At 39.8% G+C, this 245,322-nt stretch overlaps 1 protein-coding gene and 1 long non-coding RNA gene across 2 annotated transcripts; one reads left to right on the forward strand and one right to left on the reverse strand.

The window, feature by feature from the left end:
- The first annotated feature begins 1,670 nt into the window (after positions 1–1,670).
- On the forward strand, positions 1,671–227,896 carry FBN2 (fibrillin 2). Its single transcript, XM_072992394.2, has 65 exons — positions 1,671–2,425; positions 5,477–5,559; positions 8,199–8,297; positions 10,081–10,176; positions 21,624–21,719; positions 51,701–51,898; positions 82,279–82,404; positions 93,482–93,607; positions 95,785–95,937; positions 97,927–98,160; positions 102,520–102,657; positions 107,516–107,635; positions 108,950–109,075; positions 109,796–109,918; positions 111,962–112,084; positions 113,138–113,290; positions 117,571–117,624; positions 118,308–118,433; positions 119,241–119,366; positions 124,097–124,216; positions 138,767–138,904; positions 139,456–139,506; positions 143,443–143,568; positions 147,063–147,290; positions 149,048–149,173; positions 152,762–152,890; positions 156,233–156,358; positions 158,526–158,651; positions 159,036–159,158; positions 160,099–160,224; positions 165,084–165,209; positions 167,738–167,860; positions 169,534–169,656; positions 169,948–170,073; positions 170,787–170,909; positions 172,353–172,475; positions 173,490–173,651; positions 175,802–175,870; positions 176,914–177,039; positions 179,362–179,487; positions 180,159–180,311; positions 182,422–182,490; positions 183,427–183,552; positions 184,676–184,801; positions 185,087–185,212; positions 185,478–185,594; positions 187,122–187,250; positions 189,100–189,219; positions 194,326–194,451; positions 197,457–197,609; positions 198,137–198,202; positions 200,347–200,472; positions 200,592–200,711; positions 201,670–201,792; positions 202,441–202,572; positions 204,316–204,441; positions 207,021–207,227; positions 209,147–209,272; positions 211,342–211,464; positions 212,958–213,074; positions 214,166–214,294; positions 217,039–217,158; positions 218,255–218,486; positions 223,273–223,438; positions 225,942–227,896. Exons 1-65 carry the CDS (start codon positions 2,118–2,120, stop codon positions 226,305–226,307), a joined length of 8,778 nt encoding a protein of 2,925 aa, XP_072848495.2. The 5' UTR covers positions 1,671–2,117; the 3' UTR covers positions 226,308–227,896.
- On the reverse strand, positions 196,613–232,126 carry LOC140704901 (uncharacterized). The gene is made up of 4 exons (XR_012084386.2): positions 232,010–232,126; positions 211,338–211,456; positions 197,486–197,594; positions 196,613–196,751 (listed from the first exon to the last, which is right to left on the reverse strand). It is a non-coding gene; the product is annotated as an uncharacterized LOC140704901 (long non-coding RNA).
- Between the last annotated feature and the right edge of the window lie 13,196 nt (positions 232,127–245,322).

Consider the following 245,322-nt stretch of genomic DNA (forward strand, 5'->3'; position numbering starts at 1 on the left):
CTTTCTTGGGAAGGTAGGTTAACATGAATTGGTCACTTGATCAGACTATCTTCTGGGAATTTGCAGCTTGCAATTATTGCTTGGAAATAGACAATGGCATTCTTGCTGTAAAAGAAACACAAGGCTAGCCTGTCCTAGGATGCTCTTCGAGGTAGCAGGTTTCCATGTGCTGGCTTCGTTTATCCTGGTAACTCCAGTCTGATAAAAGAGTAGAAGATTCAGTGTCTTCTTCCTTCCATTGGAGAAGCAACTCGGCGCTGCTTCTCTGGAAACGGAACCTTGGCGACCGATGGCGAGTGGCCAGAGAGTTGCATCCCTTATCTTACGAAAAGGCTGCCTGTAGCCCAAGGAACTGCAGGACACCTGGGGCCAGCAAGGACGGAGCGAGGGGGAAGGAAATGTCCGCTGGAATTCCAGATATGGACCTTCCTGGAGTATTGCACGGAATTCCCGCTTGCTTCTTTCCCACTGCAACCTTCGCTGACCAGCACGGACCGCCTGAGGCGCTCTCGTGGACATGAGTGGCTACGGACTGGATTCCTTTTAGTCCAGGCGTCGTCCTGCGCCCGTCAGGTTTCTGGAGATTAAGCGATCTCGTGCGTGCCACGGACGTGTGCGCCCTCCTCTCCCCCCCTCCCCGCTTCCCCCTGACCAGCGACCTCAGGAATATCTCTGTCAGACCAAATACCTCAGGCCCTCTGACCTAGCAAAGGGAGGGGGCGGGTGAAAATAGCCCTTTCCGAAAGATAACCTTTTCTGGCTCTCGCCGTCACAAGTTTTCATTACAAGTGCCGCTGTCCGAGGAAGCCGAGGGAAGAACCCACGAAGGGGCGGGGAGGGGGGTTTGCGATAAGGGGAGCCTTCTCCTCGGTTTTCTCACACCGCCCCAATTTGGAGAGGAAAGCTTGCCTTCTGGGGCAAACTGTGGAGAGACGACGACGACGACAAAGCTGGGGTGGGGCTTGGGGGGCGCCGGTGAACGGGCGGCAATGCGCCGTGGTGACTGACTTATTGATTCGATTGACGCCCAACTTTTCCTCCTCCTCTGGCGGACTTTCCCAGCAGCGCCCCCTCCAAATTCCCGGCCTCGCCGGCTCCTCCTCCCTCCCTCCGTCCCTCTCCCCGCCACCCTATTTCTAATAATACTCCTCCCCTGCCAAGTCTCTTCCAGCCGGCCGTCCCTCGCACAAGTGCCGCGCTCCCTCCCCGCTTTCTTCCACGCAGCTTTCGGCCGCTCCTCCCTTCCTCCCTCCCAGCCTTCACCTCCGACGCTGCCTCTCGCCTTTTCCCCTCTTTCTCTGGCTGTTCTTCTTCCCGTGGGCTGCGTTCCCACGTGTTTGGCGCGGCGCGGCTGCTCCTCACTGACAAGCAGGCGGCTGCCCTCCCTCCATCTCTCTTTCTCTCTCCCCCCCCCCACTCCGCCCTCCCGCCTTCCTTCCTGCCTCCCCTCATTCTTCGGGCCGCGCACCGGCGAGCTGCCTTTCCGTACCGCTGGAGCGGTGTAGCGGCGGCGTAGAAAGCGAGCCGTGACTTTTCCTGCCCCCCCCCAACCTTTTCCCCGCTTGGGGAGCCTCGTTGAACTTGCCTGGAGTTCGTTCGCCTTAGTCGTGCCAGCACCTCGTTCGTTTTCTTAACTCCTGAGGCGGGCAACGCCGCCCCGCGCCACTTGAGGGGAGCATTCCGGATTCTTCGCCGCCCGCCTCAAAGAGTCCTTTTCGCGTGCGAGCTCCGCGCACACCCGCCCGTTTTTTGTCTTTTTTTTTCCTTCTTCCCTGGAAGCGCTGGAGCGCGCCTCCGTCCTTTTTCCTCGACAGTTTCCCTTGAAATCGGCGCGCCTTCCACTTGCTCGGGAAGGGGGGGGGGAGGAAGAGGATGCAGCACGGAGCGAAGGCAGCGACTCCCTTGGCCCCCACGACCAGCACAACCTCTTGCTGAGGTGGGGACGAGGCCAGCCAACTCCTCAGCCCGCCAACAGCGGCAGCGGCAGCAACAGAAGGCGCGGCGCCGGGCTCGCCTTGGGAGGGAAACCGGACCAGGCGAAGAAGCCAAGGCGACGGGGCTCCCGCAGGAGCAAGTCGGAGCTCGCGGCGACACCTCGGGCTTTTCCTGCCGGCACCATGGGGAGACCGCGGGGGCTCTGCCTGCAGCCTTACTTCCTTTGGCTAGGCTGTGTGGCGCTCTGGGCGCAAGGAGCAGCTGGGCAGGCGAAGCAGCAGCAGCAGCCGCAGCTCCGAGCCGCTGAGGGAGCAGAAGGCGGCGGCGGCGGCGGCACCAGCACCAGCAGCGGCGGCGGCGGGGGCGGCACCGGCAGCAGCAGCGGCGGATACCCCCTCTTGGGGAGCATGGAAGGAGGCTCCCCGCCTGCCGCCGCCGCCGGCACCACCAACCGAGTCCGCCGGAGAGGCCAGCAGGACGTACTCAGGGGGTAGGAAAGCAGCGCTTACACACCCATACCCACTTGCGCTTGCCTGGGACGCTAAAGATCGATCCCACTGCCTTGGCAGTGCCGGGCTGGTTGGGCCACGGGACTGGCTCAGCTTCTTTTGTCCTTGTGTTCCAACCCACCTAACACCTACTTCTCACAAACAGCAATAGAGGTGGTGTAAATCTGTGTCTGGATCCTACCACTACACATGCCAGGTGAGGCTTGGCAGGGGTAGAATCAAATTCGGAACATAGAGAGCTAGATGCCAGGAGAAGCCTAACTTGCTCTTTGCCTCTCTCTCTCTCTCTTTTAATGTACTGTACACAGGATTTCTTCTTCCCCCATTGTGGGCATTCTGCCATCCAAGCCTCCACCTGCAGTCTGAAGGGCTACGGGCCAGACACTGGTTTACTTTCTTGGCTGCTGCCTTTGTAGAACTAGGCTACACATACTGGGCAGGACCTTATGTACAGTTTGCATGCCAGTGAGATGACCCTCCTTTTCTGGTGGCTTTTCTTCACACTCAGATAAGTCCATGCAGTCCCTTCAGCAACCTCTGGGAGAATTACTATAGAATCAACTCAAAATTCTAGAGTCTTTATTCTTTTTCAAAACTTACAGCTACCTCTTCCTTACAATTATCCCCATTTGCCCTCTGCTACTCGAATTGTGAAGCATTCCATATTGGGCTGGCTGGATATCTCAGTGGTTTAGGTATCTGGCTGTGGAGCTAAGGGTTGGGAATTCTATTCCCCAATGTGCCTCCTATGAGTAGAGCCAGCGTTTGTGGCTATGGGCAAGCTGCACAGTCCCAGGGCATCTGAGAAGAAGGGAATGGTAAACTGCCCCTGAATATTCTGTATCTGGAAAACCCTGAAAAGAGTTGGCGTAAATCAGAATAGACTTGAGGGCACTTCATCATCATCTTCATCTTCATCATCATCATCACCCAACTTTGAGCGACTCAATTTTTTGCATCCCTTATAAATACATTCTCATTCTTAAAGAGGAAAACCTAACCAGTACTTCTACAATGGCCTCCTGACACTCTGTGCCCCAAATTTTATTCCATTCATGTGCATTCATCTCTTCCTCCTCACCTCCTGCTTCCGCAATAATCTACTCCAATCACTTTTCTGGCTGGCCAGAAAATACCACAGTCCCCTTTCTGCTACCCACTTTTCTTCAAGTAGTACCATACAACTCCCATGTAAATGTTCTTAATCTCAGAACAATCTGAGCATTCTCCATTTCTAATACAGGTTATTCACAACTTGTTGATCTCTGACCAACTATCAACTATAGATTGGCTACAATACCTTTATATGTCCTATCCTCATAAAACTTAATACCTGCCTTTTGATTGGTGTTTCTCCAAGGTTTAACTGCCAAGATCAGATCCACGTGACCCACTAACTCACTTTCACCTCAGGCAGCCTTTTATGATTTGGTGATTTGATGGTTCACCCTACTAGTACTAATCTTGCACACTATTGCAAGCATATGTCTGCAGCCCACCAGAAGATCCTTTGTGACTGTTGGCAAGGTCAAATCTAGGGCCCAACCACATTCTTGACTCTTTTTAGTCTTTTCCTGTCAAATTACCAAACCAGGAAATACCCCCTCCTCAATTATGCTATGGAGAGGTATTTAAATTTTCTGCCTTATGAAATACTTCTCTGTGGTTGGCTGCCTTTCATAGAGCAAAGGTGGGCATCTATGATGGAATGCTACAACTTTGAAACTGAAGTGGGTTTCCTTTGTCTTTTTATAATACTGCTCCATAGGCTTCCACAGAATAAGCACCATTACTTCACTCTCTCTGTCTCTCTTTGTTATGCAGGAACACCAAACATTGACTGTAAGTTGCAACTAGTGTAGGCACACTGAATCAATGGAGATATGACAATATGATTCAAATAGGCCTTGTCTAGTCACAACTAGAGTAGGCTTGTTTGAATCAATGGAACACACAAAGGAGTTAACTCATCAGATCCCCAGTGCTTCAGCTGGTCTATTCTAGTGCATCTAACCACGCTAAGCAACAGGATTTCAGCCACTATGCGATGGTCTGCAACCACTGATACACCACAGGTCTACTGATCATCCTCCCTTCAATAACCTGTTGTGTTAAGCAGTTATATGCCACCAGCTAATCTTTATACAAATTGTTCTCCCTATCCATGTTGTGATATTCATTACACCTCCTTGCATTCATCTTCAAATGTTCCACCCAAATATTTGTAAATGTCTTCACTCAGTGTTCTTTCTCCCTCTTTTAATGTTTACTGATTGTTGAGATTTAAATGTTAGTTGTAACACTAGAGGCATTTTGAAAAGGATACTCTGTTTCTTAAGATTGGTGTACGAATTAAAACATCTGGGTTTTGCAAAAAAAAAAAAGAAGAAGAAGAAAAGAAGAAGAAGAAAGAAGGAAAAAGGCATGTGTAAATAAATATGACCCTAGCTGGAATACAGCATGTGGCTGTTATTACTTCAGGTTCATGATGATGTTTTAAGGGTCTTTGGTACAGCACTGTTAAGAGGTTCTTTCAATTAAAGTCTGTTGAAGAAACATGCATGTTCAGATTGGGTGAAGGAGGTTTTAAAAGGCTAGGTTATAAAATGCATGAGTGAACCTTTCCACTTTTAAATCCTTCTAGTGTGTTACTTGTAAATCAATCGGTTTTTCATATGAGGTGTAATTCTTGGCTCAGGATGGAAATGTGATTTCTTGTTTTTGGTGTGAATTTTCATTATTTGTAAAGATGATACAAAAAGCATGGGTTTGTTTGATTGTTCTTTGCTCTGCATGCAGAATGGTTTAAAAATGGAAATGAATTTATTATTTAATCCCACCTCATTTTTTAGATTTTAGATGGTGGGATTTTGTGAAAATATCTGTTTAGTTAAGAGATGCATGGACTTTGTGAAATATACCTTGTTTGTTGTCTTTCTACACTGTAAATGTTTTTTTCTAAAGAGCTGAAATTTGAATGTCTGTTTTCAATGACCTGTATTTTTGTGTACACACTTGTTTACATATGACAGGCCAAATGTGTGTGGCTCCAGATTCCATTCCTACTGTTGCCCTGGATGGAAAACACTCCCTGGGGGAAACCAGTGTATTGTTCGTAAGTGTTTGACTTTACATTTTACAACCTCGGGTTAATTATCCATGTGGAAAGTCTTTCAGGAGTTTAACAGGTCACTACTTTTTAAAAAAGAAAGTTAAGGGTTAAGAATTTATCTAGTGTGGTTGATAACTTCATGCTTCCATTTTGCATTTAAGAAACAGATATTAGCTCACAGTATCTGTAACAGCAACATGACAATATGGTAATAAAAATTAATATGCTATTTTAGAAACTCACATAATGAGTGTTACACTTTAAAAAATAACACCCAAATTCTAGGCAAAATACATTTCAAATTTCTAAATAAAGAACATGTAACCAAGTGACATCGGAGTCACTTTACACCTAGGAATATTCATTGTTTTTGTTGGTGTATGGGGTCATAGCACATTGAGATTGAATTTTTGAAAATGTAGTTTAATAGCACAATTGTTTATTCAGCCACATTTGTTGTTGTGGTTAAAGGTCTGACTGTTGATAGACATTGATAAAAACATAGGAGTTAGTTGAACCGTAGCTTACTCTCTCCAGGGCAGAGCCCTACATTCCCTTTGGAACATATATTAAAAAGGTTACGTGGCATCTGAGCATGTAAAACTAAAGTGTTCTTCATTCCCCACAGATTAACATTATCTAGCATCCATTATATCTCTGGTAAGAAAGGAAAGATTTCAGATTCCTATTTTTTCAGCACATGTGTATTTCATGATTTTAGTATATGAGTTTATCAGAGATTAGGTACTATTGAACTCAGTAGGGATTTATTTCAATGTATTCTTGAAGGCTTTCACAGCTGGGATCCGATGGTTGTTGTAGGTTTTTCAGGCTGTCTGGCCGTGTTCTTGAGGTTTTTCTTCCTAATGTTTCACCAGTCTGTGGCTGGCATCTTCAGAGGACAGGAGTAAGAACTCTGTCTGTGCTCTGGTGCAGTTTGTCGGATAGTTTGAGTTTATCTTGAGTTGACATGCCTTGGATACATGTCTTGTACCTAGTGTGCACAGTACGGCATAAACTGAGTTGCAGCACTTGGGCATTGAGAGTTCATAAAATCAAATGCTCTGCTTCCAGTGTTGGTGCAAGACCATAATTCAAATGCAAACACCTCTTGTTGCCCTTGGGCCAAGCTGAAAGATGGGTGCCCTTTTTTCCTTGTCCCATGAGCCAACCACAACACTGATCATAGGGTCTCATTTTCAGCTTCTGCATTAGTAGTGCAGTAGTACTGTTAAATACCTGTTCCAGTCTTTGAGTAGGACAAAGGCATGATTAAAAAGTTTTTTCCTAGTACATTCAACGGGTTGTTGAAGAGTCCCTAGATTCCTTTTGGTGTTTATTCAGGATAAAACTGTAGTCATAGATGAAGAGGGCCTTGTTTTGTTGTTCAATGTTGAATATTATCAGTGGTTCTTAACCTTTGTTACTTGGATGCTTTTGAACTACAACTCCCAGAAACCCCAGCCAGCACAGTTGGTGGTGAAGGCTTCTGGGAGTTGCAGTCCAAAATTCCTGAGTAACCCAAGGTTAAGAACCAGTGTCATAGATGATGGTCTTAAGTTTTCCTCACGATTTCACAGGCAAGTGATACTGGCATTTTGCTTTCTAATGGTTGTAAGATCACTGGACTCTGTTTGTAATGCCTGTTCATATGTTGAAAGGATGCCCTTTATGTTCTATTGCAGGTTTCTGGCAGAAACATTTGTTAATGAAACATGTAAAATTTAAGTTGACTGCAATATATATTCGCTTTCTCTTTTGTGAATGGTAATTTTTATTAATCTTCATTGGCCTGAATCCTGTTGCTTAGTGTAGTAAATTGTACTAGAATAGTGCCATTTACAGTAATTAATGAGGATTTAGTGAGTCAACTCCTCCATAAGATTCATGAGTCTAATGGGTGTACCCTAACTGTGACGTAATGTACTAAAGTAAGTCACAGTTAAGATAGGACCATTTGAATCAATGGAACTTATAGAGGAGTTGACTCATCAAATCACCATTGATTCTAGTGTAATTTACTGCACTAAGCAACAGAATTTTGACACAAAGAGACTCAGAAGTATGTTAAATTGTAGCATGAGGAAATTTGCCCTGCAATTTGCTATCCTTGTATAGTTTAAATACCTCTCTTCCTTTCGAAATAGGATTTTGTGGTTTTTTGTGATACATTCTAAATTCTGAAGTCTATCACTTTCTTTGCACTTCAGTTTTTAGGAGCAGTGAATTACACATAACAAAATTGCAATGAATCTTTTCCAGACATCTCCAGTCTGATGCCTGTAGATGTGTGGAACTGCATCTCCAATCATCCACAGCCAGGATGAAAATTCTATTGCCAGTTTATTCTTACACAAGGGATATTGCATAATTTGGGAGGGGACAAATTACCATTCATTATTGTGCAATCAAGGGCATAGCCAGGAATTTAACCACCTCCTATTTAATGAGTGGCAATTTACAGTCAAGACTTTTATGATTTCCTGTATGCAAGTGTAAATTGTCAATAGGATTCTAGCCAATGTGTTTGTGGTTGCTTACATGTTTGTATATTTTGCCCATTGAAGCAAATCATCTGTTTTGTTTGCCAGTATTTCTTTAACAGTTTTACAAAGGTTTAAATGGATTCTTTTCTTCCACAGCAATTTGTAGAAATAGTTGTGGTGACGGATTTTGTTCTCGTCCTAACATGTGCACTTGCTCTAGTGGACAGATATTACCTACCTGTGGATCAAAATCTAGTAAGTCTTGAAAAAATATTTTTATTTTAAATATTTTTACTTTAGATGCTTTTACCTCAGTATATCTTAATACATTTCTGTTTTTAATTTTTTTTGGGGGGGAGGTGGAATTGCATTTTCCAGTAGGTACCTTTCCCAGACAAGCAGAGACCAATGTCTGAGGATCTGTTCTCTGATCCTTTGCTACTTAAGTGTCAGTGAGACAAAGTATGTCTCTGGTAGAAATGCATATATTTGTTTTTCTGGACAACTACTTCACAAATTCCCCAGCCAATAAAGCTGCATGGGGAATTCTGAGAGCTATAGCTCACATGGCGAACTGGGTTACTTGGAAATCACTTAGGTAGCTATGAACTGGAGCTGGCAAAGCCTAGGTGAAGCTAAGAAAATAAATTTTTTACACCCACAATCCTTTTAAGTACAAAGAAGAACAGGCAACTTCACATTTATCTTAGTGTATCCTATGATCCTCAACATGTGCTATGGAAACTTTAATGTTAGCTGCGCCAAATGCTCTTGATGTTGTCCATTATTGGGTGAAAATACCATAGGTCCGCTGACATAAATAAAGAAAGAAGGAAGGAAGATGGTTCAAAAAACATAAATCTGCACACCTCTAGTCTGTAGAATGCCCACCCAGTGTAATCTGCTCTGGGGATAGGCTAGTTTGTTACTTTTCACAATGACCACATGACATAAATGTCAACATGAACTTGCCCATTTCCACAGCATTCCTAACCATGTCTCTTTGGCTCCCTGTCAGGGTTTACTGTTTTTAGGTACAGGTAGGTTCGCTCCATTTTTGGTTCTGTTCTATCATGTGCAGTGGCTGGGATCGAACCAAAGGGCAGCTTGCTGCGTTCAGTTTCCCACCCACTTTCATTTTCCCAACATCGTTAAGTGGCTTAAGCAGACAGCTTAGATGCTTAAGTATATTAGGAAATTAAAAACTTCCTCTGGTGGAGGAGAAGCACAAGGAAGCAATTAAAACATTAAATAAAATGTCTTAAGGCAGCCGTGATGTATCATAGAAAACTTCCTTTTTCTTCCCTTTATGGATTGGGATAAGTAGGGTTGCTTAAGGTCACTTGATATGTGTATGCCATGTGGATGCGAGGATTGTACCAAATGGCATATTGCATCTCTTTGCGACCTTAAGTGACCTCCTTTAGCATGATGCAGCTTGCTCCAATTTAACTATTACTTTGTGAATCTGGAACAGCAGGAAAAAGGACTGAAGTGGGAGAAGGAGTGAAGGAGTGAGTGAATGAATTAAATGAAATAAGGATAATATTAGAATATGAAGGAATAAATTTTTCACCATACTTACAGTATGGGGGAAAGTTAAGAAAGGGATAAAATAAATAATGATAAGGAAACTCCACAGGCACAGCAGAAAACCGAGTGCTTTATGTACATTATCTAGTTGTTAGAAAAGCCTTATCCCAAACAACATATGCAGCAGAACACATAAACCATGGACCAGATGTTGGGGTGATTTGAAAAGAGAATGCATGTGGGAGGGGGAGAGGAAAAGATATTTTATAGATTGGGTAAGAAGAGTTAGGTATGTGCTAGAATTTAGCAGCCAGTTCATGAGCTGAAAGTCTCTAGCTAGAAGTATTGAGATTAGAGCAAAGTTCTTCCAGTTGCAAAAGTATTAACATATGATAATACATTTGATGATATTTACTTTTTAATGTCATGTGTACAATCTTAATTTTTATAAAAATCTGTTATCATGAATGCTTTGCAATTCAAAATTGTTTGCTTTTCACTATAGTTCAACAGTGCAATATCAGGTGCATGAATGGTGGCACCTGTCTTGATGACCAGTGCCAGTGTCAGAAGGGCTATATTGGTACCTACTGTGGACAACGTAAGTATCTTTTTTTGATAATCAGGTCTGTTCCAGTCATTCTTGTTTCACAGTGGCTATTGTTGCATGGGGAACTAGAGGACCTGCATTCAAAGTGCTTTTCAGTTATGAAACTCAGTAGAGACCTTAAACTAAAAATTGTGTATCACCCAGCTGGGAGCTGTTGTTGAGAGAAAACACTAAGCTTAGTGGTAGAGATGGGTGATAAATTTGTTCCATCCAGATTTTGATGCAAGCTTAGCAGATTTGCTCCTGATGAATGGATGAGTAGACTAGAACAGAGTTATATACTGAAATTATTTGTTTATTTATTATTTGTCTCATTTATAGACCACCTTTCTCCTGATGGAGGTACTCAAGGTGACTCACAGTGTTAAAAAAAAATTAAAAGAGTAGCCACAGTGAAGGCCCTCTCTTGTGTCCCCATCAAACATGCCTGCAATAGCAACGGGACTGAGAGGAGGGCTTCTTCTGATACTTTTAAGAGCTAGGAAGGCTCGTATGGAGAGATACGGTTCTTCAGATAGCCCGGAATCAAATCGTATAGGGCTGTATAAGTAATGATCAGCACTTTGAATTTGGGCCCCAAAACAGTAGCAGTTGTTCTAGCAGGGCATTTGTTGTAGCAGGGGCATTTTATGCTCCCTATAACTGGCCCTGGTCAGCAGTTTGGCTGCTGCATTTTGAACCAGCTGAAGTTGGATACTTGAAGGACCGCCTCCTTCCATATGAGCCTACCCGGCTGTTAAGATCTAGCCAGGGGGCCCTTTTGAAAGAGCCATCCCTCAAGGAGGTAAGAGGGATGGCTTGTAGACAAAGGGCCTTCTCGGCAGCTGCCCCCAGACTATGGAACGCCCTCCCAACTGAAATTCGCCTGGCGCTGACACTGATGATATTTCGGTGCCAGGTCAAAACCTTCCTGTTCCAGAAGGCTTTTAATTGAAATAACATTAACTGTGGGTCTTAATGATGGCAATTTTAATTGTATTTTAATTGTATCTTAATTGTATTTTAATCATTTTATTTTATTGCATTGAATTTTAATTGTTGTAAGCTGCCCAGAGACCTTTGGGCAGAGTGGGCGGCATATAAATTAAATAAATAAATAAATAAATAAATAAGTTTCTGAACTGCCTTCAAAGGCAGCTCCATGTACAGTGTGTTACAGTAATCCAAGCGGAATGTAACCAAGGTGCATGCCTCTGTAGCCAGATCAGACATCTCAAGTAATCAGCACAGTTGGCACACTAATTTAAACTATGCAAATACAGTCCTGGGCATCCTGAAACCTGGGCATCCAATAATGCATCCAAGCTGCGGACCTAGGTTTCCAGGGGAGGGAAATCCCATCTAGCACAGGTCGCATCCCTGTTTCTTTATTTGCTTTTTGATTGACTAGGAACACCTCTGTCTTATCTGGACTAACTTTCCACTTATTTGCTGCCATCCAGTTTAATACTGATATCAGACTGATCTAGAACTGACAGCTTTCTCAGAATTTGATGGAAGGGAGAGATAGAGTTGGGTGCCGTCAACATACTGGTGATATCCAAACTGCAAACTTTGGAAGTCTCTCCCAGTGGTTTCATTTAGATGTTAAATATCATGGGGGACAAAGCAGAATCTTGAGGAATGCCTCAGGCCAGTGTCCAGGATGTTGAACAGGAGTCCTCCGCTGCCACCTTCTGAGTTCTGCCTTCCAGGAAGCATCAAAGCCAATGTAGAACACAGAAGGATACCATGGTCGATGGTATCAAAACCTGCTGAGAGATCCAGCAGAACAAACAGGGATACACAAACCCACATAGGTGACCAAAGCTGTCTCCATCCCAGAGCTGGGCCTGAAGCCAGATTGAAATGGATCTAGATAATCCATTTTATCCAGGGCTCCTTGGAATTGAGAAGCCACCACATACTCCAGTACCTTTCCCAGAAACAATATTTGAGACTGGGTAATAGTTGGGGGGATGTGGTGGCGCTGCGGGCTAAACCGCAGAAGCCTGTGCTGCATAGTCAGAAGACCAAGCAGTCGTAAGATCGAATCCACGTGACAGAGTAAGCTCCCGTTGCTTTGTCCCAGCTCCCGCCAACCTAGCGGTTCGAAAGCATGTAAATGCAAGTAGATAAATAGGGACCACTTCGGTGGGAAGGTAACAGCGTTCCGTGTCTAAGTCGCACTGGCCATGTGACCACGGAAAGATTGTCTTCGGACAAAAACACTGGCTCTATAGCTTGGAAACGGGGATGAGCATCACCCCCTAGAGTCGAACACGACTGGACCAAAATTGTCAAGGGGAACTTTTACCTTTACCTTTACCTAATAGTTGTCTAGTAATGTGGGATTTAAGGAGGACTTTTTCAAGATATCTCAGACCCCTGTATGAGCTTGCCAAGTTGTTAAGGTCATCAGGGGAGGCCTTTCTCTCTGTCCCGGCATCCTCACAGGTGCTCTTTTGAGACTCTGGAACTCCCACAGGAGGTCAGGCTGGCCCCATTGCTACTGTCCTTCCACAAGCAAATGAAGACCTTTCGCTTCAGGCAGGCTTTTCCTTATTGACTGGCTGTCTAGGAAAGGTTTTAAAACAAGATTGTTTGCATTTTGTTTCTTCTACATCTGTTTCACTCATGCTTTATCTAACATTCTTAATATAATGGTATCAATTAGTTTAATATTTAAATAATTCACAGTTTTTAGCTTTAATATTTTGCTTTAGTGATATAAACCACCTCCAGTCCTTTCTTAGGAGAATGTTGGGGTAAAAATATATTAAATATATAAATAAATTAAATTAAACTGAAACAAATGCAGGGTTGGAGAAATGAGAAACTGATTGCAACAAAAATCTACATGTTTATCCACCCTTGCTTAGATGAAGGCTGGGATATAAATGTAGCTTAAAATGCTATTTTTCTGTTTGGGTAGCATTAATAGACTCAATGAGTTGTCTGCTCTGAGAATGCTGGGGTTTTAAAATGTGTTGAGAAAATTCAGTGTAAAGGCTTCAGTGAAGTAATTGTTATATGTGAAGGAGCACTTGTCTACAGCATGGTTTTGGAGATTTTGTGATGTCTAAAATTATAGACAGTAAAGGAGAGGTTGATTTATATTTTAGGTTGGTATACAAAAAAGATCAGTTACATAGAAATTCTTACCCATATCATTACAGGTCTGTCAAGACTGTAATAGGATTTTCAGAGATGAGGAATCAAATCTTTTTTTTTTTTTTAAATGTGGAAATTTTGCTTTTTAATTCCTCTATAGAGTTAGGATGTGGATTAGATGGTAGGAAAGTTATATGTCTGATTGCACCAGAAAGAGTCGCTTTGCAGGAGCAGTGTGTTTTAAGGTGACCCTTCTCTCTGTTGAGGAATTGCTCCAGCCCAGCCCCCAAAAGTAGTAGCCCTGCAGATGAACCAAAAATATTCAGTTTTGGTACAAATCAGCGTTGGGCTGTGGTACAACTCCCTTTATGTCATATAATCTCTAGGGAATAGATCGCATCAGGCTGCTCCACAAGCAATCCAAATGATTTCTGTTTCCCTTTATGATCACATCCTTAGTTTCTTGGGTTTTGAAACAACACTAGCATGGCGTTTAAATTAGGCTGAAAAGAGATTTATCCACCTGGAGACCTCGAGTTATTACACCATACTTGCCAGGAAGCCCAATTTCTTGGAAGCAACAAAAATAATAGGACAATAGCCTATCTCACAAACTAGCCTTCTCACAGCCATAAATACTCCACCCACTCTCAAGGCTACCCAGAGCACAGTTTGCTGTCCTCTGAAGATGCCGGCCACAGAGACTGGCGAAACGTTAGGAAGAACCACTTTCAGAACACAGCCAAGAAGCCCGAAAAACCCACAACAACCAACAAAAATAAGGTTTTCGGGAATAGCAAAAGCCTGTTTGTTTTACTGGGATGATAGGCTGAGGGTAGGGGGAATTGATTGGAGTAGAACAGGGGTAAAACTAAAATTCAAATATATATATCCATTCAAAAATAATATAATCTGCCAAAAAGTGGTAGAGGATGATTTGTGAACTAACAGGCAGCAGAGTGCTCATTGATTTGCTGGATGTATAACCCATTTTCCCCTCTGCACAGGCTCTGCAGACAACAAATGCATTAGTGAAAAAGTAATTAACAGCATTATTTTCCAATGCAGGCTTTGATCTCCATAGATAGAATTCAGAAATTCCAAAGGCCAGTGTGAGAGCTCCTAATCCCTTTGTCTACCGAGGACTGGCAACAATACTTGAATAGATAATATGGTGCCTCACACAACTCCCAAGTTGTGCTATATTTATCTTCAGCTGTTACTTACCTAATTTTGTGGAGGAAAAGAAGCAGAACAGGTGCAGCTGCTTTTCTCTCCTCTCTTGTGAAAACAGAAATTTAGGCAATCATAGATACCTAGGTTACATTCAGACATAATGACAAACCATGTTTTGGTTTTGCATTCAGAACCCTAACATAGTCTCATACTACAAGCTCGCTGTGTGTCTCAATTTCAAAATTTCTATCTGAGTTCTTGGAAAACCACAGTTTGCTCTTCAACTACGATTAAAAATCAGAGTTGATCTTTGCTTAATGTAAAATCAGTGATAGGTTTGTTCATGCATGTAATACCAAACAATAGTTTGGTCTTAATTCTGAATGTATACCTAATCTTTAATGGCCATTGGGACAGTGATATGGATGGAAATCAATGAGAAAGACTGTAGCCTATTTTCTTTTGTTTCTTACCTCAGAGATCTTCCTTACACTGTTTGTGTTTGTTGTTGATGTCTTCCATCTTTGCTGCATTTCTTCCTCTATGATGTTACATTGATCTCCTTGATCCTTTCAACTGAATGCTTTCAGAACCTAACTGTTAATTCATTTATTCCAAGCCAGCACCTACATTTCCATAGTTCTCTGCTGCCGCCCCTCATTATATATCAGTGAGGTATATATCAACAAAGATCTAATCTTGTCATTAGCTGTGAAGTTATTTTAGTGAAACTTAGTTGGAATATAATCCCTTCTGTTTCCAGTTTGAAAACCTCACCTACAAGGGAGATGTCAGAAGTCATGGGAAAATCCCAAAGTTTGCAGAAAAATTCTAAGGGAAGGAAGATCCCTAAAAGCAGCCCAATGGGGACAGATTGTGTTCCATATTAGTCACAGAACGCTGGCCACTTGTAGGGTAACAGATCAGCAAAGGATAGCAGGGCAAGAAGATGGTATAGAAAGGAGTAAACTGGAGGTTCAACACATATTATTTTAGATGGTCAAAATGTTACTAATGTTTAAATAGGCTGTACTTGAAATCTTTAATTAACATTGTTCCACAATTATCCACTTCGCATATGTCACAATGAGAGGCATGCTGTGTGTAGGTGAGCGAAAGTAATGAGCTTGAGATTACAGTGCATTTTATGTGTTTTCTCTTGTTATATGAGGAGACAGTATTAGCATGCTTCAAAATTTATCTCCTTTTTCTTTCTTTTCACCTCGGTTCCTATGATTTATTCACTCCTTACTTCTGTGTTGTTTTGGCACAGGAAAACTGAATGCTTTCAGAACCTAGCTGTAAGCTATGATTGGAAAACTGCCCCAAAACTTTGAGAGCAAATCACTTCTAGCTTGTGCTTGAGGAAGTTGTAAAGACACTGGAGCCTTCTTACTGTATAGTTTCAGTCTAAACTGTAACAGTGAAGCAGGTCTCCTAATGTCATTGATACTTTTCACACTTTATGGATTATACTGTTTTTGTTATTGTTGTTTAGTCATTAAGTCGTGTCCAACTCTTCGTGACCCCATGGACCAGAGCACGCCAGGCCCTCCTGTCTTCCACTGCCTCCTGGAGTTGGGTCAAATTCATGTTGGTAGCTTCGATGACACTGTCAAACCATCTCGTGCTCTGTTGTCCCCTTCTCCTCTTGCCTTCACACTTTCCCAACATCAGGGTCTTTTCCAGGGAGTCTTCTTTTCTCATGAGATGGCCAAAGTATTGGAACCTCAGCTTCAGGATCTGTCCTTCCAGTGAGCACTCAGGGTTGATTTCCTTCAGAATGGATACGTTTGATCTCCATGCAGTCCAGGGGACTCTCAAGAGTCTCCTCCGGCACCACAATTCAGAAGCATCAATTCTTTGGCGGTTAGCATTCTTTATGGTCCAGCTCTCACTTCCATACAACACTACTGGAAAAACCATCTCGGCAAGGTGATGTCTCTGCTTTTTAAGATGCTGTCTAGGTTTGTCATCGTTTTCCTCCCAAGAAGCAGGCATCTTTTAATTTCATGGCTGATGTCACCATCTGCAGTGATCAGGAGCCCAGGAAGGTAAACTCTGTCACTGCCTCCATAACGTCCCCTTCTATTTGCCAGGAGGTGATGGGACCATGATGTTAGTTTTTTTGTTGAGCTTCAGACCATTTTTTTTCGCTCTCCTCTTTCACCTTCATTAAGAGGTTCTTTAATTCCTCCTCACTTTCTGCCATCAGAGTGTTATCTTCTGCATATCTGAGGTTGTTAATATTTCTTCCAGCAATCTTAATTCTGGTTTGGGATTCCTCTACTCCGGCCTTTTGACTATTTTAAATAGTTTGACTGGAATGCTATCACCTCCACTGGCCTTGTTGTTCTCCATGCTTTCTAAGGCCCACTTGACTTCACTGTCTAGGATATCTGGCTCAAGGTCAGCAGTCACACTATCTGGGTTGTCTGGGACATCCAGATCTTTCTGGTATAGTTCCTCTGTGTATTCTTGCCACCTCTTCTTGATGTCTTCTGCTTCTGCTGGGTCCCTACCATTTTTGTCCTTTATCATGTCAATCTTTGCACAAAATTATCCTTTAATATCTCCAAGTTTCTTGAACAGGTATCTGGTTTTTCCTTTTCTATTATTTTCCTCTATTTCTTTGCACTGTTCCTTTAAGAAGGCCCTCTTGTTGCTCCTTGCTATTCTTTAGAATTCTGCACTCCATTTTCTGTAACTTTCCCTATCTCCCTTGCATTTTGTTTCCCTTCTCTTCTCTGCTATTTGTGAAGCCTTATTGGACATCCACTTTGCTTTTTTGCCTTTTCTTTTCTTTGGAATGGTTTTTGTTGCTGCCTCTTGTACAATGTTACGAGCCTCCATCCATAGTTCTTCAGTCACTCTGTCCACCAAATCTAGTTCCTTAAATCTGTTCTTCATTTCCACTGTGTATTCATAAGGGATTTGGTTTAGATTATAGCTGACTAGCCCAGTATTTTTCCTACTTTTTTCAGTTTAAGCTTGAGTTTTGCTATAAGAAGCTGATGATCAGAGCCACAATCAGCTTCAGGTCTTGTTTTTGCTGACTGTATAGAGCTTCTCCATCTTTGGCTGCAGAGAACATAATCAGTCTGATTTTGGTATTGCCCATCTGGTGATTTCCATGTATAGAGTCACCTCTTGTGTTGTTGGAAAAGAGTATTTGTTATGACCACCTTATTCTCTTGACAAAACTCTATTAGCCTTTACCCTGCTTTGTTTTGAATTCCAAGGCTAAACTTTCCTTTTATCTCCCTACTTTAGCATTCCAATCCCCTATAACGAGAAGAACATCTTTCTTTGCTGTCAGTCCTAGAAGCTCTTTTAAATTTTCATAGAACTGGTCAATTTCAGCCTCTTTAGCATCAGTGGTTGGTGCATAAATTTGGATTACTGTGATGTTGAAAGGTCTGCCTTGGATTCATATTGAAATCATTCTATCATTTTTGAGATTGTATCCTAGTGCAGCTTTTCCCACTCTTTTGTTGACTATGAGGGCTACTCCATTTCTTCGATGGGATTCTTGCCCACAATAGTAGATTTGAATTCGCCCATTCCCATCCATTCACTGACGCCCAGGATGTCAATGTTTGTTCTTGCCATCTCCTGTTTGACCACACACAGCTTACCAAGGTTCTTAGATCTTACATTCCAGGTTCCTATGCAGTATTTTTCTTTACAGCATCGGACTTTCCTTTCACTTCCAGGCATGTCCAATAAAAGAATTCCACATTATTTCATCTTATTGTATCTCTAAATCAAAAGGAAAGCTTGTGGAATAGTAGCTCCTACAAAAATCATTTACAAGGATTTCAAAATAAGCAGACAGATCAGCTCAAAAGTCGTAGTGACTGAAATCCTGTTGCTTAATGTAATAAGCCCCAATTATAGTTCTGCTTTTAGGTCTTAATCCCCAGATTACACTTACCTGTGCAAAATTTCTCACAGCTGCATGTAAAATAAGAAAGATTTAATGGATAATGATTTTAAGCTATGAATTTCCTTTAACTCTTTTTTCCTCTGTTTTAGCATTATGACTGTCATTTAAATGTAACCTGTATTCTGTTTAATGTCTTTTGCTAATGAGCTAAACTAAATAAACAAACAACTACAGTAAGGCCACTGAAACAATGGAACTTGTAGATTTTTAGGCCTTCTCTAGTTGTGACCCATTGCATTTGGCAACGGGATTTCAGCAAGTGTGTTTCAAACTGATGAATCACTTAGACAGTTGTGTACATGAAAAATCTTCAAATAGATAGGGCTTACTCCCCCCCCCCCCCAAATAATGTCAGTTCTCAGATAATGTGTTTTAAGAAATGGGAACTTCAGATAAGCAAGGGTGTAAAAAAGAAATGTAGTCCTCAGTAGAGGGGAATCTACTGCATATGTTTGCTGTAAGATTAAAAACTTACAGGCTAAACATACCCAGCTCTTTTGACCACTCTTCACTGGACTAGGTTTCCAGATCCCTGAGTATATTGGCTACTTTCATCTGGAAATGCTGTAGTTCGTCAGTGTTCTTAATGTCTTGTAGTACGAAGATGGTATGACTCCAAATGTGGTCTGCTGTAGGATAGAGAAAACCCCTGTTTCCTGTAACCTTGAAGGTAAGGTTGACTCATGTTCAGCTTGTGATTCACTATGGCTGAATTCACGTTGGCTGTTTCTTGTATATCAAGGCTGTCAAGCAGTGTCTTCCCCATCCTACAGCCAAGCAATTAAGACAAGACTTTACAGTTGTCTCTGTTGAATTTGGTCTCATTTTGAATTTTATCTTGGTTGAATTGTTAGTTTTGGCCCAGTCTTCAAGCCTGGATTATGATCTCTTCTTTTGTGGTGTTGGCTGTTCCTCCTGGCTTTGTGTCATCTTCACATTAGATAAACAGTCATTCTATAGCCTGATCCAGCTCTTCTAAATGTCACAAAAATGTTGGCCTAAGATAGGCCCCAGCAGCACTCCATCTGAGATTTCTCTTCAGTAGGATGCTTAACAACTAGTTCACCATCTTTAGTGTGATTATTCAACCAACTGTGGATTTACTTAACAATATTAGTGTACAACATTTTTCTCTCTTCTTGAAAATGATGTGGGAAACCTGATCAAACGCTCTGCTGAAACGAAGGTATACTATATCCATATTATTTCTGTTATCGTCTGTTCCTAGCCTTGGGTAATACAAGTGTACTTGAACTGTAGCTCGCAGAAATCCTGGCAACACAGCTGATGGTGAAGGCTTCTGGGAATTGCAGTCCAAGAACGCCTGGCTTACCCAAGGTTGGAAACCACAGTTCTTGCTTAATGAGTTGATCAGGTATGGCTGGAGTGATTCATTTCTGACAGCTCATATTCACTTTAATATACAGTACAGTGCATTATCTTCTTAATGCCCTTCTGTCCATTTGCTTACTAATATTTTCTTTTGCTGTAGTTACAAATGTTAGAGCAAAATTAGTGCATAATCTTGTGACAAGAATCACAAGATTTCCCTTTCTTGGCACATGTCAAGAACTTTTAAAATGTTGTTAGCACAATATTGTGGCCCCCAAACAATTAGTGAGCCTTGATTTACCCAGAACCTGTTTCAAGAAGTTAGCCAGTGTCCTTCAGTGTAAGTATCCCACTGTAGCAGAGATGACATCACCAGCAGTGGCATATTAAAGAGGCCCTCTTTCAGTTTCAGGTAGTGTGTAACCCAGGCACAAAGAAATGAAGTTGCGCATAATCTGAAATTGAAGCAAAGACTCTTTTAAGTGGTGATAATGTGTTGCTGCTTATGACAGCATTCCTACTGTGCTCTGTAGCTATGTGACAAGGTTTTGGCTATAGCCATTAATTTACCAAATGTAGTGGATTAATTTTGTAGATTAATTACATTGTTTATCCCTTTCTCATAGACTAAAGCCAAGCTATGCTTAACTTAGATCTTGTCAATGCAGACTTTTTGTTAGTTCCTTTACTTTGGATGTCCTTCTGCTATCTGCATGTATGCTTTCTGTCCCCTCCATTCCCAGACACTTTGGCACTGCAGAAAAATGTTGTGTCCCCTGAGGTGTCTAGATAGGAGGGGAGAGAAGAAGGTTCTGCTGTATGTAAACGCTTGTTTTCTTAGAGGCCTAGTCAGAAATTTTAGGGGCTGTAAAAGAAATGTCTCTTTGAAGAAACGGGTGCTGTTTTTACATAATGGACTAGTGAGTTCATGTGTCTTATCATTGTGTGGTAGAAATACTTTAGAAAGATCTTCAAACTGAATTCCCATGTAGTTATTTGAGGGAAACATCACATATGTTTTCCTTTTTCTTGAAATAAATTATAGGTTACAGATTCCTCCTGCAGTTCATGTATTTTGAACTATTCTTCTGTATAGAAAATGATCTGTTTTGGACCTTAGTGCTCCTGGAGCTTATGAACTTCTAAACACTGGAATGTAATCCATGTTACATTCTCCCAGTTATGTTTGTATGATCTTCTTACAAGTCCTCTTCTCCTTTCTTCTGCTACTCAGTCTGTGAATAGCTAGTACAAAATACTTTCACATATTTAGCCACATTTGTGGTCAGTGCACTATATCTTCTCATATGGTAACTTTGAGGTCAAGACCAAATATATTAACAAATGTGACATATTTACTAGTGTCAGCAGCATATGAGTAATCATGCCTAATATCAACAGAATCATTGATTTCAGTAGAGACTATTTCTGTTTTTAGGATGTAACCCTTTATCTTTTAATCTCGCCTTGAAAAATAGTTTTTTTCAGTACCTTCACTGGACTTGTTTATTACAATATGTGCATGCTGTTCAATTTAATCACTTCACGATAAAGTAGGTTCTTGAGAATTAGAGTCCCTGCTCAGATAGAGCAGTATGTATTCAAGGTGATTAATTTCTTTTAGAATTTGTTCATTCCACACTTCTCTGTTTTCCCTTCCAATTGCTGCACCAGTTACCTTGTTCCTTCAAAGCAAGCTCAAAATGTCTCAGTGGTGGAAACAGATAATTTGTACAGGTCTCTTTCACACTTCATTTGGCTACTATGTTCAGTATTAGAATAATAATAAAAACATGTTATTAATTTTCTGTGCAAGTGTTCAATATGTTATTTTCAGTTTTAAGTAACAATGTGTATGCTTGTTTGTTTGTTTTTATGTAAAACACAGCTGTCTGTGAAAGTGGGTGCCAGAATGGTGGTCGTTGCATTGGACCCAACCGTTGTGCATGCGTGTATGGATTCACGGGTCCACAATGTGAAAGAGGTAGGAATTAAAGATTAGAGGAAAATGAAAATATTTAAATTGTAGAAATCATACCATCATTTTATATGTTATAAACCACCTAAAACATTTACTGTACATGAAATTGGGATCAGATGGTTACTTCCCACACTCAACAATGTGTATTCTTTTTATGTGATAAATATGTTCTTTCAGATCAAAATTCCAGAAATACTTTAAAAGAAAGCAAAAAAGTTTCATTTTTTAAAATCTCTAAAATTCTTCTGCATAACATTTAGCAGGACTTTGTTAATGCATAACAATTGAAGGATTTGTTGGATTGTGGGTCAACAAAGATACCTATACTTGGAAAATCTATTACTTTCTGTTTTTGAATGAATTTCTTAAAGCAGAAGCAGTAGTTATTTGTTTTGTAGTGTACAACTGCTCAGTGTACAAGGTTTTAGGCAAAATGTAAGTATTTTATACAGTAGGCAGCCCCCTCCCCCCATATACTTCTTGGTTCATGGGGTGGGGAGCAGTAACTAAGTTTTGATGAGTCCAGAAGACCTTCAAGATATTTTTAAAAATTGATCTAATTCAGATTAGCATTTTTCCTTTCTGCACTAGGCAAGGTGCTCTATACCATGTATAGAGAAGATAGCATCCTGCATCAATATGGAGGGAACTGTGTCTCCTACTTTTCTGGCTCCTATATCATTTTGAAATGTTAGATATTGTATATCGCCTACATTTAGATCTTCTTCATTGCCTTGACTTTTTCTTCCACTGCTGTGTTGCTTTAAAACAAGACTTATTTTACCAGAGTCTTCCCCATGTGGTTGCAGGCTTTGATCCATGGAGTCTAGGTCCTTGGATCCTTCTGCTCATCTGCTAACGGTATCTCCTTCATCCATAAATTTCTTTCAGGGTTTCGTTGTTGTTGTTTGTTTTACTATGGGTGAAATTCATCGGTTCTTTCTACCAAAGGAGTACTGTTGTTTTTGTTGATTGACAGCAGCTACATATTCAGAATTCATCCACCTGTTTTGCAAATTTAGATTGCCCCTTTATACTGGAGCCATTGTATTACCAGCATTTAACTCTCAGTTATTTCAGAGAGCTATTATTTCTCTGAAAGAAGATGTGACCAGTCATGTATGAATAGGGTTATATGGCTGCTTCTATAATTATAATTAACAAATATTTTGGGCTTACAGAATGCAAACACATATAGTCACAACTGTTTTATTTATAGCCACTGTGCTTATAATTTGTGCTGCTTTGGGCACCTTTTTATATGAAAGATATATTGAGTTCAGAATATTGTGTTGTGTCTAAATGATTTTTTTTAAATTCTTTCCTTTGTGTAAGCAACAGCTATAATGCCCCTAATGTACTGCATCTCTCTATAGATATTTTTGAATGCCTTACACTGTGTGCCTTTGTGTAGGAGATCTTTACAGTATAGTCAATTCTGTTGTACAATCATATGCATATTTAATCAAGAGTATGACCTATTGTGCTTGTGGCGCAATGTATATATGGTAAATTTCTTCAGTGGTATTGTTTAACTGGTAATAAGTGTAGAACAAAGTTTATCGGATGTATTTGCGAAGGCTTTCATGGCCAGGATCTAATGGTTGTTGTGGGTTTTTCAGGCTCTTTGGCTATGTTCTGAAGGTTGTTCTTCCTAACAACACCCATCAATCACAGTGACAGATAATCTCTTCTCCTTATCACAACAATGCACCCGCAACAAAAACACAGTGATCACCATAATCACCCATCTCCTGAAAAGGACAAAAGCTAATCCCGCAGCTTTAAATACTCAACTCCCAAACAAACTGCACCAGAGCACAGAGTGCTACTCCTGTCCTCTGAAGATGCCGGCCACAGAAACTGGCGAAACATTAGGAAGAACAATCTTCAGAACACAGCCAAAGAGCCCGAAAAAGTCACAACAACCAAAGTTTATTTGGTTTGTATTTTTTTAAAAAGAGGTTGCTTATGGATAAATAACAAAACAATGGCATTAATTTCCTGCTTTACAACCTAACATGTTAGTAAGAGTTCTTAATTAGATGACTTGAACTTTCACAGCTTTCTTGAATAAACTATGTTACTGTTTTTGCGGTGTAATCCTACCCATGTTTACAAAGAAATAAGCTTCTGTATAGAGCGGGATTTACTTCCTAGTAAGTGAATTTAGTATTGCAGATTTAAAGAATTTATCATGCTAACATTTATATTTTTATACTTTAAAATGCAGAGATTTTACAGTTCTGTAAACCAAGGTAATTTAAATTCAGCATTTCCCCCCTGTAATATAGAACACATGTAACTTTCCTTCAGATTGGTCTTCCAAACCCAGTGCTATGATAAAGCGTGACTGCTTGTTCAGCTATCTGGGTTTCATGCAGACTAATTTCCGGGCTGGAGACAGGAGACTGAGCAATAACTAATCACTGGCATGATTGTAGTATATTTAGCTTGAAGCTTTGCTGCTGGGTTACAAGAAGGCAAAATCTTTTTTGGACTCTCTTATTCATATATGTTTCTCTCACTGTTTGTATCCATAACTGGAAAATGTTACTGTGGTCATCCTTGCTTCTTGATTTTGAAGATAAAAGCTCTGCTCCTTTGTTTTGAATAGACAAGTGTTGCTTGTGAGACGTAGAATATAATTTGAGTTTCATGCAAATTAATGTATTTATATATTTCTATTATTTATATGCCACCTTTCTCCCCTTAAGAGGACCCAAGGTGGCTCACAGCAAATTAAAATCATACAATAATAACAAGAAAAAAATGCAACTATTTATTAAAATCAATTAAACCTTGATCAAGATTAAAACATTTTAAAACTTTTTTAAAAAGCTTTAATATCATGGTCAATGGTATCAAAAGCTGCTGAGAGCAGAACCAACTGGGACACACTCTCCCTATCTAGTTACTGGCATAGGTTATCCACCAAGACGATCAAACCAGACCTGAACCCAGACTGAAATGGATTTTGATAATCCATGTTATTCAAGAACCTGAGGAACTTGGCTGCTGCCACACTCTCCGAAACCTTGCCCCAAAATAGAAAATTGTAATAATGGCATATCCATTATAACAGGACAAGCAGGGGCCACCTGCATCAACTATAGCTTCTAGATCAGAGTAGATCTGAGTGCCTTTATCCGCAAAGTGCTGTGCAAACTCATCACAGCAGGCTGTTGAGTAGTCATCATCCTTCTCTTGTGGCCATCTGTGCAACAGGCCCTTGGGCACCCAAAAGAGCTGTGCTGGATGGCTCTGTCCAGATACAGTGGTGGTTTAGAATAATTGCATCTTTACAGCCACCGCTGCCATGGAGCAGCTTCCGATGAGCACTAGCCTGTGTTCAATTGGATCTGCTCTGAATTTTCAGCTGTTGTTGCTCTAGTCTCTATCCCATGTATTTCATCATCCTCATCTAGTAAACCAAAGAGCTGGACTGACTTCACTCCATGGAAGGGGACACTTAGGAGCGATTGTCAATAGCTCTGGCCATCTCTGCATTCCAGAGATCCACCAAGTCCTCAACAGGATTGCCTGCCAAGACAGCGGGAAACTCCCCAAATGCTGTCAGGAAACCACTTGGATCCATCAGTCTTCTAGAGTGGACCATTTTACTTGGCCTCCCAATTAAATTCACGCACCTCTGAGCTCCAGTAAGCCTAAGCCCTACCTGCTAGTTATTTGACCATGACAACAAAACTACTGAGAATTCCTCCACATCCAAATCATCACCTTCCTGTCTTATGCAGAAAACCGTCAAAAGGGTGCCTACAACATGAATGGAGCCAGATACCACTTAGTACAGACCCATGATGGACACTGAAGTCCCCCTGTTGCAGAAAGCCAAGGCAACTGCAACACCACGCCCAAGACCAGCTGAGCCAGCTCAGGCAGGGAGACTGTTGTGCAGTGAGATGGGCAGTACACCAACAGAATACCTATTCTGCCCTGGATGAATGCACTCAAGTCCAGCAGTGTTTGGGACATACCATCTGGTAAAGATAATTGAATCTCTGTGGACTATTGTAATCCCTCCTCCCCACCCACCAAGTCTGGCTTGCTGCTGCTCAGAGAACCCAGGTGGACAAAGCTGAGAAACTCCCTTGCTTCATCCAACCAGGTCTCTGTAATGCAAACAAGCCCAGCATGTTCATCCAGTATTAAATCCTGGGCGTTAGTATGCTTCCCTTTCACTGATTATTTTTCTCTGGAGGAATGGAAAATAATTCATTTAAATAATTTTCAATAGCCATTGGTTTGAACCCTAAGTTAGCATGTGATATTGCCCCCCCACAGCCCCGGAATAAATACGCGAGACAACAGCTTTGGGGACGTTGGGGCAAAAGCCAGCCACGCCGTTCCAGGGCGCAAAACGCCCGTCCGGCGGCTGAGGAATTTGTTTATTCAAAGCATCTGTGTACTGCCCTTCATCCCATAGATTCAAAGGAGGCAAATAACAAAAATATAATAAATTGTTTGTATCATAAACTGAAAAATATAGCACAAAATCATGACATTAACAATAAAATGAAGTAGCAACTAAAACATTTCTTGGAATAAATGGTAAGGGATTTCTTCAATTAAAAAAATGCATGGAATTGTAAGGATATCTCAGGCTGACAGACATGGAAGCCGGATGATCATCTTTAGGTAGCGCATTCCAAAGCATAAGCCACACCATAGAATATCTCTCCTTTGTCGTTACATTTATTTGTTATATTTCTTTCCCAGCTTTCTTCCAAAAAACTGAAGGTGGCCTATTTGACTCTCAGCTTTGACCTCATAATGGCCCAGTGAGGCAGGTTCAGGCTGAGAGGGAGTGACTGGCTCAATATTGTACACTGAGTTTTTTCATGACTTAGCATGTAACAGAATCTGGATTTCCCAGATCAGCATTCCAATGATTCTGCCATGCTAGCTTTGCTGGCTGGGGACTTCCAACAGTTATAGTCCAAAAAAGTAACTTTTCTGTGCTCTGGTCTAGGCACACTGGAGGGCTTAACTCTCTGCTGCTTCATTTTTCTGAGGGCATTCGGTCATAGAAGTAATAGTAATAGAAATCCACACCATAGTGGAAGGTGTTAATGTTCTAGTAGTAGTAGCAGCAGCACTAGTCATAGTAGTAGTAGGTATGTGGGTGTGTGTATGAGTACCTATTCCAGATGTGTTGCTTCCTTTCCTTAAAAGTGGATAAATACATGTCCATTCCTTTCTCTGTTCTTTCTAGCCATGGTTAAGGGACTAGGATTTTGTATAATTATGTTTTGCCAAGATGATTCTAATTTATGGTAACCCTTCCTAGTTTTCTTTCTTTCTTTCTTTCTTTCTTTCTTTCTTTCTTTCTTTCTTTCTTTCTTTCTTTCTTTCTTTCTTTCTTTCTTTCTTTCTTTCTTTCTTTCTTTCTTTCTTTCTTTCTCTCTCCCTCCCTCCCTCCCTCCCTCCTTCCTTCCTTCCTTCCTTCCTTCCTTCCTTCCTTCCTTCCTTCCTTCCTTCCTTCCTTCCTTCCTTCCTTCCTTCCTTTCATTCATTCATTCATTCATTCATTCATTCATATATTAGCTGATTTAGTGATTGGTGCTACTCAGGGTGGTTTACAGAAAAAGATGGGGGGAAAACCGGAATTCAAACATATAACATTTAATCAGATAGCAAATCAATAAGAAATAATAAATTCCAAAAAGCCAAAACTGTAACTCAAACCATGGTGGGACTGGCACCTCAGATACAGTGTGACTGAATGTGACTTTGCCTTTGTTATTCCGTCCAAGCTTTGTATTTCATATAAAAATGGAAGCAGAGAATGAGTGGCTAAGCCACTACATGAGTTCATGGTAGAAGCAAGACTTGAACTAGGGATTTTTCACTTTATCACTATGTTATATCTACAGATTTTATTGTGATACTTGTAGTATGGAGCAGAATTCTGAGCAATACTTGAACAGTGAACCCAAAAGATCCTACATGAGAGTCCTGTGAACAACAGATAATAATGATCAGAACTATAATAATCCAGATACTTTTCTACATAAAATGGAATTCATATGTTTTGTTAACTGTAGTAACTTGAAAACAAATGCATGATCTCCATAATGGAAACCTTGGTTATTCCAGAGTCAACTGAAATATCACTATTTGATGCAGCTGTTTTCTGTCAGAGGAAGAACTGATGTTAGCAATACTTCTTGTTGCAGTTTCCTGAAGCACATAATGATCTATAAGTCGTTTAGTTGTTAAGTCGTGTCCGACTCTTTGTGACCCTATGGACCAGGGCACGCCAGGCCCTCCTGTCTTCCACTGCCTCCCGGAGTGGTGTCAAATTCATGTTGGTTGCTTCGATGACACTGTCCAACCATCTCATCTATATTAGTAAGGAGACATTAATGAAATGTGGAATACTGAATATTGAATACATGGAAGTATTTGAAAGTTAATAGCTTTATCTGATACCATATGGACACTCTGTAATATTATGTGAATGATGTGAAACCATTGCACAATAGAGTCTAGAAGTGGCTTGTTTATGGACATGGAGTCTGCCACATCTTGTCCTCATATATGTTGAGAAAGATTCATAGTCTGCTGTCTGTTCATAGTTTGCTTTGGCATCAAGTCCTCTCTTCCATTCCCCTTATTTTGGGGGCCATTACCTTTCTCCCATTTGTGAAGTGGTTTGGCCGCCACTGCCGGTTTTATGCTACATTTGCTGTGCCACCTGCGACAGTCTTGCTTGTCTGCGTGTACTAGAAATGATCAGCTAGTTAAAAGGAAGCAGTACTTGGAAACTTGGGAAAGGCTTCCCATGAAACCAAGCATGCATCTGAAAATAATCAGAGAATGTTTCCACTCTAAAAAATTTAACATGCAGAGGATGGGTATGTCCTGGTATATTATGGGAAAGAACTCTATTGGAACTGATTGAAAGTATAAGCAATATTGTGGCTTATCCTGCATGACCCGACTATTCCACTTAAATATCCTGTTATTGTTTATATATTGTTTTATGAAAACAGTACCTATGTTTAACTTTAACAAAAACATTTAAATACTACAGTATGGTATTGCCTAGATAAACTCTCTCTCTCTCTCTCTCTCTCTCTCTCTCTCTCTCTCTCTCTCTCTCTCTGTGTGTGTGTGTGTGTGTGTGTGCATGTGCGCATGTACATCTATTCATGTGCATCTCTCTCTCTTTTGGATGTATGCCTCGATTACTAAGTCCAATTGACTACAAACAGGTTTGTGTTGCTAAGATCAACTGGCTGCAAACTTTGGATTGCAGGAAGACTGTATTTCTCCTGCAGCAGAAAGAAAAGATAAGCCTCATTGTATGCCTGATGAAACTCTTGAAATTCTAAATAAGGGACCTAAATAAGGGATTTTGAAAGATGAACAGGTAATAGCAAGATGGAAAAAATATACAGACGAACTATACAGAAGAGATGTAAGAATTACAGATTCCTTCAAAGAAGAATCCTTTGATGAAGAACTTCTGATTTTAGAAAGTAAAGTGAAAGGTCCTTTCAAAGCTCTTGTAAGTAATAAATCACCAGTAATAAAGCTGTTTCAAACTGAAGAGACTGAATCTCTCAAAATCCAAGCAAGAATATTCCAACAATTATGGAAAACTAACCAGTGGCCCACAGACTAGAAATGTTCAATATATCTTCCAATCCCAAAGGAATAAGATGCCAACCATCTCTGGTTGGCATCTCGGCTCAACCATCTCTGGCACCCTCTCTCTAGATGTCGAGCTGGATAAACGCATTGGCAAAGCAGCCACCATGTTCTCTAGACTCACAAAGAGAGTATGGCTCAATAAGAAGCTGACGACACATACGAAGATCCAGGTTTATAGAGCCTGTGTTCTAAGCACACTCCTGTACTGCAGTGAGTCATGGACCTTTGTGCATGGCAGGAGAGGAAGCTGAACACCTTCCATATGCGTTGCCTCCGATGGATTTTTGGCATCACCTGGCAGGACAAAGTTCCAAACAGAGCAGTCCTAGAACGAGCTGGAATTTTCAGCATGAATACATTACTGAAACAGCGACGTCTACGTTGGCTTGGGCACATCGTGAGAATGGCTGATGGTCAGATTCCAAAGGATCTCCTCTATGGAGAATTAGTGCAGGGAAAGCGCCCCAGAGGGAGACCACAACTGCGATACAAGGACATCTGCAAGCGAGATCTGAAGGCCTTAGGAATAGACCTCAACAGATGGGAAACCCTGACATCTGACCGTTCAGCCTGGAGGCAGGCAGTGCATCACAGCCTCTCCCAATTTGAAGAGACCCTTGCCCAGCAGGCCGAGGCAAAGAGGAAGTCACAAAAGCAGCAAAACCAGGGAGCCGGACAGGGGACAGACTGGGTTTGTCTTCAGTGTGGAAGGGACTGTCACTCTCGAATTGGCCTTCTCAGCCACACTAGGTGCTGTTCCAAGCCCTCTATACAGAGCACGCTACCATAGTCTTTCGAGACTGAAGGATGCCTAACCTAAGATGCCAAAGTGCATTGCATTAGTTTCTTATGTAAGCAGAGTGATGCTCAAGATTTTATGACAAGACTTTTTGTTGCTAAATATGGAGTGAAAAATGCTATATGTTCAAGATGGATTCTGAAGGCACTAGAGATCATACTGCCAATATACATTAGCTTTTTAAATCTGTGAAAAAAATTTCAGATCAGAATGTGAATAAAATAGAATGGTTTCCAATAGGCAAAGGTATCAAACAGAGATTAATTTTCTCTCCTTGTCTGTTCCTCTTATATGAATAACATGCCATACAGAAATCTGGATAATGAATAGGTGAGAATTGGTAGAAGAAATATAAGTAATTAAGATAAGCAGATAATATATGACTTACAGCAAATAACAATGACTTGAACTGATTAGTGATTAAGATTAAAGTAGCAAGTGCAAAAACAGGATCACTATTGAACATTAAGAAGTCAAAAATAATGACTACAGTAGGACCCCTTTATCCACAGGATCACTCTCTGCTGATTCATTTATCCATTATCTGAAAATATTGAAAACATTAAAAGAAAACCCCAGATAAACTTCTTCTTCTTCTTCTTCTTCTTCGTCTTCTTCTTCGTCTTCTTCTTCGTCTTCTTCTTCGTCTTCTTCGTCTTCGTCTTCTTCGTCTTCTTCGTCTTCGTCTTCGTCTTCGTCTTCGTCTTCGTCTTATTATTATTATTATTATTATTATTATTATTATTATTATTATTATTATTATTATTATTATTATTATTATTATTATTATTATTATTATTATTATTATTATTATTATTATTATTATTATTATATTAAAGATACAGCATAAAAATAAAAAATATAAACCAAAATACAAATCAGCTGTGTTCCTCACCACCCTAATTGGGACCTCTTGCAGTAATCTTCTTCTTCCATTGTGTTTATTCTTCTTCTTCCTTTATTGTCCTCTTCTCCAGAACTGCATTGATTCCTGATTTGGAACTTTCCCTTTTCCTGTTGTTAGCACATATTCCCAAAATCTGCCCCATATATCATAAAAATTATTATTTTTCATCTTTCCTTTCTTAACCTTTAAATTACAGGTCAACTTATCATTTATAGCAATTCTTCCATTTGAAATTACAATTTTGATTTCCAGTTCCTAGCTATTATTAATCTGGCTGCTGTTAATAAATTGGTAATCAACTCTCTAGTCATCATTTCATATTCCACAGTCTCAAATATTGATAACAAAGCTATTTTAGGATTAAATTCTGTATCTTTTTCACATATATAATTTAATTCTTTAAAGATCAGTTTCCAATATCTTTGTACTTTTTCACATTCCCAGCACTTACGCAAATATGTACCAATTTCTGTCTCACATTTCCAACAGACATTCAGATAACTATCGTTAATTTTTGTTCAATTTTATTGGTGTCAAATATCATCTTAAATCCAATTTGAAAAAAAATTCTTTTATTCTCACAGACATAAATCGTAAAACCCTCATTTTCCACATCTTCATCCGTTCTTCACTATATATTCTTTTTCCTAAGTCTTGTTCCCACACTAGCGTCAATCCTTCATTCTTGGTCTTCTTTTAGATCTAGCAGGAATCTATAAATTTTACTCACTACAGTGTAGTGACTACACCCTTCACTGAGTCAGTCATCTGAATGTCCTCATATGATAATAGAAATTGTTCATACTTTGTATATTCTCTACCTTTGTTGTACTTTTTAAACCATTTGTTAGTCATCTTTCTAATTGCATATAATTCAACCGTGATATATTCTTATTCTGAAGGATTTGTTTCATTTGATCTTTCAATCTCATTTTATCCAACCAATCTTTTAATCTAATCACTTTTTTTCTTTAAATGATTCTAAGTATACTTCCATATTGGCAGGAAAATTCTCTATTTCAGTCACTAATCCTGATGGAGAGTTAGATGGACATAGATTCTTTTTATACTTGTATAACATATATTTAACATAGTTTTTAAAAAGGGGTTAATAATTTCCCTTATTTTATGTTTTTTAATTATACCAAATAGTTGTTTTTCAGTATCAGCCTGTAGTTCTGAGGATTCCACTTTCCACCAAATTAACCTTTCTGGGTTATATATAATTTCCCCTATAAACCTCAGCTGATTAGCTATATAATATTTATATTTAGCATACCTATACCTCCTTTTTGTTGTTTTATATCAATACCTTTTATTTATTTTGGCTTTCTTCTCTTCATTACAATATCTATCAATCAATCCTTGAAAAAATTTAAAATCATCTGCTAACGGTACAGGTAACATCCTAAAAAATTTTTTTTTGGTAAAATCTTCCAAACCAAAAAAGTTTCAAGTTAGATTATTCCTATAATTTCTTTTTAATATCTCTTTTTAATTTATTACAATTATGTTCCTTTATTTTCTGAGTATCTTTTACTAAATCTATACCTAAATATTTAACAGATTTACATATCCTAAAATCATATTTATCAACAAACTTGTTCTAGTTTATTATGATTAAACATTATTTCCAATTTTTGCCAATTTTCACATAATCCAGTTATTTTTCCATTTTTTTTCTAAATAAATTTTAATTCTATCCCTGCTTTCTAATGGATTTTTCACTGTCAAAAGGGAATTATCAGGAAATAAGTTAATCTTTATTTTATTATTTTCACCCATACCATCAATTAAATCCTTATTTCTTATTGCATTTGCTAACATTTCAATAATGAAACAAAACAGAACTGGAGAAAGAGGGTAACCTTGTCTAGTGCCTCGGCCTAGAGCTATCTGTTTGGTCATCTCATCATTAACTATTACTGCAGAAGTGTTCTCCAAATATAGTTGATCTATTATCCCCATAAATTTATTTCCGAAACCACAACCCTTTAAAAGAATCTTTAATGTTGGCCATTCTACAGAAGCAAATGCCTTAAAAATATCTAATGATAAAATACCTGCCTTTATCTTGTCTTTTTCTGTATTATATATAATATCCAAAACCCTCCTAGTTAAATTTGCCTTTTGTCATCCCTTTAAAAAACCATTTTGATCTTCTTTAGTATATTTTGTAATAAACATATTCATCCTGTTTGCTAAAATTGTTGTAAATATCTTTGCATCTTTATTTAATATTGAAATAAGTCTATACGAACTTGGATCTGTCAGATCTTTATTGGGTTTTGGAATAAAAGTTGTTAGTGAATATTTCCAAGAATCTGGTATTTTCTCTCCTTCCTATTCCATTATAAAATATTTTCCACTTGGGGATCAGTATTGATTTAATGGCTTTCTGGCCCCATTCCATCAAAGCCTGGAGTCTTACCATTTTTTAATTTATTAATAACCTCTGTAATCTCTTCATTCTTTATCTCTTTTTCTAATTCTCTTTTGTCATTCCCTAATAGTTTACTCTTTAGGTAAAGGTTCCCCTTGACATTTAGTCCAGTCGTGTCCGACTCTAGGGCATGGTGCTCATCCCCGTTTCCAAGCCATAGAGCCAGCCTTTGTCCGTAGATAGTTTCTGTGGTCACGTGGACAGTGTGACTAGACACAGAATGCTGTTACCTTCCCACTGAGGTGGTACCTATTTATCTACTTGCATTTGTACATGTTTTCAAACTGTTAGTTTGAAAGGAGCTGGGACAAGTGACGGGAGCTCACTCCGTCACATGGATTCGATCTTACGACTGCTGGTCTTCTGACCTTGCAGCACAGAGGCTTCTGTGGTTTAACCCACAGCGCCACCACATCCCCAGTTTACTCTTTACATTTTCTTTAATATAATTTTCTACCCCAGATATATTTCTATCAGTGAAGTTACCAGCATTGGCCACTAGAGGGAGTGGGAGACCATACAATGTATAGCATTTGCTAGCAAAATATATTTTCTCAACATCATTTACCAGGACTAGAAGGAGCCAAAGACTATATGTATAATGTTCACCGTAATCTGCATTTTTCAGCATCCATCGAGGCCTTGGAACCACTTGCCCGCAGATACGAGGTTCTACTATACAGAAGGATTGCATAACTTTTGTTTTAGCAGTTTTTCTGGGCTGTTTGGCCATGTTCTGGAAATTTTTCTTCCTAACGTTTTGCCAGTCTCTGTGGCTGGCATCTTCAGAGGACAGGAGCTAGAACTCTGTCTGTGTTTAGTCAAATCATCAATCAAGCTGGAAATAGGAGTCAAGAAATCGAAAGACTAAGACTCAGAAAGAAAGCAGTGAGGGAGCTGGGGGGGGGAAGTGTTCCTGGAGAGCAAGACCAAAATAATACGTCTCCAGGAACCCCACAGTACAGGATGGACAATGAAGAAAGCGGACTGGAAAAAGAAGACTCTTTTGGTACATTGTTTTTGAGGTGATCTTTAGAGCTTTATAAGTACCATAGACCACCAGAAAGACATTGGTTCTAGAAGAAATCAAACCTGAATTACTGGAGGATAAAACGTCTAAATTGAACCTGTTGCACCTTTGATATATTATGAGAAGGTAAGACTCAGTGGAAAAAAAACACAATAATATTTGAAATAATAGGAAAAGAGGAAGACCAAACGTGATGGTTTGACCCAATTAAGGCAGATATCGCTTTTTGTTAGCTAGAGGGTTTTTTTCCCAAGACAGGCCCTTTTGGTGGCCAATAATCATTAGGGTTACCATAAGTCTGAAGTTATTTGGCAGCACTCAGTAACAATATGCATGCATGTGCACTCTCATATACAAACATAAAGCCCCTTCATATTTTTTTTATTTGCAATTGATTTTGAAACCAAAAGCTTGTCACCCACCTCACAATTATCTCAGCCCCATAAGTTTTCTCCTAACTTGTTTCATTGCCCCGCAATTTGAGAGGGATTTCATTTATTTCATGACTTATTATATAATTATACTGTTTTTTTTATCTGTACCTGTTTTTTTATGTTGCTTTGCAATTCTAGAGGGAGAGGATGATATGAACCTGGGAGCAATCATCACTAAGTACATCTGGTTTTACTTTTGAGAAAACATGCCTGAAATTCATTGTATTGTTCCTTGGATTGGGCAGAGAAGGAATTTCTATCAGTACCCAGGGATGTTCAGCTTATCTAATTCAAGATATTGTAGCCTTAGCAGAACATAAGGAAGAGGTGTGAAAAAGCCCCCCCCCCCGAACCCTCAACCATGTCTTGTTTCTTGCCGAGACAGTCTGCCTCAGCACATCAGGCCAGCCAGTTCAGAATTCCTTAACTCCTGTAAGGATTCTCACCTCCAGATTGAGATTGTGTATTGTACTTTGTGCAGTTTTGTGCAAAATGTCTTTAGCAGTTTGTACCATTCTGAGGTGACGTGTACACACAGAGATCACAAAAGGAAAAAAAGGCTCACAAAAACACAAATTACCTATCCATAGTTCCTTGGGGCATTTATAGAAATGCACAAAGATTGTTCTTGTAGATGGGCAGATTTTTTTCTAAGACACAGAGAGAGAGAGAGAGAGAGAGAGAGAGAATGAAAAGACCTTCAAAGAGGAAAATCGTAAACTGATTTTTGTTTAGTATATGAGATTGTGACTGGAAATGATTTGCACCCATAACTGGAGAGGGATCCTGAATTTACTCTCATGGGCAGAAGTGGGATCTTTTTAGAATTCTGTTCACAGATGCTTCTGCCAGCGGACATGCAGAGGTAGAATTCACTAATTCTCTGTTATCCCTTTGGCCTCTTATGTCCTTGAAAATCTGCTTTAGAGCGTTAGCTAGAGGATCCCGTGAAGCAGTTGGAAGATTACAGGGACAGGGAGAATCTTTGTCTCATCTGTGAAAGCAAGGGTTCCTCCTTCTCTTCAGAGATGTCTAATGAGCAGCAAGCTAATTATGTGTGGATCTGTTTCTTTGCCATAACTGATATTTTCTGTCCCTTCAGCTTTAATTTGTAAGTCTTACTTTAGTTTAAAAATTATTTATAAAATAAAAGCACATTTCTTGCAACTATACTCCTTTTGTTTTAGTGGATCTCTTCCCAGATTATTCAGTTTAGGATCGTAGTTTAGGTCACTGGTTCTTAACCTTGGGTTACTCAGGAGTTTTGGACTGCAACTCCCAGAAGCCTTCACCACCAGCTGTGCTGGCTGAGGTTTCTGGGAGTGGCTGTTCAAAAGCATCTGAGTAACAAAGGTTAAGAACCACTGGTTTAGGTCTTCTCATACTTTTTGCAGGTGATCGGAATTTCCTTTTTTGTACTCAAAAATGGAATATGCATTCTTTAGTACAGTGCAAGGTCTGTCATTAATTTTCATGTTAAAGCACATCATATGTGAAAGAAAGATGAAACAGATGCATATCATTGATATACATAATAAGAATTTTAAAAATAGTATAGTAGAATACTATTGATGTTGCCAAAAATAATTGATCTGAAGTATTGTGTCTATTAATTTTGCTTTGGCAGTTATTCCAGAAGGATTGTTAGTCCTTTTTGGTTGTGAATTTTGCCCATTAGTCTGAGATTTTGCCCATTAGTTTCAGCACAAGATCATGCATACAGGAGTTCATTCAACAAAAATAATATATTTAACACCATGTATGTTTTATGGCCTATTCTTGATGTTCTTTTTAATGCATATAGATTCTACACATTATGTGAAGGCATCACCAAAATCTATGCATTTTGTGACAGCATCACAAAAATTGCACCTGAGAATTTTGTTGCTTATACAGTGGCGCCTCGCTTAGCGATGTTAATTCGTTCTGAAAAATTGCTGCTAAGCTATTTCATTGCTAAGCGAAACGCAGTTTCCCATTGAAATGCATTGAAAACCGGATAATCCGTTCCAATAGGAACAAATTGCCGTCCTTAAGCGAAAATCGCCATAGGAAACATCGCTAAGCAAAATGCGGTTCCCCAATTGAAATGCATTGAAACCTATTCAGTGCATCTTAATGGGGGGGAAATACAACAGCACATTAAAAAAGAGTCATAACAATGTCAGATTTGGTTAACAAAGGGTTTATTAAGTGCACTTTATGATTTTAAACATTTTAAACAGTAAACTTTAACTTTATAAATAACAGAAAAACATTTAAAAAACAGCAAACATGAGGCTGTTTAAACCATCATTAAGCGAAACAGGGGACCCAAAATTTAATTGCTATGCGAAGCATGGTCCCAACCATCGCTAAGCGAAAATCGCCCATAGGGACCATCGCTAAACAAAGTGCAAAAACGCTCTGAAAAAGTCATCGCTAAATGATTTCATCGCTAAACGGAGCACCCGTTAAGCAAGGCACCACTGTATATGTAGAACAGAATACACTGTGACATCTGACTTGCAGATGTTACATCCTCTTGCCTAGTAGTATAGAGTGTGAATGGATTATAGTGAAAGTGCATTGGACTGTAGAATAAAAAACCTTTCTTGAGGAAAAAAAATTTGGGCTAAATCCAAAACTGTGCTGACGGTTGCAGTGGAACTTTCTTCCCCTCCCAGGTGCAGCACATTGGGGATTTTTATTTGTTTAATTTTTTACCAAACAGTTCTATACACTTCCCATCTTTCTATGGTTTCATTCTGTATTTATGTGTACTTTTTTTAGCTTTAGTATTTTGACTTCCCACCTTGTAATAAAATCCTTAGATATGAATCCTGATATGAAGGAAACAGAACTGTGTTAACATGATGTTTCAATGGGTAGGAATGTGGAAGATGAGTTTTAGCTTCTTCCTTCCACTGTTCTTGTTGCCGTTGAAAATATTGGAAGATCCTGTAGAAGAGCTTGGGAGGTGACCCTAGGAGCTGAAGGAAAGAGAGGAGAAATAGTAAGTATCACCTCCCTTCTCTTCCCTTCACAGAACGGAAGGGTGCTTTCTGCTTAGAGAAGGTCAGGTTTGGATCCAGGCCTTCAGTTTTCACTAAGCTGAATTTTTCATTTGTTGAAATAAGAAAAAAAAACTTTCAGACAAAGTTCATTTGTATGTTGTACGTACTTAACTGCATTAATGTCGAAATAAACATTTAAAAGGGGGAATTAGGAGAAGTATTTTTCATTTAGAAGAAAATATTCTAGATAACTCTGCTACACAAAGATTAGCTGGTTTTCCAAGAAAAACAGCCATGTTCCTTCCTTCCTTTCTCTTGAATAGAATAGCTGTCATTTCCAGCCAGTATTCTTTTGTATCCAAAAGAGTTGGCTGTCTCCTTAAAAAACCTTTTTAATTTTATCTGGCCTCAGTCAGTAAGTGGTGTATAATGTCTAGTAAGCTTGCAAGACTTCTATTTTGGGTTCAGTATGTGATTTAGAACAGAATCATTTCCCATCAACAGCAATTAAAATATTAGAAGGAAATGCTTAAGATTTATCATAAATATTTGTATTTGCTAGTTCTCTAAATTTTGACCTTTTTTGATTCCTCTGTTTTGTATTTGAAAGATGTTATAATTATCTGGCATATAGTGAATTTATTTAATTTATTTATTTTAAAACATTTTTATCCTGCCTTTTTCCTTAAAATGACCCAAGGAGGCTTACATCATTAAAGGACAATATTAAATTTAACAACAGTGAATATACAAATATTCAAGAGAAATAATAAGAAAAACTTATGTGCATATACAGTGGTGCCTCGCTTAGCGAGCCCTCCGTTTAGTGACAAAATCGCTTTGCGACAAACTTTTTGCGATGGGGTATTTTCGCTTTGCGATGACCGATCATCACAAAGCGACCATTTTCGCACAGCTAATCGGTGGTTTCAAAATGTCCACCGGGAAAACAACATGGCCACCCGCTGTTTTCTGGGACAGATTCCTCACTTAACAGGCAGCAAAAATGGCTGCGCTATGGAGGATCTTTGCTGAACTGTGAGTTTGAAGCCCCTAGGAACACATTAATCGCGTTTTAATGCATTTCTATGAGCTTTTTTATTTCACATTGCAACGTTTTTGTTCAACAGCGATTTCGCTGGAATGAATTAATGTCGCAATGCGAGGCACCATTGTAAATTGAAGAAGTAAAGTAATATGTATACAGTATCATTTATTTATTTATTTATTTATTTGATTAGTCATTTTGACCATATCAAAAGCGTACAAATCACACAGATCCAAAGTAAACAGCTAAAACGAGATAAAATACATTTCAATAGTAAAATATAAAACAATGTGTAGATGTTTTAATTGAGTGAGTCACCCCTACAGGGAACCCCTATTTGATCAATGTAGTGAGATCAATGTAGCATTGCCTTAGATATGAATTTTGCTATTGTGGCAATCACCTTGCTTTGGCTCATGTAATTGGTTATTTGCATGTACCAATTGGAGCTGTTGGGAGGCAGAGCCAGAGAAACTAGAAGGGAGGAGTCAGTCAGATTCTAGAGAGTCCAGTCAGTTAGAGTCAGAGAGAAGAGTCAGAAGTAAGAGTTTGTCTGCGGGAGTTAGAGAGTGTGGCAGAATTTGGAGTTAAGAGTGTGGAACTTATAGAGAGCTAAGAGAGTTAAGAGTGAAACAAGGTACAGCATTACTAATCTAATGAATACATTAAAGTATCTGAAGAACCAGTTTAAACGAGCTATACTCAGTAAACTTGTGTTGTTTAACTTTATACTCAGCTTGGACATCAATCTTTCTAATTAAAGCATGTTGACAGAGGTCAGCTGGTGGCAGAGGAAAGGAGAGAACGTGTTGTGGGCTTCAGGCTAGTGAAACAACCTCGGTACACGTGAGCAGCACATCACAGCTATATTGTGGACAACTTGTTTTGGCACTCTGAAGAAAATACGAAAGACTAAAATTCACATTCCAATGGGCTGTTTTCGCTAACAGGGCAGATAAATACTTTTGCCTAGCAGTGGAATATAGCTCATAATCAAATAAAATATGTGTAATATTTTCAGTAATGGGGGCAAAGCAGATACAAATTCTTTCGTGGTAAGGCAATTGAAGAAAGCAACCAAGTTTTGTCATGGAGTGCAGCAGTTTGAATCTGAGTCTGGTAAAAGCCTAAGAGATTGAGACACGTTTATTTCTAAATATTTCCCGGACTGAAAAACAATTTTGTTCTTGGATAACCAACCTAAGGACTTGGTGTTAGAAAGCAGTTATATATCCATTTGAGCACTAATATCCCGGACTCTGTTTGCAGATTTCTTTTGTCTGAGAGCCTTTTGAAAAATATTGAGTGGAGAATCCATATTGATCAATTAGTTTAGTATGTTGGCCAGCCCAAGAATTGGGCGAAGCCAAACTGGTCTGTTCTACTAAGCAGAGCTTGGGAAGTCTATACGAATCCATTCTCTGAACTTTCATCCAGTAGGTGATAACCTTAGTCACTGAATAACTATAGAGAGAGTGAAAACCTGTTTCTGCCCTAACTGCACACGCGGCACTATTTTTATTAGTCCCCAAGATACTTTTCGAAAAATGAGTCTGAACTTTTTCCAAAGGGGTAGCTTTATTTAGACCCCATAATTCTGCCCTGTAGGTCAGCACTGGAATAATTTTGGCCCTGAATACTTTTATTATTGGGAGTAAAATACCAGGATAATTGTAATTCAAATTTGTATAGCTATTTTGTACCTAGTTCAGCTTTTAGGGCACTGCTACTAAGTAATTAAACGTATTTACCTGTTCAATAGGGTCACCATTTATTTGCCAATTATATGTCCTATTTCGCTTGCTTAAAGCCAACACTTGGGATTTGGCTTTATTGATGTTTAGAAAATTGTTAGTGCAATAGTTAAGTTTTTGTAGAAATCTTCTTAGACCTATCTGTGAGTGTGCTATCAACACCATGTCATCAGCATACAGCAAGATATTCAGAAATTGATCATGTATTTAACCATTTGAGTATTGGTGTCAAACAGATATCCTGGCATATCATTAACACAGAGATTGAAAAGCATAGGGGCCAGAATACAACCCTGTCTAACCTATGGGTGGGTATTTTCTTGGTAAGTAAACCGTCTGCACCTACACGAACGTTCAGATGCATATTTGAGTAGATAATCTTGATCAGAGCTAAGAGCCTGAGTTCCATACCTGGGGTGACCAGTTTTCTCCATAGTATCTCTCTATTTATGGAGTCAAAGGCCACACTAAGGTCAATAAAAGCAGTATACAGTTTTTTGCCATTAGGTAATTGCTTAGTTATAAGATGATATAAGACAAAACAATTATCTATTGTGGATCTCTCAGGTCCGAAGCCAGCTTGTTCTTCCATTAGAAGATTTTCTCTCCAAAATCCAATCTTCTATTTTACTCAGCAGATGTTTAGCATACATTTTAGCCACAATTCCAATAAAACTTATAGGCCTATAGTTATTTGGATCGTCTTTGTCTCCCTTCTTATGTAAAGGGACAATAATAGTAACTTCCCATCTGGCTGGAATACAGCCTGGATTGTTTATGTAAGTAAAAGCCCTGCTAAAAGGGTGCCCACCAGCCAATATGAGATTTAAAGAGTTCAGTGGGTAGGAAATCTTCTCCAGGTGCTTTATTTGGCTTCAGGGATTGAATAATTGGTTTGAGCTCCTCCCCTTTTTCTCCCTCTCTTTCTACCAGACAGACCTCTGTCTTTCCTTTCTCCTCCTCTGGTGTCTCTGTGGGTGAGGACGGCTCACTTTCCTCCTTCTTTCCTTCACAATGGTAAAGATGGCTTCTGAATACCCACCAGTCCCTCTTTTCTGGTAGATAAGTCAGGATGAAGCGAGATCTTGTGTAAAGGGCAGCTTACTTCCGTTTATTGGGAGGTAATGACTTTGCTACAGGATGTATGTTTGGCAGATGCTGATATAAATGTTTACTCCCAGTATCTTCAGAATCTAAGGAGATAAATTTTACTTTATCACAGTTCATCTGCTGCTCAATAATGTCCTTTTCCACAGGAACATGAGTGAGTAAATCGGCTTTAATTTGAGTAGAAGTGTTTTGCTTCTTGAGAAGGCCACTTAATGGCTCAGCTTTACTGAGGAAGGAAGCTAGATCTGATTTAGTCTCCTCCCATTTATTACTAATTTCACCCAAAGAAGCAGCAGTTTCCTTAGTATGTAAGTGAAAACCCCTGCCCTTAGATGATAACTGTATCTCTAAGTTCTTCACTTGAGTCACTGATGTCTTATTCCTTGAGGCTTGGCAATTCAGGTTAGGGTTTGTATGCTCAACTCTTCTAAAATTCTGCGACATCAACCTTCTCTGGGGTGTAGGAGGGTGACTAGTTGTTTAAAAAAATGTTAATGGAGTAACAGTCTTTGTGAGATTTTCCAAGGCACTTTCTATTGAGTTCATTTTATTTCATACCATTTGTAGATATTCAAAGATTGCAACAACGGTGTGAGCCATTAAAATACATTGGTCAGCCAAAAAGCTAGATAAAAATGTTCTGTGAATCTAAATCTTTGGGGATACGGGAGTAGATAGAGCCGACAGGTCCCCGCTTTCTTGGCTTGGGGGAAGCATATTGTTTTCAAGTGCAGCAAATCTGTTGTTCAAAGATATTGAAGATGAAATGGGCAAATTACTCACCAGGAACTTAGCTGTTAAAATCTCATCAGTTTTCAGTTGTTTCACAGCTCTGGCAAGACCCGGGCTGGATCTGTGTCATTTGTTCCCCATTCTGGTTGTAAAAAATCTGATTATAAGTACAGTTCAGCTGCAACTCTCCAGCTCCTGATTGTAAATTCACATGAATTGTAAATCTTTCCTCTTTCCACTCCAGGCAGAGCAAGGAAAAGCCAAGAAACACTGTAAGGCATAGTAAAAAGAGAGGGAATACTCAACCAAGTTACAGCTTCTCTCCTCTCATCATATCTTTTCAGTGCCAGTCAATCCTGATAGTACTTGCACTTCCCTTCCTTGAACTCTTACGTTGTTTGAATTCTAAAGTTCTAGGCAAACAGAATATTTGCAAACTTAAGGAAAGTAATCAACATAGGAGCTGCTGCACTAAACAGAGACACCTGATACAGTACATTATAAGTCTAGCAGGAATTTTCCAGGCAATTGCCTGCATTTAACCCACCCAGATTCCATCAGTGCTTATCAGCTCTGGATGGCACATGCAGACCATCTCATATCAGTGGCCATTACTATTTTGATTTCATTCCATTTCTTTGTTTAATAGATTTGTATGCCACTTTCCTGTACAAGGTTTTGGGCGATTCAAGGCAGCTCACATAAAACATTTTAATGTTGTTGTTTAAATGTTTAAGAAGAAACATATTTCAAGAATACTTAAGTAAAGAAACAGAATATTCAAAGCTACCTCTGCAGAAGCTAAATCTTGAACTCATCAGAACTGTTTGCTGCTTTGTGAGCAGTTTGACATTTCAGAAATCAACATGTGCAGAAACTTAACAGAATACCATCATTGATTGCCAAGCTGGATTTTAGATTTACAGGGTGAACTAGTTTAATTTAAACCAGGCCTGTAAAACCAGCATGTATCAAACTATAAGTGGTATTCTAGCCATGTATTGTGGTCTGTACATTAACTAGTGTTTATGGCCTTTAAGCGTACATTGCACCTATCGCCTCAATATATTTTTGCTTTCGTCGTTGTTGTTTAGTCGTTTAGTCGTGTCCGACTCCTCATGACCCCATGGACCAGAGCACGCCAGGCCCTCCTATCTTCCACTGGTTCCCGTAGTTGTGTCAGTTTCATGTTGGTTGCTTCACAGACACTGTCCAGGCATCTCATCCTCTGTCGTCCCCTTCTCCTCTTGCCGTCACACTTTCCTAACATCAAGGTCTTTTCCAAGGAGTCTTCTCTTCTCATGAGATGGCCAAAGTACTGGAGCCTCAGCTTCAGGATCTGTCCTTCCAGTGAGCACTCAGGGTTGATTCCCTTTAGAATGGATAGGTTTGTTCTCCTTGCACTCCAAGGGACTCTCAAGAGCCCCCTCCAGCACCACAATTCAAAGGCATCAATTCTTCGGCGGTCTGCTTTCTTTATGGTCCAGCTCTCATTACCATACATCACGACAGGAAAAACCATAGCTTTGACTATTTAGACTTTTGTTGGCAAGGTGATGTCTCTGCTTTTTAAGATGCTGTCGAGGTTTGTCATTGCTTTCCTCCCAAGAAGCAGGCGTCTTTTAATTTCATGGCTGCTGTCTCCATCTGCACTGATCATGGAGCCCAAGAAAGTAAAATCTGTCACTGCCTCCACATCTTCCCCTTCAATTTCCCAGGAGGTGATGGGACCAGTGGCCATGATCTTAGTTTTTTTTATGTTGAGTTTCAGACCGTTTTTTTAAATAAGAGGTTCTTTAATTTCTCCTCACTTTCTGCCACCAGAGTGGTATCATCTGCATATCGGAGTTTCTTGATATTTCTTCCGGCCATCTTAATTCCGGCTTGGGATTCCTCCAGTCCAGCCTTCCGCATGATGTATTCTGCATATAAATTAAATAAGCCGGGGGACAATATACAGCCTTGTCGTACTCCTTTCCAAATTTTGAACCAATCAGTTGTTCCATATCCAGTCCTAACTGTTGCTTCCTGTCCCATGTATAGGTTTCTCAGGAAATAGAAAAGGTGGTCAGGCACTCCCATTTCTTTAAGGACTTGCCATAGTTTGCTTTGGTCCACACAGTCAAAGGCTTTTGCATAGTCAATGAAGCAGAAGTAGATGTTTTTCTGGAACTCTCTGGCTTTCTCCATAATCCAGCGCATGTTAGCAAATTGGTCTCTAGTTCCTCTGCCCCTTCGGAATCCAGCTTGTACTTCTGGGAGTTCTCGGTCCACATACTGCTGAAGCCTACCTTGTAGGATTTTGAGCATAACCTTGCTAGCATGTGAAATGAGTGCAATTCTACGGTAGTTGGAGCATTCTTTGGCACTGCCCTTCTTTGGGATTGGGATGTAGACTGATCTTTTCCAATCCTCTGGCCACTGTTGGGTTTTCCAAACTTGCTGGCATATTGAATGTAGCACCTTAACAGCATCATCTTTTAAGATTTTAAATAGTTCAACTGAAATGCCATCACCTCCACTGGCCTTGTTGTTAGCCAGGCTTTCTAAGGCCCACTTAACTTCACTCTCCAGGATGTCTGGCTCAAGGTCAGCAACTACATTGTCTGGGTTGTCCGGGATATCCAAATCTTTCTGATATAATTCCTCTGTGTATTCTTGCTACCTCTTCTTGATGTCTTCTGCTTCTGTTAGGTCCCTACCATTTTTGTCCTTTATTATGTCAATCTTTGCACAAAATGTTCCTTTAATATCTCCAATTTTCCTGAACAGAACTCTGGTTTTTCCTTTTCTATTATTTTCCTCTATTTCTTTGCATTGTTCATTTAAGAAGGCCCTCTTGTCTCTCCTTGCTATTCTTTGGAAGTCTGCACTCCATTTTCTGTAACTTTCCCTATCTCCCTTGCATTTTGTTTCCCTTCTCTTCTCTGCTATTTGTAAGGCCTCATTGGACAGCCACTTTGCTTTCTTGCCTTTCCTTTTCTTTGGGATGGTTTTTGTTGTTGCCTCCTGTACAATGTTATGAGCCTCTATCCATAGTTCTTCAGGCACTCTGTCCATCAAATCTAGTTCCTTAAATCTGTTCTTTATTTCCACTGTGTATTCATAAGGGATTTGGTTTACATTATACCTGAGTGGCCCGGTGGTTTTTCCTACTCTTTTCAGTTTAAGCTTGAGTTTTTGCTATGAGAAGCTGATGATCAGAGCCGCAGTCAGCTCCAGGTCTTGTTTTTGCTGCCTGTATAGAGCTTCTCCATCTTTGGCTGAAGAGACTATAATCAATCTGATTTCGATATTGCCCATCTGGTGATTTCCATGTGTAGAGTCACCTCTTGTGTTGTTGGAAAAGAGTGTTTGTGGTGACCAGCTTGTTCTCTTGACAAAACTCTATTAGCCTTTGCCCTGCTTCGTTCTGAATTCCAAGGCCAAACTTCCCTGTTGTTCCTTTTATCTCTTGACTCCCTACTTTAGCATTCCAGTCCCCTAGAATGAGAAGAACATCTTTCTTTGGTGTCAGTTCTAGAAGGTGTTGTAAATCTTCATAAAATTGTTCAGTTTCAGTCTCCTCAGCAATGGTGGTTGGTGTATAAACTTGGATTATTGTGATGTTGAAAGGTCTGCCTTGGATTCGTATTGACATTATGCTATCATTTTTGAGATGGTATCCCATTACAGCTTTTCCCACTCTTTTGTTGTCTATGAGGGCTACTCCATTTCTTCTACGGGCTTCTTGCCCACAATAGTAGATATGACATTCATCAGAATTGAATTCATCCATTCTTGTCCATTTTAGTTCACTGATGGCCAGGATGTTGATGTTTATTCTTGCCACCTCCTGTTTGACCACACCCAGCTTCCCAAGGTTCATAGATGTTACATTCCAGGTTCCTATGCAATATTTTTCTTTGCGGCATTGGACTTTCCTTTCACTTCCCGGCACGTCCACAGCTGAGCGTCCTTTCGGCTTTGGCCCAACCACTTCATTAGCTCTGGAGTTACCTGTACTTGTCCTGCGCTCTTCCTCAGTAGCGTGTTGGACGCCTTCTGACCTGAGGGACCCATCTTCCATGGTCATATCTTTTAGCCTTTTGTTTCTGATCATGGGGCGTTCTTGGCAAGGATACTGGAGTGGCATTGCCAATTCCTACTCCAGGTGGAATTTGTTTAGTCGGAACTCTTCACTATATCCTGTCCATCTTGGGTGGCCCTGCACGGCATAGCCCATAGCTTCACTGAATTACTCAAGCCCCTTTGCCATGACAATGCAGCAATCCATGAAGGGATGCCTACCTTCATCCTCCTCTATTTGTTGTTTTCCTGTTGGACGTTTACCAGGTTCTCCAGCCAATAAGGTTTTCTTTTTTCTGCACTTCTTTTTCCATTTATTTTAACATGAACAGGCATACAAATGTATAATTTGGTCTCTTATTACATGACTCAAGTAGTATAACTTTCTACATTTTATGATTTCTTTTTATTTATATATTCATATTAGTATTTTATCAATACTCATCCTATCAGTCCAAGCAATTTTGTGAAAAATCCACATTTCAAATATTTTTTTTATTTTTAAATAGTTATCTGTAAATCCACAGTTACATGCCATTCAGTGGAACCAAAATACATTCTGCATTTTGAAAGCTAATGATAACATTTCTTGCATGTTACCAACTTCATTTTAATGAAGCTTCTCTGGGCCGTAAAACAGAGGAAAGAAGTCTATTCTGACTTTTCTTTCATAACTATGATACTGCTGTTATTTCAACTAAATTTCAAGGTACAGTACTTATTTTTGCAAACATGCTCCTCACTATAATTTTTAATTGTTAGCTGCATTTTTTTGAGTTGCTTGCTTTTTAATGATTACCATGAACTCGGTTTTTGTAACATTCCTATTAGACCATGTTCATTGGTTACTTCTTTGACTTTATAAGGGATTTATTTTCAGTTGGATAAACGGTGCCTGAACTGAGTATGAATGAAGTTTATAACAGCTGAACATACGTATTTTGTTACTGTAATTGCAGTTACATAATAATGTACATCATTACTGCTGAATAAAGCATACTATGAGCAGTATCCCTCTACTTAGGTGGCTCCTAGCCAATCAATTTTATTTTACTCCAAGGATCTGGATGTTCATCCTTTTCATTTATTTTAGTGTATTGTGGATTTTTCCTGCCACCATACAGACGTTGTATGTTACAGGTTCCTAATCAACCATTCAACCCAGAGATTTTTTTAACATCATCTGGCCAACTATAGCCTACCAGGTACTGAGGGCCTTCTTCTGTCTAGTACAATAGAAGATGAAATGAGATGGTTTTCCATTGCCTTCCACATATCAGTATTATAGCCAACTGCAATAGCTACTGTCATGGTTGCAGCTTTTCATACAAAAACCTGGATAACATCTTTCATCCTTGGGCTGTGGTTGGTACTGACATTGCTGCTGCTGGAGACTAAGTGGGATTTAGATATTCAGGGCTCTAAAGGATTCATGGTCATGATCCTCCACCAAAGCTTTCGGTTTTTCCATGAGATGGGTTCATTAACTGCCCACCCATACTTACTTTGGTAGAACTACCCAACAAAGTCAGTTCATCAAAGAGTGTGAGTGGCCCATCTGCAATTCATGGAACATATATAGTCAAATCAGCACTCATAGAATTTAGGTGCAAGAATAAGAAATAACTGTTTTTAAAATTGCCATAATTTCATTATTGTAGACATTTTGTCGTTCTCCATGTCATAGTTCATTATTGAATCTGAATAGTTTTCAGAGACAAAGAAAATGATTTATAGCAGCCATATGTTAGAAGTAGGTTACCTACTCCCATTTTGGCATACAGTTTGCTAAGGAAGTTATAATTTATAACATGTGTTCCATCAGTACCTCTGATAGAATGGTTTCTGTAGCAACAAGAGAGCAAAAACAAATTGTGAAATGCTTTATGTGACACTTGTCTATGGAAAAGGAAAATATGATGAAATTAATTCTTGCTTATGTTAATTTTATGTTTGATTTAATTGGGTGTAAGAAAAAAGTGTTGTCAGCCTAAGTGTGGATGCTTTTTAGCTTTAATGATGTAATATGTTGCTCTCCTGTGCACCATGGCAATAAATGATTTTATCAGCATTTGATATGTTGTTTTAAAATGCCATAGGCAGTGTGTAGCTGAGGAAAATTGCAAATCCATACATGTGAAAGTGTAAGCCTGATATACTGATGGTACGTTCAGGCTGCAGTCATGAGCATGTCAGCGTTCCTTAGGGATTTTGACATAATTCAGCCCTTTACTTTAAATGCAAAGGGCTGAAATCTACAGTAACACAAGTTTAAAGTCAGAGGTACTCGGTCTGGAAACTTGCATGTTTCCCTCGTCTGCTCCATGTTTGGCCTCCAATGGTGGCGAGACCCATGGACCCTCATGCCTACGTAATGAACTGGACTTCATAGAACAGTGCTCCTCCCTAACTTCTGAAATAACTGTTTCCCCACTTTAAACAAACAATGTCTCCTAAGTGCCCCCTAGATCTCAGCAAGTAGAGAGGGCAGTTAAATCCCACCCCTAGCCCTGTACACTCAAATATGTGTTTCTCCATAGACTTGGTGTGCATGTGCAGGTGTTTGTGTGTGCATGGGTGCATGTGCGTGGCTCTTGATCCCCCGGCCAGTGTCAAATTGGATCCTCAGGGCCAAAAAAAGTTCTGCTTTACTGCTTTAAATGGAGGAAGTTCATATCATGCTCTGAGAGTACACAGCACAATCACTTTTATTAAAGACAAGAATGTCTTAACCTAATAAATACCCTGATGGGATACAGATGTGGAACTTACAGCTTCCTAAAGAAACAGCAGGATATGAATGTCACAGGTCCTAAGGATATTGCCTGGCATAATCCTTATCTCAAGTACAAAAAGTTGAGTAAATGACCAAGTGAACAAAGTGTTTGGGGTGGGAGATGAGCAGGCTGCAGTGAATATAAAATGAATGAAACTGGTATGATTTCACAGATTTCTGTGGAAAGGCAAGAACTGGGGGACATGTGCAGGTGTGTTTTCAACCCATTTCTATGTGCCCATTTTGTTCTTCTCTGTGAACGGCCTAAATTAAAATCCAATAAGAAACTCTGCTAGGCTTTCAACATTTAATAGTGGCTTTTTTTCTAGACATAGGCTATATTGGTGACCTGGCAAACTGATCCAAACACTGCAGTGAGGCAAACGTAATGAATGTACGAAACAGTTCTAAATCCTTGTAATAACACCCCACCTTCTCTCATAGTAGTAGTACTAGGTGCCAAGCTGCACAAACATGTTAGCGATCCCTTTTGCAGCAGGCATAAATCTGTATGGAAGCCAGAGTTATCTCACTAGCAGGTTTCTAGGAAGTCTAACATCTTGCCTTCAGGCAATAATAAAAGAGAATATTCACATGTGCTAAAATCTCAGTGGAAAGTTGTGAGAATCCTGGGCAGCTCTTCATAAGCATTTCAGCCAAGTCTGTGTCACGTCAGTGTCTTTATCTGTCATGTCGTCAGTTCTTGTTACTGAAGCCTACCTTGCAGTTTGTTTGAATTTTTAGTAGTTGAATACAGAAATAAAATAAAAAATAAAATAAAATAAAAAATATAATTTCATCAATCTTAGCAAGAAATTAAGGAGTAGGGGGCAGAACTTTGTTATATTGTTGATCTTTGTTACACAGTCTTGATGGTCCATTCTTTGTTCTCGAAGAGGGTGGCAACTCTTGGTATAGACTGGACATGTCAGTTACATTCTCCCTGATATCTCTTCCATGGCGTTTACTCTTATGGGAAGGGGAGTAATGCATGTATATACATAGGTCAGTAAGACTAGTGTAAGAACAGTGTGTGTGTGTGTGTGTGTGTGTGTGTGTGTGTGTGTGTGAGAGAGAGAGAGAGAGAGAGAGAGAGAGAGAGAGAGAGAGAGAGAATCCAGAAAGCAGTTAGAATTGGAATTCAGCACTTCTCACCTGTTGTGCATTGGCTGAATGTAACGTCTCATCCTTAGGAGGGAGCTTTGTGGAGGGAGAAAAGGGTGTTACAGTTTCACATGGTTACAGTAAAATGGGCTGTTGAAATACTATTTGTTCCACATGTTATTTTAGGCACTGGAATAGAGAATGAAACAGCTAGAGAATATGGAATAGAATAGATCAAAGAGACTCGAATCGTATTGGTGTTCATATAAATTTTGCATGGCTAATTGATGAGGTGCCAGGACACATCTCAATTGCTAAATTGGGTGCATGATTGGGTATGCAATTTAGACTCACCTTAGTACCTTGTTAATTAAGCTTCTTTAATTGCATAATTTCAAGTTATGCATAACTTACAGAAGCACCAGTAGGATTCTAGCCACAGAGAATGAAAAAACTACAGAATGCTTCTTCAGGTGAGAACCTGTGATCTGAATGCAAACAACAACTCTGAAATTTTGCTCAGACTGCAAGACATTAGTATAGACACAGACACTGTATGACAGAGATATTTATTAATTTCTTCATTTAATTGAAAACACAGGCACATAGTGTTCACTGGGAGTTGAAGTAAATTTAAATATATGCCAGAGTGTGAAGAATTGGTTCATTTTTTTCATATAAAGACGTATAAGATGTCATGGCATCTCAAAGAATAACTGGCTTATTGTGACAGGAGCTTTCATAGGAAACAGGTTATTGTCTCAGATAAGTGTAGTCATTCTGGTTGTTGTGGGTTTTTCAGGCTCTTTGGTCATGTTCTGAAGGTTGTTCTTCCTAACATTTCACCAGTCTCTGTGGCCGGCATCTTCAGAGGACAGCACTCTGTGCTCTGTGCTATCCTCTGAAGATGCCGGCCACAGAGACTGGCGAAACATTAGGAAGAACAACCTTCAGAACACGGCCAAAGAGCCCGAAAAACCCACAACAACCATTAGATCCTGGCTGTGAAAGCCTTCGCAAATACATTGTAGTCATTCTGATTGTATTCATGGAGGTGGAGGCATTCCTTAGGCATTAAAATGTTTCCTCTTAATTTCCAGATTATAGAACAGGCCCTTGTTTCACTCAGGTCAACAACCAGATGTGTCAAGGCCAGTTGACTGGCATTGTTTGCACAAAGACACTTTGTTGTGCAACCATTGGACGTGCATGGGGCCATCCTTGTGAGATGTGTCCTGCTCAGCCTCAGCCTTGTCGCCGTGGTTTCATCCCCAACATCCGCACTGGTGCATGTCAAGGTAAGCAATTTGGGTTACTGTTTACTGAAATTGGAGGTTTGTCAACTGTATGATAGTTCTGGCTAATTGATTGAAACCAGACTACTGCTTTTTTCTCTGCATATTGTATGGTGTATGCTCAAAACATCAACAGGTTCAGTCAGTGTCAAGTTCTGTATTAGACTGCTTTGACATAATAATGAAACCAATGTATTATTTGAAAGAAATTAATATAGATCAATGTAGTATAACTAAAACAAGGGAGAAAAGTGAGCTGTCTTGTGTTTGATAATTAAACAGAGTTACATTTATGTAGTGATTATTTCTCTTTGTTGGGGAACTGACATTTTGAACAACAAGGAAGGTGGGCAAATGATTTTCACTAGATTTCTTAGAGAAGACTGATCATTATCTGGTGAACAGAATTTCACCTGGCATTTCCTATTATAGAATTTGATAGGTCTAAGAAGCAGAGAGTACATGTAACAGCATGTCCCTCTGAACCATGATGGATGCAATGCAATGGCAATGCCCATTCTCCTCTTCCCCACTGATCTTTCTCTCCATATTGGTACTTATTCTGTCTGTACCAGCTTTGTTTAAAAAGCAAAGTATGTTGCTTATATGCTGCCCCATAGTGCTTAAAGCACTCTCTGGGTGGTTTACAATTTAATTATGCAGGCTACACATTGCCCCCACCCCCCAGCAATTTACCAACCTCGGAAGGACCCTGTTGTATCCCTCACCCAGTACTGTTTCTCTCCTGCCTCACCAATTTCTTTCTCTCAGGTCATTCCCTCCATCTGCCTCTGTGCATGTTCAGCTGTCTTTTCTTTTAAGTCTTCTTCCCATCCTTTCCAGGCACTACAAGTTGTTCCTTTCCTCTTATTAGGATTGTCATATTCTAGTTTTGCAAACCCAGGTGGCTGTATCTGCATGTTATGCAAATAATTTGCTCATCCTGCCAGACACATAGTGGGCATAAAAAATATTGACCTGTGCTCTCTCTGTGTCGCTCTCTCCATCTGTGTCAAATATGCAAGTGTGCATGTGCACACATACACACACACATGCACATACATACACATAGATAATTTTCTACTCAGAAAAAGTGCTTTTGATGTTGTTTCATTAGCTCAGAGGAAAAAGAAGGCTGGGTTTTCTAGGAATTTATCCATATAAACTCCATCCTGGCTGATCCGTTTCCAGGCACAATTCAGAGTGCTGGTTTTATCCTATAAAGCTCTAAATGGCTTGGATCCAAGCTAGCTCAAGAAACTCATCTCCCTTTATGAGACTGCCAGGATGTTAGTATCATCAGAGGAGGCCTTTCTCTCAGGCCCACCACCTTGACAAGTGCATTTGGTGAGCACACGGGAGAGGACCTTCTGTGTTGCTGTTCCCAGATTCTGGAACTCCCTCCCATAGGAAGCTGGGTTGGCTCCATCTTTGCTTTCCTTCCACAAACAGAAGAAAACCTTTCTCTTCAGGTGGGATTTTCCTTAGTGATTGCCTGTCTGAGAGAGGTTTTTAACTGTTGTGGCTTGTTGTTTTGAATATGTTTTAGCGTTGATTTGTTTACTATTTTAGTGTGGTATTTGTTTAATTCTTTTTAAAAATATTTTTATACATACTGTTTCAGGTTAAATATTATATTTTACTGATGTTAGTCACCATAGGTCCTTTTTAAGGAGAAAGGTGGGGTAAAATATTTTAAATAAAGAGATAGACAAATAAATATAAAGCAGGCTTGTGCAATCTGGAGCCCCAGGTGTTTTTGGCACCCTCATGTCTCCTTTAACACATTTCAAACACTTTTCATAGACTTCCTATTCCATTAATAGCTGAAGGGGATGCAGATATTCAGCAAGTGTAGCTGAGCCAGGGACTTAGATTCCATCAGGTTTGGGATCCCATACATGCCTACTCAGGAGTGAGTACAATTGCATTCAATGCCTCTTACTCATGGGTAAGTGGATATAAATTGGACTATGGGCTGAAAAACAACATGACTTCTTCCCTCCCCACATTTTAACCTCTCCCTCCTCTCTATTCCCAGTACAGATGAAATTCAGAGGCAAAACAAAATATACTTTCCTGTTCTAGCATTTACAGTTGAGGGCTGTAACTTTCACTGTCCATTAAGTGCCATTTTGTGTGACCATACACTATGTCTGCATGTGCAGTGCGCAGATGAGTGGGTCACCCTGCAGTTTTAAATCTTTGAGGTTGAAAGCAATAGTGATTTGGCCTATATTAATTAGTAACCAGCTTTTCTTTGTAACTTTGAATATAGACAAAGTTATTAATTCTAGTGACAGAATCAAAAATTGCTTCAGCAAATACAATACTCTTCCCTAGCCCTGTATTTTCATATTTCAAAGAGAGCCTAAGCCTGTCAGTTAGTTATTCTGAATGTATTTAATTTGTTGTTTGTTTAGTCGTTAAGTCATGTCTGACTCTTCGTGACCCCATGGACCAGGCCCTCATGTCTTCCACTGCCTCCCGGAGTTGGGTCAAATTCATGTTGGTAGCTTCGGTGACACTGTCCAACCATTTCATCCTCTGTCATCCCCTTTTCCTCTTGCCTTCACACTTTCCCAACATCAGGGTCTTTTCCAGGGAGTCTTCTCATGAGATGGCCAAAGTATTGGAGCCTCAGCTTCAGGATCTGTCTTTCCAGTGAGCACTCAGGTTTGATTTCCTTCAAAATGGGTAGGTTTGTTCTCTTTGCAGTCCAGGGGACTCTCAAGAGTCTCCTCCAGCACCACAATTCAAAAGCATCAATTCTTCGGTGGTCGGCCTTCTTTATGGTCCAGCTCTCACTTCCCTCCCCACTGTATTTAATTTACACTCTCACAATTCATTTTCTGTTTCAATAAGGTACTTGTCACTTTGAAATTTCATCTCCTTTGTCTGTACCCATCTTCCCTGGGTCCCATCCTCCACAATGTACACTTGTATATTAACCTGTTACTGAATATTTCACTTCTTCATTTCTCTGAGGAGGTAAATCATCATCTGTCATCCTCTCCTGGAGGAATCCTCAGATGAAAATCCTCAGTCTTTGAAGCCAAATGGCACAAAGGAACAGATAGCTGCTGCTGACTCTTAAATCTAAAAGAAACTTACAGAAGTCATGTTTGCAAAAGCAAGGAGCCCTGGGTTGGAGACCTAGGAAGAGTCAGGTCTTCTTCCCAGTTCAAGGCAGTTGTTACTGAATAAAGGCATGAACCAGACAGGAGATAGCCCAGTGTTGTGCCCAGGGCAAAGGAGCCCTCCTGAAGAGACCTGATGCTGAGAAATTTGCATATCTTGAATGGATCAACTAAGCTACAATAGGCTCAGATGAAGGCTGAAGAGATTCCTGGGAGCATGGTCTACTTTACCTGGAACATTGATATTCCCACATATTAAACCTTCTGTCTGATTTGACTCCTTGTGAGCATCCCAGTCTGTACCAGTGTTTTCTTTTGTGCTTTGGCCTTGTCAGTTCCTTGCTTGTTTGATCTCCTAACAACTTGATCTTGATGCTCTTTCTGAAAGAGTTCCAGCTACTCTCAGTTTTCATTGATGCTCTAGTAGAACTGTGATTTATGGCATAACCCTGGTTTATACGTTGATTCTCCTTTTGCCTGCACCACTGAATTCCTTGCTTCTGTCTTGATCACTTTTGACGAACTTCATGCTATGTAGGTTGGTCCACACATGCCTGGGCACTGACAAGCAGAGAACAAGACAAAATTTATGAAAGTCTATACTGAAATAAATCTGTTGGTCTCTTTAAGGTGCTGTTATTTTTTTATTTTTATTTGTTTGTTTTGTTTTTATGAACAAGATGAATATGCTTTTAAAAAACTAGACAAAATCCATTTCTGGATGGCACGAATAAATTTCATTTTGTGGTTGTTGTGGGTTTTTCAGGCTCTTTGGCCGTGTTCTGAAGGTTGTTCTTCCTAATGTTTCGCCAGTCTCTGTGGCCAGCATCTTCAGAGGACAGCACTCCATGCTCTGGATATCATTTTGTTTACATCTGAAAGTTTTGGGCTTTGTGTATTCCAGCTATGTGTTTTCAAAGCTTCAGGTCTGCTTGAGGGTAGGTGCTTGTAGGCACTTTCTCCTTCTCGAGTCCCAGGTGAAGAAGTATACTTTGTGGAGAAAGAGGAAGTTCTAGCTGTTGGTACTTCTGGAATTCCTTGATAGGGCATCTTTTTATACACGGGGCTGGAACACCCAGTTCCAGAATCCTGGGAGTGGGTGAGAGTTCAATGCGTAGCATCCATATCTAGGGGGAAAAAAAGGCTAAGTAGCATTCTCAGTTGGAAATACTGTATGTAGGTTCTGAGACAGTATAATTCCAAGAAGAAAAAGATGATCTGTTGAGCCTTATAGAGCCTGCTGGTTGCTGTTTTGTTTGTGCCAAGGTAATAAGCCTCCACTTGGAAAAGAAAAAAGAGGTGGCCATTTATTGACAGGCTCCAAGTATGTCTATTTGTACCTTATTCTTGCTTTAAGGCAGTTTCATCTATATGAACACCTTTCCTTTAATACCCATGTCGTGTCTAGTTTCTAAAGAAACCTCATTAGATTCACTTGGCTTTGTAGTATCAGTGCCCTTGAGAATCTTTTCCAGTGTTTCAGAATGTCAGTTGCCAGTTAGCTGAGCATGACAAATAATCTTAAACTGTGCATTGAGCAGTTGACATTGTTGCAAAATTACACTGTGGAAATTGAAAACAATGCAAGTATTCAGACTGTGAATAATGAATGCTTAAAACAAATATTATTTTTTGTTCTTAATTTATATAATTTCACAATTGTTCTTTGTGATGGTCTGAATGGGGTTCACTCAACTTCAATTAGGATCTCAGCTTCTGAGCAGCTTGTACTGTCAGATCATTTATGAGAGCACCACCACATCAAAAGCAGAAAGATAACACCAGACTTTTGACAAAGGACAAATTCTGAAATGTGCTGAGTATCAGTAATTCTCATTAAGCCAAACACAAAGGCCAGTTATAAACCAGGATTGTATGCGCTTTCCTGAATTACAGATGGTACAACAGAACCAGCTATTTTTAGTTAACTAATAGATAAACTTTACCAGTAGCCAGTGTGTGGCCTTTATTTAGATGCAGGACTGGAAGAGAACGTAGAGCAACTCTGTTTTCCAGATATAATTTGAGATTCTGGTACAATTGCTGTTTCTTGCAACCCAGTGGAATTGGAACTGCAGACGCTTCCTATCCTTTCCTAACACTCCTTTTTGCACATCCTGAAAAACTCAAATTTGGAATAGGTATTTACTGTTTTTCTTTCTCTCTAAAATATATAGGGGCATTTCAGGTCTTGTGAGATGTTATGATTGGGTATTATATACTGCAATTTTTGAATCAAATGTTCTCTCATCCCTTTCACCTTCTCAGCAGGTGATTCTCACCATCTTTTGTTTATCTGAGAAGAAAACATGGTTTACTGCTTTATTGAAAAAGTCAAAACCTGGGGGATTTGCTTGCCCGGGAAATTACCCAGATACATTAACACAATGAGAAGTTATGGCTCAGTCTTAAGTCCAAATCACCTAATGCTGTAAACTGTATATTGTCTTGGGAGTGTCCATAATCATATTTGAATGCAAATTTGAATCTAAATATAAGTTTATCCAAAGTATTTAATTATTCCACAGTTTAGTTACCAGTTGAATAGCTGAAAGGTATATGTTGGTTATGCTCTTGAGTATCTGCAGTTCCATTCTGTGTTCAGATGCCCTTTCTCTTGCTTTGGGACATATGACTGCAGTTGCTTATTTGCTAGGTCAAGGAATGAAGGGGCAAGGATTGCTTTTCATTGATAGGACAGTGGTAAAGCACTTAAATCCAAGTTGATATATTGGCCAAAATCCTGCTGCTTAGTGTAGTAAATCACTATACTAAGAGAGTGGGTCCATTGAATCAGTGGAGATTTGGTAAGTCAACTGCTTTTAGTTCCATTGATTCAATATATACTAAAGTAAGTCACAGTTAGAGTATTCCAGATTGTATCACTGGAAATTAGTGAAGCAGCTGACTTGCCAAATTCCTATTGATTCAATGAGCTTACTGTAGTACAATTTGCTACACTAAGGAACAGGATTTTGGCCTCTGATTCGGTTAGCAGGGATGGCCTTTATAAAATACTTCCCAAGATTGGATGTCCACCTCAACTCATTAACATCATCAGGTCCTTTCATGAGGGTATGAAGGGCACTGTAGTTTCTGATGGCTCAACATCAGACCCCTTTGACATCCGAAGCGGAGTGAAACAAGGCTGTGTCCTTGCACCAACCCTTTTTGAGATATTTTTTGCTGTCATGCTGAAGCGTGCCTTTGGAACTGCAACAGAAGGTGTCTATCTCTGGACTAGATCAGATGGAAAGCTCTTTAATCTCTCTAGACTGAGAGCGAAGACCAAAGTCCAGCAATGCATGCTGGACTTCCTCTTCGCCAATGATGCCTGAATAATGCCTGAATAAGGCTTTAATTAGACAGCCCATCCTTTGAGACTGTGCTGAGTTCTAAGAGGGAGCCATATACTGTTTGAACACTAGCTGTTTCTTTTGTTCATTAGAATAATACATGTGCCTATGCGTACAGAAAATCCTGTTTGATCTCAGCTGAGATTTTCCATGCTGGTTTTGGCCTTCCTCGGTGTGTATGGAATGTTCTTTTGGTTCTGTTGTTTGTTCTTGGTGCTGGCTTTGTTTTAGCATTCATGCTACATATTAGAAGAGTGTGTTCTGCCTTGTAATAAGTCTTTCTAACCAAAATGCAGAATGAAAATATTTTATCAGCCTGGCTAATCTCTGAGGTCATTCAAAGAGGCCTTTCTGTGTATCCTGTCTTTTAACTGAGATACATCTGGTGGTAAGAGAAGAAAATGTCTTTTTCATTGCCGCACTCAGGTTCTGGAATGCCCTGTTTTGGGAGATCCATCTGGTTCTCACTATGTTAAGTTTTCACAGCCTGTTGGAGGCTTGTTTATTTAGGTAGACAGTTAATCATCATGAATTGTTTACTTCTTTGTTTTACTGTCAGCCATTCCCTCCAACCAAGGCCCACAGCACTCTGGCCCAATTGGAGGAGATTTGACATCATAACCCTCTCTGGACTTTGGTTTCAATGATGGCTTTCACAGAAACCAAAGCAAGGGCAGGGAGAGATGTGTAGCAAGTATAGCAGCGGGCAGAGAGAAGGAGAGACTATGTATCCAGCTTTGTTTGGAATAGAGGCTCTGATATTGAAGCATCTTATCTTAGATAGGACGCTTCGATATCAGAGGGTCTCCAAACTTTTCACCGGGAGGGCCACATCATATATTTTTCATATTTTCAAGGGCCGAAGGAACACACTCATCTACACTTGCCTACTGCCCACCCACACACCTGCCTGCCTGTGTGCACGCCGGGCCGGATAAAAAGGCAAGGTGGGCCAGATGTGGCCCGCGGGATGTAGTTTGGAGACCCCTGCCCTAGGAGAAACTTCTAATTGTTTTATTATATTATAATGGGGATTGACTGGTCATTTTAAATAAGCCATGACTGCTGTACTGTTGAGAGAACTGAAAGAGGAGCAGATTAAATTAAAGTCTGTAGAATAGTATTTTCAAAACTTCAGATGCAGGCCTTGTCCACTGAAGTTCATGTTACTTGACAGTGGAAATTGCTACTAACAGAACACTCAAAGTTGTAGCACCTAGAGCTTTTGGTGTGGTATGGGAAAGCTAATAATCAAAAGGAAAAAAAAGTAATGAGTACAGGTATTGTACACAGCTTAAAAAACCTCTTGTAATATAATTGTATCTGCTATCTAAAAAACTTGCCAGATTAAACATAAAATATACAGCCTAATCATTTGCAACATAATCAGGTTTATTTACAGACTGCTTTTACAAATGATGGTCAAACAATTCACAGGGGCAGAAAATCAACAATCTACACAGTTAGAACAAGAACTTTTAAAAAAGAAGAATAAGAACGAGAACTAAACAAGCCTTCGAGAATATATTAAACTAAAAAACAGGGCAGATGTATTTATTTAGTGTCATTTGTACGCTGTCTTTCCCCCAATTTGATAACATAATAAGTGATGTTAGTAAGTTAGTGAAAATGTGATAACTAACATTTCCCTACTTTGTGATGACTCCCATTATTCTCCTTTATTGAACAATGCAGCAAGTTTCGGGGCTAGACTATTATTTTATCACAAATTTTTGGTAATAATTAGAGATATGCATTGTCTTAGAGAACAGGTATATAAATAAAGACCAAATAAAGAGTATCTGTGCCTTTGTGGAGCAAACATTGGGCAGAGCAAAGAGCCCACAGGGACTTGTGGGATGGAGCAACACCTCCCACTGAGTCTGCCTGGTAAATCCAGAATGTAAGGGTTAGAATTTTTAAAAAAATATATGATTGCAGGTAGGGAAGGGGAAAGATAAATTAAGGAAAATGCCTAGTGGAGAAGAAAAATAGGCTTTTTAACCTTAGAAATTGAGCTTATTTGCCTTTCCTACTACTCAGTCACTGATTAAGTCATCAAAGGCTCTGTTATTTACAGGTATATTTCTTTCGTCCTCCAGCATCTTGTGCCTTTGCAAGCACAGTGCTGTAGCAGGAGGGTGCTGCAGCACCATTTATTTTTTTATTTTTTTTTCTATTTTTTTTCACAAGAAATAACCCCCCCCCCCTCTTTCTGAACAAACCTACTTCCTATGCTGATGGCCAGCAGGACTGAGAAAGGGAGAGGATGAAATAAAATTCCAGGTGGTGTGAAGGAACAAAAAGGTATTGTCCTTTTATGAAGGTACCAAGGAGCACCACATGCATTGCCCTTCACTCTTTCTCTTCCTTATAGCTTCTTAGGAAGTCACCCTGTTCGCTCATGAGAGTGAGACTTTCTCCTTGCAGCTGAAAAAAGAGGGGAGGAAAATAAAACACTGTGCCGAACTCTGCAGGCTGCTGCTGCTACAGTCATGGCCAAAAATATTGTCACTCTTGCAATTCTGTCTGAAAATTAAACCCTTCTCTCAGAAAATTGTTGCAGTTGCAATTGTTTTGGTACTCACATGTTCATTTATTTGGTTTGCATTGGAACAACATTAAAAAAACAGAGAAGAAAAGTCAAAACTGATACAATCCCACACAGAAACCCAAAAATGCACTGGTCAAAATTATTGGCACCCTTAACTTAATATTTGATAGCATCCCCTTTGGAAAAAAATAACTGAAATCAATCACTTCCTGTAGCCATGCATGAGTTTCTTACACCTCTCTACTGGAATTTTGAACCATTCTTCTTTTGCAAACTGCTCCAGGGCCTTCAGATTTGTAGGATGCCTTCTCCCAACTGCTGTTTTGAGATGTCTCCACTGGTGTTCTATGGGATTCAGATCTGGACTCAGTGCGGGCCATTTCAGAACTCTCCAGTGCTTTGTTTGTAACCGAAGTGTGTTTCGGGTCATTGTCCTGCTGGAAGACCCATGACCTCTGGCAGAGAGCAGATTTCTGACATTGGCCACTACATTGCACCCCCAAATTCTTTGGTAATCATCAGATTTCATGACCATTCACACAGTCAAGGCATCCAGTGCCAGAAGCAGCAAAGCAACCCCAGAACATCTTTGAACTTCCACCATGTTTCACTGTAGGGACTGTGTTCTTTTATTTGAATGCCTCATTTCTTTTTCTGTAAACACTGCCATGATGTCCTTCCTTGACCAAAAATCTCTACTTTTGTCTCATCTGTCCACCATATGTTCTCCCAGAAGGATTGTGGTTTTGTCACATAAATTTTGGCATACTCCAGTCTTGCTTTTTTATGCCTTTGTGTCAGCAATGGTGTCTTCCTGGGTCTCCTTCCATAGCGTTCCTTTTCATTCAGATGGCGACGGATAGTGCGAGCTGACACTGTCGTACCCTGTATCTGCAGATCAGCTTGAATTTGTTTGGAAGTTAATCTGGCTTTTGTATCCACCATTCGAACAATCCTTCGTTGTAATTTTTCAGTAATTTTGCTCTTCCGTCCATGTTCAGGGAGGTTAGCTACAGTGCCCTGGGCTGTAAACCTCTTGATGATATTGCGCACAATGGACACAGGAACATTAAGATCTCTGGAGATGGACTTGTAGCCTTGAGATTGTCAATGTTTTTCCACAATGTTTTCTCTCAAATCCACAGACAACTCTTTACATTTCATTCTTTTCTCCATGTTCAGTGTCACACACAACACAAAGTTTGAGTCAAGTTTTCTCCATCTCAACTGGTTGCAAGTGTGTTTACTATATTGCCCACACCTCTTACATGCAACAGGTGTATCTAAATACAGTGGGGTCTTGACTTGAGAACTTAATCCGTATTGGAAGGCGGTTCTCAAGTCAAAAAGTCTGTAAGTCAAGTCTCCATTGACCTACAGTGCATTGAAAACCGATTAATCCCGTAACAGGCCGTTTTTGTTCCATTTTGGTTTTTTTCTGGTCTGTAAGTCAAATCTCAGTCTGCAAGTCAAACCTAAATTTTGCGGCCAGAGAAGTCTGTAACTCAAAAAGTCTGTAAGTCAAGCTGTCTGTAAGTCAAGGGTCCACTGTACATATTAAAGGAGCATCACATGCTTGAAAAGCAATTATTCTTAAAACTTAGACAGGGTGCCAATAATTTTGGCCAGTGCATTTCTTGGGTTTCTGTGTGGGATTGTATCAATTTTGACTTTTCTTCTGGTTTTTTTTGTGTTGTTCCAATGCAAACTGAAGAAATGAACATGTACCAAAATAATTTGCTACTGCAACTATTTTCTGAGAGAAGGGTTGCATTTTCTGACAGAATTGCAAGGGTGCCAATATTTTTGGCCATGACTGTATGGTCAGAAGCCCTTTACGTCCATCCCCCCAACTGAACTCTAGGAATTGATGCAGTTCTATCATTTTCTATGAATTGGTCTCAGCATTTGTATTTTCCCATTCACAGAAATGATTTTTTTATGGGGATTCAGAACTGCAAAATACTGACATAGCTTTGGGCAAGGACTGGCTTGCAGTGTCTCCAAAAGGGCTACTTTTTGTGGCTCAGTGGACCAGTGCACATTGCTAGTAATGTATTCAAGACCTGACATAGAGATATATCCCATTTGTAAATACTTGCACTGGTAGAATACTGTGTAAGTTAAAAAGTAGTTACAAGTTTGCTACTCTACAAGTTACTACAAGGTTTTTTGTTGGCTTTTGCTACAACAGACGAACAAGCTTCGACTTGTGACCGGAGCTTCGAGTTACGATGGGAAAAAGGTAGGGAAACAGGCAGGGAATTCAAACTGCTAACTGTTGGTGGTGAAGGGGCTGATCTTTGTAGCTCTTTCGCCCCAGCAGTTAGAGAGTGCGCAATTGGAGGAGGCTTCGGATTGCCTGGTAAGGTGCTGCTTTCTGCTTTTTAAAAACTGCCTGTTCTGGGTGGGTTTTGCAGTGTGGTTTTGGGCTGGGGGGTTATGTTTCTGTGCTGTGATGGATCTTGCAGGGTTTTTTTGCTTTTCGGTGTCTCCCCCCCATTTCCAATGGGTCTTGCAGGGTTTGTTTGCTATTTGGGTTTTTCTGTTTTTGGTTTTTTTGCATTTCCGATAGGTCTTGCGGGGTTTGTTTGCTTTTAGGGTTTTTTTGTTTGGGTTTTTTTTTTGCATTTCCGATGGGTCTTGCAGGGTTTGTTTGCTTTTTGTTGTTGTTGTTGTTTTTGTTTGTACATTTGTTTTTTTGTTTTGCATTTCTAATGGGTTTTGCAGGGTTTGTTTGCTTTTTGGATTTTTTCCCCCTTCGAATGGAATGGATTAATCATATGCTATTGTTTTGTTTTGATGTGTGTGGTTTTTTTGGTGATTTCTTCCCCTGTCCGGAATGGATTAATCGCGTTTCAATGCATTCCTATGGGAAATGGTGCTTTGACTTACAACCATGTTGAGTTACAACCATCTTCTGGAACAGATTACGTTTGTAAGTCGAGACACCACTGTATATAGGTATGATTCATGCAAGTCTTCATAGTACTAACTTGAGAACCAGCTTTTCAGAAGATTTTCTTTGGCCTAATTTCAGTCTTCTTCACAACTGCACAATTTCCATTTAATTCAATGAGATATGAAGTTACTTCTGCAAGGAACCCATGGATAAGCTTGTGAATCCTGCTAGAATTCCTGAATACTCACACTGACTAGGGAATTTGTCCCCAAACAGAACATTCTCAAGGTTTTTTCTTAAGTGGTAACTCAGGCTAGACCATCAAGACCATCAAGAGATTGGACTCCCAAACTCAGAAAAACAACAAAGACACAAGAAAAGTTGTTTAAACCACCGTAGCTTTATTAAAGAACAATGGTGAAGTGATAATAATATATCTTAGAGCTGCAAGGGTCCAGCCCCTGTCAAGGAGGCATGCTGGGGAATCAAACTGACTCTGCACCCAGAGACTGAAACCACACAGCTTATGTAGTAGTATAGCCGTCAAAGCCATGAAGATTTGTACTTAATCTCTTCCAAGTTGTAGCCTCTAGAAAACCCAGTTTAGCCCCTCTTGAGTTCCAAGCCAAGGTGCAGCAACTTAAGAGGAAGGCAGTGCAGAGAAGGCAAAAACCTGTTTCCCTCCAAGGCCAATTTGGGTTCAACAGGGGAAAATTCCTTCTCGGATCCAACACGGGCAACCAGCTGTGCCTGCACTGCCAGGGCAAAAGGTGAGAGAGGCAGTCTTTCAGTCTCCAGATTGTACCACTTCCTTCCTGGGGGGATTTGGTGGTTCTTTGTGGCCTCTGTGAATGCACACAAATGGGTTACAACTGCACCTGCACAGGACTCCTCAGAATATTCTACAAGAGGTTAAAATATGTGATTAATAGTATGTTGCCCCGTGGCGCGCATGCTCCACCCGTCCGTAATACCTCAGTTCCTTTTTGCCACCACTGCTATCAGACGTCTCTGTGATAGAGCTGGGTTTTCTTCCTTACATCATTGTAGTGAATGGCCCTGCTCTCACCTGTCCGTCACCGTGTGTGAAACTTAAAAGTGTGTGAAACTTAAAAGTGAACTAAGAGTGAGTTAGAGATCTGAAAGAACGATGAATAGAACAGAGAGTTAAAAGAGGTTTAAAGTTATATCAGATGTGATTCAAATATAAGTGACTGACAGCCTGTGATTTATCTATTGAATAGTAATCATATATTAACTTCCCTAATCTAATAAATGACTTGAGTTTTAAAAGCACACATGTCTCCATGATTAAATAGTATTAAAGCAGTAATACCTGGTGGCAGTGAAGAAGGAAGAGCGAGAACCTCGTGAAGGCCTGGGGGGACAGGGGCTTCAGAGGAGATCGCCACACTTGTATTGATTCTGGTCTGGCTTACTGATTATTCCTGTTTCTCTGGTAAATTTTTGATCTTGGACTGTATGGTTATGATTTTTGGATTCTGATTTGTACATTATTCCCTCGGTTTTTTACCTCAGACTGATACCGGTTAACATTTTTGGATTACGGACTTGATTGTGGTTGTTATTATTTGGATTCTCTCCTTTCAACTTGGATACCAAACAATTGTCAACGTTTTCCCATGGGTCTGCCTTCCCTTTCCCCTACTTACCTCTCCTGCAGTTTTGAGAATTTTATGGCCTCCTCAGGCCCATTCAAGAGGTGTACATTGTGCACCTACAAAATCCCTTTTGACAGATGGCCACGACCACTGCTTATTTTGCTTGGGGAAGAGGCACCAGGCTCACTCTTGTCAAGAGTACAAGAAATTGACCAAACCAGCACTTAAACTTTGCTTACAGAGGCTAAGATCGTACCTTTGGGAAAAATCGCTTTCTCCGTCAAACCGGACAACCATGGAGCCTGCCCCGATTCCACTTCCTACTCCCCATCTTGAGCCCGAGGCGCCTTCGGTTCCAGCTACCCCATCCCCAAGGTCATCCTCCAAATCTTCTAAGCGGAAGTCTTTGGCATCGACATTGAAGGTTTTGGCATCGACATTGACGTCGATGTTGAAATTACCATCTGGAGAGGGCCATAAGAAAAAGAAGATAGTAAACAGAAGTAGGATAAGCATTCCTCAAAATCTGTCCCACTGTGAGAGGTTCCTCTGGTGCCAACTTCACTATCGTTGCCAATACTTGAGGAATCATCTCAAGACCTACCAGATCCGAACTACCTTTCAGAGGGGATCGGCTCCATGCCACCTGCACAGACTTCGGTTTCAATACCGAGTCAGTCTCCGAGCCATGGCCATGTTGAGCCTGATGTTTTCTCCAGCCTCGGCTCATTCAAGCCCTATGTCTGTTGGACAGGCAACATAATTCATCTGTCGAATTCAGAGGTATCGCCACAACAGTCTCCTCCGAGGAAGCGAATGACCAAACATCGGCAAACCTCTCCAGCTCAACAATACTCTCAGCATCGAGAGGTTGTGGTTCTTCCTTGCCCTTCCCATTGTCGAGTTTATTCTGAGTACAAGGAGCCTTTTTATGTGGAGGTCGATCGTAGGGGGGAGTGGAGTCAGTACAGGACGATGATTTCAACATCGATCCTTATTATGACACCGGAAATTGTGTGAGGACCAAGAGACTGCAGTATGTCTTTGCCTCTTCTTCGTCCCTGTCGCCCTCTCCCCCTTCATGTCAGCATCGAACTTGTTATCAGCTTGAGCCTCAGTCTTTGAAGCTGGCTACTAAGCGTCACTCCTCGCACAAGGACATTCTTCTGCAAGTAGTCCATTGAAGAGTCCCATGCTACTTCAGTACCAACCTCCTCTGTCTCTCAATGTGGCAGTTCCCACAGTCCACCTGCTCATCAGCCGACTCTCTCACAGGCCCATCATCAGCCTAAACCGGGTGCTTTGGTGTCATCTCTTCGAGCCCCCACCCAGGCATCAATAAGTCACTGTTTATCACCTTCTCCTTCTCTTTCTGTTGTGAGGGGCTCTTCTCTGTCATCGGTTTCGGAGCATGACTTACCCTCAGAGGCTTCAGAGGAATCTCTGTCAAACCTACCTACACCTGATTCAGATGTAGCTGACCTCCATACTCCTTCTTCATCGAAGGATTTTACCTCCTATTCTCAGATGATTCTTATATGGCCAGATCTCTTGAGTTGGATATACAGTGGGGTCTTGACTTGAGAACTTAATCCGTATTGGAAGGCGGTTCTCAAGTCAAAAAGTTCTCAGGTCAAATCTGCATTTCCCATAGGAATGCATTGAAAACCATTTGATCCGTATCTGCTCTTTTCCGTCCATAGAAACTAATGGGAAGCTGCTATTCTGCCTTCTACCACTAGAGGGGGATATTTTGTTTCTTTTTTTCTTAGGTCAAGAAAGGTTCAGGGAAGGCAGGGAAAATACAGTCCAGGCAGTACCAGGCAGTCTGAAGACTCCCAATCCACTCTCTAAACGCTGGGAGGAGTGAGGAAGCAGACAGGCACCCTTTTCACTGGCCAACAGTTAACTGAAAGTTCAAATTTTGCACTTTCCCTGCCTCCCATGTGGTTTTTTTCAGTTCTTAACTCAAATCTAAGTATGTAAGTCAAGTCAATATTTTCTTATGAGAGTGGTTCTTAAGTCAAAATGTTCTTAACTCGAGCCGTTCTTAAGTCAAGACCCCACTGTAGAGCAACCACCTCCTCCTAAGCAAGATCTCGTCTTCAACGACATCACTCAAGATAGATCTCCCCCATTAAGCCTAGCATTCTTTCCAGCAATGCTGGATCTCATTAAGGAATTGTGGAATCAGCCATCTACGTCTTTACAGATTCTTAGACACATAGAAAACCACTACAGAACACAAGGAAATGACACTGCTTTCCTCACCAAGCATCCTGCACCCAGTTCCATAATTGTTCAATCCAACCAATCTCAGGCTGGAAACTGTTTCAAGGTTTCTCCTACTAATAGGGAAGGATGGAAACGCAATGTTTTAGGTTGTAGGCTTTGTTCTCTAGCCTCTTTCATTATGTGGGTATCAAATTATCAGGCAGCGATGGGGGCGAATCAGAGGCAGTTGTGGAGCAAGGTTCTGCCTATTCTCCAGGCTGCCCCTGAAGAAACTAGAGATACAGTCCTCAACACCCACCAAGAGGCAACGACATTGGCGAAACAGCAGCGACTGGCATCCCGCCACACAACGGATGCTGCTTCTAAAGCTATGACTTCAGCCATTGCGCTTAGAAGACATGCGCGGCTGTGCTCAACAGGGATCACGGATGATGCAAGATCCCACATTGAGGACCTTTTTTTGATGGAGTTGGCTTGTTTAATGAAAAGACTGATGAAGTAATGGAGAACTTACATAAAATCAGAAAGATGGCTTGTTCCTATTTGGTCCAGCAACCACGGTACCAAAGGTATCAATGGTGCAAACCTTTCAATATATAACAATCATATCAGCAACCTTCCCATCAGGCTTACTGTCCTTACAGACATCCCGCTCAGGAAAGATCCAACCTTCCTCCGGCTTCTTCTGGCAAATACTGCTTTCAGGTCACAAGCTCCTGCCCAGCATTGGCAAACCTTCCGCCATCTTGCGAAGAAGGGCAAACAGTACCTTTGACTGTCTTATTCCGAACTATCCAACAGTCCTTTTTCATCACCCTCAGCTAGCCCTCTTCTTCAACAAGTGGTCTCTCGTCACCAAAGATACGTGGGTGCTTGCCATTATACGTTCTGGTTACCTCTTGGAGTTCACGGACCTCCCTCCTATTTGTCACCTCAAACTCACAACTTACACACCTGCTCTGGAGGACGAGATAGCTATTCTTCTCCAGAAGCAGGCTATCCAACATGTTCCCCATCAAGAGGTTCCCGACGGCTTCTATTTCCACTATTTCATGGTTCCCAAGAAAAATGGCAGTATCTGACCAATTCTAGATCTCAGACTACTGAATACTTACCTTCATCCAAGGTGTTTTTGTATGGTCACCCTAGATTCCATCATCCCTTTTCTTTGTCAAAACGATTAGTTCATTATTATGGACCTGCAAGATACTTATTTTCATATTTCTATCCATCAGTCTCATTTCTTTTTCATGAATATGGCTTATCAGTTCTGCGCCCTCCCCTTCGGGATCTCCACCACCCCAAGAACTTTCATGAAATGCATGGCTCCAGTGGTAGCCTACCTTCATCTACACAACATCACACTCTTTCCGTATATAGACGACTGGTTGATCGTGGCTGCTTCCTTCCGCAAGGTGTTACAAGATACCAATTTTGTTCTCCAGACGCTGGTGGACCTTGGCCTACAGGTCACCTTTGCAAAATCTCATCTCTAGCTGTCTCAGGTCATGGATTACATCAGTGTGTGCCTAGACTAAGTCAAGGCGAGAGTCTTCTTACCACCCGAACAAATTCAGAAATTGCATCAAGTGATTTTTCCTTTCCACCCCTACACCAAAGTCTCAGCCCACCATACACAGCATTTGCTAGGCGTCATGGCTTCGACAAGAGCCACTCTTCCGCATGTGCGACTGCAAATGCGCTCCCTTGAGGCCTGGTACCTGTCTCAATTGGACCCCTTAATGGACAGACCTCCCCAAGTGCCTGTGTGTATCACCAAAGCTCATGAAGCAGCTAACATTGTGGACATTCGTGCCTCACCTGATTATGGGTCGCCCCTTCCGGCCTATTCAACTGACGGTCCAAGTCACAACTGATGCTAGTAGGATGGGTTGGGGGACACATTGCGGTTCTCACAAGATTCGTGCTCTATGGTTCAAGTCAGAGAAACTGCTTCACAAAAACCATCTAGAGATGCTGGCAGTCATCAAGGCATTTTCCACATTCCATCCATAATAGCAGGTCGAGGAGTACAGGTGGCCACGGACTACACTAAGACCATGTACTATGTCAACAAGCAAGGGCTGCCCCCCTGCTGGTTGCCATGCTGCAATAATAACTGAAATAATAACTGAAATAATATCAGCTGTAGGTCTGATGGCAATTTTTAGAATATATATTTTAATTGCATTTTAATTATTTTGCCCTTTTATTTTGCCTTTTTATTGTATTTTAAATGCTGTAAGCCACCCAGAGACCTTTGGGTAGTGTGGGTGGCATATAAGTTAATTAATTAATTAATTAATTAATTAATTAATTAATTAATTAATTAATTAATTAATTAATAAATAAATAAATAAATAAATAAATAAATAAATAAATAAATAAATAAATAAATAAATAAATAAATAAATAAATAGCCTTATTGAAATCTGTTCCTCCTGCCCTGTCTCCTGCTGTGACCAGTGAGGTTTTTACAAACACCTGCGTGCTATGGAAAATGGCAGCAGTAGCGCCATCTTCACCATGAACTTTCCTGCTACTGCTCCTTTCCTTCCTAAATGTTGAAATTTGCCTCAGTTTTAAAAACAGCCTCAATTTTAAAAACTGTCCTCACGGTCGTTCCAATTACATCTGGATAGATAATGATGTCCAGACATAACACAACGAAAAAGGACTGTGAGTGGGGGGAAGAAATTTTGTGTTTAATTTCTATTTGTTTGTTTATTTATTTTTCCTTATATGTGTGTGTGTGTGTGTGTGTGTGTGTGTATTTTATAATTTGGGATTTTAGTTGATAGCACTGTATTTCATTTATGTATTTATTGTGTTATTTAATTTGTTGTATTAATTTAGGGTATTTGTTTTCTTTTTTTCCTTTTTTCTTTCTTCTGTTCTGATATGGATTGGAAGGCCTGCCCTCCCAGCAAGGGGCCTGATTACAGGTAGAAGGAGATATGGCGTTGACACAGTTCCTACTCATGTTAGAAGAATGATGAACAGATGCTTGAAGGCTGTTCATTGTTCTAGGACTGTGATCAACCGTCAGCATCGAGGTAGCCAGACCAGCCAGCCCTCCACTCTAAAACTGGTGCTGTTGAATGCCAGGTCTGTATCCATTAAGTCCCAGGTGGTTTACGATCTTATCCTGGAAGAGGATGCAGACCTGGCATGCATAACTGAAACGTGGATTGGCTCACTACCTTGGTACATGCTCACTACCTTGGTACATGCACTCACAATCTCAAGATTAGACCATTGTAATGCTCTCTACGTGGGGCTACCTTTGAGGTTGATGCGGAGGTTGAGTGGGCCATAGAAACATATGAAGGTTGAGTGGTGCAAAATGCGGCGGCCAGACTCCTTAGTGGAGCGAGAAAATGCCATCATATTTCTCCTGTTCTGGCCACATTGCACTGGCTGTCCATTCGGTTGCGCATTGACTTCAAAGTCTTAATGCTTACGTATAAAGCCCTATATGGTTTAGGGACTCGATACCTGGCGGAACGCCTACTCCCACCAAGATCTACCCGTACCGCTCGAGCGAGTCAGGAGGTGAGACTGAGGAGCCTGATGCTGAGGGAGGCCCGGAGGGAAAAAACAAGAAACCGGGCCTTCTCAGCAGTGGTTTCTCACCTCTGGAACAATCTGCCTCTGGAGATTTGTGCGGCCCCTTCGCTGGGTATTTTTAAAAACCAATTAAAAACATGGATGTTCAGGCAGACCTTCCCGCCAGTTAATATTTGATTCTTTCCTCTTCTCTTTTTTTTCTCCATCTTGAAGTACTGCTATTTGATGTAATTTCTTTTTGTTATATTTTTATTTGTTGTTTCATGTGTTTGTAAGCCGCCTAGAGTGGTCGCAAGACCAGATAGGTGGGATATAAATAGAATAAATAAATAAAATAAAGGAGACACCCATTTGCTGTCACTTCTGTAGTTGGCAATCCATCTTTGGGAATGGTGTTACAGCCATATCATTTTTCCAATCACCATTCATGTGTCAACAGAGGACAACAACATTGCTGACCGTTTGAGCCACATAAACGCTCAGACTCACGAATGGGAGCTTGACGATTCCATGTTCTCAATGATCAGCGATCAGTGGGGAACTCCAACCATCAACATATTTGTAATCCAGTACAACACCAAGTGCAGCATGTTTTGCTCTTGAGCACGGCAGAGCCTCTCTGGGAGACACCTTCATGATAGACTGGGAGAACTGCCTCCTTTATCTGTTTCTCCCTATCACACTAATTCAGCAGACATTGGTCAAGGTTCATCAGCTACACGCCAATGCTATTCTAATGGCCATGCTCAATACGCTGGCAGTAGAGTTCCTCAGAATGTCTCTCATTCCGTATCTTCTGACACAAGACGCCGGCAGAGTCTGCCCTCAGGATCTAGAGTCACTTCACCTTACAGCTTGGAGGAGTCTTCCAACATAGCAGAAGTTTTGGACAAAGCCAGAAAACCTTCCACCAAGTTGTATTCTTAAAAATGGAATAATTTCTCCAAATTTGTTGCCTCTAGAGGTCTGTTGCCTATGCCTCGTTTTTCGTGTTACTTATTTGATCAAGGTTTGGTCCTCTCTAAACTTAAAGTTTATCAACCCGCAGGTTCGGAAGCATCTCACCTGTTTTTACACCCGATCCCGAAGATGTTTTTAAGGGACTTAAGTAACATTCACCCATCTATCCAACCTGCATTGCCTCAGTGGTCCCTGCAGGTTGTCCTATGAGCTCTTACTCATCCTCCATTTGAGCCGATGGCCTCTTCAGACCTTCGACTCCTCTCCTTCAAGACACTGTTCCTAGTAGCAGAGAGCGAGTGAATTGGCTGCCCTTCAGGCTGATGCCCTTTACCGAGTGAATTGGCTGCCCTTCGGGCTGTTGCCCTTTATTACCCAGACAAGATAATCTTGTATCCTGTTGTGTCTTTCCTTCCCAAAGTTGTATCAAGTTTTCACGTTAATCAACCTTTGATTCTCCCGATGTTATTTCCTAATCCTCCATCAGACATTGAGCACATGCTCCATTCCTTGGATGTTTGTCATGCTTTAGTGTTTTACACGTCCAGGACTAAGGATTTCCATGCTTCCTCCATTTTATTCATATGTTTCTATGGCCCACGTAAATGCTCTCCTGCCTCTTCACAGACCATTTCTAGATGGATCGTGTCTACTATCACCTTGGCCTATGAACTGGCTGGCAAAGCTCCACCAGAGGCATTAAAGGCACACTCTATAAAAGCCATGGCGACTTCAACTGCCTTATTGTGTGGCATTGACGTTTCGGAAATTTGCCGAGCGGCTATCTGGTCCACACTGTCCACCTTTGTGATGCACTACTGTCTGGACGTCAGGGCCAAGAAGGAAGCAAATACAGTGGTGCCTCGCTTAACGAGTGCACCGTATAGCGATGTTTCCGTATAGCGATCCCTTTTTCGGGATCGCTATACGGAAACATACCCGATCTTCGCAATGGGGAAAACCCGCATTGCGAAGATCGGGTATTGCGGCGGCCATTTTGGAGCCGCCGAACAGCTGATCGGCGGTTCCAAAATGGCCGCCGGAAGCCCGGAAATGGGTGCCGGCAGCCGTTTTCGCGCCCTGCCCTCGCTTAGCGAAGGCGTGAAAATGGCTGCCGGCACCTGGAATCCTCGCTGAACGGGTAAGTAACAAAGGTATTGGAACGCATTAAACGAAGTTTAATGCGTTCCAATACATTTCCCCTACCCGTTTAGCGATGATTCCGTATAGCGAGGGTTAATCCGGAACGGATTAACCTCGCTATACGGGGCACCACTGTATTGGAAGGAGTGTGCTGACTTTGTTGTTGGCGTGATGGCGCACCTTCTGGTAAGTGAGCTTGCTAGTCACCCGTTTGTGTGCATTCACAGAGGCCACGAAGAAGAAAGAGAGGTTACTTACCTGTAACCATGGTTCTTTGAGTGGTCCTCTGTGAATCCATATATCCCGCCCATCCTCCCTGCTGTCCGTCACTTCGTTCTTGAATCTTTTTACAGTTAGACCCTTGACAGCGGCGGGCATTCAGAACTGAGGTATTACAGGCAGGCGGAGCATGTGTGCCAGGGGGCAGCGTACTATTAATCATGTTTTAAGCTCTAGAATATTCTGAGGAGTCCTGCACAAGCACAGTCTTAACCCATTTGTGTGGATTCACAGAGGACCACTCGAAGAACCAAGGTTACAGGTACATAACCTCTCTATTGTTCTATCATCTGATCCTTCCCCACCCTTCCTCTGCAGTCCAAAGATCAATGGGCCTTTTCTTGTGCATTGTGATGTATCTCACCATCAGTCTCCCTCGTTGTCTTGGACACCAATCTGCAAAGGAAGAGATCAATATAAGCTGTGGAATCTCATGAATGAGTCTGTTGAAGACTCCATACTTTCAGAGAGAATTCCATATCATAGCACAGGTGAGGTCAGAAGCCATCTCAAGACACAGCTTTCTGAATTTAGAGAGGAATTATATAGTAAATAATGGATCATTTATTGAAAACTCCATTGTTACTGTCATAATTACTTCCCATGCCAAAAGAGGTTATGATTCAAGGTCCTCCTTGGCTTGGCCTCTCAGTGAAGTACGGGCCCTTAAAAGAGCAGAATACAACTGTCACCTTGCTAGATTGTGGACAGAGGGCATCTCCAAATGCCTACATCATGCACAACACAAAAGGAACAACTGAGAAGTGATCACCTCTACTGGATGCATAGGTCCTATCCAGAGAAGGTCTTCTACATGTTCTCTTCCCAAGAGAAACATGGACCCTGAATTGAGTAAAAGACAGCTGTCAAATGACTGAATAGTAGACCAAGGCCATCTCCAATGTACAATGCCTACATTATGGCACGACTCAAACAATAGGTGGTCAACTCCTACTTGGCAATTACCTACCAAGTTCTTGCTTTCTTGATGCATGGTCCTCTCCTTCACTCTCTGGATGGTAGCACTTCCTTTCTGGAGAAATTTGGTGGATTGTTCAATCATCTGATCCCCCTCCCACCTGCAGCCCAAAGAACAATGGGCCTTTTATTGTGCATTGTGCATTGTGATGTATCTCACCATCAGTCTCCTTCATTGGAGACACCAATCTGCAAAGGAAGAGATCAATATAAGCTGCGGAATCTCATGAGTCTGTTGAAAATTCCATACTTTCAGGGAGAATTCCATATCATAGCCCATGTGAGGTGGTAAGGTCAGAAGCCACCCTTCCTCTGCAGCCCAAAGATCAATGGGCCTTTTTTGTGCATTGTGATGTATCTCACCATCAATCTCCCTCATTGTCTTGGACACCAATCTGCAAAGGAAGAGATCAATATAAGCTGTGGAATCTCATGAATGAATCTGTTGAAGATTCCATATTTTCAGAGATAATTCCAGATCATAGCACAGGTGAGGTCAAAAGCCATCTCAAGACACAGCTTTCTGAATTCAGAGAGCATCTCCAAATGCCTACATCATGCACAAAACAAAAGGAACAACTGAGAGGTGCCTTCATTATCACACAAGTCAAACAATGTTGATTCCTATTTAACAACTACTCACCAATTCCTTGCTTTCTTGATGCATGGTCCTCTCCAGACGGGGTTCTCCATGTCCTCTTTATAGAAGAAACACCCGCACGTATGAATAGGCAGGTGACCAAAAGTCAATGGTATCAGATGCCAATTTACCTCAGAAGGAACCAGAGGTCCAAAGATTTTCCTCACTAGGTAATACAGAAGCTGCCCACCCCGAATATAAGAGCCTGGCTACAGCCCCAGAGTCATTGCTTCCTTCCTCCACTTCTACATGACCTGGAGCTTGGACCTAAAAAGCACGGGCATCCTCTGCGACATCTCCCAGCTGATGGTGCCTGTTGGGAGGCATGGTCACAAACGGAAGAGGTTGAGCTCATACAGTCTTGCTCTATTGAGTCACTCCACTTCAGTTCCTGGGCCATGGCTTCTGAGCTGAGGAAAGTTGGATTCCTAGCCAAAGACAGAGTCCTAACAGTAATCCAGCATATACGTACCTTGCTGTAAGGTCCATTAAACTCAGTGGACATTACCTGTGTGGAGTTGGACAAACCTCAGAGAGTTTGCAATCACTTGAGAGCCCAAGGGCAACTGAGCCAGGAGGAAGGACGGTGGGCCTTTTTATAATGGCTTAAACTATGACCCAAGTGGATGTGGACCATTGTGAGGTGGGGGGGGGAGGGTGACATCATTGGCTGCCTTCCTCATGAGGCTGAGAAATATCAGGACTGAACCATTTTTTGGCAACTATATATGGTCAAAAGGTGGGAAAGCCAAGCAGATTGGGATAATTCAAAGTTAGTTAAACTTGAATCAAATCCTTTCAAGCCATGCTCAGTTTTTATTTCCTCCTTTTTCAACTAGAGAGGGATATTGAAAGAGAGAAGGGGATAGTAGTCCCTCTTTAAGTTCAATTCGGTTTTATATTTCTGAGCAGATTTTATGAAATCAAACAGATCTTCCCAACCTTGGTCTCCAGATGTTCTTGGATGACAACTCCCAGATATTCTGAGCAGCATAGTTAGTGGTGAAGGTTTCTGGGACTTGTCGTCCAAGAACATCTGGCGACCCAAGATGGGGAATCATTGATTTAAAATGCTGACATGAAAATTCCTATATTGAGGGGATAGATGACTCTGATCCTTAGGGCCCCTTCCATGTTTCCTATTCTGTGATTAGTCAAGAGCAAATTAAGGACTGCTATATAGCTCAGAGGTTGAGGTCTGTGGCAGTGGAACCAGAGGTTGGGTATTTAATTCCTCACTATGCCTCCTTGATCAGGGCTGGACTCAATGATCCTTAGGGTCCCTTCCAGATCTGCACTTCTAAGATGATAATGATTATTATATTTATGTTGTGAATATAACCATTTGGAAAGCTCCCAAATCATTCGGGGCTAGATCTGGGAGGTTATCCACTTTGACAGAGATAGGGAAGTTTTGTCCTTCCACATGTTTTAGACTTCTGTTCCCAGAAGTTCCGGCCAGCATGGCCAAGGATAATGCAAGCTGTGTTCCAAAACATTCATGTCCAAAATGCTCCCAAGGCACACTGATAATCTGCATTTCTGTAAGGTGATGTCTCCTGGTTCCCTGCCCCTGTGAAGGGCCCAAAGTTAGATACCTCTCTATTTCTAGTCAGTGGAGACTTGCTAGTCTCCTGGTATAGACTGAAGAGATACTAGAAACATGGCATCCACGAGAAATCTATAAATATAAATAATAAGGTTCTCTGTATTCGCAAAGGCTTTCACGGCTGGGATCTAATGGTTGTTGTGGGTTTTTCGGGCTCAGCACTCTGTCCTCTGAAGATGCCAGCCACAGAGACTGGCAAAACGTTAAGAAGAACACGGCCAAAGAACCTGAAAAATCCACAACCACCAATAATGTTTTCTGCTGATTCAGATGCTGTAAGCCTGTTTTCAAGTAAAAAGTCAAGGGAGGCATGAAAAATAGTACAATCTTTAGGAAGGTTACTTAAAATAGATGAATATCAATGTGATACATAACCCGTGGCCTGTAAAACCAATGAAACAAATTTGCCTCATGCTTCAGAGCTCTCACTGTGAAAGGCTGTGTGATTTGTCCAGCCAAATTTTAAACTTAATTTATGTACATATCTAAAAACCTGTTAATAGCTTCTTTAACATCAGGTCCTGGTGCACCATAACTGTATTCATATTTCATTTCCTGCCTTTTTTTTCCAGTAGAGCAGTCTAATATAATGGAAGTCTCTACCTTTTCCATTCCTTGGTTGGAAAAAAATGTTTTCATTGTAAATTAAACTAAAGCTGAGAAAGATTAATATTTTTTTCAGTGTTAAAATGTTTACTCTTCTGGAAGAGATGGAAGCTTTAACTTTTTTAATTTTCCTGTTAGTACAGTAATTAGATTTTAATTATTTAATACCTTCATCTCATTCAAGCTGTGAAACATTTTATTGTGAGGAAGTAAAACAGAAGGTGTCTTTGTAGAAGTAACAGCTACCAGAGAATTCATATATTGCTGTTTGCACATTAGTTTGCTGCTTAACAACATGTATAGACTGTTAATAGTAGCTACTGCCATGCTGATACATTTGCTGAATTTGAATAAGCAACACTAGAAGATAAAGGTTTCTCTTACACCAAAAGGCTAAAGGTCATATTTCTTTCCTTAGTGAAAGAGATCTTTGGAATTAGATTTGGTTACCCAACTCCCTAAACTGGTTTCTATGTATGCTGGTAGCCACTGTGGAGAGCCCATCTTTGTGTCTCATTCACTATAACAAAGGGAGACAATTGCTAACTGTCTTCCCTGAAGAAGGAAGAAAGTAGAGCAGTTTTTGTGGTAAATGGAGGATAAGATTATTAAACTGTCCTGGCTATCTAGCTGCTGGTCCTCATGTGTTACTTGCTACATCCCTTGATGCCTATTTACTCTAGGTGTTCCAAGCATATGTGATTCAGTTGATTTTTCACCAGAGCATTATTAAATGCTAGTGCCAACTTTGCCTTAATTAGAAACCCATTGGTTTTCACTGCACCCTGGTCTTCTTTCTTTTCTGCCTTCCTGCATTATTTTTTATTTTGTATTTCATCTTTCTCTCCCTGCAGTATGGTGCCTAAACCAGTTGGACGTACTGTATAGGAAAGGCTTTGATGTGCATTTCCCCCTCCTTTTCTCTCTTTCCCTCTCTCCCTCTTTTCCTTTTAGTTGATGCTTCTTTCTTAGCACACTGGTGCTCAGTCATCTTTTATATTTATATTCAAGGTTTTGACACTTACATACAAAGCCTTCCATGGTTTGGGCCTGTGTTACTTGTTGGAGCGTCTTTCCTTAATGTCATCTGCCAAACCCACAAGATAATCGCAGTTGAGGCTCTTCTGGGTGGCCAGCCCGAGGAAGACCCATAAATCCTCTAAAAGTGGTAGGGACTTCTTTGCAGTGGCTCCAACTTTATGGAACCAGCTTCTGAATGCGCTCTGCCTAGTCCCCTCCCTGTGGACTTCTAGGAAGCAATTAAAGACATTGCTTTTCAGGGAGGCTGTCCATACTGACCCCAGTAGAGAAGAAAAATAGACTTTTTACCTTAGAAATTGACCTTATTTGCCTTTCCTACTACTGTCATTGATTAAGTCATCAAAGTCTCTGTTATTTACAGGTGTGTTTCTGTCCTCCTGCAACATCTTGTGCTTCTTCTTCCCTCCCCTCTTTTCCTCCATCTACTCTGGGATTAGTCAGTGCTGTCTGTTTTTTTTTAGGGTTATTGCTATTGGTTTTAATTTCTCTATTTTTATTCTTGTTTTCTCTTTTACAAGTCATAACCCACCCGGTGTAGTGCTGTGACACTAATGGGAGTGGGATACAAATTGAATAAAGAAATAATAAAGAAATAGCTCTCCATTGAGGTCCATTTTATTTACATTCAAGTTGTCATATAACATAGCAGTCTTTGAATGATCTATGCCTTAATAATCTCTAATTTAGACAACATTTTATGCATTCTGTATCACACTGCCCATGAAAAATGTTTGGGAATTGGAATATTTGAAGAAACAAACAAATGATTTAACTGTTATTCATTACTTCAAGTTGTATATTATGATTACGGTTCATGGAAGGCAGAAAAACTGTTGATAAATATTTCTATTAAATAAGTGATTAGTGTGCAAAGCAGCTCATCAAGTGACAGGAAACAGAATAAAGATCCATTTGCACAAAAATTTCTCCTTGCTTTGGGCTTATTTTTATTTATTTATTTATTTATTTATTTATTTATTTATTTATTTATTTATTTATTTATTTATTTATTTATTTATTTATTTATTTATTTATTTATATACAGCCCAGTATGGGAGGTTTACAAAAGTCAAAAACAGACCCACAACATTAACCCAAAATTATACATACCCACAACATTAACCCAAAATTATACATAACAGTGACATTACCATACATAACCAGCCATAAGCATATAGCAGAACACATACCCCAGACTGCAACAACTAAATACAAAAATGACAAAAAAAATGCGTTGGGAAATCTCTCAGGTAGGAAGGATGTTCATGAAATCTCTTTAAATTGCACCATATTTACCTGCTTCCTGAAGGAAGGTTTCAGGGACATCAACAGACAAAGAGTTCTTGAATGTATCAACTGCCACCAAGAAGACAAAATATAGCACCACCTCAAAAATGGAAGAGCCATGAAATTGTAATATGACATTGATGTTGTCATAACAAAATCATACCTGGCTCATATGGATGATCGTATTGTGCCAGATGACTATGGTAGCATGGTACTAGTAATACTATATGTACTATGGTACTACAGTGATACAGAATTGTGTTACTGTACAGTGTGCAGAACTCTGCATTTGCTGTATAGACTGACTATGATGAGCATGGGCTCCCTGAAGGGTAACAAGGTGGAGAGAGAGGCAGAGAGACCCATTTAGCTATTAATAATAAAATAAAATAAATAAACTATATGCAAATGAATTATCTGTGTTAGCACTGGATGGGCTGAGGTCTTTAATCTGCTGAGACACGAGAAGCTGTTGAGACATAAATGCAGGAGTAGGTGATACCTTTAATCAACCATTAAGAATATAAATCAAAAAACAAATAGAGAGCTTTGGATGATAAATCTTCTTCTGCTGATCTTAATCGCCGAGAAGGCACATATAGGGAGATATGGTCCCTCAGGTAGCCTGGACCCAAGCTGTATAGGGCTTTATAGGTAATGACCCGCACTTTGAATTGGGCCTGGATATGGACAGGTAGCCAGAGCAGTTCTTTTAACATATGTGTTATATGCTCCCTGTAGTTGGCCTCTGTCAGTAGTCTGGCTGCAGAGTTTTGCAACAGCTGAAGTTTCCCAACTGTCTTCAAAGGCAGCCCCACATAGAGCATGTTACAGTAATCCAAACGGGATGTAACTAAGGCATGTGTCACTGTAGCTAGATCCGACAGTTGGTGCACCAGCTTTAGCTGTGCAAGTGCACTCCTGGGCACTGCCAAGACCTGGGCATCCAAGATTAGAGATGAATCCAGAAGTACATCCAGACTTACAGTTCAGGAAAAATCAGGATAAGGCCTTGTCTTTTTTTGTTGAGACATAAGAAACTTCAGTGCCAAAGTGCCATAAATGGTGGCATTGAGGAATAAGAAGGAGTTACCATCTAGACAAGTTATGAAACATCTCTGTGGCTTCAGAGCCATTCATCTTCTTTAGAAGTTCAAGACTACTTGAACTCAACTTGTTAAGCATAAATCAGTGTTTCCTAATTCATTGTTAGGAAATGGTGGAGATTATGTACCAAAATAAAAATTAAAAAGATGGATAAATAGTTTGATGGCAAGGCTTGAATAAACAATTCCAGCATAGATATGTAGAGTCTACATGGCCTTGTATCTTCTATCATGTAATTCATGCACGGTTTATTTGGCATAAACTCTGGAGAAGTTCACAAAAGAAATATAAAAACTTCCTGCAAACTTGCTTACAGCAAGTTTCACAGTCAGTGGTTCTGATAAACTGGTTGACTAGGGGACTACTTAGAAATCAAAATGGAAGCAAAATGTGATCATCTAAAAGTCTATACTCTTAGGGTACACAGAAGTAGAGAAGTTCATAAATTAATATGAAGCTGAATTATAAAACTCCAAAATGACTTGACAATTACCTGTGAGCTCCTAGGATTTATGTAATAAAGAGAAAGCAAGAATTTAGAATAAATATCTGTCTGAAGAGGGAATGTCTATATTCTCACTGCTATCAGCAGAAGAATCTCTGATGTCTGTGTTATTGACAATCATATCACACTGGGTAAGAATCTCTTTTTTTAAGTTTTAGTGTAGCACATGCCCACCTCTAACTTTGTAGAATCTTCTCTCTAAACAGTCTTTTGCGAAAGAGAGGCCTCTTTAAAAAAAATTGAAAAAGCCTCTTTTTAAACTGTAGGCCTCTCTTTAATTGAAAAAGCCCCTCATAGTCTCCAGTGGCCTGTGGGTTGGGGAGAGTACAGGGAGTGCTGGGGGGCTTAAACATGGCAGAATTGCCTTACTTGTCTCCTGGAGAGCACAAGGGAACTTTTATAGCAGCATGCAGACGAACCTCGGTTTACGAACACCTCGATTAACGTAATTTTCAGTTTACGAAGCAAAATCCATGGAAAATAATGCCTCGGTTTATGTTTTTTTTCCCGGACTACGAAGGAAGTTTCCCCAGGATGCATTGTGCCTGGAGGTTTGTATTGCCGTTCCCGTTCCCATGGCAATCAGCGTTTCGGTTTACGAGTTTCCGCATTATGTAATGTTCCAGAGAACACATTAAATTTGTAAACCGAGGCACACCTGTAATAGTAATTTGAGTGTGAGAGAGGGGGGGAGAGGAATTTCTTTGTGGTTCTGAGGACCTGCAAGGGTGCTGGGAAGCTGCATTTGGGCTCCACATTGCCTAAATCTGATGTAAGATTTATTTTCAGAAACTTTTTAGAGCATTGTGAGATACAGTTTTATCACTGTTCTGGCTGTTTTATTTACAGATGTTGATGAATGTCAAGCCATCCCAGGAATTTGCCAGGGAGGAAATTGCATCAATACAGTTGGATCATATGAATGCAAATGTCCTGCTGGCCACAAACAGAATGAAGCAACTCAGAAGTGTGAAGGTAAGTGTTATGAATAAAATATCTGTGTGATCTCCATTGCCTATGTTGGTTTCTGTTAATCTTCACTGCAGCCTTCAGTAGGAAGCTGAAAATTGGACTTGGGTCATTAGCCCAGTTGGTCAGTAGAAACCTCTGTACAGACATGGTGATAGCCCTCTACTGTCTATCACAGAAACAGGATTCTTTCCTTTTCCCAGCTCCAGATCTAAAGCATAGATAATGATACAGTAGTGCCTTGCTTAATGATGTTAATTCGTTCCAGCGAAATCACTGTAGAGCGAAAACGTCGTAAAGCGAAATAAAAAAGCCCATTGAAACGCATTGAAAACCATTCCATGCATTCCAATGGGCTGAAAAACTCACCGTCCAGCAAAGATCCTCCATAGGGGCGGCCATTTTCGGTGCCTGTAGAGCGAGGAATCCGTCCAAAAACACAGCGGGGAGCCATTTAGAGCACCTGGTGGCCATTTTGAAAACCCCACAACCAGCTGTTTTGATCTTCGTAATGTGAAGAATCAGTTCCCGAAGCAGGGAACCGATCTTCGCAAAGTGAAAAAAACCCATTTAAAACATTGTTTTGCGATCACAAAAATCGTCTTGAAGCGGATTCGTCGTTATACAGGGTAATCGTTAAGCGGGGCACAACTGTATTGTAGTACACCTCTAAAACTACCTTTAGAATAAACTGATGGTTTATAAAAATGCAGCCAATATATCATACATCTTATTGGTACGTAAGTTGCAGGATCAACTTTTTTCTGTTATACTTAGCATCTGTATTTCATTGTGCTGGTTGAAGATGAAGCTGTAGCTGAGAGTGCATCTACACTACATAGTTGAAGCAGTTTGATATCACTAACTAGAATGGCTTTTCCCATTGAATCTTGTGTCTGTAGTTTGCTGAGGTTCTTAGAGGGAAGCTGAGACAGAGCTACATTAAAACTTCTTAGTATAAGGAATTCTGAGTAGCTCATCAAATTTTGAATCCCAGGATTCAGTAGAATGTAGCCATGGCCATTAAAGAGGCATCCAGGTTCTATAATTGTGTGCTGCAGATATACTTTTAGTTATGAAAGTATAATAAGGGTTTAGAAATATAAAAATACAAAAGAGGAAATTCATAATAAAAACAAATCAGTTAGCTCCATGTCATTCTATGATGTAAAGAGCCATTAGGAAAATATGAATAGTGCAAAAAAAAAAAAAAACCCACTGAGGACTAATGTTTGCCATATTGTCTAAGTCTGGCATCTAAATGTTACTGATGAAGATCCTGGGCAAAATAAATAAAGTATAAGGTCTATGATGCAAGATCAGTCTGAAAAGGGAGAAATCTTTTGTACAAATCTGGGAAAGTATGTGCTTGAAACTGTGCCATGAATAAATCAGCTTTAGAATAAATAATAAAGGTGAAAGCAAAAATAAATAGAGAAGTGTTGTATATGTTTGTAATGGAATACTCTTTATTTTCACTCAGTTAATGTTTGAAAGGGTACTTTATTTTTCACAATAGCAGCTTAAATAATGAAGTGAAGGCAGCTAAATATAGCTGTACATAGTATGTATACTGCGTAGGCAAAGCAAGTGTTAGTATGTTCTTGGCCTGTGTTCTGTATAAAGGAATGCCACTTTTCACATTTATGAAAACTCTTTTTAGTTAAGGTACATTCACTGCAAACTAACTCAAGTAGGTAAGGAATAAGCCTGAGATACATCTCTGTAAATATAAATGTAAAAATGGCTGCATACAAGAGAAAAACATGAATGATAAGTATATTTAATTCCTGAAATTAAGATGCTTCTTAAGCTCAGTGAATTTCAGATGTTCTGAGGGCCTGTTTTCCACATGCAGGACCCTTCTTTGCCTGTATGACTTCCCAGTTTAAATAAATAAATAAATAAATAAATAAATAAATAAATAAATAAATAAATGAATGAATGAATGAATGAATGAATGAATGAATGAATGAATGAATGAATGAATGAACGAACAAACAAACAAACAAACAAACAAATACATAAATACATAAACAAACAAACAAACAAACAAATAAAATTCTATTTTCCATAGAATTACTGCTGGTTTCAGATCGTTTGTTTTGAAAGCTTTTTGTGGATTTGGGAGGCTGGGCACATCATTCAATGGTAATGATGGTCCCAGGAGTAGAGAATGAGCTTTTAGGCCCACCTCTGTAATTTTTTTTTTCTTGGCACAGGGGTGTTGGGAAGTCTTAGAGTATGCAGGTGTAGCAATCACCCTGCGTTGGCTCAGGTAGAAGATTATTGGCATGTTCCAATGAGAACTGTTGGGAGGTGGAGCCAGAGAAACTAGAAGGGAGGGAGAGTCGGAGTCTAGTGAGTTCAGAGACAGAATTTTGAAGAGTTTGGGGTTTGAGGCAGAGAGAGTATTTAAAGAGTGATTAGTCAGAGTGTGACCTGTATTAATTAAGATAAAGGTGAAGGTTCCCCTTGACAATTTGTCCAGTCGTGCTCATCTCCCATAGAGCTAGCGTTTTGTCCGAGGACAATCTTCCATGGTCACGTGGCCAGTGTGACTAGACATGGAACACTGTTACCTTCCCACCGTGGTGGTACCTATTTATCTACTTGCATTTACATGCTTTCAAACTGCTAGGTTGGCGGGAGCTGGGGCAAGTGACGGGGGCTTTGTCGCATGGATTCAATCTTACGACTGCAGGTCTTGCAATACAAAGGCTTCTGCAGTTTAACCCGTAGCACCTCCACGACCCTATTAATTAAGAAAGGAGAGGTTAAAGTAAAATACTGAAGCTTTGTGTAACTTTAAGAATGTGCTTAAGAACTAGTCCTAAAACAACTTGTCATGAATAAACCTGTTTCTGTTTAAAAGTTCAGTACTGAATGGACCTCAGTCTTTCATAGGAAATATAGGTTAGTAAAGAGATCAACTGGTGGCAGCGTGTTAAAGGGCATGTTGAGATAGTTTCGTGAGCTCTGTGTTTGGTGAAACAAGCAGGGGCCATGGGGTAAATGTCACAACAGGTATTCTAGCAGCAAACATATTTTTCATGTATTTATGTTGATTGGTTGTAGTCAGTATTTCTATAAATATAATGTTTCTAATTGGCATGAAATATAATGCCGTTGATGTCAATTGCTGAAATGTAAGCTGCTTGTTAATAGAGTAAGCCAGCTTTCAGTCCTTTAACCCACTAAATGCATTTGGTTCTTATAGTGCAGCGTAAATGGGCTCAGATAAATGTGTTTACATCGTATTCCCAACATAAACCTTCACATTCATCTTGTGGTCAGAAGTTGAGAGGACAGAATAGAGCATGGTGCATGCTTATGAGGAAGCCCTTCTTGATGAGTGCTTGAAGGGGGCTTAAAATTGTAACATGTTGTAAAATTAGAAATATATTATTTGATAATGGAAATAGCATGACAATAAATCACAAGACTTTTTTTAAAACTCATTTTCTACTTTATTCCAATGGCATGTGGATGGCCACAAGTTCTTCAACTCTGTTCTACCATGTATATTTAGATAAGAAAAATTGAAGAATTATACATTAAGAAGAAAGTTAATAGTTGCTATTACACACACACACACACACACACACACACACACACACACACACACACACACACACACACACACACACACACACACACACACACACACAAGTACATCAGCTTTCAGACATGGCAGATCGTGAAACTGTTGCAGACATTACTTATTCCCGACATGAGTCAACTAGAAAAATAAGGTATTATATCGTTTAATTTGAATGCCACAAATCTACGGATATTACTCTCCACACATGGGCCGTAAGAAGATTAGTGACTCATTCAAATATATTTGAAACATAAATTTCATAGATATGTAATTCAACCTGTAGAATGATTTATTATTTCCAAGAATGTAAGAGTTGATCAACTTATACGTACCAGACAAGTGTAACTTCTTTCTCTCTTTGAGATATCAGCTTGTGGGAGTGGAGAAAATAATTAATTCATTCATGCAAACAAGTTCCACATGAGCATTTTCTGCTGTAGAGTTTTGGGAAGGATTCCCCAGTCACAAAACTAGGTCACATCTGAGCCACTATTTCATCACTGTGGAACTTGATTGCATGAATGCATTAATTATTTTCTCCACTCCCATCAGTGGAGGTTGCATAGTGGAAGTTTTGCTGACAGAGCCTTTGATAAGTGAGTCTGGAATCTGTAGGAGATGACTCTTTGAGTCCCAAGCACCACTCTAAATCTGGTGTGGCTGAATGCCAGGTCTGTATCCAAGAAATTCCAGATTATCCAAGACCTTATCCTGGAGGAGGATGCAGACCTGGCATGCATAACTGAGACTTTGATGGGTGGGGAAGGGGGTGTTCCATTGACCTTTGCCTGCCCTCCAGGTTATGCATTCCAACAACAGAGTAGACTGGAGAAGTGGGGGGAGGTAGCCATTGTCTATAAAAACACTCTAGAGGTTGTTAGGCACTCCGTGGTGGTGACACCTGGTTTTGAGGCCCTACACGTGTCGATTGGGGCCAGGGATGGTATTGGGATCTTGCTGGGTTATCATGCTCTCCGCGACCCAGACATTTCCTTACCAGAGCTGGCGGACTTTGTCTCCATGCCATTGTTGGAATCTCCGAGGCTTTTGGTCTTGGGTGATTTCAACATCCATACACAGGCGGAGGTTTCCGGTCTGGGTCTTGAGTTCTTGGAAACCATAGCTTCCTTGGACATGTCCCAACATGTCAGCGGCCCCACCCACATGGGTGGTCACATATTAGACCTGGTGTTTCCAGTTCGGTCTGATGGTGACTGACCTTGTGTTGGTCCCCTTCTCATGGTTGGATCACCGCCTAATTAAATGCAACTTCTCAGTGGCTCTCCCTCCCCACAGGGAGCAAGGATCTATTTTAATAGTCCGCCCTTCAAGGTTACTGGAGCCTATAGGATTCCAGGACTCCATGAGAGGGATTCCGGCTGATCTGACTGGTGCTGCTGTTGAGGCTCTAGTTGATGGCTGACTTGTTGAGGCTCTAGTTGATGGCTGCTGCTACCAGGGCTGTTGACACTATCGCTCCTAAATGCCCTCTCCATTGCAGCACTCTGGTTTAACCAACAGCTGCGAGCTATGAAGCAAAGTAGGAGAAGGCTAGAGTACAAGTGGAGATGAAACATGATGGATTATAATTGAAAAGCTGTCAGGATTGCAACTAAGCTTTACCTTACCAGGGTGAGGGCTGCCAGTCAAGCTTGCTTCATTGTCTGGATAGCTTCAAATCAGCAGGTGGAACTTTTCCATATAGTCTGCAATCTATCCAGAATTGGTCTAAGTGATAAGCCTCTTACTAGTATTTCACCTGACCAATTTGCAGCATTTTTAAAATCTAAAGTGGAGGCCATCTACTGGGAGCATTCTCCTTTTTTGAATGCAGTAGATCGAGCAGAGACGTCTAATGCTCCGACTTGCCTGATGAGACTCAGTCTTTTTCAGCCTGTGATGCCAGATATGGTGGACAAAGTGTTTGACCAATGTAGTGCCACCACCTCCTCCCTTGACCCTTGCCCAGCCTCGCTAATCAAAGCAGCCAGGCCTATAACAACCAAATGGGGCACTGCAATAATTAACTCATTAGGCCCATTAGGAAGAAACCAAGTTTGGCGGTGGACAACATTGACAATTATAGGCCCGTTGCCAATGGTAGAGAGGTTGGTGACTGACCAGCTCCAGGCCCTTTTGAATGAAGCCAATGCCCTGGATCCATTTCAGTTGGGCTTCAGGCTGTGCCATGGTACGGAAATGGCATTGGTCACCCTGTTTGATGACCTGTTGAGGGAGGCTGACGGGCAAAATGTCTTTTGGTCCTCCTCGATATCTCAAGCGCCTTCAATACCATCGACCTCAGTATCCTCCTGGGGAGGCTTTCCAAGCTGGGAATTGGGGGTCTGGTGCTAGCCTGGCTCTGATCTTGGAGGACCATCCCCAGAGAGTACAGCTTGGGGAGAGTGTATCAGCTCCGTGGAATTTTAATTATGGGGTTCCGCAGGGGTTGATTATCTCCTCAATGCTGTTTAATATCTACATGAGGCTGCTGGGTCAGGTCATCAGGGGGTGTGGGGCTTTGTTTCACCAGTATGCTGATGACACCCAGCTCTACATCTCCTTTTCTCCAACAACAGTGGATGCCATTTCATCCCTTCAGTGCTGTCTGGAGGCCATATTGAAATGGATGCAGGTGAATAGTCTGAGCCTGAACCTGGACAAGATGGAGGTCCTGAGGGTGGGTGGCCCTGATATTGGTGGCTTGGGAAACTCCCTCTCCTTTGGGGGAGGTGACTCTCATCACAAAGAGTGCGGTTTGCAACTTGGGGGTCCAACTGGATCCAGCACTTACCATGGAAACCCAGGTAGCGTCAGTGGTCTATACCGCCTATTTCCATCTTTGGCGGATTGCCCAGCTGCGACCCTACCTTGATGTGGGGGCCCTCACCACTCTGGTCCATGTGCTTATAGTCTCAAGATTAGACTATTGTAATGTGCTCTATGTGCAGCTACCTTTGAGTTTGATGCAGAAGCTTCAAATGGTGCAGAACGCAGCAGCCAGACTTCTTACTGGGGTGAGAAAACATCAACATATCTCCCCCACTCTGGCTGCCTTGGATTGGCTGCCCGTTCATTTCCGCATTGATTTCAAAGTGTTAATGATGACATATAAAGCCCTAAACTGGTGTTCACATAAGGACTGTTTAATTCAGCAGGACTAATTTTGCTTAATTGAGGTGCTCTTGAACAACTGGGAGCCTGAATAGGTATGCTGTTGAGACGCAGCAGTCAATTAGCCTCAGTTAACCCCATCAAGGGAAAGAAGTCAGTCACTGGAATACGTAGTTGTGTTTACCCCAATAGGATTTTGACCAATAATCACTAGAATCAAACCACAAATAAAAGTGATTAAAACTTGCAAAGGTTTCTCCCAAATATTCCAAAATCTAATATGGAAAGAAAGAGCTATGCAATAAGAATACCTCAGATTTTTACAGAGACACATTACTTTTCTATCTATAAACCTTTATTGGCATTATAAAATACAAGTGAGTGCAGGCTGAATATTTTCCCATCCGCAGCCCACTTCGGAAGATTCACAAGAACTCCTCGTTCCAATAGACTGTGCCACTTCTGTGCACTTGAACCTGACTCCCTGGACCACATTCTACTCCGGTGCCCAATTCACAATACCCCTCGCAAGCGATTGCTAGGACCACTTCTCTCTTCCCTCTCCCTCTCTTTCCCTGACTCTTTCCCCATACTACTGAGTGATTTCTCGACTTCTATTACCAATCAAGTAGCCGAATTCCTCCTCATTGTTACAAAGACCTCCCCCCTCCCCATATCCCCACAAATTTTCTTGAACCTAACCTACTGTAATCCCTAGCCTGCTCCCCCCTCTACCTGGAACTGGAATGACACATTACTTTAGAAGTTGAGTTCTTTCTATGCAGGGAATTTTTAAAATATGCAGGTGTCAACATAAATAGATTCCATGTTAGATGAAGAGAAATTAAATTGGTCCCTGTTTCTCTTTCTACCTGCCTTTTGCTCTCAAGCATCCCCCACCCCCACCCCACACACGCATGCGAACACAGAATTGGAAAAACTGTGGCTTTTCCCAAAGCACCAAAATCTAGAAGTGAAATCTACTAGTGAGTGTTTGGGAAATAAAGAATAACATTCTCCAGTTCTAACCACATTACTTTTAGGGTCACACCACATTTTTTCTTGTTCTTCTAGTAGGGCTTGAATATATACAGTGGTGCCCTGCTTAACGATTGCCCTGCTCCATGACAAATCCTCTTAACGATGAGCTTTTTGCAATAGCTTTTGCGATTGCAAAACAATGTTTAAATGGGGAAAATCCGCTTGAGAGCTGATCGGCGGCACTCAAAATGGTTCCCCGCTGTGTTAAGGATGGATTCCTCACTATACAGGCACCAGAAAATGGCCGCCCTATGAAGGATCTTAGCTGGATGGTGAGGTATTTTGCCCATTGGAACGCATTGAACGGTTTTCAATGCATTTCAATGGGCTCTTTACTTTCGCTTGATGACAACTTTGTTCTACAGCGATTTTGCTGGAACAGATTATCGTCGTCAAGCGAGGCACCACTGTACTTCAAGGCAGAGTGGGTTGGAGATGGTAAGATGTGTCCTGGGTGCCAGAACTGGTAGTTATGTTATGGCTTGGCATGCATATGGACATGCATGCAGATGCATGTGTGCATGCATGCATACACGCACACATTCACACCTATGCGAGAGGAAAGAGAATGAAGTCAGTCAGTAGAATACTAGCTTGAATCTGGATTTTATTTATTTATTTATTTTACATAAGCGATCTCACCAGCCAGGACTCTCCACCCACTCCTTTCCATTCCTCATGTGTATAATGGAAGATCAAACATTTTACAGGGGCAAAAATCTTACAGACCTTACTTGGGCATGATGCCAGTTTTTAACAGGAGTGGTATGACTTGACATTAACAATCCAATTTTTTTACAAAAAAATAAAATAAACTAAGAGTCATGAAACTTCTGTGGGTTTTTTTAAATCTTTTTTTTTAACTTGAAGAGCCAGATGTTTTTCAGAATGTTTAAAGGAAACCTTTTTTTCTGGCTGTAATGTGGATATGTATTTGCATTACATTTTCAGTACCTTTCTGACTAAAATTTCTTTATAAGAGCAGAAAATATACTGCAACTTAAATAACTTAAGATTACACCTCCTAGTGTTTCTTAATAGACTGTGCATTCCCTGATTCTGTGCTTCAAAAGACTGATCAAATTCTTTACTATGCTTTCATTTTATTTTGGAACAATTTTCAGTTAAATGTAGCAGAATTCTTTCATATAGGGGAAACTACAAGTGCTTAATGATATCTTAATGTTTCTTGAAATATGTGTCTATACCATTTCTTGTGTTGCTGGCATCAAAAAAATTCAGTAAAAGTAAAAAGATTAACACTGAAATCCTAGCTATGTTTACTCAATCATAAATCCTATTGAGTTAAATAGTGCTTACTCCTATCAAAGTGGATATAAAATTGCAGCCTTAAGAAATGCTTATGAAATACCAACCAGAATCCTATTTGATTTGCACAGCAGAAACCCAAAATTACATATGTGGTATGTGGAATTACTCCAGTTGTCTGTCATGAGCTTAGACATATGCAAGTCAAACTCCTAGTTGTGCATTCAGTTACAAACCTGGATGTGTAATAAATGGGCAGAAAACTGCAAAAAATAATTGTTCAATTTCCTTACTCATACACTATTTCACAGTAGGATTTTGGCTGCAACATAAAAAAAAACTATTTAAAATTACAACTAGGCTTTAAAACCGAGACCAAAAAAATATTTTATATTGTTTCTAAATATATGTACAGCCTCTCATCCTGAGAGATTATGTCCTCACCAGAATTCTCCCTAAAAGAGAAGTCTCCAACTTGTTCATTTCCTCCTAGCCTCCCATTAAACTGATCCCCACTTTGTTAGGCTGTCAAAGGAGCACATTTCAGTGATGCCCCCACTTCACACGAAACAAAAGAGCATTGGTCTGCAAGTGCTTGAGTCACTCCTTTGGGGGTTGGTAGTCACTTCTGTTGGACAAACTTTGTCCTCATATATAAGTGCATCTCTGGAATCAATGTGATAGAGCTGAATCCAACACAACACTGGAAGGATAGTTTCTCAAACAAACTATTTACTATAAAGATATGTGCTCTCAGGAAACAATAGCATGTTGCGATCCAGAAATATTTTTCCTTCTGCAACTCCACAGATATCACAATGTCTACGGTACACATCCCTTTATTCCCATATATTCAGTGCTGTGGGTGTCTGCTTGGCTGCTATGAGTATGCAAGAAAGAGGAAAAACATTGGCAAACAAGTCAGAATTGCAAATAAACTGTTCACTATTTTCAGATCTAGGCCATAGTACTGTATATCTGCAGATACTGTCTCCAGGCTGAAGAAAGACAGAAATCAAAGGGCACATCTCAAGCCTTTCTGAAACCACTTTGAAGGTTTTCAGTTCAATGCATATGCAAAACAACCCTGAAGTGTGAAATGAGCACCTAGATTTTCACACTATAATGGAATCATAATCCCTGTCTGTGATGGAGGGTGGTGAATGTAACTTTTTGTAATAACAAGTACAGGCTGTTCCAGGGCAGTGACCATGTGTAAAGACCATGTTCTTTGGAGGTTTGTAACATCTTATAGTAAACATATTTTTTTTGTCTTAGGCTTTAGTATCCATTGGCTGAAACCCAGTAGGCAATCACTAGAGTAGGACAATTAAATCAGAGGGGATTTTATGAGTCAAAACCTATGTACAGTATATTCCATTGATTCAGTGGGCATACTTGTGACTTACTACAGTACTGGATTTCAGCCACTGTATAAAGAGGTTTAATCAGCTTTTTCCTAGTTTAGTCTTATCTTGTCCAGATTTTCAGTGGCATAATGAAATACCTTACCTTGTGAATGAGGGCACATGCCTTTAAGATGTTGATGCTGAACACACTACTGTGTACTCAAGAAAAATGCTCAATATTATGTACGTATACAAATCTTGCAGTTATATAAAAATAGCTTGGACACCAGTTCAGGGAGCCCAGAAATCTCAGAAGACCACTGTTGTAGACCAAATCCTAAAAAATCCACTTGTTATGGTTGAAGTGTAGGGTAGTGTTGTAAGAGACATGGGCCCAAATCCAATTATGGATACCTGTCACTGTAAAACCATTTGTGTAAATCTTGTTGGCAGATTGCCACAACAAGTTAGTGTCGCCATTTGGTATTGTATGATGAGTATTGTGGCATGCAACACAGATGTCTACACTAACATTTTACTTGTGGAAGTTCACCAACAAGATTTATGCCAGTTGCATTATGCTAATATAAAAAACTCAGCAGTATTGTGGCCATTATATAAACCCACATGAGCAGGATGGCAAGTTAAAAACCTTTTCCAAATTTTACTTTTTAACAAAGTGTTTTTCACCTGTTCTTGTCTCCAGATATTAATGAGTGCAGCCTCATTCCAGGAATATGTGATGCTGGTGAATGTTCCAATACTGTTGGAAGTTACTTTTGCCTCTGCCCTCGTGGCTTTGTAACATCTACAGATGGTTCACACTGCATTGGTGAGTACATTGTTTAAGTAGCTCTTTCCCAGAGTGATTATGGAGGTTTGTTTTTGTTTTGTTTTTCCCCTTCAATTTTTACTAAAGTCTCCAGATTGTGATCTCACATTGTATTCTTTTTCCTAATTGCTACACTCTTCTCTTTCTGCAGTTTCCCTGTCTGCAGTAGAGCTGTGATTCTCTTATATATTCATTATAAAATGCAATATGCTGATACATAATTATATGTATCTATATTATCTACATTTCTGTATGGTTGGGGAAGTTTGTATGTTAAGTTGGGTACAGTACATGAGAAACTAAAATAACATGTTTACTTAATCTATCCTCTATTGAAGCTGAAGGGAAACCCAAATTAATTTTTGGTGGAGCTGATTTTTTTTAAATATGTTGAGACAGGTCTTGGAACAATGACACTACACTTCTAATAGACATTTGAAGGTTATGGCTAGAATCTTGTTTGCTTACATAATTACAGAAGAGCAATATGTAAGCATTTCTCCAGTTCAGAGTTCTCTCGTTCTTGTGACCAGTCCGTGTCACTTAGCTCCACATCCTTCCTTGCTGTACTCTTTGTATCCTGACCGTCGCTGTGACTTTGAGAACTTTGTTCCCAGAACTTTAAATCTGAATATTTAGTTCATTTACTTCAATCTATTTTCTGAAACAGATTTTTTTTTTGCTACAGTAATAGATAACAGATTTTTTCACCATTTTTTCATATGTACTGAAAAACCCTCCACCCCATCCTTTATTCATACCCAGCCACCCTAAGGTGACCATTCTGATTGATGGAGGAAGGTGTGTTTTGTCCTTTTGCCATGTTAGGTGCAGAGTATGGTTTTATCATTTCTTTAGGATAGGTAAGGATAGGTGATGGGGTAGCCTGAACTTGGGAGCAGCCATAGGTTGTCTGTGATCTCCAAGCAGCTGGGGCAGCAGGCTGCAAAGCACCCTCAGTGGGTTGTCTGAGGATATTGGTACATGATGTGTTCTCGCTCCAGCTTCTCTTCCAGGATACAGTTATTGTATTAAGTTTTGTTATGCAATTAATAACGGGCATCTGGCTGCAAGTGCTTCCCTCACTGCCCATGCAGAGGAGGAGGTGGCAGCTTTGGGAGGTGAATACACTGCTACTGAGTCCCACACAAGCCTGAAAGAGTCCAGCAGTGGGACCAAGTTGCTGTACCTGGGATCTCCAGGTCTTTGTGAGACCTTTGAGAGTTACATGCAAAGTTCTGCAGGGCCTGCAGATGCTCCTGGGAGACCTTTTCATGCAACATTGTGTCACCTGAACCTAGTAAGGCGTGAGCTGGCGGGCTTCTTTTTCAGGCTGCCGTCAACTCAATTTACCACCCTCCCTTTATTCTGGGATCCCCAGGCATTTGCTTATTGCCCTTAGAAGGACTGGGAAGGAATTTTTCCATGCTGTTGTGGCATGTTTTTCAATTTCTCCAGGGAGGCCTTTGTGTGGGTTTTTGTTTCTGTTGGCATACATGGTATGTATGCTTCGAACGTTTTGTAATCTTTTAAGTCATTTCATTGAATAACTTGTAGTGTTGCCAAAAGAATGCTTATTTTCTGTAGGAAGTTTAGTTCATAGAGAGCACCACACTGTCAAGCTGGCTTACATGGGGTGACAGCATGGAATGGTGGTGGTGGGGAGACAGAGGTAAGAAACTAGGTGAGGGTTTAATACAAAATGGCAGAGAAAGGAAGATAAAACTCTGATAAAAGATCAGAGTTCTAGAATATATGAGGCAAACCTCTAAACCAGTGTATAATTAAGGAGGTGATTATGTAGTGGCTGCTGGGCAGTAAACACTAATGTTTGGCTATCACAGCTGGTTTGTATCACCACTAAGCAATGAATAAGAAATGGAGGGATACCTTACCTGATCATGAACTGGTCTCACGACACCTTACGTTTACCAGTGGGTGGATGGCTGGGTCCTCCTTTACACACTCATCCATTGCAGAGTAATGATAACTACAAGCTGCGATACACAGTGGTTTTATGTGTATGTGTTTTGGTTTTTTTTTCTTTTTGCAGTGCTGATTACATTTACATTTGTTTACACAATTTAAATGCTATTCCAAGATGAATGAACTTTAAAGGTATAATTATAGACAAAAAAGATCTTTCCACCATTTTTCTAATTCTCCCTGATCATCAGATCAAAGAGCAGGAACATGTTTCTCCAGTCTGGTGAACGGTCGCTGTGCACAAGAACTCCCTGGCAGATTTACTAAAATGCAGTGTTGCTGTGAATCTGGGCGATGTTGGGCCCTTGGATCCATTCCAGAGATGTGTCCGGTCAGAGGATCTGGTAAGTGTTCTCAGATGCCTCCTCTAACTACAATTGATTGAATAATTTTAGACATCATAAAATCAAGTCTGAAATGGTAGTGAAGTTCTGCTCTGCTCTGGTCTGTTATTGTTTAAGGCTAGTCTCTTCCTGTTATAGTATTCACAGAAAGTCAGAAACAATTTAAGGAACAGTATTTGATTTGAACTTATAGAAATAGTCACCTTTTTGTCATTACTTGTTTTCTAATATTGCACTGAATTGACAGCATGCGAGGCACCCATATTTCCTCTTAGTTCTTCAATCATAGGCAGATCTCTTACAGGAGGAGATTTTAATACAGGCACTGTGATGTTTGCAGAATTCCCCGGCAATAAAACAGAAACTGTTGGAATGTGCCTTTGCTTAACATATGTTAAAAATCATTTAGGTGAACATAGATTTCTCACCTTCAACTGTATATTTAATATCTACCTTGCTTGATATCTTTTTCCATTAGTTGCAGCTTCTTTTTCTGCTCTTAACTTCATACAAACCATATTCTTTTGATCTTCTTTTCTTGTCTTTTATAATCTTGTCACATCCTACCTGTCTTTCACCGTATTGTAGCTCCACCTCCCTTCACTTCGCTTACTTCATTCCCTTAAAAAAACAGAGATAGTCATGTAGTCCTTTACACAGTCCAAATGTAGAAAAGGTGATACCTTTATTTAGACCATTCAAAATCAAACATTCAACTCATGTGTTCATGAATAAAATTCACTTCCTCACATGTAGGGTAGAAAAATTACGAATAAGAGTCCCAAAACGGTCATGGCAAAGATCCACCAGACATGCTGTTTAAGGTGAGCTGAGAGCTAGTTTCAGCCAGTTTTGGGGTGGGTGTTTTTAAATGCCACACCCCTGGTGCTACTTGGTTGGAATTTTCCACTTAGACTCCAGGATAGGTTGTAGTCCCTAAATAAAACCCCTTCCCCTTCATTCCCTTAAGAATCTCTAAATGGTTTTGGAGCAGTATTTATGTCAAGAACATTCTGTCTATTAAAATGCTAAAATCATTTCTTGAGATCTGTTCTTTCAGAGTGTTGATATTTTAAGTTTGGGTAAGGTTTTACATCTTATATGTAAGTAAATGTTCTTATTTTCTGTTGTTGGCTGAACAAGTAAATGTAATCTGAGAATGAGAAGACAATAGTTACTGGTGGTACCAAAGTCCATGTTTACTCCTGTGAGTACACATTGGAGATGGCGAAAACATTAACATATATACAAACAAAATTGAGATGTCCCCAAAAGTATGGTTTACCCTCATAAATTTTATTATTCGTGGAAGTATTTTGCTGTGTAAATTTTCTATTTCTGTTCAAGGTCGTTTTTTTAAAAAAATTCTTTCAGTTCTCTCAAACTTGAGAGTAGGCAATTAATTTAATATCCTGTATTCTACCCAAATATTTTGCTGATTAGCTTGAAATACATTCTGGAGTAATACAGTTTACAGTAACCCTGCAAAATGTTTCTGCTCTAAATGCTATAGATGAAGAAATATGGAAAAGGCAGCAGCTTACTGAACATAGAAGAAAGGACTAATAATAGTCGTCATGCGCCATCAAGTCAGTTCTGATGTATGGCAAACCTTTTCAGAGTTTTCCAGGTAGAGAATGTTCAGAAGTGGTTTACCATTCTCTTCTTCTGGAGGTGGCCTGGGACTGTGCAGTTTGCCCAAGGCCACACAGACTGGCTCCACACCCAGGAGGCACATTGGGGAATTGAACTCACAACTTCCAACTCATCAGTCAGATACCTAAACCACTGAGCGATTCAGTCAGTTGGAAGAAAGGACTAACATGATCCAAAATCTACATTAATGTTTAGACATGGAAAAAAAAGAGTAAATTGTAAACCAAAATTTTAATTATTATTTTTTAAATGGATACACTAATGTACAGTATTTTCCCTGTCTCCTCATGAAAAAGAGACAGTAATGCATGTATGTTGTTTCAATTTTTGTAGATGAATATCGAAGGCTGTGCATAGATGGCATTCCTGCTGTCAGTGGTTCCCGACCTGGTGGCACAGGAGGAAATGGTTTCCTTCCTGGTGGACATGGTAATGGATACGGTCCAGGAGGAGCAGGATTTATCCCTATTCCTGGTGGAAATGGCTTTTCTCCAGGAGTAGGCGGGGCTGGAGTAGGAACTGGTGGCCAGGGACCCACGGGAAATGGACCCATCATTACAGGACTGAGTAAGTTATCTAATTTCATCATTACAGGGTAAAATTTTACTGCAGTCCATACATGGATGCATTGTTTCTGCCTTATGTTTGGTTCCTACATAGGTGAAGGGGTTAAATTATAGTGATTCTTTTTTACTTCTTGATTTTTTTTCACATTAAGAAAGTTCATTACCAGTATAAATAATACAACTGTCATTTTTGCAATTCTGTTGCACTTGGTTGCCACCCTCACAGCAGTGTATACTGTGTATGTAAACCTGTGGCCTAAATGTTGTATTCCATGTGTCTGTGAAACTGGGTATTAGTTCATATTGAAATAAGTTCTAAACATTTCATAATACTACTATTTTTGTTTCAGTTTGGTTTTTACCTGTTTTAAAGTGACCCTTATGAAAATGCTAACTAAAACACATGGGGGGGCTGATGATGTTTTTCCCATTTGTTTCTTCTCCTCGTTTCTGACTCAGAAACAGAAACTTTCCCAGATCAGAAAATGATGATTTTCTTCATCTACATTCTGCTGTTCTTCATTGCAGCATTAAAGACAAAGGAGAATTTTCTACTTCATTTGGTTACAAATACGGTTATTTTCTATGTTTTAGAATTCATTTATCTCTTGTTAGGAGTGAGGAACAATTGAAGGAATGAATGAAAAAGCAGACGTTTAAATGTTGCTCAACAGATTGAACTTTCACATTTCGGTTTAGGAGAAATGGTGTGTGCCAGAGACAAACATCTGGATAGAGATGACTGTATAGAAACTGTTTGTAGAATGTAACAACCTTGTCTTGGAGTAGAAGGGAAGCAAAAAGTTGATCAGAATCTAAATAGGAGACATAGGAGGATAAGTGCCTCTTATAAGTATCAGCAGCTGAAGGCTCCAGGTTTGATCAAGTGAGGAGTACAGACTGTCCTTTTCTCAAAGCCATCTTAGAAGCAAGAGAGATGTTTATTTGGGAGTTGGGGGGCACAACTAGCTTATCACATTCTATTCCTTTTAAATGTGACCCTGCTTTAAATTGAAATTTGTAATTTTATGATTTTATATATTTTTATACTGTTTTGTTTTATTTTGTAAGCCGCCCCGAGTAGACATGGTCTAGAGGGGTGGGGTAAAAATCAAATAAATCAAATAATAAATAAATAAATGAAGCAGTAAGAACTGTGTTGCATTTAAAAACTATTTTCTGCTTTTCAAAATTCCTTTCTTTTTTCACTCCATTCAGAAATACACATTCAGTTAGCCTAATTGAATGGTATTTTTATTTCTCAGTGTGCCGTTTGTTTTTTAAATAAACAACCCTGAGTAGACTTCACAAAAAGTGATATAAAATTACCATATTTTTTCATGCATAAGACAATACTTTTGTCTAGAGATGGGGACAAATAAAAAAATGGCAATTTGTTTTGATCCATTATTCATAAAGGTTAACGGATCAACAAATATGAATATATGAATATTCTTCAATGAATCGACAAATTGATCTGTCATTCATCTGCACTTTAAATGGCTATAACACTGGCCCCCAACCACCTAGAGACACTTAATTTGCAGGGACATTTCCTCAGATGCATTTCTACAACTCCTGAAAGTTTGGTTAACATTGAATCACGGCCCCCAAGTTATTTAGTCACAAAGAGGACCCCCCAGGAAAGCTCCCCCCAGGTACCTAGAGACTCCAGAATTACATCGGAGCTTCCTAAGTCTTTCCCCAACACGCCTGTCAACTTTGATGAAGATTGGATATCAGACATCTGAGCTATTCACCCACAAATTGGGTCCCCCCAGGAGAGTTTATCCCATGGCACAGAAGCCAATTCTGCCTACTGGCCACCAATCAGCTGATCAGAAGCCGATAGGCAGCTGCCACCCCACACAGCCAGCCACCCAAACAGCCTACCCGACACCCCCTTCCTTTCTGTACCTTAGCCCCCACCCCACTCCCACAGACACCCCCTTACCTTAATAGCTGTTGCTGAGGTCTCCTTCAGGCCTTCGAATCCACAGAGTGTAAAAAGGGAGATTAGCTGCCCTTTGCAAAGATGGCAGCTGCAGTTTCGCTACCCTAAATGAAGCTGCAGCTGTCATCTTTGCAAAGGGCAGCCAGTCTCCATTTTTACATGCGTGGCTCCAAGGCCAGAAGATCTTGGCATCAGTGATTAAGGTAAGAGGGTGTCAGTGTGGGGGGGGGCTAAGGTAGGAAAAGGAAGTGGGTGGGGTGGTAGGCTGTGGTATTGGGTGGCTATGTGGGGTGGTGGCTGCCTTTCTGTCACCAATCAGCTGATCAATGGCCAGTAGGCAGAATGGCGTTGGGTTTTTGTTTTGTTTTAATACAAAGGACGAATAAAAACAGGTAAATATTCATCTCTTCATATTCGTGGGGGTGTCTAGAACCCACAAATATGGATTGACGTATATTTAACGAATTGGCTATATTTGTTGGAAAAACCAATCCGTTTTTATATTCGTCCCCATCTCTAGTTTTGTCTAAAAGTTTTAGACTAAAAATTGAGAGTTGTCTTATACATGGAAGTAAGCTGATGAGAGAACAAAAACAAGAGCCTCGTGGCGCAGTGGTTAAAACTCTGTATTGCAGCTAAAACTGTGCTCACGACCTGGGGTTCAAATCCCAGGTAGCCGGCTCAAGGTTGACTCAGCCTTCCATCCTTCCGAGGTCGGTAAAATGAGTACCCAGCTTGCTGGGGGGGGGCAATGTGTACTCTGTATAATTAAAATTGTAAACCGCCCGGAGAGTGCTTGTAGCGCTATGGGGCGGTATATAAGTCCAAAAAAAGTGGATGGGAAAGCAGGGATCAAGGCGATCCTGCAGCACTTTGATCCCTACTTTCCCCTCCTTTTGCTAAGGCTTAGCAAGTGGAGGGGGAAAGCAGGGATGAAAGTGCTTTGATCCCTGCTTTCCCCTCCTTTTGCTAAGGCTTAGCGAGTAGAGGGCTAAAGCAGGGATCAGAGCAATCCTGCAGAGCTTTGATCCATGATTTTCCCCTCCTTTTGCTAAGGTTTAACAAGTGGAGGGGGAAAGCAGGGATCAAAGCTGCAGGATTGCTTTGAATCCAAGGGGCTTAGCAGGTGGAGGGGAAATCAGGGATCAAAGCGAACCTGCAGCACTTTGATCCCTGCTTTCCTTTTGCTAAGGCTTAGAAAGTGGAGGGGAAAGCAGGGATCAAAGCACTGCAGGATTGCTTTGATCCCTGCTTTTCCCTCCACTTGCTAAGTCCCACAGGGCTTAGAAAAAGGAGGGGGGAAAGGATCAAAGTAGTCCTGTGGCTGTATGAGGCGGAAAGGGATCAAAGCGGTTGTGGAGCCACAGGATTGCTTTGATCCCTTTCCCCCTCCTTTTGCTAAGCCCTGTGGGACTTAGCATGAAGGGAGAAAGCAGGGATCAAAGTGATCCTGCAGTGCTTTGATCCCTTCCTCCTCCACTTGCTCATCCCCGGTTAGATTTCTTAATTTGGGGTTAGAAAAGGGGGGGGGGCATCTTATACATGGGAGTGTCTTATACACAGAAAAATATGGTATTGTAAATGAATGATTAAATAAACAGTTCAATATGAAAGTACATATTAGCAATCGGACTCTGAATTCTCAGAACATTATTTTACCTTGCTAAGAGACTTAACTAATTTTTTCCATATTTTCTATACAGGAAATACTTATTTTGCTCTGGTGTAAAGTGTATTTAGTGCTTTCATGTGGGAACAGTTTCTTATAGAGCTACATTACCATCACCTTAACTTATCTCTCATACATGTAACATGTAAACCACCTTGGGTTCTTTTAAGGAGAAAGGAGGGATAAACATATTTTAAATAAATAAATAAAATAATTGTGGCAACTGTAGTCATTTTAATAAGCAGATACATTATTTAGCAGTCTATGTCTATTAGCAGTAGTTATACTGGGTAAATTTTCTGAAATGTTCAGGGGACCTAAAATTTAAGATAAATTTCCAAAATGGTTTATTCTTACTCGTGTTTTATATTGAATCAAACATAAGGGCTTGAATGTGTGTCGATGTTTTCTAAACATTTCCCCTGATAGTTAAGATGTACAGTTTCAAATTGTTACATCAGTATACTATTTCCCTTTCAGCCTAAATTAGAAGAAGGAATAATTTCTTACTCTTTTCAGCTTTCCCTCCTAAAGTGAAGAATACTCTGAGATAAGGTTCAGGGTTAACTATATTAACTTTTGTACACTGATTGTTTTGTTTACCTATATGCTCCTGACAAAAACATAGTCAGCATTGTCAGTTACATTTGAAGACAGCAAAAAATAAAATAATTTGAGACGAATCTGAGCTTCACTTTTATGTTGTAATACAGCTGGGGTCTGTTTTTCTCTTATAGCAATACTTAATCAGACAATTGATATTTGTAAGCATCATCCAAATCTTTGTTTAAATGGACGTTGCATCCCAACCATTTCCAGTTACCGTTGTGAATGCAATATGGGATATAAACAAGATGCAAATGGAGATTGCATTGGTGAGTGTAACTTTTTGTTTCTCAGTAAGGATTGTTTACAATATACTTCTCAAGTGATCTTAAAACATTTGACATATGTTTTATACACTGGCTGAAGTCCTGTTGTGCAGGTATGCAAATGGTGTAACTTTTGGAAGTGAATCCATATAAATTAAGAAATCTCTATAATTGTTGTTGTGGGTTTTTCTGGCTCTTTGGCCGTGTTCTGAAGGTTGTTCTTCCTAACTTTTCACCAGTCTCTGTGGCTGGCAACTTCAGAGGACAGTGCTGTCCTCTGAAGATACCGGCCACAGAAACTGGTGAAACGTTAGGAAGAACAACCTTCAGAACACGGCCAAAGAGCCAGAAAAACCCACAACAACCATTAGATCCCGGCCATGAAAGCCTTCGCAAATAAATCTCTATAATTGTCTGTTGCATACTTAGTCATGTGGGTCAGGGTGCAATGGATAATGCCCACACAGATTCCTTGATTTATGGCAATTTTCATTTAAAAGTACATTATTTGCATAACTGTGTGTTGCGTCCCCCTAGTGTCCCTTGTTTGTTCTCCCCAAACCCACGTCCACCCTCAGGATGCGTTCCTCTTTTTACACTGCCACCAGTAGATCTAGTCCACACTATATCAAATATATGTGTCTCAGTCACGTGCTGCCAATACAACAGGGTTTATTGATCATTTAGTTGGTATGTAAATCACAGATGTAAATCACAGTTGTTGAGGATCATTCATTAAACTGGATTTGATTACACGTTTGCTTGTATGCACTTTTAGTCACAGTAACCACTTCAGCAATATTCTCTAATCATCTATCTATTCTCTATTCTAACCCTATCCTATTCTCTACAACATTCCAACTTTCCAATCTCTGTCTTAACTCTCTCAATTCAATGTCCTAACTCTCTAACTTCCATTCCCTCTCTCTCCCGCTTTCTTTCCTACTCTCTGTCACCCTGACTCCGCCCCTCCTGTCCTATCATAGGCTCCTGCACTTGAGCTCAATATGATGGATAGGAGTGACATGGGCATTCTGCCACACTGTGCAGATTTAAGCCACTGTTTGTAGCCTGTCATGTATACATTATAGTCTTCATCATAATGAGACCGGATTAATTTGCCTATCCTAAGGGAGCTGGTAATGTGAAAAACCACTTAATTGCACAATAGTGATATGAATACATTTTATAGAAGACATTTTAATTGAGGGTATAGATCTTTTTTCTCTTTTATCTTCTCTACATGCTAATAAATTAATCCTAAATTTAAAAAGTCAGATAATTGAACTCTGCATTTCTCTGCTTCACAGTTCTATCACAGTTTTTCACTGCAATTGACAAAAGAAAGGAAGATTATGCAGCCAGTCCCCTTCAATCTTTTTCCTGGAAAGATTGGCAATGTACTGAGATTGCTTTGAGAATAAAGAAGTATGAATGAACTCTGCCATTGTATATATTCTAGATAAACTCCAGATGGTCACAGGTTTCCTAGTACAGGGATGCTTCTGAAGGTTCATCAGTTTTCTAGAATAAATTTTGCATAATGTGAAGATAGTTTGCGATTTATTAGAACACATTGGCCAGAATTCTGCTACTGTTTGTGTAAGGTTCATGTAATATGCTGTGGCTAATTGCAGGTAATTGACAATAGGCTGAAGGGGTGTGTGTCTTAGTCTCATGCCTGTTTTTGCACTCTGATATGCAGTGCAGATGGGTCCTGATGCCTGATCAATTAGCAGCAACCAGCTGTTATGCAAACCTTACATAAAGAGTTATAGGATTCCAGCCGGCTGGAATCAACTCCTTAAGATTGATGCGAAGTATGTTCTAATCATTCAGTAACCCCCTCCAAATTTCTAACATTGCGTTTATTAATCCATAAGGTTAGTCATAGTTATATTATTTTTCATGTAACTAGACTGCCCAGTGAAACAGAATAAACTACTAAGTGCTTTGTAATGAACTCCCACAAGAGCTTGGGCATGTAAGAAAGTAGCTGAGACATTTGGAGAGTTGGAAAGTGTTCAAAGGGAAAATGTTTCAGCGGTAATAGGGTAGCCTGAGTGGTACAGTGAGCTGACAAGAAAGCAGCCAAAATAGCACAAATGTGATCTCATAAGGCATTTTCAAGGTTCTGTTTCTTCACAAAAGTTTCCAAAAAAAAAAAAAAGTGAGTGTATCACCTCTGTTGGGTATTGACTTATTGAAAGGTCATGATACATTTATTTTACTTCTCTCAGCAGTATTGATATTTCTAAATTTGGAAGGTTAGCTCTGAAAGTTATTCTTCCAGTAAAATTCATAATATGGCCTGGTGTTATATTGTTTGCCTAGGTCACAAAGCAAATGTTTTAATGTGTAAAAAAGTTCTGTACATTTTGTGTTTTCTCCTCAGAGAATCCTTAGCATTGAATAACTTGTAGCCCTCTGGGCTTCGTAAGATTGCAGTTCCCATCATCCCCACTCAGCATAGCCAATGATGAAGGATTATGGGATAGGCAGTCTAGCAAGATGTGGTGGGCCAGAAGTTGCCCACTCCTGCCTTAATGAGCCAGGACAAGATTGTGTATGTACATACAGTACATCTTCTGTCCAGTACTGGGCTCAATGCTGCTTATTCTTTTAGTTGTCTTCATTTGCATGTGAACTTACTATCAGTAAAAACGCAGGACACAATGGGCAATAAGAAACTAAGTGGATGGGTTTTGTTCTGCTGAAAATTTATGCTTGTTTTTTCAGCATTATATATTTACTGAGTAGTAAATCCAGACAGACTAGAGGCAGACAGTCCATGCCAGACTAGGCATGGAAATATTTTTTTTGTTTTTTTTGGAAAAATTAAGATCCAAATGGTAGTTTTGTGGTTTCTTTTTAATGCATCCAGTCCTTTTCCTTTCACTCTGCTTCATGTTTCCAGCTTTGATACAGTTCTCTCCTTATTCAAATGTAAGTGTTGCTAGATGAAGCTGATTATTTTTCTCTGACCAGCGACAAATACTACAATGTGGTCCTAGTCTGTCAAGTTTGATTTGTGATGTAGACACAGTATCTCCACTTTGTGGCCAAATATTATGGTCCTTTTTATTTCTGTTTCTGTCTGATTTAGCTTGTGTTTTGGGGTACAGTATATACTGGTAGTGATGAGAACTAGCAGCTTGATGTACAGACTCTGCACATACTGAGCATAATTCTATTCTGCATTTAATGCCTAATGAAGGCTCATGGTGTAAGTTACCACAGCTTCTTGCTGGCAATTAAGAATCCTCTCTTGGATTTTTGGGCCCACACCAACTCACTGGATTGATGCATGCCTGAAAATCCAAGCAGGCACTCATTAGTTAGCAGCAAGAAATCCATTATCATAGCTAAATTAACAGGCTCTGATATGTATAACCCGGTACTTTTGGTAAAAATCAGAGCTAGGTACTGTGTCTTCCAGGTGTTTTGGGATTACAACTCTTTTCATCTGTGATCGGTGGCTGTGTTGGCTAGACTAGGGCTGATGAGAGTAATAGACACATTTGAAACATCTGGAGGAGCACAATTGGCCACTCTTAGGTTACCTAGTAGACCATCGTTCTAAGGTTTCTAAAAAGGAAACTGTTGTGATTCAACCCATAAGAGGAAATTTATTGGTAGAAAGGTGAAAGCAGCATTATGAATATTTATTTACAACACAAGAGTTTAAGGTTATGCCAGGGTTCCTGATATGGTTTCTAGAAAAGGTTTGGTTTCAGGAGACTTTTGTTAGAGAAGTGAATAGATGGCTGATGGGTTCTTAGTACTGCTAACATGTTATCATATTTGCATTTTAGTGCAGATGACCGTGGCTTAGCATGCAGGAAAGTACCGTTTCTGTGGGGTGCTCAGATTATAGGGTATTCTCATTGCCATTTGAATCAATATTGTGCTTAGTTCTTTGACCTTGCCACCTTCACAACTGTTGATGGACTACACAGAGGCATCGAGGCAAACAGCAAACAACAGATTAGGCTCTCTCCCACCGAGAGTTGCTATATATAAAGAGAGAGAGAGAGAGAGAGAGAGAGAGAGAGAGCATAAATATATACACAGCTCTCCACTATTTTCTTTTTTACTTTTTCTTTCATTTAGTTCTCTTTTCTGTTTTTGTAGACTGATTGAGCAGGCTATACTAAATATTGATTGTATTCCAAGAATAATGGGGCCAGAGATGTTGTTAGATAGATATACTAAACCTATTTGTGCCTATGCTTCTCACTTCATCAACACTGGCATTAGGAGTTCCGGACCCCCCATGTAGTTCAAAATCTGTGTATACCTCTTATGCGATATAAATAAAAAGCATAAATAGATGATTAACAGACACACACAAAGGCAGCAAAAGGACAGAAGCATCCTCTGTCATAAGGAGAAACCAGAGGTGCAGTCTCTCCTCCACCCGCTCCCTGCCCCCGTGGAACAACATGATGCTATGACCTCCCCTCACTTGCATTAGCCTTCTGACATGCCCCAGTGCCCTCCCCTGGCTGCTACATGGAGCTGCCATGCCAGGAAAGGGAGCCAACTGGACCATCGCCATTGGACCAGGGCCTGCCATCCTGCCAACAATAGGGGCCTCAGTAAATCAAAGACTCACCTTTCTCAAGCCGCTTCGGAGACAAATACTAGCACAGTATTTATTGAATATTTCAAGTTATTTACTGAAATATTCATTCATTCATAGGAAAAAAAAACTGTGTATAACCAAAATTGTGCTGCTCAAACCCATGCAATTCAAAGAAGTGTATTTATTTTTCTTCATTTGGAAAACTCTGTATCTGAGAGATGCTACAACAGATACATTGCAAAAAGTGATTGCCTTCTTTTTTGATACCAACAGATGTTGATGAGTGCATTTCAAACCCATGCTCTAATGGGGACTGTGTGAACACACCTGGTTCCTATTATTGTAAGTGCCATACAGGTTTCCAGAGAACGCCTACAAAACAAGCTTGCATTGGTAAGAAAAATTTATTTGCACACCTGTACAATGTATACATGCTTATGACTGTTCTGACTCAGATCCTTTTGCACTCTAAAAAAATATAGTTCTGCTTTTTCAGTAAATCATGGCAATGACGTAATTCTTGAAGGTATTTCGTTAAATCTGTTGCAATAGGGAACAAAATGTGACACATCTGTATGTACTGAACTCATCAAGTAAAACTCAGGGATTCTCAACAGAAAATCTCATTTTAAGAATCATATACTTCAAACTATATGCCTCAAAGCCCAAATGTACTTAATTTAAACTAAATTAGGTCCACCTGCCCCACTGAAATGAGTAGTGGATCATTGTGGTACCAAATCTGGATTCACCCTCAGGATTTCATTGATCTTCTTTTTCAGCCTCATGTTAAGTCTGCTGCACTTTCATAGAATCTCAAAAGGTCTGGAAAGTGAAAAGGTCCCAAGAGGTCACTCATTCCTATTCAAATGATGTTGTAAGGCCTATAGGTTTTGTGGGTGTATTCTTCTCTGCATAAGTTGAACAGAATCATCATTAACATAATTATATTTCCAGAGTGTGTAGTTTTATATAGTATTAAAGCAAGCTAACAACATTGAAGTTTTTAAAGAATTGTTTTTAAAGCCAGTGGGACAGATTAGAAGGGTGTTTGTTTGTTTGTTCATTTGTTTGTTTCTGTATTTTGGAGCGAGTTGGACTACAGCTCCCAAAACTTTTCACATTGCTGAATAACTGGGAAATAGAATACCAGAAACACAATACTAGACATTACAGGAAAAAGTGAGTTCAGTAAACAAGCACAAATCAAGGATAGTTTCAAGGTGCTTAAGAAAATTCTGAAGTGCCTTTGCCACTTCCCCACACAGAGAAGCAGTGGGAACAGGTTTGTTTGTTTTTAAGGTAATTATGTTGTCTTGGTGTCTCCCCAGAGAAGACCTCACCCCTTCTGCCCTCTTACCAAGTTTCTGATAGTAGGATATACTGTATGTATGTGTCATTTAGGAAGATTTATGTGGACTGATTGCAACATTCTGGAATACTGTTCCTATTGAGATGTTGTTAATATCATTTTTAATTTTACTATGTACTGTAAAAGAATTAGTGTCTGTTCTTTAGCAGCAGTAATTTGAATATTGAACATTTGATTAGTTGTAATTATGTCACCCAGTCAGAGCAAAAGAATAACCCTAAACGTCACAAAGCAACAAGACAATAACTTGGGAAGATCACTGGAAACCAATGCAAAAAGGGTCATATTGTCATTAAAACTAACTGATTATTGTAGCTTTCACTCTGTCTTTACAGATATTGATGAATGTATACAGAATGGAGTTCTCTGTAAAAATGGTCGCTGTGTGAACACTGATGGGAGTTTCCAGTGCATTTGTAATTCTGGCTTTGAACTAACTACTGATGGGAAGAACTGTGTTGGTATGGGAATTTTCTCACTCTCCAGTAAACAGGAGCCCTGAACTAACTATTTCAGATTTTAGTTTAGTTATTATTCAGCTTTATGATACAGGCTGTAGATTTCCTTCCAAGCACTTATACTGTCCTGTCACATCTTGTGAGTTAGCATAAGCATATTCCAATACTTTTGATTCTTGAAATATAAATATATTTATTTACAATAAAGTTTTCAAGGTGGCTTACAATTGCAATTTTATTTTTGATATTTTCCTAGTGTTTCATCTCCTGTTTTATTTTTGTTTTTTGTGGTGTCTTTTAAGTCTTATTTCCATAATTCTTTGTAAATTGCCCTAGAACTGAGAAATGGAGATTGATGTATAACTATTTTAAGTGCATAACATCTAAGCACTGAAGCTTGGTACAGGGGGAAAGGCAGGATGAGGATGGTATAGGAGAGCTCATGGGCCTTGGGATGGCTTATAAACCATGGCTCATGAGCCCAAGCTTGTTACATCTGGACCAAGAAATTGGGATACTACAAAGGAGTGTTGTGCTGGAAACTGCAAAGAGGAGGGAACATCTTTGCAGAGTTCCTCTTAATACTAAGGAGTAAAAAGAGTGCCTGTCCACTCTTTGATAGATCAGATTCCTTCAGTAGGTGAAAGAAGCTTTTCCCATCACCAAGAGAGATTTCAAGAGGCAGTCTATAATTTTCTTAAGGATTTTTCATCATTTTTCTAGATCATGACGAATGTACAACCACCAACATGTGCTTAAATGGAATGTGTATAAATGAGGATGGCAGTTTCAAATGCATCTGCAAACCTGGGTTTGTCTTGGCTCCCAACGGGCGATACTGTACTGGTATGTATGGCATCACTTTAAGATAACCTTGAGAGAGACCAGTATTTTGTCAAGTAAAGTGTTTACGTAAGTGCAATCTTTGTTAACCTGGTAGTCCTCTTCCTTCGAAGAGTGAAAATTGTGAAAATATTACGCTATTTATTAATATTTACAACATGATTATGCTATCTTTCTGACAGCCAAGCTTAACATTGCAGAGAATAAAATCACAGAATTAAAATGAACACATTAACCATCACTAGGAAAATTATAAAACATTCATAATAAGGAGCCAGCTAGAGATAAAAAATTTGTGCAGTGGAGTAAATGACTCAGTGAAAGAGTGGGTAAGAGTTTGCCTCTAGAGAAAGCATAGGAAAATTCTTCGAGCTCATTCAGTTTGAGCACAACCACAACATCTTTGCCTTGAGGAACTTGCTCAAGGGCAGTTTGGTTTCCTGCTATGACAAGCACATGGTGTGCATATGAGGAGCACTGAGAGCTGTTCAAGAGAACAGGGAAACATGTCCACATCCATTTCCCTTGTCCCTGTTCAGCCTTCCACTCATAGCATGCTAATTACTCAGGAACGTACAACAAATTTGCAATATGCCCTTGCACCATGTGCAGACCTATTCTCACTGTCACACAGTCAAGGAAACAGGAAACTTGGGGTCCATAAATTTCTATCCTTCTGTACAGAACGTCTGTACCAGCACTGGAGAGGAATAGGAAGTATATGATGTGCCTAATTCTATAATTTTTTCTTGGGAAGTTTTAATTTTTCTCCATAATACAGCTGTTGAAACAGTGTGGGAGAGCACACTGACTCAGCAGCTGCTTCTTAACATTTCCTCTCTTGCTATTACTTTCCCTCCAGCTGTTTTTACTTTCACTAAACAAAGGGCACAAGTATGTTTGATAACCACATTTATAGTGTGTTTGATGCAGTCAAAAATAACCAGTTCGTACAATTTCTTTGTAAGCAAATTCGGTATTATTGTTGTCATGAGGCAGTCTGTGCCTAGGAGAGCCATGGAGTGGCTCTGTGTTAACTGAGTACATACTCATAGTAGATTTTATGCTGAGACTATCTTGGTTGTCAGCTCAGTTTTTTTAGTCATTGTGCTATGCTTTTCCCCATGGTGTGGGAAAACATATACTGTATGTAATGGTAGATAATTTGAATGACTAAACCATTTCTGATTTCTTGGGAAGCTGTATTCTCGAAGGCTTTCACAGCCGGAATCCGATGGTTGTAGGTTTTTCAGGCTATTTGGCCATGTTCCAAAGGTTTTTCTTCCTAACATTTTGCCAGTCTCTGTGGCTGGCACCTTCAGAGGACAGGAGTTAGTTGACCAGAACACAGAGTTCTGACTCCTGTCCTCTGAAGATGCCGGCCACAGAGACTGGCGAAACGTTAGGAAGAAAGGCCTTCAGAACACAGCCAAACAGCCCAAAAAACCTACAACATCTTGGGAAGCTGTTTAAAGAGGCTGTAGCTTGCTCTTTGATATACAGGATAATCCTTCAATTTCTGTTGCTGTGCTTTCCCTCTTAATCAGAGTTGTCCTGACACTGAAAGAGTTTTTGCAGGTATGTGTCAATACTGGTTGAGGTCTGTACCTTTTAACAAAATTAGTAGTGACTTTAACAATAAAGTTTAAATGAGGTCATAAAGTTTTGGCCCCCGGTGTGTTTATTTTAACCTATATCTGAAGACATTAATGTATTACTACTTTAATGAGTGGATGCCCAGTGCAGTATAGCAGATAGAGTGATACAGTAGGAAGTCTGAGTTCCAATCCCTGCTTAACCATGGGAGCTCACTAGGAGTGGAGGTAGAACTGTTAAAACCACTCCTTAAATATCTCATTTACTTTGAAAATCCTATCAGGATTATCTATAGGGTCACCGTAAGTCAATTCTGACTTGCTGGCACATAGCAACAACAAACATCAATGAGTAGTGACTGTTTATTATATTCCGCATGTGAATCAAGGCAGGGCAGGAGGACACGTTCCATAAATTTACAAGAAAACTTATATATATTTTTCTGTATAGATATTGATGAATGTCAGACTCCAGGAATTTGCATGAATGGCCACTGCATTAATACAGAAGGATCATTTCGTTGTGAATGCCCACCAGGCCTCGCTGTGGGAGTTGATGGTCGTGTATGTGTAGGTAAGAGATACTTCCTCTCTTTCTTTTTCTGTTGTCATCATCATCATTCCAAAGCACCTAGAGATCAGCCATTTTGTATAGGCATATAAAAATAAAAATTATAGAAAATAAATGTAATAAGTAGTTGATAAAATTTAATAATATATTTCTATAAAAATTATGGTGAGATTATAACAGGTGATCTTTATTCTGGTACAATTTGTAAATTGAAAGGTTCTTTTTAATCCCATGTACTTTGTACGCTTAATTAGAGGGTGTGATTGCTCCTGTGCTTATGGGTGGGACTTACTCTGCTCCCTCTGCATCTGCTGCTCCTGTTCTCCAAGGAAAATTTTAATGGAACTTAGAGGACAGAAAAGGGAATTTCTTTCACTTCACAGTTAATTGTTAGAGAGCTTCTTCTCAGGAAGCTGAATCACAAATCATACAGAATTTTTTGTTTTCCGGCAAGCTGGTATAATTATTTTATATATATACAGTAACAGTAATAAATCTTAAGCCATGCAGAATAAAAAATTTACTCACTCTTGTCTGTCAGAGTAGAGTTTCAAAGAGTGTGTCTACTGTTAACAAATCTACTGTAAATTCTTCTTTGGCATCATTTCATGATCCCTGCATGATCTAAGTGATGTTATTCAGAAACTGTACACAGTTAAGAAATATTTATAGTTTGAGAATTGGCACATTATGTTAAACATTTTGCTTTGAGTTTTTACTAGTGCTGACAAATGGATTAAATATTTAATAGAATACATCAAGAGAAAATTACATTAAAGAAATTAACTCATACATTCATTGATTCATACAGTGTTTTTCTTGCAGGGAATAAGTTAATGAAGTGAATAGGACACTGTAAGAAGTCATTTATAGTATGAACAGAATATCAGCTTAGCCAAGTGAGAATTCAGATACATACATAAGTGCAGGCTAGATATCAGTAGTTGGTTGGTACTGAATTTATTATAAATCTTGCATTCATGGGAATATACCATTCAATAATATTATTCTCTATATAAAGACAACTCTTCTATTGTTCTGCCTGGCTCCTCTCAGATACACATATGCGAAGCACATGCTACGGTGGGATCCAAAAAGGAATATGTGTCCGGCCTTTTCCTGGAGCAGTGACAAAGTCTGAATGCTGTTGTGCCAACCTGGACTATGGTTTTGGGGAGCCTTGCCAGCCATGTCCTGCCAAAAATTCAGGTAAAATATGTTGTTTTAAATTCTTACCTGATGTGATTTCAAAACAACAAAGATTTTTATTTACAAAATCTAATATATGTTGTGGCTGTGAAGAATATAGGAATACTCTTTTTACATTGTCATTAGAGTCAACAGAATTATTCCCTTCCTGAATCTCTGCACTCTATATTTTTCACCATTGTGTCTCCTACAAATTTGTTGCATAGTTAGCTTATAATCAGTTTCACATCTCGATGCTGATTCAGATCAGGTTCAGATCAAAACATGCACACTTGTTTGTCAATGTGTTTTTATTGCATACGCTGTTTTTCCTGTAGGAAACATTAGGTGGCTCTAAGCCAGTAATAACATATACCCTCCTCTCCTATGGAATCTACATTGCTTAGAGCTTTAAACACTACTCATTAACAAGGAACATTCTCTGGATAAAAATTTCAAAATGGGTTCCTACAGAAAACATCCAGTGGCAGTAAAAAAAAAATCTCCAGTGTAATACAGTTTTTTAAGGTTAGCACTATGCAGGCCTGAGGATGGAACTAAGCTGTGGAATTATAGTTTGCATTGCCTACTAAAGCTAACGAATCCAAATACAATTATTCCAACTTTTTAAATTGCATATTGTCTGTGTTACGTGGAATTGTTTTGAATAACTGGTTCACTCTCATTTTATAATAACTAAAAATTCTTATTCAGTGTTATTGTTGGTTTGCCAAATTGTTATATAGTTTAATATGAAGGGCAAGTTTCTCTGATATTGTTAAAGCAGTTTGATAGAAAGACATGTCAGAACCTAAGCTGTTACAGTGGGGTCTTGACTTGAGAACTTAATCCGTATTGGAAGGCGGTTCTCAAGTCAAAAAGTTCTCAGGTCAAATCTGCATTTCCCATAGGAATGCATTGAAAACCATTTGATCCGTATCTGCTCTTTTCCGTCCATAGAAACTAATGGGAAGCTGCTATTCCGCCTTTGACCACTAGAGGGGGATATTTTGTTTCTTTTTTTCTTAAGTCAAGAAAGGTTCAGGGAAGGCAGGGAAAATACAGTCCAGGCAGTACCAGGCAGTCTGAAGACTCCCAATCCACTCTCTAAATGCTGGGAGGAGTGAGGAAGCAGACAGGCGCCCTTTTCACTGGCCAACAGTTAACTGAAAGTTCACATTTTGCACTTTCCCTGCCTCCCATGTGGGTTTTTTTCAGTTCTTAACTCAAATCTAAGTACTTAAGTCAAGTCAATATTTTCCTGTGAGAGCGGTTCTTAAGTCAAAAAGTTCTTAACTCGAGCCGTTCTTAAGTCAAGACCCCACTGTAGTAGATTCTCATGACCCTACCCCTGCTCTGTGGTGCTGCTGCTTTGTACTTTTCTTCATATGTTAGTAGCAGATCTGAAGTGAAGTGTCATATGCCACAGAAAACAGGGGGACAATTTAAAGCAATTTTGGCACCAGCCAATTTTGGCTGTGTTCCAAAAAAATAAACAGAGCATTTGTCATTAATATATATTGAAATATTTTCTTTAACTGCCTGGAAGGATTCAGACTCTATGGGAAACCTATCAACATAACTACAGATGGGCATGAACTGGTGGTTCGGTGGTTCATATCGGCTCATCTTTCAGCACTTCTCAAGCTCACCTTCTCCAGCAGGCACCCACTCAGAGGCAGCGCCCCAGCTTCCCTGCCCTGCTTCCTCTTGTGTGTGCACTCAGCAGAGGAAGTGGAAATGGAAAGCACCAAACAGCTGTTCATCCAAAGGATGAACTGCTGAACTGGCAATTTTCCCCATCTCTAGCTATATTGCTATGTTTTTCATAGAGTCTGATTGATATTATTGAGTCACACCTTGAATTGTAGTCCCTAATTGCTTGTGCTATGTCTTGCCTCAGTATTAGGATCACTCAATTTCTTCTGATTTTGTCATTTCCAGAGTAGAACACTTGGTAGTTGTCTGACTAAAAATATTCCATTCTCATTCCCACTTTAATTCACTCACCCCAAGCATTGAAATGTTCATATGTTCCATTTCTTGCTTTACAGTTTCCAGTTTACCTTGGTTCATACATCTCACATTTCATATTCCAATTGTACATGTTATGTAGTGTCAGACTTTTCTTTCACTTCTGTGCACATCAGCCACGTGATCTTCTTTTGCCTTTAATCTAGTTGTGTCATTAGTGACAGAGCTATTTGTACTTGTCCTTTGCTCCTCCCCAATGCTTTCTGCATGGACATAAGTAATGAGCACAGTCTTAAAATGAGTATTAAGAAAACTGTGTAAACAATGAGAAGGAGAGATCCAAGAACTGCAGTTAAAGAAAATACTTGCAGTTAAAAGCTCTATAAAGTTGAACAAATTATTAGATCAGTCTGCTATGTCTTTTGGCAGAAGAAACATCTATAAATGGAGCTAATAATAGTTTTCCCTCATTAGAATAGAATATGCATACATAATTCTAGTTGATAAAGTAGTTGATAACATAATATTTTGTTTCTTATGTGGCAGAAGCATTCTAGTTTTCTCTGTTTTATGTATTTTGGTTGTTATTTATTCATTTTATAACTCATCAGTCATCCTCTGAATCCAAGAAATACTTAAGTGTCCTGGAATAAATCCACATTGTAGTAGCCTATGTTAAAGTGTACAATTCCATGCTATACAGCAGAATCAAGAATGTGTGGCACTCAAATAGTGTGCATTCTCAAGGTCAGTTTTAACTTTGTGTTGTATCAGATTTTTGTTGCATTGTAATATTAAGGGAGTCCCTCCAGGCCATTTCTTTCACATAATTTTGTGAGTATGATATCAGTGTTTATTCAGCTGAATTCCAAGAACTTAAATTTATCAACACACTCACAGTTTTTTTAAAATCTTTAACTGCTGTTCTTGGATCCGTCCTTTTTATTAATTACAATGATTTCATCATATTCATTTTAAGATTGTATTAATTACTTATTTCAGTTGCCTTCACTGAGTAACCATCATCTACGTTGCCAGCTAGTACTACCCAGTGTGATGTAATGCGGTGGTTCCTAACCTTGGGCCCCCATATGTTCTTGGATTAAACCCTCCAGAAGCCTTCACCACTAGTTGTGCTGTCCAGAAGAGAGTTTCTGAGAGTTGTAGCCCAGGAACACCTGGGGACCCAAGATTGGGAACCACTGGATAGAGTGATTGACAGGAACTCAAGAGAACTGGGTTCAGTTTTCTGCTCAACCATGGAAACTCGCTGGTGTGTGTGTGGAACTGATAAAACTACTCCTTAAATATCTCTCTTACTGGAAAGTCTTCTTAGAGTCACTATGAGTCAGCACTGACTTGATGGCATAACATACTTGTTCTTAACCTTGGGTTACTCAGGAGTTTTGGACTGCAACTCCCAGAAGCCTTCACTACCAGCTGTGCTGACTGGGGTTTCTGGGAGTTGCAGTTCAAAAGCATCTGAGTAACAAAGGTTAAGAACCACTGGCAGAACACACACACACTACTGCATTGTCTACATAGTGGACATTGATAACCCCTCAATTGGCAAATATTACATTGTTTGAAAGAGCAAGTGCTTCTCTAAAGAAGTTCTTGGAGTACAAATTTAAAAGCAGTGGCAACAGAATGCATTCTTGTCATACTTCTCTTCATATCCGTATGTCCTCTATCATCTACTCTTCAACATTTACTAGAGCTTGTTGCCACCGCAGGTTGCCAGTTATGCAAATATCTTTTGAATCAAGACTTTTGTTTACTAGCAACTTCGTCATCCTGCAATGCTGGGTTTTTAACAGTCTGTAAAGCAACAGGCCGCGTGAATAATTACATTTCTATCTCTATTCAACAAAGTTGAACAAAATATTAGGTCAGTCTGCTATGTCTTCTGGCAGATGAAACCTCCGTAAATGAAGTTTTATCCTGCAGCTAATAATAGTTCCCCCTTTCCATCTCCATTAAAGCAGAATATCTTTTAAATGTATAATTATAGTTGACAAGGTATGTTAACATGTGCATAACATTTTACAGCTCATATTTCATGAGTTTTAGACCAGATATATGAGTAACACCTTGTTAATTAGCCTCAATTAGCTACCACAAGTTTGCAATCACGTTATTGTGCGTGGAGAAGGGGAAAACTGTAGAATTTTAGTCAAAAAGTCTGGTTTGTCTGCAGTTATATAACTAAATTAGCAGAGCTTTCAAAAGAGTTTTATATGCAATGTCTATATTGTACTAAGCTGTTTGAAGTAATCACTGTTAACAACTCTGTTTCTTTTGTTTCAACATTTTCACATGAGAAGCTGAGTTCCATGGTCTGTGTAGCAGTGGAGTAGGAATTACTGTTGATGGAAGAGGTAATGTTCCATAACATTTTATACATGTGCTCTGTGTATTAAAAAAAAAAACCCACAAAAAAACAGAAAATAATGCAGATAAGTTAATCAATCATTTGTGTATACTGAGATACAGTAAACACACTTTTTCTTTCAATCTGCAATATACTCTTGCTCGCGGAACACTACCATGTTGTTAAAGAGTGAATTAGACTTGGAGGAGGGAGCAAGTTAAGTTCTCACTGGAATAAAATGGCAAAAAAAAAATTAGGTGTTGTAGAAGCTTGGAATATGTTAATAGATGCTCTCTTGAGTTAGAAAGCATCTAGTACTTTGTTGAAGCAACAGTTCAACAATATGCAGATACTGTACAACAGTTTTTGTGCCATTGTCATGGATTTCCTGAACTCTGTGGAAGTTTGAGGTGTAAAACTGTAATTTTTAAGTGCCTGTCTGAGCAACATCAATGATGACAGTTTAGTGGTTAACAAGTTCTGTTTTATATGCTGTTTCTTAATTCTTTATATTAATTTTAATATTTTAATTTAAATCAATATTAGGCTTTTTAAAATTTTAGAAAATTGGAGTAGCTTTTAATTTTATTATTTTGTTCTTTCTATATTTGCATAACTGCAATATATCCTAGTGTTGAAACCGTGATCTACCTGTGCTAATAATCTTGTACTGTACTTCCTGTACTGTAGATATCAATGAATGTGCTTTAGATCCTGACATTTGTTCGAATGGGGTTTGTGAAAACCTACGTGGCAGCTATCGTTGTAATTGCAACAGTGGATATGAATCAGATGTTTCAGGAAGAAATTGTGTTGGTATGTTATTTGAACTATACTCATATCAAGACAATAGTAATAACTTCTGTTATTAGGTAATATCCTTTGATTCTGAATAAACATAAAAAATGATGGCTTTTGGTATGATACAACCAGTTTTCAACTAATCTGGTTCTATTTTTTATTGTGTTGCATAGTAAATCGAGTCCTATTGAATGAAAGCCATTAGTTCCGTTTATGGGATTCTCATATAAATACTGATAGACAAGGGGTCACCACTGTAACCTTCACCTTCCTCCAAGCCTTGTGAGCTGCTGGGAAAGGAGCAGATTGCTTGTATATGTTATTTTAACCTGTTTTAACTGATGCAAGCTGCCCCGAGTAGACGTTGTCTACAGGGGCGGGGTAAAAATCAAATAAATAAATAAATAAAATATACATGGCTATACTCAGCATGTACAGTGTGTTTTGGAGCCTTGTGAGGTCAGGCCAAAGGCCACAGATTGCCTACCCCCATTTAAGAGACTATTTTTGCCATGCAAGTTTCACATGTCAGTCACAGATAGTGATGTGTGTATGCGACTGTTTTTCCTGTCAGGTAAGATACTTAATTGTGGCATAACATTCATCTTGTGTATTCCTTCCAGTGCACATACAGAATATGTATCTTTTAACTTGTTTATTTTATAATTATTGCAGCCACTATTGTTGTAAATATTGTATGACTACCATGATTTCAAAGGTATCATGGGAAATTTTGTGTGTGTGTGTGCGCGCGCACGCAAGAAGAAAAGCTCACTTCTACTGTATCCAGACAAATCAATAGGATTAATTTATCTTTTCCAGATATTGATGAATGTTTAGTGAACAGATTGCTATGTGACAATGGCCTGTGTCGAAATACTCCTGGAAGCTATAGCTGTACATGTCCAAAGGGATATATATTCAGCAGTGAAACGGACACATGTGAAGGTAAGGATTCCACAGTGAAAAAATGGACAAAGTTCTTTTTACATCAGTCAGTAATAGAAGGCTTTAACTATTGCTCAAATTACCTCATCTACCTGAAGGAAGGTAGCTGTTCTTTCCTGATATTTGTAAAAGTCCTAATTTGTTTTATTTTTAATCTTGGAAGCAGACTTATTTTGGTATAAATTTAGAGGCTAAATATTCATATAATTTTGTAGACAATGAGCAAGGAGTTTGAGTTGGGAATAGAATTATGAGGCCAAGTAAAAAAACTCATTCATGGTGTTGCTGAATTAGCATGGGATAACTAGGGCAGATTTTTCTTGTACAGAGCCTATTCTTATATAGTTTGGCTTTCAAGAAATGTTCAGATATATGATCTGGGATCAGGTATGATGACTTGTCTTCCAATCTCAAAGAGAAGGGATAGAGGATGGGTTGAAGAGTTTTTGTACTGAGTTGTTGAACATGAACTTTCAATTGAGTCCTTCAAAAATCTTACGTACCTGTAAATTAGACTATGTTAACGTTCCCTCTAGGTAAATATAAGCAATTTATGGGCAGGTTTTGAAAATGAATGTAATTGGTTTCTTTGTGGAAATGACCTTGCTTCATAACAAAGTCCCAGTTGGCTCTCATTTTGACAAGGACAGAGTTAGCACATAGTCATTCTGAAATATTTGAAAATAGCTTTCAGTTCGTTCTACATATATTCAGTGCCTTCTATGCTGGATGTAAATTTATTTCCATGACCATTTCCTTAATATGACAATCCATTTAAAAATCATGATGCTGTTGTTTTGATTGTGTAAAGATACCAGGCACACTGTCCATCAGCAGTGGGATGAAATTCACTGATGAAATTAATCCCCCTTCTTCTTCTAGCACTCCATATACTCTCCCCCCCCCCCCGCATTTGTTCCAGCTGATTGGAGCAGATGTTGGGATACACAAGGAATGCAAGGGGTAAAGAAAAAGGCCAAGTCCTGTTGTGCAGGTGGATGCCCATTTGTGTGATACTGGATGTAGTTGCATGTTTTTACTAGAGTTCAAATGGCTGTCTGTGTGTTTTATGTTCTAGTATCATGGGGAGTTTATTGTAGGCTAAAGGCTGAAATAATACAATAAGGAGATGCTAACTTTATCTGTTTATCTTGATACTGAGCTTCAAAGCCGTATTCTGGATACAAACATGCTCACACTGTTGAATGTGTATCCCAGAACACAAACAACAAAACATAAATCACTGAAATGTAGGCAAAAGGGATATCTCCAGTTTTGGCTTTGAAATAGGTTCCTCTAACAAACTATACAAGCATAGTTGGACCAAGTCTTTTAGTGAAGAAACAAAAATTTAAACAGTAGATTGAAATTTACTAACTTATTAATACTGAAAGATGAAATGTGAAACTTTTACTATACGTTAACACCAGCATATTTAAAACAAAGATAAATGCAGACATTTATCTAATCCACCAAAGTGCATTAAATATTGAAGCATTGCCAGTTTTTATATAGCAGAAAATAAATCTGTCATCAACTTATCTTTATTTTATATAATGTTACATAGCCCTTCTTGTCTAACATGCTTAGAATGACTTCAGAATTTAGCAGGTGCATAATATATTCAAGAGCACTGGGGAAATAAAGCCTGAAACATGATAAACATTACATAATAGCATAAACCTACCCATGGCTACTCTGAAACAAGCCCTGCTTTGCTCATCGGATGTTATTTTCAACTCAGTGTATGCAGGATTTTGGCTTTAACATAAAACTAAAGCTACATGGATAGATGTTGGAATTGAATGTCAGGGCTTTCCTAACAATAGATCTTTACCCTATTAACAATCAGCCACTGGCATGACAGCTTTTAAACTTAAAACTACGATAAATTGCAGAGAGGACCCAGATTCTGCTAACTACTTGCACATAGCCTTTTTTGGCAACAATTTTATATATGAAGCAATGAGAGGGAATAAATGCACACTCTCTTTCTCTTACACATAGAAAATCTTTCAAAAAGACAATAATCACTATTACTGTTCTGATGTGAAATATGTGAATGCAGTCACGGGCAGACTGGACTAAATGCAGAACATGTAGCACCTATTTATGTCGGTGGTATTGGTGGGTTTGGGTGAGTGAGTGAGTGAGTGTGTGTGTGTGAGAGAGAGAGAATTCTGTTAGGTCCTTGAAAATTCTGTTAGGTCCCATAACTAAGAAGTGGCTTTGTGACATATAACACACAAAGATAGGGTAAAGATTACAGAAGATTTGCATAGATTGGTATATTGATGCTGTCCTGCCTTTCTCTTGTTTTCTAAATTAGAGAATCCTCAATGTTCCTCTTTCCTCTTAAGGGAAAAAAGTCCTTCTTAGAAAAAAAAACCCAAAGATTTATTACCATTTGTCAAGAAGAATGATGCATGGGATGGGCTCAAATAAGCTACCAACCCTGCATTATCTTCCAAACATCAGAGCAACAGATTTATTTTAATCATTTATTTAAAATATTTTATCCTGCCTTTCTTCTTAAAAAGAACCAAGAATGGTGATCTTTTCCTTACTTTCTTTCCGAATAATCATTAGCACACAATTTCTCTTTTCCGTCAGTATTATCTCTGAGTTACCCACTGTGATCCCAACATATCTTTTCTGAATAGTATAGTATAGAAGAGATTTGTTTGCAAGACAGGCAGCAATTGGAACCACAGAGGAAAGCAGTGATGCAAAAGACATGATACGATGCAGGACTAACCAAGCTCCAGTGCAGAGATGAAGTGGCAAATTGATATATTTTACCCTAAGTGTTTGAATAATGATTGTGAGGAAGATGGTATAGTTGCTTTCAAACCCTCACACCTTTTGCTCCAACATCTTCTATCAAGGCATGATGTCTTCCCATCATAGTCTTTCACTGCTGCTTCTAAGAGCCTAAGGTTTGTGCTGCACATTAGCTGCTCATTAGTTGTGGCCGTTGTAGTAATTTCTGCCCTAAAATAAGCAGTAATAAGTATTGTAGTGCAGTCCTGTGCATAAACATTCAGACATAATCTCCATTTGATTAAATCTGGCTTAGTCCTGGATCAGTGGGTGCAGAACTGCAGGTTTTGATGTATTTAAATATCCAGTCTTTTCTAACTGAAAGAATGTACCTTGACCCAAGGTTTGTTCCATTCAGATCTCATCAATTAGATTCAAGGGTAATCAAGAAGATACAAAGCAATTTGTTAAGAGAATTACACAGTATTTACTAAATGCTGTAATGGATAACAGATGCAAAGAATAAGCAAAGCAAAGAATAGTTGACTACATGGGCTTCCAAAATACAATATATATTTTTTCATCTTCTCGTGGAATGCAGCATCTCCTTTTCTGAATTGAAGGGTGCAGTGTGGCAGTAGCTTTAAAATTTCTCTGAGGCAGGAGTCTAATAAAAAGCATCCAGTGATGTTTTTTTTTAATTGAGCCTCTTTGTTTCTGGTATAAAGGGTGAAATATGGATATTTGAGTATTTGAGAGGGAAGAGCATTAGGGGTTTGTTTTTGATTTTTAACAGAAAAACTTCTCTGTGACTTTTGGTTCTCTTGCAGCTTCACTGACAGAAAGCTTCACCCTCATTTATGTAAAACTGTAAAGCAAAGAATGGCTGAACTACATTTTTACCCTCAGAAACCATAAAAGGCAGATTTAACATATAAGATTCAAGGAGGACCAACACGTTATTTGGAATAAGGGGGCAATTTATTTTGATCTAATCTGCGTATTTATTATTGCATACAGTATGTATTTATCCAGTACTTAACTAGGTCTTCTGTTCAATTTTTCACTTACTTTTTAATTTTAGTTCACCTTAGTTCTTATTCCTTTCCCGAGAACATAATTATGTACTAAAATCTATTCCATGCCTGAGCCACAACATGAACTTTTTGTTTGGATTAGAATGTCTGATTTGATTTAAGGCTCGTATCAAAAGTGATATGGATGAACTGCAAAGGCATGGTTAACGTACACAAAATTACTCTCCAGAGAATGAAGGAATCTGTTCTTTTAAAAATATTTCAGCTAACTTCACTTTTTTTTTAAAGATCGGTATTGTCAGGTGGATCCTTGCTGCACCTTCCTGAGTACCTTTTTAAAATGAAGATTAAAAAATAATAGAATGGGAGGGTGAAACAAAGCAAAACAGAATGTGGGATAGAGATATTGTTTACTGTATTGTAGTTGCAATATTATTTCTTTGAGCAGTTTCCAGGTCTCCAGAGTCCCAGACAGCATTGTAATGTTTAGCTTCTAACAGTGTTTTCTTAATTTTCCTGAAGCCCAATGAAGCCATAAGTGACAAAAACAATAAGGTCTTTGTTTGGACACAGTATGTTGTGGTAGAGAGTGTATTGCTTTACATTAAAATGGATTCTGGTTTCTCACAAGGCAATTATAGTTGATTCTGGAAAATCTTTTCAATCCAAATTCTTGGAAGTTCCTAGTTTATGTGAAACAGCCAGTTAATTAGCACTTCCAAAACTATGCAGAACCTTTTGTGCTCATGCTAACTGTCTGCCCTACATTCTCTGCATTATAGATATTTAGCCAAGCTCTTGTTTTTTCTTTAAGTGAATAATTTTTCCAGACATTTTGGCATAACAGGGTTCATGGCAGCATTTATACATCATAATATTTTCCAGAAACACATGGCATGCCTAACTGTGTCTTTGCCTTCTGGATTATAGATATAAATGAATGTGAGAGCAGCCCTTGTGTCAACGGTGCCTGCAGGAACAATCTTGGGTCTTTCATCTGTGAGTGTTCATCTGGCAGTAAACTAGATTCTACAGGTTTCATCTGTATTGGTGAGTCTGTTGTTTTGTTTCACTCTTTAAATAAAAACCAGGAATTTAGTTGACTTTAGTGCTTAGTTAGACAGGAGAGCTGTGAATGGTGCTGGTCAATTTAGCTAGTACTCCCTATAGTTTCTAGCTCAGTAACAAAATCCCTCTTTTCCTCAATAATAATAATAATATTTCCTCAATAATAATAAACATTCAATTATAACATTTCATATAATATTTTATCCTGAACTTTTTAATCCCAAATTTAGGCGGGAAAAGATATAGGCTATAACTTCCAAGTTAGATTGATTTTGCTATTTTTACATCTTCTAGACAATTGGGAAAGCTGTATAATTTGGTTTATAATTGTCCAGTAATGGGATATAGCTTATTTATTTATTTATTGAATTTCTGCCCTGCTCAAATAGCACTCCAAACGCTTTCCAAATATCTTAAAAGAATCAAAACAAATGTAACACATTTAATTATAAAATTATAAAATCAAATAAAACATTCCCACCCTAAAAACCATTAAAATCAAGTAAGTATATGAAAACCATTAAAATCAACAAAGGATACAGTGAAAGGCAACACCACATCCATGTTTAAAACAAATGAGCTTTTAGTTCCTTTGTAAAAGGAGCCGGAATAGAAACATTGCAGATCTGAAGGAAGTGCACTCTACAGTCTGAAAGCCACACAGAAGGCCCTCTCCTACAAGCTTGTAGTCTTTTGGAGAGGGCTTCTCCTGAAGATCGTAATGTTCCGACGGGCACGTAATGAGACTAGCATTAACTGCTCAGATAACCAGACCTTAAATTGTTTAGGGCTTTAAGGCTTTAAATCAGCATCTTGAATTGAGCCTTGCAACATGTGTCCCTAACTCACTACAGCACTTCAGTGATCCCCCTTCATGGATTGCTGCCTTGTCGTGGCAAAGGGGCTCGAGTACCTCAGTGAAGCTATGGGCTATGCCGTGCAGGGCCAACCAAAACGGACAGGTCATAGTGGAGGGCTCCGACTAAACGCAATCCACCTGGAGTAGGCAGTGGCAAGCCACTCCAGGATCTATACCAGGAAAACCCCATGACCAGAAACAAAAGGCTAAAAGATATGACGCTGGATGATGGGACCCTCAGGTCGGAAGGCGTCCAACATTCTACTGAGGAAGAGCGGAGGACAAGTACAGGTAGCTCCACAGCTAATGAAGTGGTTGGGCCAAAGCCAAAAGGACGCTCAGCTGTGGACATGCCTGGAAATGAAAGGAAAGTCCGATGCTGCAAAGAAAAATACTGCATAGGAACCTGGAATGTAAGATCTATGAACCTTGGGAAGCTGGAGGTGGTCAAACAGGAGATGGCAAGAATAAACATTGACAGTGAACTAAAATGGACAGGAATGGGCGAATTGAATTCTGATGAATATCATATCTACTATTGTGGGCAAGAAGCCCGTAGAAGGAATGGAGTAGCCCTCATATCAACAAAAGAGTGGGAAAAGCTGTAATGGGATATAATCTCAAAAATGATAGAATGATGTCAATACGAATCCAAGGCAGACCATTCAACATCAAAATAATCCAAGTTTATGCAACAACCACCAGTGCTGAGAAGACTGAAATTGACCAGTTTTTGAAGACTTACAACAACTTCTAAAACTGACACCAACGAAAGATGTTCTTCTCATTCTAGGGGACTGGAATGCTAAAGCAGGGAGTAAAGAGATAAAAGAAACAACAGGAAAGTTTGGCCCTGGAGTTCAGAACGAAGCAGGGCAAAGGCTAATAGAATTTTGTCAGGAGAACAAGCTGGTCATCACAAACACTCTTTTCCAACAACACAAGAGGCGACTCTACACATGGATATCACCAAATGGGCAATACCGTAAACAGATTGACTATATTCTCTGCAACCAAAGATGGAGAAGCTCTATACAGGCAGCAAAAACAAGACCTGGAGCTGACTGCGGCTCTAATCATCAGCTTCTCATAGCAAAATTCAAGCTTAAACTGAAGAGAGTAGAAAAAACCACTGGGCTAGTCAGGTATAATCTAAACCAAATCCCTTATGAATACACAGTGGAAGTGAAGAACAGATTTAAGGAACTAGATTTGTTGGACAGAGTGCCTGAAGAACTTTGGATAGAGGCTCATAACGTTGTACAGGAGGCAGCAACAAAAACCATCCCAAAGAAAAGGAAAGGCAAGAAAGCAAAGTGGCTGTCCAATGAGGCCTTAGAAATAGCAGAGAGGAGAAGGGAAACAAAATACAAGGGAGATAAGGAAAGTTACAGAAAATGGAGTGCAGACTTCCAAAGAATAGCAAGGAGAGACAAGAGGGCCTTCTTAAATGAACAATGCAAAGAAATAGAGGAAGATAACAGAAAAGGAAAGACCAGAGATCTGTTCAGGAAAATTGGACATACTAGAGGAACATTTTGCGCAAAGATGAACATGATAAAAGACAAAAATGGGAGGGACCTCAGAGAAGCAGAAGACATCAAGAAGAGGTGGCAAGAATACACAGAGGAACTATACCACAAAGATTTGGATATCCCAGACAACCCAGATAATGTAGTTGCTGACCTAGAGCCAGACATCCTGGAGAATGAAGTCAAGTGGGCCTTAGAAAGCATGGCTAACAACAAGGCCAGTGGAGGTGATGGCATCCTAGTGGAACTATTTAAAATTTTAAAAGATGACGCTGTTAAAGTGCTACATTCAATATGCCAGCAAGTTTGGAAAGCTCAGCAGTGGCCAGAGGATTAGAAAAGATCAGTCTATATTCCAATCCCAAAGAAGGGCAGTGCCAAAGAATGCTCCAACTAACGTACAATTGCACTCATTTCACACGCTAGCAAGGTTATGCTCAAAATCCTACAAGGTAGGCTTCAACAGTATGTGGACCGAGAACTCCCAGTAGTACAAGCTAGATTTTGAAGGGGCAGAGGAACAAGAGACCAAATTGCTAACATGTGCTGGATTATGGAGAAAGCCAGAGAGTTCCAGAAACACATCTACTTCTGCTTCATTGACTACGCAAAAGCCTTTGACTGTGCGGACCACAGCAAACTATGGCAAGTCCTTAAAGAAATGGGAGTGCCTGACCACCTTATCTGTCTCCTGAGAAATCTATATGTGGGACAGGAAGCAACAGTTACAACTAGATATGGAACAAGTGATTGGTTCTAAATTGGGAAAGGATTATGACAAGGCTGTACAGTATGTTGTCCGCCTGCTTATTTAACTTATAGGCAGAATACATCATGTGAAAGGCCGGAGTGGAGGAATCCCAAGCCGGAATTAAGATTGCTGGAAGAAATATAAACAACCTCTGATATGTAGATGATACCACTCTGATGGCAGAAAGTGAGGAGGAATTAAAGAACCTCTTAATGCGGGGGAAAGAGGAGAGTGCAAAAAAACGGTCTGAAGTTCAGCATCAAAAAAACCAAGTTGTGGCTGTGACAAACCCAGACCTACTGGGATATGTCACACAGTTACACTAAGCTGCCACCAACCATTCCCTTGAAGAAGTCACACAGACCAGGGATGGATTTTTAAACAATAAAAGGATTAGGTTTATTTACATACAACACACAGGGAAAAATAAACAATCAGGTAAATAAGATAAAGTAACGTGGCTTAGTTTCACTCATACATACACACAGTTTGGTTCACCCAGAACCCTTAACTTGAAGCACAGACCCTGAACCTATCAGTTCTGGCTAACCATACAGACACCTGAACCTATCAGGTTGGTACTCTGACACACAGAAGTACCCTGTCTGACACACAGACTCCCACAACAGCTTCTTCTTCCCAGCTGCTGCTTCGTCACATCCCAGTGTCTCACTCAGTGTCTCTCCTCTCACCACACAGGCATCACATATTTATACAGTACAGCCCCTCCTCCTGATGTCCCGCCTTCCACTCCCCATAGGATGGAACTTTCCCTCCAAACCCATGACAGACAGGTAACATCAGTGCTGTATGTAACACCTCCCCTCTTTATAAGTTGTTTTGTAGGGGGAAAGCTAAGGTGCTTTTCACCAAAAAACAACCTGGGTAAAACACACAACAACAGTTATACATACCATTTTATACTTACTTATACTTACATTCTAAGTTAAACATAGCAAATAGGCATTTAAACATTTACCATATACATTACATCAATTTACCTTTATTCATACAAACCAATTTCAAAACCAGGTACATTTAACTTTTTGTCATCATTATATACACATAGTCCATGTTCTTTCGCCGTCTCCAATCTTCAGGTCTTCTTGATAAGGCGTCAGCAACACAGTTCACTGACCCTCTGACCACCTTCACTTCAAAGTCATAGTCCTGTAGGTTTAAAGCCAACCTCATAAGTTTGCTATTGTGGGTTCTCATTGTCTTTAACCATTGCAATGGTGAATGGTCAGTACACAGAATAAAATGTCTTCCCCAGATGTAAGGCTTGGCCTTCTGGATCGCGTAGACTATGGCCAAACACTCCTTCTCCACGGTTGCCAAATGTCTCTCACCTTTTTGAAGTTTCCTACTCAGGTAGGACACTGGATGCTGGTCACCATTCTCATCCTCCTGGCACAGAACTGCTCCTACCCCGCTGTTAGACGCATCGGTGTAGATGATGAACTCTCGGTCGAAGTCTGGAGCCCGCAACACTGGATAGTTGATTAACGCCTCCTTCAACCTCTGGAACGCCGCCTCACAGTCGCTGGTCCACGGGATGCGGTCATCAGCCTTCTTCCTCGTCAGATCGGTCAGCGGAGCCGCAATCTCGCTAAACCTCGGGATGAACTTTCTGTAGTAGCCCACCAACCCAAGAAATGATTTGACCTTTTTCTTGGTGTTGGGTCTAGGCCAATCACGAACAGCTTCTATTTTGGCCTCCAGGGGTTTTATCACTCCTCCCCCTACCATGTGACCCAAGTATTTTATTTCTGGGCTACCCAGCTGACACTTGCTGGCCTTTACTGTTAGCCCTGCTGCACTTAACCTCTGCAGCACTAACTCCAGGTGTATCAGGTGATCTTCCCAGGTATTACTGAAGATCCCTATGTCGTCAATGTAGGCCACTGTAAAGTCACTGAGCCCTGCCAAGGTCTGGTCCATCAGCCTTTGGAATGTGGCTGGTGCATTTCTGAGACCAAAGCTCAGGACTCGAAACTCATAGAGACCAAAAGGGCTGCAAAAGGCAGTCTTTTCTTGATCCCTGGGATCAATTCTTAATTGCCAATATCCCTTTACCAGGTCCAATGATGAGATGAACCGACAACCCCCTATGGTTTCAATCAGGTTGTCTAGCCTGGGCATTGGGTAGGCATCAGGAGTGGTTACACGGTTTAATTTCCTGTAATCGACACAAAACCTAATGCTCCCATCAGGCTTGTCCACAAGGACTATCGGAGAGGACCAAGGACTAGAAGAGGGGACGATTATGTTCTCCCTCAGCATCTCGTCCAGCTCCTTCCGCACCTTGTCCCTATAGGGTCCCGTTACTCGGTATGGGGATACTGCCTGCGGGGGTGCATCCCCTGTATGGATCCGATGCATCACTCCCTTCACTATCCCCGGCTTGTTGGAAAACACCTGGTGATATTTACTAAGGAGCATTTTTAGTTCTTGCTGCTGGTCTTGGGTGAGTGCAGGACTGATCTTTACCTCCTCTGGGTTGTATTTTACTTCCCCTCTACCCTCCCAGAAGGGCAATTCAGCTTCCTCACTCTCAGCTGCTTTTATCGCGAATAAAACCCTCTGTTCCCCTCTGTAGTAGGGTTTTAGGGCATTCACATGAACCACCCTCCTTGCTTGGTTCTCCTCCTGCTCTATTAGGTAGTTCAGGTCTGACATCTTGGAAATGACCCTATATGGTCCTGCCCATTGGAGCTGCAGTTTGTTCTCTCTGCAGGGCCTAAGCCAAAGCACTTCCTCCCCTGGGTCAAAGTGCCTCTCTCTAGCTTTGTGGTCATACCATGTTTTCTGTCTGACCTTCTGAGCTTGCAGGTTTTCTGCTGCCAGCTCTAGATTTCTCCTTAGGTCATTCATCAAGGTGTCTATGTATGTCACAACGTCTTGTGGGTCATCCTGGGTGATCTGCTCCCAATTTTGTTTGATCAAATCAAGGGGCCCTTTCACCCTTCTCCCAAATAAAAGTTCAAATGGACTGAACCCGGTACTGGCTTGTGGCACTGATCGATAAGCAAACAACAGGGATTGCAGCTTCTGGTCCCAATTGTTTGGATTCTCTGCCAAGTAAGCCCTAATCATGCGCATTAGAGTCCCATTGAACTTCTCAGTTAACCCATTACTTTCAGGATGATAAGCAGTGGTTTCCTTGTGCTTAATTCCACAGATTTGCCATAAGCGTTTCATGAGCTTTGATGTGAACGATGCGCCCAAATCTGTGATTATCTCTGAGGCAAATCCCATCCTGGACATATACCCCACCAAAGCATCTGCCACTGTGTTAGTTTCAATGTTAGTCAAGGGTATGGCTTCAGGATACCTTGTGGCATGGTCCACAATTGTTAGAATGAACCTGTTCCCCCTCTTTGTGGCCTTGGGCAAAGGTCCCACAATATCCACCCCTATGCATTTGAACGGAGTGTCAATCACAGGCAAAGGGCACAACTTTGCTTTGGTCCTGTCGCGGTTATTCCCCTGCCTTTGACACACATCACATTGTTTACAGAACTCCCTGATCTGCTTCCCTATGTCAGGCCAGTAGAAATTCTGTGTGATTCTCTGCTGTGTTTTGTTCACCCCTAAGTGTGCAGCAAACATGTCAGAGTGCCCCCTTTGTAAGATCATGGGGCGATACTTTTCAGGTACCACCAGCTGACTTCTGATCCCATCTCCCCCTTTTGAGATATTCCTCAGGGTCTCTCTATATAAAATCCCCTTTTTCTCCAGAAATCTCACTGGGGTTTCAGGTGTTAGCTGGGCGTCAGTCACCTGTTCAAAACACTTTTGGAGAGTGGCGTCTGCCTTTTGCTCCTGTCCAAATCTGCTGTCCGTGGTTAAGGTTTCCACCACAGCTTCTGAACTCCCCTCTGCTTCCGTCTCTGGCTCATCATTACCCCCCTGAACTGTCCCCGTGGTGGCTTGTGAGCGTGTAATCACTAGCACCCTTTTCACATGTTCAGCCAGGTCATTTCCCACGAGCACGGCTGCTGGCAGAGTCGATGAAATTGCTAGCCGCCAAACTCCCCTCCAGCCTTGAAAGTTGACAGGTACCTCTGCTACTGGCAGAGAGATTACCTGCCCCTCAATCCCTGCCACCTTTATGCTCTCATTTGGGATTATAAACTCCCTAGGGATGATATCTGGATGGCACAGGGTTACCTGGGAACAAGTGTCCCGCAGCCCCCGATACTGACGGTCAAGTATTCCTACGTCCACCCCTGCTGTCTCAAACAACTGAGAATCTGTTCTCACCAGCAGGCAGCGCCTGACCTCTACAAGAGGACCATTTTCCTCAGCCTGATCAGCAGATGTAGCTGTTTCAGATTGAGTAGCCATGGCAACAGGCTCCCTCAGTGACAATGAGCCTTGCTCTTTCTGGACACAGAACACAGCTTTTGGCTTGGTTCCACTCGAATCCTGAGGCACCATTCCTTTTAGCTGCCTTAATTTCTCACACTCTGAGATTAGATGGCCCTTTCCCTGACAGAAATAACATTTTCTGGTGTATTTTGATTCTCTCTCATCTTGTTTTGGTTTTCCCTCCAAAATCTGAGGTCTTGGTTTCATGTCTGAGGGCTTCCCTTCACCATGGGCCCCTCCCCCTTGCTGGCTTTTCCCTGGTCCCTGAGAGTACTTGCTGTAGGTTTCTTTGGGTTTACCTACAGATTTCCCCTCACCCAAGGGCTTTCTTATTTGGGAAATAAAATCTGCGATCTCTGCGGCTGCTGCCACAGATTTCGGTTTCCTTTCCCTCACCTGGAATTTCAATTCCCCATGCAGGACTGAATAGAACTGTTCCAGTGCTATCAAATCTTTAAGCTGCTCATAGGTCTCTGTCCCCTCCTGCGATAGCCATTTCTCAAGCAGCCTCACCAATTGGGCCCCCACTTGGGTAAAAGTCTGTTCTGGTTTCTTGGTGAGGGACCTAAATCTTTGTCTCAGCTGCTCCGCGTTTATCCCATGTCTGGCAAACACCAGTTTTTTAAACTCTGCAAAATCTTTCATCAGTTCCTCAGGCATCTCGGCATAAACCTCAGCCAGGCTACCACTGATTAAAGATCGCATGATGGTCATCTTCTCAGTTTCCCTCACTGAGAAGTCCACAAACGCTCTTTCCACTAAGGAAAAGAACACTTCAGGACAATCTCCCTTGTGGTACACAGGGAATTTCTTCAGGTCAGCTTTAGACAGTTGGCCTCCCTCAGAATCCCTATTGTTATTATTGTTCTGGTTCATCATTTCCAATTTTCTTAACTCATACGCCATCCTTTCTTTTTCCAGAGCAATTTTCTCTCTCTCCATTCTTTCTTCCCTCTCCATTCTCTCTCTCTCTAATTCAAATTGCCTTTGTTTCTCCCTTTCCCTTTGCTCCATTTCAAATTGCCTTTCCCTTTCCTCCCTTCTTTCTCTCTCTAATCTTTCCTCCACTTCAAATTGCCTCATCCTCAGTTCATGCTGTTGGGCTATGAGCAATTTTCTGAGTTCTGGGTTCTGCTCTCCTGTGCTGTCACCTTGCACTGAGCCAAATTCATCCTCAGAACCTTGGTCAATCTGGGGGTCTTTCACTTCACTCATTTCTGCCATCTGGCTTCGAGTCAAGGGCATAATCCCCCCTCAGAACAGGCTGCTTTAAAAAGTCAAGCCTCAAAATAAAACGACCACTTTTTTTTCCTTCTTGCCTCAGAACCAGCCTTCTCTAGGCTGCTGTTCTTCAGCACTAACTTGCAACAGTATCGAGTCAGAGCCTACCCCCCTCTGCTGGGCCTCTCAGCTGGCAAGCTAGCTCACTGTTACTATGCAGTTTTGCCTCAGCTTTTTCCCGCCAAAACTAGGCTGCCTCAGAGCACCTTAATCTAAGTCTCCCCAGTTGGCACGTTCTTCTACTAGCGCACCTCCCCGTGAGGTACACCTAGAAGATTACCTACGCGCCTCAGACTGTCCCTGACTAGACCCCCCTTGCTCTGGGCACACCTGCCAAGGCTTTGCTGGACCGCTGGACAACTGGACCAGTCGTATCCCACACGCTGGACACCAATCAATGTGACAAACCCAGACCTACTGGGATATGTCACACAGTTACACTAAGCTGCCACCAACCATTCCCTTGAAGAAGTCACACAGACCAGGGATGGATTTTTAAACAATAAAAGGATTAGGTTTATTTACATACAACACACAGGGAAAAATAAACAATCAGGTAAATAAGATAAAGTAACGTGGCTTAGTTTCACTCATACATACACACAGTTTGGTTCACCCAGAACCCTTAACTTGAAGCACAGACCCTGAACCTATCAGTTCTGGCTAACCATACAGACACCTGAACCTATCAGGTTGGTACTCTGACACACAGAAGTACCCTGTCTGACACACAGACTCCCACAACAGCTTCTTCTTCCCAGCTGCTGCTTCGTCACATCCCAGTGTCTCACTCAGTGTCTCTCCTCTCACCACACAGGCATCACATATTTATACAGTACAGCCCCTCCTCCTGATGTCCCGCCTTCCACTCCCCATAGGATGGAACTTTCCCTCCAAACCCATGACAGACAGGTAACATCAGTGCTGTATGTAACAGTGGCCACTGGTCCCATCACTTCCTGGCAAATAGAAGGGGAAGATATGGAGGCACTTTCTTGGGCTCCATGATCACTGCAGATGGAGACAGCAGCCACGAATTAAAAGACGCCTGCTTCTTAGGAGGAAAGCGATGACAAACCTTGATAGCATCTTAAAAAGCAGAGACATCAACTTGCCAACAAAAGTCCACATAGTCAAAGCTATGGTTTTCCCTGTAGTGATGTACGGAAGTAAGAGCTGGACCATAAAGAAAGCTTACTGCCGAAGAATTGATGCTTTTGAATTGTGGTGTTGGAGGAGGCTCTTGGGAGTCCCCTGGACTGCAAGGAGAACAAACCTATCCATTCTAAAGGAAATCAACTCTGAGTGCTCACTGGAAGGACAGATCCTGAAGCTGAGGCTCCAATGCTTTGGCCATCTCATGAGAAGTGAAGACTCCCTGGAAAAGACGCTGATGTTGGGAAAGTGTGAAGGCAGGAGGAAAAGGGGATGACAGAGGATGAGATGGTTGGACAGTGTCATTGAAGCGACCAACATGAATTTAACCCAACTCCGAGAGGCAGTGGAAGACAGGAGGGCCTGGCGTGCTCTGTTCCATGGGGTCACGAAGAGTCGGACATGACTAAACAACTAAACAGCAGCAACAAGCATGTGTCCCTAACTCACTACAGCACTTCAGTGAGATGCACAGTTCCCATTTGTCACCCATACGATGCACAACCACCAGACACACAGCCACCTGTCATCTTGTTCTGTATTTTACTACAGACAACCATCCTTAAACCTTTCTCAGTATTTGCTGTTATACCTTGCTGAAACTATTGCTGAAGTCTTCAGTGTAGCAACCCACTGGTATGTGGGTGTAATGACTTCTTCAACTGCTATGTAAACTTTGTTTAAGCTAATTTAGAAATAATGAGAAGCAGAGATTATTTTGAATAAAACAAAATGGATTTATTTTGGAAAAAGTAGATTGGAAGAGGGAAGGGGCATGTCTCTGGTTGCATAAATAGGAAATAAACTTCACCTTTACATTTCTATACCAGACATTCACAGACACGCTATAGCATACAGACCGCTCTCTACACCGCAAGTGCTCAACTGCCTCTGAACCGAACTTCCTAACCAGCTGTCCAAAGCAACTGCCACTTCTCTCACATCTCATCTCCAGTCATTCTCATTAACCAGTCAGCACCTAGCCCCACACATGCTCATTTAAGAGAAGCTGTAGGTTTCTACTCCCCTTCGTTGCGATGGAGCCTTCATCAGGGAACTTTATCAGGGAATATCTATGAAAGTATGGTTTAGAAGAAAAGTTCCACACAGCCATTGAGGCACCTGTTCTAGTTCCTTCATAAATTCTCCTACTAGGTTTGCATTGCTCAACCGATGGAACTGCTGATAGCCAGCAAAAAAGACTACCCTGTCCACCTTCTGGACAGACTGGTCAGATGCACGAAGAACGGACTGGGAACACTGGTCCCCATCATCCTGGCCTTTGCCCTGTCCTGTTTCCAGTGGTCCCTGTACTGCCTTGAAACCATGAGGCAAAACTTTATCCCAAAATGGCCCTTGAAAACACATCAAACCATCTTACAAAGGGTAACTTCATCCTGGATGAATAGCAACATTAGGAGGAAGCCTTCCTGCAATAACAAAGATGAATCAGAAGAACGGAGTTGTCAACCTATGAAATGGAAGATAGCCAGTAGTAATATAAGTCCAAAAATAGCACTGAGACAGTCCCTGGAGAATGGTGGTGGTGAAGGAACAGTCACTACTGGAGGACATTCCTAATGAAAGAGACAAAAAAGCAGATGGAGGAACCTAAGAAGGACCCAACACAGAAAAGTCTCTGGCTGTCTGAACACAGGAACAAATGGTTGGCTGTGTAAGGTAAAAAAAAAAAGTAATGGCAATAGGAGTGTGGCTTTGGTGAAACCTGCTCAAACTCTGAATCGGAAAGAGGACCCAAGAATCCAACATGTTGGCTTCCATTGACTCCTAGAAACAATAGGTCTGTGTGAGTGGAGAGTAATTAAAATACTGGATAAAGATGACTTCTTTCCTAGGTGAGAAGCTACCAAATGGTAGCACTGCTTTCTGCTGGAGCTGTTTTTCCTGTTTTTCTCCCCTTCTGTTGCTGATTGTTGCCCCTCTGGATTTTGGAATTTCCAGTAAAGTTTTGTCTAAGATTCCCAGCAGTCACTCCAGCATTGCTTCTATGCATGTACTCCCAACGTGCTTACACCCACATGAACAACACCACATCAATACTACAAACTACATACATATACACAACACCCACATATCCTGCAATTGCTATAGGCCTGGTAAGCAATTAGCAACCAATGTAGGTCTTTCAGTATCAAGGCCATTTTATTGCAGTGCCACACAACCTAGCTGCCACATGTTGCACAAACTGAGTGCTGCCACCTGGGAATCCAGGCAAGAACCACTCGGAGACTTGACCTGTCAGGGAGAGAATAAGCCCTTCTAAAACAGGTGAAATCCCAGTTACCAAATTCTGTCTTTCTGCTGATGAGTATCCTGTTTCCCCTAAAATAAAACCTAACCTGAAAATAAGCCCTAGTATGATTTTTCAGGATGCTCGTAATAGAAGCCCTACTTCAAAAATAAGCCCTAGTTAAGTGAAACTCTGCCCTTCACCATTGTGCAGCAACCAGAAGATGACGTGACTGTACTGTATTTGAATAAATGTAGATGGTTGTACATGAAAAAAAAATAAAACCTCCCCAGGAAATAAGCCTTAATGCATGTTTTGGAGCAAAAATTAATATAAGACCCTGCCTTATTTTTGGAGAAACAGGATAGCACCTCCATCTCATTTTTAATTTTAACTTGGTGTAGATAACCTACCAAGACATCAAAGCCCTTAGTCTTATACTCCATCTGAAAGAGATAAAATGGGTCTGGATAATCAGTATAATACCAATCTGTAGTTGCTGGGCCTCTACTTTTTCAGTCATTTAGGCCAAAAATGGTAAATTTAAGACTACCTATAATTAATCAAATCTTTTGGGTCAAGCGTAGATTTTTAAAAGAAGAGTTTCATGACAGCTTCCTTTAGTCAGGTCAGGACAGGCCCTTCCTTTAAGAAAGCATTTGTTACCCCCTTTAATGATGGTGTTGGTTCCACCTTGGCAAGAGATCTGATTTTCTAAAAGGGCCAAAGATGAAATGAACAGGTGGTAGCCCTCACTGTTCAAAGTGCTTGGTCCACATCCTCAAGATTACAATATGAAAATAATGCCAATGAAAAGAACAAGCAGTTTGTTTTTAACCTATAGGGCCTCCAGAGCTGACCAATTAGAAAGAAGTATCAGACAAGAAATTTTCAAAGGGGGCCAGGATGGAAAATTTAACTGAGAAATATAATTCCAGTAGTGAGTATTAGTTAGTAAATATAATATAAGATAATATATAATATAATATTAGAAGATATAAGATCAGGAAAGGCAAATTCAGCTTCACTAAATGCAAGTTGCATCCTTTTCAAAGAAATTCAAGATGGTGTTGAATTGCCCATAAATTTTCAAAATCAAATACTAATTCCTAGCCTTTAGAATTTGGGTTAGCATAACATTAGGACCCAGACTTACCCGCGATCCTGAGTTGAGGGCAGTGTGGCGGCTTGGGTCCTCCTTTCGCAGTGGCGGGACGAAAAATGGCATCCATCACGTGATGCTGTGCAAAAGGTACCTTGGAAAGGCCTGCACTGGGCCCTGGAGTAATGGTGAGCCTGGATTGGCTGGTGTGGCGTGCAGAGGTCTCCTGCTGGTGGACCTGAAGGGAGGGGTTTCCACTCCATTCTGCCAGCACAGCATAAGAAGGGACGAGCTGAGGCCGAGAGTCTCAGTCTCGCAGATGTACTGTCTCCCAACCTGCTCACTCTGGTATTTGCACTAGTTTCTGGGGGTACACAAGATGCTCTGGGCACAGTTTGTTTCTTTGTTGATGTTGGTACTTGTGCTTGTTTTTTCTTTCAATTGTCACAACTTTGTGGCATTTTTGGGCATTGGGATGGATCCGCCAGTTATTAGAGCAGCAGGTGGGGACTTTTCATGCCCAGGTGGGGGAGAAATCCCCACAGGGGAACCAGGTGCGGGGCCTTGGTCTACCGCAGCTTGGGAGGGGGAGAATTGCCTCTGCCACTGGATGGCAGTGGAGTGACAGAGTAGCATACATCTGCATGGTCTCCAGACAGAGCTGCCACCCCATGTGGTCTCCCAGGGAGACGGTGGTCTGCATCGAGGGACACACAGGTCTCCCAACGAACTGGATGCTTGGCCAGAATAACTGCTGCTGTAATCAATAAAGCTGTGGTCTCTTTATCCCAATTATGGTGTCGTCGTTTAGTCGTTTAGTCGTGTCTGACTCTTCGTGACCCCATGGACCAGAGCACGCCAGGCCCTCCTGTTTTCCACTGCCTCCCTGAGTTGGGTCAAATTCATGTTGGTTGCTTCGCAGACACTGTCCAACCATCTCATCCTCGGTCGTCCCCTTCTCCTCTTGCCATCACACTTTCCCAACATCAGGGTCTTGTGTCAGTTATTCATAGACCCTAGCTGGCTTAGCAGTAGCCCACCAAAAATGTCAGAAGTCTTCTACTGCAGTTTGTCACTTCCATGTTTATATATTACGGGGAGGGGGGACAACAGGCAGCATTAGCAGAGCTATCATGTGTAGTTTGGCTCCAAGATACCAATTAGGTTATGTCAGTTCTCAGTTAATAGGACTGGACAGACCTATTATGTTGTCGTTTCCTGTAGATAGTCTGAAGGGAACTTGCTGGCTGAATGTGCAGGATAATCGCTGTGAAGTGAACATCAATGGAGCCACCCTGAAATCAGAATGCTGTGCTACTCTGGGAGCTGCTTGGGGCAGCCCTTGTGAGCGCTGTGAACTAGGTATTGTTTTTTGGTCTTTTTACTCCATAATATTTTTTGCTACTTAACAGAAATCTGTGTGTGAAATAATTATACTTTAATCCAGTGAAAGAACATGTCCAGTAACTTACTGGTCTTTAGAATATGTGTCTGTTATAGAGGGGCAGGGAAGCCTCTGATCTTACAGACCTACTCTGCCTTACCTGCAGGTGGAATCTATCCCATCAAGGGGCCAGTTTTCAGGTGATATGAAGAGCTAGGGAGAAAATGAGAAATAATTGTTGAAGTTGGTCTGATTTTTATTTGCCTACCTACCTATAGCTCCTTAAAGTATGTGGAAATTATTGCTTTGTGAACTAATCTGTCACAACAAATTGCTGGAAGGAAATTTTGTCTTATCTGTGGGTGAGAGGAATGGGCAGTTTTATGGGATATTGTCTATTTCTAGTTTTCCCCTTCACAATCACTCACAAAGTTTGTAATTTCTCATCCTTCCACTGGTTGGGAACCTTATTCTGTTAAGTGAGATCACATGTTCTAAAATAATTACTGTTCTGGATATTTTCCTGTAGATCCAGCGTGCCCCAGAGGGTTTGCAAGAGTGAAAGGTGTTTCCTGTGAAGGTACAATTATTTTTTTACTGTTAACGTAGCGGTTGTCATAAGCAAGTTGAAAATCGTCCATATGTTACTGTTGTTCATTGTGCCACACTGTTTTGTTGGTTTTTTGGTGGTGTTCTGTATTCTCCATATTAGAAAAAGAAACCAGAGTCAATTCCTTGTTATTGTTATCACAAAAAGTCAAGCAGCTTGTATGTGGTGGAAAAGACCACATGAACAAATATTGTATATATCCTGAAGAGTTTGTTATACTTAAATATGGTAGACGTTTTGAGAAACATTCTTCAATAACTTCTTTAATCAACTCTTCTGGTGATTAAGATTCTTCTGTTAAATGTATGCAGGCTCAACTTGCTGTAGTTAAAAACTACAGGACAATGTCCATCATTTTTATGGATTTGAAATAAAATAAAACTGAATATCCTCTATCTTAATAAATGTCACACATAACATAAGATATAAACAATCTAGATACAATTGGATGTTGATGTGCACTCAAGAAGAATGTTTGTCAGGTGCTTGATGGGATACACAGTCAAGCACGTGATTAGCAGAGGATTGGCAACTCACCATTAGAATATTCACAGTTCCCTTTATGCATGCATATATACTCAGTAAGCTTCTGACCAGTGTTTGCTGTAATATAAAACTATATAAAAACTGAAAAGGACAAATCAGTTGTAGCTCTGTAGCATAGGTAAAGGTAAAGGTTCCCCTTGACAATTTTTGTCCAGTCGTGTTCGACTCTAGGGGCCGGTGCTCATCCCCGTTTCCAAGCCATAGAGCCAGCTTTTTTGTCCAAAGACAATCTTCCGTGGTCACATGGCCAGTGCGACTTAGACACGGAACACTGTTACCTTCCCACCGAGGTGGTCCCTATTAATCTACTTGCATTTGCATGCTTTTGAACTGCTAGGTTGGCGGGAGCTGGGACAAGTGACGGGCGCTCACTCCATCACGTGGATTCGATCTTACGACTGCTTGGTCTTCTGACCCTGCAGCACAGGCTTCTGTGGTTTAGCCCACAGCGCCACCATGTCCCTCTGTGCTCTGTAGCATAGAGAACAAAAAATAATGCACAGTCAATATTTTAGCTTTTTGATTTAAAGTCAGAATTTTGCTTATCCAAAATAAGTTTCAAACTTTCAATATTAGCATGCTCAACCACGACAAACAAGTTACTGAAAAAACACCAATCTTACAAAATGTTAATTCTGCTTTTTTTGTGTGTGTGACTGTATATTTCCTTGGCTAAAGCCTCTTTCCACTGCCATTTTGCTTCTTCCTTTTTATCGTTGCTCTTCTTATCTTCCTTTGTCAGCTCTAAGAGTTAACAGAGTTGGGTTTGATGACCAGCATTATCTTACTCACTGTAGTCAGTTGCAACATTGTGACATTATTGACAAAATCACCTCTGACCAGCGAGATTTAGCAATAGTAAGGGCAAGTGAGACTAAGTTTAGTGAAGGTGAGAATGAAAAGGAAAATAGTGCAGAGAAATTCATGCTGTGAGGTGAGGAAAAGTGCATGGAAATAATGTAAATGTATCTGTCCGTGTCAAAATTGTTGAATGAAGAAGATGCTTTGCAACATACAGTGAGGTGGTTCTAGCATAAGCCTCGTTTGGCTTTTGTTATCATGTGAGGCTCCTGAATTGCAGAGGGGTATCAGATCTCTTTGGCAGAAGAGGATAATCAGGAAGAGGATTGCCCTTTATCCCTCTTGCTTCTGGCTGACTGTTCCTTGAATGTTCCCTATGCCAGAAACCCCAAATATCTGTTCAGGGACTAGAAGAACCTCCAGAGCAGTGGAATGCAGTAGAGAAGGAACGGACTTGGTGAAGGCCACCTCTCTGCTTATACCTGAAAAATATTCTGTATGTATTCTGAGTAGAACCCTACTCAGGATTTGTACCCACAGCTGGAATAAAAGTTGGATCCCATTAAACGCAAGGTTGCTCCTAAAAGAAACATCAGCTTATAATTTTCTATATACTGTATAAGAAAAGCGGAAAAGTTTAACAATTAGAAAAATATATGTTCTTTTTCATACATCTCACTTGGGTTGCAATCTTATATCATGAAGAACAGCCCATTGAATGCAATGAGATCTAATGTCTGAACAGATGTGTGTAGGATTACACTGTTAAATCTTGTTATACTTTTACTTTCAATATCCTTTATCTAAATACAGTTGCGCCTCGCACAACGATGTTAATTGGTTAAAAAAATGTTCTGTGAAAACATCGTTCTGTGAAACACCATTTCCCAATTGGAACGGATTGCCGTCCTTAAGCGAAAATCCCCATAGGAAACATCGTTGTGTGAAACAATGTATCCACCATTCAAATGCATTGAGTAGGCTTCAAGGCATCTCAATGGGGGAGAAAAAAATTCACCAAAAATTAACGAAGACTCAGAACAAAGCCAGATTAAGTTTCCAAAGGTTTCACAAGCTGCACTAACGAGTCCAAGCATTTAAAACAGTTTCTGAGTCTTCGTTAATTTTTGGTAAAAAAAATTTCTGCCCCATTGAGATGCATAGACCCCCCCCAACCAAGAAGCAGCATGGCAGCAGTTAAAACTTTTTTAAAATCAGATTTGAACTTGGGCACCCAAATCCCAGAGGCAGGCATGGCCACAAGAGAACAGCAACCATTTCCTTGCAGAATTCCGCACACACAAAGCATGCCCCCCCCCAACCAAGAAGCAGCATGCAGGAAAAAAAATTAAAATCAGGTTTGAACTTGGGCATCCAAATCACAGAGGCAGGCATGGCCACAAGAGAACAGCAACCATTTCCTTGCAGAATTCCGCACACACAAAGCATAACCCCCCCCCAACCAAGAAGCAGCATGCAGGAAAAAAAATTAAAATCAAGTTTGAACTTGGGCATTCAAATCCCACACAAATCCACAGAAACCCCCAGCCAAAAAACCCCCTGCAATTTCCCCAATGAAAAAAAAACCCATAACCGAAGCCAGACAGACCCAAATTCCCCCTTGCAAAAATCATCAGAGTTTTGCAATACAGTACAGTACAGATACACTGTAAAACCCACCACCCACCCAGGAGAAGAAATGCAAGCTTACCTTTGAAAGTTCTCCAGCACAGAAAGCACCCACAAGACAGAGCAAACAGGCAAAGCCAACCTTGGAACTGCATGTGGGAAAGTAAACCCAGGATGCATGGGGAAGGTTTTTTATCCCTTCCCTGCACAGGAGCAATGCAGCCTGGGTACAGGCAGTTAGAAGAACAAATTAGCATTGCCAAACAGCCACCTTTCCCGCTCTTTTTTGAAAACATCGTTAAGTGAAACAGGGGACCCAAAATGCAATCGTTCTGTGAAGCATGGTCCCAAAATCATTGTGCGAAAATTCCCCATAGGAAACATCGTTGTGTGAGGCGGCAAATTTTTCAGAAAAAGCCATTGTTGTGTGAATTTATCGTTGTGTGAGGCACTCATTGTGCGAGGCACCACTGTATTGTCATTAATTTCATGAGCCTGTAACTGAATAAAACATTTTAAATCTTTGTCATTAACTTTAATGTAAATGGTTTGACAGTTGTAAAAAAGTTCCAATCTAAAACAAAGGCCCTATTGATACTTCATCTTAAAGTATTAAAATATGCTTGTGAGTATTTCTTGAGAGAAGTAAGGTAAGAATAACATTGCCTTGTTGATTTCTGTTAATTGCCGGAAGGAAGGAAGGAAGCCGTATGTCAGTTTAAGATATAGTTTAAGATACAGTTTGGGAAGACTGCTCATTCACTGCAATATACTTCACAACACACTGCTTTCATTTCATTCAGTTGGCTAATTTGAGGATATAAATCATAATGCAACTTCTTTTACAGTATGTGACATATCCAATATACACTCTGTCTTAATTGCTTAAATGAGGATAGATCATAGTATTCTGTTGACATTTAATCTCAGATGTAAATGAGTGTGACGTTTTCCCTGGTGTATGCCCCAATGGACGATGTGTCAATGGCAGAGGATCGTTCCACTGTGAGTGTCCTGATGGTCTGACATTGGATGGAACAGGCAGAATGTGTTTAGGTGAGTGTATGATATATTATTCTACCACTACGTGTGGTTTAGGGTCAGTTCACACATGTCCACTATAGTATACAGTATCCTGAAGTCTTCCTGTGCCTTTAGTGACTTCTAATAGGGTGTAATAGCAGGTGGCCAATTCTAGAAATCCACAACTGCTAATACCCACTCTTCCTCATACTGATTTGTCATGTCATTTTTCTTTTCTTGCCAGAGAAAAATAGGAAATCACCACCCTTCCTCGTTTCCTTTGGCAGCGGCTATTTTCACCTGCAGTTGGGAGGCAAAAAGGCTGGAAAATATCTTTAATCTTGGCAGTCTTGGGGAAAAAAAGTCTTTCACCTTTGCAATGTTGAAAATAAGTGGCATAGATAGTCATGGCAGGTGTGCAAATGCTCTTGCAGATCTTAATTAATAATCCTGATGATAAACTCAGGTTCAGATTGCTGAAGACACATGACACAGTAGCAGATTTCAGTAAATTTTGCATAATATTTATGTTTATGAAGCAGAAACACATCTCTCTTTGAGAGAGCAGATAATTAACATTTCTTCATAGGTGCAGATAACAATGGCTAGCAGAAAATTATTTCTGTAGGAAAACACATGATTTTGAGAGGAAAACATACTGACTTTTGAAAGTAGCATCAGTTCACTAAATGCATAAACCAGTTCTTCTGCTTTTATTAGAAAGTAAGACCTCTTGTATTTATTAGAAATAGTTTCCAAGTAAATGTGCATGGGAATGTAGTATTAATCTTTTATGACAGAAATATATATATATGTGCAATGAAATAGTTTGTGTCTATTAGATTAAAATGTTAACATTTCAGTTTCTTTTTTAAATATTGAGGAGTATGTAAAATTTGAACTCTGTGTAGAGGGCCTGGCGTGGTTTATTTTTGCTTATTGTTTATTCATTTGTTTGTAATTGTATTTTCCATCTACTTCTTCTGAGAATTTCACAATAAATTTGTACTTGTTAGATGCCAGCATTTTATAAAGCAGCTGCAAGCATGCTGAATTCATTCTGAAATGCTGTGCTCCATTCAAAACAAAATAAAAACGAGAAACAAAGCTGTACTTCTTCTCCCAAATGCAACAAAATAAAATTTAGAAACTCTTAACAATGCAGCAATGTAAAAAAATGTATCCAGCAAAGATAAAAGGAAGTTTAAAATGTCCTCAAGTTTCTCAGTTTATTGAAAAGGAATATCTAGAGAAGCTGTTACCCTTGGGGACAGCAGACGGACACTATATGTCTATATGTCTTTATCAGTTTCTATACTGTTCTGGTTTTTTTTAGCACAGGTTCATGCCAGTCACTTGCTGTATCAGTTTGGAATGGAATTTTCTTAAACAAAACAATCCCAAATTAAAATTTAAAATCCACATGAAAAGGCAGGTTCAGATTATGGACTCTGCCTAGCAGAACAGGGGAATCCAAGGAAGTTGAAGGAAGGCAATATCCCTTTTCCATTGTAGCCTGTTCTGGTCGCCTTTGTTTCCTTCTGAGAGTTGTAGCATGGAGAGAAAGGAAAAATGGCTCAGTGGTTGAAGTCACAATTCCCCCTTGTGCCTCGTTGACAGGTGCTGGACTCAATGATCCATAGGGTCCTTTCCAGGTCCGCAGTTCTACGGTTGCTATTATATATTAGATTTAGGCTGAAATTATGTACACATTTTCATTTACATTTTATGTAGGATAAATATTTGTGTGCAATTTTAATTAAGAAATTCATTTATGACAGCAGTGTTCCCTAAAATAAATATTTTGTATGTCTAGTGTATGTGTATTTTGCACACAGATTTTCTTACTGCATGCATTTTTGGATTTGAGATTATCACAAAATTTGGGCAGATGCAAACATTTGTATTAAAATGTGAACCTAAATGGTTTCTTCCCAGCTCTGTTTTCTATGATTATGTGCAGTTTTGCTTTACAAAGAAGATATTAATAATATTTTGAGCAAAGTAGAAGCCAAAAGAAACTGGAAGCATCACTGAAGCCAAATATGGAGAGAGAAAGTGTCAGGATGTTGTTGTTGTTGGTTTGTTATACTTTAAAAAGTGCTCAGCCTGTTTTTTTCAACATCCTGACAATTTGATTCTTCATAATTGGTCTGAGATAAGTAGACACAAAAATAATGGGTTCTCTGTGCAACACTGTTTATTTGATACAATGAAGTGTCTTTCCAACATGTTTTTAAGTTGCTGGTTTTTGTTTTTCATGCTGCCATTTGTTTTATGTGTTGTCATTGTTTTTAATTCTGATTATCCAATGTCTTTATGATCTTCCTGTAAGCCATTGTTTAAATCTAAAGGCAGCAGAAAAAGTAAACAGAGTCTAAGTAAATAATGCCCATTCCCCTATGTGAGACTAACAGCGTTTTCTCTGAATAATACTAAATAAAATTATATAGTACCAGTAAATCTGTGTACAAAGATATAAGGTCGGAAACATTAACAATCCCCCATTATAGCACTCTGGTGGCATGTACATTTAGGTTGAATCTGTCCACAAATTCAGGCGGAAACAATATCGTTTTTTCCATTTCTTTACTTTATGGAATTTTAATTTCTTTCATGAAACTTTTCTCTATTTGTTAATTGCAGATTAGATAGTTCACATTTTGGCTTTTGTGACTTTTTCCAGAAAACTTCATTTTCAAAGGGAGATCAGTTTCCTGCTGACTATACTTTTGATATTTTAAATCCAAATAGAATGTAACTACACCTGCAGAAGGGTGATGCCATCAAAATGTTCATTAATTAAAGATGTCTTCTCTCCTGTGACTTGTCTGAACTATGAATAATCTGTTTCATCATGTGGGAGTTGTGGGAAGGAAGGAAGAAGTCTTTCCTTACTGAAAGTCACCACCAGATGACATTACCAGCAGGAGATTTTCAGTAACGAAAGACTTCCTCCTTCTATCTCACAGCTACCACATGATGAAACATTATTTGTAAATTGGTGGGGGGAAGTATTTACTTGATGAAAATATTCCCCTGTTGGTGACACTATCACCCTTCTGCATTGTTATACCAACAGGATTTCAGCCACTGAGTTAAATACAAATGGATCTCTTTTATATTTGCTGGTTTATTTTAACTGTTTGGATTCAGTGGCTGCACATTTGCTATACCACATAGGCTCACAATCTGTTTGCCATATGACATTCCCTCCTGATGCTTTTAATGTGCAACTGATTTGTCTCTAAATATTAAATTAATCTGGGAAAATTTTGTAAGGCATGAAATATTGTTCTCTTTGTAGAAAACAAGTGTGTAAAACATACTTTTACTGGGTAGCAATATTGCTACTGTTAGTTACAATTACCACTGGTTGCTGGTCTTTGTTTCTAAGTTCTTTAGATGTATTTGCTTAAGTCAAGTCTTGGGATGCTCAGAATAAGTTAATGCAGTTAATAATACGGCAATTTTTAAGAATTGAGGCTCGTATTTTTCAATATGTGGTGCTGCTTGTAACAATATAGATATCCGAATGGAACAATGCTACCTGAAGTGGGATGAAGATGAATGTGTTCAACTTGTCCCCGGAAAGTTTCGGATGGACACCTGCTGCTGTGCTGTTGGTGCCGCTTGGGGCTCAGACTGTGAGGAATGTCCCAAGCCTGGAACAAAAGAATATGAAGCATTATGTCCCAGAGGGCTAGGCTTTTCCAACCGAGGAGATATTTTAACAGGAAGGCCTTTTTATAAAGGTAAAATAACATTAATGTTTCCAGTCCCTAAAGAACTTTAAAGAATTAAAGGGTTTAATCATTCATATTGGTTTGTAATAATAAGTATTTCCTTTTAATTTATAAATGCAAGTACTACATACTGTATGTCCAGTGTTTAGCATAATTTCTTCACTTAGATTTATAAACTTTCAAACATGACTCTCCCATGATATGGAATCTGTGTTTGAAGTGTGCACAGTAAATGGCCATGGAGCCATCCCTACCCTCCTTTTTCTGCCTTGTTACATGTGTATGCAGGATTACTTTAAGAGATGGAATGGAATGTCTCACATGCCCCTTTTCATCCTCCTCCTCAGTATGATGAGAGTTATCATTACATAAACAGATGTGTACAGCAGTCTCTCAGCCTACTTTCAAGTAAAGTGGATGCAGGGAACTGGGGCTGAACAGAGGAATGGGGAGATGATCTGCCTCCCCACCCCCACTAAAAGCCAGAGCCTCCAGAATTCACACCCTGTGCCAAATGTAGAAGGGTAAGCTGCAGCAGCAATTTTGAATGGAAACATGATTAGAAGAAAAAGGCTGAGGCAGTGCTCCCTATGCCATTCTCCTACTAAAATTTGCAGCCTTCTACTCGTATTCATATACTGTAATGCTTTTCATTACAAATATAATTAAACAGATCTGCCTTGTAATGCACAGCTTTGCCATTATGCAGCCCAAGAAAAGGCGTGAGAAGAGTATTTTTCATTATTGCAAAAAATGCTTCTTTTGAAAGTTGTAAAATGTATAGATAGCTGGCAGGATAGTTCAGTGTGTTTCGTCCCTGGTTGTAGAGCCAGAGGTTGGGGGTTCAATTCCCCACTGTGTCTTGCCTTGGACAAGCTGCACAGTCCCAGAACACCCTCAGAAGATGGAAATAGAATGGTGACTGTAAGTCAGAATTGATTTCATGGCACACAACTGATATTAGCATTATTAAAATGTAGAGGTACTTCACTATATTCCACTGTCCCATGTTTTCTGTTTTGTGACCAGCCATAATCATAACAATGAAACCCTTCCTCTATGATGGTGAGTCAGAGCTCAAATAAGATTTTTTTTTTAGATTACCACTCTCAGGATTCCCTAGCTAGACCATGTATATTCTAGAAGTTTTGGTCCCAAAAGGTAGTTTTTTCTAAGCTCTGAAATGACTTTATTGTGGATCCCACTGTGAAGGAATTAATTTGTTAGACAAAATACATTTGGACTCTGAGACTGCTGTCTAATAAAAGAATGTCCCTGAGAAGGCAAAATTTGACCATATGAGTCCTAGTGCTTCCATCTGTCCTTTATTATTATCAAGTCTTCAATAAATAAATTAACAAAGCAAATCCTTATAAATAAATATTATTTTCTTAGTAATTATCTCCGCAAGGTTTTTTAAAAATAATTTGACCAAGTGATTATCTGCCATGACATTTAATTGATATCCTCTTCTATTTAAGTTTTCACCTATTAGGGCTACTGGCTGCTCAGAACCATTACTCCTGGCAATGAGAATTCTTTCTCATTGTTAGGTTAGTGTACATTTGATATTTAAGGTGGAGCACCAGTGGCAGAGAAGAAATGCCTGGTGTATTTGCCAGCATAGATTTTACCGTCTACTTGGATAAAATAGTTCACTTGGATAAAACAGTATATTTGAACCAGCACTGATTACCTGAAGCAATAAATTGACATTTCAACTGTATAAAAGATGTAAGCATATTTTATCTCTTTTCATATTACAGATATAAATGAGTGCAAAGTATTCCCTGGCATGTGCACAAATGGCAAATGCAGAAACACAATTGGAAGTTTCAAATGTAGATGTAACAGTGGATTTGCATTAGATATGGAAGAGAGAAATTGTACAGGTAGGTTTGAGATGGGATTCCTTAATAAAACATTAGTAAGTGTCGGGGGGACCCTACTTTTGAATCATGTTTAGCATGTTTGAAATCAATTTTTAAAATTCAGTCTACATGACATACAGGGAAGCAAGGCATTTTACTTAGCCACAAGCAGGTTGTTTATTTTAAATCACTTGTGAAATCAATTAACTTTGAATAAGTGGGTAGGGGGAAGTGCCCCCTCTTTCACAAGCCTAGAAGCTTCTGATCTTGCCAATTTCTCTGTTAAGTTTCTCTTTGTCACTCACTGGTGTACCTTACATCTTGCTGCCAGTTCCTTCCCTCTTCTTCTCCACCCTCCTCTCTATTGCACGTGTGTCAGGCTGTAGGGAAATCTTGAAGTCCAGGCTGTTTGAATTTTTTTTCTATAATGATCTTTTTCTATAATATTGATCTAGTGCTATCTCACTTTGGAAAAATAAATAAAACTAATGTTAAAAATAATACCACCAGCAGCAGTGACAGGTGGCTGCGAGAGGCAGCCAGTGCAAGTGTGGGCAGGCACAGGACAAAGCCTCAAATGCAATGATTCTAAAAACCCATGTAGCCCCTTCAACTGATCTACCACACAGTTAAAAATGGATTTAGTTTTTCCAAGGGACACACGCTCAGACCCAAAAACCATGTAACTACCATGTGATGTTAAACTGTCTTCAAAACCCACAGTCCCTTGCTTCATTTTCATAGCGTAACTGTGCCCTGAGTTCCATAAAACTAGCACTTGGGATGCTTACAAACCAAGTGACAACTGTCAAGTCCTCAGTGAGGCATGCTTTGCTCCAAATAACAGTATAAAATCCTGTTCATTTCTATCCCCTAAAACCTAACAGTCCTATTCTATTGAAATATTTACCAACTGTACCTGTGTCCTGAATCTGAAGATGGAACTTAAGTGATTGTCCTGAAGTTAGAACTGTGATATAGCAGCTATTCCTTTGCCGTTATCCTTTATTTCTAACATTTATAATGTAGTTCTCTCCATTTTATAAGAATATGCGAGGAGGAAAGAACTGGTGAGAAATTTGGCAACAGTAGGATGCTTGGAGTGAATTATTAAAATAACAATATCCACTATTAATACCAATGGTATTCCAGACTTTGTACATCCACTGTCAGCAAAACTAGGTTTGAACACACCAGGAAGCTTTCACGCAGGCACTGGAAAAGGCAAGTTATCTAAATCACCATATTAGCCAGTTGGATCAAGCAGAGCCTCAGACTATCAAAATAAATCAGTGTCTGGCTTTGTTTTAAAAACAAAAGTCACTCTTTAGCATTTGAGAAAATGTGAGTTTGGGCATCAGCTTGAGACTTTCTCCATTTATGATGGATGGAGATGTGCACTGTGGGTGGCTAGACATTAAAAGTGAAAAGAAGTTTGTTCTGGAACCATGAAAATTGAATAAGCTGGTGTAATATAAAATGTGGGTGGTAAAGCATGTGAACCAAGATTTTTCTGGATGTTAATGTTACTATAGCTGGTGATTTCCTTGTTTTTATAACGATTGCATTGATGGGAAATGCACTTGCTCAGCTTAGCTCTCAAGCTTAAAGCAATTCTGAAAGTTTGGAAGAAAAATAATATGTTATCCCAAAGTCTTTTCTTCCTCTAGCTTCAATGGAGTTTGATTTACCTCTGAGATAGCACCACCTCCTGGCTAAAAGACAAGATCATTCTACTGTTTCAGGGACAAACTCTTCCAGGCCAGCACAGATTATTCAGCAGAATAGATTTGTATAGATCTTCACCTTCAGAAGATTTCACTGGGGGAGTTCATAAAATTTTATTTTTATTCCTTTAAGATCCCTCTCCTCCAAAGTTGTATATCTATGAGGTTAGCACAACAAAAAAAAATACTTGAAGAACTTTAGTTCAGATGCTTTGTCTCCTCTCCCGTACCACCTGGCCAGTTATAGAATGAGTAGAGCTAATACCTCCCACTACAGGGATTTTCTTTCCCAAATTCAGTGCTTTTGCAGTTTTACATCTCCCACCTCTGCTGGAAAAGCAAGAAAAGAGAACTTTTCTGCAGTAAGCAAAAGCCTTCTCTACAAGAGAAGAGTTGCTTCCTGCTGGTTAGCCCCTTTCCTAGCCAATCAGTTGTTCTTGAATAAATATACAGAAGAGACAGACAGGCCTTGACATAACTCCAGGTGTAATGCATGTGAACTTCCTTGGCCATGTCTTGCTTATCTGAAGTAGGAGTATTAGACCTTTGTTCTTTCAGACAGGAACAAATAACACTAGGATCTGACCAGGTTGGACATATTTAGGATGATTAAAGCCTTTAGAGCCACAAAAAAGGCAGAAAAAATAGGAATAAACCTGTATTTTAGAATATCGTACTTCAAAATGCAAATCCAGATACAAGTGTGACTAGACAGTCATTTGACCTGTGGTTTGGTCTGAGTTTGGGACAGGTTGGTTCACTCCTTTTTCTGGCAATCACGTGCTGTGCATCTCATCATGAACCAATCTGCCCTGATCACGGTCTACTTATACTTTTTGGGTTCCTGTCAGGGACTACTTTTTTCTGTGTGGTTAGTATTTGCTACATTTTGGTTCATTTCCAGCATGTGTGATCCTTGGAACTGAACCACAGTGACTGCTTAAGGTAACCCTTTTGCTGAACACACTTAACAGTCTTGAGAAATGGAAAGTTTCCATTCGGTTCATCTGCAAAGGGGAAGGATACTCATATCCTAATTGTACTATACTTCGGTGCCATCATTCCTTCACCTAGCCCTGTTTCTACTTCCAGAATAGTGAGTAGTGTACTTGGGAAATGTCATTGTTCTCTCTTGGCTGTGTTCTGAAGGTTGTTCTTCCTGATAGTTCGCCAGTCTCTGTGGCCGGCATCTTCAGAGAACTGGAGTAGGAACTCAGTCCATGCTGTGTTCAGAACATGGCCAAAGAGCCCGAAAAACCCACAACAACCATCAGATCCCGACCGTGAAAGCCTTCAAGGATATGAAGGCTTAGAAAAAGTCTTTGAGGGAGACATTAGCTTTGTCTAGGTGATTAAAATGAACGTGTCTGCAGGTAATGTGTTTGTGGGCTGGAAATTCTTGTAGAATTCTGGGTTTTGGAGCCCAAAGGAGAAATTCACACATTTATTTGGCACTGTATTTTGCACATCATTAAATGAAATACCACATTATTGGAAATAATTGTTTTATTAATACATTATACCACATTTGGGCAATTCACATAATTGCATTTGCTTATCCAATGATAATAGGAATTCTGCTTTGTTTAAGAATACGATGCACTGAATGGATCATTTGCATTCCCTTCTGTTTTGCTTCTCGAAAGAAAAGGATACCGGGGACATTTTGCACAAATTATGAGAACTTAAGGCAGGAAAAGAGCTCTTTATCACACTTCTAATTGGAGACAAGGAATATAGCTGGGCTTTAAAAATCCTCATGAAGGTGTCACCTTATGTTGAATCAGCTGAGATCAACCAGAATGAATAATTTAGCCAGTACTCTCTCCATCTCTAATGGTTGGCATCACCTTTCTTTTATCTTTTTTGATCCTGGAATTAGATATCGATGAATGCCGTATCTCACCTGATCTCTGTGGAAGTGGTACCTGTGTCAATACTCCTGGAAGCTTTGAATGTGAATGCTTTGAGGGCTATGAAAGTGGCTTCATGATGATGAAGAACTGCATGGGTAAGTGATGGTGGCTTTAGTTCACACGCTAGATGTACAGTATCTTTGAAAGGAGATAAGTCAAACCATATACTTTCATAACATTTTTGCCTGCCATCAGCAATCATATATATGAAGTTTGAGAGCAAAAAATAGGTTATTATAAAGGTGTCCATGTTTGAAGATAAGTAACACTGACTACATCTTAAACTACAGTATATAAATAAACCATCCGTATGTTTATTGCAGTTAGCAGATGAAAAATAGCTACAGCATAAGAACAAATTTATTTCTGCTATATCAAAAAAAGCAACATTCTGCCTATGAAATCTACATGTCCCTTGTTTTGCAGCCTGCAATTATCTGTTGTAACATATCTCGGTATAGAGATGGGGGAGAAAACCTGAATGTGTGGAAGTAGCATATTATAGCATATGTAAAACATTACAAAAGAAACTATTTTGCATGTATTCAGTTTTCAGATTTCATTATCTTTTATTCATTCAGTCAGTCTTTATTATGTGGTCACAGAACCGAGTTAAAACAATATAGTAATAAGAACAAGATAACAAATAATTATTAAAATATGCACATACTTAGAAAAAAGTGGTCAGCTACATTAATAAGGCCTTTTTCGACCCCATGGACCAGAGCACGCCAGGCCCTCTTGTCTTCCACTGCCTCCCGGAGTCTGGTTAGATTCATATTGATAGCTTCAATGCCACTGTCCAACCATCTCGTCCTCTGTTGTCCCCTTCTCCTCTTGCCTTCACACTTTCCTAACATCAGGGTTTTTTCCAGGGAGCCTTCTCATGAGATGGCCAAAGTACTGGAGCCTCAGTTTCAGGATCTGTCCTTCCAGTGAGCACTCAGGGTTGATTTCTTTCAAAATGGGTAGGTTTGTTCTCCTTGCAGTCCAGGGGACTCTCAAGAGTCTCCTCCAACACCACAATTCAAAAGCATCAATTCTTCGGTGGTCAGCCGTCCTTATGGTCCAGCTCTCACTTCCATACATTGTTACTGGAAAAACCATAGCTTTGACTATATGGACCTTTGTCTGCAAGGTGATGTCTCTGCTTTTTAAATTGCTTTCTAGGTTTTTCATCACTTTCCTCCCAAGAAGCAGGTGTCTTCTCATTTCGTGGCTGCTGTCACCATCTGCAGAGATCATGGAGCCAAAGAAAGTAAAATCTGTCACTGCCTCCATATTTTCCCCTTCTATTTGCCAGGAGGTGATGGGATCAGTGGCCATGATCTTAGTTTTGTTTTTTTGTTTTTTGATGTTGAGCTTCAGACCATTTTTACACTCCCCTCTTTCACCCTCATTAAGAGGTGCTTTAATTCCTCCTCACTTTCTGCCATCAGAGTGGTATCATCTGCACATCTGAGGTTGTTGATATTTTTTCTGGCAATCTTAATTCTGGCTTGGATTCATCCAGTCCTACCTTTCACATGATGTATTCTGCATATAAGTTAAATAAGCAGGGAGACAATATACAGTTGGTTTATACCTGCTAACAAATACTCCAAATACCATGTGAATGGCCTTCCAGGGAGTTTCCTCATAGTAGGACAGAGACGTCTGTTACAATCTTCCCTGTGGAGGCTACATTCAAACAAAACTTGAGTCAAAGACTTGGCTACTTCAACTGCACAGGCACACAGTCTTCATATGGGGTGCTACAATAGTACCCTTCCAATATTGCTGAAAGGAGACAGTTGAACCTGGCCCTGGAAGAAGAATGCCAGTGTTTGAGGACAGTAAGTTTATCCAAAAACTGAGTATCATTTGGGAACTCAAAGTTTAGACCAATATGTACAGTACTGGCAAACAGGATCCATGGCCTTTGATAGAGAATATTGCATGTCTTTGATTCTTTGTTCTAAAATGGATTTTACATTGGAATGATTCTGTGTGTAGAGAAAGTCCATAGAAAAGCCTAGTAAGTGTAATTTAGCTACAAATCCTTTAGACCAAGAACTAACAAAAACATATTTCTGCAGGAGATAAAGGTAACCTAAGACTGGATCAGCATACACAACTTTTAACCAATACCAAAAGTCAAGAGACCAGGCTCTACACTCTACAGATACGAGGCCCACGTCTCATATGAGACTACAGATGAGCCACACCTGGGCATTCCAAAAAATGAACACAACCGATTTGAGAGCACAGTTTCAAGAGATGATTTAAAACCTTGAATCTGTATTGTAATACCATACAGCAGCTAGGACAAAATTTTGACCTTAACTACTTGCAATGCAGCAGGGATGAACTGTACCCCCTTGGTGTAAAAAAAAAAAAAAAAAACAGAGAACTGCTTTACTTTTATTCTGTGCCATCTGCACTGCCAACTGGCTGGTCCAAAAGAGAGTGAAGCTAAAAACAGTATTTGGGTATTTAAACTTCTTGGCCAGCTCAATGTTCTGTCCATCAATTATCTTCTCATATATCTGAGTACATCTAGGAAAAACCATGCTCTTAGTATTCTTAAACTTAATTGTTAGCAAGTTTAATTGCCCATAAAAACTCATTAAAGTTGTTTTAGACCTTTTTGCAATAGCAACATAAGAACAGCATTGTCTGCATATAGTAGCAAAGGAACCTTAATCTCAGCCAATTTTGGTCTGTGCAGTTCTGATGCTAAGCACCATGTTATCAAGTCATTATGGTAAATATTAAATAATGTGGGGGCTAGTATGAAGGCCTGGCAGACCCCCCCCATCAGTAGGAATAGAATTTGTCAAATTATCATCCAGTCCATATTTTACTTAAATTGAAGTATGGTGATAAAGGCATTTAATAAGATAAAGCAGTTTTTTTTATCAACTGAGGAGAGCTATAATTTATCCCATAATTTATCCCTTGAAATTGATTCAAAAGTGCATTTCAAGTCTATAAAGGTTATAAACAACCCATTCCCATAACAGCTCATATAATTCTCAGCTAGATGGCTAAGTACTAAACAATGGTCAAAGTTTGAGTGGCCCTTTCTGAACACTGCTTGTTCATTCCCAAGAATATTTTCTTCCTCAGTCTGGGTGGCAAGTCTAATATTTAAATATCTGGCACATAATCTGCCTGTTACTGACAGTAAATTGATAGGTCTGTAATTTAAAAATCTATTCATTTTTTTATCTTGTTTGTTCCCCAGGGATGCACAAACCACCCAATTTCCCATCTACAGTATATATAATAAAAGTTTATGTTTTCCGTATTATGAAAACTGAAGAAAATGAATAGTCATTGTTGATACAAAGCAGCCTTCTTAGAGAATCATAAGCTCGTGATTGCTTGCACATGGTGAGAATTTTGCCTCAAATAGTCCCTTTATAAATGTCTCCCCCATGTCTTCTTTTTAGACATAGACGAATGTGAACGTAACCCTCTTCTCTGCAGAGGTGGTAAGTGTGTGAATACGGAAGGAAGTTTTCAGTGTGACTGCCCTCTTGGACATGAACTGTCTTCATCACATGAAGATTGTGTGGGTAAGTCCCAGAATCAAATTTTCAGTGTGTATAACTGCCTAATTTTATAACAACTTGTCCTAGAATTTTGTCTAGCTTGTAATGCTTCAAGACAATACAGATCAACTATATATAATTCTACCCATATGACTTTGGGCTTAAAATATAATATGAGATTCTACGTATTACACTTGATCTTAGCCAAAGGTCCAAGGTGTTTCTCTGCACATGTGTGCTCAAAGATCAGATAGGTTACCTGGAAAGTTGATGGACAGAGGTCCTCAGTGTTAAAATACTTATGTTCAATAAAATTCCACTAACTCCTGTGAACTGGCAGACTCAACCTATGCAAATGCCTCCCCCCCCCCAAAGGTCTTATTTTGGAGACTAGAAAGAACTGTACAATCTCTTTAGCTGGTGTGTGTAATCTTCATGGCTTGAAAGAAAGGAAAATTCACGATAGTAATGAGCTCATCTGATTATCATTGTGCTGTCTCTGAACTTGTCTGACCATCACTGGGAAGGCTCCTCAGTGTCAAGTAGCAAAGGTTTAGAGCAACTTTCCTTACCCCTCAATAAGCCTTCCCACGAGTTCATGTGACTCTAGTCAGAACAAGGACTAGGCCTCTTGTCCATGAGCTGAAGAGAACATTCATAGAGAGTTCCATGGCTCAGCCACTTCTTAAATATCTCACTATACATTGGTTCTGACCTCATACCACATAACAGCTTATTCTGAACATGTTCTGAGACATATATACCAAACTGGCCACAAATTGAGTTAAAGGGAGTTTCCCAATTATCATTATTACAATTATTGCTGGTCAAATTATCATCCAGTCCATATTTTACTTAATCCTGGTCAAGATGAAAAATGTCATATACATCCATGATATGTTCAAAGATTCCTTCAAACTGAGGTCTGTTACCAGTTTCCTCCAAGTGTACTTTTTAAAAGAGAATAAACAATAAGAAATTATTCTTATCCCATTTGCTCCAGAACTTTGGAGGTAGTCCTCATCGTGCTATCTAGATTGGCTCTTCCCTTGTGATCTTAGGTCTTAGCTTGTTTTAGAAGATACAGACTTGCTGCTTCCATTCTTATTCTTACAAATTTTTATATTATTGGAACGTTCTATATGTTATTTGACTTCACTTTATTCTTCAGGAATCCATATTATTTTTAATTTTGTTAGCCATCTTCACCTGCAGAAAGATGGGATAAAAATATTTAAACAAAAAAAATTGTGAACATTTTTATTAAAATAAATGACTGGTATTTTCAAACAAAAGTGAATCATTTTGAGGGATATTTTTGTTTTGCTCTTGCCACTGAAAAAAATGGTTTTGCATGGCTGGATACTGTAACCTATGTAACCAATTCTATCAATATTTGATAAGGTACAATATAATTGGGCAACTATAGAATTAATTTCTAATTTAGTCACAGTTGCTAGATTAATTATAGCCAAGTACTGAAAAATAAAACATAATTTTCAATTAAGTGAATGGTATACAAAAGTATGGAATATTAATGACAAATTAACATGCAATATTAATGTAAAAATGAGTGCTTAAAAGGCATACTTTTGCAGAAATTTGGGGATATTTTATTGATTAGGCATTAATAGAGGGGAAGGGAAGAGCACCATTGCAGAAAACATTATAATTTTGGAAGGGGAATGGGAATCCTAAAGGAAAAGGTCTAGTTCTCCATTGGCCCCGGTGGGGTGAGCACTTTGTTTCAATTTTGTTTGTGTATAATTATTGTATTTTATTTGTTTATTGTTCTGTTTGTTGTTCTTTTATTTCTTACAATATGTTTTCATTTAATGAAATTAATTTTTTTAAAAAACCTATGTAAATACAGTACTACAGGAAGTGTATGAAGATGTTTAGATTTTAATTTCTGCTAGGTATCGTTCTTGCGTTACAGAAGCAGTGTGATTGCTGCTTCTCCGCGGCTGTAATATTAACACTCTGATATTATAGAAAGGGAAAACGCATCACCCCTGAAATGTAAAAGTTGGCTCTTAGCTGTTGAAATTTAAATGTTATTTTGACACATGGAAACATTCAGAATGTGGTTAGAAATTCATATCAGAGCTCAGTACTAGCTTTTTATCCTATGCTGTATTGCAAGCTTTATAATGGCCAGTAGAAAAACTAAGCAATTCCCATTTTTCAGATATTAATGAGTGCTCCCTTAGTGATAACCTGTGCCGAAATGGCAAGTGTGTGAACGTAATTGGGATGTATCAGTGCTCCTGTAACCCTGGATATCAAGCCACTCCAGACAGACAAGGCTGCACTGGTAAGTACTGGGTACTCCACATTTTTATTTCACTATATATGTATGAATTTGTTTTTCTCTGAATTGTAATTCAACAACAGTAAGTTTTGAAAGAAATTTCTACTTCTAAATGGTTGCAGCCTTCTACTCTAAAAATTCTGTAATTACTTTTTATTGGTATTACTTTTTTGTTTGGCCATAATTTGCATGTTATTTTTCCTTATCACTAACATCAGATTACCTAAAACAGATTAAAAATAGTTCCTTGCTTATGCTGATAGGAAGGTGGAAAGAACAAAAAAAGCCGTGAAAACTCAATTTTATCTGTCTTGTTAAAAGTCTTATAAATTGTTTTACAAGATACAGAAGATACCTAATGGTCTGTCCTAAATATTATTTTCTTAGATATTGATGAATGTATTATTATGAATGGAGGCTGTGACACCCACTGCACTAACTCAGAAGGTAGCTATGAATGCAGCTGCAGTGGTGGCTATGCTCTGATGCCAGATATGAGGACTTGTGCAGGTAAGAGAATGAAGAGTAAATGCTCTCAGCTCTGTTCCTCAAGTTTGCACATGTAAAGATGCTTACAATAAATAAATTATGCACATATAAAGTATTCTGAACTAGGCTATGAATACAATTAGCAATTTAGACAACAATCTCAAATGGCCCGAATAACCAAGAGATAAAGCTGTGCTGGATCCAAGCCCCTCCCAGCCTGAGGACACTGGAAATTACTTAGGGACTACTTTTGCTTTGGTCTAACTTTGCATTGATGTAGTGCAAGTGTCCATAGGTTGGAAGAGGTTTGGATCTGGTATGACTCAGCTCTTCGTTTGCCCATCTTTCCTATATTTTTAACCCATTTATTGATATATCTTAGCCATCAAAGCAGTTCCGGCAACAGATTGCCTGAAGAAGGTTCTGCTAGCAGAAGATTATTTTGGCCCTAATCCTACTCCTTTAGGCACATTGTTGAGATTGTTCAATTAATCTGTGCTGTTCTTTAGGTTCATTGGAAAGCAAATATGTAGGTTCTGTAACATTATGATAAGTTGACAAAATTATGCAGATGTTGAACTGGCTGTAAGCTTACCCTATTTTACATATTTATTTTTCTGTATCTCACTTCTTCACTCTTCCTTCAGTTCCTTAAATCACTTCTTACATGAGCAGAGGTCTATCTGTAAGGCCTTAGACTTCAGTCTATATCTCGAAACACATTTAATAATAATAGAATCTGAAAGTATCCTTCTTCAGTTTAGTAGCATCTCAGGTTAAAATTGAATGTCTTTCGTTGTAGTTTCTGCATAAGAGATTACGTAACTGTGGATCTAACCATGTCCATCATATCTTACTTTGTTAGACAAAATGAACTGACTTCTCATTCACTCTGTTGGCCATGTGCTTCAATTTGTAAAGCAATCTATTTATGTGCTTGGTACTACTACTTTTCCTTCAGACATCGATGAATGTGAAAGCAATCCAGAGATCTGTGATGGTGGGCAGTGCACTAACATTCCAGGGGAATATCGCTGCCTTTGTTTTGATGGATTCATGGCTTCTATGGATATGAAAATATGCATTGGTAAGTAAATGCATTTCAGAACCTGCTTTTACATGTAAGTGTATTCTGCAATGTCTTTACATATATGTGTTTTAGAAACAACATCCATAATCTCTCTTTTAATAGTCAATGTATTATTTATGTAATACATTTTAAGTTTTAAAAGTTTAAACATAAATATCCCACAGAACCCAGATAACAATACATATAAAAATATGCCAATTAAAACAAAAGGGGAAAAACATACCAAAAAGAAAAAAGAGAGAATACAAACAGAAAAAAATATTGGTATCAGTTTATACAGTATTTTTATTTTGTGATACTCTCAAATAAAAGCACACTTTGGGTACTTCCAGAGGAGTCTTCCATTATGCAGTTGTTGTGCTCACTCACAGTTTTATGTGTACGGTGGGGTCTTGACTTGAGAACCTAATCCGTATTGGAAGGCGGTTCTCAAGTCAAAAAGTTCTCAGGTCAAATCTGCATTTCCCATAGGAATGCATTGAAAACCATTTGATCCGTATCTGCTCTTTTCCGTCCATAGAAACTAATGGGAAGCTGCTATTCTGCCTTCGACCACTAGAGGGGGATATTTTGTTTCTTTTTTTCTTAGGTCAAGAAAGGTTCAGGGAAGGCAGGGAAAATACAGTACCAGGCAGTACAGTACCAGGCAGTCCGAAGACTGCCTCCCAATCCACTCTCTAAACGCTGGGAGGAGTGAGGAAGCAGACAGGCACCCTTTTCACTGGCCAACAGTTAACTGAAAGTTCAAATTTTGCACTTTCCCTGCCTCCCACATGGTTTTTTTTTCAGTTCTTAACTCAAATCTAAGTATGTAAGTGAAGTCAGTATTTTCCTATGAGAGTGGTTCTTAAGTCAAAATGTTCTTAACTCAAGCCGTTCTTAAGTCAAGACCCCACTGTATCTTAGCCTGGGCTCACCTGCCATTTTGAGGTGGAAAATTAAGTGCTCTCCCCATCCTGTAGTAGGAATTCCCCTGCAGCTTTGGTGCATGGCAGTGCAGTCTGCCAAACAATCATTGGAGGGAGAGGGAAAGAAATGGAGGAGAAGGTATGATGATGCAGTTACAAGTGGATATGGTGAGGAAGAGTCAACAGTGACAGTGCTTTCAAAGGCTCATTCTACACAGAACTTGCTACTTCTCTTGAGCTCTTGGCTCCGAGGGATTTTTGGAGCAAAGGCACTATGGGATGGGTGACTCGGAAAATTGTCAGCTGAAAAAGGAATTCTAAGGTAATTTTGTAAATCACACCTCCCCTAGTCCCTGGACTCTGAGGACTTGTGAAACTATTATTTTTTAAAGAGCCATCTTTGTGTAAAGCCAACGTTTGGAAGCAGTGATCTTACTGCTGCTTCCCCTTCTGGCTTCTCTATTCATTCTATGGATATGAAAATATGCATTGGTAAGTAAATGCATTTCAGAACCCGCTTTTACATGTAAGTGTATTCTGTAATGTCTTTACATCTACTCATTACCATACCAAAGAGCTTTCACCTTCAGGCAAGAAAACAAAGAAGAGGAGCCAGCTGTTATAGCAGCAGCTCTTCAAGGCAGCATGTGGCCTTCTAGGGTGGCAGTGAGCAGTGGGCAGCAGTATGTTTGCCACTCCTGCAATCCCGCCACCCAGGTGGTCACTTCACCAATGCCATGATGCAACTGCTTCTAGTCTGTACATTGTCATCTTCAACCATTCCCCATGACATCTTCCATCATTTTTCTCATTACTCAAACTGCATTAAAAGACAGGAAAAGAGAACGAATTCATCATGTATTTTCATTTCCTTCTGCTTAGAAGTTAAAATCCAAGTAAATTAAATCTAAAGATGGGCAGAGGGTTTTCCTTAGAATGACATGGAAATGAACTGACTTCTTGCTCCACAAATTAGAAAGAAATATTTTCATATCTCAGACCAGTGAGAAAATGAAGAGACATCCCATCCCATTTATATCCTAGTCTCAAAGCATTCTGTTCACCCTTCTATTTTTTAAAAAAATCAGGGAGAAAAATAACAAACTGGAGAATGAAGAGAGTAAACTTTTCTCATCCCTCTTTCTGGTCATTTTCACATTCTCTTGCTACATAATGACTGGTAGAGTACAGTGGGGTCTCTACTTAAGAACTTAATCTGTATTGGAAGGTGGTTCTCAAGTTGAAAAGTTCTTATGTTGAATCTGCATTTCCCATAGGAATGCATTGAAAACCATTTAATCCGTATCTGCTCTTTTCCGTCCATAGAAACTACAGTGGAACCTCTACTTAAGAACTTAATCCGTTTTGGAATGGTGTTCTTAAGTTGAAACATTCTTAAGTTGAAGCAAAATTTCCCATAGGAATGGACTGAAAACCAATTAATCCATTCTGGCTGTTTTTTTGTTATGTAGAGGTGCGTTCGTACATTGAAGCATTAGTTCCCATAGGAACTAATGCAAAGCTGGTTAATACGTGCTCTACCACTAGGGGGAGAATTTTTTTTTAACCTAAGATGACCTAAGGTTAAAAAAAGAGCAGGAAAGGTTTTTTTTTCCTGTTCTTATCTTGGATTTCTGTTCTCAAGTAGAAGCAAAATTTAGCAAATGGAGCTGTTCTTAAGTTGGATTGTTCTTAAGTAGGGACGTTCTTAAGTAGAGACCCCACTGTAGTTGGCTTTCAGGATTTAAAACTTCTGAAAAGTTCTTGCTATTGAAATACAAATACAAGAGCAGGTATTGCCTTTACAGTATTAGACTACTAAAAAAAAAATCAAACAATCAATCTTTCATGGATCAAGTTCACTTCCTTAGGTCATGCACCAATATTTTGTGGATAGTGCACAAAAAATACATGTGAGAGCCCCAAAAATTCATGGCAAGTAGTTGTGTCCAGCTTGTTTCTTATAAATATCAGTGCATGGCCTGAGGAAGCGAATGAACTTGATTCACCAAAGCCCACTGATTGTTTGGCTTATTTCAGTGGTCTGATGAAGGTATCACCTGCTTGTGCATTTGTATTGTGTAAGGACCACAATGTTTTCTTTATTTTTTTCTTGCTATTGAAATAGCCCTTTAAAATTTCATTTGTCAAGTACCACCACACTTTCCAACCTCATGAAAGGAAGGAAGTATCTTCTATCTTCCCTCTTTTGGCTGCTGTCATCATCCTCTTCTGCACTTCTCACTTGGAGGTAAATGAAAGGAAAGCACTTTGGGAAATAGCAGGCTGCCACAGAAGGAACTAAAGCCAGGATGAAACTTTTTCTGGTAAAAATATTGATCTAAGTGAAGTTCTTAAATGTTCACATCTTCTCTGAGGTACAAGAACCTCATTTCCAGGCCACTGTTGGATGAATTCCATGGCACCTCTGACTAAATCCTATCTGATTATGTTCAGGAAAGTAAAAAAAATAAAATAAACTGTTTAGGGTGAACAATTCAGTTTCCCTAAGACCTTTAGTCTGTACAGTACAGATTACAATAATTGTGTTTTTTTCAGAATAAAAACTTCATTCTGTTGTGACCATGCATATCCAAAATGTGTACCTTTGCTGGCAACTGTTTATATGCCTTCAGAAGGAGGAGCACTCAGATGGCCTCATTTACGAACTAATGTAGAAGTTCATATTATGACTTGATATCAGGGTGGCCAAATTTCAAAACATCCTCAGAACCATGGAGGACTAATACGACCAACACCCTGTGAATTTTCTCTTTTCAGAATAAAGTTCCTATGTGCCTGTAAGAGGTGTTAGAGGTAATTTCATCACACCCCTCAGCCTTTTTTAACCCCTTGGCAGGAGTTTTGTCCCCCAAACTGGAAATGACTAGATACCACTTCTAATTTTGTGGGGGCGAAGGAAATGCTCCCCTGGATTTAAAGGAGGCCACAGGGTCATAAAACCATAATGGAATTGACCCCATGTCCCCTAGAGCTTTAAAAAAACTGTAAAGTCAACCTTTTTAAATGTCAAGAAATGTTCAATTAAAAGAATATTGTCTCTAATTGTTCGCACTTACAAAAAAATAAGGCACCCCACTGAACATCATAGAATTTACTTTTGTGGTTCAGACCTGACTTATGCCTGTTGCAGATCAAAGGGCTCCTTCTGTTTGTAGAAGATTTTTTAATGTGGATTTCTGGTGGTTGGCTGAAATAGGAAGTGATATTTGCTGATTCCTATCTTTCCTGTTCCATATGGCCCCTGAAAATCTGCCATCAGAGATTGGAAGACCTTTTGGATCAGTGGGAAGGCGTAAAGCTGCAGAGAGAGGGGGAAATCAGGAAAAAGTCATCTTCTTCCATATTTTTCCCAGGGATGATAATTCTCATTCTTAGCATAACCCCATTAAGTGATGCTTTTGTACTCAGAATAAAACTCTGGGTCTGTGCAATAAGATTTTTCTATCGGACATGAATGCTGAAGGTTTTTTTGAACATCTCTCTCTCGCTCTCTGTCTCTCTCTCTTTATGAACTATGATATTAGTATATATTGTATTATATTAATGTGCTATAAGGGCAGTTTCTTATATATATGCTAATAATTCAGTTTTACTTTTCCAAATAAAATTAATAAAAATGAAAAGTAAACAAATGAAATAATAAACCAATACATCTTAGCAATAATCAAATACAGTATTATGTTTTATTAATTATTTTTATATTTTTATTTCTACACTGAAATGTTCCACTGTATATTCTCCTTCCCTCCCCCATCTTGCTTCATTTGTATCATTAGAAAATGTGCTTTGAAATAATGTATAGTGAGGTGTTTTTCCTACAGTTCTCATGTTATTTGTAGGAAACTGTTTACAGTATTTTGAATGGTTAGGTTGTTACTGTGCAAACAAATGTATAGCTAATAACTGAGCTGTATGAAATTACAGATGTAAATGAATGTGACCTGAATTCAAACATCTGTATGTTTGGAGAGTGTGAGAACACCAAGGGATCCTTTATTTGCCATTGCCAACTGGGTTATTCTGTCAAGAAGGGAACCACAGGATGTACAGGTATGATGTACTTTTCTTAAAATCCAATATTTGGTGTTGATAGTGGCAAGTAATCACAGATGCTTCCCTTTTTTTCTATATATAGTTGTAGATACACATCTCTGAATGTTGGGAAATGGTCCTGCAAAGGAAAACAAACTAAAAAGTGCATAGACAGACTTATTCCAGATTCAACATGCTTCCTGAATATTTAGTTGCTAGTGTAATTTACCTATAACAACTATTGCATGGCTCTATTTATTTTACTAGACTTTCCTTGGGAAACCCACACAATTTCTGCTGAAGCTTTTCAGCTAAAGCATTTATTATTAATGGTGAAATGTTATTCCACGCTTACTTGAGATTAGGCCCCATTAAACACAGTGGGAGTTTAAATTCAGGTAAACTGGAATAAGATTGCATTACTGTCATGGCACAACTGAGAGCTATCCATTGTCATTTGAATTCTTAAGGCAATATAAAAGCATTATAAATTACACACACACACACACACTTGATCTTAGCCAAAAGGTTGAGAAGCGATTAGCATTATAAATTGTAACGAGGCATCTCAACCCTAACCATATTTACAAGGCATCAACTTGTATTAATTTTCAATAACCAAGCAAGGGAGCTTGATTATGAAAATGTACATTCATTTTTAGTTTTAAAAAGCTAGGATGGTACCTAAGTGCAAGAAACTGTGTTGTATTACTGGTGACCAATTACAAGCCATCATGGCTACTGTAAAATTCTTGAAGAGTTGGCTGCCTCGCCAACTGAAATCCTCTAGCACAGGGGTCCCCAACCCCCAGTCCGTGGCCCGGTGCTGGTCCATGGCCATGGCAGGACTGGGCCGCAGAGATATATCTCCCGCCCCGCGCATGGACTCGCCCACCCACCCCATGCACGCACAGCCTGCCACCCACATGCACGGGTGCCCTGCCCACCATGAGAACCCTCCATGAGCGTGCCCTGTAAGCAATCCCCCATCTCCAAGGAGATTTAGGGGAAGCCGGAGATGGAGAGATTTCAGAGTTTAGCCAGTCCGTATTAGCTAAGATGAGCCCAATTTCTCAGCCAGGCCCTGACTAACACGCCTTCCTCAAGTCCATCCCCTTGGTTAAGAAAAAGCAACAAACACAGACAGTCCATGAGTTTACACTCAGGCTAATCTGGGCTCTATATGGTAGCAAAATATTCGTAGCCAATTAGTTAGGCTAGTTTGTACAAGAGACCAATGCATGCAATCTTAAACATTATTGCTTTTATTCAGAAAGATAGTTCTAAACAGAATTCAGATTATAGCAAAGTAATTCAGTCAGTAACATTTCCATATCAAGTCAGACAGACCACCCCACAAATTCCAGCTAAGAAAAATAACAAAAGAAAACATACTAAGCTAGAATTATGCATAGGCGTTGTCTTTCTTACGTATCCTGTGACTCCATAGTCCATAGTCCATCAGGAAAGGTTAGATTTCAGTTGTAATCCAAAAGTCCATGTTGGCAAAAAGCTCCATTCAAAAGTTATAATCCATTTTGGGAAAAAGCACATGTCTGTCCTTTCTCAAACTCCATCTTTTTCCAACTCCAACCAACTTCCTTCTTCTTCCCAGGATGCCTCATAAGGAACACACCCTCCTGGGTCTTGTTGTCCTGCCTAACTTTCTCATGAGAGCTTGAGTCGTTATCATGTTTTGTGGCAGAATTATTATGACTACCAAGAATGTAACTCTCTGGCTCTTCTTAGCAACTAGATAACCAGAGAACGAAGCTTCTCTGAAACAGCATGTAAAATTTTCCTACCACAGACACAGACATGAAATCAAGATGGATGCTATTGGGACAATCTTAGGACTACATATCCCATTCTAATACACATAAAAACACAAATCATCACATGCCCCACCCCTTTGTGCATGCACACGTGCACATGCACCTCCCTTCTGTGAACACACCCCGCCCCTTTGCACATGCGCACAAGCATACCCCTCCATGAGCGCACCCCACCCACCTGCAAGTGCGGGGGGTGACCCCCCACAACAGACCCCCACCCCGACTGGTCCACAATTCAGAAAAGGTTGGGGACCATTGCTCTAGCAAGCTGCTATGGGAATAGGCCAATCAAGTCAATGGGGATTTGATGAGTCAATCCCTCCATAATTTCCATTGATTCAGTGAGCCTACTGTAATAATAACTTACTACTGAATTTAAGCCACTGTGTAGTAAGACATAATCTAGCAATTTCAGGGAAATGTGATGTTGTAGAGCAGCATTGCATTTTTGACATTGCATTATCACTTTTCCGTGTAATTTCAATTTTCCTGTGGTAAATTTGCATGTGGCTGTTTGTATCCACTGCTTCAATCCCTTTCAGAATAAATCTAGAGGAAATGAGCCAATGTTCAATATATAAATACAGGTAATTCCTTGAGTCATTATATACTCTTATAAAAACAGTGTGAAACCATACTATTTAAGAAATTATCCCAAGGTGTTCAATATTCTCAGTTCAATATTTTATTGTGCAACTTGTCTTTACTTAGACGTGGATGAATGTGAGATCGGGGCTCACAACTGTGACCTTCATGCCACATGTGTCAATGTCCCAGGAAGCTTCAGGTGTAGCTGTAAAGAAGGATGGATTGGAAATGGAATTAAATGCATTGGTGAGTGCAAACAAATTAGTACAATTGTTTCATTCAGAAAATAGTGTACACGTATTGCGTCATTGTTTTTTTTTTTTAATCATTCTGTAGGTTGATTGATGTGGGGGCTGGATGAAGTATTTATTTAAGAAAAAAATTTATACCACTTTTTTAGCTGGACCATTTTGTATTTGCTGGTTGTACAGCATGAAGCCCATAGGACCATTTTTGCATGCACACACCCAGAATCCCACACTGCCAAAAATGTCTTCTAAAGCACATGTGGACATATTTGCTCCCCTAAGGCAGCACCCCAAGGGTGCCACGCTACCCATATTCTTCATTATTGTGATTGCTAGAGTCCCAAAGGGATTTTTCAGTTACCCAACTCCCTATTTCTTGTTGTTGTATAGTCATTTAGTCGTGTCCGACTCCTCATGACCCTATAGACCAGAGCACGCCCTATTTCTAGTTACGCCTATTTTTCCGCGATTCCCTGGAATGCATTTAATTTAAGTGCCTGATAGGTACATTTTCCTGTACATTTCAGAAGGGCTTAAATCAGGTTTGGGGTAACTAAGTATAAGTAACTTTAAAGGTTTTTTGCGAATTGAAAAAAAGCATAGCATAGAGAAGACAATTGACCCCCATAAATGTAAAGGAGCATATGAGAAGGTTCATGTTTGCTTATGCCATTAGTGCCAAAATGTATTAAATATTCTAGCAGCTTGCAACTAGAGTCAGTTAGTTTAAAGCTCTTTTTGAAAATAATTTGCATCACAATTACTACAGCTTCCCTACTGATTCTTGGCGTTCATTGGCCCTCTACAGTTGGCAACTCAAAGTAGTACAGTTAGTACTCAAGCCAAAGCTGGCTGAATTCTCCTTCCGAAGTCTCAGATTTAGAGCTGGTAACTATATGCTTCCTCTGCTTTGTTGTACACAGTATCCAGCCCTCCAGACCTCTCTACTCTAATATATCCTGGAAGTTATGCACTCTTCGGTCTTCATCATCCTTGCTAGCTGTCCTTTGTGAGCTCTTGAGCCTATTTGAGCTCCATCATCTCCTGTGTCTTATGTCAGACAGCCTTCCCACTCCCCCAGGAGGACTGAACTTGCTAACTTTTTTTTTTTTTTTTGTAAACACCAGCATACATGCATCAAGGTCATGTTTGGGAGGAGAAGAGTGCCTTTTATATATTGATCCAGCAATATATAGTTATAGAAGCATTTTTTGGAAAAAATGAGCAATACGATTATCATAGAAATGTTTTAGCTAACCATTCAGTAGAGACATGTGTTTTAAAAAACTCAATGCTGATTGAGTATTGATAAATTAGTGCAGGCATTCCATTAATACTTAACAATACTAAAAACATTGAACATGTGAAGCTCTCTTATATTTAATTAGAACATCTTTCTAACTAGCACAGCGGTTGTTCTTCAGCAAAGGTCTTTTCCATCTGTAGCTACCTGTTTCTTTCAGCTGGAGATACCAGAAGTTCAATTTGGGATAGTCTTCCTCAGAGCATGTGCTCTTTCAGCGAGCGGTGGCTCCAGTGATTTGGGAGTCAGTTTTGATACTCTTTAAAACAGCTTCTCCATCTATCCATATTTGTGACCAAAGTATTGCTTGCTAAAGATACTGTGGAAATTCACTTGACCGCTTTCTGATTCTGTTGCTTTTTTCGCAGATCTTGACGAATGTTCTAATGGAACACACCAATGTAGTATAAATGCTCAGTGTGTGAATGCGCCTGGATCATATCGCTGCACCTGTGCAGAAGGATTTACTGGAGATGGATTTACTTGTTCTGGTGAGAAAGGGCTTCAAAACATTAGAAGCAGAATTCAGAGCTGTGGGGACAGTGTGAGGAAAGTTTTGACTCAGGATGTATTGTTTTCATGCTCAGAACTGCAATTCCACCAACATCCTAAACCTAGCATATGTAAAACTCTACAGGCAAGATAACAATTTGGGAAACAGTATATAAATTCTAGAACTGATAATAATTGTTTTTGCACCCAAGATTAAATAAAATGGACATTCAGTGATCAAATGCTTTATACTATAACGTTTTAATGGCAGCTTTCATTATATTCAACAGATATTGATGAATGTGCAGAAAATATTAATCTATGTGAAAATGGGCAATGTCTGAATATTCCTGGTGGATACCGTTGTGAGTGTGAGATGGGCTTCACCCCAGCTTCAGATAGCAGATCTTGCCAAGGTAAGTCACGACCTTTCCAACCTCACTTTCATGATTTGAACTGGATGTTGATAGGGAAACCACAGGAAGGACATCTATTAGATCTGGAGCCTTCCACTCATGTTTTATATGTAAAAGACTTTTTTTTCCAAACAGAGATTATTTTGTCATGTGAGATTAATTTTAATTGTTGAAAATGTTTTCATAACTTTAGACTTAAATTTCTGCAGCTGAATTTGGGTTCATTTCCCCCCATAATTTATCTTAATTCCTATATTATATATTGAAAGGAAAAGAATTTCTGAACACAGCTCAGTTTAAAAAAATATGTTGTGAATGGAGGGATAGCTTACATTAATCATGATATTGTTTCAGGAATGTAAACAGAAATTGTGGAGTTTCACAGGGATCAGTGATGCATATTTTCATTCCATAATCTTCAAGAAATAAGTGGGTGATTAGTTTATACAAAGGTACTTAATTTTGTGAAGTGCAGTAATGTAGATACTATATACCCTCAATTACTGAAGTCCAGGTGTATTAAACAGAATTTTATTAATCTCCTTTGTGTGCATGGATAACATGCAAATGCTATATTGGAAGACACACACTTGTTATACTGCATTTCTCAACACAAACTTGAATTAGAATTTTCAAATGCTTATTTGCCTCCACGGATTTATCTAGAGAAGTTATTCAGATATGAACCATACTCAAATGTATTGTCCTTTCAGATATAGATGAATGTGCCTTCCAGAATATATGTGTATTTGGTACTTGCAATAACTTACCAGGAATGTTTCACTGTATTTGTGATGATGGCTATGAACTGGATAGAACAGGAGGAAATTGTACAGGTATGTTTCATCATTGCATGTGGATCCTAAATTTACTATAAGGAGTTCAGAGCGATCCAGTGGATTGACCCATTTGACTATCAGAGCAACATTGGCAGCATCTTCTCTAATGTGATGGGAATAACATCTACCCAGCTTAAAGCAAAAGATTGTATTCTGTGGTCTCTGTCCACTAGCACAATCATACTCTTCAGCAGAATCCATTCTGTGTCCTCCCTTGCAGACCCCTAAGTTCTTCTAATGTGTGATCTAGAGGACTGCATGAATTTTTGAAGGGGTGAAGATTAGAGAAAGGGAAGAAAAAATATATCTAGTGCAAGTTGAAGTCATCTCGTGTGATGCTGGATATTGCTCATTGGCCCAAATTTCCCCAAAATAATAATACAAGATTGTTAGATTTCTGTCCGCCATGTAATCATATCCATGAACTAAGAACATTACATGGTTGATTGTAGACAAAGTCTGGACTGTAGACAAATAATGTCAAACTGTGACCCAGACCAAAAGCAAATGAATTGTGTCATCCCAAGCAGTCCTATGAGTGTATGGGGAAGAAAAACTGGAGGCAGAAGAACTAGTTCCTTCTGAGATTTGCTGACTCAGCGCTGGCAAGGACAGAAAAAGATTGTGCTATGGATTTTCTAGTGGTTTTTCCTCTTTAATTAATTTGTAAAACTTTCACATTCATTGACACTGATGCAAGGAAAAATAGTTTTTTGCACAATTTGCAGATTGTCATGAAAATGGGAGCACTTCAGACCCTACAGATTGAACACCTGTTTTATCAAGCTCTGAGCCAACTGTAACATATCCCTGACTAACAATAAGCCCTTTTGTGTCTACACAAAAGAACCAAGTAATTCATTTTATTTCAATGATTTCTGAAAGAGAACCTTTAGACACAAATAATTTTGTCTATTGAAAAAGGGGTACATGAAAGTTTGATGCTTCTTTTATGTTTCCTCCATGTATTTTTGGTGCCCTTTGGCCCTTTGCCTATCAAACTGCCTCATAATTTTTTAATTGAGTTCTGTTGCAAACGTTCTCAGCAACAGATCAGAATACGCAAGAGTGGGAGGGAGGGGAATTTTGATGTTATAAAAGAGACAGTGAGGAGTGCTCTTTGCTTTAGTCCTTCTGTTAGGATTATTGTGCGCTAAGCTCCTCATACCCTCCCTCTTGGATTGCCGCCAGCTAGCCAAGCTACCTGCCTCTGCCTCCATTTTAGTTTCTTTTCTTTTAAATTGATTTTGGGGACAATTTTCACCTGCCTCATTTCTTTTGATTATTCTTTACACTGTTACAATTCCACTGTTGACAATAAAACCTACTGTACCTCTAGATCAACAGTACTCCTGTGGGCACTTGAATGGCTTCACAGTATGTGAATATATTTATGGCTGATTTAGAACAATGTTTTCAAATATGTGTTTCTTGCTTTAGATATTGATGAATGTGCTGATCCTATAAACTGTGTCAATGGTTTTTGTGTGAATACTCCTGGAAGATATGAGTGTAACTGCCCTCCAGATTTCCAGCTGAACCCAACAGGAGTTGGCTGTGTTGGTAAGTAAGAATTCAAATCTATGAATATGTGAACAAATACTTGCTTATGCTGTCCTATGTTCTATATTTAAGCCAAAAGGAAAGCAAAATTCCTTCAAAACAGTCTTCACTAATTACTTAACACCATACTCCTGAACACACTCAGTCTTGTCTGATTTAGAAAACTGAGTTTGGTCAGGTGGGGGACCACCAGGAAATACTAGGGATCTCCAGATAAGGTGAGGAAAAGTCCTCCCTGAAACTCTGGACTGTTACTGTAATACTGCATTCAATTACCAATGGTCAAATTTAGTAGAAGACAATTTCCTACATTCATATAGCTGATCCCAAGAGGAATAAATAAACAAAGCAGGCACAAAGTAATTTCTGATATCTTCATCATGCCACATTAGTATCAGTAAGATTTTACTTTCCTCTCTATGTCATTTTGGATTACAGTATTACCATTTTTCAGTCCCACCATGAACTACCATAACAAGAGATAGGATCTGGGTGGGGTGGAGATTAATGCAAATATTCCCTTCAAATGACTTGATTAAAGATCTTCTAATGTTCATAATCTGACTGAGGATCACATGTGCAGTTGAGAAGGACATATTGATATTAGCAGTCTGCAGCCAGTGGTTTGGTTCATTTATGTGAGACTTCTCAGATTACTGTACTTTGCTGTGAACATCTTTCTCTGCCCATGGCACACAGTGGGCTGAATTGTACCAGCTGGCCTCTGAAAAACCATTGGCTGAATGATCCTACATTGTTGTGAGTTGAAGACCAGGTATTCTGTTATATATTTATCTCCAAATAAATTCTTGATTACTCTGTTACACCTTGTTTACCCACAAGCAAAGCAAATAATTCCTTTTTTTTTCATAGTGTGGTATTACATTTTGTTCAAAGGAAAGGACTGAGAACATTTTATTGAGCATCATATAAACCTGTGTACAGTTTTTGTGATTTGCATATTAAATGGCCATGTCTGTGGAACTCAGCTATATTTGCATTCATTCTGTACAGATAATCGTGTTGGCAACTGTTACTTAAAATACGGACCGAGAGGGGATGGCAGTCTGTCCTGCAATACTGAAATTGGTGTTGGAGTCAGTCGCTCATCTTGCTGCTGCTCTCTGGGAAAGGCCTGGGGGAATCCCTGCGAGACTTGCCCGCCTGTAAATAGCAGTAAGGAAATGACTCTCTTAGATGTGAGGATGAAAATAAACTACTAACAACATATCACAAAGAGTACATATGATTAAGTCATTTGAGATGGTTCTGCTCCTTTTAATTCACCAGTAATCAGAGGAGGCAGCCACAGTTATTTGACATCATACAGAAGGCTTGGGCCTGGGAATCAAAAATCCCAGCTCTGACTTACAACCTTGTGCACACATGTTTTTTGACCTTATTATTCTATTTTCCCTGTGTGTGAAAAGAAGATAATCTCAGGGCCGCTGTAAATGATACACAGAAGAGTATTTTGTGTTATGTTTGCTGTGGAAGATGCTTTGTTTTAATAGAGATATTTCTACAAAGAAACCTAAGGGTTTCAACAGCTACAGCATTGTTTCACATTTTCTTATACGCACTCTAGGAATATGCAGAGAACCTATTACAAATATTTGTTTTGCATACTGTGTGAAGCACCTTTGAGTGGAAAACATGGAGAAGAAAAGTTAAGCTTGCTAGATAGTTGGGACAGAGTGTCAAAATGCAACACGGCATGATCAGTGGTCCTGTTGTGCAATGGTTCTTTACCCCTTAATCTTCACTTCTGTAGGCTCCTATGCCTCTTGAAAATCTACTCCAGGAGATCCCCCAGCTCTCTGGAGCAGATACTGAGGGTACAGAGAGAGCTGCAGAGCAGAGAGGGGAATAGCCTTCTTTGATTTCCAGAAAAGCACTATTAGATTGCAGTGTATAAGTTTTCAAAAGCCATATCTTATTTGTTTGGCAAGAGAGAACTTGATACTATTTTAAGACGCTAGTCGTAATTTTTGAAGCAGTCTTATGTATTCAGGAGTCTTGTATAATCAGTGGCTTAAGTTTGTGTGTGGATTATTATAATCATCATTATTCTATTTATTTATTTAATTGATTGATTGATTGATTGATTGATTGATTGATTGATTGATTGATTGATTGATTGATTGATTGATTGATTGATTGATTGATTGATTGATTGATTGATTGATATACCGCCCATGTGGCACCCAGGCCGCTCTGGACACTTTACAATAGATAAACAAACAACAGAATAACAAAATAATACATTATCAGTACAATTGGGGCATAGATCAAATATCATAAAGTGCAATGAAAACAAATGCAATGTGATAAATTACAATTAAAAGCGTAAAATATAAAAGACAAGAAGCATGGTGGTGTGATGGATGATATTTTAGCAAACACTGTGGTATTATACAGTTGTTCGTTCAGGGAAGGCCTGCTTAAATAGCCAGTTTTTTAAATAGCTTCCTAAATGTTCCCAGTGAAGGGGCCAGATGGGCTTTGAGCGGAAGAGAGTTCCATAGTTGTGGAGCTACCGCTGAGAAGGCCCAATTTCTAATAGTTGTTTTCCAGTCCTCTCTCTGGGTCAAAACTCTCAACCACCCTGCCAAGGATGATCTTATAGGGCAGGCAGATCTCGAGGTCCCAAACCATTTAGGGCCTTATAGGTTAGAATCATTACCTTGAAACCGAAGCAAACAGGAAGCCAGTGTAAGGTAGCCAGTGTGAGGGAGAGGTTTGTCACTTTATGCATGCCTTAATAGGACTTCATTAATAACCTAATATACCATTCATGACCAGCGGTAACATTAGGCAGAGTAAGGCAGGTGCCTCAGACAGCAGATGCTAGTAGTTGAAGAGCAGCATCAGGTTGTTGAAGAACAAAGTTGCATGTACCATGTAGCCTGCCCTCTGTTCCTGCTTCCTTCAGTATGATGGAGGCTGCTGTCCCATTGACAGCACTGAAGTAAGCGTCATCCATATAGTTGGCTTCTGTAGGTGAAATGGACTAAGGTAGCGGGCATGCATCTTATCTTCATCTAAGGCAACAGCATGTTCTGAGACAGCCCTGATTCTCATTTTCTCTTAATGACACAGGTCCCCACCTGGATTCATAGCCTTTGGTGTTCTTTTCCAGAGAATGCCAGCACTTTAGTCATGAGAATGGCAGCCTGTATTGTAAAAACATAGTTTATATACAGAAAGTACAAGTGACCTCTCAAAGACCATGCCAAAGGGGTGGATGGGTCAAATTTTTGTATAATTGACCTTATCACTGACATTGTTTTATTCCTGCTTTTAAAATTATTTTTCCCCTGTAGGTGAATATAATACTCTTTGTCCAGGAGGTGAAGGATTCAGACCAAATCCAATAACTATTATCTTAGAAGGTAAGTTCAGTCCTAAGGCTGGCCACCATAGCTTTTACTTAAAGGAGAGCCAAACTTTGTTGACTGTCTCAGAAATTTGGGAGTCGTGTGGTGTTACTGTCTGCATTAATGAGAAATAAAACTCATATTTAAAGCAGTGATGTGAATGGACAAGTGACTGATGAAAGAGCTGCATGTTGTTCTACAGGAGAAACTGAACTGCATGCATTTTTAAATCTTGCTTTCTTGTATTGACCATCGAAAAACAAGATACTTTGTGGCAGTAATCCAAATATATGCATGTATATGAACATTTTTCTATCTGTTACTGTCTCTATACCAAGGCATAATATTGACAGTCTGTAGTGTTAAAGGTGCTATTTTAGCAGTTGCTTGCATTTTATTCTTTTTTTCTGATGATCAGTTTATTAATAATTGCCACCATTACCCCACCAAGAAAATCAAGTGGATGCATGAATTGGCTGTTTGTATTTCATCTGGCAAACATTCAGCATATATGTGATGCACCAAAAAAATGAAAGTTATCAGTCTGTGTATTCTAGATATGCTATGGAAACACTAAGATCAATCCAGGGTACTTTTAAAAAAACACTGCTTTTAATAGGTGTCTCAAATGTGTTTTAAAATTTTCTTCCTGAAATTAATGGACTTCAGTGTCATTCAATTTAGCTAGATCACACCTATTTGCTTGTTAACTCTTTTTGGAGTCTGTTCTATAAAATAATGCCCAGAAGCGTGGTGAGATTTTACATTGACGTAGCACAATTGGCATAAATGTTGCTGAATTACCACAAGTTAAGAAGTTAGTGTAAGCATTTGCTGTTGTGCCCCAAATTGTGTGTCTTGGCATATGACAGCAAATACATACGCTAAGTTCTTGTAGCAATTCACCAACTGGATTTATGCCGATTGCGTTATGTTGGTGGGTGTAACTAATGGGATTTTGGCCAATCAAAACTTAATCATTGCTCAGTGGTTGCTAGAGTCTTTTCATATACATTTCATCAGCCAAAAAAAAAAAAAGACCTTTTCTCTCTTCATAGACATTGATGAATGCCAAGAACTGCCTGGTCTCTGCCAAGGTGGAAACTGCATTAATACATTTGGCAGCTTTCAGTGTGAATGTCCCCATGGGTACTACCTCAGTGAAGAAACTCGCATCTGTGAAGGTGAAAATTGTTTCTTTTCCTTGTAGCACAGCACACATTATCCTGCCCTTGATGCTATTTTTCTCCTGAAGCAGCGAAACATTATGGAAATAACTGGATGTACAGTTATAGATTCTAGTCTGTGTGAGTTCTGTCTGCTCTACAGATTGATAGAGGAGATCAGTAGAGTATAGGACAGCCAAACTGTTGCTTTAAAAAATGAAAAAGTGAGGCTGCCTTCCTTATGTTCTTTCCCATGAGAGCCCTTGCACATATACTTGAAATGCAAATCTTACTCATACTCATGAACGTATTGCCAAGTAAACGCTTAAGATTCCAGGCTTAATCAGAAACATGCATCACATAAATTAGGATATGTTTAAAGACTTTTTAGTCTTTAAATTGTCAATTTGCAAAACTCAGAATGTGCAAAAGATTTGTAATGCTGTTGCGGAAGATCGGTGAGCGAAAGATTTGTGCAGGAAAAGAAGTAATGGAATGTATATGTTGATGCAGTGAGAAAAGAAATGTTCCTCAATGAGAAACTTCTTTGCATGTCGGAGCATTTAGATATTAAAACAAATAGTGTATAATTTTTTTTATTATTCTCCACTATTGTTCTTTTGTGTGTATTTTAATTCTGCCTCCTTTTAAACAAGGAGCAGTTCTTGGGGAAGACAACCTTGTACCTCATAAAGGGAAAGGGTTGTGAGTTCTTTGTAATAGGCAGAAGAAACCAGGGCCTTTACCAGCTATGTGAAAAGCAGAAATTCAGTAGCTGCAAGTTCATTGAGTATGTGAAGTAAAAGCAGCACTTTTGAATTTTCTTTCGGAACATCAGCTGCATGATACCCAGATTTTCAGTGAGTGTAGTTATGTTGCCAAATGTTGAGGGAAACTAATTTTACTGAGTCACTCAGCTGTTAGAAAACTCCAAACAGATACCCTGTTTCCCCAAAAATAAGACCTAACCTGAAAATAACCCCTGGTATGATTTTTAGGATGCTCGTAATATAAGCCCTACCCCTAAAATAAGCCCCAGTTAAGTGAAACCCCGCCCTCCACCATTGGGCAGCAACCAGAAAATGACATGACTGTATTTGAATAAATGTAGATTGTTGTACATGGGGAAAAATAAAACATCCCCTGAAAATAAGCCCTACTGCTTTTTTTGGAGCAAAAGTTACTATAAGACCCTGTCTTATTTTCAGGGAAACACAGTAGTCACCTTACTAAATAACTGAAGCCAAGAAGGGAACCAGCCCAGTCTGTCTCAGAGACATGACATGTACCATTCAAATGTTATTGGTTGCTCATAATTTTCAAAACATTTTGGTTTCCTCTGTGAGGAGGGGTATCACTAACTCTTACAAATTGTTTTTCACAGCTGTTTCCAGGGTTAAAGATAAAAAGGGTGGAACCACTGATTATGATACCAATAGTGTTATGTGTAGCACATTACTTATAAGACCGAATCTCATGCCAGAATCTACAGTTAGTATGTTTCTTCAGTTTATTAAGAAATCAGGATAAAAAAATAACAAAGAAGCCTCAAACCCACTCAGTCTTATCTACTCCCTACAGGAGAGAGGCAAGGGCCTTGCTAATGTCAGAATAATTGACAAAAATGGGAGACCATTATTGTTCTGCTATACAAGTATGAATCTCTGCACCCCCACCCACAAAAAGAGAAGAACTAACACTAAAATGCAATCTTGTAACATTCATGTTTAGAAGAAGTTCCTGTTGCTGTCTGTTATGGCTTCTTTGATTCCCTGAAAAAGGTGATAGCAGACTCAGTGACCCCTGATCTATGTTGGGATTGTGAAAATAGGAAGAGAATTTCTACTCTCCCTACTTGTCCTCAAAGCTGTTATTTGTCCCTAAGGCCAATGTTTGCCACAAACAACAGCCACAGAGGATTAGCTTTCAGCAGAGGGGGGCGGGAAAGGATATGAGAAAAGACTGAACATTTTTTAATGCACAGCAGCCATTTTGCACAATGGAACCTCTGTGCAATTATGCCCTTTTTAAAAGGAGGGAAATCAGAAGTACAGGATTCTAATAAACCATTTAACCCTATGCATAGTCTGACTCCTAGAACTTATTCTTAACAAACACAGAAACTTCACAAGAGATCCATAAATGTAATTTAGTAAATAGCCATAGATAGCTCAGTTTTCAGTGAAAAGCAGCTTCAGTAGTACCTTTTTTTATCCCCAATAAATAAACAAGTGTGCCTTTTAAACAATGGATGTAATTGTTTCTGTTCATGTATTACTCTTTTCTTTTATATTAATGTTGATACTTGCTTTACATTCATTTTGATACTTGTTTTTCCAGATATTGATGAGTGTGTTGCACACCCTGGTGTCTGCGGTCCTGGGACATGCTACAACACCTTAGGAAATTACACCTGCATTTGCCCTCCAGAATATATGCAGGTGAATGGAGGACACAATTGTATGGGTATGTTGACTTTTACATTTCTACCACATACCTTATAATGTGAAGGGCTTGAAGATCAGCTTGCTGCCTAGAATTCCTAAAGGTGATCATTAAAATTTGTCTCTGTTAAAGAGCTGCAGCTGCAATATGTATGCCTCATTTATAATCAGACAACGTTCATTGTACAATGAAACTATTTTTAAACAATCTTTTCAAAACTATTCTGCCTTTTAGAACTGTAAGTGCTGTTGTTATATTCCTATATGCTATCAAGGGGCTCCTATATAGTTTATAATAATGCCAGTAAGGCTTTCAATGTATGTGACATGTTTAGTGAGTGGTTTGCCACAGCTATCCCAAGTGGTTTATTTGAAACCTGGTATCTTGCATCTAGTCTGTCCATTCCATCACACTGGCTTTTTGTAGTGACCAGTAAATAATAAAAATAAAATACATTGTGTAATGCGGTGGTCGTAAAAACTAAAATAAGCCTAACTAAGAAATATTATCTATACCTAGAGTTATCCAGGTTGGTTTTGAGGCTACTGTTGCAAGACACAAACTTCTAGTCAAGCTAGTAGTCTTACGACATGTTATCTCCCAGGTTTCATGAGCCTCTGTCCCAACGTAAATTCCTGAATTGGAATATTCCAAAAGACATATCTAAAAGTACATGATTTCTCTACATGCAGATATGAGAAAGAGCTTTTGCTATAGAAGCTACAATGGAACATCATGTGATAATGAACTGCCCTTTAATGTAACCAAGAGGATGTGTTGCTGTACCTATAACGTTGGGAAAGCCTGGAACAAACCTTGTGAGCCATGTCCAACTCCAGGGACAGGTAAAGACGTCCAACATGCTTAGTCTAAGCTTTGAATGTCATATTAAATTGTGTACCTCAAGTTAACCTTTCTGTGGAGAGATTGGTTCCTTGACTGTCAGCTTGAGTTTAAGCTCTCTTCAGTACCTAAAACAAACAGGAAATGAATCCTGAAGAAAACAAACCAGTCAGTCCACAACATTGGGGTAACAAGTATAAACGAAGACACCATGTATAAATGCAAGGTTTTAATGTCAGCAGTTTTAACATTGCAATCTGATAATGCAAAAGATAATATCACAACAGAATCCCAGTAAAATTACATACTGTAGTTTCAGCCTTAACATAAAAATATTATGACACAAAGAATGCAGTTTTCTGCAGTGGTATAAACAATAAGTGAGTATGATGGCTAGGGAACAAAATGATAGCTTCTTAAATCCAAAGAGGTCCTTATCTTCTTTGTTTCAAAACATTGCAGAATGAGCACTGTTCTTAAATTCTTGTATTAGCTATTTAGAGGTCAATGCCTTCTTGGCTAATTAATTTTTAGCAATTTTTTTAAAATATGTCTCACAGATTTGGTGATTATCTCTCTAATATGCCTTGTGTTCAGCACCTTTCAATTATATCATGAATAAGTTTAGACAGTAGGGTAGCTGAAAGGAAAATGTGGGTTTTATTTGCCAAAATCCCCTTGTTTATCACTAGAGTAGGCCCGTTGAATCAATGAGGATTTGGTGAGTCACCTCCTCCAAAAGTTCCATTGATTCAGAAGTTCCATTGCAGTGTACCTTACCATAGTAAGTCACAGTTAGAGTAGACCCATTTGAATCAATGGAACTTACAGAGGAGGAGACTCACTGAATTCCCATTTGCATGTTGGTTAGGTTGTTATTTACTTTTACCTACCTTTCTGATTTCAATATTCAGCCTCTTAGTTTTTCAGCCATGGAGTGCATTCAAGAGATAATTTTTCAAACCCTGAAGGCATTCAGATTAATATTGTTTTCCATACAGACACAGCTGTTTGTTAAATTTGTCCAACTATAAAATTTGCTTTTCAAATTGAGGGAGTCTCTTTACAAGGCAGAACTGAATGTAACCAACTTGTTGGCATACACTCAGTGGCTCATTCAACCCTTATGTGTTTATGTGATGTGTATTGTCTTTCTGAGTGGGCTTCACATAACAACATTTTCCTTGTGTTCCTTGTGAATACCTCTATTGTACAGCTTGTTAGATTTCAATAAATGATAACATTATATTACATGTTTTGGCAAATAGTATTTGCGTGCTTTGAAACTACTTCTTGTGTGCGACATATCGCATCAGTTAACTTGCATTAGCCCTTCTGGTTTTGCTGTCTGAACTGAGGTTGCATTTTAACTTGAGGAAATCTCTTCCCATTTATGTAGTAATTGGGTTGTCTGTTTGAACCAGTCATTTAGTCCTAAATGTTTAAATGTTTGACACATACAGTTGGATTTACATTTGGGCACATGCAGTTGGGCTGACAGAAACAGACTTCCCCAGTCAATGTGAAAAGCTAGTTTGAAAAAGATAGTATTCTCACTATTGCTGGCTTCATTCATGCCACCAAGACTTACAGATACTCAGCAAAAACATGCAGAGGTGGTTAAACTGGCGCAGGCTTGTTTCAGATCAACATGAAAGTGATCTGACCTCTTCTTCAAAAACCAGAAAAATTCAGATAATTTTCCAGAACAACCCGATGCTTGAAAAAAATTACTTCACCAGACCTCTCTCTTCCCCCAAACCCTCATAAGTAGTTTTCCATTCCTCACAATACTTTTCTTCCTTCCCTTTCCTGTTGGTGACAGTGGGAGTGGAAGCAGTACAGAATAGATCGGCAGGGGAGAGGATGTTGAAGCAAAACAAGACCCTGGGGTATTTTAAAGCTCACCTTTCATTTAAGAGCCCTCTGATCTAATGAACCTTAGCGGCTATTCTAAAAATTAGTTTGTCAGAGTAATAATGATACCTGCAAGCAGACTGAAAGACAGCCGTCAGTGCAGATAAACATTGATTTAATCTTTCATTACAGAATATTTTGAAGAACTATGAATGTTATTTTAATGCTTCTCTCTCCTCCTCTCCCCAATTCCAGTTGAATTCAAGTCAATATGTGGAAATATTCCAGGTTTTACTTTTGATATCCATACAGGCAAAGCTGTTGGTAAGTTTTGAAAGCTATTATTAGGTTATTAAAATTTTGGAAGGATCTGTAAACCTAATTCCTCCTTTTTGAAAATGAAATTGTCAGTGAAATGTGTTCTCTGTTTCCATACTTGATTGCAGCAAACTCCCCTGCACTTACAGTTTATTTGTCCCTCTATTATGGGCTTAAAGTGAGCCATCCTAAATCAAATCCTAATTCCCACAGCAGTCAATCTTGCGTCTGTTTCTAGACAATTCTCAAGCCTGAGTTCCATCTTCCTGTCTTCTTCCCCTCCAGTCTCTGTCACCTTCTGGATTTTTGTGTCCCTTGCTGCCATCATCTCTCTTCTCCCATCTATTTCCCACTATTCTGTTTGTTCCTTCTGCCCCCTTAGGCTATATCCCCCCATTGTTCTATGCTTTCTTGCTCGCTTTGTCTCTACCACTACATTACCTCTGTCCTTCTCTATTTCCTCTGTTGTCACACTTCTTGACACCAATATGCAGATTGCAGATGTTGTAAAACTGACTTTTTTGAACACTGATGGGGGGTGGCATTGGGTAACTCTGGAGTTGTTGTAAAAGTGGAAGGTTGTAAAGTGAGTCACCATAAGTTGGGTTTATAATGATTTTAGATATTAAAGTGTTTACAAAGAAAATATATTTTTTCTTTTTGTATGCCACGAGCCCTTTCAGATATTTACTCATGCATAAATGTGCTCCTCCATATGGCTATATAGCCTTTATGTGGAATACTGAATATAGTAAACAAATTGGCATGCTCATAAAAGATCACATTTGCTAGATTGTGTTTTGTATTTTATGATTCAGCTTAGTTATCCACATTTGATATTGTGTTTAGTTTCTGTGGTTCTAGCATAAAGAAACATTGGGAAATGGCAAAACCTGAAGGCCCAGATAGCTGCTTTTGACTAATGACAATTCACCTTTCCAGATATTGATGAATGTAAGGAGATTCCAGGAATTTGTGCAAATGGTGTCTGCATTAACCAGATTGGTAGCTTCCGCTGTGAGTGCCCCACAGGATTCAGCTACAATGATCTGCTCTTGGTCTGTGAAGGTAAATTGTGTGTTTTCGGATTTATGCTGATCAGAATGATCTTAGAATATGCGTTTATAGCAACTGTCTGTAATCTCATTTCGGTGCATGTAACTGTGTTAATGGGGTGGCAAGTACATTCAGATATTACACACACATACGCACATGTTTCCAAGATAATGCCATGATCAAAGGAGAAGGCTGCACAGTTTAGTAATCAATAACTGCTATAGCTTTTTGGAGCAGAAGAAAACAGGTGTGCAGGCTGAAATGTCATAATTATTTGTGCTGTGGAACTCTTGGCATAACTTGTCATATAGTTGGAAATAATGCCAATTCCACTTCAAAGTATAACTTCGATTGCTTTTAATTGGAAAAAAAGAATGCATATCAATTTTAAGTGTCTAAAGGTGTGGAAGAAACTGTTCAGAAAAATGAACTTCCATTTTGATGAATTTCTGGTGTACTTTTTGCAGTATTTATTTTCAGTCTTTCCATTAACTGTTAATTGTAGGTACTGGCTGCCTTTTCTTTGCTGAATGTAAGCCTGTTTATGCATTGTCTGGCTTCACAGGATAATATTTATCTTGCTAACTAGATTTCCGGTCTAGGAAAAAGGGGCCAAGAAACACTCTTCAAAGCATTGATTTTACTCTGTGTGTGCAGTGCACCACATTCCTTCTTTGCAGCAGCAGGATTTGTCGATCATGCTCTGCTAAGAAAATGTTCCAGAGTGTGTCTGTAAAATATACAGCATGCATGAGTTCACGCACTGATCTTTAGTTTTGCTGAGAAATGTTGTGTCCGTCTGTTACTTCAAGGTATATATTTTTAAAAAACTTCCAGGAAAATTCCTTTTTTCTCTCTCCCTAGTAGATATTAAACAAATATGCCTAAAATAATGTATTAGACATTGCTTCAGAGAGATCACTACAAAGATACTGGGCATATATGCATATATACCTTTTGATTCCCTTGATTTCAGTTGGAGTGACAAGCTTCAGTTTAAATTATCTCACTATCCATGAGATTTAAAAGTACTTTTAACTTTGGCTAGATCATGTCACATAGAACATCTAAATTTGCTTCACAGTGATGAAACACATATTTACTAACATTTAACCAAGAATGATTAATGTTACAGATATTGATGAATGCAGTAATGGTGACAATCTCTGTCAGCGGAATGCAGATTGCATTAACAGCCCTGGTAGCTACCGGTGTGAATGCGCTGCAGGTTTCAAACTTTCACCTAATGGTGCCTGTGTAGGTAAGATATTGCTTGTATTTACCATTTCCCCTTAAATCTCTTTTTAGTTGGATTTTTTGAAATCATATTCTTACCAGTGTTTAAAAAGCATAAATAAAAAGACAGCTTCTGTAAACATTGTTTGTGCAATAACTTCCTTTCAGAGACCAAATATTTTTATTTCACTTCCAATAATCTTTAACAGATTGTAAAATATCTGTTACAAAAACATAGATTGTGAGTAATAGATAACAACAAAAACATAAATCAATAATGGACTCCATGTGTTTCATATTTTTGTTACAGATCGCAATGAATGCCAGGAAATTCCTAATGTATGTAGTCACGGCACATGTGTGGATAAAGAGGGGACTTACTATTGCATCTGTCAAAATGGTTTTAAGGCATCCCACGACCAAACTATGTGCATGGGTATGTGAAATAAAATACCTTCCCTATAAACATTCAAATTAGAAGTTTTGGAAATTACTAATAAAGTCAAGTGTGGTTGGGAATGTTTAAGATCAATACTTTTACATGAATATAACCCACAGATAAATTTTGTTGTCAGTATTAATATTTTGTATCATACCAGGATGAAACTGTGAAGTATAAAAGTTTTTAAAAAGATTAAGTTGGTGATTAGAATCTCCTAATCACATAATCACTCTTTTGTGCTAATATTTTCTTTGTGTAGATGTTGATGAATGTGAAAGACATCCTTGCGGAAATGGAACTTGTAAAAACACAGTTGGATCATATAACTGTTTATGTTATCCAGGATTTGAGCTAACCCATAATAATGACTGCATGGGTAAGATAATTAATAGAAACTACATATTTTTATTCAGAACAAGAGATAATACAAAGAGTTCATACAGAAACATGTGGACAGTCAAACTATTATTATGGTCAGGATCTTGAAAGCACAGAAATAATTTTCCAGTTTAATAGCTAGAATTAAGATAAACAGTTATTTCTGGTTCTCTTTTTAAATGACCTCTTATATTTCTCAGCTGCTCACTTGTTGCCTCATAGTCCTTGACCAACATGTATGTAACAGGAGAACATACATGTTTATGAGTCAAAAACAAGTAGATGGCTTGCTTTCAAAATACATAGGGCCAAATTATTTGTGCATAGATTTTTTATTGCATCTCTTTTTTTTAATTTTTGGGGTATTGGCCCAGATCCCGCTATACAGTTACACTGGTGGGGAGGGTAATGATGTAACTCTAAATGACAGACTGCTGCTAATTAATGAATCACTGGTTAGATTCTTGGTCATGTGGCAACCCACTTAACTGGCATGCAATGAAGAATCCAAGTGGTGATTTATTAAGTAGTGGCAATTTCAAGGTAGGCCATTGCCCTTCTGTCAGCATAAGGCTCCAACAGGATCCCACCCACCCCCATCCCCCCAGTCCCAAAAGTATAATTGCTGCCATAGCAAATTGCAGAAATGCATCCATCATTCAATAATTGTCTCCAGAGTTTCTTCCTTGTGATGGATCATCATCCCACATGTGTTGCTGGCAAGGCTGGGATTTGATCACCAATAGCAGCAGCAAATTACACTGGAGTAAAAGGTTACTGATGCTTACTTTTTCCCCAGTAAAGCATTTCAAAATTGCTGCTCTTCTTTCACCTCAGCTGAAATGCCAATTTTTCATTTGCCCTCCAAATCTGCTGCAATTTAATCTTCCTTCCACTTGAGATGCTGCTAGGAATAAAGAGGCAAATTGAAGATTTCTCCCTCTTTTGTTTTTTCCAGTGGAGTAATAATTTCCTTTGGAGTTCAGGCTTCCATTGGGGTATATAGGAAAGGATTTAATATAATCCACCAGTGCTCTTGTAACAATACAAGCACTCCCTCCTCCATGTGCTGCTTTTAAGGTTAAAAAAAAGAGTCTAGTTGCAAATCTTTTCAATCATGCAAATTTCCTTCAGTATGCCCATATTGGATTTTAAAGTAGACATGAGCACGTCCTTCCAGCATAGGTTTATATTCTTTGAATGATTTAATTGCTTCTTTTTCATAAGTGAAAATGACAACGGAGTCAGAGAATTCCGAAGACTTCATCATAGATTTGCCTCTTCTAAGCTGATTTCATGCCATTTACAGTGTTGTAATACAGTGTGTTTAAATAACACATATGGCTTAAAGTACCAGAGAGATGCTTTTTCACTCATAAGGCATTCTTCTCTCACTATGATATAGTTTTTCCATGAAACTATCTGCTGGATCTGTTTATAACATACTGTGGCAACTGTGTCTGCATATACATTCCATTTTGTTGACCTCATGAGAAATACTTAACGTTTTCTTGCTTATTTATAGATATTGATGAGTGCAGTTCCTTCTTTGGGCAGGTGTGCAGAAATGGAAGGTGTTATAATGAAATTGGTTCTTTCAAATGTTTATGTAATGAAGGTTATGAACTCACTCCAGATGGCAAAAACTGCATTGGTATGTATGAAAGCAACTGCCATGTAAAAAAAGTACATTGAGTTAAAACTAAATGCTGTGTACACTTAGCTGGGATTGGAACACCAGCTGCTGGAAAACACCAGTGGAGAGGCACTCTTTGCTATCGTGTTCTCCTTATGGATTTCCCATTGGCATCTGGATTTCTGCAACAGAAGGAGAATCTTAGGCTCCATGTGGGACTCATTGTTGTGTAAATATGTATAGCACTGTCCCTCCCTTTTTTCTCAGTATACATGCAGATTTGAACAATCCTATGTATATTTACTTGAATATAAGGTACACCGAAGTAACTTCAGTGGCAGTGCTGCTACTATAGAAACTGGCAGTATGACTACTGAGGATATCAGTAGGATCATGGTCAGTCTAATGACTATGGAAATTGCCACCATAGCCATCAGTACTGGGAGGTAAAGTGACATGATCAGCTTCCCTGGAATCTGATGTGTTAGCAGTTTCTTTTGCGGCTGATGGGGAAATAAGCAGTATCAGACCAGACAGAGGCCAACTGTGTCTTAGAGAGCAGAGGATTACATTCACATGGTCCTAGAAGCTGTCCTTTGGTGATAAAGATGCAAAATACAGGGAGAGCACTGGACTTTAATGGGTGCAAATGCATATTTTCATACCATGATAGCAGAAGTCTTCTTGGAAACAAGTACCTCTATACCAGTGAGGTGATCATCTGTTTTAAACATGACCAAGAAGAATGTAGTCGTGAATGATACTTCTAAGAAGTCCCAGCCACAATTCTTGTACTCTGAATCCCTGGACTAGTAGGAAACTATAGAACCATGCCAGGATGGGGAGAACCAGATTGGTGATTAATGGTGACAGAAGGGTCCTTTTTCCTACTTTCTCTGTGGATAAAGAGATAATATGTTTTAGCCATTGCCTTCCTGCTCTTCTCCCTATCAAAGGATATCCCCTGGGTTTGTAGGGGTTGAAGTTCAAGCAAGGAAGATACTGGAAATGACTACGATACATTAGTTGGTAATAGGAATATGCTCTACCCAACTGATCCAATATACACAGAGATAGAATACAAGCAAACTAAAAGAGGGAAATTTACGTTCTGGTAAGAGTCCCACAAGACTGAGAAGACTTCTAGTCAGTGCTGATGATGCAGCAGTCAATAAGGAGCTAAGTGGGAAAAATAAGAGCACCCCCCTTTGAGGAGGAGAAGGACAAGCTTCTGACCAAAGTTTCCAGTCAGGCACAACATTTGTATGTGTTGAATCAGCAAGATAAACGTAGTTATGTTATTAGCTACAGATAGCTGCACTAAGTCCCATTTCCAAAGGTAAGGTATAAATCAAATAAATAAATACAGATTTATTTGACAGACCACCTGTCTCTTTCCTTCTGTTCATTAAAAGCCTGTTCTTTCTCTTTCCAGTTGTGATTGACAGGAGGTTGTAGTGGCTTGTAGAGCTAAATGTTGCTACACCATTTAGTGGTGTGAAGTGGGATATTCTCACTCACAATTAGAGTCTAGGGTTACGATCTAATGTCAGAAATCTTACAGTGAACTTTTTGAGTGGCTGCCTTACATTAAAAAAAAAAAAATCTTCCCAAGTATGATACTTTGTTAACTGTGACAGCAAAAAAAGAAGAATTTTGTATAGTTATCTACAGGTAGCTGCACTAATTCTCATTCTCATTACAAAGTCAGGGTGTAAATCAAATAAATGAACACAGATGACTTCAGAGCACAGATAAAAAAATCCTGTCCCAGTTCATCTCTATAATATTTGCATATTTTGCCTTTTCTGTATCAATTCCAGAATCTCTAAATTATTTTTATTCCCCCCCCTTTCATTCTCTTCAGATATTAATGAGTGTATGGTGCTTCCGGGGTCATGTTTTCCTGGTACATGTCAAAACTTAGAAGGATCGTTCAGATGCATCTGTCCGCCAGGATATGAGGTGAAAAGTGAAAGCTGCATTGGTAAGATTGCATTTTATTTTATGAATACTGACTAAACATAGTAAAGTACAGGGCTTAAATATTTAAATTTTTAGTTAATATTCAAACATTGCATTACTCATTCAGTGACTTTTGTCTAAGATGTTGCTTTGATGTTGATGTTTTCAATAAAGTGAATTGGATAAATTATTTCTGATTTACTGAGTCTGTTTTGTTTGTACGTAATGCATATTGATCCATTTTCAAATGGATCTTCTTTTTTGCACAATCTCAACTTTGGGCAAAAGTCCAACACAAGTTACTTAGAATTTGTTATTATTTTTATGTGCCATCAAGTTGATTCCAGTTTATAGCAACCCAATGGATTAGTGACAGCCCAAAGGTCCTGTTGTCAAAAGTCCTGATCATTTCTTACATACTCAAGATTGTGGCTTTTTTATTTTTAATTATTTTTATTTATTTATTGGATTCTTTTACTGAGTCAACCTGTGACAGGAACCCTGACTAATCAGCTTAGTAACAGGAAAACAAGGTGATTGGCTGAGTGACGTATATGGTCAGGCTATCCTGGAGCCTAAAGGAAGAGGGGACTGGAAGGCTGGAACAAAAGGAGGAGAGCGTAACAAAAAAGAGGGGGTGTTGTTTGGCTGTTGGGTTATTGAAACTGAAGAATAACTGAATTCTGCTCCCAAGTTGATGTTACTTGGTAATAAAAATATATCATTTTCATTCTTTAGCCACTGGCTATGGTGTGGTTAATGGCTGATATCAAACTTTTTAAGAGAAAGGTATTTTTAAAAATGACAAGCCGAAGTTGGAGTTGGCCATACAACCTTTCTCATGTTAGGTCTTCCTCTTTTCCTGCTGCCTTCAATTCAGAAATATGTTATGTCAAAGAATATAGTTTTAAAAAAAATATTGAAGGTTTTCCCAAAATATGACAATTTTTTGGCCTAACAAATAGCTTTCAGGATTAAAGCTTAGCAAGCAGTACTAGGCAACTTGTCTGGCGTGGGCTCGGATGCATTGCTCCCACCAGGCACCGCACCTTCCTTTCAAAACATAACTCTGCAGGGTTCCAGTACCCATCACTGTGCAAGACCCTTCTGCTGTCTTTTTACTATAGGATCATTAGGGCTAAGTATAGTACAGTGATGCCCCACTTGACGACGAATCCACTTTACGATGAGTTGAAACGATGATTCAAAGGGTTTTTTTCACTTAACGATGATCGGTTCCCTACTTCGGGAACCGATTTTCCGCGTAACGATGGTTTTAAAACAGCTGATTGGCGGGTCGCAAAATGGCTCCCCACTGTGCAAAATGGCTCCCCGCTGTGTTCAGGATGGATTCCTCGCTTTAGAGGCACCAGAAAATGGCCGCCCTATGGAGGATCTTCACTGGAGGATGAGGTATTTCCCCCATTAGAGCGCATTAACCAGTTTTTAATGCATTCTAATAGGTTTTTTACTTTCGCTTGACGACGATTTCGCTCTACAGCGATTTTGCTGGAACGGATTATCGTCATCAAGCGGCGCACCACTGTATATTTCTTTCTAATAACTCAATGATTATGAAAAACACATCACTATATTATCTGGAAATTGCATCATGGCAACTAGACTTCTTTCTTACTAGGTTGAAACATTTCGCTACTCATCCAAGTAGTTTCCTCAGTTCTCAAGAGAGTTGGTGGAGACCCCTGATATATCTTTCACATTGGTTTCACTTCCCCCTGGTCGGAATAGGCTCATTAGATGGACAAAGGACTGGGGGCGAGTAAAAATCCCACTTCTGCAGTCCTTCTCCACCTATTGTCATGGGTCATTAACCGTCGTTAACAGTGGTCTTTCTGGTGTGTGGTCCTGATCTTTCTAGGAACAGATGAAAGGGCAGCATGATAAATAGGAGACATTGTTTCTAAGGCCTCCACCCCTGTTGAGTGAGGGATTTTCTTTATGCATATGTATGGCCTCCCTGACCATCTCCAGTCCTTTTCCTTCTAAGGAGCCTCTTCAGACCAGGGTGAAGTGAAACCAATGTGAAGAATATATCAGGGATCTCCACCAACTCTCCTCAGAACTGAAGAAACTACTTGGATGAGTAGCAAAATGTTTCAAGCTTATAAGAAAGAAATCCAGTTGCCATGACTCAGCTTCCAGATAACCTCACCTGGATGACTGAAAATCTTCACAAATCACTATATTATTTAACTCCTGCAGTATTATGTTCAGATACATTTTATCATTACTTAGGTTTCAAGATAAACTAGTCATGTTATTCCCATTTCATAGAATGGAAAAGTAGTTGTAGTAGCTAGGACCCACAGGCAGGCCTGCAATGGAATGAACTCAGTGGGCAGTTGCACAGGGCAGGCAAGGGGAACATACTTAGCCAAGCCAAGCGCTTTCTTCAGGTGGGACTATTCTAGCTTCTATTCTGATTAAAGCATTAGGGATACAGTGTGATACAGCAAACAGAAGCCTCTGTGCTGCAGGGTCAGAAGGCCAGCAGTCGTAAGATCGAATCCACACAACGGAGTGAGCTCCCATCGCTTGTCCCAGCTCCTGCCAACCTAGCAGTTTGAAAGCATGTAAAAATGTGAGTAGATAAATAGGTACCACCCGGTGGGAAGGTAACAGCATTCCGTGTCTAGTCGCACTGGCCACGTGACCACAGAAACCATCTTGGGACAAATGCAGGCTCTATGGCTTGGAAACGGGGATGAGCACCACGCCCTTGACTAAATGTCAGTGGGAACCTTTACCTTTACATTGTTTTCAGCTTTAAATATTGCCTTTCAATGATGTAAGCCAGTTTGGGTCCTTTTTAAGGAGAAAGCCAGGGTAAAAGTATTTTAAATAAACAAACAAACAAATTTGACGGAGTAGTAAAGTTTCACATAGCACACAGGTGAAACATTTGTATCAAGCTTGTTTCTGAGGAGCTGCTCTGGCTAATACTGTATGAAGAAAATTATCACAGCAGATTAAAGTCAGGTCAGATGCTGTTAGCTGTCATGAGAAGAAGAAAACATGTTAGTGTTTCAACCTTGCATTCCTGCACTGTCGTGTCTGAGCAAAGAGAATGCAAGCTAAGCCACCTTTTCACTCCAGATGAAGAATTATGAAAGAAAGAACACTAATTTGTAGGGTATGGAGATCAGAAGAGCACTATGGGATTATGATTAAACCACTTCTAATACTAAGGGAATTGTTCCTTGTCACAACAAGATCTGTAGGATCTATTTTGGCTGTTAGACTGAAAGTTTTCCATTTGCTGGCTATTTGAGACACTGATAGACTGAAAGTAGACTAGAAGGTGGAATGTAGTAGTTTTGTCAAATGTTACAATTACTGGAGATTTACTGTGTCTCTTGGATAATTGCACTTTTGTACAATTATGTGCCAAAATATATGCAGTTTAAGAAATCCAAATTTATCCAGCCTTTAAACTTTAGATGATGTTGATTAGAAGGACATGTACAGAGGACTTCAGAGAAGGAGAATTACTGACTCAGAATTTTAAAGATGTAACTAATCCTTGATTAGATAATAGAAATCAAAAGAGAAAGTTATTGATTACAGCAAATAGCTTGGAGTAAGGCGGTGTGAGAAGCAGTTCTCAGAAATGCCTGAATACATTAAGGCCAGAAACATCTGAGATAACATAGCATTCAAAACACATACAAATGCAGAAAGTTTCATATAAATGCACACCTGAAAACAAAAAACAGTTCTTGAGCAACATTTGCAGTGAACAAATAAAAATCAAGTACTCCCTTTGGAACTCACAAACATACAAACTCTGAGCTGTCTTTCTCGATCAATTGGATTGCATCTATCTTCTTTGAAGATACCTTTCATAGAAATACTTGCCCTCAGTTTTGAGTGAATCCTCTTCTTTTCCCCGTATTGCAGAGTATGTCAGTACAACAGAAACACCCCCCTCAAGTGATTGCCTTTTGTGTCTCGGAAAAAAAAATGCTTTCTTAGTATAGCACAGTGTCAGATAAGCACTGCAATTTCTCAAATTGTTAAATGAATTCGGCGCTATATCACTTGCCAATTTTTTAAAGAGCCATGGAAGAGGATGCTGTTAATGACAGAACAGAGTGGGTGACCTGTGATCCCAGTGAGAACTATAGCAATTTGAGGTGCAGCGTGGACTCATTACCCAGAAATTTCCAGGGACAAATATGTGTGGAATACAACGGTGGTTTAACTTCTGCAGGAAAATTTGAATCAGCCTGAATCTACCCAGGACAATCTCCCATTCTAGTCATACCCTTGCAATTTGCATTTTTTTAAATAATGGAAGAGTGCTTTCTTGAATGACACTTACTTCTAGATAAACATTACTAAAGATTATTAAGAGGACACTACTGGCTCCTAGAACGCTCCATGCTTAATAAGTACAATATATTTTAGTGCTACGTGGAATTTATGTTTTAATTGTGTTCCTTGATAATCATAGAAGTGCAGACTCTCAGTAGTCATGAACTGCTATAATAAGGAAAACTTAATTTGACCATGTTTATAGTGAGGGAACTATGTAATAGACAGTAAAATATTTATTTAAATTTCTCTTTTGCAGCTGATAACAAGATTTTAAAAAGCAGTGAAATATATTACCTTGTTAGGTTTACAAAACATATAAATGGAAAGTTTGCTATAAAAATACTTACATTTATTTTTTACCAAACAACAAATATTCAGAATTGTAAAACTGCAAGCTTTGCATTTTTTTATTAGTATTTATTTGTCATTTCTATACCATCTTTTTTTCCAATTGGGACACAATGCAGATATTAAAATATACTGCTCAAATCTTGATTCTTGACAACCTGCAATCTATGTATGTTTTGCTATTGAAGTAATTTCCCTTGTACGGAATGAAGTTGAAAACAGTAACTGTGGGAAAGCGGCTGATGTTCTTGGAAATTTCGTGTTTGTGAAGACTCTCTTGTTTATCAAAAATAATGCAGAACAAAAAGCGTTTATAAAGGGCACACATTATAAGGCAATCGTTTTAAAATCTTATTATGTCCAAATAACCCACATTTTTCATGAGCTCACAGGGAAAAAAACTGCTTAAAAATAATTAATGGTTTAATCATATTTTCAGATATTGATGAGTGCAATGAGGATCCCAACATCTGTCTCTTTGGATCCTGCGCGAATACTCCTGGAGGATTCCAGTGCGTCTGTCCAACAGGTTTTGTAATATCTGACAATGGCCGGAGATGTTTTGGTAAGCACAATGCTTGTAGCAGGTCATAACAGTCAACACACACATGGAAGAGCTGGTTGGCCAAGCTATAAACAAAAATTTGGGTCTCTTGTATCTATTTATGGGAAACATTTCTTCCTCATTGTGCCATTGATAAAGTCAAGGGACTAGCATAATTATGAAGTTATGAGTAAAATACTTTCCCTCAGCATTTCCTTGCTGAGGGAAAATCGGCGTGGCTTCTCTAAGAGTAAGTCTTGCCTCACAAACATTTTAGAATTCTTTGAAAAGGTCAACAGGCATGTGGGTGCGGGTGAACCAGTGGATACAGTGGGGTCTCGACTTACGAATGGTTCTACATACAAACTTTTCAACTTACGAACCTGCCCAATAGGAAATTATATACTCAACATACGAACTTCCCTCGAGTTACGAACAGGAAAAAAGTGTCCCCTCCCTCCCCTTAGAGGCTTCTGGAGGGGGAAAAAGGTCAGAAACTTAAAAATAAATAAAAGAAAGTCACTTACCAGGCCTTGGTAGCCCCGGAACTGCAGGAAAAAAAGCAGCAAACAGATAAAAGCCGACACCCAGAAGGGAGCCTGGCAGCCATTTTGTGCTTTTCTCTGCTCCTGCCCTCTCCTCTCCCCGCCTAACAGCTGATCAGCTGGCTCTGAAGAGGCTTGGGGAGGCTTGTTCAGCACCTAAAAAGCCTCCCTGTGTGTCTTTGTGCTAAAAAAGTCAGCACAACATGCGTTAAAAATGCTTAAAAATTGGCTTCATTGAAAAAAAGATTTCAAAAGTGCTTTTAAAACTGTTCCCTGCCTCCCCCCTCCTTTCCTGAACTTTTCTTGACCTAAGGGGAAAAAAAAGAAAAAATCCACCTCTAGTGGCAGAAGGCGGAATAGTAGCTTCCCATTAGTTTCCCATTAGTTTCTATGGACGGAAAAGAGCAGATACGGATTAAATGGTTTTCAGTGCTTTCCTATGGGAAATGCAGATTCGACCTACGAACTTTTCGACCTACGAACCGCCTTCCAATATGGATTAAGTTCGTAAGTCGAGACCCCACTGTATTGTCTAATCTGTATTTTAAGAAGGCATTTGACACAGTTCCTCACCAAAGGCTGCTGAGAAAACTCCTCAGTCAGGGGATAAGAGAGCAGGTCCTCTTACGGCTTGAGTTTTGGTTGAGAACCAGGAAACAGAGGGTGGGTGTTAATGAACAATTTTCACAATGGAAAGAGGTGAAAAGCAGTGTGCCCCAGGGATCTGTCCTGGAACTGGTGCTTTTCAACTTTTTCATAATTGACCTGGAGACAGGGATAAGCAGTGAGGTGGCCAAGTTTGCAGATGACACAAAACATTTCTGGGTGATGAAGACCAGAAGGGATTCTGAAGAGCTCCAAATGTGTTTCAATATAAGAAAATGTAAAGCAATGCACAAATGGGCTCTGAGCTGTCCGTGACAGATCAGAAAAGAGATCTTGGTGTGCTGGTGGATAGCTCAATGAAAGTGTCAACCCAGTGTGCAGTGGCAGTGAAGAAGGCCAATTCCATGCTAGGTATCATTAAAAGGGGGATTGAAAATAAAACAGCCAACATTATAAGGCCATGGTACAAAACGCTGGTAAGGCCGCACCTGGAGTATTGCATACAGTTCTGGTCGCCAAACCTCAAAAAAAGACATCATGGAACTAGAAAAGATGCAGAAGAGAGCGACTAAAATGATGACTGGGCTGGGCACCTCCCTTATGAGGAAAGACTATAGTATTTGGGGCTCTTTAGAGAAAAAGTGCCTGGGGGGGGGACATGTTTGAGACGTATAAAATTATGTAGGGGATGGATAACGTGTCTGATCCAGCAGGGTTCTTCTTATGTTCCTATGTTCTTATACAATTAATAACACATATAAAGACGAAATTTAAAAGAAACAAAGCCAGAAAAATAAAATTCAGGAGATCAAATGCCTGCTTAACAAGAAAGGTCTTCACGCATTGAGAAAAGGCTGTCAGAAAGAGGAAGAGAAAGGCTACTGGTAACTCTGGTTCTTTATTATTATTTATTTATTTAATTAATTAATTTATATGCCGCCCACACTACCCAAAGGTCTCTGGGCGGCTTACAGCATTTAAAATACAATAAAGATATGTACAATTAAAATAAAATTAAAATACAATTAAAATTGCCATCAGACCCACAGCTAATATTATTTCAGTTAAAAGCCTTCTGGAACAGGAAGGTTTTGACCTGGCGCCCAAATGTCATCCGTGTCGGCGCCAGATGAATCTCAGTCGGGAGAGCATTCCATAGTCTGGGGGCAGCTGCCGAAAAGAGAGGAAGAGAAGGAAAGGAATTCTAAAGCCAAATTATAGCCACAGAGGAGACTGTCTTCTACAACCCAGCTGAGTGCAGCGCAGATGCTGGTGGAATGCAAAGAAGTACCTCTCCAGAAACCATAGTAAACAATTGGGGCTCATAAGTGTATTATCCTGAAAATCTAACAACACTGGCCGTGCAATTTTATGGTCTATTGTTAACCAGAAATTTTGATAAAGCAAACTTCACCTTCAAAGTGAATTGAAGCACATGTTGGCCAAAATCCTATTGTGTAATTGTGCCAACAAGAAATCACTGTGAGTTATGGCATTTGTCCTCTGCAGATTTAATGATGCAATCGGATGTTGACCATATTGTTTTAAATGGGAACAGGACTTTCAAGACCAAAATTCTCTTTTCAGATAAAGTGTATACTCTCTGTGTGCATTTTAAAAGGCTTCTATGGCTACTTTGACACTTCCAAATTCAGCAATAGCAAAAGGGCACAGGGGATTTAGATAGGTTTCAAAACTAGGTGGGTGGGCAAGCTACCCATGTTGCACACTCCTGACCCAACATAATTCTGTGACATTTGATTTCTCTATGAGACATTCCATATAGCTTCTGTTTCAATAACCTGGAGAACAATTAAACAATGCAATTGTTTGAAGTAATCGTGTTGTCTTTCACCCCCCCACCCCCACCCCCAGATATTCGACAGAGTTTTTGTTTCACTAACTTTGAAAACGGGAAGTGCTCTGTACCGAAGGCTTTTAATACCACCAAGGCAAAATGTTGTTGCAGCAAGATGCCAGGAGAAGGTTGGGGTGATCCATGCGAACTGTGCCCTAAAGAAGAAGAAGGTAGAGGACAATATCTAACAATTTTCACAAAAATTTAGGAAAAAGAAAGAAAGAATAACTGACCTAGAACCTTTGCTTATCTAACCACATTCTTGAGAAAATGCCCCTTCAGTGAGATTACTTTTGTGTAAGCAGTTTCAGGAATTGTATCTTTGCTTGGAGTAAAAATTAGTTCACTGAATCCCAGTCATTGAGTCACCACAGGAAATGAGTTGGCTAGAATCTAGAGAAAGTAAGCAATTAGTGGCTTTGAGTTTGGAGCTGTTGCTCTTGGCTGATATGGAAAATGAAATACTGATTACAGCTGCAGTTGCTGATTACATTGTGGATATAGTTATACACTGTGAAGTTCTATAATATTTCTTGTACATGAAAAAGCAGATAAGTCTCTCTTTCGGTAGATTTTGTTTAAAATAGGTGTATTTAGTTCTGTTTTAATTTCACCAAAGTAAATTTACTATAATCAGTAGTTATGCCAGATTGGTTTGTTTGTTTGTTTCTGATGTTCCAAAAGTGTTTTCTCACAGTTGCTTTCCAGGATTTGTGTCCATACGGTCATGGGACCATACCTGGGATTGATGATACTCGCGAAGGTATTCCTTTTCTTTGATATCCTTCCCATACACTATACGTATACGTCTTGCTTTACTACATTAGCGACTAGCGTAGGCGCATTGAATCAGTGGGAATAAGTTATTTCTAACACATTATTTTCAAGCTGTGCTAATATAAGGCACAGTTAGAGTAGGCCTATCTGAATCAATGAAACTTCTGGAGGAGTTAGCTCAGAAAATCCTTATTGATTCAGTGGGTCTGCTCTAGTGCAATGTTTATATGCTTAGTAACAGTATGCTTGGCCACAGTAGACTAAAACAACTGGAGAGTCCTAATCTATCCTTAATTTACTCAGGATGTCTTTTTTTACTTCATTAATCCAGTATTCCCAGACTGAAAGATGTCTCAGATGTGTCTCAGCCATCCTGGCTAGTTAGAATTGTACCCTAGAAGCTTTTAAAAGTGGAACTAGGCAGGCATGTAGAGCATAAGTTCATCAGTGATAAAGAGCCACAATTGCAATATCTGATCTCAGATATGTACCAGATACACTGACTGAAATCCTGCTGCTTAATATAGTAAGTCACAACTAGAATAAAACCATTCGAATCAATGGAACTTACAGTAGTGTTGACTCACCAAATTGCCATTGGTTCAGTGGGTCTACTCTAGTGCAATATTCTATTGCTAAAATCCTATTGCTAAGCACTCCAGAAACTTTTGACTGAAGTACCATTGATTGTTCAAATATGATTGTATTTTGACTCGACAACATAAGGCTTACCATAGGAATGCTTGTTCTCAACTGCTTTCCCACCCTCTACTTCATCTGGGGATTTCCCCCTTGGCAGCACAGGCTGATATATGTCTAGGACAGACAACTTAACTTCTACTGCTTGTTTACTGTTTCTGTTGCTATTACTTCAACAGATACTCTCATTATCAGCTATAGTTATGCCAATCTGTTGCTTAGTTATACCATGTGAGAGGCAAATAATGTTAACATTCAGTCACTTCTTGCTGGCAATTAACAAGTCATCACTGGGATTCCAGAGGGTGCCTGCACCTGCTGGCTTGGTGCACACTCGAGAATCCCAGTGGGGACATTTTAATTGCCCTCTAGAAAGCACAGAAAGTTATGCTGTTTGCCTTCTGCATACTGTAACTAAGCAACTAGATTTCAGCCAATAAATCTTTACTTTTAATATCATTATTGCTATTTTTTTTTGATTAAACAACCAGTGGCTTACTATATACTAAAAATTCATTTAAATAAAAAAGTAATAAAATATAAAGTAGTACAGAAAACCATAAAGAAAGCAGGACCATAAAGAAAGCTGGACCATAAAGAAAGCAGACCGCCGAAGAATTGATGCCTTTGAATTGTGGTGCTGGAGGAGGCTCTTGAGAATCCCCTGGACTGCAAGGAGAACAAACCTATCAGTTCTAAAGGAAATCAACCCTGAGTGCTCACTGGAAGGACAGATCCTGAAGCTGAGGCTCCAGTACTTTGGCCATCTAATGAGAAGAAAAGACTCCCTGGAAAAGACCCTGATGTTGGGAAAGTGTGATGGCAAGAGGAGAAGGGGACGACCGAGGATGAGATGGCTGGACAGTGTCTGCGAAGCAACCAACATGAACCTGACACAACTCCGGGAGGCAGTAGAAGACAGGAGGGCCTGGCGTGCTCTGGTCCATGGGGTCACGAAGAGTCGGACACGACTAAACGACTAAACACACACACAGAAAACCACAGTACTAAAAATGGCAGAACTAAAACACCAAATGGGCAGCATTTCAGACTCTAAAATGGAAATATTTAAACATAGTAAATACAATAGGGTATGCTTTTTAAAAATCATTTGTTAACAAAACTAGCTGAAGTGCACAAGTTTTCAACAGCTATCTAAAAGAAACCTGGTAGATATCCATAGGGCGAGTATTTCATAATCCTGATGCCTTCACTGCAAAGAAATGTTTAATGAGTGACAATGATGCTTATGTTATTATGTTTATGTTTTGGGGCATTTAAAAACAATTGTTTCTTTTTTTCAGACATTAAAACTCTATGAGAGGAACCGGAAAGGGAATTCTGCAATTGTTCATTAAAATGTATACCTGATATACTGAAAGAGTCCGAAGCAAACAGTAATAAAGATTTGACATGCCTTTTCTTTTTCAGATGTCAATGAATGTCTTGAGAGCCCAGGTATTTGTTCCAATGGTCACTGTATAAACACGGATGGATCATTCCGTTGTGAATGTCCCTTAGGATACAACCTAGACTACACTGGAGTGCATTGTGTAGGTATGTACACATGCTGTATTATATGGAAAATTTATATATTGCATATGTTGTAATCTTTGAAGTTCCTGAACTTGGCCTGCATCCCGGTTTTCAAGTTTATTTTTCTTGTTATATCCTAGATACCGATGAGTGTTCAATTGGTAATCCATGTGGAAACGGCACATGTTCCAATGTGATTGGTAGCTTTGAATGTAATTGCCTCGAAGGGTTTGAACCCGGACCAATGATGAATTGCGAAGGTAAATGATAATTTACTGTATCGTCTGACTTTCAGCTGTTAGATTACTCTGGGGTCTTATTTGGGGTATTCCTCTAACCTCCCACTATCTAGCAAAAGCAAAAAAGGCAGATTTGTTTTGTTTTATATGTGTTGGGGAAGATGCCTGCTTTTTTTCAGTGTTTGAAAACATTTCTATTATTCCATTCCATTACAATACAGAAGATGTCATTTGATAGTGGATAGGACCAAATGCAAATAAAGCAGCATATTTTATCTTAAAGTTCTAATCTCAGTAATTAAACCTACAGGAAGGGCATCTTAGCCTTCTAAAATGGAGGGGGGGTTATACAGAAGTAAAAGTTTTAAATGGCGTTTTTTCAAGAACTATCTGTTTGTGGTGCATTGGCTGTATGAGAACAATCCTGCTCATAAATTTAAAAGGATACTGAGTAGTGCAAGCACTGACGTTGCTCTGAACGGCCCCTCTGGTGTACACTCTCCGGAGTTAACCCCACTTTAATCTGCAAGCAGACAGCTGTACTTGCAGTGCAAAAATCATGTGTCAGGAAGAAAAGTATGTGTCCTTTGGTGTAGTCCCATTTACTTCTTACTTTCCTTATTAGTAGAGGGGTGGTTGGTAAACTAGTTGAAGTTTAATACAAAAAAGCAATCCATTCCCCTCTGGGCTCAGTTAACTTGCATGATGGGGCCCCAAGCAGAAAAAGGAGGACGTACATGTGTTCCTTATTTGGTATTGTGGTCAGCACATTGCAGTGCTCATGAGGGTGAGGGGCCAGCCAGGAAGGAAATGGTGGGGAATGGGGGCTATTATGCCAGTCCCTTCCCATCTGGGGCTATATGAGCACAGGCATGGAGTTATGCCACTGTTACTTCTATAAAATTCCCAGTCTGTCAGCTTTTTTAAAATACTGTATACTAACAAATTAAGCTTGTGTTTATTCTGTCTTGTTGATTAGATATAAATGAATGTGCACAGAACCCTTTGCTGTGTGCTTTTCGCTGCATAAACACCTATGGTTTCTATGAATGTACTTGTCCAGTGGGTTATGAATTGAGAGAAGACCAAAAGATGTGTAAAGGTAAAGATCTCTTTTTGTAAATTACATAATTTTATTTCAGACTAGATCACCTTTATCCAACACTACACCCAGCCTTGTTTCCACAGAAACAAACCTCCTGAGTCAATTTTCATGGGGCACGCTGAGTCACTTATAAAAGAAATGGCCCTGTTGCCTCTTAAAAACATAATAACATTTGTGGAAGAGATAATAGACCCATGACCGTGATGGAAATTTTGAGGCTTCTGGGTGTTGTAGTCCAAAAACACTTTCAGGGCCAAGGTTGGGTTTCTTAGTATAGACCTAATTTTGAGAAGAAAATATAGGTGATTTTCTCTTTTTTATTATTTTCCCTTTAGAGAGGGGCAGTATGGAGTGGCATGTACCCTGTGTAGAGACCACATGAGATTAATGTTTTAATTAGTGTGTTAATAATTTCTAGAGTTGAATTGGATCAGTTTTAAATATTAATAGCAACAAATTAGTTTCCCAGTATCTAATGTTTGACTAGTAATTTTTCAGATCTAACATTCCAAGCACTGCTCAGTATCAAGCCAGTGTGGTTTACCTCTGAGTAAAAGTATACAGAACTGCACTGAGAGTTTATTGTTTGCTGGAAGAAAGATAGATCTATACTCTAAATACAGAGGTCCTTTTGCTTTTTAAAAGATCTTGATGAGTGTGCAGAAGGTCTACATGACTGTGAATCAAGAGGCATGATGTGCAAAAATTTGATTGGAACTTTCATGTGTATCTGCCCTCCTGGAATGACCCGCAGACCAGATGGAGAAGGCTGCATGGGTAAGTATGAGGAAGGGGTGTATGTTAGGAGAGAAAGTCAATGACTGAGCCTTTTTAACTCAATAATAAACTTAGGGTATTGTGTGGGGTTGTTTGGGTTGCATTGTAACTAGTATAAACTCATACATATTGTGACATATGATACTTATAGTTGGGTGTCATGTGCACAAGTATTGGCAGCAAGTTATTTGATATAAGAGATGCTAGTAAAGATGACAAATCATGAGATGCCTGTTCAAGGCAGCAGCTGTCTGGTGGGCAAGACTGATGATGCTGATATCATATTGTGCAACTCCAAAAGCCAGGAACTAAGCCATCAGGACTTGCAATCGATGACCAATAGGAATGTGATGAAGTCACTTAACCCTGTGCTCCTCTGCAGTATACCCCTCCAATTTGAAAAACATATAAGAACAAAAGTAAAAAGTTATAAATTATAAAGTTACTATACTTTTTTAAAACGTGATCTTTTCTGATTGTTCAGAAGGGAAGGTTATACTCAATGGCCTAAATGCAAATTACTAGAGGCAAGTTCATATATAATCATTTGTCATGTTTGAATTGCAAATTGTTGGTAAACTAAGGCAAATAAGGAGAGTCATAGGGTATGTTTTATTGGGCCACATATTAGTAGATGAAATTAAGTGATTAGTTTCACATCTTAGAAAAAAAATGAAATAACTCCCTCTAAACTGTAAAAGTGTGTCAAATTGACCAGCCAGGACTGAAATGTATTTTTTTACCATGCATAATTCTATAGTGCTAAGAGGATGATGATTTCTCAAGAGGAAAAAACTTAAAACATTTATTGCCTGTTAGCTACTTACTGCAATTATACTCTGTTCAAGAAACGCTGTTAAAATCGTTCTCTGTTTCAAGACCTGAAGCCAAAGCTTGACCTCATTAATACAGATGAATACACAGTCCTACCCCATTTTAACCTCTTTATTGTCACCATTCTTTGACCACTTTTCACCAACAGTTTGTTTCTTCCTTTGCCTTGTGTGTCCCATGTTGTTCCTTAGCCCTGTGTGAGCTTTTCCTATAGTGGCTTTTTCAATAAGCGACAATTGCTTTTCCTCTCTGCAACCTTTTATTTCCACCATTGTTTGTGCTCTCTGCCTGTATCACCTATTCTTCTTACAATTCTGCATTTCTTTCTCTTTTGACAAACATTTTGGCTCAAAGCTTCAGCGTCTGAAGTCTTTTGACTTCCTTCCTGCTTTTCTTTGCATCCATGGTGCACTAGTGTCTAATTTTATCCCTTCCAGTCATATCCTCTAAATATGCTGTTATTCATCTCTTTAGCTGCTGCATGTTTTCTTAATTTAACATAAATAGCAGGCTTAGATGCACACAATCAGGACCATGGTGTATACAATCAGGGCTTTACAACTTTATGCATTGCCTCGCCCTGCAACTGAAATCCCATTCGATGTGGAACATACTCACCTATGCTTGTTTTTCACAGTAGATTTATCCCACGTACAGTAGAAAGATATCCCCCACTAGCATTCCTCCCGTTGCAGAAATCCACCCCGTCATAGACCATAATTGCTTTTGCGCTCATTGACAATGTGCACTTTTTGCTCTCAAACACAGCTTTTCTTAAACTGACTCTTTATGTCAGTCACAGCCAATTCTTTAAGTTTTAAAATATTAATATCATTATCTTGGCTGTTTTGATGAAGCACATACATGCTTAATTTTTGTTCTTGTTGTTTCAACTTGCTTGTGATAAAGATGAAAATGAATGCCGCACCAAGCCAGGTATCTGTGAAAATGGTCGCTGCATCAACATTATTGGAAGCTACAGGTGTGAATGTAATGAAGGCTTCCAGTCCAGTCCATCTGGAACTGAGTGCATTGGTGAGTAAATCTATGTATGCAATCCTTTGTATTTTAACCAGCTATTCGGTGTTTTAATCCTCTAATAGCAGATTAAAATACAGAATACTGTAAATCTTTGAAACACCTTTCCCAAACTGGGTTTGCAGCTTGATGAAATAAAAATAGCTATCTGGGCAGCTTGTAAGAAGGAGATACTGTACAGTTCTTCTGTAAAATACATTTTCAGAAAACAGGTGGTGTGGGAGAAGATTAGTTAAACCCAAGAAGCTAGGCAAGCTGTATCAAAAAGTATCATGTATGTATGTCAGTTCTGCTCTTCTATGTACGTACATACAGTATGTATTTCCCTCTTATGCAGCGCACACGCAGACACATCCATAGTTTGCTCAGGCCTTTTGTGCCATGGCACCAGAAAACATTGCTTTTCAGCAAGGCCCTTAATGACATCCTTGCTTGATTTCATGCCTTGCATTCTGTCTTTTAGCTAGAATTTATGCCTCTTGTGATTGTTGTACTGTTTTAATTTCTATTGCTTTCATTTATACCCCTACCACTTTTGGGGGCTATTTTAGTATGTTTTAAAATGCCCTTTAGTATTGCACTAATGGGCTGGTATACAAATGGAAGGAAGGAAGGAGGTGATCTTTGATAGTGATAATGCTATTATCACTCACACAAACATTATCCTTCACTGGGGTTTACCTTACACATTTGCTTATAATTTTGTCGAAGCAAGCCCAATGAAGAGTTTTGTGGCACGTTAAAAACTAACATGTTTTATTTGCCATAAGCTTGCATGGATTGCAACCCTCTACTTTAAATGTATCAAGTCTGCATGGAGACCATACAAGCCTTTCTGGAAATTTATAATATCTATTGTGCTTTTTCCCTGGGGTTTTTGTTTGTTTGTTTGTTTTAAACTCTTAAGCCATAAAATATGCTTATATACCGTCCCATAGAACTTAAAGCACTCTGGGTGGTTTACAGTTTAATTATGCAGGCTGCACATTGCCCCTCCCAGCAAGCTGGGTACTCAATTCACGGACCTCAGAAGGATGGAAGGCTGAGTGGCCTCGAGCTGAAAATCTGAGATTGAACTCAGGTCATGGGCAGAGTTTTGACTGCAATACAGTAGTTTAACCACTGCACCACAAGGCATAGGGATAAGAAAATAAACCCAGTCTTTTTTTATTACTAGAAAGAAATATTAGAATTTTAGTTTTAGCAAGATTTAATAAAATTATGGCCAGGATGCTGTTGAATAGTTACGCTCATAATACTGTGTTTCCCCAAAAATAAGGCAGGGTCTTATATTAATTTTTGCTCCAAAAAAACACATTGGGGCTTATTTTCATGGGATTTTTAATATATTTTTTTCATGTACAACAATCTACATTTATTCAAATACAGTCATGTCATCATCTTCTGCTTGCTGCACAATGCTGCATAATGATGGAGGGTAGGGTTTCACTTAACTGGGGCTTATTTTTTGGGTAGGGCTTATATTATGAGCATCCTGGAAAATCATACAGGGCTTATTTTCAGGTTAGGTCTTAGTTTCGGGGAAACAGGGTAGTCTAGTGGTGTAAACTGCAGAGGCAAATTGCTGCTAGGTAACAAGTTGCCAGTGGCATTCCTCATTGCACAATAGTTGTGCGCTGGTACACAGCAAGGGATACAAGTGGCAACTCATTAACTAATAGTAATTCAATGCTATTGCTCTTACACCAGAATAACTAATCCATAGAATTCTGGCTAATTACATAACATAGTTACATGTGAGTAGTATGCCAGTTAAGTAAGATTTGTAGTAGTATTTAAAGTATACTTTTAAAAAAAGCCACCCATTTTTTTAAATTTAGAAGATATTCTTTATCAACAAAATTACTAATTCTGATAAAGCTGGGAGATTTTCAAGGCATACTCCATCATTAGTGGTTATCTGAAAGGCCCTCCACAGGGCCTTTGAGTAAAAGTATTCTTGCCGAAAGCACATATTGAATATTTCTTCTTCAGTATGGCCTCTGTGAAAGTATACAAAAGGGTTAAATCAGCGCCTGCGCTGGACCTCTCGGAATCTTCTGGAGCTTTGAATAGAAAAGTAACAAGTTAGATTTCTTGCTGAAAGCACATACTGAATATTTCTTTCTTTTTAAAACTCCTAGAACATTTTATCTAGAAATATACCAACCATGGCAACCTGCAGTCACTGGAACTGCTGAATAGGTCAGTGGTTTAGGTATTCAGCTGTTGAGCCAGAAGTTGGGAGTTTGATTCCCCACTGTGCCTCCCTGACAGAGGCCAGGCTCAGTGATCCTTAGGGTCCCTACCAGTTTTGCAATTCTAAGATGATGATGATGAATCATTCAGAATTATATCACATTTAACAGTTTGTTTTGAAAAAATTACTGTACTGTATATGCATTACTTACTGCTCATTGTACCCCTCAAATTCTATTTAACCCCACATTTATGTAAATGAAGCCTATTGCACAAAACCATAGGCCTCTTCGTGAGCCATGGCTGAATAACAGCTATTAAATATTTAAAGAGACTCCGTCTTATGCTAATTATGCTTCTCTTTATTCATGTTGCAGATAATCGACAAGGCTTCTGCTTTGCTGAAGTCCTGCAGACAATGTGCCAGATGGCCTCCAGTAGTCGTAACCTTGTTACCAAATCAGAGTGTTGTTGTGATGGAGGGAGAGGGTGGGGCAACCAATGTGAGATTTGCCCACTTCCAGGAACAACTCAGTACAAAAAGCTTTGCCCACATGGTCCAGGGTATACCACCGATGGAAGAGGTATTGCTTCAGTAGAGAACTGAGATCTTTGCATAGAATTTTTTTAAGGAATGTTATTTGCCTTTTCTTCATTATTTGTTGAGTAATACTTTATTCTGAGTATTTCTCTTGCAGACCTCATAAAGGAATTTCAGGTTGCAAAGAGCCCTCTATGCTTTAAAGTCTTTTAACTCTAAAGAAAAACATATTTAAAAAATATTTGTGTTCACTAAAATTTAATTAAATTGTAGATCAGCTGTGTTAAAAATTAAATATTTGCACCAATTGAGGGGTCTTCATATATGATTATCAATCTCAGTGGGCACTGATTTAGTCTGTAGTACTGAGTAATGGCCAGAAAATTAATGAGATAAAAATTGTTGACATCAGCCTCAGAGGCAGAATATTTATTTATTTATTTGTCTGTCTGTCTGTCTGTCTGTCTGTCTATTTATAACGCTTATATACCACTCAACTTAGTGAGATCAATACTTGGGAATGTTTACATGACATACACAAAATTATATAGAACCAAACAAAATTATTTATTTATTTATTTATTTATTTATTTATTGTATTTATACCCTGCCTATCTAGTCATTTCGACCATTCTAGGCGGCTTACAATATAAAGCATAAAAAGTTCAAGAAAAATTTATAACAATAAATTAATTAAATGATTCTGCAAGATGGGAAAAATACAAGATAAATCAAATAAAGAGAGAGAAAAAGGAAAGAGGTCAGGAATTAACTGGAAGGAAGGCCTGCCTATACATCCATGTTTTTAGTTGGTTTTTAAAAGTACCTGGCGAGGGTGCAGTGCGAATCTCCGGAGGCAGGTTATTCCAGAGGCGAGGAGCCACCATCGAGAAGGCCCGGTTTCTAGTTCTTTCCTTTCGGGCCTCCCTCAGCGTCAGGCTCCTCAGCCTCACCTCCTGGCTCGCGCGGGTGACACGGGTAGAACTAGTTGGGAGTAAGCGTTCCGCCAAGTATCAAGGTCCTAAACCATTTAGGGCTTTATATGTAAGCATTAACACTTTGAAGTCAATGCGGAAACGGATGGGCAGCCAGTGCAGCATGGCCAGAGTAGGAGAGATATGTTGGTATTTTCTCACTCCAGCAAGGAGTTTGGCCGCCGCATTCTGCACCACCTGAAGTTTCCGCATCAGCTTCAAAGGAAGCCCCACGTAGAGCGTGTTACAGTAGTCTAATCTAGAAATTACGAGCGCATGTACTAAGGTAGTGAGCGCCCCTGTGTCTAGGTAAGGTCGCAGCCGGGCAATCCGCCAAAGGTGGAAAAAGGTGGTGTGGACTACCAACGCCACCTGCGTTTCCATGGTGAGCATCAGGTCCAGGTGTACCCCCAGGCTGCGGACCCCACTCTTCGTGGCCAGGGCCACCACCACCCCAAACATGAGGGAGTTTCCCAGGCCACCATCCACAGGGCCACCCACCCTCAGAACTTCCGTCTTGTCTGGGTTCAGCCTCAGCCCGTTCTCTTGCATCCATTGCTGTATGGCCCCCAGGCCACGCTGGAGGGACAGGACGGTATCACCTGCAGTTGGTGAAAAGGAGATGTAGAGTTGGGTGTCATCAGCATATTGATGACACGATACTCCACATCCCCTGATGACCCCACCCAGCGGCCTCATATAGATGTTAAACAGCATTGGGGAAATAGTCGACCCCTGTGGAACCCCACATTTGAGACTCCACGGGGCCGAAATACTTAGATTATAAAGGTTGGTAAAAGAAGGCTAGGAAAGACACTTTTTAAAACACTGGAGAACTACTGTTAGTAGTGACTGTTACTGGGTTATAGTAACAGTTTAAGATAGCTTTGCATGTGCCCACATTCTGAGGAGACTTAAGCATGGGATTGCACTGTTTCCATGCCTGGATAGGAAAATTAATTTTCAAAATGCTTCCTATTATCCACAGATATTGATGAATGCAAGGTCATGCCAAGTCTCTGTACCCATGGTCAGTGCATCAACACCATGGGCTCCTTCAGGTGCTTTTGCAAAGTTGGTTATACCACTGACATAAGTGGTACTTCTTGTGTGGGTAAGTTTTATGACACTTTCCCCTTTCCCTCTTTTCAGTTGACTTGAAACCTGTCCTGCCTGTACGCTTTCCTAGTTTTCTGTTCTGTTGTGGAATTCAAAGCTCATGTTCCAAAGCATTACAGACCACTTCCTGCATGAGGTCTTACTTGAAAAGAACAAGGCTTTCCTCTATTTCCATCTGTCCTATTTTTTCCTGGAAGTATCAGAGACATGTTGATACCTCCTTTCACTACTCAGAAGCCCCAATTTACAGGGATTTCCTTTCCTTTCCTCCTGAGAGAACCAGGGATGGTGAGAGATCTTTGGCAGAAGTATTAGTAATTACCTGATGGGGAATACACACACACCAGGGTGGGGATGACAGGGAAGGTAAACTGTAGGCTCCATGAATTCAACTCCTATTGCTATTCAAGATGGTCTTTATTATGGTAGGGGAACAAGGTTGGTTGAGTTCCTGGTTCTTCCTGTCCTAACATCCTCAGGGGAGCTAAGCTAACTCCACTAGCCCTTTGCTGCCTTCAGTTCCCAGCTAGGCCCGGGTTCTATTCACTCGAAACCCCATTTTCCCCAATCAAGGGTTGAGGTCTAGTTCTCAACACTGAATGCAGGTCTTTAGACCCAACAGTTTGTCCTACCTCCAAAGGACCTGCCATAGGCACTCGTTGTGGCACTTACTCTGGGTTAGTGGCTTGGGACTTCACTGGGTTTTTGTGTCATTATGGTGGGGGCCTAGATTGGACTGCGACCAGCACACTCCTCCTGTGTGCTTTACCTGTGAGAAAGCAGAGCCCTTTGCCCATCCATGGGGTCCTGCAGCAGTTGGTCCTTACTGAAGGCGCAGAAGATGGGAGGGGGTTTCTCTGAGGCAGCCCAGTCCTCTGAGTCTGTTGAGGGGGATGAGACCCCCTCCTCTTCCTCCATTAAATGGGTTGGTCCTGCCAACCCATCCCCAAATCTGCCCATCCCTCCAGATACATACAGCTCTTCTGCCTCTGCCTCCCCCCCCCCTTGGGTCCCACTCTCACCTTCTGTGCCCTCAGGCCACCCACCAGGGTTTCTCAACAGTCTGTTCTCACTTTCTTCTTAATCTCAACACAGGGGGAAATTGCCTTCTCTTCTCTTAGGGTGCAGAATTAATCCTTCTGACTCATCCCAACCTTAAGATATTCAACAAAAGGTTTGAGCAGAATTCTGCTTGTGTACAATTGGATACATGTAGACCATGCGTGTAGGTTGGGGGTGCAGAATACCACTTCTCTTTCCTGTTGTCAGTAAACATGGTTGTATGTTTGATTAGGCTCTTGACTTTCAATCAAGAGAAGATTCTTACATTAAGGTTGAGTCTGGCCTTTACAGTTATGGGGATTTTCCTATAGCTGAAGCATGTCTGCTGTTACTCCTTTAATGAAGTCTGGCTTGTACAAATTATGCTGCATAAAACAAAAACATCACCCAGGACAATTTTTCAGAAATTAAACATGCCTTACATCTGTCCTCAAGCACCCATAACTCCTGTGTAATCCCTTTCATCATCAGGAACCCTCCTACAGAATGGGAGAAGGAAGTCTTTAATTACCAAAAATTGCCACCATTGAAAAGTAATACTGTGGGTGCCCAGGACTGAATTAGGAAATGTTTAATTTCTGAAAAATTGTCCTAGCTGATAATATCATCGGCCTTATGTAGAGTTAGTTATGCAAGTAGGATTTCAGCCAGTGTATGCTATCCACTCTTTCCTGGATCACCTGCCAATCCTTGGCAAGTTGCAGCATTGGTTATTTAAAAGCTGAAGATACTTCAATCTGCAACTTGACCTATCAAACCAAAATATTTAGGTCATCTTCTCATAAGTGACATTTTACAATCTTTTTTACGGTAGATGCTAAAAAAAATTAATTGAAGCAGAATAATGACTGCCTTATCACAATAATTAACATCTCAGCTGATCTTGCTAAGGTTTCCAATATGAAGAATATTTTGTTTCTTCAAGTTGTTGTATCTTTAGATTATTTTCAACTATTCTTTCAAGAAACTGAATCACTAAAAGATCATTATTATCCTACCTAGATCTTGATGAATGCTCCCAGTCTCCCAAACCATGCAACTTCATCTGCAAGAACATGGAAGGAAGCTACCAGTGTTCCTGTCCACGTGGCTACATCCTCCAAGATGATGGAAAGACCTGTAGAGGTAAGGGATTGAATAGCAAGGTTTTTCTTTTTCTTTCTTTGTCTGCTTTTCTTTCCTTCTTATATAATACATGCAGGTTTTGATGAAAACAATGTTCGTCAAAACATGCAGGTTTAGATGGGGAAAAAAACTCTCAGTATGATGATGGACTGGGAGCACTTCTTTAAAAATTGGCAAACTTAAGCAAGCTTCTAAGAAACATAAATCATATATAGTTCGGCCAAATAGATTCAACTGTACCTTGTAAGACATTTACATGCTTCTATTACAGCCAGGGAGGAAGGTGTTTGAGATTCTGGGAAATGATAGCATAGTCAGTGCTGACTAAAATGAGAATAATAATAATCTTGGAACTGCAGAGCTTGAAGGGACTCTATGGATCATTGAGGCCAGTTCTTGCCAAGGAGGCACAGTGGGGAATCAGACTCCCAACTTCTGGCTCCACAGGTACCTAACCTGTTGAGCTAAGTGGGGTCTTCTTGGTATCCTGGACTTCTTCAATATATTAACTGTGCTTCAATTGTTGTTATGTGCCATCAAGGTGCCTCCCACCCATAGTGACCCTTTTAATGAGCAACCTGCAAAATGTCCTGTCCTCAACAGCCCTGCTAAGCTATTGCAGACTCAAGCTTGTGTTTCCTTTAGGGAGTCAGCCCACCTTGTACATATTTGGTCTTCCTCTTTTCCTGCTGTCTTCCACCTTTTCCAGCATTATTGTCTTGTCCAGAGAATCCTGTCTTCCCATGATGTCCTAGAAATAGGACAGCTCCAGCTTCAACATTTTTGCATCAAGAAAAAGTTGATTTGTTCTCTCACCCACTTGTTTGTCTTTCTGGCAGTCCAAGTTATCTGTGAAGCTCTCCTCTAGCACCACATTTCAAACGAATCATGTTTTTTCCTGTCAGATTTCTTTACTGACCGTCTTTTACACTCATATATGGTGACTAGAAATACAAGAGTGTGAATGGTCCTGGTCTCCAGTGAATATCTTTACACTTCATTATAACTTTCTAATTCCTTCACTCCTACCCTTCCTAGTCTGTCTTCTTCTGATTTCTAGGCTGCATTTGGATTGGTGATTGAATCAAGGTATACCAAACTCAAACAATTTCAATTTCTTCATTATCAATGCTAATGTTGTAGTTTAATACAAAATATAAAATAAATACTTAAGAGTGTCAGCCAGTGTGCTGTAGTAGAAGAGTGACAGTTAAGTCTCAGGAAACCTGGGTTTGAATCTCTGCTCAGCCATGGAAACTCACTGAGAGGGGTGAAACTGGTAAAACCAGTCTTTAAATATCTCACCTACCTTGAAAAACCCTAATATGGTTGATACAAGTCGGTTCCATCTTGGTGACACACATAACATGTAAGAGAGCACTTTGAGTACTCTTGAAATTAGAGGAAATGTAATAGCTATAGAAGTGTTGTTAGTAAGTAATTATGTTTCTGTCACAGAAAAGAAATAAATATTGTGATCTTTTCATTTTTAGATCTTGATGAATGTCAGACTAAGCAGCATAACTGCCAGTTCCTTTGCGTCAATACTCTGGGGGGATTTACGTGTAAATGTCCACCAGGTTTTACACAACATCATACAGCTTGTATTGGTAAGAGCAAGTGAAACAATTGATTTTCTTACATTTAAACAAAAAGATATGCAAGAAAATGTTTAAAGAAGTGCCATCTGATCTTTTTACTGTTAATCATGTGCTGTGAACGTAACAGCGTTCCTTGTCTAGTCGCACCAGCCACGTGACCACGGAAACTATCTACGGACAATCGTTGGCTCTATGGCTTGAAAACGGGGGTGAGCACCGTGCCCTAGAGTCGGACACAACTAGACTAAATGTCAAGGGGAACCTTTACCTTTTATGTGCTGTCTATTTGGATGTGTAGCACAACTGTAGCACTTCTCAGAAGATCCAGGGAAAATGTGGATAAATAAAAGCACCAGAAGGAATCAAAGCATCTACTCTAAGCCTGTTCTTAGTGAACATTTTTACGCAATTGCTGAATATTACATTGTAAATGCAACCACATGGAGATAAAGAAGTAAAGCATGACTAAAATCTGATTTAAAATTCTGGTTAATCAAAACCAGATTGAAGAGTTATTTTTCCACTGTGGTATCAAATGTCTATACTCTCCTTGACTTCTAGCATATATCTCTTGCCAACTGAAATAACTTTCATGTGGGGAAAATGCGACGAAACATTTTCAATAGAGAAGCCACCTTTCCCCCTATCTGGTGCTAACACTGTAGATGAAAACAGCTCCCACAAATGTATTCTGATCAAAAGCCTGAGTGCTGCCATACTCCAGATTCAAAAGAAAAAGTGTGCTGCTTATATACTGTTCCATAGCACTTAAAGCACTCTGTGGGCAGTTTAGAAGTTAAATATGCAGGTTACACATGCTCCTCCAGCAAGATGGGTACTCATTTTACCAACCTCGGAAGGATAAAAGGGCGAGACAACCTTGAGCCGGCCACTTGGGGTTGTGAGCGCAGTTTTGGCTGCAGGACAAAGTTTAACCACTCTGCCACAAGGCTCCTTGTTCAAGAAGACATCCAGCACATACATTTTATATACAGCTGCAGGCAACATTTCAGAGTTTAACCTATTTACCGTATCTAGCTATATTTTCATCTGGTATTTTTGAATCTATTTTATTTAAGAAGTGAAATTCCTTATTTTAGATAACAATGAATGTGGATCACAGCCTTTGCTTTGTGGATCAAAAGGGATCTGTCAGAATACTCCTGGAAGTTTTACCTGTGAATGTCAACGAGGCTTTTCTCTAGATTCCACTGGACTAAACTGTGAAGGTAAATTATGAGCATTGTATATTATTTGCAAGAGGGGATATTGCAGAAGTTGTTAGATCACAGCCTCACAGGAATATTTACATCATATTGTATGTTAAACTTATAGCATAAATTCACATAAGCATTTTATTCTGTAACATAAACATGGTACTATTCATTGCAACAACATTTTAAAATCTTAATAGCATAGCCTCATAATGCTAAGAGCTGCATTATTTATTCTGCTGTACTGATTCTAAACAGGTGTCAGAATATCAAAGGAAATAAATAAAATATAAAACACAAAACATTTACCTTGTTAAAAAGAAGGGGGACTGTATCTTTTTCTAACACTGTAATCCATCCTCTGTTTTTGTCTCTTGCACAAATTGTTTCCCACTGAAAGGCACGCCCTGATTTGCAATGCAGTATAACCATTTTAAAATGAAACAGAAAGTAAAATGGGAAATGATCTTGCCCAAACAGCTTGAATGAACAGGTTAATATATTGGATTCTCAACTATATAAATGTGTTTTCCATTCTGGCCACGCAATAAAAATTGAGCAATATGATTGGACAATTGGTTATGCAGTTCCTATTTCAACCAGTTGTGCAGTGTGCCCTTAAAAGAGCTTTGTGAATAGTACTTCTGCCTTGGCACAATGAACATTACTACTTGCATACCATCCAGTTATACAAGTCTAGTTATTCAACAGCGCTGCAGCCAACTGCTTTACACTAAGAGGCTGACTACCTGGGCTGTTCAAATGGCGGTCTTGAGCACTGCAGGAACAGGCTAGTGAGATCTTAAAGATGGCGATCAAATGATGTCTTTGCTAGAGTTCACCAGCCTGCCCCCAGAGCATTCTTGCTGACACCTTTCTGGCCCATGTCAAGTGGCTTCTGTGCTTCTGATGTGGGCAGGATTGCTCTGGTGTGGATTGCTTCCAGCTCATATCAACAATGGAATTGATCCAAAGCAAGCCTTTCTCTTTCAATTTTCCGGTATTGTGAAGTACAAGCTACTTTGGCAAATTCATAAATTGCCCTGCTTAGCAAAGGCCAGGGGAAGTGGGGAAAATGTTGATTGCATGTAGACTATTGCTAATACTGTACATCAGCTAAACAAACAAGCAATTATTTGCCTCACTTCAGAAAGAAACTGCCGACGGTTGATTGCTTTTTAAGAAAAGCCAAAGAAAAAATTTCTTTTTAAAAAATTATACCTAATGTGATACATCAGAAATAGTCTATATTCCACCTCCCTGGCCCATTGCCAATCAGGGAAGTGATTAATTTACCATTATCCTGAACAGGCTTGCTTATTAAGCCACTTAACAATATTGGCAGGAGCCATTTCCTTTTGAATGGTTTGACTTGATTAGATTGTTCTAATCAAGCCTGACTGTTCCCCAGTGGCCCACGCTAGCTCACTCCCTGCTGCTAGAGTAGCTGTACTGTAAGCTGCTAATACAGTGGTGCCTCGCATAGCGATCGCTCCGCTTAGCGATGAAATCGCTTTGCGACGCATTTTTTGCGATCGCTTTGCAATGTTCCCTATGGGGGAATTTCGCTTTGCGATGATTGGTTCCCTGCTTCGGGAACTGAGCATTGCAAAGCGATGATTTTAAAACAGCTGACTGGCGGTTTCAGAATGGCCGCCGGGTAAACAAAATGGCCACCCGCTGTTTTCTGGGATGGATTCCTCGCTCTACAGCCACCGAAAATGGCCACGCTATGGAGGATCTTCTCTGAACTGTGGGCTTTAAGCCCATAGGAATGCATTAATCAGGTTTTAATGTGTTTCTATGGGCCTTTTTTATTTTGCATTGCGACGTTTTCATTCTGCAGCGATTTTTGCGGAACGAATTAACGTCGCAATGCGAGGCAGCACTGTACATCTTCTGTGGGCAGCTAGTAGCTAACTAAGACCTTGTACATATATATATCTACAACAGCCAATTTTGTCTAGATTGTTTTGAGATTTGTAATCCAAAGAAGTAACATTTCACATCTCTGTGGTGGACCTTGAACTCCCACAATCAATCCTTCATCCTTGGTTGTGCTTAGAAGGGCTGATAAGATTTGCAGTCCAGCAATATCCATAGGGCCACAATTGCTCGCTTCTATATTAACAAAAGGGGCTTATTTCATGGAAACTAAACTTCAGATACTGTTTTGAATTCTCAAGGCCTTTAAATAGCAGAGACGTGGAATACAGTGCAGGCAGTACTAGTCATACCATTTTAAGAAAGGTACAGACAGGAACAGTTTATGAAAACAATAGAAGTCATAAAGCCTTTAAACAGAAGAGGGGATTATAAAAGCACCAAGCATATTTAACAGAAGGAAAAACGTATGCAAATGTCCATGACTATGTCATAAAGATTAATATTATTTACAAAGACAGCTGAATGGGAAACAAATGGTTCTTGTGACATAAAGCAATTTTTATCAGTACACAATTCTTAGTTTAACCAGAAGACAATGGAAGAGTACTCTCTTTGGAAGTGGGAGATTGTGTTTGTTGGGTAAATAAGCCACCTACTCAGGAACAATCAAAGGAGAGCTAGAAAAGAAGTTGCTTTTAATTACATGTTCCCTTGAAGAAGTTCTTGTTAAGACCAGCAGTGCTATGAAATAAATTGAATTGAACTTATTCCTAGGTAACTGTTCATTGGACTATAGCCTAACAAAACAGCAACTTTAGTTACCAATTGAGCTTATAATCTCTTATCCTTTATCATATTGTCTTTGTTTATAGATGTGGATGAGTGTGAAGGAAACCATAGGTGTCAACATGGCTGCCAAAATATTCTTGGTGGTTACAGATGTGGCTGCCCACAAGGATACATTCAACATTATCAATGGAATCAGTGTGTAGGTAAGAAAATGTTTGTGAAAGCAGTCCATTCTAGAATTTAAACAATGGAACACTGAGAACAAAATTGCAAGTCAGGATTTGGGAGCTCAGGAGTGTTTGAAATGCTGTCAGATCCAAATGTTTTTATTTGGTATTTCGGCTTTATCACTAATGTGACCAAATCTACAATTATTTTGTTTAACTTGTATTTGCTTCTTGCAATATGCCTAAAATAAGGGTTAGAGATGGAGGTATTCGTAGATGAATACAAATATCCCACCGCAGGTGAAAATAACGAGGGTCCAGCCCCATGGAACTGGACCATGCACTCACAGTTCAGCCACTGCTGCGGGTGCAGTGGCACCTTCCTATCGCACCGGATTAGCCACTCCTGGATGGAGGTGAGATGACAAGCCTCTCTGCCAGGTCACAGAGTGGCTAATCCATTGCAGAACACAGCGCGCTAGGAAGGTGCTACTGCGCCTGCGGCAGTGGCTGAACAGTGAGTGAACGGTCCAGCTCTATGGGGCCGGACCCTTGTCATTTCCACCTGTGGGGGATATTTGTACTTGTCTACAAATATGAATGCCCCCATCTCTCATAAGGGACCAATAGCTCTGCTGGGAGAGGGCTTGACCCCCTCACCCTAGTGTGTGTGAAATTTACCTCATCATAAAGCTGGCTGAATCGTTAGGTTTCTGGCTGCAGAGGCAGTGATTGGGAGTTCAATTACTGTGCATCCCATAAGAATCAGCCTTAGTGGACTTGGATAAGCTGCACAGTCTTGGGGTGCTCCCAGAAAAAGGGAATAGTTGACCCCTTCTAAGTACTCTCTACCTGGAAAACCCTGAAAAGGATTGCCATAGATTAGAATCGACTTGATGGCATGTTGCAATAATTATGAAATTTGTTGCGTAATGACATTCATATTTCTTTAAAAACAGCAAATGCATTATTTAATTCAAGTCAGATACATGTATATATATATGAATTATACACATGCATGTCTATGAGGAGTTACTTTGGAAATCCAGATCATTCAAAAATAGGAAGTGCTTTGGCAAATACTCTCCTACTAAAGTCCATTTCAATAAAGAAAATGTGATTTGTCCAACAGACGAAAATGAATGCTCGACTCCTAGTATTTGTGGCTCTGCTTCATGCTACAACACCCTTGGAAGCTACAAATGTGCATGTCCCTCTGGATTTTCTTACGATCAGTTCTCCAGTGCATGCCATGATGTAAATGAGTGCTCATCAACTAAGAACCCCTGCAATTATGGCTGCTCAAACACAGAAGGTGGCTATCTTTGTGGTTGCCCTCCTGGATATTACAGAGTTGGACAAGGGTGAGTACCTGACTATGATTCCTACGACATCTTCTATGAAGCTGAGTCACTAGTATTGGAGTCCAGTGCCAGCCCAAATCATTAATGCAGGAATGATTTATTGCAGGATAGTGTGCAATATTCTATTTTATTCTTTCTCATGTAGTTGGGAATCCTTTACACAATAGATGAAAAGAAATCTAGGACTCTTTGATGTGATAATCTATAGGGATGACTTTGTGCTGCTGATCACCTAATGCCTCTGTGCCTCCATATTGAATCCTTCTCTTCCCTTTTTTATCTTTTCTTTCTTGATTTTTGGAGCATCCTCCATACCTTCTTTGTATTATTTTTGTTACTACTGCCAGGCAGCTTGCCTTTGCCAGTGTATCTCCTTGGAATTATTTTTGGAACCCCCTCCCTCGATTTAATTTGGGATTTTCCCTTTGGTGTAGGTTGGCTGGCTGGCTGGTTGGTTGCTTGCTTGCTTGCTTGCTTTGGTTGGGTTGGGTTGGGTTGGTTTTTTTCAGGGGTGGTTTGTGGTTTCCTTTCTTGGATTTTCTGTGCTCCCTGGGTCTAGTCTCCTGCTGGACTCAAGAAAGAGAAGAGAAAGCTTCAAGTGGTAGCATGGAGAGAAATTTTCCATATTCAAGTAATTTTGGTTGGGGATGGGTTTTGTTTGCTTGGTCTTTATCTGCTTGCTTGCCTGCTTGCTTGCTTGCATGCTTGCATGCTGCTCATGGTTTTTGGGAGTGTGGCTGTCAAAGGATTTAAGGAATGTCTTTAATGCTCCACCTAGTCTTCTGTAGGGCCAACCAGAAATATTCCAAGAGATACATTCTGATGAATTCCCTTTATTGTTGTTGTTGTTGTTGTTGTTGTTGTTGTTGTTGTTAAAGTATTTATTTAAGGACAGGGTAGGGAATACAAAAAGTAGGGGGGAAGAGGGGGAAAAGGTTAGGGGGATAAGAGAACACAAAGTATACAATCATCCAATTAATTCATATTACAATAACAGATCAACTTTTTGCTTTTTCACAGTTTGATTACCTTCCTGCTTTCATCTTATCATTTAATTTTAGTTTACAGTGGTGCGACGTTAATTCGTTCCGCAAAAATCACTGCAGAACGAAAACGTCACCATGCGATATTAAAAAGCCCATAGAAACGCATTAAAATGCGATTAATGCATTCCTATGGGCTTAAAACTCCTGTTCTGCGAAGATCCTCCATAGCGCGACCATTTCTGGTGCCTCTTAAGTGAGGAATCCATCCCAGAAAACAGCAGGTGGCCATTTTGTTTACCCGGCGGCCATTTTGAAACCGCCGATCAGCTGTTTTAAAATCATCGCTTTGCAATGCTCGGTTCCCGAAACAGGGAACCGATCATCGCAAAGCGAAATTCCCCCATAGGGAACATCGCAAAGCGATCACTTTTGCAATTGCAAAAAATGCCTCGCAAAGCGATTTCGTCGTAAAATGAAGCGATCGCTATGCGAGGCACCACTGTAATTCTATGTTACTCCAACACTATCTGGTAACTACAGCCATTTACACAATACATCCCATCGTTCAGTTTCCTTTTGAATTGAACAGTCTTTCAGCCCATCTGACAGAATATCCATTTTTGTCACTTCCCATATTTTCACAAGAAGATTCTCTTGTTTCAGTGTTTCTTTCTTGAGTTTTTTAACATAATGCTTTTTAATTTTGGAAGCTGCATAAGTCACTGGATAATTCTCTATCCCATCTATGTTACCTGGTGTCATGCCCAATAAAGACGGTTCTAAAGTTTGTGCAGCTTCATTTAAGTTTTGTTTGGCATCTAATGTCCCCTCTTTCGTCACTTTCATCAGATCTTCTATTTTGCTAAGACCTTCATGTACTTGCTGAAACCCTGTTATTATTATCTTTTGCATAGTAATCTGCCATTCCTTTTCTATTTCTTGTACCACTGTTCCAAAACTTTGGGATTGAACAGACCAAGTCTCCATTTGTTGTCTTAAATTTTTGGAGGCCATCTCAGGCTTACCAATGAATGGGGTTTGTATAAATAATACTATGCCCTTAACCACAATGATCGCCCCTTATATATCCTTCAACAATTTCCACAATTTTATCAACAATCCAAACCCCTAGTCATAAACCTCCCCTTAGATCTCCCTCCAATCTTTATCCAAATATCATAATATAAAAATCAACTTTTAACCCAGCAAATTCAAAATCAAATAGAACCGTGGCACAATTATTTCTTCTTCTCCAGAGCTTAGCAAGCTTCTGATATCAGTCTCACACGCAGTCCGGCAAACAAAACAACAATCACAGAGTTTCAAACTGTTCAATAGTTGTCCTTGAAGCTCGTCTTATGATCTTTCCATTAACCCCTTGATGCTCCTCAGTCCAGTCGACCACGTCAGCTCCTTCTTTCTTCTTCTGAAAACAACCAGATTCTGTTATTAACAATTCTCAGAGTCCAGGAAAAGGCAAAGAGAAATATGTCCCAGCCAAACGGCATTCACAAAACTCATGTCCGATGGCATTAGAACCATCTGGGATTCTTTTCCAGGAGCATAAGATTTATTTTTCCATCTCACTCTCTCGGCTTTGAAATCAGCCTACTATATTAAGAGTTCACTTGGGGAGGAAAGTTAGTTTTGCTTTTGAGGCAGACTGATAAGATAGGCTCGCTGCTGCTTTTTTTCTTTCAGCCAAATATTTTAATTCTTATTTTCAGCTTAATGGGGCTGTTTCATAAATCAAAGGCTTCAGCTTACTTAGTTGTTATATATTTTAAGCTTATATTGGTTGTTCTCTCCCCGATAAAGGGTTACTCACAGCTCCGTGCCAAATATGGCACCCGCTCCGATCCGTGCTGGGTGATTTCTTCAGAGGGAAGAAGTCCGGGTTTGCATCCCTTTCTTCTCCTTCTGCTGCTCACCATCTGCTTCAGAAAGACTTCTCCTAGACTCTCCTTCGATCCCCATTTCAAAAAGGGGATCATGGACTGGACGGTTCCAGTTTTTCCAGAGAGAGCTCTTCTCTGGAGCTATTGGCAGCACCGCAACAAAGCCCCGCCTCCTGATGAATTCCCTAAAGCTCTGTGTTGCAGAGAGAGGCTGGTATGCTCTTAAAGACAGCAATCCGACAACATCTTCGCTAGACTGCACCAACCCACCCACAGAGCATTCCTACCCACACCTAGCTTTAGTGTAGCTGTACGCTTGGTCAACTGAAGAATCCAAACATACTTCAAGGGTCGTTATGATCCAATGTGGTGCAAGTAGACATTGCCCAGCAGAGTGTTCTAAGATGGAGGATCTGACACATTTTCTAACAGATTGGTCTCTGTATGTTGATTTGAGGGATCAGAATCTTAAACACTTAGCGACTGGGATTAGGAACAGTTCTCTTAAGTATGGTTTTAATTTTCATAACTGGCATAGAACATTATATATCCTAGAGGATCGCCAAACCCATTAAATGGTCTGTGGAAAGATGGAATTTGTTGCCTGCTGCACAAATCTCTCTATACAGTGGTGCTTCGCTTAGCGATCAGTCCGTTGAGCGATGAAATCGCTTAGTGATGGGTTTTGGCCATCGCCAGAGCGATCACTTAGCGATGGCCCCTATGGGGAAAAATCGCTTTGCAATGATCGCAGGGAAGTGATCATCGCAAAGCTCCCATTTTCGGCCAGCTGATCAGCGGTTCCAAAATGGCCGCTGGAAAAACAAAATGGCCGCCCGCTGATTTGCCTCCCTTTACAGGCACCGAAAATGGCCGCCCCATGGAGGATCTTTGCATAAGGTCAGTTTTTAAGCCCATAGGAATGCATTAAACATGTTTTAATGCGTTTCTATGGGCTTTTTTATTCCGTTTAGCGATGAAATTGCTTAGCAACGTTTTTCCTGGAACGGATTAACGTCGCTAAGCGAGGCACCACTGTATTAACCTTACTATCTGGTCTTTGCCTGAAAATGATTATTTTATTTATTACTTTTGTGCTTTGCCGATTGTTCACGCTTATTTATGTTAGACATTAACTATCAGCTTCTAAGAGTGATTTTAATTTCTGTTTGTGCATAAAGTCTGACGGATTATTGAGCAATAATAAAATAAGTAATTTTGCTGTTCTTTTCCCTGAGGATGCGAAGGTGTGTGCTTTCCCTGTTTCACAGATTTTTAAAGATTATTTGGCTAATTTACTTTCCATTTATAGTATTGCAAGTGTTTATTTTGGTGGAGGGGATGAGATTGTTTTGTTTGCTTTTGGGTGTGGGTGTGGGTGTAAGTGGGCCGGGATGTCACTGGACTGTATGAATATGAAAAAACAAGCTAGTGCCTGCATAGATCTGATTATTTTTCTCATGTACTTCTGCCTGCATTTGAAGGAAAATGATACTCTGTTGCCTTGCCTCTCTCTACTTTTTTGGAATATGTTTTTAGAGGGTTTTTAAAAGGCTTTTGGATTCCTAGGAGATACAAATGGTTAATCATGAAACAAATGGCCACAAAGAGACCTTCCCTTTTACGTAAAACAAAAGGATTGATACACAAAAAACAAAAGGCATATACAGTATCTGAAAAAAACTGAAATATAAAAAAATTCTTTATGTGCATCCTCATTGTACATTTAGGGCAAATTCGAATACACATTTTATAGAGCACACAGTCCAGCTGTGCAGTTTGTTATCACATGATAAAGTAATGCCAAAACCTGGCTATTGGTCTTATCTGTCATCACTCTAGCACTCTTACGAGGTGAAAATGTTACAATTAGGGTTATGTTTTGTCATATTTATTTAACAGACACTGTGTCTCAGGTATGGGATTTAATAAAGGCCAGTATCTGCAACTTGATGGCGATGAAGAGAATGCTTTGTCCCCTGAAGCATGTTATGAGTGTAAAATTAATGGATATTCAAAAAAGGACAGTAGGAAGAAAAGAAGCCTCAATCAGACTGAACCTGCTAAGGTAAGCAAATACCGTACAATCTCTTTATGTTCTATCCCTATCCAGTTGTCTATCTGAAACTTTTGTTGTTGTTTAGTCGTTATGTCGCGTCCCCGACTCTTCGTGACCCAATAGACCAGAGCACACCAGGACCTCCTGTCTTCCACGGCTTCCCGGAGTTTGGTTAAATTCATGTTGGTCGCTTTGATGACAGTGTCCAACCATCTCGTCCTCTGTCATCTCCTTCTCCTCTTGCCTTCACACTTTCCCAGTGTCAGGGTCTTTTCCAGGGAGTCTTCTCTTCTCATGAGATGGCCAAAGCATTGGAGCCTCAGCTTCAGGATCTCTCCTTCCAGTGAGCACTAAGAGTTGATTTCCTTCAGAACTGATAGGTTTGTTCTCCTTGCAGTCCAGGGGACTCTCCAGAGTCTCCTCCAGCACCACAATTCAGAAGCATCAGTTCTTCGGCGGTCAGCCTTCTTTATGGTCCAGCAGTCGCTTACTATGCGGACCTTTGTTGGCAAGGTGATGTCTCTGCTTTTTAAGATGCTGTCTAGGTTTGTCATTACTTTCCTCCGAAGAAGCAAGCATCTTTTAATTTTGGGGCTGCTGTCACTATCTGCAGTGATCATGGAGCCCAAGAAAGTAAAATCTGTCATTGCCTCCATATCTTCCCCTTCTATTTCCCAGGAGGTGATGGGATCAGTGGCCATGATCTTCGTTTTTTTTTTTTTGATGTTCAGCTTCAGACCATTTTTGGCGCTCCCCTCTTTCATCCTCATTAAGAGGTTCTTTAATTCCTCTGCACTTTCTGCCATCAGAGTGGTATCATCTGCATATCAGATGTTGTTGATATTCCGGCAATCTTAATCCCAGTTTGGGATTCATCCAGTCCTGCCTTTCGCATGATGCATATAAGTTAAATAAGCAGGGAGACAATATATAGCCTTGTCGTACGCCTTTCCCAATTTTGATCCAATCAGTTGTTCCATATCCAGTTCTAACTGTTGCTTCCTGTCCCACATATAGATTTCTCAAGAGATAGATAAGGTGGTCAGGCACTCCCATTTCTTTAAGAGCTTGCCATAGTTTTTTGTGGTCCACACAGTCAAATGCTTTTGCGTAGTCAATGAAGGAGAAGTAGATGTTTTTCTGGAACTCTCTGGCTTTCTCTATAATCCAGCACATGTTAGCAATTTGGTCTCCAGTTCCTCTGCCCCTTCGAAATTCAACTTGTACTTCTGGGAGTTCTCGGTTCATATCCTGCTAAAGCCTTCCTTGTAGGATTTTGAGCATCTATCTGAAACTACAGAGAGCTAAATGGCTGGTGGGGGCACAGAGACACACATAAGACCCACTCTTAATATCTCTGCATACTTGGAAGTACCGTAGATCTTTGTGCATTAAGTGCAAAATTTTATAGAGCTTGTTTGGCTGAATGTGCTTGCAGAACTCCCATCATTGGTAATCCTGCTTTATCATGGCTAACAGTCACAGGAGCCCTGTTACCATGTTTAGCCAGTCATTGGACTTTGAAAAACTTTGTCAGACTGGGCTTCATGAATAATTTGTTGAAGTAAGGAGGTAGTCCTTATCTGTGTTCTTGTTCATTTTGCTTTACCAGCGTAGTTGATTTGACTACTGTTTATTTATTTTATTTATATTTTATTTATTTTATTTATATCCCGCCTATCTGGTCGGTTAATACAATTTGCATTGTATTATCTATGGACCACTAGAAATGACAGTTGAATGTTTCATAAAATTACATGTATTGTTCATGGGCTAAACGATGCTGATCATCATTTTTTAAGTCCTGAAAACCTCACATTTCTTTTTAAAGAGCATTCTCCATATTACGTGGGACGTGGTGGCGCTGCGAGTTAGACCGCAGAAGCCTCTGTGCTGTAAGGTCTGTAGATCTTCAGCTGTAAGATCGAATCCACGTGACGGAGTGAGCACCCGTCGCTTGTCCCAGCTCCCGCCAACCTAGCAGTTCGAAAGCATGCAAATGTGAGTGGATAAATAGGGACCACCTCGGTGGGAAGGTAACAGCGTTCCGTGTCTAAGTCGCACTGGCCATGTGACCACAGAAGATTGTCTTCGGACAAACGCTGGCTCTACGACTTGGAGATGGGGATGACCACCGCCCCCTAGAGTCGAACACGACTGGACAAAAATTATCAAGGGGAACTTTTACCTTATCTCCATATTACAACAGTAACTTGAGCCCACAGGGAAGCATTCATATTTGTGGCTGTGAATGCATACCTAGTTGTAAATGGGTTAAATCAAGATTTCTGAGAGAGTGGTGGAAACCAATTTTCTTCTTGCCACCTTTTGAAATGAAGTTTCCAGGTATAGGCTAAATGCGACCTTTTTTGATACAGTAGGAAGTAGGTACAGAGAGCGAGAACAGTGAGATTAATTAAAAGCTAATGGTTGTAAAGAATGGTATAAACAAGGATTTGTGAGGTTTTCTTACATCATTTTTTGGCCTTAACTTTCATTTTTGGTTTAACAGGTCAGTTTGGAAAGTTTGGACATTGATCTCCCATTGAAGATGAGATTCAACATGTCTGGGCTTGGCAATAAGGAACACATCTTAGACCTCATCCCTGCAATAGAGCCCCTTACAAACCACATCCGCTATATCATCTCCTTTGGCAATCGCAACAGTGTCTTCCGGATACACCAGAAAAATGGACTCAGTTATCTTCAGGTTGCCAAGAAAAGGGCAATGGCTGGCGTTTACACACTGGAAATTGTTAGCATTCCTCTCTATAAAAAGAATGAGCTAAAGAAACTGGAAAAAAGTAACGAGGACAACTACCTCCTAGGAGAGCTTGGTGAAACTCTTAAAATGAGGCTTTGGATAGAACTGTATTAAAATTCCACTACTTAGTCCCACGTCATGAATGACTCATTTTCATTCATGTACTTACATACCTGATCATTTTTTTCCTCTTCAAAAACTATAAAAGAGTCAATGACCTTTCCAAAAGACCAAAACTACAAAGGATAGAGACCTCAGTATCCTTCCATCATATTCAAGACTGCAGAATGGCCTTTGACTTTGCCATGGCCAAAACTCTGACAACAATGCCAATCTTGGTTACTGTATTGTCTGTATAACTTCAATGTATATGTTAAAAAAGGTGCTCAAGAGGTCAGCATATGGCACTAAATGGCACAAAATGTGAGGTATTTTTCTCCTGTTAGCAGTCTAGCATGTTGGGTATTTTGCTATAGTTCCTAAATTTTAAAGAGATTTTATTTATTTTTAATGCAGTAATATATGGAGAAATTAACAATCTATGTTAACAAAAAAGGGAAACACTTGTTTTTCTTTGAGATTTTATGAATTTGAACTATTACAGTTAAGAGGTTACTTCTTTTTTAAAAAACAGAAAGAAAGCTCCATAGATTCCCTTTCAAAAAAAAAAATTCCTCCCACTATTGTGCTAGTCGTCCATATAGCATAAAACAGTTTCTTTTTTAAATAACATAACCTGTCACATTGCTGAACGAGCACTGTAGTGAATTGCCAGAAGTCCATAAAATTATTTCTCAAGCAGGGTGTTTAAGTCATGTCTTACCATCACTGACCATGACCTAAATTTCAGGAACTGGATACCTTAGTATTAAAGCTCACCTCACAGCCATAAGGACTAGATTCCATAATAGAGGTGATTAATAATGGAAGATGATGCACAACCACTGTAGCAAAATACCTGGACTGCTTGTGGTACCAGTAGCATTGCAGGCCAAACCGTACTGTATTTCTTTCAGAGAACCTCAATATATCACACAACACCTCATTCTCCACAAACTAAAGGTGCTCTACATACTTGCATTACTGTAGGCAGCTGAATACAAACCTTATATTCTTATAAGGGAACACCCAGTCTCATTCTGTTTGGTGCTGGCTTGGATTCATGTTGAAATTACTAAGACTGAGCTATTTCAGGACTGCCATGTGTGCACACTATTCATCCCTGCACAAAGAAAAATGCATATTGGAAAACAATTAAGAATTTTCATTAATGCTGTAGTTATACACAATATGCCTCATTTTATCAAAGCCTATTTTGTAAGAATTACTTTTGTACAATGAGTTGGCATTTAGTTTATTTTAGTATTTTTAAAAATGTTGTGCCAGTATGATTTAATAAGTGTATATTGCCATGGTGCTATTATTGACAGCTGGTAGCTGTAGCAAGTTAATGTCATAGAACCTCACAAGTGAAACCGACTCAAAGCACCTCCCAGTTCTGGGTTTCTTTCCCAGATATTAACCGGTGCTCACCAAAGAGTAGCAACAAGTTACACTCACTGTTGGATTTATATTTTGTATTTTCTTTATGAAAAGAAAAAAATGTACATTGCAATTTTGTTTTGAGAAAAAGCGGTATTGTTTTGTAGGTCTTTGTACTAATACAGCACCACTTTTCCTGCAATAAAACTTATTTTCTGGTAGCTGTTCTGCTTTGTTCAGGCGCTGGGAAAAATGCCTACTATTGGAAGAGAAAGAATGAAGGTAGTGAGAGTTCTTTCTTTATCCTTGAAATATTTCCTGAGCTAAATGAGATTATATAGCGTGAGAGGAGATATGACAGCACTTTTCAAATACTTGAAAGTTATACTTAAAGAGGAGGGGGCAGGATCTGTTCTTGATCATCCCAGAGTGCAGGACATGTAACAATGGGCTTAACAATGGTCTCAAACTACAGAAAGCCAGATTTAGGCTGAATATCAAGAAAACCTTCATAACTGTTAGAGTACAATGACAATGAAAACCAATTACAGTGGTGCCTCGCTTAGCGATCGCTCCATTGAGCGACGAAATAACTTAGCGATGGAGTTTAAATGATCGCAAAAGCAATTGCTTAGCGATGGTCCCTATGGGAAAAATTCGCTTTGCGATGATCACGGGGAAGCGATCATCGCAAAGCCCCTATTTTTGGCCAGCTGAGCAGCGGTTTCAAAATGGCTGCTGGGTAAACAAAATGGCCACCTGCTGTGTGTCCTCGCTTTAGAGGCACCGAAAATGGCCACCTCTATGGAGGATTTTCGCTTAAGGTTAGTTTTGAAGCCCATAGGAACGCATTAATGGCGTTTTAATGTGTTTCTATGGGCTTTTTAATTCCGTTTAGCAATGAAATCGCTTAGTAACGTTTTTTCCTGCATGGATTAACGTTGCTAAGTGAGGCACCACTGTACCTCGGGAGTTAGTGAGCGCTCCAATGCTGGAGGCGTTCAACAGAAAATTGGACAAATATCTGTTAGATCTTCTTTGACTTGGAATCCTATATCGAGCAGGGGATTGAACCCAAAGACCTTATAGGCCCCTTCCAACTCATTGATTCTGTTGACCTAAATCCATCTGCTCATCTCAGGTGGAGCTGGCCACTAAATCAATGGAATTTACATAAATGTTGACTGAACATTCAATACTGACATTTTATTGTATTCCTACACCAGTATAATGCAACTGGCATATGTCTCGGTGGCACATTGATGCAAGTGGCTCTCCTAAGCATTCGCTGTTGTGTGCTACATTGTATTACTTGATAAGTAACAATAAATGCCTACTTCTTAACTTGTGTCAATTTGCCACTGACATGTATGTCAATTGTGTTACATTGATGGGTGTAATTAGTAGGTTTGAGCTATTAATTGATTCATTGGGCCTACTCTGTCTGGGACAACCAATTATGTTTAAGCCATGAGCTTCTCTTTGATCTAACTCAAAAATTTATATTTATTAGTTCAAAATACTGCATTGTAAAAACTATAATTCTTCCTGTGGTACCATGCACCACTGCACTGAAACTTGGGTTCCCTGCCTAGACAGCAGGAGGCAGGCCATCCAAGATAGAAGCCTGTCCTTGAGAACACCAAAGTAGGTGTGTACATTTTTTGTGCTTTTGGACTGCAAATCTCAGAATTCTCCAGTAATTCCTTAGACAGAATTTCAAGAGTTTCAGCCCACAGACACCCACCCGTGGACATCTACATTTCTCTCATCTAAAATAGGGCCTGTCTCCAAGAATGCATGGCCTTGCTTCCTGTTAATGTAAAGGAAGCTGTTGCAGTGTTTCCTGGGAGTCATAGTCTTGCTGCCAATTAGGCTCTATAGAGGATGTGTCTTGAAGAACTAGAGTTCCTAGGAAGCACTTGTGGCAACTTCTGTTTTTGTTTGTTTTTTCCTTTAACAAAAGGAAGCACAGACCAAAAAAGGGCATGCATCCTTGGAGATAGACCCTGCTCTAGCTTAGCAAAATGTAGGTGTCTGTAGATGTTTGTGGGCTGAAACTCCTAGAATGCTAGCTGGGAAATATTTGAACAATTCTAGGAGTTGAAACATACACAAGCACACCCCTAGAAATCAGAGCCTCTGTTCGTCTAATTATTTCAGCTGTGGTAAATCAGGAAGTGAAAGCCCTTAATTATTTCACAAAATTGATCCTAGACTTTTCCTCCTCATGAAATTGCCTCCAAGCACATGCAGACAGCATATCCAATCCAAAAGCAATCCTTGGGACATTGTCCACTAGTTCGCTTTAAACATTACTTGCACTTCTCCTTAAGCTCTTATATTTTGTTGCCACTATTTTTTTCCAACATTAGTTGCAAAAACTATCATGTTGCATTTTTGCTGGTCAGTATTATGGAAATCAACCCTGAGTGCTCACTGGAAGGACAGATCCTGAAGCTGAGGCTCCAATACTTTGGCCATCTCACAAGAAGAGAAGACTTCTTGGAAAAGACCTTGATGTTGGGAAAGTGTGAAGGCAAGAGGTGAAGAGGACGACAGAGGGTGAGATGGCTGGACAGTGTCATTGAAGCTACCAACATGAATTTGACCCAACTCCGGGAGGCAGTGGAAGTCAGGAGGGCCTGGCGTGCTCTGGTCCATGGGGTCACGAAGAATCGGACATGACTTAACAACTAAACAACATCATTATGGAGTCAGTTGATAATTTAGTAAGACTCTTCAGTGCCAGATATCTTTTTACTTGTTTTTTATTTTAAAACTTCTTTAAGGTTTTTACTGGTGTTATTTAAAACAATGCTAAGGGAGGATTTTAATCTGGAGTATAGTGACAGGTGTATTTGTGTTTGTTAGTTAAAACACAGTCGTGCCTACACACACTGAAATAACTGTTTGGATTGTTCCCTCATGTGGCTTTTAACAGTCCATTCCCTCGTGTAAGTAACACATCCCTCTCCTTTCCTTCCATTTCCCATTTTCTTGCTTTGTCACAGCACTGTACAGTGGTGCCCTGATTTACGAACTTAATCTGTAATGGAATGGTGTTCGTAAGTCAAAACGTTCGTAAGTCAAAGCAGCATTTCCCATAGGAATGCACTGAAACCTGATTAATCGGTTCCAGCTGTTTTTTGTTCTTATGTCAAGGCACAATTTGTAAGTCAAAGCATTCTTTCCCATAGGAACTAATGCAAAACTGGTTAATCCATCATCTACCACTAGGGGGAGAATATTTTTTTCAACCTAAAATGACAGATTAAAAGATGGGCAGGAAAGGAGGGAGACACACACAGAGAGAAGACAGAGTTTGGAGTCTAAAACATATGCTAAACCAACACATTTTACACCAACACATTTTAAACCAAGCCAGCACAGACCCTTGCAAAAACTTTTCTGATTTGCAACGGAAGCATGCAGGAACCATTGCAAAAACAAACGGAGCAGATCAGAAATACAAAGAGAACAAAGCAAAAAGCATGCAAGACACATCGAAAATGGGGGGGGGGACCCAAAAAGCAACTAAACCCTCCAAGACCCATTGGAAATGGGGAGGGGGAACCAAAAACCAAATTCCCCAAGACCTATCAGAAACGGGGAAAAACACTCCAAAAAGGAACCAACCCCCCCCCTCATTGGAAATGGGGGGAACCAAAAAAAAACTTCCCCCAAGACCCATCACAGCAAAGAAACATTACCCTCCCAGCCGAAAATCACATTGCAAAAATACCCACAACAGTTTTTTAAAAATATAAAGCATCACCTTACCTTAGCAGGCAGCCTCCTCTGATCACACAGTCTCTAACTGCCAGGGCGAAAGAGCTACAAAAGAAGTAGCCTCATTGCCACCTACAGTTAGCTATTTAAATTTCCCGCCTTTTTCCCCTGCGTTTTTTCTGTTCTAAGTCAAAGCTCTGTTTGCAAGTCAAAGCAAAATTTTGTCAACCGAGCTGTTCATAACTCAAAATGTTTGTAGGTCAGGGCGTTCGTAAGTCAAGGCACCACTGTATGTAATCGTACTTGTTCACATTTCATCCGCATTTTAATATAAACTCTCACAAAATTACTCAAGCAGGTAGAATGGAATCAAGCCTTAATCCTGCCCTTCTCCCCATGCTTTGACTTCAACATCCATGGGAAAAACTTAAGATAAGTGTGAGTTAAGGGGTGTCATGAGTTTACTTGAAGAATACCTGGAATCGGAGGAATTAATTGGTGGGACTGGAGGCCCCTCTGTTATCACAGCTGCAATTAGTGCTGAATCACTGCCAGATCCCCCCCCCCCGCCCAGAGTTAGAAGAAAACTGGCAGAAACTTACAATACAGAGATCTGAAGCTCACATGCATGCTTCTCATAGAAACATCAGATCAACCAGTCCAGCGATTTAGCAGAATGGAGTTTTCCAGCAACTAGATGATCGTCGTTCCTATAACTTGTACACAGAGGTCTGGAAACAACAAGTCAATTCCCTGGCTTGTGTCCAGGCTTTCGTTTATCTTGAACTCCCTGAACCTTGCTCTCCTGGCCCTTGGCTCTTGGACTCTGACTTCGGACTACAGTTTGTGTTTTGGTTTTGATGATTCAGCATCTGTTTTGATCTCCGGGATGTCTAACCTTGGACTGACTTATCGGACTTTTGCCTGCTGAATCCCCTGCAAACGTGACAAGGGAGCATCTAATTTGCATTTAACACAGCCTATCCTGCTGCCTCTTCTTCTGTCCTGGGTGTGTGTTTTGCAAGAAGGATTTTTTAAAAGGAACTAAATAGTGAAAAATCTTTGTTCCTTTGAGAAATGTGAATGTCAGTATTTAAAAGATATTGACTATTCCTGCATCCATAGTGGGAGGAGCAGTCAGTGTTCTTATATTCACATTTTCCCTCAGTGCAATGATTTTCCTTGTAAGTGAGCTGCGTAGAGTGCATAACATTTCAGTAACTGTAAGTATAAGTTATTGTGGGGCAATAGACCTGTCTGTATAGGGGGGCTAAGCTATTTCACAAAGGTATCAACAGAAGCTTTCCAAGAAAGGAATGCTGCTCCCAGACAACAAATCTACAGCCCATCCAAAACACTTTTTTCATAGACAATGTCTGTAAACTTTGCATGATCAACATACTGCTTCATGAGGATGTCTATACACATAGATTTCCCAGCTGCTGATATTGTTGCTCAGCAGCAATCTGTAGCTACGCCTTTGTTTCAGATTCATAGTCAAAATTCTCTGTGTGTCAAAGTGATAGAACAATAAACAAGTGAGAACACACCGTTCAAAAAATTGTATTAAGTTTTGTCTTTATGTTTTAATAAGAGCTTTATAAAAGAAAAAAGTTCTACTGCCAAAAATAAGTTTTAAAATTCTGCCCTCTAGTGTTCATCTTTCTCTGGAGTACATCTTCAAAAAATTTCCAAGTCCTCCAAGTTTTATATCTAAACCTAAAGAAAAATCCTGGATAACAGAAACTTGCCTTGTTTGCACCTTTTAAATACTTCAGTAAAGGTATTCCCCAAGCCAGATTTTTTTTTACATAGAAGTGTCTCCTAAACAACAACAAACTTATCCTTTGTAACTAAGTTCTTGTCCATGCATTTGGCAGTTTAAAAGAGATACATCTAAGGTAAGGTAGATACTTCTAATTGGCCCTGTTATTATAACGTTAAAAGCAGCTTTACCAAAGAAATTAAGCAAATATGGAGATTTTACTCATGTACTTTGACAGCAGGAAAAAATTGACATCGTTAATAGGAAGAGGGGGAAGAGCATTTTATGTGTCACCAATTTGGAACTAATGTAACCCTAATACCCAGTTTCCCTGAAAATATGACCTAATCTGAAAATAAGCCCTAGTATGATTTTTCAGGATGCTCGTAATATAAGCCCTACCCCAAAACTAAGCCGCAGTTAAGTGAAACCCCACCTTCCACCATTGTGCAGCAACCAGAAGAAGATGACATGACTGTATTTGAATAAATGTAGATTGTTGTACATGAAAATAGTAAAAACATCCCCTGAAAATAAGCCCTAATGTGTTTTTTGGAGCAAAAATTAATATAAGACTATGGCGTTCACCCTCGTGCCCCTTGCTTGACCCTTAAGACTCAGAGCACACGAAGGCAAACAATCCCCTTTTTTACACTGCTGCCACCAGGTGATCACTAAATCACCATTACTTCAGGAAGATGAAGATTCAGGTCCACATATATAACTTTTGTTTATTGATTAGAGAAATTGATAGTGATTCATTAAAATCTTCTCTAGGTAAATTTATTATTAACAACAATCTTCTCTTTGATAATACACTCCTAATTCTAATCACCTCTCAGATTTCCCCAAACTCCACACTCTATCTTCTTTTCCACTCTCTCACGCTACTCATACTCTGACTCTTACTCTCACTGACTCTCTCTTTATTTTATTTATTTACCCTGCCCCTCTACACAGAGTCTACTTGGGGCGGCTTACCAAGAAGAAAAAACATAAAATACAATCGAAAAATCATCAAAGTATATGTAAATCAATCACATAATTATAGCAGCAAATTGATCAAGATGGAAAAGGGGGAAAAAAGCTAAAGAAAAAAGAAAATCAGGTGTTGACTGGAGGGAAGGCCTGCCTGAAGAGCCAGGTCTTTAAATGACTCTTAAAAACACCCAGCAAGGGTGCCAGGGTAATTTCCGGCAGCAAGGTGTCCTTGTTCTTTCTTTCCAGGCCTCTCTCAGCGTTAGGCCCCTCAGCCGTCTTTCCTGGCTAAAACGAGTGACTCGAGGTGGGAAAAGGCGCTCCGCCATGTATCGAGGTCTCTCTAACACCTTCTCAGACTCCACCTCTTATAACATCTCTCTTGGCTCCGCCTCTCAGCAACATGAATATGCATGAACAATTAACATAACCAAACATGAACCTTTGACTTAATAAAGGGGAACGCTACAAAGATCCTGTCTTATTTTCAGGAAAAACGGTAGGCAGGGATGTTGGTAAGTCTTTGGACCCAAGTCTGAGTCTTAGGTAACAAGACTCAAATCAAGCCCTAGTCTTTGGACCTAAGTTCCAAGTAACTCCCTGATCATGCCACCTTGTTGGAGACACATGCTTGTTCCTCACCCCTACACTCATTTTTGATGTTTAGCTTTCCAAACTGGGCCAAAAAGGTATGGACAGGAATACTCAGGGTGGGGAGGCTAGTTCACTCCAGCAAAGTCACCATCTGATCTCTGCCATTAGGAGGGAACCAGCTTCTCCCTGCAGCAAGCTAGACAGTGGTACAGTCAATGTCTTATTTTCATCATAATGTTGCTGTTTTATGACCTTTCTCCTTTAAACAAAGCAACTGCTGGTCAGATACAGTATTTAGAAGGTAAAGCTTTATCACTTTGTTTCTGTGACAAGAATACCTGTGTGTTCTACTGTACTTTGCTGATTGCTTTTCTGATTCTAATTCACTGTAACTGAATTTTTGCTGAAGGGAGCAGTCAAAATTGTTTTTGTTGGGTCTGCAGAATTAGTAAAATGGAGGATATGAAAGGAAACTCTTCACCAATAACTGCAGTTAATATGAATCAATTCTGCTGCCTGCAGATCTTGCAGATGATGTTTGAGATACAAAAGAAATTATTTTACTTTGAAGTTAAGAGTTGGACAAATACATTTTTTTTGTTAAAACTGATGGTGTAAGAATTTAGTATATGCAGCTGCATTGATCATTGGCAGCTATGCATAGGGTTTCAACTAAAATTCAGTTTAAGGGGTACACAGCACATGCTATGCAGCCCTAGCTGTCATCACAGACAATTTTACTTACCTTGTTTTCTTACAATTTAGTTCCTCTATACAAACTTTGTATTTTCACTATGAAAACAATTCGTTTATTTATTTTATTTATCTGTCTTATTTATAGGCCACCTTCCTCCCAATAAGGGGATTCAGTTTAGGATATTAGAATTTATGTCTTCTAGAAATATCTATTTGACCACAAGGTGGCACTTGATGATTTAGAAATTAAGTTTTGCATCTGAAGTGCCAAACCTTTCTTTAGTGCTTTTATCTGGTGGTACTTTACAGTTGCACAGATTCCAGAAAGAAGGAAGAAAAATGAAACACAGGCTAGTATACTGGTAAAAGCTACTATACAGTCACATGAACAAGTGGCCATTTCTTGGGGAGAAAAAAAAAACTGCTTTTCCATCCCCTCTGGCACATCTATTCCTCCGGTACTTTTTATTTGTCTTCCCATCCATCTATTCTTAACCTATTTATCCTTTGTTTTCGGCTACTTTATGTTTTCTTTTAGAGTAAAAGAGGAAACAAAAATTCCTCAGCAGCTATTACTGAAGAGATGATGGACGGCTCAATAACTCAGTGGTTTAGGTATCTGACTGCAGAGCTAGTGGTTGGGAGTTTAATTCCCACTCTGCCTCCTTGAGAGGGGCTGGACTCTATGATCTATTCGGTCCATTCCAGTTCTGCAGTTCGTATTGGGCAGAACATGTGTGAATTTGCTGGCTTAAAATGAAAAACAAACTTCCACAGACATGCTGCAGTTCAGACAATGAACCAGAGCAGATTATTACATACTTTACAAGTCTCCCTCAAAAATGTCACCCCTGATTGTGTAGGTTTGTTTTAGTCAGATCTACCTCAATTTAACTTTGGCATACAATCGCAATATACATAGTGAGACTCTGGTTTAGAAAGAATAAATCTGTTTCCTTTTTACTTACAAAATCTTCATATCAGAATACAAACAGAAACATATCCACTGGTTACATTGTGTGGTGTCTTAACTACGTAGCTAACTTCATTAGTTTCTTTACTTAGCTTACTGATTACTAAATACTCAGAACACTTAAATTATTTAACCTGACTGACACTGAACCCTGACAGACCCTAAAGGAGGTAAAAAGGCAGAAAACAGAAATTGATGTACAGGGGGAAACAATTCGTTACTGTAAGTGATTAACATTCACCCAAAGTCCCTCCTATCAAAACCTCTTAAAGGTATAACATGCAGATAGCTACTCCAACAGTTCTGTTATTATTTCTGTGGGTACAGTTCCTCAGTTTAAACAAACAAACAAACAGAATGCCTTCCAGCTCTTTTTGAGCCCGTTCTGCAGTAAAGCAAGGGAAGGATGGCAAAACCAGCTGAAAGGCCATGGCAACAGGAGTGCCAGGCGGAAAACAAGCCAGTTACCAAGATGGTGGTGATGGAGGCTTTCTCTTCCTGCACCTTACGGGCATATTCTCAACACTATTGACACTAGTTTCTGTTTCTATTTTATACCTGCAATCAAGTGACAATAAATCATTGCCTCACAGACCTCATGGACAAGCTATAAAAATAAGTAGGCTCTGGACTATAGGGCTCACACCTCTATCTTTCACCTTTGCTCTGTGGGAGGTAGATTAAATTTTCATTCCTCAAGTTTAGAATACAAATTCTCTGTCCAAAACAGATGACAAGCCAATACAAGGTGAGCCTAGACTCCTTCAGGTTGAAGCCTGGGCTAAAACCGGGGGGGTGGGTGGGTCCTCAAGCCCCTCTTCATTTCTCTTATTTTGTAAAGTGGTGGGCATTGTGCCAGCGGCCATCAGGCTTGCTTGCTTTTCTTCCATCACTCTTGGTTGCACCTGGTAGGCTGTAACAGCAGACTCCAAGGTAAAAACAGGGTTCTTTTATCCCAAATACTGTATTTTGACCCAGGGGACTAATGAAAAGTGCCATTAAGAACCAGCCGTGCCAAAAAGTAAACCAGCACTAGCAACATGATGAAAAGTTGTAAATGTTCATAAAAAGTAAAGCAAACAATTACATTGAAAATTGTAGTTATAACAATATGTAAATCAAAACTAACAAAGCTGATATACAAAGCAGGCAATGATACAATAAAAAATGAAGTAATATAAACTGGATTACAACCTAAAATGGGTAATATGTTAATAGATGTCAATGCACAGCTATACATAGATAGATATGTCCAAAGAAAATGAAAAACTAAATAATATCACTTTGTTCGTTCGTTTAGTCGTGTCCGAATCTTCATGACCCCATAGACCAGAGCACACCAGGCCCTCCTGTCTTCCACTGCTTCCCGGAGGTGGGTCAAATTCATGTTGGGTGCTTCGCAGACACTGTCCAGCCATCTCATCCTCGGTTGTCCCCTTCTCCTCTTGCCGTCACACTTTCCTAACATCAAGGTCTTTTCCAAGGAATCTTCTCTTCTCATGAGATGGCCAAAGTATTGGAGCCTCAGCTTCAGGATATGTGCTTCCAGTGAGCACTCAGGGTTGATTTCCTTTAGAATTGATAGGTTTGTTCTCCTTGCAGTCCAGGGGACTCTCAAGAGCCTCCTCCAGCACCACAATTCAAAGGCATCAATTCTTCGGCCGTCTGTTTTCTTTATGGTCCAGCTCTCACTTCCATACATCACTACAGTAAAAACCATAGCTTTAACTATTTGGACTTTTGTTGGCAAGGTGATGTCTCTGCTTTTTAAAATGCTGTCAAGGTTTGTCATCCCAAGAAGCAGGCGTCTTTTAATTTCGTGGCTACTGTCTCCATCTGCAGTGATCAGGGAGCCCAAGAAAGTAAAATCTGTCACTGCCTCCATATCTGCCCCTTCTATTTGCCAGGAGGTGATGGGACCAGTGGCCATGATCTTAGTTTTTTTTATGTTGAGTTTCAGGCCATTTTTTTGCACTCTCCTCTTTCACCCTCATTACAAGGTTCTTTAATTCCTCCTCACTTTCTGCCATCAGAGTGGTATCATCTGCATATCAGAGGTTGTTGACATTTCTTCCGGCAATCTTAATTCCGGTTTGGGATTCCTCCAGTCCAGCCTTCCGCATGATGTATTCTGCATATAAGTTAAATAAACCGGGGGACAATATACAGCCTTGTCGTACTCCTTTCCCAATTTTGAACCAATCAGTTGTTCCATATCCAGTTCTAACTGTTGCTTCCTGTTCCACATATAGGTTTCTCAGGACATAGACAAGGTGGTGAGGCACTCCCATTTCTTTAAGGACTTGCCATAGTTTGTTGTGGTCCACACAGTCAAAGGCTTTTGCATAGTCAATGAAGCAGAAGTAGATGTTTTTCTGGAATTCTCTGGCTTTCTCTATAATCCAGCACATGTTTGCAAATTGGTCTCTAGTTCCTCTGCCCCTTCGGAATCCAGCTTGTACTTTTGGGAGTTCTCGGTCCACATACTGCTGAAGCATACCTTGTAGGATTTTGAGCGTAACCTTGCTAACGTGTGAAATGAGTGCAATTCTATGGTAGTTGGAGCATTCTTTGGCACTGCCCTTCTTTGGGATTGGGATGTAGACTGATCTTTTCCAGTCCTCTGGCCACTGTTGAGTTTTCCAAACTTGCTGGCATATTGAATGTAGCACCTTAACAGCATCATCTTTTAATATTTTAAATGGAATGTCATCACCTCCACTGGCCTTGTTGTTAGCCAGGCTTTTTAAGGCCCACTTGACTTAACTCTTCAGGATGTCTGGCTCAAGGTCAGCAGCTACATTGTCTGGGTTGTCCGGGATATCCATATCTTTCTGATATAATTCCTCTGTGCATTCTTGCCACCTCTTCTTGATGTCTTCTGCTTCTGTTAGGTCCCTCCCATTTTTGTCCTTTGTCATGTTCATCTTTGCACAAAATGTTCCTCTAATATGTCCAATTTTCCTGACAGACCCCTAGCTTAAGAGTTGGTAAGTACTCTGTGTTCTGATGACGGAATATTCTGAAGTCCTCTCTAAATAGCCAAGTGTTCAACAATCCTTTAAAAATGGCCAGTGAAGGGGCCAGAAAAATGTCAAGCGGGAGTTGATTCCACAGATGTGGTGCAACCACCGAGAAGGCCCGATTTCTGGTCTTTTCCTTCCAGGCCTTCTTGGAGTCAATGGTCTCAACTGCCCAATCTGGGACGTACAAGTAGGGCGGGCAGAACCCATTGGAAGAAAGTGCTCTGCCAGATATCCAGGTCCAAACCATTTAGGGCCTTGCATGTTAATGTTATCACCTAGAAGCTGGTATGGAAAAGAACAAGTAGCCAGTGTAAGGTGGCCAGAGTTGGGGAAATAAGTTGGTATCCACTCAGTCATCTGGTTGTCATATTCTGGACCTACTGGAGTTTCCTTATCAACTTCACGGGTAGCACCATGTAGAGAGTATTACAGTAGTCTATTCTCAAGACTACCAATGCATGGAGCAGCATGGTTAGGGACCCAGTGTCAAAGTAGGGACGCAGCTGGGTGAGCCACCTGAGGTGGAATTAGGCAGGGACAGACCACAGATGCTATCTGAGTGTCCATTGACAGCGCTGGGTCCAGCAATACGCCCAGACTGCGAACCTCATCCTTAGCAGAGAGAGTTACTCCCCCAAAGGAAAGGGAAGCACACAAACCCCAAACACTGTGAACGCCCACCCACAGGATCTCCATCTTGTCTGGTTTCAGCCTCAGTCTATTGTCCCTCATCCACCCTAGCACAGCATCCAGGGAGCGCTCAAGTGATGGGACAGCATCCACTGCAGAAGCGTGGAAGGAAATGCCTGATGAAAACTCCTTAGCAGCCTCATATAGCTGTTAAATGGCAACAGGAAGCTTATCGACTCCTGAGGGACTCCACAGTTCAGAGTTTAAGGGGTGTACACAATCTTCCCAAGTTATACTCTCTGAGGATGGTGCTCAAGGAAGGAACAGCCAGGACAAAGCCAGGCCACTGATGCCCAAACTTGAGAGTCGCCCTAGGAGGATACCATGGTGGACAGTGCCAAAGGCCGCTGGGAGATTGAGGAGGACCAACACGGACACTTTACCCCTGTCAGGCTCCCTCAGAAGGTTGTCTTGCAGGGCAACCAATGCTCTCTTTGTGACATGACAGGACCAGAACCCTGACTGGAATGGTTCAAGGGCATTAATTTCCTCCAAGAGTGTCTTTAGCTGTCATATACAGTGGTGCCTCACAAGACGAAAGTAATTCATTCCACGAGTAGCACTGTGTTGCAAAATTTTCATCTTGTGAAAAGCGGTTTCCCATAGGAATATATTATAATGCATTCCTATGGGAACCTCGCAAGATGAATGAATTATTTTCGTCTTGCAAGGCATCAGTCTTGCGAAGAAAAATAGTCTTGTGAAGCACGGCCATAGAAGCTGTCTCGCGATGTACCACAGCAATTGCAAAAACCATTCGCCTTGCGGGTTTTTTGTCCCACGAGGTGTTCGTCTTGTGAGGCACCACACAACCTATGTAACGATGCTTTTGAGAGGTTTTGGCTGGGAGGGACTTTTCTGGACTGGGTTGAATGTCAGTCAACTCAGTTCCCTGTCTGTCTCAGATTCTTTTTTCCATCTTTTTCCAGTCAGGATTGTGTCAGTGTTAGCAATGGAGCCGAAGGAATATATAACCAGTCAGCTGTATATAACCAGTCAGTTCGTTAACCAGTTTAGTGATGTAACGTTAGCATTTTTACACAATGTATTTGTGAATAAACAAGAACATTTTATACTTTCTCATTACCAGAGTCTCTGAGGGAATGATTGAGACAATAAGTGCCAGTTGAGATAAACTAACAGATAATGTGCATTCTACTGAGGGAGACTTTAAGCCAATCTGCTTTGTAGCTTCCTGACTGAACCTTTTCATTCACTGTGTAATTAGGATGAAATGTATTTATTTTTATTTAAGCCAAATTGAATTTCATCTGCACACTCTGTCCCCAAAATATTTCAGGCCCACAGGGTCTACTTAATATCTTGCCCAGGAATAATAAAGCCCACAAAATACTGTCAGGTGGGTGGATATAAATCAAGAACTAGAGAACAGGGTGCCCCTGAGCACTCAGCTGCATAATCTGCAACTAATTTTAACATTTACCAGTATATCTCAATCTGTCTTCTTCCTGCCTCTCTTAATTAATGCACTTTTGAGACCTTTCTTCTGGAACTTCAAAAAGACCTGAAGATTTTCTTTCCCTAGTTGGAGCCTCATGACACCGTGGTTCAACTGCATTACTGCAGTGGAGAGTCTGCTCAAGACTTGAGTTTGCTCTCAGGTTCAGATCGCTGGCTTAAAGTTGACTCAACCTTCTATCCAAGGTCAGTAAACTTAGTACTCAATTTGCTGGGGGGAGGCAATGTGTAGCCTGCATAAATAAATTGTGAACCACCCAGAGAGTGCTTTTAGCACTATGAGGTGGTACATAGGTAGTACACTTTGCTTTGCTTTTTTGCTCCCCGTGGAAGGTAACATAAACTCAGTGAATACATTAGGTGAAGCATATCACCAGTTGCCATTATATAGGACAATGTGACTGATGGCAGACACCGTCTGTAAAACAGATCAATAGCTTGTTAGTTGAGACTATGTTTCATTATTATTATTAGTATTAAATATAAGAAACCACATATTACACTGAAATCTTCAATAGTCATTTACTAAAATCTTATGAAACTCAGCAATGTCTAATTATAATAAACATAAAACTTCAAAAAGCCTGCAATTACATTGTGAGGACTACCTTGCTACAATTTGATTCACAGCTTGTATTACAGTTGAATTTGCAGTCAGAGATCACACAGGGACCGCAGATTGATTTGGGAGTTCAGTGTTCACACTCAATGCAATGCGATTCCCATTTCAACACAGATCCCTCCTCCTTTCCTTCCTTCCTCTGGTCCCCCCTCTGCTGATCCTTTCTGACAGGTTTGATATAAACCTGGAGAGAATTGTTAATCCAGTTTCGTATGAAGCAGTTGTAAAGAATTAAAATACTGTTAAGTATTTGTCAGAATCAATAGCAATTTATATAGCTGGGATGATACAAGAATTGGATCAGCTGCAAAGAAAAACCTAGGATTGGCTGAGCCAAGAATAAAGCCAGCAGCCTCAGCACACACACTCTGGTGGTAGTGTGGTAACATCACGTCATGGAGAGAATCTTGGAGAAGGCGAAGACTCTGACTGCTGGACTGATTTACAAGGACTCTGAACTGATTTATGCCTAAACTCTGTTGATATTACTGTGAATGACTATTGGACTGAATGAGGACAAAGTTGTATGTATCCTGCAACAAACTTGATTTAATATAATTTTCTGCTTTCAATCTTGTCTCTTTGCTTGGTGACTTCATCAATCTGGGAAATTCTACTTGTTAGCACCACCTGGCATGCTACCAACTCTGTCACTTTTATAGTTTGTTGTCATGTCACTTGATTTTGAAAGGGATGTACAGGGTTATAGAAAAGGTGGCAGCATCCCAAAGGTCCTCTTAATATTTCCAGAAATATCACATACTCAGGTACATATTTCATTTTGTCTGGCTTATTTCTGTTTTGTTCACTTTTAAAAAAAATTCTCACCCCAAGGTGTTCTGGTGCTAAACTAGTACAGTGGTGCCTCGCACGAGTGCCTCACACAACGATGAATTCACACGATGCCTTTTTCTGTTAAATTTGCTGCCTCACACAGCGATGTTTCCTATGGGGGATTTTCACACAACAATCTCCCTTTTCGGTCCTGTAAAAGTGTCTTACAATGTTTGGACGCTGTTTTAAATGATTGCAATGGTTAGTCCACCTCCTGAAACCTACGTAAACTGATTTTGGTGTTGTTCTGACACTTCGTTAATTTATGATGATTTTTTGTTTTTTCTCCATAGGAAACCATTGGATGGTCTGTCTAATGGTTTCCAATGGAAAAAACAAAAACATCATCATAAATTAACGAAGTGTCAGAACAACACCAAAATCAGTTTACGTAGGTTTCAGGAGGTGGACTAACCATTGCAATCATTTAAAACAGTGTCCAAACATTGTAAGACACTTTTACAGGAGCAAAAAAGGACTTCGCAAAGGCATTGAAATGCATTGAGTCGGCTTCAATACATTCCAATATAGGAAACATTGTTTCACTCAACGATGTTTCCTAGGGGGATTTTCACTGAACGATGGCAATCCGTTCCAATTGGAACGGATTAACCGGTTTTCAATGCATTCCTATGTGAAATGGTGTTTCACAGAACAATGTTTCACACAACGTTGATTTTTTTGGAACCAATTAACATCGTTGTGTGAGGCACCACTGTATATTAATACTAGTGATAAGATGATCCACCACTAATCTCATATATGTAAAAAAAACCACGAAATAATTTGGAGGACATAATTGTGAGGGAAAGAATGCATGGGCAGTTATTCCTGAAGCCCTGAACATCATGCCCAACTTCCTACATCGCTGAAACACTAACATGTACTCTGTTTTTACTAGAATGAATAAACTCATCACACAGGAAAAAGTCCACTCAAATTGTTCCATCTTGGAAAAAGTAGAAGCCCTCAATGGCGGAGAAAAAAAAGGCTGTGGTGGGAGCAAAATGGACTGGACTGATTCATATCAGTCTTTGCATTGTGTGATCAGTAAAAAAACCATTCAAATTCATTCAAATCCATCAATTTTACAAACAGAGCAAATCCTGCAATGTTTCCCCATTGCCTAAGTAAGCAATGCAGAATGGAAAGCACTCTCTGCCAGCCAGAAATTTGGCTTACTGGGCCGATCTGTTAAATAGGCAGTACAAAGTGTAGTGGATGAGAACAAACAGTAAGACTTGACTTCTTCATTGCTGTGGCTTTCACCCAAGTTTTGTCTGAGTGCCAGAGCTTCTTCATACCACTCCAGCTGAAGAAATGGCAAGTGGGAGTGAAATTAGGAAGGAAACAGAGAGGAGAGGCAAGATGGATCATCATCAGTTTTGGCCTTGCACGGGGGCAAAGAAAGTACCTGGCCACAGTGGACTGAAAAACAGGAAACCTACCTTGACAGGGGAACAGATATGTTATCTGGGGGCCCACTGCTTGCTGAAAGGAAGTCTGTTTAAACTCCTGTACTGCAGCCAAAACTGTGCTCACGATCTGGGGTTCAATCCCAGGTAGCGGCTCAAGGTTGACTCAACCTTCTATTCTTCCGAGGTCAGTAAAATGAGTACCCAGCTCACTGGGGGGGGGGGAATGTGTAGCCTGCATAATTAACTTGTAAACTGCCCAGAGAGTGCTTAAAGCATCACACTTTGCTTTTTTTTTTTTTTTTGCATTGCACTCTGTTTAAAAATGTAAATAACATTCAAATTATGGAAAATTGATATTTTGGTTTTCTGGAAAAATTCAAGAATAGAAAGAAAAGAGAAAAGCAAATACTGTGGCACTTTAAGGACAAAAATATTTATTTCATTGTAAGCTTTTGTGCATCAAAATCCACTTCCTTGGGTATCTTTGCTTTTTGGCTCTGTCCCTTGAACCTCCTGCCACAGTTGGAGGCTATGATGATGTCACAAAATTGATTGACCTAATGTGTTTAATGGGAGGAACTGCTCCTGCTGATTGTCTGAACTACCAGCAGAAATTCCAAGCACACAAGTCCGCCTCATGGTGCCTCAGCCAATGACTACATCTGACCCTGTGGAATCGCTCTCTGAAGGATAACAAAGAAAGCTTTCAAGAAGTAGAAATGGGATTCTAAGAGCTAGCTGCAAGAAGCTGATTAATTACAACCAAAATGGAAACTGTCTTTTTCTTTTTCTATCCTTGACTTCGTCTCACCCAACAAGAATTTACTCTCCTTTCCTACA

The sequence above is a fragment of the Pogona vitticeps genome, chromosome 2 (genome assembly GCF_051106095.1).
Source record: "Pogona vitticeps strain Pit_001003342236 chromosome 2, PviZW2.1, whole genome shotgun sequence".
Taxonomy (NCBI): domain Eukaryota; kingdom Metazoa; phylum Chordata; class Lepidosauria; order Squamata; family Agamidae; genus Pogona; species Pogona vitticeps.

Coding starts and splice junctions, on each gene's coding strand:
- FBN2 (XM_072992394.2), top strand. CDS start 2,118: ATGGGGAGACCGCGGGGGCTCTGCCTGCAGCCTTACTTCCTTTGGCTA. Junction 95,938..97,926: donor GTGTCCGGTCAGAGGATCTG/GTAAGTGTTCTC, acceptor CAATTTTTGTAG/ATGAATATCGAAGGCTGTGC. Junction 200,712..201,669: donor ACCAATGATGAATTGCGAAG/GTAAATGATAAT, acceptor CTTGTTGATTAG/ATATAAATGAATGTGCACAG.